This window comes from Genypterus blacodes, unplaced genomic scaffold (genome assembly GCF_046128005.1).
Source record: "Genypterus blacodes isolate CSIRO-AG114 ecotype Tasmania unplaced genomic scaffold, CSIRO-AGI_Gbla_v1 ptg000156l_1, whole genome shotgun sequence".
Taxonomy (NCBI): Eukaryota; Metazoa; Chordata; class Actinopteri; order Ophidiiformes; family Ophidiidae; genus Genypterus; species Genypterus blacodes.
Window position 1 is genome coordinate 3,505,292 of NW_027466957.1, and position 236,113 is coordinate 3,741,404.

At 39.9% G+C, this 236,113-nt stretch overlaps 6 protein-coding genes across 6 annotated transcripts; 3 read left to right on the forward strand and 3 right to left on the reverse strand.

Annotated features, from left to right (window-relative positions):
• Positions 1-42,974: 42,974 nt before the first annotated feature.
• Positions 42,975-184,962, reverse strand: nphp4 (nephronophthisis 4). The gene is made up of 29 exons (XM_076166125.1): positions 184,677-184,962; positions 183,907-184,044; positions 168,480-168,649; positions 167,047-167,111; positions 156,765-156,914; positions 149,555-149,691; positions 135,666-135,850; positions 131,996-132,125; positions 115,630-115,839; positions 114,915-115,053; positions 112,567-112,616; positions 103,337-103,474; positions 95,647-95,801; positions 93,466-93,657; positions 90,530-90,717; positions 80,421-80,581; positions 79,938-80,121; positions 71,673-71,807; positions 69,603-69,805; positions 67,541-67,749; positions 62,154-62,343; positions 61,584-61,667; positions 55,798-55,954; positions 55,567-55,643; positions 55,250-55,335; positions 54,726-54,897; positions 53,355-53,534; positions 50,940-51,083; positions 42,975-43,410 (listed from the first exon to the last, which is right to left on the reverse strand). The coding sequence occupies exons 1-29, from the start codon at positions 184,851-184,853 to the stop codon at positions 43,270-43,272; spliced, it is 4,347 nt and encodes a 1,448-aa protein (XP_076022240.1). The 5' UTR covers positions 184,854-184,962; the 3' UTR covers positions 42,975-43,269.
• Positions 184,963-186,835: 1,873 nt separating this feature from the next.
• On the forward strand, positions 186,836-189,982 carry dffb (DNA fragmentation factor, beta polypeptide (caspase-activated DNase)). The gene is made up of 7 exons (XM_076166637.1): positions 186,836-187,002; positions 187,283-187,409; positions 187,534-187,719; positions 187,921-188,000; positions 188,080-188,253; positions 188,852-188,952; positions 189,119-189,982. The coding sequence occupies exons 1-7, from the start codon at positions 186,880-186,882 to the stop codon at positions 189,366-189,368; spliced, it is 1,041 nt and encodes a 346-aa protein (XP_076022752.1). The 5' UTR covers positions 186,836-186,879; the 3' UTR covers positions 189,369-189,982.
• Positions 189,980-195,323, reverse strand: cunh1orf174 (chromosome unknown C1orf174 homolog). The gene is made up of 4 exons (XM_076166638.1): positions 195,052-195,323; positions 192,831-192,902; positions 192,222-192,605; positions 189,980-191,662 (listed from the first exon to the last, which is right to left on the reverse strand). The coding sequence occupies exons 1-4, from the start codon at positions 195,103-195,105 to the stop codon at positions 191,522-191,524; spliced, it is 651 nt and encodes a 216-aa protein (XP_076022753.1). The 5' UTR covers positions 195,106-195,323; the 3' UTR covers positions 189,980-191,521.
• Positions 195,324-197,538: 2,215 nt separating this feature from the next.
• On the forward strand, positions 197,539-199,968 carry b3gnt7l (UDP-GlcNAc:betaGal beta-1,3-N-acetylglucosaminyltransferase 7, like). The gene has a single exon (XM_076167086.1). It carries the CDS (start codon positions 197,791-197,793, stop codon positions 199,060-199,062), a length of 1,272 nt encoding a protein of 423 aa, XP_076023201.1. The 5' UTR covers positions 197,539-197,790; the 3' UTR covers positions 199,063-199,968.
• Positions 199,969-200,121: 153 nt separating this feature from the next.
• On the reverse strand, positions 200,122-227,010 carry cep104 (centrosomal protein 104). The gene is made up of 21 exons (XM_076167085.1): positions 226,932-227,010; positions 226,247-226,373; positions 225,486-225,659; positions 224,697-224,835; positions 223,905-223,967; positions 221,967-222,043; positions 221,139-221,307; positions 219,164-219,319; positions 218,730-218,957; positions 216,799-217,014; positions 215,443-215,610; positions 213,829-214,002; positions 210,916-211,092; positions 208,750-208,947; positions 207,497-207,578; positions 206,911-206,986; positions 206,562-206,670; positions 206,093-206,231; positions 205,174-205,241; positions 203,264-203,351; positions 200,122-202,214 (listed from the first exon to the last, which is right to left on the reverse strand). Exons 2-21 carry the CDS (start codon positions 226,357-226,359, stop codon positions 202,084-202,086), a joined length of 2,745 nt encoding a protein of 914 aa, XP_076023200.1. The 5' UTR covers positions 226,360-226,373; positions 226,932-227,010; the 3' UTR covers positions 200,122-202,083.
• A 612-nt stretch (positions 227,011-227,622) lies between these two features.
• Positions 227,623-234,348, forward strand: lrrc47 (leucine rich repeat containing 47). The gene is made up of 7 exons (XM_076167064.1): positions 227,623-228,234; positions 228,933-229,397; positions 229,532-229,648; positions 229,736-229,851; positions 231,050-231,152; positions 231,572-231,661; positions 233,667-234,348. The coding sequence occupies exons 1-7, from the start codon at positions 227,665-227,667 to the stop codon at positions 233,889-233,891; spliced, it is 1,686 nt and encodes a 561-aa protein (XP_076023179.1). The 5' UTR covers positions 227,623-227,664; the 3' UTR covers positions 233,892-234,348.
• Positions 234,349-236,113: the final 1,765 nt, after the last annotated feature.

A 236,113-nucleotide genomic window follows, 5' to 3' on the forward strand; every position in this document is an offset into this window, starting at 1 on the left:
ACAGCTCCATCCACCAAGAACAAAAGAGAAGTTATTTATAACAAACCTATTAGATTTCTAAATCACAAGATTATTATTAACACATATAAAAAATTTCCATGTCGTTGTCTCTGGCATATAAAAGACCCAGCTGTGCCTTGCCCAAGGGTATTATGTGAATCGTAGGGATTCAGATATCCAAAGAGTAATGGAGTTATAGTCTAATGCAGTGTTTTTCAACCTGTGTGCTGTGAGAGATTGTCAGATCTGCCGTGGGAAATTATCCAACTTCACTTAATTAATCCTCGAGCCGATCCGGCGATCCGGCCTGCCTGGCCTAAGATCCGACCCGGGATCCGGCCTGCCCGGCCTAAGATCCGACCCGCGATCCGGCCCGCAAACTCTTGAATCCTGAATTGAATTGCACAGAATTGCTAGAATTGGTTATTTACTGCAGCTTGATTGAGCTTCAACAGTATTGCGAAATGTGTTTAACAGGAATTAATATCTATGGAAAACCACAAAATCTCCAAAGTAATCTAAAAATTAAATTAAACTTTAATTCCTGCACCATCTGTTTAATCCAACTATACAAAATACTATTAATACTAGCGATATTGTGATTTTGTAGCTGTAGTTGTCAAAGTAATTTAACTGAAGCTAAACATAACATACATAACTTAACACACGTAAAAATTGCTATCATTCAATGTTAACTGTGGAACCCTAGCGTAAATTTAATTGGTTCTTCCTTTTTGTGATTTGAAAATGAAATGTGCATATCCTCCAAATTGTGCAGCGAAGAGCTTATGCAACATTGTAACTAAACTTCTGCCCTTTGTACAATCAGTTTTTTGTTTTGTTAATTTATTTGGTCTATATCTTGCTTTTCTAAACTGACAAGAAGGATATTCCTTAAACTTACAGCAAAAGTTCTCTACTTGATTATACATACATACAATCATGTATTTTCCCAGAGTAGAATTATTATTTTGAGGTGTAAAGTACTTGACAAAAGTCTCTAAATGGCGCTATAAAGCAGTATAATTTGTAGAGGAAACATAACCTTTCATAACAGCACTACCATAAATGGAGTAACTGAGACTTCTCCCAGCTTGAGCTGTGGCTGCAGTCTGTGAGGGCAGAGAAGCAGCCTGGGAATTGTGCAGAGGTTGAGATAAGGTAACATGCTTCAGGCTGCTGTGTGTGAACTATGATGTAAAGTCCTAAAGCAGCTGTACTCCATATGCATATCAGTGTTGCAGACAAACAAACACTCCTGCTGCCTGGTGGGCTTTTTGTTGTCTGATGTCTCCTCCATAAGATTTGCAGCTGTGCTTGCTTCCAGCTTTACAAAACAATACTCCCTCAGCTGAAATCATTGAATTTGTTACAATTTTACACACAGAACGTTATCTATGTGAACACTTGAGCAATTCCTCAGTTATTTTGTACAAGCTATCCAAGGAGATTAAGAAAATGATCATTACATTACGAGCATTTGGCAGACGCTTTTATCCAAAGCGACTTACATTACATTACCACCCTACGCAGAGGGGGGAGCAATTGAGGGTTCGGTGCCTTGCTCAGGGGCACCTCGGCAGGGGCTCGAACCGGCAGCCCTCCGGTTCCCAAGCGGAAGCACTACCCACTGAGCCACTGCCTCCCTTATCTTAGAGGAAACATGAAGAGTGTGTGAGGCTGCAGATGCTGCCGTAGTGTAGAGGTTAATTTGTGTCACTCCCAAAAGCTGGCTGTGATTTCTGCTCCTCCACCAATTTTCAACCCCTCAAATGGAGGCCAATAATCACTGCAATTACGTAACACCATGCTAATGAAGGCTTTTCTCGGGAGTGCCTTAATAGACCACACAATGATGACAAATTGTTCCATGCTCTGATAATAAATCTGATTTGACGAAGCACAAAATCATTAACCTTATGGCCCAATAGCAGTATTTAGTTAAGTTTATGAAATGCTGTGATTGGTCAGAGCTGGGGTCCAGGTTCATGCTGGAGCCTGTCTTTACTTTGACTGTGTAAAGCAAAAACAACCTATCGTGTGTTATTATAGATAGAATATTCCATATGGCGCTGCCATGGGAGGCAGTAGTCGAGTGGGTAGAGCTTCCGCTTAAGAACCGGGGGGTTGCCGGTTCGAGTCCCTGCCGAGGTGCCCCTGAGCAAGGCACCAAACCCTCAATTGCTCCCCCCTCTGCGAAGGGTGGTAATATAATGTAATGTAAGTCGATTTGGATAAAAGCGTCTGCCAAATGATCGTAATGTAATGTAATGTAATGCCATCATTGGAATATTTGTGATGTACTGCTCCAACAACCTGCTCCATTACCAAAAACCCCATGTTTCAAATATCTCCATGTTGCTGCAAAAAACAGTGATTTCATGAACGTGGTGGACATTCGTATTTTTTTATACAAGCTAACACATAGTCACTTTAGTTCTATGTGAACAAGTGTGTCTTGTCATCACTTTTCTGACAAATGTTTTCTCTCTAAATTTCTGCAAGCAGTTGCGCACACACTTTGCATAGTTAAAAAAAAGCCTAAATGAGGATTATCAGTGACAGATAAAATCATTAATTAAGGTGACCTTTAGTGGTGTTTACTGCAGCTTTTAGGGAGCCTTTGTGATCATCATGCATTGCACTTAAACACATACAGTATAAACATGCATTCTCAATAATTCAATGTGCTCCCAGGGCACGCTGGCAGTGGAATGATCTACAGTGTGGTCTGTCTGAGAGTAGCACTTAGACCTCATCCTAGATATTGTTTGTTTGGTGCATAGTCAATATCAGCTCGAGCTCTATGATTGATAAGGCCCTCTGTATGGGCCCAAGTTTCCATTAATGCAGAATGCCTCCTGAATTATGTCAACGTGACAGCAGCTCATTTCCTCATACTCCCTTGTTTTTAGCCATGTTCACAGAGGCTCAATTCAAGGTCCCTTCTCGAAGCCTCCTTAACATTCCTTCATTATATGTTTTTTGAGTGGGTAGCTGAATTGCTCTTGGGAGGAGTATTGAGTATTGAATACACTTCATTTTATCTATTTACTCATTTGTGTAGAGCACATCTCACCGTGCATGGTGGGTTTACGTGGTTATGAGCTGACATGCACATTTCAGAGGGCCCAGAGGGACACCACAGAACAGCTGTTCCTGAAGCGGCCGCCTCTCCCAGCAAGGACGCAGAGCTACTGGTGTTGCTGTGTGTCTGTGTATGTGTGTGTATTCAGTAATGTAACCACGAGGCCAAATGGACACCCTTACATTCATTTGTTTTTGTATTGAATTTCCATTGATAAATGGACTCTCTCCTAGCATTAGCAATCTGTGAATGAAACAATGTTCTCTTAACTCTATTGTATTTCATGCCAGCATCATTGGACTCTCTCAGTATTCAATTTTATACATTCGACTGGATCCAATTCCTGCACCAATCTGGTTGTTTTACTGTAAGCTTTTTTTTAATTGGTCACCTAAGTCAATGGAATTGCTCATTGACTACGAAATGTTTTACTGTCCCCTTGAGCGCCTGCCATCACCATGCTTCCTAAAACAGAACCCCCATCAGATAAACAACAAAGGCAAGTGTAAATTATATAACAGTTAATTTTGTATGGATAGTGGACAACATGTCCCTTGACTTTCTGAAGTCTTTGTGCGTATCCATGGTTGTAAATAAGAAGTATCACTGTTGCCAAAAGCAAACTCCCAATGTCCTGACTGGCAGCTTGACCATCAAAGCGATAGTAAAACTCGTTTGTTTGCACGGCACAGGTCATTTATTGGACTGAGGGCGTTTAGGTTTGTAGTTTGTGATTTCTCTGAGACCCTTCCAAACAGATGCAGTATCATTAGCTGCAAACTGCTGCTTCTCAGAGTTTTGTTTCTCAGAGTACAGTTTGTTAGCATCTCTCAACGCATTGCTAAATCTGTACTTCCTCTTTTAACTCATCTCTGTCCCTGCTTCTAAATGCCTGCCCTTTCTGCCGCCTTAGCTGCCTGAGTTTCACTGTGAACCAGGGTTTGTCGCTGTTGTCACTCACCCAGGTGCTTGTTGGTAGACAGCTGTCCTCACAGAAGCTGATGTATTACGTCACAGCCTCTGTGTACTCGTACAAACCGTCGGTGTCAGTCCTGAAAACGTCCCAGTCAGTGCAGTCCAGACACACCTCAAGGTTTTCCAGAGCCTCGCCGGTCCACTTTTTTGATGTTGTCACAACAGGTTTACACGGTTTGAGTTTCTGCCTGTATGCAGGATTCAGATGGACCGTGGCGTGGTCCGACTGTCCCAGTGCAGCACGGGGGACGGCGTGGTAAGCCCCACTGACTGTAGTGTAACAGTGATCTAAAGTGTTCTCCTCTCTGGTCAGACATTTACTAAATTGTCTGTATTTAGGGAGTTCATTTACCTTTGTTAAAGTCGCCGAGGACAATAACTAAGGAGACCGGGATACACAGTATCTGGTCGGCGAGTGCACGCTGAGCCTCCTGTGCGTTGGCATGCGGTGGTATGTAAACACCGACCAGTATGAATGAAGCGAACTCACGTGGGGAATAAAAAGGTTTGCAGTTTATGATGAAAGTTTCCAGGAGTAGGAGAGCAGTGCTGGTGGACTACTGTCACGTTGTTGCACCAGCTACTGTTGGTATAAAACCACCTTTCGTTTTGCCCGAGAGGTCTGTGTCTCAGTCCACTCTTAGCGGCTCGAACCCTGTCAGCTGTAGCTCAGAGTCCGGTATTAATCCACCAAGCCAGGTCTCTATTAATCCACCAAGCCAGGTCTCCATGAAACACAAAACTTTAAATGCAGAAAAGTCTCTGTTTCTCCCCACCAGCGATTAGAGTTCATCCAGTTTGTTGCACAGTGAACGCATATTGGAGAGAAAGATCACTGGAAGCGGGATGCGCGATCCACGCCATCAGAGACAAACAAGGGTGCCGGCTTGCGTACCTCCCCTCCGCGTTTCACTGCGTGGACAAGGGCTGGCGAACCCTTGACCAGAATGTTCAGGAAACTCCACAGATGTGACTAGAAAAGTGGGAAACAAATCCGGGCAAAATATATAACAACATTAATCTTGCTAATAAAGAGAGGAACATTTTTCAGTCTCTCAAAATCACATCTCACATTGATACCGAGATATATCCAGGATCTTTAATTTTCACAAACAAAGAAACAGTCTCAGGAGAGGTAACGCTGGAATGGAAACCAGCAGAGCCAGGAGGAAGGCAGGAGCTGGAGCTGCTGTCAGGCAAACGAAGGCTGACAGCAAACTCGAGCTGACGAGAGGGATGATTGGTCGGCGCAGCTGCAGCAGAAACTGGAGGGTTTAACCTAATGACCCAAAACGCAAGACAGGTTGAGACGAAGTCACAAACAATACGGATAGTAGAGATACTTTCTCTTGAAAGGCCAGCAAACCGAAATGCAACAAGTAGACAGAACAATCTGGCGAAGAATGGCTGGATGAACGGGTCCTGAAATACAGGCAGCTGATGATTGGTGAATGGCTGATGAGTGACAGGTGTGTAGTAGAGATGGCGGGAACAGGGACCAGGTAACCATGCCAAGCCAAGAACAGACAGAACAGCCAACAAAGGGGAAACACACACACACTCAGAAGGCAGGGAGATAAACAGAAACAAATCCTGTCAGTATAATATGTTAATATGTGTGTTTACAGTGTTACAGTGTATGTACATTATGTATCTGTATAACTTATATTTACTGTATACTGTAAAATACAAGCGGAATACTGGATTATGACACATTCCAGGAAGTGAACAGTATTACAGTACAGTGCACTTTGTTGAACAACCTGTTCTGTCTACTGTACATATGAATGAGGACACAGTTCTCCCAATATTCAGCTGCACCCTTTGACCAGTCTCAGCCATGATTGAGAACGTGGTCCACGGATGTTGTCCTTATTTCATGGAGAACCTGCCTGTCCATGGCTTCTCACATAAAGCCAGAGCAAGAGATGTTGAAAGGCAAATCAGCTTGGTGAAGTGGCAAACCTGTTGCCTTAATGTTGAGATAATAGACATGACACCATTACAAATAACACCTGTGTAAGACTTTAATAAGATGGCCAGTGGTTCAGTAGCCAAGGCAAAGAGAAATGGCGATAAAGGGCAGCCCTGATGTGTCCCATGTTCTAGTGAAAAATACAGTATTCAGAATGAATATTGTTTGTACATTGGCTTGTGGTGATGTTTTTAGTCTCAATTAAGCCAACTGAAATGTATCTGAAAAATATAATAACTAAGTACTGCAAAAAAGAATCCCCAAGTGTTTTCAGCATCCAATTAGATTCCAGGATTCTCAGAATTTAGTACACAGTACATTACATTACATTACGATCATTTGGCAGACGCTTTTATCCAAAGCGACTTACATTACAATACAACCCTTCGCAGAGGGGGGAGCAATTGAGGGTTTGGTGCCTTGCTCAGGGGCACCTCGGCATGTCTAAAAAAAGAGCAATAGTTCAGGCCAAAACGTTTATATTTTTCACTTTTGCATTTAGTAAAGACAGAGGTCTATAAAAACCAAAGGAGGTGACGTCTTACTTTTTCTTTCAAAGAAGAGCTATTGAAGTTTGAGTCAGTGTGGGAGGGAACATGCAATTTTCCAAAGATTCATTAAACAACAAAAGTAAAAGTGCCAGTAAAGTGTCAAAAACTCTATTGGAAATCCATCAGGACCTGGCGCTTAATAAGATTGCATTGCTCTATGTCACAGGTAGTGTCGAGGATCACTTGTAAAACAAAGGTTGAGGATTAAATCGCAGGGCCACACAAGGATAACTGAAATAATGGTTAAATGACAAGACCTACACGGGGAACAGAAAACACAATGGAGCTCAACAGAATACAACCAAGTTTGATTACAGTAGAGCGATTCTTTGAAGCCACACCCACTAAATTTTGGGGGCCAATCATATCAAAATGGTAAGGATAAAAAAAGGAAAGGCAAGCAGAACTTGTGCTTTGCTTGGTCCTAAATCTAGTGACAGTTGACCCAAAATTATAGCAGAAAATAAATCCATCCATGTTTGGTGGCTGTAGATCAGGGGTGGGGAACCTCCGGCCGCTTGGCCCGCAATTCGGCTCGCCCGATTCTGCCCGCCCGGCCCGCGACCGGCAGATCGCTCTGCAAATTTCGAAGGAGGAGAAGGATTTTAAATTCTATTCTGGATTTTACAGGAAGCCAGTGCAGCGAAGCTTAGATGGGAGTAATATCATCTCTTTTCCTAGTTTTTGTGAGGTTACGTGCAGCTGCATTCTGGACCAGCTGGAGAGTCTTTCGAGACTCATTAGGGCAGCCTGATAATAATGAGTTGAGACATCGTGGTGAATGTGTGGGGCCTTGTTTTTTTCATTATAACAGGTGGCATGTTGTGATTTCTGTTTTTAATTAATTTTCCTGCACACTGTTGGCTGATTACATTAAATATTAATTTCATATTTTTACATTGCTTTTTGACAAGCATTGGTGGAGGAAAACGCATGAAAGCAATTTGTAATTTGTAATTATAGATTACAGATGATGTCACTGATCATGTGATATCACAGTTGATCACTATAGGAGAGGGGTTGCATTATTAACAGGAATTCTGTATCTTCTTTTAGTTTGTTTAATCTCCGTATGACGCCTGCCTGACAGGCGGAATCAGAAATGTTCTCTTTTTTATACAGCACCCTCCCTTTCCCCTCCATTTCCATCCCTATCATACTATCTCACAGAAACTTAAAATGAAATAGAGTGAGGTCTTGAGTTTTGAAGCCATAATCATCAACAAATAAAGTCTTGAAATATTTCACTTTGTGTGTAATGAATCTATAATATATAAGAGTTTCACTTTTTGAATTGAATTACTGATATAAATTAACTTTTCCACAACATTCTAAATCATTGAGCTGCACCTGTATTTTGCTTTAATCAAGCATTTCAAAATAGCTGTGTAACATTCTAGAGTACATACACTTCCCACTCCTATTTCCAAAAATTGTATGTTAAGTATAAGTTTTTACAAACCTGTCTTTATGCAAAAGAAAAACATGAGTGGTTGTTTGTGAGCTCTCCCCTGTCGCTGTTGCCCTTAGGTGGTATGTAACCATTACATAACAGACAATAAAGCACAGTGTGGGATGAAAATGGAAAAAGACCTGAACAGGATAGAAAACTGTGTCTTTCTCCAGAAACCTGCATAGGAACACAAAGAAAGGTTCAGCATTTGCTTGAATATCACACATTTAAAAAAATGCAATGAAGAATTTGGAATAAGGAATATTTCTGAATGTCCGTCTTTATTTTCAAATTTGACTAACAGGATGTCAAAAATGCCAATGGTCGTTTTAATTATTATAAATGGGTTTCACTGGGTTTCATAATGCTTTACACAATTGAAATTTGTGTGAAGCATTTTGAAACCCAGTGGCTCATTTTCTTTGTCTCAGTTAGCCATTCAATGGAGGGCAGGCTGAGAGAAAGGAAGTGTCCATTCACACAGTGATATCAAGCCTGGCTGGAAACCTCTGTCCTTGTCCCAGGGGTGCAGCATTGTGGTGTGCTAATGGATTTTGCAACAAGGGTGGATCCTTGTCCGGTTTGAAGATGCAATTATGCTGGTAATGGTAGTGCTACAGCAAAAAAAAGCATCAGCAGGATCATATACAAGATATCAGAAGTGTGCAGCATCACAAATTTAATCGTCTTTAATCCCAACCTCAAGTTTGTGGTGTTGCTGAGAGAGCTTGTGTACACTGCTGGGAACAATTTATTGTCATGATGATAAAAAAGAAAGTTCATTATTTCATGTTCTCCCTGTGTCTGCGTGGGTTCTCTCCAGGTACGTCGGCGCTTTCTGCAGTCCAAAGGCATGAAAGTTCATTCGGTGACTCCAAATTGTCCTTAGGCGTGAATGTGTGAGAGTTGTTTGTGTCTATGTGGACTGGCGATCTGTCCAGGTGTACCCCGCCCTCGCTAGTTGACAGCTAGGATTGACTCCAGGGACCCTGCGACCCACTGGTGGATAAGCGGTGATAGATAATGAATGGGTTATTTCATTATCAAGATTTCAAAGAACAGCGCTTGAAGTTTTATGCTTATACTCCTATACTTTACATTTCAACAAGTTGTGTGTAGCAGGAAATGGTGCATGTTTTAAAACCATCTCAGTGCAATTGTGTTCTTGAGAAAAATTATTAAAAAGAATGGAAAAGAAGAGCTGTTAAATGTTGAGTTTCTCGATGTTCAACCCAATGTACTCTTAAAAGATTAGTGGTTGAAAACACTGACAACACAAAAAAAAAACTTAAATATTTTACAATATTTAATCTTACTTGAGCCCATAAGTGGAACAGAACATATTATAGGAGAGAGAGCTGAATAATTCACTGTTAACAAGAATTAAGCGATCACAGATAATTAGAAAAATATGACAATCTCTCCTCAAATCATTCCGGTAAAATTATGAAGTGAAAATTCACAATTGAAAAGCTAATAACTTGACAAAATAAGCAAAAAGGCCCTTAGATTATTGAAGTTTCTAGTAATGAATTAACTGAGACAGAGCAAAGAGGCTTCTCTTATTTAATCATAGAGGATATGTCCACATATGTCCACAGAGGCCAGCTCTTTCCACTCTAATAATTTAGTGTAATAATTTTTAAAGGACAGTTAATATATGTGATGAGTTTGATCATATTCATTTCCATTCAACTGTGCTTGTCGTTAAGAACTGTGTAAGGGTAATCTATGATACAGAGAAGCATGCTGACACAGATAGAGAGAGATTCTGACAGCAGGAAGCTCCAACTAAGGTGATATACAACTGACAAGATCAGATTCTTCTTCTGTCCACAGCGGGGAGGTTCGAAGTTCACATGTTGAGTCAGTTAGTATGAGTGGACAATGCAAGACAATATAGAGCACTGTGTTGTTGAGTGGAAGCCTATCAAAGAACAGCTATATCAAGTCCAGAGGTTTTCAGGATCAATGAGTGAATCAGGGACTGAATGCATCACATGTGGCACATCGGGGATATTGCATGATGTGATCATTGGACGCGGATCACTGGATGAAGTGGTGATTGAATAATCAATATGGGGAAGACGCCATGATATGATAGATATCATCTACAATGCAGAGGATGCATGAAGGGGGATGTGCCAAGAGGAGGGGACTCGCCAGGGACCACCAACCAGAAACCAACACAAAGGAGGAGACACACCCACATTTGAACGGTTTAAATTGTATGAATATCCTGAGTTATGGGCTCTTTGAGTGGAGGTGTAAACAGGACTGGGTTGCAGTCTGTGGACCACTGAAACTCATTGAGACCTCAGCTGAGACCATGACACCTCAGCTGAGTTTTGGTCTGTATCACAACTTTATCCTCTTTTGCTTATTAAACAGCTTAAGTGAGATCTCTCTTAACTCCTTCTTGCCAGCCTGATGAAGTATTTTGAACACGACATATGCCATAGATATGATGTTTGAAGAGATAATGTCAACAAAATAACTTGGAAGGAAGGACATATGTTAAATGTTGGCATGTGATTGTGTAGTTATAAGAAATAACTGCATGTTTGAAGTTGTTAAGCAAAGTTAATTGCAAAGTTTATGTTTGCGACATACTCAAAACACCACCGCGGCCAGAATAATGTCGACAGTAGGCTTTAAAAGGGCTTGTTATGTTACATGATGAAGATAGAGTTGTTGGCAACTTGGCTAAGTTCACACTGTTACAGCAGAGTAATGTTTTAGTGCTTTAGCTATATGAAATAATTCCTATGAATTTATCCTTGAACCAAACCACCAGACGTTGTTTACCACGCTCAAACTGCAACAAAAAACAATAGTCCTTAATCTCTAAAAATAAAATGAATTAAGACCTTTGAAGATGTATTTCAGTCCATTTATGCATTTTGTGTATGATGGTTTCAGGTCTTACATACATTTCTTTCCTTGCATCCAGAATGAATTAACAACTGATCATGCTTCTTTTATTACAAAAGGACGGACGGTTTGGTTTGGTTTGAAGTATCACCGAACATTAGCTGTCGCTAGCAACAGAAACATTATATGATATAATTTTAGACTGGGATAACAGAGGTCAAGTTTATCAAAAGTCCTCCACCAAGATAGTGCCGCAGATCTTACTGTTTTCCGTGGCAATCTGTCCTAAATTGTACGATTGAGTGAAAGCCTGAACTAAGTAGACGGTATCATGAAAAGCACAAAATAATGCTTAATCCAGAGTTATGCTTTGTTTTCTGCAGTATGTCAAGAATGATTGAATGCCCTCAAAGAAGCGATTACTGTGAAAGGAAAGCAGCCAGGGAGCCACTGGCATTACAGAAAATTCATTTAACCAGGAAAACTGCCAGATAAGTGTACACTCTTCAGTAAAATACAATACTTTGCTGTATGTCCTTCTGGCTGGTGAGGTTTCTTATAATGCTACTGAAAACATCAAGAACCATGTAAGGAAATTCAATGTATGGATAAATACCCTCCTTTTATTTCTTTCAATAATCATGAATAGATAACAGAGGACATGTCGGGGTTGATCAGCTGAGTGTGGGAGTGTGTGAGTGAATGCCTGTGTGAATGCGTGTATGTGTATTAACCAGTAAACGGGAAGAAAACCAAAAGCAGGATCAGGTGTCGAGGAAACATTCTCAGTCCAAAGTTTAATGAAGCAGGCAGTGGTCATACACAGGTTATCAGTCAGTCAGACAGCCAAAAAAGACATGGAGCAGCCAAAGAGCAAAACAGTAAACACTCCAAAATATCAAACACTGACAAGTTATCCAGGCAGGCAAATGAAAAGGGTAATCCAATTAGCAGTCTGAGGTAATACACGAGAAATCATACACCAAGAGAATCGCGGGAGAGCTTGACATAAGGAACAAGACAATCGGACTAAGTGAGTGAAACTGCTGGGAACGTATATACTGAGGGAGTAATGAGCAAACAGGAAAGTAGAATTGAAAAACTAAAAACGGAAAAAAAAAGTAAATTAACAAAAATGAAAAGAACACAAGATACTGCAAAATTAAACAGGAAATATCAATCAGAGTCGACATGAGTTGTGAAAGTATACAGTATATGTGTGTGCGTCTGCTTGTGTGCGTAATATACGCTGTATATTGACCTATTGAAGAACAGCTGACCCCCATTGTCTGGTGCTGCATGAGAGTTTATCTGCCCCCTCTCCCAGTTCCAGGACCTACCCACCTTCTCATCCTGCACCCACTTTGTGGCGTATCAAGTTCCAGACCCGGGTGTTCAGGCATTGATGATGGCTGTCACGGGACTTCAGCTGGAGGAGGTTGCAGTGTTCCTGCTGAAAAGGTCACGGCCACTGCTGCTCTAGTGTAACGGAGACGGGCCGGTCGGTTTATCCGGGCCCCGCCATGTTGACTTACCTTTAGTTTAGGAGAATTCTTGGGGGTGGCGCATGTAGCGGATACTACATGGACACACGGACATAATTCACAAAAGCTTGTTAGTAGGGTGTCTAGACATAAGTTGTGATGATGGGAATCCTGGTGTTACAATAACTTTACGCTGCTCTCAGAGCAGGATGACTTGGTCCCTTTAGAAGGGCTAAGTGTAGCCATGGTAACAGCAGCGCCATCTGGTACAAAAGTGGATGTCCTGAGTGGGTTTTGCCATTTTTAGTGTCTGAAAGTGTCCAAATGGGGATGTTTAATTTAACAGAGATGTTTACTGGTCTTGATCATTTTAACTCCTATGAATGTTTTGGTTCATGCATTATGCATTTAGAGCTTTCACATGTAGGACTGAAAAATATGGAACTGAATGGAGATTCATTCAAATACACAGTAGAGCTAATTCATCATTGCTGCAGGAGAAAGAAACTGCACCTGTGCATTAGCACCTGGGAGATGCAGGTGTTGGCATAAAGTGTGTGTAACCCAATAAACAACAGATTGTACCACATTTTGAGAACCAAGGATGTAGGTTCACTCAGGAAAATATTATACGTTTGCCTTAATACATTTAACTTCAAAGGCAGATACGATCACAAATGCCTTCCTTGCCTTCTTTTGTTTCCCCCAATTTTCGTTGTTTATCTCCTTTTGTCCCAACTTTTTTCTTTCATTCCTTTTATCTTCCTTTTATCACTGTATCCTCCCTTGGTTTGAATTATTTCTCTCCTTGCTTTCTGCATGTATTCACTCAAGTTCTGTCCCGTCCTTTCTGTTCTTCATTCATTCTATCTTTCCTTTTTTTATAACTAGATACTAATTACAGATATTTTTATTGAAGAAAGCATTTGACATGACAATGATAGTACAGTTATTGGACTTTTTTTTGGCTTTTTTATACATAGAGAAGGGAAGAAACAAGTAATACACATGTGGACAAAATGCATGAGGAGACGAGGAGACGGTGACTCGACCTAATGACCTATACAGTTGGGTTGTGTATAGTAGTTCTTGGTTCTTGGTGATGAATAATTGTATAATAATTGAGTCATACTAGTGAAGCCACATTGTCACGGTTCTGTTATTTGGGTCCACACGTTTCTTTTATCTTCTTCTTGGCAGTTAAGTTGAATTGACATTGTACATTGTATTTTAATTAGGTACCTAATAACTGGTACAGAATATATTGTGTATAAAATGGAGAAGAATGTGTAGTAAATGGAATAAAATTTGAAGGACATTGTATGTGCAGTGATACTGTAAATCCTGCAGCAGTTTAATTGCATCATAACGTATCATAAGTCATCAGAGAGAAACGCCGGATACCTGTTTGGCAGCACAGAAGCAGTACCTGAGGCTGCCTGCAGGCCAGGTCCGCTCCACTGGAGTTTCCCCAGGGCTTCCTGCCACCACCTGCTCTCCCAGCTGTGATGGAGCAGTTCCAAAACCCCTCTTTAGTATTCTGTCATCCAAAAAGGGAAGTAAAGCAACTTTTGTCTAGCTTCATTTGTTTCTCTACCTCAATAAGGAGGATGATTGAAAGGCACAGAGAATAAAAGAGGATTGTCTGGGGAGTCTGTAGCACATTACAAGAGCTCCTGTATGTTGACAGACAGAGAAGAGATCTGATTTCCTCAACATCCTGATTTTATGTATGCAATGATTCTTTACCTTTTTTAAGGTCTCAGCTGGTTCCCTGCTGACTGGTTATAGTGTGTTTCCACAGCCACAGGCTCTTTTCCCATGGGGTCCAGCAAAAGCTGCCTACAGTAATCATACATAACAAACTTTTGATGTTTTATCTTTTCATGTTTATTTGTGTTCTCCCATTTGGATGTTTAGGGCAGTGTTTTTCAACCTGTGTGCAGCGTCACGCCAGTGTGGCGTGAGAGAGTGAGACAGGTGGGCGGTGGAAAATGATCCAACTTCACTTAATTAGTCTGCAAGCCGATCCGGCCTGCCCGGCCTGCGATCCGACTCACGATATGGCCCGTGAGACAGACCGCAGATCGCGGCGCAAATTTCAAAAACGCGCACTACCCCAAATTCTGTCAGAAAAAGAAGAAGAAAGAGAGAAAGACCAAGATCAAAAATGTATCTCTCTGCATGTTTACTCCACCTGGAGAGCTTACTGCTCTGCCAGAAGCAGAATGAGCTGCTGTAATACAGGAATTTGTTCTTTTTTTTGTGGAAATAAGTGTCAGCTACGCTATCAATATGCAGTGTGTTTGACTGGGTGACAGGTGACGACCTGAATAAATTGACTTCAATATAAACTGACCACATAAAATGTTTAATTAATTTTGTTATAGAGACCAGCTAAATCATTGATGTTTTGTAAAGTACCCGAAGATATTATAATTTAGTAGAAAATGGTTTATTTGTTTTCTTTATTGTAAGAGTAAACAGATGAGAGAGTTCTGCCCTCCTGTGTGTCTCAGTGCTCATTTTGGACAGTGCAGTGCATGGTGCACAGTGGAGGGCACTATAAAATGTGAACATTAATGTGTTTCAAACCCTTTTTCCTCAAGTTATTTGATATTCTTCAAGCTCGACAATGAGGTCTTGGACAAAGCCTACATGACTGCAGAAGTCATGCAGAAGGGGGGGCAGTAGCTCAGTCGGTAGTGATTCAGCTTGGGAACCGGAGGGTCGCTGGTTCGAGTAAAAAAATTACACTGTACATTTAAAATCAGATGAGATTCATTAACAAGTCCAAACATTGTGGGATCAGACCCCTTTTCAAAGTTGTATTCAAGTAACCAGTAAGTGCTTCCCACATTTTGATATACAATGAAATTACAATATTCAGCATTTTTCAACCAGAGATATAGTAGTTTACAGTTGCTGTCTTTACTTATTTGAAATGACTTCATAATTTCGTAATCTGGGGCATGGTTAAGGATTGTCTGAAGGTGTGTGGTGTGTTTTGATTTGAGTGTAACGACTCACTTGATATAACTGATCATGTTCCGAAAAACATTCACAGGGCAAAAGTCGGTAGCAGCAGATTGGCGGGGATTTTGTTAAAAGGGAAAAGGGTTGTGGTCACAACTAGTTGGTGATTCATTGTTCATTGTTGGTCCCATGCCCCATATTGGTTGCTCCATATGGGGCATGGGAGGTGGTGGAAGCTCCAGTTGCACCCTCAGACCATACGTACATCACGTAACGATCGTTACAAGCAGATGCTTTTATCCAAAGCGACTTACATTACCACCCATTACAGAGGGGGAAGCAATTGAGGGTTCGGTGCTTGCATCACAGATGGACTTGCGGAATAATAAATGAATGTGTCTGCTTAAGTGCTTTTACAAATACACTTCAAATTAAGGGACAGCTGCAGGGTCGGGGGTGGGTGTTACTAGGTGCCTTAATCAGGGGTCTCCAACCTTCTTTCCTCTGAGAGCTAATTTGACAAAAGTGTCTGAGAGCTACTCGTTTTACATTATTAGTAACATTCATCCACATGGCTGATTCGCCACCCAAACCAACTGAATAAGCGTAATTGTGTGAACATTTACAAAATGGTGAAATATCCAACATACACATAGACACACACACACACTTGTCATTCAAATTCTTAGCAATGTTTAATTCCTCATGAAAATAGTACATTTTTACTTTATTTTACTTTTTTTGGGGCTATTTTCAGCGGTCATTGTCAAATCCAGCACATGCTTGCTAGCCTGCTAACATCGCCTAACGTTACGGTGTCCATGACGTAACCAAACTTTGACAGCAGCGTAGTTTTTTTAACTGACAGCTGTTTGGCTTATTATCATTTTGTGACAAGGGGGGGGCGGGATGTCTGTGAATTTGATTGGATGGAAATCTAAGCAGTTTTACCAAGTGACGTTGTGTCAAATTTATGTATTCTTTGAACCTTTAGTGAGCTACTCAGAAACGGGTGGCGAGCTACTGGTAGCTTGCAAGTGACCTGTTGGAGATCTCTGACCAAAATGATTGGTACCCCACACCCACATGAATGTCACTCAAACCGAAAACACAGGCACACATACAATCATCTACAGAAATGTCTGTGGATAAACAACAGCTGGACCAATCATGCAGTGGATACGCATGTAGTTTATAGTGGAATTTAAGATGTACTATGGAAACATACCCAACAAACAAATTATTAGCTATTGATTTCTAGAGTCTGTTTCTCATGTTGTGGGATTATGACCTTATGTTAAGGTGTTACCTTTTTTCTGGAGTCCGACCAGACATTCTACATGAAAATCTTGTGATTAAAATTTGAAATAAAGTGTTTCAGACAAAATTCAAAAACCTGCTCTGTGCAAGTGGGTGCGGTCTACATGGATAGGTGCAGCTGATCCCAAGGAGTAGAAGGGGGAAATTATTTCGATTCTACAATGTCTGATTCAGAAGCTATTGACAGAATTTCACTCTTGGTGGGATAGCGCCACCATCGGGTTGACTGATAGTTCTTTTTTTATGCACAAGAAGAGACTGCACATGTGAAAAATATGGTTACAATTGCCTCATTCAATTATTTTATATGTATATATATTATAATCCAACTTGGCACAGACAGGTGTGATAAATGAACTGAAATCATTGAAGGATACTGAAAAAAAACTGTATTGGGAAGAATTAGGAAAAGTGGTGGAACGTCTAGTTCAAAAAATACATAAATTTGACATCACAACGTTACTTGGTAAACCTGTTTAAATTTCTTTCCTATCAAATTCAGAGACATCCCGCCCCCTTTGGTCACTTAATGATTATATGCCAATCAGCTATCAGTCAAACAAATTAAGCTGCTGTCAAGTTGGGTTTACGTCACTGACACTGTAACATTAGGCGAGGTTAGCAGGCTAGCAAGCACGCGCCGGGTTTGACGCGGGAGGTAGCCCGAATAAAAGGGAAAAATATACAATTTTCAAGAGGAATTACACAAGTGTGTGTCTCATTTGCAGTGCAAGCGGGTCTGTCGAGCGCCATTTCACTTAAGTCCACAGCAACTTTTCATGGAACTTTCCGGCTGCTAGCAGGCTACAATCAGAGAAGGTAAAGCAGCTCCATAAGAGTGAACTTAAGAGGATACACTCCAGCAGACGCCAGACACTCTCTGTCCTCTCACTAACATTAAAACAGACCGAATGCATGTGAAGTACAGATGATATGGGAACTACAGGGAATTCCCAGAATTAGGGGGAATGTGAAGGGAAATTATGACAGTGATATGTGGACAGACAGAAGATGAGATTAATTTGATGTGAATTTACGAGTGTGAGCTTGACACTGAAAATATATACAGAAAACACATGCTCATGTTGCTGAATTGAAGTGCATTCTGACACAAAATGTGAGTGTCGGATATAGCGCCATTTTGTAAATGTTCACACAAAAGACGCTTATTCAGCTGGTTTGGATGGACAATCTGCCATGTGGATGAATGTTACTAATAATGTAAAACATGAGTAGCTCTCGGACACTTTTATTTTGTCAAATTAGCTCTCAGAGGAAAGAAGGTTGGAGACCCCTGATTTATGCACTTAGTAACACCTACCCCTGCAGCTGTCCCTTCATTTTAAGTGTATTTGTAAAAGCACTTGAGCAGACACATTCATTTATTATTCCACAAGTCCATCTGTGATGTGGGGCATGGTTACGTATGGTCTGAGGATGGGTGCAGCTATTCAAGGAAAATGGAATTTTATTCTGCGACTTATATTTCAAGCATTATAACATAACAACCTCCAAAATGTTATGCAAATTGGATTAAAACTGTCCAAGTAATTGCTATGACAGAAAAAAATATGCCTACTTGGCTACACACGGGTATAATAGGCCTGCTGAGATCATAGTATGCTTTGTTTTGTTTGCAATGCAGCACACAGCAATAAATAGATATTATACCTAAAACAGAAATACGAGGAAGGTTATGACACCATCATCATCATCATTATTGGCTTCATATGTGCTTTTATACGTGCTTTATAAGTATAAGTACACACTCAACACCTTCAATTCCATCATGGTGTTTTAATCATTGTTTTCATTACTTCATCATATACAGTAGCTCTATAGCTCACAGTTCAATAGCAAATCCAGCTTTAAGCAACATTCCTGCTGCCTTAAAGCACTGCAACCTGATCAACTGCAGACCTCAGAAAACCATAAGCAGAGGCACCCATTTGCCCACTTTCCACCTTGTAAATTATAATTGAACGCTGAAGAGCACTTATCTGAGCTTTGGATCTATAGGAGGAATGCATTGGTAGCTAAAGCCCAGAGGTTGCGGAGATTTGAACCCATTGAAAGGCAATAATAGAGCCTTCATTTGCAGCTTTTCTCTCTGCTTCCTTGAGCAATTACTAGTAAGACATTGGAAGACGGACTGGCTCAAACAAGTACAAAAGCCAAAGCTGTGGTTCTTATTGGGGATATTACTCTTTCACAGTACAACCGATGGTGTGGACTTGGATGAAATATTTTGTGTGTCTGCCTCAGATGTGTGCTTACCTGGGGAGCGATTCAGCTTTCTTAGCCTCTGGGCCAAAGCCATCAGGTGTGTGTGTGTGTGTGGCTGTCACACGTCAAAGTCAGAGGCTTAATCACAGGCTGAAAAAAAAAATGATACCATGAATCAGTGCTGCTGTTGCAGATGAATTAAAGGAGGCATGATGAACACTGTGCCTCCTGTTTGGTAGTTCCAGATTTCAGCAGGAAGTTTGACAGCTTTACTATGCAGGCAGCCAATCACATGCCCCGAAGCCTGGGGTGAGCCCCTGGTTGACCTCATGAAATTGGATTAATAACTAACTAATAACAGGCTGAGATGAGGCTCAGATTCTACTGTAATTGACTTTGTGTTTTTCTGCAAAGGTTCCAACAGGAAACTGGAGCACAGTGGATGGCTGAATCATATTCTTTCTACGACATAAGTATGGTAAACACAAAAACATGCTAAAGTCAATATACATTTTCTAACCTTATTTGATATGGTAGCTTCTTTGTCTGAATTGTTTTGTTTTTCAAAGTAACAACCACATAAAACTGCTGTTCCCTGTTACACAAAGTAATATCTCTTGGGTTTAAAATGCATCAGCAGGTGCTGTTGTGCGACGAGCAGTTAGGGTGGGGTACCAACATGGTCGTAATAGGGTTTAAGTTGAAAAAAATAACTTATCCTTTAACCATATGCTTCCTGTCCTCTCTGGTTCTAGACAAATCATTAAAACACTAGTTCCCGTAAAGTTGGGTCAGTCAGGCAATGTGAGATTGGTGAGCTAGCTGTGTTCAAACCTACCCAAACCAACTGTCCCAAGGGCTGAGTGAGCCCTAGTCCAACTGAAACAGACTCAACCATGTAGGTGTGAAAATCCCCTTAATGGACAAGGATCCATGGAGTGGAGTTACATTTTGCATAATATTCAAGCCAATATGCCAGAAGCTCTTCACTATTCTGGGAACAGAAGGCTGTAAATGCTGTATTGGACCCATATCACAGCCACTGTGTGTTCTGATGTGTGATTTTTTATCCCTAAACTAAATTCAAACAGTATTTTTGAAGTTTTCTTCTTCCTATGAGCTGGTGTCATCCATTTTTCAGAGATTCAGTTTGATTAACATCAAGCAGAAAACAACAACTTTTCACTTTGACTCAAACTTTCATTTCGTTAGGTGTGGGAAAACTGCATTAACTTGTTGTCATTACCTTCCTCTATTACAGACAATTGAAACCGTTCTACATGCGAAGGGAATACAATGTGGGATTTGTGCTTCTTGAAAAACATTGGAATCGAAAGATGGAATATACAGTCTTTATTTGAGAGTTCCAGCTCTTTAATATATATATATACACAATACAATGGCACCACCTTTAACACCCAGCAAATTAACCACCAGCAAATTACACTGGATTCAAGAAACGCCTCTTTAATACATTCCTACACCCAAGGACAGAAAAATCAATATCTGTAAAGATGAACATCTCTCTCCTAAAGCCAAAATACACAGAACTAAGACTCAGCACAGACAGACAGTTATTAGCTGTAAAACAGGCAGATGATTCTGTACACCTACTGAATATTTGTGCTTAAAAGAACAAACTACATCATGCAAAATCCCCTTTTCATCTAAATTACCAGGGGGTGGGAAATTGGAGCAAATCGGCCTCACAAACATTTCAACACTCTATTTTTGTAGATCTGTGCCTTGCCCCAAAAGTGCAGCAAGTATGTCAGTGCGTTCCCTGCTGGGGCTGTTGCAATGCACTTTATTTTCAAGGCAGGACACACAGAAACTGGATGAGTTTAGGATGAATACATTGTCATACAATGTCAGTGGGTGTGTTAGGGGCATGAGTTGAAACTTCAGATCAATTATTCCTTGCAAGCCTCCTTTAAAGTGCAGCCCAGCAATAGTGGAGAGTAGTACAAAGTGTTTTTTCACAGAGGAAGTATTTCTCCCCCCAAAATTGGCATCCTTGTGTGCGAGGTACAAAACTGTGAAGAGGGAATCGCCAATTGGCACATGGTCATCAGTGAAACTATAGACTGCTGGTGGATCACATATCCATCCAATGCTGATGACTATATTGATAGTTCATCATCAGAGAACAAAAGTTTGTTTGATTATTTTTTGAGCAAACCGACTCTTATTGTCTGTGAAATTTTTTAGTGGATTTATAATTTTGCAGACTGGCAGCACACATTCTAAGAGCTTACTGAGACATGGCTTAATTTTCTACTCCAAAACTAACTTTAGGGAGAAGGAGCTTAGCATCACCAGAATGTGATAATGGACATTTTATCTTACCATAATAAAAATGTCAACTCATCTCTGGACAGAATCTATCTGAGTCATGGGAGACTTGGATTCATGATACCCTTGCAAACATTTCCCCAATCAAGAATATTCAGGATTCCAAAATAGTTTTTTTGGAGGGAAATTCTGATATTGAATAAAGCCATGTCACCATTTTAATAAGATTAAGAACAGTTGTGTTTTATGGGGTGTGGAAGCGCAACTCTCGGATGTATATCTGCTGGACTTAAAAGGCATAGTTTGTAAGTCCCATTAAAGTCTGAACGCCTATCACACTTAAGCCATACTCCACCTCCATCATTAGGACAGGTGCACCCTGGGTAGATCAGCCTTGCACCTGGAATGTAAGAACATTTTTTTAGGAGAGTGATACATTAATAGAGCCACAACAAATTGCAGATCATACCCAAGTGTAAGCGGACCTTTTGAGTCAGAACACCATGTGGTTGTCATGGATGGCATGTTCCCATCCAGTAGGAGACGTAGGGAAATGTTTAGGAAGAACAGACATGCAAAAGTACATCACATTCCGAAACTACCAGAAGCTTATATAGCAAACGGCTTGATGAGCTACTTGAAGACCTTGAACAGCCACCAGCGTCGGGCCTGGTTGATGACATTAATCAACACATTATTGACACTTTAGTCACAGCGTCATCAGAAACCATCCCTGAGAGAAAAAAAGAGTGCAATAGTAAGCCGTGGGCAAATGAGGCGTTTCATCTGACCTTGCCGAGAAAAATGAGTTGTCTAAACATATTTAAAAACTACGCTTGGCTCTCAAGGGCAAATATTTCAAGGAGAATGCAGAGATGATTAATATGGCTAGTGAACAGAGAGACACAGAGGAGGAATTCCGTCTTGCAAAGAACCATACATCCATGCCGAGATCGAATATGCTGCTGATACAGCCTGAGAAATTAGAGGAGCACTTCTCTCAGCACCTTGGACCGCGAGAAAGCCAACCGCAACCGGAGATGTTGCACCCTGATGAGTATCCTCACATACTACCACCAGAGCATCTAGAATCGGTCAATGAGAGCCCTCCGGAAGCTCCCGAGCTAGAGCAGATTTTAAGAAGTTCGATAATAGGAAATGCCGGGGTACGGATGGCAACTGCGGCGAGCAGCTGAAATACTCCAAATCCACACAACTCCTCCAGTATCTTGTCTTCCTACTCGGACTGGTATGTCTCAAGGTTCCAAGTGCCTGGCTACTATCAGCAATAACGACAATGTCCAAAATTGTCTCTGTAATTGTTGTTGAGAGGATACAGTCGATCTACGAATTGATTCTAATGGGAACACAATTTGGTTTTAGAAAAAAACGTTCAAACTGCGACGCCATCTACATCACGAGACACATACTGGAGAAAGAGAAAGGACCGTTGTACATATGCTTCATCGACCTGAAAGCAGCATATGATTGGGTGCAGCGCAATGCTATGGTCTGTGTGCTAGAGATTCCGATGACCCAAACTTGTCTCAATATTAAAGGCACAGTGTACACAGGCACAAAAGCATGCATAAAGGGTGCTCGTCAATATTTTGAGACATAGTAAGGATGTCAATAAGGGGGTTTCGAGAGTCCAGCTATTTTCAATATCTATATGGATTTTGTTATGCGGTGCGCAAGACATGAACTGCTGAAAAAGTTTCCCGACAGCGGTGTCTTGGTCGAGTTCCAAATACCAAATGAGGTATCACCTTGTGATTTCTGTAGAAGAGCCCCTGCAGCAGGTCAAAGAAGAGTAACTGAGTTACTATCTGCTGACGACATGATTACATTCTCGAATAGTAAGGAAGGGCTAAGTCAGATTGTAGCTATATATGGTAACACCTACTAGATTTGGGCTACATATGTCTTATAGTAAGAACGTCAGGGAATTCCAGTACCTTGGCCACCTAATAACAAATACCGCAAAGTCATCAGCAGCGCTGCATTTGAGAATTTCATCAGCTTTCAAGAAGTGGGACAAGTAGAAATGTTGCTTGACTGACAGGGAAATACTGTATATCTGAGCACCCGTGTGAAGATCCTCACATCATGCATCCGGTCTCGTTTGCTGCATGGAATTCAAGCTTGTGATTTGTTGGCTTCAGATCTCCAAAAGATTGAAAGTGTCTGGAATGGATTCTTAAGGAAGATGGTGGCAGGAGAATACGCTGGGAAGAATGCTCCATACCGTAGCCAGCGCAAGAAGGGTATAGACCCAGCAACCCAAGTCGAAGGACAGATCAACTGGTCTTTCAAGATACCTAATGAGCGACTGCGGGAAATTACAAGCTCTCACTCCATTCGAGACTTTTGCCAAGTTCAATGTTTAAAGTACATGGGCCATGTATGCCGCTTGGAAAATGATGCTATGCAAAAAGCAAAATGCTCTTTGACAAGATAATGTCAACTATGACATGGACGAAACTCGAGGACCTCTTGGGTGTCAATTGCCAACAGGCTAGAAAGATGATGATGAACAGGACAGAATTTACTCGTCTGCTCCAACAATGTTTCCCTGAGCAGACGAAACATTGATGATGATGATGTCATCATGCTCTCTATTTGTTGGCCTGTTCCTCTTACAGACACACACATCTCTCTCTCTTCTCCCAAGGGCTATCTACATACGTAGGATATCGTCATAGACTGTTAAGTGAGTATGTAACCATCTTATAAAGCACATATTACTATTCAGTACATCCAAAGTTTACAGCAAAAATTTGCGCAAAGTTTGTGACATTGTTTGTAAAAAGTGAGTGAATGTGTAGTGGCAGAAAATCTGTCAATTTCATGAAGAGTTTAGGATAATTTACTGTTTGAACGCTCAGAAACAATGTGCCTTTTTGATTCTCACATCACAGTGGGAAAACTCCCACCTGCCTTCTCAGCAAGACAGAAATAGTACATCGTAGTATAGATTCATTAATCGAGATAACTTTGAAACACCTTTAACAAAGAATTTGTCATCTGACAACCAATAGTAAAATGGTGTGCTCTCAGACTGTACTGAATGCCGTGGAAAAGCTGCCCAGCACACATGCTAACACACATAAACATAAACTCAAATGTTTTGCACGTCATTCTGCCTGATTAATCATCTGATTAATCATCTTTGTTTTATAAGTTTTTGGGGTTTTTGACTAGTCTTGAAAAAGAGTTCCTGACTTGGTCTTGCCCAGTTTAGAAATTTTCCTTCTACAAATGACGTGCAAAAGTCAATTATTAGAATTCCATTAATATTGAGACTAGTGCAGTAATCAAACAGCATAGATCCTATCTTTAATTCAGACATCTAAATTATCCTTTATAGGAATGCAGCCCTTTTTTGCAATGCATGTATTCATGTTTGTTAATTTCCTTTATTTGATTGTAAAATCATCATTTCAATGGGTCATGGTGAATTTTGGATATGCAAGATTTGATCATGTAGGGTTTCGTAACCATCGGAAATCAAGGGTTGACGAGACAAAGGACTGCAGGCAGAGCTATGGTTTTGTTACGAAAAGCACCCTTGAGTCCACCCTCTGATCTGGTGAGAGCAGATAAAACAGCTGAGACTGTCTTCTGGGCTCAAGTTTTTGCTTTGAGTTAGATTTTCTTTTTCTTCTTTTTCCAAGTATTCCTTTAAGTATTCTTGCACTTTTAATATTTAACAATTCTCATTTAGTTATTTTTCTTTTTGCCAAGCTACGCACCATCATTTTAACTCAGGAGTAAACTTTATTTGTTATTTAGTTTGCACTTAATAACTTATATTTCAATTAATTTCCTCCCTAATTATGCCACTGATTTATCGATTGGGAGGTGGTTCGCCAACAACGAGTGCAAAAGTAAAGCTATTTTCCTTTCTCCTACAACTGTATTCTGATGACTGCAATCCCTTTTAGCAGCAAGGTTAAATCTCATCTGTATTTTTGGCCTGTTATTTATGCTTATAACTCTATAGAAACACATCACAAAAACACAACAAAGCCATGAAATCCGATGGGTTGAAAGAAAAAAAAATTATCAATGAAAATACAAATAAAAATCCACCTGGACATGAAAGTACTTTTTTATCGATATCTTTCCACAGGATTCATAGAACTTTCTAGAAACAATGTGTTTGTGTTCTCAATGTTGCAATGTTAGCCATACAGACTCTGTGAAACACATTTTACTATTTTTATATCATTTTTCAGAATGGCTAAAACGAATTTTATAAGTTGTATATTTACCGAAACAAAGCTCTAAACCTTATATACGTTTTTTTTTTATGCCAGACCGTCTCTGCTCCGTTAACCTTATTTAGAAGCCTTCCCTTTAAATTTCCCATGGGTCAAATCTCGGTCAAGGATTGGCCACATCCAATCGAAAAGCTTGCAAGCTAGCATTTGCGTTTTACCAACATTAAGCAGCAGAAGGCTCTTTGTCATCCAGCCTGTAATATATTGAAGGCAGGACTCCAGGTTGCAGAGCCCCAAGTTATAATTTGGGTCTGTCAGGGTCTGTCTTGTGCACTTCCTGTTTTATTGGGAAACTCTGTCTTGTCCATGTCCCTGGTGTCTTTACTTCCTGCCCATGTGTTTCCCATCTTTGTGATTACCTGTCTTTCCTAATGTGTTTCACCTGTGTCTCTTTGTCTCATCCCCTGTCTGGTGTGTATATAAACCCCTGTGTTACATGTGTCCTTCGTCGGATCGTTGCTGATGTTACGTTGTGTGCGCGTCTTACCTGCGTGCGTCTGTTCCCCCGTCTTATGTCTACCGTTCGTGGCTTCCCAGTGTTCCTTATTTCCTGTGAAAGTACTCTCATCGTGATCCCGAGCCGTCCGTGTACCGACCCCTGCCCGAACTAACTACGTCTGTTTCTCTAGCCCTTGTTAACCGACCCACGCCTGAACCTGACTTCGCCTTCCGTCTCCAGCCCTCGGACCTACGCCTGAACCTGACTTCTTCTCTCGCCGCTAGCGCTCTGACTTACGCCTGCCCCCGACCTCGTCTCTCGCCCCAGCCCACGGATTAACCCGCCTGTCCCTGACATCGCCTTTTGCCTGCCCCCTTGGTTACTTTTGCCTTTGTATAATAAACTCCCGTACCTCTGAATCTGCACTTGGGTCCTCTGTCCTGCAGAAAGTGACAGGGTCAATGAAGACATACATTGTCATCTGCAAAAGAATGTAAATCCATGCCTTATATTTGCGTTTTTCAGTACACCTGCATTCAGAATATGTTCCCATGGCTATGCCAGACACAGAAACAGCTGCAAAAAACATCATTCCCTGGGGGAGGTAATAAAGTGATTTGGACAGCTGTCAGGTACTTGGTATTCTCTCTCTGATTAAGAGGTCGCAGACATCATACATCTTTACTGTATGGTCCTCCATCAATCACATGCAACCATGATCATACACCATTAGGTACAGTAGGTGGTCTATTTAAAGCTAGCGGGCTTGTCCTTGTCCTGCATGCACTGCCGCCCGCTAACACCACTGCTGTGCTAGAACTCCCTGCACCTCACATCCTCATCCTGCATTTGCACCCAGTAATTCATTCTATATCTGATAACAAGTTGGATCTGCTATATGATATATTATCATTAGAACTGATACTATGCACATTCCGGGATCAAAGCCATGCTGTCAAATTTAACTGCATTTCCATTTGTTGTAATAAATGGTTTGTCATGATGAGATTGCCTTGACTGGAAGGATCGAAGTTGGCACAGCACCCATTTAGTACTTTGTGTTTATTTTGGCATCAAGTGAACCGTCTTTACTTTTTTAATCAATGCAGACTTGTTTCTTCAGTATAATTCACTGCCTTGGCTCTTTAAAATTGGAGACTCAGATGAGGAAGTGCCCATCTTTATTCTATGCCTTTATAATTTCTTTTATTATCTGTTACATAACAGAAGCTGTTGTTTCTATTCTTTATTTCTTAAATGATTTCAAATGCAATGTATAATTTCATAAATGTCACACTTGTGTTGCGATGGCAAATTTCGTTCACGCCGTTAACCAAAGTAGTTATAATCATGTTTAAACTAAATACTAGGTACACTAACTAAAGATCCTGTTCAATCATAGAACTTCCCTTATGTCAATTAAAGCACAATAGCCTGTTACCATCAAATTATTGTAAGTGATGGTTTCAGTAAAAGCCAATCCAAATGTTGCGTGAATGAGCTGCTTCATATTTAGAGCCAATCTTTATCCTGCGCCTGTGGTGAAAATGCTGAATGCACAAATAAGCAAAGTAAAACTTAAATGTCTGATTTAGAGCAGGATTGTGAGACACGTGGCATAAGTAAATGTGAGGAATATACAGTTTAAAACACACATATTGAAACAGGGCTTAATACTTGTGTTACGGTGTGTTTTGTGATGAAGAGTGTGGAAATCCTGTAGTCATGCTTCTTTTTAATGCAAAACAAAAAGATAAAAGAGCTTTTTTTATTGGCGTTTAAAAATGTGATATAATGGCTGCATGATGCTATTTCTCCTCATGGAAGCATTCAGTCTGGCGCCGTGTGATATGAATTGTCTCATTTCACCATGGCATCACTGCTGTAAGGACTTAATGGTCAAATGTCATTTAGTTAACTGAGCTGCAATATGTTATAGATGAACACAGCTGACTGTAGTTGAACCACAAACACCTGCTCAGTGCTGATCTTTGGTATGCAGACTGCTATCACAAAGATATGTATAGACGTTAAAGACGTCTATACATGCATCTTATAGATGTCAACCCTATGAAGCAGGTGTCTTACCATATGCTCGTAATTGTACAACTATCTTTAATGACTTATAACACCACTTATAATGATGCTGTATGGCAGGATGTCCTCTATCCCCTTTCTCTCAGCCTGGCATAAATCATAGCACACATTACTGCCTAAATAGCTGGGGAGAGACATAGGTGCTTGGCATAAAGCAGAAAAGTGGAATTTGTGTATGAGATATAGCAAACCAAACGTTTTCTAATTATTCCCATGTAGAACAGCTTCAGAGGCATGCAATGAAGAGAAAAAAACGAGCAGTCAAATAGTGGTTATTTTCTCCATCCTTATGTAGCATCCACCTGGGAGGACATTAAAAATAACTTTCCTTCAAAGGTATGAGAACAGTCCCCCAGAAAGCGAACATGAATATGTGAGTGTGTTACTACATCTGTCTGCTTTGTATTCAGTGTGTGTATGTGCAGGTATACAGTGTTGTAGGAGAATCAGTTGGAATGGAATTTCCTGTGGAGTGTTGCAAATCACTTTACGGCCTTGGACAGAGATCGTCCCTCAGTTCTTTCTTTGTACAGTTACAAATCACAATGATAGGATTGACAGCCAGAAAACAAATGGTTAACTCAAGAACTTTCTCTTCAGAGGAAATCATGTGGAAAATCTCAGATTTTCAGGTGAAAATTTTCGCCTTCAACAGCAGTTAAAATGTAATTTCAACTATTTAGTAGGAGACCCAATGAGACATTATGGATTATAAGAACTAACTTATTCATTTATTCATTTTCTATACAGAGACTGACTGTAACACAGGGTCTGTTCAACATCATTCTCTAAGGTAAGCAATTGGTGACTGAGTACTGAGCACCAGAATGCGACAATGGACAGATATCTCCTTCCTTGTGCCAAGAACCTGGAACCTGGACACCTTTGCAGACATTTTAACAATAAAAATAACCAGGACTCCAAAATGATTTCCCTTTTTGGAAAGAGACGATGATATGGGACAAAGTAATGTCATCAGGTCAAGTTATTTCAATAAGACTAAGAACAGTCGTGTCATCATATTCCTCCAATGTCTTGTCATGTTGTTGCCCACACACACGCATCTCTCTGCTTGCCTTATCTCTCTATCTGTCTTCAGAGAGCACCAGCTGGTACATCATACATTTTCCCAAATTCCTGAACGTCTGTTAATCTGCTTCTTCTTCAAGTTTGTAATAGTGGTTAATAAGGATGTAACCTTCTTGTAAATCACAAATTATTATTCAGGAAGTCGTGCACATAAAATGAATCCAACTCAACAACAAAAGTTGGCCAAAATACGATTTTTACAAACTTAAGTGAAACCTACAAAAGATCAACACTGACGTTTTATGTCATACCATGTGTTTCTTCAATGGCACCTTCACTGATTAACTGTTGTATATTCCTATCAAATACATTAGTTTGTGTTAAAATGAATATTTATGGTAAGTGGATCCAATAGTCAATTATTAGAATTTCAACCTTTTAACATAGAAGAATTGTCCAGTTGGTAAATGCATGTTACCATTCTATCATTAATTCAGCTATATAAAGTAATTGTTTCGAGGAATGTTATCTTTTATCTCTCATGTCTGTATTCATGTCCATTCATTTCTTTTATTTGATTGTGTTGTAACATTTTTTTCTAGTTACCATAGTAAGCACTGTACTCCTAATTTTGTAATAACTTGAAGTTTAGTTTAGTTTAGATGGCGAGGAGTATTTTTCTTAGATATCAAGTACTGATGCCTAGAAATCCTGCCACAGGGATTAACAACTGAGCCCTCTCAACCAACTCCAGATCTCAGAGCAGTCGGGTGGTGAAGAATCCACTCAAACTGGATTTCCTTATCGCTCAGCAAGCCTGCCATCATTGTCCTCACTGCTCGCTACCAGGAATCGCCCTCACTGGGTCAACTTATATATATAGAGAGAGAAAGACACAGGTCACACGGTGGTCAGACGACAACCTTCCAAGAACATAGGTTTTGAGATCTCTGCATTAAATTCCACCAAGAGTTGGTGTCACTTAGGTCTGATTTATAAGACATTCAGACTGCTTGATGATTTCATAACCATGTTCAAGTCATGTTTTGGATTAATAAATAAATAAATTCATTTCCATCATCCACCATTGCTCATTCATAATTTCAAGCTGCCTTAAATTCCATTACATTAAACTGCTCCACCTTCATTTCATTATTGCACTCATTCAGTTGCTAATCTATTTACTTAGTAATAAACATTCATTAATTTGTAATGGTTTGTCTGTGTACATTTCTTTCAAGCAAAGTCCAAAGGGTCAATGTGACAGAGAGTTCACTACTTCTGATAAGAGATTGATTGATTTGAATTATCTTAATTGAATAGAATTGAGTTTGATTAATTTCCTCCCAAATTAATCAACTAATTTATCCATTGTGAGGTTGTGCCCCAACAATGAGTGCAAATAAATAAATATAGGTTTTCTTTATTTCCTACAGTGCTGTCTCGAAGCAGGACTTTCAGCACCATGGACAGGGACAGGGAGCCGTCTGAGATACATACCTACAGTACATACTGTACATTCTCTATACCCGCTTGTCCTGTGTGCAGACGTATAGCGGCCTGGAGCCTGCAACCCAGACTTGGGGACAACATGCAAGTCCACACAGAAAGACAGCAGTTGCATTCAAATCCAGGATGTTCTTGATGTGGATCTGTCAAAACAAGACCTCCAAAGAACTCTGGGGCCTGTTTATTGTGTGTTCACATGGCAGTTTTATAGCAGACTGAAGTGCCACAAGTCAGTGTGAAACGATTTAAACGACAACAAACATGACCACTATAATTTACACTGATTTCACACAAAAAAAATTTCTTCTTAAACGTTTGGATTCCTGAGTGGTCTGCTGATGGCTCAATGGTCAAAGGTCATGAGAGAGCAGGTTGACAGAGATAAAATACCATATGGCCCTCTGGGCAGAACATCAATCCAGTTCAACAGGCAGTAAAGGAATGTCATCTGTGTGAGCTTCAACGATGACAATAAAACAATAAACACACTCGTAACAAAAGAAGTCACAAACAAACCATACATAGATTCTCATTTTTATTTGACTAATGGGTAGAATGGGTTTTGAACTTAAAGTTCTTTGATAAAACTATGGTGGTGGTATGTCGGGTAGAGTTGGGTCGAACCACGCTCTTAACAGGTTTGTGTTTGGTTCAATAATTCTAGGTCAGAGAACCAATAACTGAGGCATTGTGCTGCACCTACACCGAAAACATTCCTTGTTAACAAAGATAGAGAACAAAGTGTTTTCAATTTCTCCACAATGCTCCTACATACCTCAATAGAAGGGGTACTATTGAGGCCAGAATTCTTGTTCGAAACATGAATTATTTTGTATTCTCAGGAAAGTTGGAGGCCAGCATCTCAAGGCATTTCCACTTTGGAAACAGCTTTTGGTGGCATGACGGCAACTGCTTGGACTGCCCAGTGTATGTCATTTGTGAGAAAGTAAACTGGAAAGACCACATACTGGTTGAGGGGCATGTCAGCTGTCTAACAAATGTCCTGCTTCATTCTCTTATGGCTTTTCCTTGTGTATCTCCCCTGAGTCACAGTTAATGTGTAAAGGTGTAAGTTTTTAATTTGAATATGGGAAGCCTGCTGTATTATGCACTGGAAGCTTGTCCACACACTTTCTATCTGAAGGGAAGATGGACCTCTGCTGGCTCTGAGCTCCAGACGGCCACCATGAGTTGTAGATGGTGATGTTTGGCCCTCTGCCCAGAGTCCAGGCATCCATCCTCTGTCGTCTGAGAGCAGAGAGCCTGGGGTGACCTGAAGGAATACAGAGTGCTATCAAAGCCTACAGAGACACAAGATCAAACATTAAACTTTGTCTTTATTTAGGAAAGTGAAAAATGGCAGTGTAGTTGAGGAGGTTCTATCATAAGGCACTGAGGGGTCAAGAGCTCAAAGCAAATGGCTTGTTGCCGACAGGAGGAGAAGAGCAAAATTTGAACACAAATGGAAAATTACAGCTGATGGTACGTGGTCAGCACTGCTAAAACAATTGACAGTAGACTGACAATTGCTGGAATATCCAGGAGGCATATTACAGTGTCCTGCACTGGAAGATTCCACTACTCTTTCTGACCTCTCCTGTTCTTAGAAACACTCCACAGGTCTTCTTTCTAGTATTTACCTTTGCTGCTCCTCAGCTTTTTCTTGTGTTAGAGTTTTCGCTGCAAATTCACATTCAAATTCTCTACAGACACAGCGTGAGTGTAACCTCTCTACCTCTCTGCACAGCATTACCATGAAAATAGATAATTAATCTGAAGCCCATTCCTCTTAAAATAAGCAGAAAAACAAATCTGCGTGACATGTAGAATTATTTTACTTGTAATTAATGTAAATCACACTATAGTTCCAAGAGTTTATTTATTTATTCAATATTTATTTTACCCCACTCCCAAACGGGCAGTGTTTTGGCCACACAAAGTCAAAGACTAACTCTTAACCTGGTCCTAATAATAACCACTCCAGCACAAGATAAATGTACAATATGGGGTCAAAATTGTATTTGAATTTGAATGTGCATTGGTATATCAGTCACCATAAAGAAACACAAACACTGCAATTATTTATTTAAAATGGCTTTCACAATCAACCAATCATGCAAAAACGGTTCAAAATGGGTTACTAAACTTGTTATCCAGACTTCGCAACAAACAGTGGAAGATTAAATCAACTCCTTTGGAAAATGATGTCATCGTTCCTGCAGGATCCTGTTAAGCTGAGTTTCATTAGACGGTCTCTCTGTAAGGCAAGGACATTTAGATACAGACAAAATCCGCTTGGCTCCTGCCAAGATTCTGTAGCATTGGCAAATAATATCCTCAGGGAAATCAGACAGTATTTATTCTTGGGGAGCCCTCCGTGTCAAATGCCGTGTGCTCGCTGTACCACTAACAGTTTGCATTGCATTGAGCTTCTTTTCAACTGATACATGTTTGCAGTCCGTTGGGGATGCAGAAGACGAGTGCAAGAACACAGGTGATATTCAATAAAGAAGATACAGTAATGACACTGATTTTGTGAATGAAGTCAAATCAAATCCATCTTTATTCAAAGTGAATTTGACTTGAATCTCTCAGTACACACTTTTCATTTTGAATTCATTTTAAAATGGAAATTCACAGTTGACACTGTTGCTGATTCCCGCATAATTCAAATCCACTTGTGTTATTGGACAGTGATGAGTGTAATTCTGTCGAGTTAAGTCTGAATAAACCTATAATAATTTTAAATGCATTAAGGAGGAGTGGATCAGTCGACATTTCAGAGTGCATTGAATAATACGGTAAATGTATTAACATACGCATTGACATGATTAGTGATATTCTGCCAGCATTCCTCTCTGGCTTTATGTGCAGTAGTGGTGTTACTCTTTATGTTCATTATAGCTTTATGTTCTTCGTACACCTGTAATATGATTCTCTGCTCTTCCGCAGTTCTGCTACAGTACAGTACATTGTGTGAACTGAACTAATTGGGTTGAAATCATTGCAGACCACATACACGAAAAGATGATGTGGCAATTGTTACATTTACACACACAGCTACAAGTGAACCAAATTCGCAATCTACAAAACCTCATATCAATGATTATTACATATCAGTAAATGCAGAAAAAATCTTGGTGGAGGTAATTAATCACTAAATTATGCAGGTTTGAAGAGAATCCTGTGCAGTACATCACTGTACATTATCCTTGGGTCAGGTGTCTGACAAAAGCAGTTAGTAATCCAGGCATACTTGACAGGTGACGTCAGAACAGGCTTTACAGCATTAAAGCAGAAAAATCACCAGGGGCCCTTTTTGGCTTTAATGACTTGTTGCTGACAGCAGGAAATGGGGAAGTGATGTAAGGTATGAGGATTCCATTTAAAACTGGGTGTTATGGAGGTTTTGAACTCCCCTTACACTGCAGTCACACATTTCCTGAGCTCTTGACCTCTTGCCCTGATAAATCACAGGCAAGGACCCAGAGACCCACCGCTCACTCTGAATATTTATTTGGTGCACTCGGGTGAATAGGGCTGCACATTGACACTCTAGGTTAATAACTGCGATCTAGTGTGAGTATCAATGCCAAATCTGGAAGGTTAACAAGAATTTTCTGGATGTCGTCAATCACAGGGAATCTGAATAGAGCTGTGCTTACATGAGGGTATTGACCTCAGTCACATGACCTAGACTCAATGTGGTGCTTGGATTATGCATAATAAAGTGTGTGTATGGTAGAGATCGCCACAAAGTAAAGTGAGGACCATCATTCATTCATTGTTAATCTATATTATTATTCAGTGAAGTACATTATCTTGCTTACACCACAGCCCACAAACAAGAGGCAATATGACAAGCTGAGCTTTTAACTTGTTTGTAGTGGCGGGGCAGTGGTGGGGTTTTGGGTCACATGACTCAGTGCTTAAACCATAAATGTGATAATTTCAGGTTGACACACAGAAGCTTGCAACTCAACTTTGACACCACTGAATTGTTTAATTGGCCCCTTCCTTCTGTATTATTGTAGTAATGGAATAATGTTCTTGTGATCTTGAGAAATCCAAAACATTTTTTCTCAACATCTAAGGTAACCAAAACATATATAGAATATATACAGCACATTAGTTTGTGTCATCTAAGACGTTTTTCTCAACATCCTTTTGCTCCGATATAACAACAAATACGATTACACACTTACACTTACATTTTTACAGTCATTTCTATTACGTATGCATGAAATGATATGGTGTATTTTAAACAGACACAGTATACATCTTAAAAAAGTATCTACAAATTGTGTAAATCGACTGCACAAATGATAACTCTGGCATGGTTTACGATTGCCTGCTTTACTTGGGACTTGATTTGGGATTTGAGTGAAAAGACTTGGCTCTTATTTGAGACTTATAAAGCAAGTAATCCCAGGTTTGTGTCATCTGCTGACATGTTCGTCTGACTCTGAATGTTTTGTGTAAATGGAACAAGACACTAGCACAGATGGTTGGAAGCGAATGGTGCAACAACAGCCTTCATTCATTGGCTAACAAACAGGACCTACAGACTGCAGTGTGTCTGAGTGTGAAACAAAAAGAGCAGAGCTGTGGGGCCTTGAACACAGCAAGCACTTCTTACTCCCATTGTGCTGCTTTCCCTAATTATAACAGGCCTTTCTGCTGACAGGCTCAAAGTGCACACTGACACGATCACGACTCCATATTTAATTTCCCCCTGCTCTCCTTTCTAAACATTAGTATATTAAACCAGAAATCTAGTGGCTGATTTTCAAAGAGACCTGATTAAATTCAGGAAATCGGACATGATTTCCCATTTAAAATTCACAACAGGCTAACACTTAAGTAATTTAAATCTCCTCTAATGCTGGTATCTACATCAGAGTTAATAATTCCACTTTAACAGCATCAATCCATTTAATTTAAATCTGATGGGAAAGAAACACTCACCAGGGTTGTCGGTCAGAGAACTTTAAAAGGTATGCCACAGGCCTTCACAATGTAATACTGGTTATAATTCAATTTCCCTGACCTTCTACTTTGCTCTAATTGAAAAGGGGTGTATAAGAGAATAGGGGCTGCTTTTATACATATTAATTCTCCATTAGTGTTAAAAATCCATTTTCATCGTCCCCTTTGAAATACTGTATGTCTCCGGTCTCCTACTCACTGTGCAGAATACCGCTGTGATGCAGCTTTGTTGTGATTTATGCTGTTGTGTAAGCTGCAGATTTATATTATTATATTGTTCGAGCTCTGCCTCAATGTTTCCATGACGATTTCTCTTTTCTTAACGTGGGACATGAAACACACTTCTCCCTCCTTCGCCTTTTACTTAGATAGTGATGTTACTTGGGGTTATTACATACTGTATGTGCTGTTGAATGATTTGTCATCGTCCATTGAAAAACGCTTTGTTCATACCTGTAAACAATATGTCATCAGAGAAAAAAAAAACAATGGTGCAAATATGAACGGTGGCTTAAGCATCAATGGTGAACCTGTCATCTATATCTTAATATTGGAGGCTGTGCAGTTAGCAAAAAGGAATATGATGAAATCTCAGTGTATTCACTTTGATCCAGACCTCTGCTTTAACAAGCACAGAGAGGAATATCCCTACAAGCATATCTACACATCAGATATATCTCCTCAATCAATATTTCATTCTTTTTTTAAGTATGATGATGAAGTATATTAAACTGACCTATGCTTCTGCAATGCAATACACTTTGTCCCTTCAAATATACATATTTACTCTGCAGTCAGAATATGCATGAAAATGATGAAATATGATCGCAGAGTCCTTGTTATGGAATCTTCATTCATCTTCTGTGTCAGCATTGAGCGTCATAAAATCCCTTTGCACAATCCCATCTCACAATATGGCTCAGATTTATTATCCAATAAATTCACACAAATTCTCCATTCCGAGGATATAGGAATGATTGTTGGGGATGAAGCCTTCTTTTTTTGGACAGATAATAAAAATGTATTTGGCACAGCTTTTTATCTGCCTTACAGCACACGCCAGCCTTCATTCTTTGTCTGGAGTTGATTTACAGTTTCAATTCTATCATTTAGCTGATGCTCCTATTCAAAGTAATTAACAGTGAGGGAGAACACGGGGTTGGGCGTCTTGTTCAAGGACGCTTAGGACAGGTCACTAGTCACAGACATAATTTGCAGCTGTTATAGTTAATGAAGCAGTTACATCCATTTATGGGATGATGTGTCTCCATCTAGTCCACACCAACATTATTTTAGCTATAAACTATAAATAAGCAGGAATGACCACAGATGATTCGCCTACTGGTATGTCACAATGCATATATAGCACGCACGTGTGTGGTGACTCCTGAAGGTTCTGTGTCATCCATTAGATATCCAGCGAGTGGAGGTTCTGCAGAAACCACATAGCTGGGCAGGCAGACACCATGAAAACCTTCCACTGATCATCTCCTACATTTCTTCCAGTTCAAGGTCAAACATGAGCAAGAAATCTTGTTCCAAATAATGTACAAGCAGCTCAGTCTGAAGTCATATTATAACAGTTATGTTGTGTTCTACAGCTTGGTTTTGCTCTAAGGGAAAAGCTGCCATCCACTGAGAGTACCAACACACTGGCCGTGTGTTTGCAGTGAGGAGCAAACACAAACTTTAGTGCAGAGGTCAGCTGATGGGATGATAAACTACCTGAAGTTTGTTTGTCACAGGCTGATGTGACCCAGTTTCACCTACACAGAACACAGTGCTTTAACATAATGGAAAAATATCTCTTCTACCATACAGAAAAATACACACACTCATCCACCTAAACTGATGGGAAAACTCAAAGCACAACATGCAATCATGGCAGTTGTCTAACCATTTATCAAGGAATCAAGGAACGCCAATTTCTGTTTACGATAAAGTATATCCACAAAATATAGTCAACAAAATATTCTTGTTTATACAAGACGTGTAAATGTTGCTCTGAATAAAGGCTGTTTAGATTTTTCCTCTAATGATCGAATAAATAACAGATTAGAGAAGTAGAATATTAAGCAAAAAAATACCAAAATTTGTTTATGTAAGAGGAATGAGAATTCCTCCTTCTTTCCTTCATACCTCAGTTTGAGTAAAGGTCTTTACATATTAATGACTTGAAATTTTAATCTGGGGGCTGCTGATCCAACTATGTCAGGAGCTGATCGCGATCGCTATGTTTTATGTGTTTCTCCTCTCCCCTGTTTTCCTGTCTGTCTCTTTCTCCCTACCTGTGTTGTTGTCACTCCTGTCTGGGCCTGGTTACCTGACTCCTGTTTCCATCATCTCACTCCGCACACCTGAGGCTCATCAGCCATCCAGGATTCATCAGCTGCAAGTATTTAAACCCTGTATCATCCCACCAGTGTTCGCGATACTCCTGGAGGTTATGTATATGTGCACCTTCTTTGGATCATCAGATTTTGTCATTGTGCTTGTGTCTCTTGCTGGACTTTTGTAGACTCAATCTCCGCGTTTCCACCCACCACGCCACCACGTCATTTGTTTGACTGACAGCTGATTGACGAATTACAGTTTTGGGACAAAAGGGGGCGGGATGTCTGTGAATTTGATTGGATAGATTTATTATTATTTACATATTATATATATATTATTTATATTACAATTTAAACAGCTTTACCAAGTGACGTTGTGTTGTCAAATTTATGTATACTTTGAACCTTAGCGAGCTACTCAGAAACAGCTGGCGAGCTACGTGTTGGAGACCCCTGGAAAATAGAATACTTATAGAATAACTTTAGTTTACAACATTTACTAGTTTTACTTTTTTAACATGTATTGTACTTTTCCTCCTTTTTAGTTTCACCAGGCTGTCTCATTGGTCTCTGCTCCCCTTCCTTCTCCCCCTTTGCAATTAACATCTATTTCTGCAAGTTAACATACAGCCTGAGGATAAAAGAAGGAACTGTCTTGTTAACCAAGCAATAAATTCAACAACCTGGTTGTTAAATTTAAACCAACAACCTGGTTGTTAAATTCATTAGGGGTTACATAAATATCAATATTGGTGGGTTGATTTGTTCAGCCGGTTTAATCAAAACTTGTGACAGGCACTAAACCAATAATCACATGATCAATCACCCTTCAATCACAGCAGTAGTCAAGCACTACAGCCAAACACTGTGGTATCTGTGTCTGGTTAATGACATTCATTAAAGGGATTTGCCTTCTCGTTATCTGTATTCTGTCTGAGCTGCGATTTTGTTTCAGTATACACATTTGGCATCTACAGAGTACCAAGGTGTTATTATGCCTGATTATACTGATCTCTGTAATGCTCATTTTGATTGGCCACTTGAAGAAGTTTCTAATAATGATCTGGGTACTTAAACTGTTTAAAGCTGCTGTTTTACAAACTATGTATCCTTTTAATTGCATCAGACAGAGGGCTTCTCTCTGTACTTGTCGTGTTAGATCGATAGATTCGATACAATTGACCACCCCATTATATTACAGAGACTAGAACATCTAATTGGCATAAGAGGAACTGTATCAAACTGGTTAAAATCTTTTTTGTCAGATCGATTTCAGTTTGTACATTATAATACTGAATCCGCCATGCACACGAAAGTTAGCCACAGCGTTCCTCAGGGTTCAGTGCTTGGGCCAATACTATTCACTCTATATCTACTTCCTTTAGGTAAAACTATCATATTATCATATATTACATATTATCCATATTATCCATAAAAAAATATTTACAGACACTTTTCAACCCTCCATGTCAGACTTCCAATTCCACATTAGAAACTGACTGAAAGAACATTATCCCTTATATATTCAGCTTGTAGCAAGGAAGAACACGGGAAAACAAAGTTTCATTGACAAATTTTTGTATTCTGTGGCTCTAAAATGGGCATTGTGGAAGTTTCGACCAGTTGACATTGGGACGGCAACCAAAAGCAAGAAGTGCTGCGGATTCTGCAGTAATAGGAGGTCTGACAGGATTTACCCCTTCAAAGCTTGTTTCCTCTGAGCTTTGTGATTGAGCCGCATTTAAACTTACGTGATTTTTGGTGAGTTGTCAATTGCTGCCTTCCAGATGCCATTCCAGGTTGCAGCTCCTGATTTAAAAAACGTTATCAACGTTATAACTTCATGTTATTAAGTAGCAACAGAGACTTTCATCTGTATTGTCTTCACTTAACAAGTTAATGTTTGATGATTGCAAAAATTCCATCAAAATCTGATGATTGCATTTTAATTTAAGAGTAAAAAATGAATGGTGAAAATGGGGCCACCATGTTCTGAGTGATGTTCTAGAACACACACACACATCATCATCCACTGTATGAGTGTAGCCTCAGGCCTGCGCTGTACCTGAGGAGGAGGACTGGTTGCTAGGTTGCATATTCCTCTGATTAGCTCTTTGATACCTGTGTCCCTGTAAGCTCTCACACACATACGCCCACACAAAAGGCTCAGGCTCGGCACCTTTCTACCTGCAGAATATCAAGGCTGCTGTGCACCGGGCAGCTGGACAGCAGCCGTCTACCCACACTAACAAGGTGAGCAGACACTGTGAGCTGTTGTGTCTGGTGTCGGTGCTCCTTCAGGAGAAACCGACAATAACCAGACTGGCACTGCTAATAAGGTGTCAGTGCTGCTCCGCTTCTCACTGAGAAAATAGCCATGCAGCTTGTACTGAAGGCTGCTCATTTGCTCACAATCCATGTATTAAAACAGAACAGCACATGCTTTAGATGTAAAACACGCCCCATTTATCATCCTACAGTGAATCACGAAGGAGAACTGAAGAAATAATTTTAATGCAGCAGTTGTGATAGGTGTACACACACAATGATGGCCCATCACCATCTCCAGCACCTCATCTCCCCCACATCCACTCTGACTCACGTCATTACATTTAGGCATTTTTTGAGTGGATGAAATACCATAGTCTGGGATTCTGATAAATAAATGCTGGGATTTGGAGTAACCATAACAACATTTTAGATTATAACAAACAAAACACTTTGGCCACACAATATAACATTTGTTGGTTATTTAAGATAAAATATAGGTATGGAAGTTCTAATATAATAAAGCACAATAATCCTCTGTATTTTGGGGCATTACTTGCAATTGTTCTTGATATTGTACCCACATATTTAGTATTTAATAGATATTGTACAATACAATTCTCATTATCTTTGCTAAAGTAATGTTTGCAGCTCCCTTCATTGATTTGCTGCAGAGGGGGACAATCCAAGGATTTTAAAATGAGTTCTTCATGTTTTGATAATATGGATATATTGTCAATGTTTTTGTCAAAAACCTCAAAGATCGTATTTGGCGAAAATTGGAGTAATTGTGTACTTTAGCAGGTTATCACACCAGGCCCAACAAATATAGGTCCAGGACTGTTTCAGATTTCTCCAGAACATCTTTCAACATATTGAGGAGACTGTCATAGACAAAACAGACCAGATTAATAATTTCCATTTACAGTTTACAGATTAATCAATAGAGAAGAGAGAAAGCAAAGCCAAAACCAAACGATGTTAGAGAAGAAGGCATCCGGCTGAGCTGCTACCTTCTATTTATCAGCCTTTGGTGTTGTGCTCAAGCTTTTTGCAGCCTGCATTCTAATGAGAGAGAGAGAGCAAGGAGGGAGAGTGGGGGGATTGTGTAACAATATATTACATAACACGTTGCGCAAAGGTGTTTCTGTATCTCAGACAGAGGCACATTGCAGAGGGAGGGAGAGCGAATACAAACACGAGGGGAGAAGGTTTAAAGGATGCTGGTGTTAACAATGGCCATCTGAAGAGATGTGTGCCTCATACCTCATTACTGCAGCGTGTCTAATAACACTGGTGATGAGGAAGGGTTGTTTGGGAGGTGAGGGGATGTAGAGAGCAGACCCCTGGCTTGCCTGAGATTAAAACTCAACCATCAAGTAGCATTGTAGAGGGCTTGCTGGGTAATTAAAGTCCATAAAATATTATTGCTTTCACCCTCGGCCCACCTTTGGTTGGCTGGGGAGAAACGGTCAGACATTTGCTGGATGTCTCAGAAGAAGACAGAAGCCAGGTTTCGACAAAAGTATTTAAAAGATAATATGATAATAAATCTATTTCATGAAGCTCACAACTGAATGAGTGTTTCTGAAAAGCATTGTAACCACTGATCATGGCTTAACGATCGTTCTAGCAGAAAAATTAAGAAATTCCAAGAGAGATTCCATCTCCATGAACGGCCGGGTGTGCAATTGGAACATCCAGTGGGAAAATACAAAAGTACAATAAAGCATGCAAAGCAGTAAACACAGACAGTCATGCAGTAGGACAAACATGTGAGACAGAGACAAGAGGTTATAGGGAAGAGGGGGTAAACAGATGGCAGAGGGATCCACAGAGCCCTGCAAGGTTAACACAACCAGCATCCCTCTGGGCGAGAAGCTTTTAGGAGACACGGAGCTCTGGGGTTGACTGGGAAATACACAAGTGAAAGTTTGTGTTGTTTTTGTGGCCCCATCTATTAGTGTCTAGCATGGCTACTAAAGAAATATTTTGTGTTGATCTGTGCTGGTCATGTGTTTGCAGCTCTCTTAAGGATTTACCTGTCAGTCTGCCACCATCGTCTCTCTCCTCTCAGTCATGCTGCACTATTCTATGTAGATATGTCTTACAGCAAAGCTAGCAAAATGAAATCATACTCCTCTTCCACATCATTAACAGCAGACAGTCAGATTTGAATGCAGTGTGCATGCAGTTTTTGCAAATGCATGTAAAAATGATTAGTGTTCCTACAGTTCATACTCAGGATTATACATATTAAATAAGCATATGCTAGTATGCACACAGTTTGGAAGCAGCGTTTACATTCACATACTAACATACTGTATTTAAATCTGTGGGATTAAATCTGATTTCCTGCAGGGACAATGCAAGGGCTGAACATCATCCCTGGCTGTCTGATTTTGCTCAACAGTTGAAAGGCAAGAACAGGCAATGATTTCAGGGCGCAGTTGCGAGACATCATATAAATGTGCAACGTTTCAGATCTGCTTAATGAAATGGATGGAAGTATAACGCTGTAAGAATTATCATTATCCTACCATATATATATATATATAAATACACACAGACACACACTGCATAAACTATATGTCGGAGCATTTTGCTGGCATTGTTCTGAACCCCTAACCTTGTAAAATATTCATGTGGGGACCTTTAATAAAAGGTTTGTGTACTTCTGGTTTCACCAACAACGCTGAAACGTCTTTGTGCTGCTTTTTTGATTTCATTTCCTTGTGCATAATAATTTCATCTGTTACACATCCGTTTCCTTAGAAGATGAGTTGTTATCTTTATTTTGCTGTACATTTAATCATACTGACTCTTATTCACATCATTTTGAGACAGCAGTTCTGCCTGTTTATTTGTGCTATTTGAAAATAATCCAACATTATGCTGAAACCCACACGCCACCACTTATGATACAAACAAAAAGTTACATATTAATTTCTCAATTCTGATATAAAGTAACTTACACACACACCGAGATAAATATCCATTTGTGCTCATTACAATTAATTTCACACGCAGGACTTCTATTAGGTAGATCATTTAACATTTCCAGAGTCTTCATCTAATGTCCGTACCAAACTTGATCTGAATTCATGAGTAGTTGACTTTGACACAGAAAGTCTCTTCAGTCTTCTCCTCCAGGTTGTTGACGTAGACCAGCATCTCCACTGAGCCGGCGCACTGACTGGGGACAAAACATAGTCCGATGGTGTAACTCTCTCCTCCACCAATCTGAAGAGAAAATGAAAGCCACAAACATCTTGTTTCAGCTCAAAACATTAAACACATACAACCATATCCAATCAGTACATTGCAACCCATTTTGTGTTTATCCTATATTGAGTATTCTAGAACTAGAGACGTGGCAAAAATGTTATTGGTGGTTAATGGTATTATTCCAACAACAGTTTTTTGAAAACACCCAATTTTCTCTGAAATAAATCAAAAAAATCATAAAATGAAAAGTAATTGGTATTTCCCATACTTTATTTCATATTTGATATAACTGACAATTTCCAATGTAACATGTCATTTCAAATAACAAAACAAATGAAAATGGCCTGGATGAAATTATGGACACATAATAAATAACTAGATTGTAGTGGTGTTTCTTTCATTGGTATCACAGGTGTCTTCAATCTCATAATCATTCATGATAGTCATTCAGCCTATATTGCAGTTCGGTATTATTGTGTGCACCACACTCAACATGGACAAGAGAAAGGAAAGAAGAGCTGTCTGAGAACATAAGGAGGAAAATAAGAAAATAAATAGAGGCCACAAGACCATCAAGTAGTTTGATGTCCCTGTGACCACTGTTCCCAATATTATCAGGAAGTTTAAGCTTCAAAACCTCCCTTCACGTGGGTGCAAGATGACAATTGACCCCAGATTGAAAAGAGGGAAGGTCGAAGGTCGCAGAAAAAGAAGCAAGGAAAACTTCAAAACAGATATAAGTTGACCTCCAAGATCAAAGAACAGAGTCTGGTCACACCATCAGCCAGTTTCTGAGTGAAAGTGGGCCCCATGAAAGGTCTTCTCCCAGGATGAAGAAGAAACATATAGAAGCCTGTCTGGAGTTTGCTCAAATATATGTTGACAAATCCTAAAATTAGATTTTTTTGGGAAGTTATGATGGTTATGAGGTTGTTTTGTTTTCAGTCTCAGTCGGAATTAAGACACACAATGAACAATCCTCACTGTGTATGTTCAAGACTCACTGTATAACTACGGGTCTCCTGACAGAAAGGATTTACTATAAGCAAAACTGACATTCAGAATGCACTCATATACAGCCAGAAGAAAATACAATTCTCTCTCTGGAGAAGAAGAACTCAAACTGATTCAGACCCGGTTTCATGCCTGCCGATTCAGATTCGGGAGCGGGATTGGGATTAAAACTTTTAATTTGCAGCCAATTTCAATTTGTTTAAATAATACCTCAAATATTTGTGCTCAAGGATCTTGTTTATCTTCCAATGTTCCTCACAAATTTGTTTCTTATACTGTTCTCCTTTATCATGATAATCCATCTCCTTCACAAGTGTGGCATATCAAGATGGTGAGAAAAAGCCCTGATCACTACACAGGTGTTCCTTGGGATGAGTTCCATAACAGGCAAACCTACAATGTTGAGTTTTTGGTTGTTCAACATCATGTGACAGATGAGTTAAGAGCTCATGCAACTGGCATGCAGACGGCAGGGATGTCCTGCAGAGTTGTTGTCTGAGTAATGGCTGTTCGTTTCTCCACATAAACATTGTTTCAGAGATTTGTGAATTCCATCCAGGCCTCACAACCGCAGACCATGTGTGACCACACCAGCCCAGGACCTGAGCCCCATTGCTGTGCCACGGCCATCACCATATCTATCAACATGACAATGCACACATGTTGCAAGGATCTGTACACAATTCATACAATAACGTGTTCTAGCTCGCACCAGTATCCAACAACTTCATACAGCTGTTAAAGAGTGGGAGAATATTTCACAAGATACAGTAACCAGTACCAACTTGATCAATTCAATGCAGAGGAAATGGGTTGCATTACATGAGGCAAATGGTGGTCACACAAGATACTGGTCAGTACTCATGGTATGTCGTTTTTTTGCAGAACCTGTGACTTACAAGGCATTTCTATATGTCCAGTCATATGAAATCAATAGATAAGTGCTTCATGCATTTATTTCAGTTGTCTATTACCTATGAACCAAATAATATCTTTTTTAATGAAGTGTGGCATTTATATTTTTGTTTAGTATAAAACACAATGTCTCTCCTGTGCAGGGTCAGTCCTGGATAGGTTGCAGGTGTCTCTCCGGGCTGACACAAAAAGGCTCATTCCGACACACACCCATGATGGATTGGGAAATGTCCAGTTCACCCAATCTGTGTGTCTTTGGACAAAGGGATGAAACCCACACAGACACAGGGAGAATGTGTGAACTCGATACATGAAGGACACCGCTGGATTTGAACTCAGGACCCTCGTGCTGTGAGACACCCGGCCAAATTTCAGAACCCACATGAATCAATCTGGACATGTAATGTCAAACATTCAAGGGAAGTCACCAGAACAAAAATACAGTAGTTGTAGTAGTTTGCAGTAGGTGTTCCCTGTGTCTGTGAGGGTGAATCAGTTTGTCTATCTGTGTGTGTGAACTATCCTGTCTGGAGAGCACCCTGCCTATCACCCTGTGAATGCTGAGATAGGCTTCACCCTGTGCAGGAACCCTAGTGTACTTCAAATAAATCATAACTTTCAAGGAAAACGAAACCTCTTACAAAGTTTAAGACACAGTGATGTGTTTGGTGTCCTGCAAGGCCCCCAAAGTGAAATGTTGCTTGTTGTCTTTTCTAACTCTGATACCTTCGACTGCTCTCAATATTCCTTCTCTCATTTAGAGAACAGATGTACTCCATCTTCTTTTTATCACTTAATAAACCATAGCCACTACCAACTCCTCACCACCATTTTTAAGGCTCTTTCAGCCTCTTTCTTTGTCACCTCAGGGAACAGGTGACGTGACCGATTCTCACCACCTGTCGACATTAAAAGAACTCCAGTTCATAAGAGCTTTACTGCATTTTAGGTTGTGTTCATTAATTTGTTGTTTCGTCGGGTTAGGGTTAGGGTCGTTTCGTCGTTGTTTTGTTTTTGTCGCTTGATATCTTTTGAGGTATAATGTAAATTTAGGTTTGTATAGAGGATGAATGGATATCAAAGATTAAAACTACCCAAATAACTGAGCTGCTGTTCAGATTAATGTATTATGTACAGATAGAGTTAAAGAACAGATGTGATTAATGGAAATGCCAGTTTACAATATTACAAAGCTGCAATGGTAGTCTCATTGTGTTTTCCTATACTTGAATGTAATAGATCTGGTGTGTATGGACAATGTGGTAAAGTGACAGTGACTGTGGCTCACCTATGCCAAATGTAATGAGGGCTGGCCAAAACAAGAAGATAATTACTGATGTCTTCAACTCTCATTAATTGTGCTTAACCTCTTGACATCACACACTTGTTTTTGCATCTAAATTATCTGGAGCCATAGTGCAACTTTGATTATACTTGTCTCTAATCTAATCAAGAGCAAAACCAAATCCTTCATGGAACTACCTATGTGTTTCCTTTCAGGGCTCATGGTGTGCAAAAGGTCTTTCTTTATTTGGCCATTTTTAGTTTACCAGGATTTCAATCAGGAATAAACGCTCCTCCTGTATTTACTTTAATGGCAAGCAAAGAATAAATATGCCAATTTGGGCGATTTATGCTGCAATCTTTCCAAAAAGCATAGCTGTATCGATCTCTGCCTTGCTTTCCCTCCAGACAATAGGTTTTCATGATAGAACGGTGTTTATATCAAAACAGGAGAAGGTGTCTCCAGACTTGCTTCATGCTGCAGACCCTGTGAATGCTTTATAGAGCACTTGGAGCCATGCTGACAAGATGGAAAACATACTGGGTTGTTTTTCTCTTTGCCCACCCCCTCCTGTCTAATTATTCAGTGTCTCCTGGACAGGAGCAAGAAGAGGCTTTAATAGTTTATGAGGAAACAGATTCCCACTGAATTATATTCATTAATTTGTTCATTTAAATGCAGGTTTTTCCATTCGCTTCCTGATTAAATCACCTCAGAAAATGAAATGCAGGGCTTCATAGCATTAAAAGATTATTAGACCTACTCGGGTTGATGACAGAACATATAAATAAAACACCACCTGTGTTGACTCATTAAATTCCTCGAATCTGTTTGGTAAACAAAAAGGAGTGATATCTGATGGACATGATTATGAAGAAAATGATGCCCCGTGTTTCTGATGAGGTCACGTCAGGCAAAAAAAACAGGCACGCTAAAGATTTCTCAGTGAAGTTGGGGAATCAATTTGATTTTGTACATTCCATTAGTATCTATTATGTCAGTCAGCGAAAGCATGCACAGTACTGTGTGTTTGAGGTGCATAATCAATGATGGAGCAAGCCTGTGATTCAAAACGCAAACTGGGGTGCACTGACACATAACACGTAACTGCGCCTTTCACACAGCATGAATGTTTTAAGGAAGTCAGGTACTTCATTTGTCTCACAGTAAGGAACTACAGTCTAGAATGAGGGTGAAGATTCTAAGACCAAACATTGCTGATTGGTAATATGGTCATCTTCACAGTTTCTTCAAAAAGCAAAACAGTAAAAAGAGACTTTAGAAAATGATGAAAAATACTGTTAATGAAGATATATAGGGAACGTTTGCAAGTTTGCCTTCTAGACCTTTCTCTTTGTTGCAAACAAACCTCAAAAAAGAACTGACAATTTCTCGATTCCATCCATTGCTTGTGGTGTGTAGCAGTGTTTTGGTGCATCTGGACATGTTACAGCTGTTACATTACAGATGCCAATTTGTCTCATTCCCTTAATCCTCACTGTACTTGAAGTGCAGGGGAATGCAAGCAAATCACTGGGTAATAGACCACAGTCCAAGTCCACAGTCACATGTAACGTGGTCCCTAATCTAGTTGGGATCTTCAGGCCAAAAAGAGACAGTTGAGATGGATGGCAGGCTAAAATGTAACGTTTGACTTTGAAACAATCCACTGATAAAATTGTAAGTTGTGCATGCCTTTGTGCCTTGTGCGTCTACTTTTATGACAGACCAGCAATAGGTGCATTTAAGTGTGAAACAGATGACAGACTTGCAGACTGCAAAGTCTGTAGCGAGGAGAGAACAATCTAAAACTGTCTGACAGCAGCAATGTAATCACAAACCTTAACGTGAGCAGTGGAACCACACTGGAAAGAAGTTTTAAGTTAGAGAAGAAAATCTGCACTGTAGCCAATTGTACAGACGATATATAGATACAGTACATATATGGATATATAGATACAGAAGTGGTTGTGTAAGTGAAATATATCATAAATATGATATGATATATTTTGAGTATTGGGAGTAAGTAAATAAAATGTCAAGGAGATTATTTGTTCTTGTATCGACATTTACCTGGATTGCAAAGTACAGTTGATTACTGATTTACAGGAATTGTCTGATGCTAAAGTTTCTGAAAATAAAATGTTAAATGTAAGTTGTTCCATTGTAATGTCTTTTGGTAACTTGTCTCAGGCTCACAACAGCCGGCTTGCCAGCCTAGCCTAGGTGCGAGTAAGATCAAGGGGGTGAATCAGACCCAGTTTAGGCACCGTGTGTTGAAGATGGCATACAGTACTTTAGATAGTGTTAGTACAGAGTCTTTCCCTACAGACACAATGATTGGGGGCTTTTGTTCATTTGCACTGTAATAGGAATTTAAAGTTCAAATTTCTAATCTATAAAAATCAATTTCTAATGTTGATAACATTGCTGGTGCACTTTTCACTTAATCTAAACATTATTGACCTTGTATTAATCTTAGTCTTATGCAGTGATATAAGTGTGCTCTGTCACTTGACGCATCGTCTCATCCTTTCGACTGTAACTGGTGGAAGTGTTGTTTCTTATGTTTTGAGTTTTGTAGTTATGATGAGACTTTGAGGGACAATAAACACATTACCCTTTGCAATGTTTTCAACTAATTGCTTGAAATTAAGAAGAACATGGTAAAATTGGGCTGAACTTTACAGCAGTTTAAGAGGGAATAATGATTGAATTTAAAAAGGAAAAGGAAAAGAAAAGGTTTTACTTCAAAAATATTTTTGTTTTATCTATCATCATTACATTTTCATTGTGTTACTTAATACCAAATGTGGTTGTTTAATCCATGCTGGTTAAAAAGAGGCAGTGAAATAATTCATAGTCCTGTAGGAGTATTAATTGGAACATAATTTCCTGTGCAATGTAGCAAATTACTTTATGGCCTTGGACAGATATCGACCCTTTCTTCTTCCTTTGAACTGTTTCAAATCACATTGACAGGATTGGCAGCCAGGAAACAAATGGTGAACTTTCTCTTAGATAGAAGTCACATCCCCACAGGTTGGAAACTTACTGTCTCGCCTTCCACAGCAGTTACAGTGTCAATTCGACACTTTACAGGCCCTCATCCTCTTTCTAACCTTTGAGATGCACGCACTAACGTGGAAAACAAACCAAACCAACAGGCATTTACAATTCTGCATCTAAGACTCTTAGACTGCGACATGTAACCTCCTGTTTTCAGTGCACCAAGGCCAACAACAACATAATTCTACACCAACTATCTTCATCCTTATCTTCCGGAATAATAATCCCCTGTCACAGTCACCCACACATACTGTACCTGACATTTGGCCGCTGTCATCTTACACTCTCTCCTATCTATTTTATGAAAGTTCTCTAAAAGTTATAATAAGAACCAAAATATTTTACAAGTTACAGATTCTTAATCGGACCATTCTAGGCATATAAGTGTATTTCTGTCATTCCACCTACACTTGACTCAAAGCAGACAATGGCTAGATGAGCAACAGAGCTTACACAGAAACTTTTGGCACTGTGCATCACCAGAGGACTCCAAACAAATAAATATACGTCAAGTCATCACTGTTTGCATGTCTCATTGTTGGCTGTTGGAGTTGGTGTTCAATATGCAAATTTAAGTTCAAATTTATAAAAAACAGTTTAAAAAAAGAAGATGTTACATGGCACTTTTTCTTAGTTCGGTAGTCATAATCCGATTTCATTATAATTAAGGGTTCAAAATTCACTGCATGTGAAATTGTTCAAGTGTCCTATTTGGGCTCTGACTGAGATCATCATTCCATTCATTTGATTAATAATTAATAATTGTCTGTGCACATGTCCTAAAGTAGAGAACTAAAGGCCAACGAGACAGAGAATTCACGGCTACAGGGGAGATTAATTTGATTGAATTGATTTAAGAATTGGGTTTGATGGACTGGTAGCTGGAGGGATGCCAGCTGATTAATAAAGTGTGTTTCTTCTTTCTTTTCTTTCTGATTAATTCCACCTGAAATTAATTAATGAATTTATCCATTGGGAGCCTTTAGTAGCGAGTGTAGTTGCCTAAGATTAACTTTCCTTGGATACCCTGACCTAGATGGCTGAGAACATTAACAGATATAAGAGTATAAAGGTGTTTGTTGTGCTCATTATCCCATAAAACTACAAGGAATAATCTGGGACTTTTATGTTGTTTGACAAGGAAGATAAACTTTTGTCAAAGCGGAGAGAGATTCCATGAGAGCAATTTTTCTGATTGCAAGTCAAAGGATAGTTGCGCTCTTAAAGAAAGTGTGCACTGTCCTGTCTCGTCTTTGCTCACCTGGAATTTGTTTTCCTTGAACTGCAGCAGGTCTGGATGATCGGAGCGCATCAGGAATGTGCGGCTGCTGGTGTAAGGGTTGGTGTAGGTGATTTTCCTAGAGCTGCCATGGCCACCGCCAACTGGCACACTCACTTCAAATGCCTGTGGGTGCACATACACACGTATACACACTCTTTGGTCATATTTAAACATCAAGCCCAAGTACAAATTGTCAATTTCATTGTTCAGATAAAATGTCCATGTTGACTGCATGTTAATGACAATTGTAACATGTCGTGGTTATGTGATCTGGATTAAATTAATAAGAGTTGTTGTATTGAGATGCCAAATGACAAAGTCATTGAGATCGTCCAGGCCACACTCCAGTGGGCCCAGGACAGAGCCAACATGGGAAATACCTGGGGAAAGTTGCTGAACCACCAGGATGGCCCAGTCAGCTGTGAGTTAAACACAGCTTTAAGGGAGCTATTCATCATATGACTGTCACTTCAGAGAAGCAAGGGAAAGACATTATAAGAACTCAATCTAAAAGCATGCTGGCAATTACCACAGAAGGGTTTAAGTCCACTGGAGGTCCCAAACTAATGATGAAGGAACATAAAACTCTATGAGCCAGAATATTGCATAACACAAGAGGGAAGCATACTTAAATAAAAAGGACTAGTCCAGTGACAATGTAAGGGCGCCCTTATAAAGAAAGAAAAAGCAATGACTACTTTGTATAGTCAAATACATCATTTAGAGCAGAAGGGTGAGACTGCATTTTGTCATCTAGAGACTGCAATGTTCTGTTGTGTGTTCTTTAAGCAAAGCATGGTTACCGCATTGCTGAGTCAAGGTAAGACAGCACAGCATCAAATCATTGGTAAAAGCAGACGTTGCCCTGAAAACAGACTTCAGAGATCACGTCTATTTTCACTGCAACATCAATACCTCATTGATTTGACAAACTACACTTCTACAGACGTGCACAAAATATAAAGAATTTGAATCTTACAAAAAATAGCTCATTTTAATTAGACACCGTAACAAGTATACACACTTTAATCATTATTCATAATCCAAGTTTAAAGCACTTACGGAGGGGACTCTGTATTGAGCTTTAGGTTAAAAGTGAGATTCGCCACTAAGAATGTTTCATTTAAGCTTATAAAATCCCTGCACTTCTCTAAAGGCAGAAGTGACACGTGTGAGCTCCATTTTCAGTTCCTTATGTGAAAACCGCTACGTCAAAGTACCATTAGAGATTCTCCATTCAGGTGATTAGTCACACAGCTGAATAATAACAGATTTCTGCCCTGCTGCGCTCATCAGACTGGTCAGTTATAACTCAGTACACAGAGCAAAACATTAAGATAATGAAAGGTTTACTATCCTTTATTCTCAACCAGTTGTCTTTTTCTCATGATCTTTTCAGGAAAACATCCACAACAATGTTGGTCATGTAAACCAAAATAATGTTACGTCATTGGTACATATTAACCATTATTATTACGTAATGTTTGAGGTGGTGCTCCCTCTTTTGCAAAGTGAAATTGCGCCAGAAAATGCACCCAAACACTGTTTACCTAATCTCTCAAACAAGACTGATTGTTAACTTTATTTCTTGATTACAACTGCACCTTCCTCCTCTACCTCGTCACATAGCACCCGGTTTGTGGTGATTTTACTTGATAAATATTCATTCATTCATTCGTGATGAATCAATTTTCAAAAGTACCAATGATTCATTTTCTTTTAATTGACAGGTAATTGTGAGTTTTGGCAAATACACCTATACAATGAGTGATGTTCAAGAAAAAATGAATTGAATTTGTCCTTCAAGCAATCACTGCCTGTTGTGCTATTCCCTGGGGCTGATTAAGAGAATCACTTTTTCATTTGTTGGTGTGATTGTGTTTCCAATGAAAAATACTGTGGCACAAAGAAACTGAGGTAATCTTTGTTTGCCTGATGAACAAACAATGCAATGAGCGCCACCTGCAGATACCCAAAGCAGGAGATGCAGAATTCCAATCCAAGAGTTTTTATCTCTTGTGTGAGATATCGTAAGTATTGATTTCAGATAGGTAAATGTCTGCACATCGCAAAGTTGTCAAGGCCCAAGATTAAAGGATAGATTGTGCAAAGCAATTTGGGAATTTTCAAGCAGTCTGATGTATCTGAACACGAGATTATGTGTACATGTTAGAATGGTATCTGTTGGAAAAGGCTGCACTTTAGCAGCTGTGAGTTAAATAAGTTGTTCTTCAGGTAGATTTAGATGTATTTTACCACCACCTTGGATGATCTGAAAAGTCAACAATTAAAGCTTACTTTGCGCATAATGATCTCTGGTGAGGTGTGGGAATCGGCGCTGAATAAAAGCACAAAGCCATGCTGCTTTTCAGAAAGCACACAAGTTAATTGTACCTTAGAAAGCACTGGCCGGTGTACGTTCAGGCAGAGCAGCCAGGCAGTGACAAGCCGCCGGTGCTCCACATCAACTGCATTCACGTAGAGGAAACGGCTGCCCGCCCGCCATGGTTGCACCTTCAGCTGGAGCTCCTGCACTGCTGCTGGAGGCAAAACAAAAACACCATCCGGCTCCACCTGCAGAGGAGGTATAAGGAGAGGAGAGTGAGCTGTTAGCATTGGTGAGAGCAGGGTGACATACGCAGTTTGGGAATTAAATGGGAAAGAGGGGCAGTCGGAAAGAGTGTGACAGTGTGGAATGAAAGGAAGACATTTCTTGAACAGAGGTAAACAGGTATAGAAGGACAGAATTAATTGGAAAATGTGGTTAAAAGAGTCAGACAGATATAAAGGAGGTGCACAGATTGCAGGAGGACAGAATGAAGGAAAGACTGGGTGAGAAAGCAAAGGTCCAGAAAATGAGTAAAAGAGAGAATCGAAGAGAGTGACAGAGACAGAAGGATGTGAGAATAGAAGATTTACTGTGCAGCGTCTCTTCAATCTGTTGAGAAAAGCATAGCTATTCACTGGATGTGAGCTTTATCCTGTATTATAAGACTCTTCCAAAGCATTCCACAGTGAGCAAACTCACCGAGTGTCAGATCAAAGCAGCCCCCAATGCATATGGTGAAATATTTTAAAAATACATCCGTAGAGTTTTCAGCCGCTTTGCTTATTCTTCAAGGAAAACAGGTTGGGGTGGTCTACAGCTGTGGCGCCTGTGACTGTCTATCATTTTTGGGGGGATTTGATAGAATAATATGTAATGCCCTTTGTGCTTGGAGTGGGTAAGAAACTCCTTCCTACCTCTTCTCAGGTTATGAATAAAAACAAGGTCTATTCAGAACATCTGACTGTCCTGGAACATTATTTCATTTATTCATTTTAGGACATGACTGCTTGGCAGTAACTAATGTGGGGTCCCAATAATGGAAATGAAATGAGATGAAATGATCTATTAAACTGCCAATCCACATTTGTGCACTTTTAATAATGACTTGGATTGCAACCAGAGGTTACAACTCAATGACAGTTCCACAGTTTCATCCTACTAAGAGAGCAATTAGTACAAAATCATTACGGAATACACAATTGCTGATAATAAAAAGGTACTGCAAGACAAAAGCTCAACTTTCAAACTGTAGCTCATTGGAAACTATTAGAAACAGAGGAAGTTATGATTTGATCTGCTCTACCTTCAAGTTTTTGTTTTGTTCAAGTAAAAAATAGTGGGGAATAATTAACAAAGAAGATAATGAGTAAACAATGCAGCATGTAGATCAATTTCTCTAACGGAGCAAACATTAACAATTGCATTAAAGGGGGTACCTCAATCTCCTGAGGGTGCGATGAGAAACACTGAACCTTGCGAATGTTGTGCTTCCCCTTCAGAACCAGCGACTGGCAGGTCCGCTGGCCAGTCACACAGCTGATGTCCACCCGCTCCAGGAAATGCACGTAAACCTGCCAGATCTGAGAGGGTGCACTCATCCATTTATCACTGCAAAGATGAATTTCATCAGGTATTAGTTTGAGGCGCTCACTGGGGACGTGGTATCGCTTTATAACAAACACCTATCATCATCACTATCACAGCAGCAGAATTGCGACGAAGGTAAAAATTTGTCTTAGTGGCCCATGTTGACTTTGACAGCACTTCTCTGTGACAACAGCACTCATTTAGGAAACATTCAGTAAAATTTGGAATTGGGATATGTGTTTTGGCAAATATATCTAGTTAGTCTGAAACAGAAAGCTTCTTCAAGCTAATCTGTCTATGTGTCGATATAGGTATGTGTGTGTGAGGGTGTGTGTGAGGGTGTGTGTGTGCCTGTTAAGTAAATAATACATACGTGAAAACCATCACAAAGAACATTTTTACGTGTGGACTGGGACTCCCCGGCACTTTCAAGTAAACATCCTGAGGCTCCCCTGGGACCTAGACAAAAATGGTATAAAGATAAAGACGGAGATGTAAATAGAAGGGAATATAAACCTCCCATATAAACCTTCCATCAACACAGAACGGCATGTAGGGGCATGGTGTAAGCAGGGCAGGAAAAATTGCTGTTGAGGCAATCAGATCCATAATTAGTCCCCTGGCAGTTTCAGCTTGAATGACTTTTAGATGGAAAGCAAACATGTAAGAAAAAGAATAGAGTTCTTTTACCATCATTCTTGTCTGGCAGATGACATTTGGGTCACTGCAGCGCACGGAAATATGAGCCCTGGAATCCGGGTCGGTAACTGGTTAACCCATGGACAACAAAATGACAGACAGGGGCGGGATGGTCACCAAAGGTCAATACCAAAGCTCTAGGAACATACGAGTGTTTTACATATTAAAAGACCAAGACATCAGCTCTCTAATGATGGCTGATGTTGGTGTCTCATACGTTACCTGCAGAGTTGTCCCAGGGTGGCAGGCGGATGGCCTTCTTCAGGAAACAGAGCTCGGGATGGTAAAGTCGAAAAGCCTGGTCAACAACATGGGGTGTTGGCTCAACATTCACTTGGAGGATGGCTATCGGCTTACCATCATCAGCTTTGAATGTAACCTGTTGAAACAATGGCAGACCAACAGCATAGCATCAGCAATGTAACACTCAGCCGTGTTGTTACAAGTCCGATGCAGGTCCGACAGCATACATTCAAACATTTCCTCAGCATGTGGTTGCAAAATCTACGGAAATGGACTTGAAGCAAGTCACACGACAAGAATTTGGCAGCAAATTGCAGGAAAATTGTATGGCTTGCATAAAAAAAACAAATGTTAGAACAGGGAGCAAGTGTTACTAGTTTTTGACATACAGACAAACTGAAAACATAGGCTATTAGCTGGAGGCAATAATAAAAGATCTGTTCCGTTCTATAGTTTCTGAAAAGGCTGCTTAAAATAACATTCACCACAAGGTCATTTGTGCTGCTGTCTTTTGCTTATAATCAGAACTTTGCATCACCATTTGCTCTCTCTTTCTTTGTGTGAGTGCAAGAGATTAAAGAATAAGCACATTAAGAGAACACCAACATTTCAATTCCTTGATCCTCTTGCAAATTACATTAGCAGAATTGTCACTAAATATCAACCTTTAAGGGGCTATATTTACTTACAAGTCATTCAGCGTATGATAGAGTACATTGTATGCTGGAATTTGAAAGTTGCCGTCAGTTTGACTGCTGAAACCCCCACAGAGCTGCTGAATGTGCTTTGAAGTTGGCTGCATTAAAACATCCCTCAGGATCTGTGTAAATCAGCACAAATGTATTCATACATATGCACTGATTACACGGGTACATATCACATCATGTACATATACATACACCAGCATATGTAAACACATTGGAGTTGTCAATCCTCTCACGTCAGGTACTCTCCCAAACTGATATTTGTTGACCTGATATTTTATACAACACAAGATAAGAGAATTAGGTCAAAATGTTCCTATAAAAGTGTGGCTCACAGATTTAAGAAGACACACAGCAGCAATGAGATTATTCATTGGTTTGTTGTATTTTTAAACCACAATACAATGACACCTTCCATTGCTGATATCATTTTTGCAGTCAGTATATACCATGAATATGCATGAAAAGGAATAGGTCCCAGAGGAAAAATGATCATGAATTTGCCAACCCTGACCTGTCAGTTATTGCCACTGTCAGGAGACAATTGCCCCTTTAGAAAAGATTTGGTTAATGTCAATGTTGTGTCTTTAGGCCAGATTAGCACGCATTTTCAGGGCATCCCTACTTTGTCATTGTCTCCACAGTATGTATATTTGTAATTTGGACACTTCATTAGCTCTCTCTAGCACCGGCTAGCACCCTCAAACTAATTTGAGGGGTAATGTATAAACAATGAAAAACTACATGTTAAACATTACATTCAATATATTTGCACTGATGGGCATAATGAACGCCACACACTCAAGTGGTTAATACTTTACACTTAAAGTGAATTTAAGCTATGCATCTCCTAATTTAATGCAATATTCATTGCTGCTATTATGTTTTCACTATAGAGTATATTGCTTCCTCCCTCCCTCCCATATATCTATGGGTCTCCATAGTAATGCCATTGTCAAAGTGAAAAGCACTTTAGCACAAATTCTACTTCTACTTGTAGTGGCACTCTGTCTTGTTTTCTCTTCACTGTAATTGCACCACTTCTTCGGGTAAGTTTGCCCAACAGCGTTTGTTATGCAGATAACAAGACAGGGTAACTCTCCTTTAAATGTTGAATTAGAAAACACAAAATTGCAAAGTCAATGATACCATCAATAAACTGTGCTGCTTCCTTTCAAGAGCAGGCTCACCAAATCTAACACAGTTACACTAAGGTAACACTTATACATTACTAAATAATGCATTCTTGACCTAAATGAATCCTATGAACTCTAATGAAATCATCAGTACTAATGTTATATTGTTTTTACAAAATGATTACTAATCATCATCATCTTTGGCTCTTACAATGCTGTTGCTACTACTACTAATAATTAGCAAATGCTATTTGACTGCAAGTCTCTATGACCAATTACACTAAGGTAATCCGATGGTAAAAGAAAGTAACTAGGTTGCAATGCAGGATATTTGTATTTCAATGATTGCAAGACAGTGCAAAAATAAAATAAAATTCATGAGCTTGATGCCAGCGAGTGATGAACTGTAACCTGAAGGTACAGAAAACGTCTTCATTTTAGTCAGTGTGTCACAAACTCCCAGAGGTTGAGCACTGACACAGCTGTCCAAATACTTGACACGTCAGTTTTACAGGCCCATGCTGACCTGCACAAGTAGCCACCACCGTGCTCCAGTGAGGTGTGTTGAGAACAGTGCCAAAGCAGTGCCAAAGCTGGCATCCTGTCAGCTTCACTGTTGAGGCTTGTCAGTTTTAGGGAAACAGATTTGATCCAGACCTGACCTCTTTGACCTTTTGACAGGAATTTTTGCTCAAAGCAGACGTGCTGAGACTGACACACACATGCTCACACATAGACGACAAACTAGCTCAGCAGAGTGCCAAATAATGTGCCAGAGCGTGCACTAAGCTTCCGGTTACTTTACTCTACATGAACAACAGGATTATTAGGTACGGCAGGTCAGCAAAAACAGTGATGGACAGCTTGATTTTAGTGACACAAAGCCATCTGCCAATAATGGCTGACTAGATTCAAGCACATGTCTGCAGAGAGACCAGAGAGTCACACCTCCATTTATTCATGAGGAAGAGAAGAAAATATTGATGACATTTGTAACATGCAGGAGCTGTAGACAATATTACATCATGCTAAGATATGAGTCACTTGAGAGCAGAACCCATTTAGATTGTTTCTCCCTCCCCCCTAACAATGCGGTGACTTATTCTGTATGGATGCTCAAGTGCAGAAATAAAAAAATAACTTCAGAGTGCACGGTTCATTTAAAGTAGATTAGCTGAACGCATCATGCTGTCCTCCCGTCTGAGATAGTTAAACTCTGCAGTGTGACTTTAAGCAGTTGGCGAAGATAAACAACTTTAAGAGAGATAAAAGGGACTTCCCGCAGACAATTTTTGCTCAACAAACTTGTCTGGATAGTGTAACTTTTTACGTACGTAGTTGACAATTCAAAAATGTCTTCGTGTCTGGGCTGTGATTGTGAGAGCGACAGGGGGGGAGGAGGTAGTAGTGTGCTGCCACTCCACAGAGGACTGCCTGAGTGGTGTGTTGTATGCTGCTCCACCCAGGGATGTAGCACAAGGTTAACATACCTTAACTCTATCATCCAAATACAACTGTATATTGACTTGAGATACTCCACTGCATTCCTGATTCGAACGGTGTTCACAAATTAGATAAATAATTAAATACAGTGCATCTAGTGCTTGTGCAAAATTGTATGTTCTTTTTAAAATGCTACACCAATGTCAATATCAGAAAAATACACCTAAAACAGCACTGAGCATAGTGTAAATCCCTGTATAAATCCAAACATTATGATTTAAGTTGAACATGCACTTTATGGAGGCACTCATTCAGTACTACATTTACATACGCTTAAGACTCCTTATGGTGATTAAAGGCAAAAATGTAAAGAAGCTGCACACTAGCACGCACACACACGCGCACACACACACACGCGCGCGCGCGCGCACGCACACACACGCGCGCACACACACACACACACACACACACACACACACACACACACACACACACACACACACACACACACACACACACACACACACACACACACACACACAGAATAGGATTCTGCCGTACAGATGACATGTTACATAATCACAGTACAAAGCAAGTCAGCCCATCGAGGAAATCTATATGGAGGCGCCACACCGAGATTATTAAGTTAGACAAGCAGTCAGTGCCTCCATATCAGGAACAGGACATGCGTTGCCTTTGTGTTCACCTAAAATCAACTCTAATACCATGACACAATTTTCTCTAATAAACCATAAAAACTTGGAGGACATTATACAACGTCTGAAATCCTCCTCCTTTTCAAAAATGTCTCAATCTGCATGGCCCCAGACCTTCTTCAAATTGTAAATGCATCTCTTCTGTCAGGTGTCTTCCCACAGACCCTGAAGACTGCAATCATCAAGCCACTCTTAAAAAAGAATAATCTAGACAAGTCGTCAATGAACAATTATAGGCCAATATCAAACCTCCTGTTTTTAAGTAAAATAATGGTGAACAACTTCCTGGCACTAAATAATTGTTTCAATGACTTCTAGTCAGGTGTTGAGCACACCACAGCACTGAGACTGCTCTTGTTAAGGTATTCGACGACATCCACTTAAACGCAGACAGTGGCAGATTTCAGTATAGGAATTACTGGATCTCAGCACTGCATTTGACACGGTCGACCACAACATATTACTCCACCTAGAAAACTGGGTAGGACCTTCAGGCACAGTACTAAGCTGGTTTAAATCATATTTAAAGGACAGGGACGACTTTGTATCTATAGGTAATTATACATCTGAACAGACAAATGTAATGTGCAGAGTTCCCCATGTCACCAGGAGACTATGGTCCATTCAAGCACTAAGTAAACGCATTGAACAGATCAATGACTGGATGTGCCAGAATTTTCTTCAATTGAACAAAGACAAAACTGAGGTGGTTATTTTTGGAGCCAAGGAGAAGCGATTAAAAGTCAGCGCTCAACCTCACTCAGCAATGTTAAAAACCGCAGACCAAGCCAGAAACATTGGTCTAGTCATGGACTCAGACCTGAATTTCAACAGCCACATTAAGACAATTACAAAGTCAGCCTACTATCACCTTAAGAATATATCAAGGATTAAAGGATTTATGTCTCAACAGGATTTAGAAAAACTTGCATGCATTTATCTTCAGTAGACTCGACAACTGTAGCGGGGTCTTTACAGGTCTACCTAAAAGGTCCATCAGACAGCTGCAGCTGATCCAGAACGCTGCTGCTCGAGTCCTCACTAAGACCAAGAAAGTGGATCACATCACTCCAGTTCTGAGGTCCTCACACTGGCTCCCTATCCGCCAAAGAATTGATTTCAAAATACTACTGCTGGTTTATAAATCACTGAATGGTTTAGGGCCAAAATACATGTCTGATCTTCTGCTCGATTATGAAACATCCAGACCTCTCAGGTCGTCTGGTTCAGCTCTGCTTTCTGAGTCAAAAGCGAGCATGGAGAAGCAGCGTGCAGTTTTTAAGCTCTGCATATCTTGGACAAACTCCCAGAAAACTGTAGGTTAGTTGCCTATTCACTTCTTTTAAATCAAGGCTGAAGATTCCTCTGTTTGCCGCTGCCTTTAAATAAACTACATCATCCATCTCCTTCACGGCACTGTAACTTTATTTAACTCAAACGTAATTTTTCCCTGTTTTATCCTGTTTAAGCTTGTTCCTGTTTAAGCTTGTTTCTGTTTTTGTTGTGCTTGTTCTCTTTAAAATCCCTGTTTTTAATTGTAATTTCTCTTGATGCTTTTAATATTTTATTGTAAGCACGATAAATTGCCTTGCTGCTGAAATGTGCCATATAAATAAAATTGCCTTGCCTTGCCTGTATCTGCACTACAACTAAGAACTCAATATAATTCCAGCCTGGAGACAAACAAACAAAGGGATAAAGAACCACAAGATGAGAGGAGATGATCTAGGAAAGGAAAATATCAAACGAAAATTAGGATTGTGTACCTTGATAGTTTTGGCGACAACAACATTGGATGGATTCTTCTTGGCCACTTGAGAAATTCTGCCTGTAGGAAGAACGCTAGGTCCCTGTAAAGTTTTGATAAGAACCCAAACGGTTATCAACAGAGATTATCTACTAAAACAAACGATGCCAACACATCTGTTTATCAGTCAGGAAGCAGGAGGCCATCTGTAAATGATAACTAAAGGCAAAAGTCCAGTGATCTAGAGGAGATATGTGAAGGCCCATATAAATGACATTTATCTTGAGCTGCTCCTCAGGAAAAACTGCTCGTTAAACTAAGCATGGTTTGATATTACATGCATATAGCTTCAAACAGATCAGATATGGTTAGTATAGTGACATTAATTTTTAATGAATCTTCAACGCGTATCACTAATTTATAACATTTTCAATGATTAAAGTACAAGATTTGAACACTACAAAGAATTATGTAGTGCAATAATTATTATGGCTATATTTGTAGTGTTTGAGAACAATATAAGGCTTAACACATGGAGCTACTTGCTATGTTTCCTCCCATCTATTCCTTTCTCAGCAAGTCACTGTACCTGAAGAGCCATAGTGTGGTCGCAGAGGAAGGTCTGGTATTTCAAGGGAATGTGGATACTTTCCATGGGTCGGATGTAAACCTTGGGACCTGGTGCACCCTCTTCAAGGTGGAACATGTTCTCCTCCACTGGGGTCGGTGTTTTTGTTAGTGCTTTGAAGTAACGCCATTCCTCTGTGTTTGTGATAACGCTGAGTGGAAATATTAAAGAACACAAGTAAAGTAAGATGAAGGCAGATTCAACTGTAATATGTAATTTACATGTCTTTTTACATATCATATCTATATCCATACATCAACAACCACTTATTTGGTTCAATATAGTATGAGACCAGGGTGTCATTCTTGTTGCTGTTTCAAAACAAAGGGAAAACCCTCTTCTTTTCCATCATTCATCATTGCTCATTAATAATTTGAGGCTGCCTTAAATTCCATTACATTTCATGTGTTGATTCTGCTACACCATTATTTCATTTTGCATTCATTCAGATCCTATGCACAATAACAGACTAACTCCTACCCTCCTATCACCCTCACCAATGGATATCCATGGAGAAAGCAGAAGAAAAAGACAACGCATCCCATCAGAGATAGGCTTTTTTCATGCCTCCAGTATTTCCTCTTTCTTTGACTGTAAAATGCATAAAGCAATGTGACACTTCAAACATCAAAGGCTTCAACCCAGCGACACAGAGAAGGAGATTTTTTTCTTGGAAGATTGAGAGCTTATTAATTTTCCAGGGCGCAACCTTGCAATAGTCAATTCTATGAATTCTGTGCTGCTATGTGTCAGGGACAAATCACTTTGAATGCAACTTAATAGGGCAAGGAATGTGTGTGAGAGCAAGTCACTGAGAGAGAACGAAAACACAGGGGAGGAGGGCCAAAATGAGACAAACGAGCAAGGGAACCTGTAAAGAACACAATATGATTAAAAGAATATCAATGGAGAGAAATGTGAATGAAGGACTTGGGAATCACACAGGAGCACGGATCAGAGAGATATAGGAGAAATAAAGCCAAAACCTCTATAGTAACTGGATAACTACAAAGTTATCGTCCCCTATTCCCCTATGCTAGCCAGCAGCGTTAGTTCATAATGAGCTTTGCACGGCCAACTGTAAAAGGTTGCCATGCAAAATGGATGGCAACAGGTAGCCAGCATATTCTCCACATCAAGAGGAGCCTTTGGGCTTTAACCCACAGCAGACATCAAAGAACTAATGTAGTCTCTCTCTTAGTACTCTCCCTTTAAAGCCTCATTCTGAATATCAGGGTGAGGGTCATCCCTTCTTTCATTTTGTTTCTAGAACAAAGAGATAACTGAAGGCTTGTTTGTGTTCTCAGGAGGCTTTTGTTCCCTTATCGATATTTTTTACCAATCTTTGACGAGGAAACAAAAGCAGAGCGTCCTCAGCGCACTGACAAAACTGTGTTTCATGAAGGCAGTATAGCAGCGTTAAAGGGCATCCATCAAGTATCAATGGTGAAATTACACTGTTGGTCACATATTAAGGGCAATACTGAACAGAGGGTCACACACTCTCTCTCTCTCTCTCACACACACACACACACGCACGCACACACAATCATAAATGTAATTAATTACATAATTTTGTATTCATTCCTTGAATTCATGATTTTCAGTTACTGTTTCATTGCAGTTTAATTATTAAACCCAATGGGCTCCATTCATGAATGATGATAAAGGCTTTTTTATTTTATTGATTTTGTGTACCCAAAGGCATACATACAAAATATTAAATGTCCATGTTTGATTCATGGCATGTGCTACATCACCCTGGCACGCTTGTTGATGACTCCAATCTGATCTTTGAATGAATGCATGTTCCAGTCAAGTGATGACTGATGCATTGACTTGAAACTAAGCACTTACAGGAAATGATAGATGGATGCCACCCAAAGACTTGCAAGAATGAGAAAATACTCCACCCGCTGTATTGTGTAAACAAAGGCACAGGAGGTAATCACCTGTGTCTTATGGTAGGTCCTTCAAACTGTGCATGTGCTGCTAGATCAGTCAAACATAGTTTAAGGTTAACTGGAGCGGGACAGGACACAGATAAGGCCACTAGGTAATTGAACAGGCACATACAGGCTGGACAGTGCAGAACCACTGGAACTACAGGACCAGAATGGTATGTTGTAATCTAAACTGCCCTAGAATTGTAGGTTATGAATCCAGGATGCGTACATAATGTTAAATTCTGATGTCATGGTGCACAGTGGCCATATTCCCCCAAAAAAGGCTTCCTATACAGGTGTGAGTCAAGCAGACCTCTCTGTTCCACTTTCCCTTTCCACTTTTACATTTCCATTGCATTTTCCATTACAAACATTAATGATCAATCCTAGAGATGTCAAGTGAATTTGTTCTTCTGCTTAACATATGATGTCATTCGTTGGTAAACACAGTTGATGAATAAGGCCCATAACAACATATTCAAAAGCACTGCTGGCACAACTACTAGATCACGAGATGTAGTAATAATGCATACTGACGACAGATATCCATGTCATCTGCACATTAAGACATCCTGTGTGTTAACATGCATGTTTAAACTCATTATACTGCAATTAAGAGAATAAATTAACTTTTACAAGCTTCATGTAAACACCATCATCGTGGATTTATGTGACTTATTATATGATTGTTAGTTGATTTGCTCAAGCATGTAATGTATGCATTGTCTTCCAACTGGAGTAAGCAAGTACGGTAAGCACCTGCTGTGCTGTCCCTCATTAAGCAGGGAGTCTTATATATACTGTATATTCAGAGAATAATGGAATCCTATGAACTCCATTCCATGTATATGATATGTTACAATGTTATTTGTCTCAATCAGTGTACTGAGAAAATTTGTAGGATAGTGTGTATGTAAACAAAAGTTGACTTCAGCTCAGATCTACTGTACAACTCAACAAATATGAGCTTTGAAGGCTGCGGCTGCCCTGCATGAATTTGTTGTCCTTATGTTAAAAATTGACATAAGGACAACAAATTGGCCATCTTCATATAAGACATTTCCCAGAATATTTTTCCTTGTATGGGAAAACTATGGTTGGACCCTATCAATCTTAACAACCCTTAACAAATTCCAGCTATTTGTTAAAAGGGAAAAATGCACATTATAGATTAAAAACATGAACACAGAGACCTACTCTACCTTCTAGTAGTGCTGCTGTGAATATTGAATGAAAACGTGACATTTTAGGTACTAGTGACAACAACTACAGCAACCACAAAATAGATCTGTGCCCCTGAACCACTACGCATATGATGTGAAACCTGTTGAGTGTTATCTGTGGCTGCAAGCCAGATTCATGTAGCTGCAAATGTCCCCACTGTCTCATTAACGCACCCACCCAAAAACACCCTTCTGTTCTGGTTGGCAAGTGACGACATGGAACATACTGACTAAAGCCTTGTATTTTGTTGGTTGTTGTCGTTGGACTTAACACTTTGGAAAAGACAAACCAAAAACAAAGCTTTGCCAGCAGTTTAGGACCTATGAGTGTGACTTAATGGATGCATTTCATTTGTTCACCTTATAATGCACATAGCTATAAAATTACATAGTACAAAACTGGCAAAATAATAAAATGCACATGCACCCTAATTGTGGTGTTTGCACAGCTTTACAATTGGATAAATGTCAGAGGTGAAATGCTTTAAGATTATAAAACGTGAGTAGAGTTGAATATTACAGATTTTAAAAATAAAGATTTCACAGTAAGACAACTTTTGGCACCTCTAATTAAGCAGACGGCGGAAAAAGTTTTTTTTTTTTATAGCAGAAGCGGCTGGTAATGTGTGACCTGTCTCAATCTGAACTGAGTGCCTGAAATTGGCTCTTGAAAACACCAGTGTTGTCAAAAAGAAAGACGTGTAACAGGGAAGCTTTCCTGTTAATTTACACATGTCTTGGCTCTAGGAGGAGGCAGCAGAGGGTGTGGTGTAAAAGTGTCATGTTGCTTCAGCAGAAAAAAACACCAGGGAGCTAAGCCAGCAAGAGGACAGATGCAGGGATTGATGACTCTCAATTAGACCTGGTAGGCCGAGTGCCTTAGCTAATGCCATAATGATTCATTCGCAGTACACACCAGCCTTTGTTGATCATCTTGATATATGTTAATCCAAGGCACAGACATGGGCAGAATCCATAACAAAAGTTTATGTGAAGGAGGATTAAGAATGGTGCAAACTGAGGGAAACAAACACTGCATGGATACCTAGAACGGCTGATCGGGGAACCATTAGCCATAATGGCTGCTCTGTGTGGATTAAAAGGGGTATGAGCATCTCAGCTACATTATGCTGAAGCTGTGTCAAGGACATCTGATTGTAATGCTGAAAGAGGTTTTGCTTTCATAAGCCTATACAATGTGTGAAAAATATTGCAATAGGTCTGAAATGTAGCAAACTGAAACTGAAAAGATGGGTACAAACTGTAACTTGAAATTTCAGAATGGATCCTTTTTATAATAATCTAAAATATTATAATAGAATTATATACTTTTAACAAATGAAGCTTATTGCAGTGATAAATTCCATATTATAGATTGGCCATGTAACCTCTCTGTCATCTTGATTGTTCTGCTATCATAGTGTGATATATTTCACTCCAGTATAGGACAGCGCAGTGATTTTGTCATTTTGTCATCATTCCTGCTGTTCATCATGGTGAGTAGAAGCCGACCTTTTGACCCTGTTTAGAACTGGCAGGGGTCTTGCAGCTATTCTTAGTTTTGACCAGTCCTCTGTGCATTTTCAGTGAGGCACAGTAAGTGAGCGGGTCTCTGGACTGCTCTCTGACACATTTTGACACATTAGTGTTTGACCTCTAATCCTCCCCAAAAGGTTAAAAATGTTGCTTGTTGTAGCTCTATAGCTTGCCTCCTTCATTTGTGATAAAAACATGTTGTCGATTAAAATTTTAGATTCCCGGAGCTTGAGATCTACATGGAACGGTTATAAAATAACATATTGAGACATCAAAAGCCACATTACTGGTAGTTGCTTGACATAAGTAGGACAAAAATAGCTTCTTACAACTGTATCTTTCATCACGCCATCATCTTCGAAGACACATACAGAGTCTGTGAACACATTTCACAGCATGGGATGGGTTTTTACGTTCTGGTAATGCAGAAACAGCAGGCACACTCATAAACACCTATGCTCACAGTTGGTGTGTTAGACATGAGACATACAAACTTGCCACAATTCCAATCCTAATCCATTTTGAAAATTCCTCAAATCACAAGGCACACACATTTCTTAATAGTCAATTCTCATAGTAGACCAAAAAAGAGGCAAAAAGCTAATACCTCACTACAACAGTGAGCGAGTGTGATTAGCCTTACCAGAGCTCGGCGTCGTCACTTTGGATGGTGACAGTCTGTGGTACGTTAAAGGGGTTTCTCAGGACTAACTCCATGTACTCAGGAGAGCCCAGGCTGGCATATAGCAGGTGCTGGGTGGTGATGGCCTGGCTTAGCATGTTGCTAATGCCTTCTGCCTTGCTGTGCTCCTCTTTGCGCTTCATCTGATGAGGACCCCGGTTTCCTTGATACTAATTGCCACAAACAGAAACAAAGGGTGAAAAACACACTCCTGTGTAAAATCAGCCAGCAAAATATCATAAAGGCACAAAGGAAGTTTACAGTCATGAGAAGCTTGATTAAAATATTTGACCAATCCACACTGGTGCCAGCCAATTCAGACCTATTGCAAATAAACCCAAATCTATAAATTGTTGCAGATGGATGACAAGTCGTTACCTACATTGTTTTTTTCCTACTCATGGTGGCGCTACAAGTCACCAGGCATTCACTGCACAAACTGGCATTCACCAAACTTGATTTGACACAGTCTGACAGAGATTACCACTAAGATTGTACCCATTTGTGCGATTAGGCAATGAATTTAAAAGACTGCTCTTATCACACAGTTTGCAGGAGGCTTTAGACAATCACATACAGGTTTAGATAGGGTAGGGGGTTTTTGATGTAAAGATAAGGATCTTGCACTGCCTTTGTGTCTAATCTGTTTGTCACTTCAATTATGTGACTGTGAGGCTCTCCATTAAAAGTGATGTCTTATGATTTATTCTATTATAGAATGATTGATATTTTTACATGTATACATGTTCTAATGTATGCCTTGACCAGGTCTCTCATGTGAAAGCAATTGTAATATCAATGAGACATAACCGAGTTAAAGGCTGTAACATTTCTACAATGTCAGTGTCTTCAGAAACAGCAGAAAACACCACTCTGCAAGCAACCAAGATGAATGAATAGATTCAGTTTTGAAGGCTGATATTGTTATGACTATTCTGAGACAATTGACTTATTTCCTTTGACCAGTATTTTGTTTTTCAAAATGCATATTTGGTGTTGTCCAGAATAATTGACAAGTATGCTCCACAAGCAACCAGGCTGACTGTGAAACATTTTTCACATTGGTTGTTGGGATTTTTTTAACACTCTCACTGTCTGATGTGTTGAGTTTTGGTTTGATTTATTCTGCACACCAGAGCAGTAGACAAGAAATTGTAAAAACACATTTTGAAGTCAGTTTTGACACAAAAGTGGAATTATTCCTAAATCATAGAATCTTTATATGATCACAAATGTTGCAATGTATTTTCTGAATTTGACTCCACAAGCCTTCTGTCGTCTCATTTGCTGGATCCTTTTAATATTGGAAACGGCAGAATTCAAATAAAAAAGTATGAATCATGCAAAGATTGTAGAGATTGCACTTTTCTTCAGATTCAATATCAGGATAGTAAAAGAAACGAATAGGAATAAGTAATGCATACATCTCTACACATGATTACTCTGTTTAGATTGTGACTAAGCAAACAAACTTGGTCCACATTAAGTCATGGCTCACAGCCCATAAATTAAACTCCAAATTGAAGTGTGCAGAGATTGTTTATCTTTGTCCTGTTCCAGGACTCTAGTTCTATTCCATATAGAACTGCCTGCTACGATGGTGTGAAATGACTAAAACACACGCCTTGCACAGGAAATGCAATGTGTAAATAAAATCTCTCAGCAACACGTACCACAGCCAAAATGACATTTAGCATGTGCAGCCATGGGTGAAAGTATAAAATAAGCCCTTGGGTAGAGCAACAATTAACACTTTCATGTGCAGTCACAAAAACAGAACTGAAGGGCACGGTGCCATGAGAACTGTACCACTACCAGTCTGGCAATGTCACCATGAAGGGCCTCTCATGACGTGTTTCACAGCACACTGAGCCAGTGAGAAAGCTGCAGCCCTGCTTCTGTTGTTCATTTGAAAATTGACTGAAGACACAGGGACAGACCACTGGGGCTGTGCTTTGGGGATAGAGATGTGCTTTTGGTAGCTAGAGATTTGTGTTGACTCAAATGCAGAGTTTGACCTCACCGTGACTTCAGATGGCTTATCTAGGCTTTCTGCACCTTCTTTGCCTTCCCTCTGATGCACAGCAGCCATGCGCTTGAGTTTGTGGCAGCCACCATCGGACTCATTTAGGTAGTGGTCTCCAGCTCTGATCCTGTTTTTGAACGGTGCTGCTTGATCCCCATCCATCTCCGTCCGCAGTCTTTGTGCGTGTGCTGTGTTCCTTGCTACAAAGACAAAAACAGCCTGCAATCATGAATATATTTACTGAGCAGAGTGGAATCTAATCTTGTTGCCATTTCTACCATATGTTCGAAAAAAACCTCCAAATGTCCAAGAGAGAGAAGCGGTGACGGATTAAGTATTGTTGGAACACAAGAAATAACAGCTTGTAGACAGACAACAGTCCAGTCAAACAACTGGCACCAATACAGCTGGGCCTAAGCCCCACTGCAGAAAAGAGAATGGAAAATATTCTATTTTTTCCTGAATTATATTTCTCACCCATGGCCCTTGGCACAAAAATATATCTCATCAAAAAAAAAGATGAATCTATTAGCCAAACCACCCACCCTCATTTGGACTGGCAATAACCCACATTTCTAAAAGCTATGGCAGGAAAGCCAGACTAAATTTGCAATGAGACACATTTCAATCCAAAGATCAAAACACATCTGATCATATTATTGAAACCCAAAAATAAAACTAAATAAAACTAAAACTCAGTTACAGCAATGTGGAAATAAAACTACAAACATTGTAATTGAAAGTTGGCAAAATCGTTATTTTAGGCAGAATTGAGCCGTGCAACAGAGAAACAAATTGGTATGTCAGATAATGATGGGAGAGAGAGTTAGAGTAGAGGAAAAGAAGAGGAAGAGAGAGAAAGCTAAAAAATTGAGTAAATTTCCCATTTTTGTGCGTTCACACACTCATGGGTAATCCCTCGCCCCAAAAGTCCTGCTTTCTCAACCCCCCTCCTCGTCTCTTCTCCCAGCAGCACTCTTTATCCCTGGACATTTTTCCAAGCCTTCTTATCAAAGAGGGAGTGGGTCGACTGCCAGTCACCTAACCAGATAGCGTCTGGTACACTGCTTCCAACAGAGCCACAGGCAGACAAGAGCAGGACAAGAGTGTGATTGTGAGCACATACACATGCACTCAGGCACACAGGGTACAGGGCTCTGTTCGGCATAGTTTGCTATTGTGACTGGGGTCCAGTGAAAGCAATTAGGTGCATTGTATGTTTAAACGGCATGGAAAGGCAAGAGGAAGACATGAGGGAGTTCAGTGTTGACTGTAAGGCTGCAAAGAAATGATTGCACTAGTCTGGGAAATGTATTTGACATCCCCCGTAAATGCATTTTATTTGTTTGTTTGTTCTTTTTGCTTGCATATGAAACTGTATCAGCATGATTTTGTGCAGTGTGAAAAGCATTCACACACATTTGTGAGGTTTGGTCTGAGTGGGGTTTGGTTTAATTCTGCAATTAGTAAAACCAAATCAACAATATCATTATGAGCAATTATTTGCTTGTTTTCCACAATTACTTTTGTGGGGGTTTTGTGCAGGTGCTGACAGCTCTCACTCTGTGTGTGTGTGTGTGTGTGTGTGTGTGTGTGTGTGTGTGTGTGTGTGTGTGTTGCCTGAATGCGTGTTTCTGTCATAATACACATTTGGGGGCAAATTTAGGAATATACAACACTAGTGACGGGTGACTCCTTGTCTAATTGAGGACGAAATGATTTTCCCCAATGTGTTCGTGTGTCTGTGATCACGCACGCGCACGCACACACGCGTGCACGACTGTGGCAAGCCACCAGAGATGCTTCTGCAAGCTCAATTAGGCTGGAAATTGAGTGGTTCAGTGGTGGAGCCAACAGATTTTAAATTGATCTGGTTGAGTTGATTAAGGCAGTGGGGTCACCACCTAAATGAAAGACACTAATCAAACCATGGTGCAGGATACACACGCACGCAGGTACTTAAACATACACTCTGAGGAGTGAATACTAAAAAGTACAGATAAACAGATACTACACAGTCAAAGTAAACTGATACTATATGTAAAGAATCAGAATTCAGTGACTTGCCATTTAAATGGAGGATGTTTCTGGAGGACAAGCTTCCACCTCTGAAGCCACCAGTGACTTTGCGAAGTGTGATGATGTGAGGATGCGACGACATCATGTCCCCTACCCTCCTCTGGTCAGGATCTGCTGGGCATCCTGGAGGAATGAAAAGCAGTTTTAACAGCACATCCAGGGACTATGGGAGTAATTCATAAAACCCAGCTCAGATATATTTATTTATATGTCATAAAGACACATGTTGCCTCATTCATCAATGCCCATTACAAGCATCATTTAGCATATGCCTTGAATTGCTACAGAGCTTCCTCATTTGCATTTCAGGTAAAACATTTAGTCATGCAAAATGAAGTTGTGTTTCTGTCTGCCATTAATTTCAGAAATCTGGGTGATATTTTAAACTAGATTTGGCTCAAACGTATCATACCTGAGATAACCCCTGAAACATTTACAACAAGTTTTAACACTTGCTTGCTTTCTTAAGTATATTGTCTTTTAATGTCAGAATTCACATTCTACCAAAATACCAAACCTGTGTAGCTTTAGTAGAGTCTGAGTGGTGTCTGCCATATCTGAAGTAACAAGCCAAAGCAAGATCTGAAGCCACATGATGCCACAAAACTAAACAAAAACACAACCACTTCAGCCTAAAGCCTGGATGTGAAACAATACATTTTCATTGTTGACAGTCAGTAAGTCAGCACTGTCTTTATTAACCCCTGGGCTGATCCTTTAGGCAGGGTCATTGAATGGAAGTCAGACTGTTTAATTACCACCGTGACATAGGCAGGAAGGGTACATAGAAATCCGGCAACACCCAGAGTGTCATGCTGACTGATGGCTGGTATTGGCCTCTGGCCTGTTTGGCTTAGAGCTGAGTGCCAAAGAGGCAGGAAGACAATTCAATAACAAAACACTAAATATTACCAAGCTAGCTGACAAACATTATTCCTGTCTGGTTTTAGGGCTCATCACATGTGAGCCTGACAGATTGTCAAAGTAATTTATCTGGATGTAGACAGCACCTCGCTGCAGGTCCTTCTCATAAAGATTAATTTGAGTTTTGACATGTCACACACATGATTAATCCTGAAATAACAAAGGCTTTGTGTCACAGTTTGAATGGCCGGGCAGACAGGTTTATTCTGAAAAATCTGCATCATGTCAGGAACACAGCATTCAGCCATCAACATTATTTCTGGTTGTGAACAGCTAAATCATTGCTTCTTTCCGTAAGTAAATACTCCAGGGTGCACTTGTGCTAAGAGTGTGAATGACAATCAATGTTAAGTTTTCTTGTGGTGCCAAAATCCTAGGAATTCGGCCAGCACAAAGCCCTTGTCGAATAAGTCGGAGAGGCTTGTGAACAATTTGCAAGGGTGCTTTATACACAAAACACCTGGTAATGTTAAGTTAACAACTCCTCATTCAGACACAACCACTGAACCAGCCTGCAGCCATCCACCCATTGTTGCGTGTGCCTTTTCAAATGCCAGAGGTCAAAGACCATTTTATGCCATTTATGGGTATACAAAGGCCAACATTCAGCAAATCTTAGATCCAATTTCCAACAGATGACTGAAACAATAATTAAAATTAAGGTTCATTGCTCTTTAAGACACATTGCACTCTTGCTCCGACTACAGTCCATCAGTGCTCTGAAGGCTCAACGTAACAAACTGATGAGTGTAATCATTGTGTAAGAAGTTTTTCTTCGACGAGGCTGTGGAATATTTCATAAAGGATGCTTTCATGCAAAATATTGTGAGTGCAGCAATTAAGTAGCTTTACCGCCCAGAAGTGACACCTCGGAAAGCTTGTGGGAGTTGTACAAGGGGAGCCAAAAGTACCCTTCAGATCTTTTAGAGGCAAACTCCTTCATCAACAAACAGATAATGGGCGGCAGCTCTGTGAATAATGGGGGTCTGGTGTTGCCATGCAAACAGACACAGACGGTGCAGTTCTGCAGATTAATGGGTGAGGTGTCTGCCATCGTAGTGCATTTCCCTCATCATCCATCACCCGTTTCTAGCCGTACACCTCAGCCAGAGGGATTTGTTTGAGTTATATTCCCCAAAAAGTTCCATGAAGACGTTACTTGTGTCTTCGCATATGCATATCCGATCGATGATATAGCCACAGTGATGGAAATCCCAGTGCCTCATTAAGAGCCTTTCAGACCCCCCTCTTTTGAGTTGAAAAAAGCTTTGGTGATAGATAGATTCATTCAACAAGCCTGCGCGGATGTGATAAGATGAACACCCAGTGCTGCTTACCCACAAAAAAACTAATGGACTGCTGATGAACCCAATTACAACCCTCATTCAATCATCTTAATTAATCTGCTATCACTGAAACCATCATTATGCTCGTCAGAAAATACCTACCTTAGCTCTAATCCAGGATGACATGGATGTCTTGTTCTTGGTCATATTATCCCTCTCTAATGCCTGAATCACACAGGCAGATGGTTAGAACAAAGCTGGTTCTCTCCCATCACATGTAAGTAATACTCTTGGTTTGTGTTGAGAGGAAACCCAGCACAGCATTTACTGCTCCTTGCTGTCTGTACAAAAGAGAGTAATTGTGAACAAAGTGCCAGGGGGCTGAACTCTATCAAATTTATTGACTGCCTCTCGCCATTGCATGACAATAACCTCTCTCTGCAACCCACCTGCCCGCCCTCTCCGCTCTGCTGGCAATTCTTAAGGTTAAGGTCACAACAAACCACTGATTTACCGGCCTGCAGAACAAATGGGAGCAAGCAGCAAGGGGGTTTCAAAGCAGTCTGCAATATTCGATTTCTGCAGCCTGCCCGTTTCAGAGCACCGACCTTTTAGAATAAGCAGATTACTTCTTACCTCAAGGCTTTAAGTGAGGGCCTGATAAAGTCTGGCCAAATGCACCACCAGCAAAAGCTTGTAATGACTGAGACACACTGTATACACACACCTTAAGCAAGGCAACTAATTGTTAGGTAAATTTCACTGATATTTTGTTGGACTTGGAGGCTTTGGGCAGAACAGTTTTTACGTCTCTGGGGCTTATCAGGCTGCTGCAGATGAGGAGCACGATGAGTTCCGGAGAACGTTCTTATCTGTCTTCTCTACTATGGTGGACCAGATACACACAACAGATCCTGTGTGTGTGTGTGTGTGTGTGGAGTCAGCTAGAATTGGCAAACGTACATCTGCATTAACCTTATTTTTAACAACAAACTTTTCATATTCTATGTTGTCACCATAAACGAATAATCTGAAACTGCTGAGAACATGCACCGCGTAATGCGTCTGGCTGGGGTGACCTTTAGGTACAAGTCTAGAGCACAGCAAAGGTAAATATCAGTTGCGTCACGTCTATGGGAATGGTGGCGGTGGTGGAGGGCAGGTGTCTGAGAAGATTTCTCTGACTACATAGCAAGACAGAGTCTGGAGACAAATGCTTTGGTTTCCAATTGAACTGACGCTGATGCTTAAAGTTTGATGCAACGGCATGTGCTAGCAGAAACTCATTTCCCTTCATTTACCTCATGAGCTTAGACAAGGAATAAATGAGTCCACAGCATCAGGCTATCAAACATCTTGAAGCTTTATAGCATAATGACATCAACTGTAATAAAGATAATTGATTTGGTTTGTTTCCATCGATTTGACAACGTAGCTCAAATGCTGCCTTGACCCTGGAGCTTGGCCAGAGGAACCATTTAAATGGAGTGCATTTTCCATTCAGTTCATGTAGATTGAGCAGATGAAATCAATAACTGCAGTTGCACCAGTCAATTATGTTCATGGAAATTGCAGGAAACATGCATAGATTATATACTCTTCATTTACCCCTGTCTGATGTTCCTTTTATAGGACCCTTGCAGCAAAACCAAACTCCCATTGTTACAGCTGCACCATCACAACTCTCCATTATTGATGTGTATCTGCTCCCTTTTGGCCTTTATAATGGTATTAATGAAAGCTGCTTTATAAAATGATTGAACAGGCCTGACATCATATACCATTACCATTTAATTAATTACTTGCCAGTCCCACCTTCTGATAATTAAAAAGGATATAATTTGGTGCTTCTCTCCTTTTCCTTTTGAAATGACAGTCTGCCACTCACTTTTTCTAATAAAGGTTAATTCTGATAAATCCCCAATGGGGCAAAGAAAAGACATGATTAATAGCATGCATGAGTGAAACACATAAAATTAGAAAATGGAGAGAGGGCGGCAGGTAGCAGCGCCTACACTGAGCACCATGTGAGCATAGAGGGTTGTCATGGACATACAAATTACCTGAAATTACTACAATTACTTCATCATTTGAATATTATGTTGTTTGAAGTTGCTGTCTCTACCAGATGTGTGGTCTCACATCTCACAAACGTCACAGCTGTCTCAGTCTGGCATTCCAAATGCATCCAGATGCATGTCTGGCCCAATGCATTCATTCACTAATGGTAAATCATCCATTTAAGTATTTGATCCCTCAGTCAGTCAGTTTGTCTTATGTAATCCCTGTGAGGACATGATGTTTTTGTTATGCTATGTCTTGATATCCTTTTTTATTCAGTTCCTGTCTATTTTCCACCAATGTTAAGAGCATCTCAGTCATGACACTCCATATGCTTCATTTGTTTCTGAGTATATACTTGGAGCACATGCAGGTGATCTGTTAGTAATGACTTGCTTGCTATGTAGAAAAACCTGAAATAAATATGATGTGCAAGTGACGTGGGTCATATGAGTAGTAGATGGGCTACAAACGTGAATGTTCTATTATCAACGTTGGGTTTTGCAATAAATATATCATCATTAGTTATGGAATGCTTGGTGGACAAATTCAAAACGGCTCCAATAAGACCTAGCAATATTTACATAAAAATGTAAGTCTTTTATGTTCAATCTCCAATGAAACATGTGCTTGTAATGTTCCTTACTCTTTTCCTTCCTTTTACCCGCTGCTACTTTCGAAACATACCTTTCTCCAGCTCAAGAACTGAAATCTGAAAGCTGTATTTCCAACACGTCAACCCAGCCTAGCTTTTAGCTTGGGTAGCATGGATTTTTGAATCTATCCAGGGGGATTTAGAGGTAGTAGAATTTTCACAACCCATAGAGAAGCCATGTAATCCTTATATTGAAGATGAAAATCACCACAATTTAAGTTACAAGGTTGTCATACTATAATAGATATGCTCTACATGTCTACCTCTACTGCCTTCCATCCATCCAGTCTCCTCACCAGACAGCCTGTCCATGCTCTGCTACACCTGCCTGTCTATATGTCTGAATATGAATGCATTCATTCATATTTGGCATGTGTGAGTGATTTGATATGCATGCATGCTTTGGCGCATCTGTCTGTGTGTCCGCAACACCTAATCCCTGTCAAAGCCTTCATACATTCATTATACCCATCCCCCCACTTCTTTGGCAGGCCTTAATCACCATCTTTCACATCACTTACCACCCACCAAATAAGAACACTGATTAATTACAGCTTCATGACAGACTGAAGGTAAGACAGCGACACACAGAGGATGTAAGGGAGAGGATAATGAAGAGCCAGAGGCTGCATGGAAGAGAGCTTATGATGTAAGAGAAAGAAAGTAAATGGATGAACAGAACATGAAGATGATGATCCAGAGAGGAGAGTGTGAATGTGGGAAAGGCAGCGGCAGATGGAAACAGAAACATAGAAGTGTTTCCTAGCCCCCCTTCTCCAGTCAAATTGATTCTGACTGCCTGCCAAGGCGCCTGATGGATATCTGAGTCTTGATTGGAATTTACATGCCAAACACAGACACCCTCCCATCCTCTTCCACCCACTCTGCTCTCAACCTGCTTTGAGTGATAAGTGCAATGAGAAAGTGCTGGCATATTTAGTCCCAACAATAGCACTCTCTGAAGCCCGGAGAATGATGCACTGTTTATGAAAGGGAGTGTCGTTTCAACAGTTGATGAATTGTGAGCAAGCCATTGTCGGCTGCCATCACACTGTAAGGGCACGCCAGGCCAGAAATGGATGACTGCAAGACAAAAGGAAAGGTACTCAGTTGCTAGATGGAGTGGAACCAACGGATCAAGATTTTCCAGTTTGACACAGTGTTTCCTTTGCCGCCTGCACACCTAAAAAAAAGCAGCATTCCTGGGGATACACATCGTTCCCCAAATTTTGACATCTACTATGTGAAAATGAACACACAAGATTACTTCATAATCTGGGGAAACATCACACAAACTTCACACTTAAGCTTTTTACCTTGTGTTTCAGGAATGCATCCGATTGGTATATTGTGATTTACGACACCCCTCACCTCCTCCATCTAATCTGGAGGCAGAGCTAACTTTTCCCTGCAAGCCTTAAAACTGTGTGCTAATAGCCACATAGAGAAAGCAAGAAAGCTATTTGGTTTATCAAAATAATTTGTAACCTTTCCAAACAAGAGTGACAGCTTTGAAATATGGGTAAGGAAAAATAGTAGTATTACGAGCATAAAGTAGCCTAAATTAAAACCTGTATGAAATGTTTCAAAACTGTTCCTGCCTAACATGTGTTCATGATCCATAAGACTGATACCCAAACGTGCTCAAATGATTAATTGGTTTATTTACAAGGAAAGTTATGATCTGATCCCACACACATTGTAGCAGCATCATGCATCTTCCTCAAGAGTCACATTCTACATTCTGCATTTCTCTCGCTCTCTCACACACATAACCAGACCATCACTCATGATCTAATCCGGGAACTACAATTTGTTGTGTGGTAGGTATTCATGGTCCTCTTTCACCACCATCTGGCCAAAAATTCTACATGACTTCCACGTGTAGAGCAGCATTGCACACAGCACATATCAGACTGGCCTTTTCTCAAGCATGACCCTCAAGACAAACTTTAGATCTTTGGCCTCAACAATGATACAACCTCCATCTTACTCACTAAAGAACAATTTACAGGATATTTGTTTGAAGCCATGTCCTATCGTCTGTCATTTACACATCAACACCAGAACAGTGGGCACTGTTTCCTGGTATATATACGTAATACACTTTTATTTTAAAACAAATACTTGGTTCACAACCTCTCTTAATTTCCCGATTTTTCCAAACTGTAAGAAAGCAATGTGACTAAACTAAAAGGTCACTTTACTATCTAATACTAGTAGTAACAGTAGCAGTTACCCCGTTAACCAGCAATGTTAAAGCTGGCCTGTATTTTTGGCTTATTAATTATGCTTATAACTCGTACAAAAACATCACAGAAACACAGCAAAGCTCACAATTATTCTAGACATCATGACCATAGATTCCATGCAATGAAAGAAAAGAAATATCATTATAAACAAAAGTGGAGTTGAAACCCTGTGCTCCCCTCACCCTGTCACATTGAGGCACCACTTCAATAGTGATTTCAAATAAACGATTATTACTGCAAACACAATCACTGAATCACTGCTTTCCAGATGAGCAGATTAGTGCCACAATTCTGCACAAAAAGTTTCAATATCCTAATAACTAGCAACATCATTCAGCCCAGATTCAGCTGGCAAGAAGAACTGACCAATCACTTCGAGTGAATACTACTCTCTCCCACCTACTCCAATTTGGTCGACGGCGGTTTCATTCAATAGTAGAGCTTCTAAGCTTCAAAGCAACTACTTGCTTGCGCCATTGGGTCTCAAGCCTTGACAGAGAAATGAGGCCAGGAGTGCTCTTGACCAATAGTACATTTAAAGGGTGGGCAGTCAGTCCGGGTCTGTAGCCTGTGTAAAGCAGTTGAATGAGCACAGATGGTCTTCCAGTGCCAATAAACTTATAATATAAGGTTTTGAGCTTTGGTTCAGAGAATATATGACTAATAAAACTCTTTTTAACCTCGCTGAATAGTTTACACCACCAACTCACAGAAAATTACCACAATTTAGTGAAACTTCAATAAAATATGATCCACTGGGTCTAGATGGCTGAAATTTGGTACAGGCGGTTTTATCTGATTCTTTAGGCTGCACTTTTCTTACTTTGCAATGCAACCTGCAAAATAATTCCACCCCAGGATATCTTATCTCATCTCATCTTATAAAAGACGCATCAAGAAATTATTGACAAATTTGTCAACATTTGGTAAGACAACTATTCATTTAACCCAATGAGTCACAATCCTGTTTCTCATTTAGCTCATCAGGTATGGAGTATAAAGAGAGATAAAATATGGAGTATCACGATAGTCTTGGGAAAGGCCTGAGAACCCATGAGGGATAAAAATGTTTTACCTATGTTGCCTGAGCGAATGTGCAGCCGGCCCTTGAGAATGGTGTGGACCGCCATGGGGCTCGCAGCGTAGCGTTGGCCTGCATCAGCACGTGTCAGCAGGGTGTCTTCCCCCACATAGTCAGTGGTCAGCACTTCCACCTCATGAAGGGCCTGTACTGCAGTTTTACCCTGACGCAACATGTACTGAGGACACAAAACAGGACGCAAGGGAGGGTAACTAATGAGCATATACAGTACATGCAGTATAACATGTTAACCACAACTATACAGATTAATGTCCCAGAATGAGAAATGTGCAAGAAAAAAAAAGTAGGAGAAGAAGCAGATGTCAGTGGCTCAGGGACAGACATTTGGTTTGTAAGCAGTAAATGGACATCAACAACACCAAGGACAAAATCTTAGTTTAAAGCAGCTGTGCCAAGTTTGAAATTTTTCCCACAACACCTCCTCATGAAATACTGTGCTTTGTTTTGTTTTTTTACCTTGAGCTCAATGGCAGTGGAACCTATGAGGAGTAGTGAGTTGCTGTTCCAAATGTCAATCCGCATGCTATGGAGAGCCAAGTAGCGCAGGAACCAGCGCTTCTCACCTGGCTTCAGAAAAGCATCATCTACTCTGAATTGGACCTGAAGCCCTGGACAACCTGTATAGGGAGAGAGCAGAATTTAGTGCAAAATATCAAATACAATAAGTGTCTTGGATTATATGAGCAGTTTGGGTTAGTTGTATGATCCCACTTAAAAACCAATTTACTAGGTAGTTCCTCTACACACACAACACATTTGAGCTTAATGTCTTCACAGGTCCAAGAGGTTCAAAAAGATTAATTCATCAAAATATTACAAAATGAATTAACATGTGAAGAAAAGTCAAGAAAATAACTCTTCATGGCAAATATGAGAAACTGAAGGTCGACACATGAAACACGCACCTCATTGCAGGCTCTTAAAGTGTCATTGTGCGTTCGCAATTTGTGTTGAATATATTTTGCGTGACCCTCCCTTAGATACACATGCATAAAGGAGAGAAGTGCATCTCACGATGACTTACAAAGCAGACATGCAAACCGTGCTTCCAGGCCTGTGCACCTTTTTGATTCATAACACATTTTTTAGAGCAGATTGGGTCAAATCTGCTTCCCAAACCAGCGCAAAAAGTTTAGTACATCTGGCCCTAAATGTTTTGGGTACATTTGCCTTTAACATGACCCTTCATAAATATTCACAACCAAGTCTTCCAACAACTCGAGATTGTTCTCCAGATGGTTTTATATCCATCAACAAACTATTCATCATAATGTCTGATGATCGCTCAGCGTGGTAGTACACATCAAGGAATATGTACTCGTTGCACAGAGGAACACCCTAGGGGGCAAATAAAAGCATGCTTATGATGCATTCATATTTCAATGTCTTGCATTATAACAGTGAGCATTAGTTCAGGAATAGCAGACTTAAGTCTATGCATGTCTTCTACCAGTATGTCCATTTAACAAGTAAAGATTTCTTCCCTCATTAATGAAAAGAAAAAAGCCCCTTTTTGAAGAAGCTCCAGATTAGGACACAGGAGGATAGCAGGACAAGGAGTAGTAAAGCTATGGCCATAACTCTAATTGGATATTTAGTATATACAGCCACTTGTGTTTCTGTTAGCCATTTGCAATTGTGCCTGCCCCTTTAAAGCATGCAGATACCGATGCTAGGTCACTTACTCATTATTAGATTATTATTAAATTAAATGTCTTGAGTACGAGCACAAGTTCAATTTAGGAACGTAAAATGAATACCTGCTGATTCTGTGGTGATGGTTTCTCAATGCACCGACTCCAAATTGCACTTATCCCCTGGCTTCAAGCAGTTCAAATAAAATTGACCCCATCAGTGATACAATTTGGGTGCTACAACTAGGTGTGTGTGTGTGTGTGTGTGTGTGTGTGTGTGTGTGTGTGTGTGTGTGTGTGTGTGTGTGTGTGTGTGTGTGTGTCTCCAGGAGAGTCACAACTCCAATCTTAATGAGTTATGGCATTGGCATGTGTGCACTCAAAGTGTGTGGGTCTGTAAGGCAACTCAACTCCCAGACTTCTCTCCTGATCAGCACCCTGGCTGCATATCAAAGCCCCCACACCGCCTTTATTCCTTTATTCCTATAACTTGAATGTGAAGAGAAGTAGCTGGATAGAAGTGGAGTAATGACGACCTTTGGTGACAGCCCTGCTGTGTTAAAGAGACCAGCAAGACTCTCCCTTGCTCTCTCTCACATACACTCACAGGAAAATTGTGGTTTCTTTTCGCAGTATTCCCATGATGAATGTCCTCTGAGAGAATGTGTTGCCCATTTCAAGACCACTACTGCTACCAGTTTGTTTCTTAGCTTTCAAATGGAAACAATTATCGTACCATGAACTGTGTAATGCTGTTAGATGAAAGAAGTCTAAATTAATTCATTTTGAATGGATTTGCAGCTTATTAAGGCGTGGATGAGGTAAGCTACATTGCAGGTTTCATGAAGCAAACATAATCCACCGACGATATATTGCAATATATTTCTGTGATCAGATATCTGAAATAAGATAAAAGAGAAACAGAAACTCTAGACGACTCTATAGGTGGATGATTAGGCAAAGTTAGATAGATATTGTGAGACAATAAAAGAGAAAGAGAGTGAAAGACCAAAGCATTCAGATCCCAACTCCTTTTCCTTCAGCCAACACCACACAGATTACTTCAGCTCCCCCTCTCCCTGCCATCTTCCTAACCACCCGCCAACTCGCTCTGCTCGGACCATTAATTCTCCCAGCATGCATTAGGCTTGTGTGCAGTGGATGGGTGGCAATGATTGCACAGAGGGAGAACAAGAGAGGGAAAGTGAGAGAATGCACAGTGTTTGTGCTCACAAGTGGGGAGCTGCTCGCAGATTTGGCCCCAGGGTTGTTTAAGGTTATACTGTGTCTGTCTGTCTGTGCGTGTCTGTGCGTGTGTGTGTGTGTGTGTGTGTGTGTGTGTGTGAGTATATCAAGGTAGGAAATAAAAGCTATTTTTTCTGGGCAAATTTTTGCCCACACTGACCAAAATTTGGGGGTTCTTTGTCGAACACAAAACATTATGATACCTAAACCAGTAGAGAAGCAGCATTTCTTTGGCGTGTGGTTTGAGTTGTGATCAACTGAACTGCCTGAGGATTCCGCAGTTACGACTGTGTCTTCTGCCAGGGATATCATTCAACCCCAACCCTAACCCTATCATTCTTTAATCAGTGGTGACACTCACTTGTTTAAAATCTACAGTAGACTCATCATTATTTAACTAGTAAGGAGTGAAATGCTTGTTTGTTCTGCATAATGGCTCATCTACATTTGTTTCACGACCTCCTAGTTCATTATTATCAGGAATGAGGAAGTTTATTTTATCAGAAGATGATCAGAGACACAAAATGCATATTGTAATTGTATGTACAAGCAATGTTTTTAATTAATTAATATGGATTCATCAAAATTCTAAGTTCATTCAGAACTTCTTTTCTAGCACAGCAGCCTTTTTTTGCCCTTTTTTCAGTGTTTTAGGCACGATTTTGCCCTTTGCCCCTGACTTTTCTCCTCCAACTTCCAACTCACTGAAGGCTGCAGACAGAGGCTGGACAGAGAGTTCACACAGACACACAGACTGAACTGAAGAATTATATTAGACTAGTCAGGAATGTGCCAATATATCAAGTAGAAACTATTCTTTTATTAAAAGTCAGATGTTGGCAGTTCAGTGTTGTCCAATTGCAATATGAGGAAAATTGGCTTTGAACAGATATTTATTATGAAATGATCTTTACCAAGAGACCTGAAAGCAACTATCTGAAATGCCCTTTGCTTTTCAAATGAAGATGAAAGGCATAATGTGTGTCTGCAGGAAGACAGAAGAGGAAATATCTGAATGTTCAAATGATTAATGGAGTTAAGAAACAAAGTTGCTGCTACACATTTCTCTTCTTCAGTCATTGAAATCAGTGAGGTAAACCACAAATAAACAAGTTAACTTTTGTGCCACAATATCTGTGGCTTGCAGATTTGAGTTTTTTTCTCTCCAAACAATGCAGAGGCAGGTTTCTCTTTGCTCTGCCTGGGAGATCACACACACCTGCTGATCCTATTTAAATACAGAAATGACCTCCATCTATACATTACTCTTTGAGCTAAACCAACAAAATATACAACTTTAGTCAATAAACCACACAATTTATTAGTTTTCTTAACACCAAGATTACTACTTAGCCTGAAACTGATTTCTTTAAATCATTAGCAGTCTTTTAACATATTGACCTGTGATTAATATTAGCTATTGATTTAGATTATATTCAATGTCATGTTATTACCACACATTAATAACTTCACTTACATTATGTGGTTGTGAAAAAAACACAAGTTAAAACCCTCACAGACATGAAGACAATGGATCGTTTATAGTATTTCACGATCCAATGTATAATGGTTATTTGCCCTTGTCCGCAGTGGTGAGAAAAATTGTTTGCATGTTTGCATGTAAACATACTGAGTCTCCACTTTCTCAGGACACTGATTTCAAAATTCTGATATACATATAGGTTTACAAAAGCAGTGAAAGATTCTGAATAATTCATGCTCTGATGAATAACTGTTATAGTTATGAATAGTTGCTTGTGTGCACCTCTGTAAAATATCTCACTCACACTTGCTGTAACATTATATTCAGTTATATATTAAAAATATTTGAATCCCTGTGTGGACTTGCATAGGTAAACAAAGGTAAACAGAGGGATTCAAACAGGTACTGGCTCCTCTCTCACTCTTTGTGAGTTTAGTTCCACAGTGGGGAAAAAGATCACAGTCTTCTGGTCTGTGCATCACAAAATGACAGCAGCACAATGTGTAATGCAATGTGCAAAATGTAGGCTTTGGTGGGAACAAATAGATAGAGAAGTGAACTGTAGAAGGTTCATTCTATTATTGTGGGTTTGCATTGCTGTGCTCGGTGTCCATGGTTACTGTATGTTTCAGGTTACTTGGTTCTAGAGACTGGATAAATGGATGATGGAAATGTACTTTTCCCCCCCCATCATCTCAAACAGCTGTGATTGGCAACTGTGCATCAGGCCAAAACTGGGGCAAGAGATAACACATCTTGTGATTCAAAGTATAGAAGAATCTGGACCTGCAGCCGATACTTGTGCTATTTTGCTGTGAAGTTTGGATGTTCCCATCTATTACAGCCACAGTATGTTTTTTCGGCTCATAAACCGGTGTGTTTTTACATCAAAAGCTGGCCCACTATAGCTTTAAAATTGAATTACCAGCTGGATAGAAACCCATCTTGTGAGAACTAATGAGTGTGTGAAGAGGCATAAAGAAGTCGTCCACCCACCGCCTTAACATCCTTGAGGAATTCAATGGGCTTCTGGGGAGCAGTGAGTTCATCATTACGCCACAGTACTCACTAGTCCTTCTTTTAGAATTCCCCTACATCACAATGTCATGTGGCAATTTGTTTAGGCTGCCATACTGATAGCTCCGTTCAAAACAAACAACAGTAGCAGCTTTATTCTTTTATTAACTACTGAATATTTATGTGTGAAAGATGTATGAGCATGTTTGAGAAAGTTCAGCGCACAGTGAACGCATACACTTTATGTTTAATCCTACGCAATAGCTGCTATCCACATACATACATTAGAATTTGCACCACGCATTTCACTGATGGGTGCGCTGGGTGTGCTGACTGTGCTGTGCCTGTCGGGATGCAGTGTACTTAGCTGGGTCTAGTCTTTGTGCTACTATGAGTTTGGTCTTAATGCTTGCATTGAGAACATGAATCCCCACAAGTATTCAAACAGTACGGCTATTATTACTGCTAAAGGAATTGAACTCATTTCACAAAGCAGACAGGATACCTTGGCTCTGTCTCAGTATCGTTCACCCTGAAGGGGTTTAATAACAACCGCTGACAACGCATTATTAGTGTATCTGTCTACTGTCTATTCACTCCCTCCACCCATCGAAAGAATTGTGTTTATTTGCATGACATTGTCAACAACAGGCTCTCAATAAAATGCAGTTTATAGGTCATGGAGCAAGTGATTTGATTTTGCTTCTGATCCGCTGTTTTTCTTTTCCATAAAATGGCTGATCATTGTGTTAACCAGCACATCATATCATCTTTTTAAATGCACATGATAAACACAGGTGAATAAAGGATGACAATACAGCATTCTTACAAAGCTCACCAGGCTGGACAGCGTACAAAAGCACTTTCAGACCTCAGTTAGTGAACAGCTAGGAGACAAAATGGAGTACGGTAAAATTCAGCACTGTTGCAAAACTAGTGACAGGGAAGTTAGTGAGTGGTTGCCACCTTCATTCATCAGCTACTCCTAAAACTGCCAAGGAATCACTGTAGATGGTAGATGGTATAAATGAATAGTTCGATATTTTATAGAAGAACGTCAGATTACCTGTTTCTGCAAAATAACAGCATGCATCACACAGCTTCAGTGACCCAAAGCAAAGCAGTAAGTCTGTCTAGCCCTCCATAAATAATGACCGTTGCAGTTTGGAAGAGTCACTGAAACATTTACCTGAAGACTTGTAAGCAGGACATGAACAATGTCCCAAATATAAGAATGTATTACCATTGTTCTGTACAGGGGATTTATCTAAAACACAATTTGATGTTTTTTCCACCTGTCTGAGCAACATCCATGATGCTGAAATCTGACAGGCAAAACCACTTCAAGCAGTGAGCAAGTAACAAACCTGGGTGATAAGCTGCCAATGTTTGTTGAGTTGGGGGTTAGGGTTCGAGGTTCTCTCTCTGTCTGTGTTTTATTTTATTATTATTTATTATTTGTTCCATCACTTTGTCTGTCTACACCAATTCCCTCTCTGTGATCGCAGGCTTTTTGTCCCAAATTCAGGTGTGCTCTCTGACATGCTCTCCAGCCAAGTAGAACATGCTAGTTCCGATACTCAGGTCTGGATGATCCTGGAAACAGGTTCAGTGCCATACATTTGCAATAGCACAGTTAAGGCTCAGTCTACACATTGCACCGTGTTGTGTATGGCTTGAAAGCGAAAATATATCTAAAAGTTTGAACTAGAGCTGTCTTGTCTGTGAACACTGCAAGAAAACAAATGTGCTATAGCAGCAACATCATTACAGAAACGGCAGCTCCTACATCTTAATCTGTTAAGGTTAACAAGTTGGTGAAGATGTGATTGTGAGGCCCCGGGGCTATCACCAACATAACTGTTTGTTACCCAACACATGAAGTATGTATTTGCTAGAAGTAGAATGTTATAGAGCAAGAGAGAAGCAGACGTAGGGAAATATTGATCGACTTACTGGGGTGTGTGTCAGGGGAATGGAGAATACGGGTAGGCGTAGGAGTGGAGGGGGTCGTTTGTGTGTTCAATATCACGCTCCAAAAGTAATCTGTAATATCTCTTCCATTTCATTAGCTGCTACACAAATACTGTAAACTTGACATCAATCAGTGCCTGCTTGGCTGATTGAAAGAGAAGTGCAACAGCCTCACAGAACATCACAGAGCACTAAGAGGAGCATAATGTAGTTTGAGGACACTGATGTACAATGATAACCTGGAGAGGAGTCCAATACATCACAGGCTCTCTAATGTGCACAAGCTATAGTAGATATACAACAATTCCTTTATCATGCATAAGGGTGGGGGTAAATCATCCTTCATCCATAAATGCTGGTTACCGTCTAGCTTTCTCTGAAAGAGGCAGTGCTATAGTGTTCCCTCAGATACATGTCAGGAAGCTTCCTATGAATCAAAGAAACATTCAGACCCGTTTCAGTGTAATGGAAAATTCCTGTGGTGTGAAATCTGGGGGTGATGCTTTAAACTGACATCAAAGCCCTTCAGTTGATTAGTCACTTTATCTAAATATAAATTTACCACAGCTCTAGGGGAGCTGCATGTCTCTTTGCCACATGTCAAATACAGCACACACTGCACCCCTACCCCTCCTGTGTTGAAGAAACGAGACAGAGACACCGACATCATCCCTTCAAGTGCTGAGCTCAAAAGCAGAGAACTGAGGCTTTCCTTGCTGATATGACATGTTCATTTTGCTTGTACAGTGTATAAAGCAGTGCAACAGGGATGGAGCAGCTCATTACCATGGCCAGCTTTCACCTCATTTATGTTGTACTAGGTAAAAATGAAGTTTTAATGAATGAGCTGACATTTTTCCATTTAGTATGCCTTGTTGTTACCCTGATTTTGACCTATCTTGGGGGGGGGGGGATATGACCCACAAGATCCAGATGGAGAATCATAGTGTTAAGAGAAGTCAATGGCTGAGTAGAGGGCATGTACACTATAATTAGGATAGGTGCTTTGTAGCCAAATGTCAGCTGTCAACAGCAATGTGTATTATTAAACTCAACCTAAAACTAGTTCCCTTACTCGTTATTGTCAGTACACATGAATTGATGATGAATTGATACCTGACCAATTCAAACATAGCTTGGTAACAAGAAACAATACTGTAAATTGGCAACCTCATATCTCTCAGCAAGAACACAATATACACTTCTGCATTACAGCATGATGCAAAGCTGATTGAAATGGTTTAAAGATTTGGTGGTAGAGGAATGGGATGTGGTGGGAGATTGACTCGTTGGCTAGTACAAACAGATAGACAGGTGAGATTGTTTTTTAGAAAGAAGATAAGTACAAGAGGCAAAGTGGGTTTTAGCTATCTCTGTGCTTCTTCAAGGTTTTGGCTTTTTTTTCATCTTGGTGTTGCTTTTGAAGACTTTCATCCACTGAGTGAAAGTCAATAAAAACTACACTACATCCCTCATCACAGTCTAGCTGTAAATTTGTAAAAATGTGAAATTGCAAATAAATGTATTCCTCCAAACTAATGATGGTAAACGAGACAATGTTCCAAACTGTCACATACAGGACTAGTCACTCAGTCAATGGAAATAAACTTCCCAAATGAAGGCCTTAACACTTGACAGTGTCCTCACCAATAAAAGATATAACAGTAGCTATAAAAAAATAAATTAGAAAAATTACATATGGAGATCTGCAAACAACCTAAGTAGGAATATGGACAGAGGGTGTTTGTGTAATTTATCTCTGTAGATACACCTGGTACTCTGAGTTATACCTTTAGCCTGAAAGGCAGTTACAAAAACGTTTTTTCGTAGAAATTGTTAAGATTGTGGCAAGACAGCAACAACATGTAGTGTATATAAGGGGTTGGAGGGTGACGAAGGAAGACTGCCCAAAATAATAGGGACACATAGTGTAGATGATGTGGAGTTCATCTCCCCCAAACAAGCACAAAATGGTAGGTTTAGAGGATTCAGTTTTTCCTTTTTCAAATTGGACTTGGTGTGAAATGTTTGCGTTAAAAAAATCACATCACTTTCTTCCCACCTCTCAGATTCAGCATTTTTAATTCATGTTTTGGTCCAAACCAGTAGTTTGCTCTTGTCTGAAATGAATGAGTTATGCAAATATTGCAAAAAGGAAACTGTGAATAAAACTGTCTACTTATTAGTCCATAAGTGTACAAGCCAATAAAACTGTGTTAACCTGTTAAGCTACAGCCTCCAAACTGTGCTCGGGAAGCATATAGGAGCTCTCTTTACTGCTCCAGGGCAGAAGGTTTTTAGTGACATCTGGGTCAATCCCTGTTATTACGTTCAGCCACTGGCACATAAAAAGCCCCTCTGCTTAACCATAGAAGTGTCTCTCTCTCTCGCTTGCATGCGCAAACACACAAACACACTGCACAGGCCGCACTACACTACCAACATCTGGCAACATCACAGAACACACTGAACAACATAAAGGCAAATGTTACAAAAAGGGGCTTTTCTACTATGTAACACTGCTTCAGAGTCCATTCATTCCTTAAAATAGTCCAGAGCTTGTTGTATTATTTCTCATAGCGTCCCTTAAATCGCAGTTAATGCAGGCAGTCCACTGGTGTTTTCTGTGCAATTTTAGGATTTGGGTGTTTCTAATATATGAAAATCAGAACAGGTTTTATTCTGTCCTCAGTCCACAGTTTCCTAAGTTGCATCAATGTCCAACAAAGAAACAGCTGAAATGTCAAATGACATCATGATAATTGCATGACCTGTATCAGTTCATCAATCAGTTTTACTGCATATCATTTTATTGAACAAAATCTACCTTTTGCAAGTGCACAAGCGTTTTGTGTACATTTTGAAAAATGTGTTGGACACCATTATTAATAGTAACTTCCATAAGATATGGCAGAATTTGCATAAAAATTGTTGGATGGAGTTCACCAAGTTCACATTAGTGTCATAACTGGTTTCTTTGTTTCCTTTTTCACCCATTTCTCGAGTTTATGACATAGTCTTATTATCATTATAGTTTTTCCCTCTCTATAAAAACAATCTACAAAATGTCTCATCACTGCATGCTCACTGTTATGACTTCAGATGCTGCAGATTCGAACCCAATACTTTGCAATGCACAGCTGTCAATAGAAGGCTCAATTCTCCATATCAGTAAGGAATGAACAGAATGCTTTGCAGCAGCAGATCCTCACCAGAGTCGACGGTGCCGTCCCTGTTGATGGAGGCCAGTACACAGGGAAGTGGATCGCTGGCTTTCTGTTGAACCTTGTCATTGGTCACAATTTTGAGTTTCTGTGACGTGACTGCAGGAAAGCGATAGAACTGGAAGGTGAAGTAGATGTTGTCAGGCCAATCAGGACTAACACCCGCTGTATGAATCCTGACAAAAGACAAAGATCAATGATTATTCACAAAGTAATGACTACACTACACTTTTAAAAATAAAAGCTTTCATGTAAATCTTTTGTGGCACAAATAAATGCAGAAGTGAGTGAATTTATTATGCTGAATTAACGAGTTATAAACTGTGATGTTTCTATTACACGACCCATGTGAGGAGAAAATGGAAGTTTGGAAATGTCACTAAAGACATAGGACAGTAAATCAAATTTCATCAAATGATTTACCTCTGCAAAAGACAGGAAATCAGGAAAATATGTATTTCTTACCCATGCCAATTAAGTCAAATACATTTTACTGCTGCTTAAAAGTGGAAAAACAATAATCTAAATGAATATTTGAATTTTAGGTACGTCACATCTTCAAAGCTGATTAAGCAGTTGATTAAGGAGGTACTAACTCACCATTGATTCAGAAGTAGCTTGGCTTCTTATTAAAAGATACAACTTGTTATTAGAGAGCATAAATCAAGATTATTGTAAAGTATCTTTTCACACCCTAGGAATCCCTAGGTTTGCATGTAGCCATTATTTACTAGGACTCCTATAGAGAGGAAAAAAATGTGCCTGTAATTTATGAACCTCCTGGTGTTGTGTATTTCTTTTCACAAAACCACCCTCTGATTGTGATATCACACACATGCATAGGTCTAAACACACTCTTCATATTGTGGGTGGCTCCAAAACTCCCGGTGAGGCAGGGAGAACTCATTCAGCAGAAAACAGATTAAACACTATGCAAGTTTCAAGACATGGATGATTTTTTTTATCAATCATCAATGACATGAAAAAAAGAAAAGAAAAGGCAATTATAAATCAAATGAATTATATCTGCTTCCTTGTAAGGGCTATGAGTGAACTCAACAAAATCAAACATTAGACAAGTTACTACCCCAAAAGTCAACTGCAATATTGTGACATCTTGAGCAATGGGACTACTTATGTTTTAATGTATGAATGGAACTGTGCGTTGTTTATTTATTGTTGTTCTAAGATTCAGGCAGAGCACAAATGCATTTTTGTGTATTCTCATGTACAATGACAATAAAAAGCTATTCTATTCTAATTACTATAGATTCACAACACCTAACAACAGACCTTCCTACTTTGATATTGATTTTTGCAACATATGTATTATTTTATTATTAGCACAACGTGGAAGCATGGAAAGCTCACGGTAATGGTTCTTTTGGCTGCTCTACATTTGATTGAAATGGTTTAACCAACTAACATTGCCTTGGGTATCCTGATGATATGGTGACGATGAACAAAACGCTATTAAAAAGTGATTAAGCTCTGTACATCGACAGAATCGATAGGATTCTCCAATTCATTCTCCAAGCATACTGTACATAACAGATCGTTACTCAGAGTAATGCACTTTTATGTAACTTCATACTAGGTGATCAGGTTTATCTCTTCCTGAGTGAAAGAAAAACAAATCATCACTCGCACCCAGACACGAACCTGAACCCATGGAACACAGCTCCAGGGCCACCAGGTAGGAAAGGACGTTGCTGAGTTAGTTAATTATTTTTGTTTTGTTTTTGGTGGGCCGCAGAAGATTTTCCGATTTCAAATTGGGCTGCGGCAGTCTTGGGTTTGAGAATGGCTGCTCTAAAGAACACGTTTGTTGGTACACACAAGAGTCCTGGCAGGATTGTGTTGAGTCTCTGATGAACATGACAGATATGAGTTGGGTTTATCAAACTGCTGACATTGCTGATGGCTAGACAGAAGGACACAAAGAGGCTGTGTGTGCGTTTTTGAACCCATTCTTCAGCAGCCCATACCACTGTCAGGCTTTGACAGAAGGGGTGGTGGCTACGGGGTTTTTGTGATGTGTCGTTGACAGAAACGCTTTCAGTGTGTTTCCGGAGGAAAATTGGTTTATAAGTTACTCTGCAATTATGTGTGTGCAGCATATGGGTATGTACTTGACATGTAAGTGAACAATGACTGGCAGGACTTGGCTGCATGTTAAGTCAAGAACTCACATAGTAGTGCATTGTCAAAATGCAGTGACAAAATATCTATTCCTGTAGGCAGATAATGGCCAATGGCCAGTCACTGTAAAATAACGTGGGCAAACTGCAGGCATCTCAGGGACGGCACTCTTTCACTTATAGCAGAATGCTTCTGATGTCTCTAAACACAAAAACTGATAGCTTTATAGTCATACACTTGACACACTTCACCACATATGCCTGGAAAGAAAAATACAACTTTGACACTGTCTGCATATTTCTCACTCAATAGAGCTCATTCTGGCGGTCAGCATCACATTTGATACATTGTTATTTTGAGTCCATCGTTAAAAAATGTATTCACAATGAAGATCATTATGTATATTTGGATTTGGCAGGCAAAAACGAAAGATAAAGACAAAACTGAGATAAAAAACTATTTGTACCATGACTTCACATAAACGCACTGCAAACTCATCTCCACAAAGAGTTATTTTTAGGTGTAGTGCCTTCATGTTAATTTCTGAGCAAATACAACCTTTACTGGTGAAGTTATAATCAAGAGTAGAGCAGAATTCCATCTCTGTTTACTGTGAAGCTCCATTTGTGGGTATGGGGCATTTACTACTCTCCAAACAACATTATGGATCTATCATTACATGAGGATCAAACCTATACTGAAAAGCTAAACACAATGTCTAGTGCAATGCATTGAATTCACCCGAACAAGGAGAAGGCAATAAAAAACTGAGCGAGTCTCACCTGGAAAAGGCTAAAAATTGGAACAATAGCAGATTGCCAAGAAGCGGGTCAGCCTCCTCACGCTGGGGGTCAAAGAGTACAGGCTCTGTTGGGTCCAAGACTTCCGCCACTTGCCCACTCCAGTCCACAATATCTGGGAATCCAGCAGAATAGAGGTGGGCCAAGGAGCTCCTGGAGGTGACTGAGCAGGAACTAGAGGAGAATCAAAAGGCTTAAGTCAGAGGACCGTTCGAGATTCATTAGTACACATCATTCCTTTTCTTCCTAATGTTATATGAGCAGCAGCAGGAATGTGTTTAGTCCCTGCTACACTGGCCTCACTTTGGGGGATTTGTGTAAGTGAGGCATTAGAAACATTGTGATGAGAGAGGAATTCCATCCTGTTACAATTTCATTTCAGCTCAAAGTAGGTTGGCTCCGTTATTTGGTTGCCCAAGATGTTTATCTTTTCACAGATCATTTTAATTTACTCACTTAAAATGAACCTGAATTTCAACGTCTGGGTGGATGTTCCCAAAGGTGGTGAAGCCATGATTAGACAGCATGAGGTTGTCAGCAGTATTCGTCAAGCAGTCTCACAGAAAGAATGCTTACTGTGGAGAGGATGGGTGCACAATTTTCCCACAGGATTTTGTAGCTTAATTGGCAGTTATCTCTAATCATAGTGGCCACCTGTTTTTCAAAAAGCTACTTTCAAAAGCTACTTCCGCCAAATACTCTGAGAACAGATGGTTCACTCAAGTGCAAGCACATGAAAATCGAGTTTTGCTTTGCATGACAGTAGCACTAAGGATGACAATGACCAGTTGGCAAACAAATTAGTCCTCAATAACACATTTCTAAAGCTGCACCCCCTCCCCCCCCATCTCACTTGCTGACAGTTGTATCTTAATTTTGCCTCTTGGATTAATATCCAGGCAATTATTTCTATTTCGAAAAGTGCTCAATCAGATCTGTGCTGTCACTTAAATTAAGCTTCTGTAGCCCTCATTGTTCTTTTTAATTTCAATTCCACAGCAAACAACTATTAAAAATATGAGCGTTTAGCACTAGGTGAAGAGGCAGAAATGTTTCAGACTAATGAACTGAGCAGAATCATGTTTGGATCCAGTCTCTAGAATTGAGACCCAGTTTCTATGCCAGCCACTTATTTACAGACTCTGTGCTAATGCAATGCCTCATTTATGAGACTCTGTGCCCATTATTCACAGGGTGTGCTGTCTCATTTGGTGTCCAAGCCTGGCTCTGTTACTGCTACTGCTATGATACCCCTTTGAAACCCTATAATGGGATGTTAACTGCAAGCCAATTCATTCCATTGCAAGACCATCAACCAAAGTGGTATGTAAAGGCTGACAGAATGATGTCTTTAAATTGGTTGCTCATTGCATTGTCCAACCTACTGACAATAATAGTATACAACCCAGTGCACATGCCGCCAATTAGTGAACCAATCGATATCCTTTTTCAGATAGTAAGCCAGTGAACAATTGTAGTAATGGCAGACTGCACAAGGGTTTGTATTGAAAAACACAGCCAGATAACACAGTAGCATGTTAAAAAGATGTTTCAACTGAATGCACTCAAAAGCGTTTTTCATCTAGTAACACTCATGGCACCCAGATTTTGAGAAATGAGAGGATGCCAAAACACTGTATTTTTCATTGTCTATGTATGTGGGAGTGTGTGTGGACTGCATCTAGCCTCAAGTGCAACACAACCTTTCCACTCAAATCAGCACAGAGTTAATGTTTTTGAAGACTAAATTACACTGGTCAGTATTGGCAGATTTACAATTATGACAAAATAGGCCACAAAGCAAATACCAGCAACAAAAGCCTATTTTACTTGCCAAAAGATAAGGAATATCTTCAAACAGCAAAATGTTGGACTTTGACGGTCTCATGAAAGGGTTTAAGAACAATTTAACAACTAAAAGAAAGGATCCAGAAGTTGGCACAAATAGATTCATGATAGTTTTATAGTTGCAATAAAATAAATTCAATAAATAATTCAATAAATTGGTATTAGCCGTACTTTGTTATGCCATCGCATACAATCATAACTGGTTATAAAGCAGTGCAATTCTTCTTCTTCTGCAATTAAAGATGTCATCTAACTCACCTGATTATTATTGAAACAAAAATCTGCTGACTATGGCCAATGACTGCCGAGGCTTACCTGGGCACATTCATTCCCAGTGTAATGACAGGGGCATGGACAGGAGTGAAAGGCAACTCCTGGAGTTGGTCCCCATCATCCTGAAAAGATGCCATGTCACCCTCCGGCTGAAGGTCCATTTCTAGATGGGCAATGTTGCTGGCTGCTGGGAAGGCCTGTAACAAAAGATGATGATAGAGATGAAGAAAATGTGCAGTCATTAGAGGAGGTAAGGAACATATCTAAAACTAAAGACAAAGAATTATAATAATAATCATAAAAATATAACAATGGTTGGCTATACCACAAGTGTAAAACTAACAACAGCTACTGTCAGTGATTCTGAAAACAAAAACAGGATCAAGGTTCAGAGCCTACTTCAGAGCTGTTTTCACTGGAAATTAGGTACTGCATGTTCCGCAACCATCAGCGCCAGCCTCTCAAAATGCGCTGGTGGAATTGTGTTTCCAGAGCGGTCGACTCTTCTTGTACTCATATTGTATTTTGAAAGGCGGCCACTCCCCACTAAAGCTAAAGGTGTTTTGTGTAAGCATTAATCCAACTGACCCATGGAAACCTAGCTGAACCCAACATTCATAGACACATTTTCAAAACAGACCTGACCTTAATGAGAGACACTAAGACCATCAACTTTTTTTTCAACTTGTTCCTCATTCAAGTCATTTAATTCAAGAAATGTGGCTGCTGCAACTTCAGAACTTCTGGAAAACACAGAGAGGTCCTAAAAAAGCCATGACAAAACATTACAGATTACAATGTTGGCGTTTCACTTGGCCCTTGGGAAAGTCTTTATTGATTCGTTAAGTCCATCTATCACTTACAAGGCATTGAATAGCTTTGTCTCTCAATATATCACTGGTTTTTCCAACCCACACTCTCTCTTCTGGATTACATACCATTCAACAGATTTGTAGGTAAGTAAATAGATAAACAAGTAAGTGCAAAATATTGGCAATATTTTGTGGAAAACGTTTAAAGCATATGCAAGACAATAAGACAGCCTCTCAGTATGTGGAGGTTTAGCAGGTATATTTTCTTGATTACATTTTATTTAGACTAAGTAACAATTTATCAAAATAATCTGCGGCCAAATTTCAGAAAGAGCAGCAGTCCTACTCTTCTGATACTCTCATTTCAAGTCTCTCACATGGAATACCATTAGATCAATAAGAAAACATCTGTGTGTAGAAGGTCGATCCATCAATTTATAGATTTCACTGCGCTGTACATTTCTGTACACATGGGCAGCAGTAGCTCAGTCCATGGGGACTCAGCTTGGGAACCGGCGACCCCCATACAGTGTATGGACCAAGAAAGTGGACTGGCAGCTGGAGAGTTGCCAGTTTGCCTCCAAGGCACTGCCGAGGGGCCCTTGAGCAAGGCACCGAACCCCCAAAAAACCGCTCCATGGGCACCGTATCATGGCTGCCCTGCACTGACCCCTCTGTAAAGCATGTGTGTGTGGGTGTAAGAGGGCACGCAAGACACATTTCAGATTGCTGTGTTTGCATGGTGACGTGTTCGCAAGTGTGATTTGACCCAATAAAGTTTCTATCTATGCACAGCAAAATTAAACTCAATGACCTTAAAAACCTTCCCACAGTAATTTAAATGATATCTCTTTATCTTGAATGATATCTTTACTTAGGGGATGTCACCTGATTCAGATTGTTATGCAGATCCAAACCAGATGTCACAAATTCATAGTCTATAATCGGACTAACAAGCACACAACATTGTTTTTTGCAATTCAGGTGGATATATTAGTTTGGAGCAAATAATTTGATATGATAACTAAAGTGGAATAATACTTTTACTTCTCATCAAATGCATTCTCTTCCTCAGAACAACATATTTTTCTCTAACTTTAATATCCAGTTCCTTGAGGTTGTTTTTAATCCTTTTTCTTTGTAGCTCACCAGCTACACACCAGATAAACATGTGTTTTTTCATCAGTAAACAATTGCTGGGCTTCATCCTAATCCTTTACCCAGTTATCTAATAGTGATAGAACTAGAATAGCACAAGACAAGCTGAATGGTTGTCTACGGTCTAAAATAATGTTTTGACTGATCATGATGATCCAGATCCATCTCAAAATCTACTTCAATGGCATACACCCCATAAAAAAATTGATAAATCCTGTTGAGTTATCTTGCTAATAAATACCTAAACATACATGTAAACTCATGTGCATGTATGCACGTACAAACTGAGGCAAAACATTGGCAGTGGTAATAAAGTTTGATGTAAGTACCACTAAACATTTCAGGCAAGCACACATCAGCTGTATCACTATGGCAACAGACAGTATCAGCCTCTGAAGATGGAGCTAATTAAAAATAATGAGCTGCGTGGGTTGTCTATGTACATCTACAGCCATTAGGTCTGAGTCTGTGACAAATGCTGTGTGGGTGCTCAACATGGTGCTCATCTCCAATAATTTCACCCTCATCCATAACTTACAAATAATAAAATATCAATATATTGACCTGAAGGTGTTGAGGGTCTGATTAGGGGTGGTTTTACAAAAAGCTTTGGCTTTACAAAATAGGGACCTGTAGAGAGGAGGGAGAGGAATGAGAAAGGATGCATCATGGTCATAGTGAGATTATATGTCATTTTAATGACCAATATGTATGTTCAGGTCCCCCATGGAATAGCCGACAGCCAAAGCCAAATTGTTAAATTCCAGTCCATCAATTAGTAAACCAGTTGGTAACTTGTGATACTGGAAATGTATTCAGTAGACTAGTTCATGCAATTTTTAGCATCACTATAATACACTATAACATTCCTATACTGTACTAACAAGATGTTTCTCTCCCACACATATCATCTTTATGTTGTTGGTCTATTTGCCACATAGCAATTTTGTTGTAGCTATTAAAGAACATTTAAGTGTGTTAAAGAGATCAGATGGTAGGACAAAGAGCCAGACACTGTCTGTAGGACACTCTTTCTCTCCAGGTCAGCCTGCCAATAAATGCTGATGTTGAGAGCCCAGATGGGCAGGTCACATCATTAGGAAGGCACATGCTGCCATCGTGGACAAAAGGAGAGGGTCAAGGACAAGGAGAAATCCTTGCTACAGCCCCTTGAAGTTGACACCAACACCTGGGAAATTGTAACACTGGTTCACAAAAGCTGCTAAAACCTCTGGGGCATTGCAGACTGATAAGGCCCCAAAAAATGCAAGATACAGAAATCCACAAATTGGACTGATCAGTCATGGTCATATACAGAAATTCCTGACAGCCAAACCGAAGAGATGCTGAGGTCCTTGAGAGTTTACGGTTTCTTCTTGCCATTTTTAGCAGTTAGTTTTGCAAATTTAAGCTGTTTTTCTAGATGCCTTGAATCTTAACATTGTCAAATAAAAGGGAATAGTTATCTTTGAATGTCACACACCTACTTCAGGAGTGACTCATCCACAGGGGTGGTGTGTATTCAGGGTGATAGAATCATGCAGAAAAAACACACACCACATCTCATGATTTTGGTCATTGTGCTGATTTACCACGATTAAACAAGCATCCACTAAAATATTAGCAGATACTTTGTCATATTCTTTCCCTTCCACATGCCAAGTTTGTCTTTGAAATGCACAAAGACTTAGTGCTGAAGCCTTAGGAGTCAAATATAAAAGTAAAATTGCAATTCGAAATTGTGAATTGAAAAACTGAAATGCTCAAATAAAAAACAGGGACTTAGTGGTTAGTAGGACATGATGTCCAATGTTTCATTTACAGGTTGGGTGTGACAGAATCATTAAGCAATTTGTGTTGACTGAAGTGAGATTTGTTAATTACATCAGAGATCAGAGAAATCAGAGAAAAAGAAAATTGATATATAGATGTGGCTAAAGGTTTTGACATCATTCCAATACAGGAATACAAGACATTTTTGTTGGAAATAAGTTGACAATGACAAATGTAATTGGCATCAAATATTCTTCCTTCCATATTTAATACAACTGACACTTTGCTTTGGATTAGTGATGTAACATATTATGTTAACTAATAAAACAAATGAACACGACGTGGACAAAATAACTAGGAGTTCATTATTATCACTTCTAAAGGGTGGCAAAAGTTTTGACCATTAAAGAAATATGCACAGTATTGAAGACAGGAGTTTCTATGATGGTAGTTAACAACAGGACAGCCAAGAAAGGCAAAGGTCTTAGTTGATCATTGCTATATATAGTAAGCCATGTTCATAAAAGTCAACATAAATGTGGAATGTACCTCGGAATGTACCTGTTCATTCAAACCTATGACAATTTCTTGCACATATTTCTAATTTGAAGTCTATTACTTACAATATATAAGTATCTTTTACCAGCTATTTAGGAAAAGTGAGAGAACATTCTCTGTTATCTCTGAAGAAACAGAACTGCCTATGGATCAATTCAACAGTTTTACATTTCTGTTGCCAAAAACTATTTACCAGTCCCTATTCACTGTTATTGATGTACATGCAGCTTGGGGGCTATTATTGCAAACAATTAGTTGAGGAGAGCTAACAGTGTCATTTTCCTGGGGAATAGCTTTCCTGGTCTTTATTACATCCACAATTTCCTTTTGGCAGAGGCCCAACAGTGGAAATATATTGGCTGGGCATTATGGGGCTTTCCGTGAAACATAAGGATAATAAACTCATCCAAATTCAAGTTGCACACACATCCATGTTTCTCAAATTACCTAATAGGTCAGTATGCAGAGATATCACGTAGATGCTTTGGTGAGTGTATGAAATAAATGGGTTTATACTGCATTTGAAGCTGCTGTCTATGAGCCTACAGAGGTGTGATAACTGACTGAATAATGTTTTGGTTATGAACAAGAACAAATGGAGGTTTAAAAAAAAAAATTCCGCAACTAAATTTCATTGTTTAATTTTTGCAAGCAGAATGTTACAGAAGGTCACTAACAGTAAAGCATGGAAACTTCTTTCTTAAGAAACACAATCCATCATGCATATAATGTACAGTGCTTTTGTGCGGAAGACAAGGGGGGACAACCTGTTAATCTTATCATTTCCTTTGCTCTCCTTTCTTATCGTATCCTACCCGCCTATACTATATACACACCATACTACTAACTATACTTTGCTATTTTGTATACTACTAAAAAGAGAGTGTGTGTGTGTTTATGTACATTAATACAGAAAACATAATTCTTCCAAATCGCCTCTAAACCTGCCTGAAACATTGTTCAGAGGTCTGGCATTGGGGGCTTTCTTTTCATCTGCATTTGTATTCGATGTTTTATTTGCATTACCAAATTATAGTAATGGAAGATGGGAGACATGAATGGAATGGTGAATGATGTCACAGTTTTTAATGACATCATAAATTATATCACAGTTGACACACACACTACTTGAGAACATAAATTGGCTTGAACGAACACATTTCCAAAAAAGACTGGGGTAATGGGTGTCGCTGAGGTGAAGGGGGTGAAATATCAGAGGGAGGAGGTTATGGGAGGGTCAACAAGAAAAACTGGAGAGCATGTGTCTGAATGTGTGGAGTTGCATCGAGCACCAGTCCTACAATCGCCTCCAATGACAATCACTGTTGGCAAGATGCTGCAGCATGACAGAAATGTTAAGCTTCCCTTCACCTTTGTCAGGCTGCAATTCCCTGTCAGGCTGACATGAACAAAGGTCAGGGTCAAGAGAATGAGCGAGATGACATCTACCTTCCTCAGCCTGTGTTCTCTCAAGCCCAGAGCTACCCAACCTTCTCGATGGGAAAGAGAGCCAGCATTGTTGTCAAGCAAGTTTTCATTGAAGGTGATGAGGAAGAAGTTTTTCCAACTACTTATTAAAGAGTGGTAAAACATGGGCACCGCCAGAAATAGGGTCAAGGCTGCACCCAATCCTGATGCTGGTGTTCAGGCACTCTTTCTGCAAATGTGTCACTTTCATAAAAAAAAAAAAAACTTCCATTTCTTATTGCTGAAGACACTATCATAGTTTTCATTAACTCCTGAAACTGTTGGTTCATGTCTATATTTTTCTCTTTGCTTTTCTCTGAGCCATGAATACTATTTGAGTTTTTCCATTTAAAGTGCTGTTATAAATTGCTCTTTATCAGTGGCAAAAAGATCCATCATCACTCTCTGACAACATTAAGAACATTAAGATTAAAAAAGGTATATATTGTATATATTACTGGTGGATAAAATTAATGACATTAGACATGGATTAACAGGTTAGCAACTATGAAAGGCTGTACTACTAATTCATTATTGTTGTAAGGTTGTAAGGGGGGGGTATTGCTCCATACTGATGTTAGGAGTTCAGGCTTAAAACATCTGATCGAATATCCAGATGTCAGTTAATATAATATACTAAACTTATTTCAACATGTTAGGGTTAGGGTTAGGGCAATTTTTCTGTGCTGTCTTCCTTTGTGCAGAATGCTGTGTGAATCTTTGTGAAATACAGTCTAAACTAGTCAAAAAAAAAAAGGGGGGGCTCTCAAAGGAAAATGTGCTTCACCTACTGGTTCTCAGCAGCAGACACCTACAACAGTGGGGAACGGGTTACCCTCACGTCATTCCAGGAAATTACTCAGCAGAGTTGTTAAAACCACCTTACGGCAGCTGCCTTCCTCGTTTTTAGTGGAGGAAGACTATGAAAATACCTCTAATTATCATCTACAGAATATGCCATTTGTAGTCAACTACTATGCACTTGGTTTCAATTAGGATCCAAAAAGGGCTCTATACAATGTACTTCATATTAAAAAGACAACCACACTCATGTGGTCTTGAAAAAGAAAAACTAACTTATATTGTTTCTGGAGCTGTGAGCTCACAATCATCTGGCGTTTTTCCAATGCTGGTGAATCCTACCTAAGCCATAGGTTCAAGACAGGGACATATAAAGGGAGGTGACTACACTGATGCAGATAAAGCTTTATCACGCATTATATAACAGCACCAATAGCTTTATTTAACTGGATGTTTCACTCATGCAGCATACACACCTCCACAATCCACCACACTGTATTGTAACAAGCTCAATACTTATCAATCAGTATGCAGCGCTCCCTCTGATCTGTCAAATGAAAGACTTTTCTGTTAAAACCTGGTGTCTCTGTCTTTGTCATTGGTTATGATGCAATGTTTGAGTCAATCAATGCCTTGTTATGTGACCACAGCCCTGTTGAGGGGAAAAACCACCGCACCTTGGTTCTGCTGTGTGACACGTCTCTGTGCAATTCAGACTGATAATGAAAGAAGCTTTATGAAAGAAGAGTCAAACAATTATTTAAAAAAGCAAATATGCTGGTCAAAAAGGATTAAACTAAACTTTACCCAGAAGACAAGACATGAGGTCATGCAGGATATTGGATACCTGAGGAAAACTGAAGCAGCCTTTGTAGAAAGACTTGAAAAGCCAAGTCAAAGAAAATTGTTTCTTTTGATTAGAAAGATAAAATAGGAGCAACTACAACACCTCCAGCAGCACCAAAGACCAAATGTCTTAGGGGGTAGTTCAAGTGTATGTGTGTGGGGGGGGGGTTTCAATGTGCAAGTCTCATGGCAATCCCCTCATAGTGAGTATCATCTATGTCTCCCTGAGCTTGGAGGTTGTATATTTTTCTCATCATGTGTGTTCAATTGTAAGGCGTGTGTGTGTGTAGGTGAGTGTATGGGGGTGGAAGTCTTACGACATGTGACAGCTGGTGGGCCGATGCCAATGGGGAAGGATGGAGCAGAGAAGGAAACGACTGTTGCCATGGCAACACAGAACTGGAGTGGCTGATGGTTGGGTAGCGTGAAGTAGCTGCCAGCTGAGATAGCGAGAGCTGCAGAGAAAAAATGCAAATGATTCACTGTTAGTATTAGGATTATGAACAACAGGGCTCAAGACTATACTTTACGCCACAGAAACACATGTGCTGTCTCCGATGGCAGGCCTAAGTTTTGACAATGAACCATTATGCTGCTTATACAGCACCCAGTGCTGTAAAATCCACACGCTTACACAACTACCGCACTTCAATTTTAACAAACCGACAGTTTGTCTACGTGCCCTGGGGTGACTTGATGAGCTTTAGGAGCAGAAATGAACATACCAGTCTGATCCCTCTCCATGACTAATGACTAATGCTTTTCTCCACATCTTCATCTACGACTTTAATAATCTTTGCAAATTATGCTGTAAATATGCGATAATAATTATATATATACATGTATATATACATACACATATATATACGTAAATATTCACACATATGACCTGTCGTTTTCCCATATGTGTGTAAGAAACATGCAGGAAAGAGGCAAGGTTAGGTTTGCTCCAGATTAAAGTGCAACAAAGTCACAGAAAATCATTATCAATCATTGAACCTGTTCCTAAATTAAATAGTGAAGATAATTTTCACAATCAATGAATATATCGTTTGTTTGAGTTCAGGCTGTTGAATGGTAAAAATAATCTAAAGTATAATGCCTGTCACAAGTCAATGCAGCCCAAAGACAACCTGCTTCTTCTTTTTTTTAATCAAAAACCCAGAGGATTTTTAAATATCCAGCAAGCTGGGAATAGGAGACAGCTGAAGGATGCTTGGGGTGTCATACCGAGATTTTCCATGTCACAACTAATGAAAATGTGTCTACATATTTCATAGGCACAAACTAAGCATATCCATAGTGTTAATTTCCCAGTGGGCCAGAGCTAGGTTCAATGAACACAGTTTTAGAAGAAGTAAAACAAATTGTTAAATTCCCTATCCTCTCCCAAAATGTGACTTCACTGCGGTGTCGTATTAGGCAATTGGGGAACTGGCTGGAAACAACCTAAAAAAAAAACCAGAAGAAATGTAGTTTGCAATCCAGTCCAACACAGTGCTAACACCTATAGACAGACATTCCAGATGCTAGTTAATTTGTTCTTCTACTAAGGATGGTAATTTAGCATGTTAATGATATAAGGAGAGTATGGAAAGAGAGGGGAAAAGAAGGGAAGTGTGAAAGAACAAAGGGAGGAAACAGGAGAGAACCAGAGACCACAAAATCGAATGGGCAACCTAGCAGACACCCTTTTGTATCATATTTCAGTGTAATGCTATGGCTCTGGATTGATGTGTAAAAGGACCACAGGTTAATCAGTTACTCTCACATCATGCAAAAAAGATATTGCCCAGCTCCTCTGGCGAATCCTGAGGCATTTCCCAGAACAGATATATGGTAGCTTGTTCTGGGTCTGCTCCAGAGGCTGTTCTCCTTTGATGTGCCCTGACACCTGCATGCCAAAACCACACCGTACACTCTTTTCAATGTGAAAGACCAGTAGTTGTACTCTGAGCTCCCTCTGTGTATCTGCTTTCCTCAACCTGTTGGTGTGGGTGAGCCCAGAGGCCCCACCATGGAAGCCAATTTTGGCCTTTTAGTACACAGTATGTGATGTTTTATGTGAATAGCTGCACAAAAACCTCAGAAATGATCCCGGGCTTAAGCTTCCTACTGTGCCCCCAAACAAAGAATGAGATATTTTCCTATTCTATGTACTCAAAGATCCAAATATCATGTCATCTGGAACATTCTTCAAAGGTATAAAAAATTGGTATAAAAAGGGGATACTATCAAATCCTACTGACTTCACCTCTGTCGTTGGAAACAATTTAATTGACATCCCACTAGTTACACAATATGGGCAAAAGTATTGGGACACACCTCTTAATCATAGAATTAAGGTGTTTCCTTCAGTCCCATTACCACCGTATAAAATCAAGCACCTAGCCATGAAGTCTGCCTTAACAAACAGTTGTGAAAGAATGGGTCATTCTGAAGAGCCCACTAAAGTCGAGCATGGTACTGTAATTTTATGCAAATATTGCAACACGTCAGTTCTATATTTTGATATTTTTTTCTCCATTGGACTTACTGAACAATCGTCAATGATTTTGTCATCTAAATCATCAACCTTTTAGACCCAATCCCTACTAGGCTGCTCAAGAAAGTCTTTTCTGTAATTAGCACGTCTTTGCTAGATATGATAAGGCCTATATCCAACCTTCCCTTTCTCTTAAGTCAAGTCAACTTTATTTGTTTAGCCCAGGGGTGGGGAACCTCTGGCCCGCAGGACAATTTTGGCTCTCTCGATGACGGCATATTCGAAGCACGCGTTGATTCAACCTAAAACATGAAAACCTTTTTGGAATCTACCTTTGTTGCAACATGCCCATTGCCTCATACAGTACTGTAATATCATACTGTGCTATGTGCATTTCACAGTAAATATGTCTGTAATCAATGAAACACATCCAGTATTCTGTAATGTTTATGTGGGGGGCACAATTTCTTTTGTCTGTTCAGCCAAGAAAATCTCATTATAAACTGGCTGCAGGGTAGATCAATCAGCAATAGAAAGTTTTATTACTTGAAATGAAGTTAAAATGAAATGTACTTTGATAGAAAACAAAATCACAAAGCTACAATGAGTCACTTGAGTCGGGTCCATTGCTTGTCCTCAATGACCCAATGTGCTTTTCACCTGGCCCTAACAGTCTGTGAGCGAATTTGCTATGGTCAAAACAAATGGCCCTCAGGGAAACAATAAAGATACAGCATTAAACCACATTGGGCAGCGAAGGGGGAGATGTTCACTCACCCATTGATCTGTGCGGACACGGCCATTCATATTCAAGGATCTTCTATGCGTGTGAGGACATTATATTGACTTACAGTTATTCCTTTGGGGCATTGGGCAATACAATCGATCAAATGGACTTTCCCATTCACAGTAACCTTTTCTTCAATATCAATGAATGTATGGTGCACATGTAGATACCGACATTTTTAATAGTGCTGCAGTGACAAGTGTGAGAATGTAGGGACCTACTCTGAAGTAAGGTAACAAGAAGGCTTACATTAAAGTACACCGCCATGAGCATGAAGATAAGTCATAAATATAGATATTTACCTTAAAGGTTTCCTTGATAATTAAGTGTGCTCTGTCGCCATGACTACTGGTTTTGAATCCATCTTAGCTACGTGTGGGCGAAACATACAAAATGATTGATATTACAGATTGGGTGTTTAGGTCAAATACAAAGTGGATCCATTCTTAAAAGATAAATCTCTACACATAGAGGGATTGTTCTGTGGTGTTATACGGTGCCCATGCTAAAAGGCCCAGTCATGAAAAGTTAATGATTTTTTTTCATATCCAGTATGCATAAAACTGTAAGTTCTAACTCAGTTTCCGCAAAATGTAACCAAAACAGAGGCAAAAAGTCACTATTGTTTCCGTTGTGCATTTCATATGTCAACATTTCCTAGATGTCCTCATGATACAAGCATTTGTCAGGCCTCCCAAATACATCTTACCCTGAGCATATGTTTTTCACACACCAACACACACATGTGTGTGATCTCCTACTGAGTCACAATATCCTGTAGACAGAAAGTGTGAAAGACACCAGACTGACTCATGCATGTAAATAGCAGAAAGTCACACACACTAAGGGAATGTGCAGAGGAAGGCAATTACTGGTGGCAGTGTGGTGGTTACCAGTGTTCTGAACTCAGCCTCTCTGCTCTGACAACCAAGCAGTTCATCTGTTGTCTTCGTGTGACTTGTATGTGTGTACATGTATTCGTTTGTACTGGGGTGCTGCCTTTGAGGCGATAAGGGTGAATGGGTAAAATGGATAAATCACTTCTTTCCTAGCTGCTGCTGTGTGCATGTGAGAGAGACAGAGAAGAGACAGAGGGAGAGAGAGAAAGAGAGAGTGAGAGAGACTCAACTCCTTTAACGCCTACAATAACACCTTATCAACCTAGACTGCCTGGGAAAAGCAACACAACAGCAGCTAAGAATTGTTCATCTGTGTCTACTAAGCTGCGAGACACATCGACAGATCACTGCCCCATACACAACCATGGGCAGTGTCACGTGAGAAAATACTCCAGGTTGCAGCCCAACAGGTAAAACATGAGTGAATGCATGTTATGGGGTCTCTTCTGACCCCCTACCCCAGACTGATATTGATGTAGGAGAAAGAAAGCTATACTTCTGTATTCGTACACGTTGGGGCACTCCATCCCGATGGGTATTATTGATTAATTTGGGTGGAAATTTATCACACCCAATTCCATTCAATTAAAACAATTCAATTAAATCAATCTCATGTCAGAAGTAATGGGCTCTCTGTCACATTGACCCTTTGCACTCTGCTTTAAATAAATCTACACAGACAAACCATACCTGATAAATTAATGTTTATTATTAAGTAACCACACGTGATATGTAACGAAATTACATGTCTCCAGAGAGCACCATCTCGGATGTCGTAAATTGTCATCATGCACATACAAATTAATATGTTTCTACGACAAAAACTGACTAAAATGGGATTTTAACTGATTTAGAGCAAAAGAGCAACACTGACCCCTGTTGGAGATGATGTCATACCATGTGCTCCTCATTGCAACCTCTACTGATCGACTCTTGTATATTTGTATGTAGATACATTAGTTTTGGTTACAATGAATCATATAGAGAAAGTGATCCATTTGATTTGTTTAAACATTTCAATGGGTAAATGGTGAATTGAAACATGAAGACATGAAAGATCTGAACATACAGCAACCGTCATAAATTGAATACTGACAGGACAGAGGACTGCATGTTTTTTTAGCCAAAATCTTCCTCTGTCCAGCCTATCACACACCCTGGTGTGAAAGCAGATAAAGACTGGGGAAACTCTCCTCTGAGATCAGTTGTCTTCTGTTTAGCTGTTTGTAGTTCATCAGGCCAGATCAAGACAATCCACTGACCTGGCATCATTGACCTCATCGCTTACTAGCAGGAATCATCCTGAGAGCTACTATATATTCTTTTCCAAATCCCCACAAAGTGTGAGTAGGTAGTATCATTGTGTCCCTTGTGAACGTTGCCTTGTTAACAAAATGATGATTTGGCAAGTGCGAAATGCAACACTACAGTTTTAACAGTTTCGATTTCCCCCCAAAACGACTGTGGTGCTTCACAATAAACACCACTACAGTCTACTGTCCATATTGTGTTCCTGTGTGCAGCACCTCAGTGGGATTTACAAATCTGTACAGTAACGTGTGATACCTTTTTCTTTTTTAGCTGTAGCTAATATGTAGCTTTATTTCCTATCAAAAATGTAGCCTCTTCAACTGCTTGTTGTCCATTTTTGCCTAAATCTACAATCCTTCTCAATATTAAGAAAGAGTCCAATAATGTACACTGTACTCTTGAAATAAGTTCTGCTCAAACATCCTCACAGATCTTGTTCTTTGAACAAACAACACAGCAATAAGACACCGATAGCTCTGTGTGTGTAGGAGGGCTGCAAAAATGAACACTGACTGACCCAGTAGCAGCTGCCAAAGAGCCATTTGCCAACAACAAACTGGAACATGGCCTCTGCTCTGACACACAGACCAAGAGACCACCTGTGTCAATAGAGCATGAACATGACCATGAAACACTGCCAAACCCACAGCCAAAAAAACTCAGCTGATCTCCAACATACCCACCATAAATAACATAGGATCCTTCGCATTCTCCAACACAGAACACCAAGGATCAATAAGTGATTCATACAAGAGAAAGTTTGTCAGATTCAAAAATGCAGATAGAGCCAGAGCGTACAGTTTCTTTACACAGTCATTGCAGGAGATGCCATTGATTAAACAGCACTAGACAGCCATTGCTGAAGAGAAAAGAGACCTTTTGTTTGGACAAGGACAATCAATCTGGGATTGAAATAAGTATATATTTACAGTTTTGGTAGCAAAAGTTTTGCAGAAAATCTAGAGCTGTGGTGAATTATAGGGTGACTGAGGCAGTGAGACACTGTTCATTTGTTTCCTATTTGTTTACGATAGCAAGTCTTCTCCAACGGAGCGATCCTAAGGCTGTGCGTCTTCTAATTAGATGCATTAGATGCAGAACACATCGACTGATCAGCTTAAAATTTAGTTATTGTTGATATCCATTACATTGATAAATTAATTAGACGATTACAAGGACAGCAATTAGGCACACACACTGCTGATGCTCCGTTTTCTGTTTTGTCCGGGCAAATCACAAAACAGTTTGCAAGCACGTTGCGTTTGTTTACAAGTCTCAGAGAACTTGTAAATGTTACTGTGTGAACACGAATCCCATCAATGACTGTTTGTTAACACTATTCCCCAAATCCAAACAAAGCAAACAAACCACAGGTTTGAATGCAGCCTCATATTTTATTTTTTTATTAAGCCTGTCAGCATAGTTCCACATTCTGGCTATTTCAAATTTCATAAAACCACCCAGAAGGTATGCAGGTATTAACTGGTATAGTTATACACTACAGTTATATACTTCTGATGTCCTCCCTGGGGAGCTGCTCAGTATGACCACAATCTTTTACTGTTAGCCATTAGGAGGTGCCTACTTCTGGGCATACACAGCCTCACTTGTTAATCAACATGAGGGTTGAGTCTCCAGTCCTCTGGTGGTTTCATGAAAAAGAGTTGGCAATGAAGACTGTGGCTCATTTTAGCTTAACTGTGAACGAGAACTGATCTCTCTCCTCTGCCTCCTCCTCCTTTTGCACAGTGGCTCTACAGGGTGTGTGTGCGTGCACGCGTGCACGCGTGCGCGTGTGTGTCTGTGTGTGTCAGAGAGAAAGCATCCATCATTGGTCCCAGTCTCCAGTAACAGCTCCACTCAGGCTAAAAGATGATGTTAACACCCCATAGCTTAGCTCAGTCACATCAAATACACACATACACAACACACAACAAATACACACACATTACCTCATGTACATTTTGTAATGTTACATCTGGTGGATGCAGATGTTTTACTAAGAGCAGCCTATGAATCAGTCAGTGTCACCCACATCTGATTTGATGAATAATAATTACCATGTGGTTTCATAGAAGAACTGACAAATACCAAACTGGTTTCTATGGGAGGTTTCTCATACAAAAGGTGACACTTTAATCCAACATGATGTAATTTAGAAATTATTATCAATTTTATTTATATTATTACTGTACCTGGTTTCAGCTGTGAAGCTTTAGTGGACGGACAGACAGACAGACACACATACGCACACACATATATTTCTTTCTGTCTTTCACGGAGCGTAACATTATTTTCACAGAAATACACCCACACACTTCCATTTTAGCCTTAGCCTCTCAGACCAGCTGGGTACATAATATTCAGCAAAACCATGGCTGCAGGATACTTTGATAGATCCAATCTTTTTCAAATCTTACAAACATAATGTGTTCATAAGATATACACTATATGTAATCTTGCCTCTGAAGGCTTCTTTGCAATGAGGCCAATTATGTTTCCTTATTACACTGTTCGTCAAGAGGTAAAAGAGGCTATATGTGGCACAAATCTTTGTACTGAGCATCACTGACAAAGATCAATCCAGGTCATACGATACAAGTCTAGTTACTGGTGGAGAACTGGTTGGTCTACAATGGCGGTGGATTTATGTAGAAGTAATTAATATTCAGCAACATAGCCTTGGTTACTGCATAAGTTATTGCCACAAATCCATGTGTTGTTCAATTACTGCACAGCACAGAAGACATGTCAAAGAAATCAGAGGTGTGGCAGCTGCAGGGCTCGCATTTTTCTAAAGGTGTACCTGTACCTGTACCTATTGTCATAACTGATATGCTGTTATGTTGGAGGACTGCTCTAGACAAGTGAGAAGAACATTTATAAGGAAGCACTACCAATAACCAATAATTTGCTCTAATTCCATTTTGTACTGATAGTATTATTCAATGTGTTAAGGTGTGGCTGTTGTAATTCCAACTAATTGCTAAATAACAGACATGATTGACACTGTAAGTTGATTACTAATTAAAATCTGAACAATGCACTTGCTTTTAAGTTAGCTGTCAATATACAAATTAAGGACTTTTTGAATATTAAGGATGATCGAATCAAGTAAGGCGAGGGCAGTGAGGAGGAGAAATATACAGCACTGTGGGGAGCCCAAGGGCAGGATGGCCTTATGTACAGGCAATGGTCTATTGATACAGGGTAGCAATCCACATATGTGTGTGTCTGTGTGTGTTCTTTTGTGTAAATCTAAAAGCTTTATAAATCCAGAGTGAAGTCTGAATGTTTACAAGAGATTATGAGCTGCTGCTTCCTGCCACACACATTCATCAGACCATGGAGAAACTGGAAATGCAATACATGTGTGACTTCATGTTATTGTCTGAAGGTTATGATAAATAACCACAGCAATTGTAGAGTTGTCTCCTTTTTTGGCAGATTTACTATGTGTGTGAGAGAGACATTAAAGTATTTTATTATTCCATCCTTCATGCTGCTCTGTGATCGTTCAGAGAGACCAGTCCAGAAATATAGCAGTTAAGGAGGACACAGTTAATGGAGCACAAAGAGATGCAATGAATCACTGAAAATTATTTAAGCTTCACATGCATGATGGGTAACTAGCATGGCGCAAAGTGCAGGGTTTCTTACATGGCAGCTCATGTTATCCAATCGGAATGACAGACAATCCATGCTGAATACACACTGTAATTCTGTTGAATACATCTATTGTGACTGCTTTCAAACAAGGATCTAAGTGCTGTAACTTAGACTGCATATAATCATTATATTTTTTGAAGTAAGAATTACAGCTAAAAATCTACGTGATTTATTTAAAAGGACACTGACACCTGTCATCTATCACTTTTCTTTCAATAAACAAATCAGCTTGTGTCTGCACTAGATGACAGTGGTAAGTGCTAAAATTATAGTGGGAAGATGAGCAAAATCAAAAGCTTGTGCAGACATAGTGTGACAGCTACACAGATTAAAATAAGGGTATGTGTGTTCACAGGGACAGTTCCCCATGCAGCTACACTGTGTCATGTGTCTTACCGCAGGTCCGAGCGGTGAATCTGGAGAAGTTGATGGGATGTACTTTTGACCTAAAAAACAAAACAGTGAAAGGTAAAACATTGTGATGAAGTGTGTAGTGCTATAGTCTCACAGCAAAACAGGCATGGATTCCAAGCCCAATGCTGGCCCTGGTCCATTATATGCAGAAGACCTTACTTAGACCGTACACATTTTTTAAGACGGGGTTTGGCTCTGTTATTTAAAGTATGATTAGGTATACTGTACAATGGAGTTTTAAGTAGTGAACTGGTTTACTGTTGCCTTTGTAGTCATTTGACATCCTGCGAAACAGACAGTATGACTTCAGCAATGTGAAATCTATCCAATTTCCTAGATTGTGAGAGATTGTTGGATTTGTCTGTCACAGTGAGGTTTTTGGTTAGGTAGCCATGGTAATAGTGAATAAATGAAAGGGTTTCCAGCATCTCTTTGTCCTTCTCCCACTCATTCTCACTCTCTGTGCTTCAGTTGCCTGTGGTGTCTTACTGTAGCACCCATCTGCTCAAACGACATGCACATAAAGGGACTGAGAGCCTTGCTGTCACAAATACTGTATACCCGACATCCTCCTGGCAGCCATTTTGTTTTAAGACATTCTGTTTTCTCAGTATTTTCCCCTCAGCTTGTCAGAAAGAGGGTTTCACCCAATTAAGTGGACTGGTATGCAACTGGCTGTATACCTGTGATCAATGAGACATATTTTGACAACTCACTAGGCATATGACAATGTGTTTTGGTTGAATATAATAAAATAAAATCTGTCATAAATAGGCATCGGTGTCGAAACAGTAACATTTATGCCATGGAAAATCTATCTCATCTTATAATTAGTAGCAGACACAATGATAGTCACGTAAACAGCAAGCTTTTTTGTGGCTGCGGGAAATCACAGAGTACTGAAAATGATGAGTGTTTTACCGCCACAATTGAGAGTCACATGGCTGTTCATCTTAAATAACATTTGGGTATAGTCTGTGAACGCACGACTTGTTAACGGTTTCGTTTCCACTAACAAATTACTGGCTCAAAGGTTACTGAACAGAGTACGTTCATGCCACATCTGATCCTTGATTGAACAAACGGACTGTATACATCAGATTGACTATGAAGAAAATATTGTTGTAAATGAACTGATGTGCATCTACCATGGAAGGAAGCACACTCACAAGCATGTCTATGTACCCACAAACACAGAGGATTTTAGAAAAACAAAGTCATGGGCGTTTAAACCAATAAAATGACAGAATTGCAGAAATTCATGGCGTCTATTGCAAATAACCCAGGCTTCTTGAGCAATCCTCTGAGGACACTTAAGCACTGATTAAAATGTCATTAATAGACTTTGCCAACAGCCCTCTCTGCCCACCCATGAATTAGGCACTGATCAACACTATTCTTTTCTCCCAAGATAAGTTAACAGCATCATTAAGGGGAAATCATCAAGTATATGGCTGGGGTCCACTCAAGTTATTTCTCCTGTCAAGGGGATTGAGTGGGTACGTGTAGTGTTTACTACACTTTCAATTAATTCACAGGGACATAGCAAATCAGCAGTTTGGGATTAAATAAGAGAGAGTCAGAGTCACATCATTTATCTTCTGCTGCTTGCAGGATATGGCTTATTTGAAGAAAACTTTGTTGCAGGAGAGGACCTCTTCAAAACTCGGGTTGAAGGGAATTTTGGAAAAATAACAGGGAATATTTATGCTTAATTGGTAGCAATAATAGTCAAAGCGTCAAGAGAGAGAAATCCAGCAATAAGTAATTTGTTTAAACCCTCCAAATCGTTAAGAGAAACAGCTCGTTTTTGGCATATTAAAAATGTGTTCAGGCCAGAAAACTGCAGCATGAGCATAACAAAGTAAAGCAGGGCTTGTTCAAGAGGCCGTAACATAATGGATGGACAAAGTCTTCATCCGGCATACTTTATCCCTTTATCACCTCAGAACCCAATCATGAAGCATAATAATCTCTGGCAGGTGGTGCCATTGAGATAATACAGTAAAGGCATGGGCCTGCATTATGCCCTGAGGTTTGTTGGTTATTGTTTAGAACTTTGGCTGATTACACAAAGGTGTTGCTGTGCATTGGAGATGCGCTCACCCTAGCCCTTTCTGAAAACAACCCGCACTTTCTTTGATGCAATAAAATAACCCTTCTGTAAACAAAGGAAAGAAACACTTGGGTTCATTTAAAGTAGCTTGAATGTGAAGTAGGAACCTTCAAGAAGATCTCTTGTTGGGGTAAAGTTCTCTGTCTTATTTAGTTATTAGTTTAAACATCTTTCGGGGAAAAAAGAAATGCAGCATAACATATATGATATTTACTCTGTGAAGGCGATGAAGGTGATCTCCTCTGCTGTGACACATTTTCCTGCTTTGTCTTTAGCGATACCTTTGGGCTGGAAGCCTTCTTCTCCATACAAGACGACAGACGAAACGTTACCACATCCTTCCCCTCTGAGAACTCCATGAGAGGAAAAGGTTTGAGATAATTCAGTAACACAAAATCATAAACAACTCTATTGAGGAAGAACACAACTGGAATAAAAAAGAGAAAGCTAAAAGCAAGATCTGTGGTGGTGACATGCAGTTCTTTCCAAATAGTTGTGTGAAAATTCACAGCTAATGTGTGAAGGAAAATCAGCACAAACTGGCACTTTTACACCCTTCAAGAAATTTGATACTGTCACTTCAAAAGACATGACTTGTTGACAGCTATTTTCTACACTCTGTAATAGTACACTGCTGTAGTTTGATGGTGAACACATAGTATGGTGATATATATTTATATTGTGCAGGTAAAGAAGTATGTTTTTGGCAGTTAACTCTTCCTTGCCATAAAAAATAGACCCTAGTAATATCTTATGTAACATTTATACGTCAATATACAGGTGACCCTATTCCAATTTTCATCCATCCATCCTTGCTCTATACCTGCTTATCCTATTCCCCCTGTAGCCCCTATCTCCCACACCACAGTGGGACATAGTCACAGTGTATAAACAACTTTCCAGACATTCTCACAGTTCTCTTTAGCTACCTGGTCTGTGTCTGAGCGTGCAGGGCTTTTAGTTTTCCCAGATGTTTCTGTGCTGTAGACCATGAGTCCATGAGGGTTTGGCTCTGCACCTCCTCGCAAAGCAAGTTGTATCTCTTCTCCCTTCCAATCAGCTGACTCCTGGAAGGGGCACCAAACCCCCCAACGAAGGCTTTGCATGAAGGCTGCTCTGGATGTTAGGGTGGCAGAGAGCTGTGTGACAGAAAAAGATAGTCATTCAGAAGAAAACAAAACCACTATGCTTGTGCGAATAAAATTACTGCAATGTTATGTAAAGACTTACTGCAATTTCTGTAATAGCAGATGGTCAATTATTATAATAATTGAACTGTAAAACTGTATGGAGTAATTAAAGATGATATTGGTTAATGTTTTTGTAAGGGAAGAAAACAACTGAGATGAACACAGCTGTATTGGCAGTAATAACTGCCTCTCCCCAATAGCCATTATAAATACTATACCACAACAGTAATGGGGTTGTTTTAGCTGGCTATAGAAATGGAACCTTGCAGGTCAGAAAGATTGAGAATTACTGACTGGGTGTTACCTGGATGTAACTGAAAAGAGAACTCAAAACTGCTAAATAAACCCTCCACAAGAACAAGTTCAGTTAATTCCAATACAACCTAAGAACTGGTTAACGCACGATGTATAACTACAACAGAAGGAAAATTCATAATCATCTAGCAAATACAGTAAGATAGAAGTAATCTTTACTTTGGATTACATTGTAATTAAAAAGAGCTGGAACTTAAAGCACTGGCATATTCATAAAAGAACAACCGCTTGAGCAGTTGATTTGAAGTCCTCAACCTTTTTGGTCTCATTTACTGTGTCTGCATCAACAGGTATGTAAATTCAAGCAGATATACACATTGGAGTATCTGTAAATTGCATAAATTAGGGATGTTAATGATTAATTGATAGTAAGAATATAAGAACATATCATTGCGATGATGTATGTTGGGACAGATTGGTGACTTAAGTGGGCCTCTTAAGTATGACCACTTCAGTTAAAAGATATGCGGTAAAAGTGTGTGTGTTTAGAGTTGAGATGTTCAGGTACTTTTAGATTATTAAAATCAACCACATCCATTCCACGACTCTGAGACTATAGGGATAAACTGGTGCTTAGCTTTCTGAGGTTTCCCAATGTTCAGAGATCACCTATGTTGGGCTTCACATAGTATAATATGTGATTATGTGACTTGCAGTATTCAGTGGGGTATTTTTTCTTTGCTCATATCAGAGATGTTGATCACAACTACTAAAAACATACAGATTAGAAGAAATTCATATTTATTCACAAATCTATATATAGCCCATATACATGTTTAAACTATTTAAATGTCAAATCAAATATAAATGAGTCAGAACAGTTCACCATATCTGCTAAAATAACATTCCTGATTTTGTGCAGTGAATTTGCTGCAGGGTCTCTACAGCAGCTGAATGCTGGGTCAGTCAGACAAACCGGTAAGCTTTGTTGTGTTGACATGATTTGCTTTCAGTCCCACCTCTCCTCTAGTTCAGCTTTCAAAGGGAAAGGGAAAAGCAGCTATTGCTTTAAATCATCGACGGGAGACCCACAGGTTTTGGTGAATCGATTAATGAGCTGGTCAGTCTCAGATGATTGTCATCAATCTTGAGTAGAACATAGGAGAATACACAAAAAGCCTGTTGGTCCACATTTCAAGAGAAAATAGAGCATTACCCTCACCAGTTGAATGCCAACTAGGCCCATGAGAAAGGCCCACGAGGAAAACAGATACAATTTGTCTCTATACATACTGAGTAGCTAGTCGCACACAATCCTACTGTTGTCTATTATATACATGTACATCTCAGAGCACCTCTCCAAAGCTTCACACATTTCAAAGCTCAGGCAGACCTCACAAGGCGGCCCCAGATGCAGATCAATATTCCATTCCTCTCAAGAGGGAGTTTGTTGTGGACAATATTTTTACCCCCAAGTAGCACAGACATTAACAGCTATTTCTTTGAATTGCAACTCTCGAAATATATTGCGGCCATAAAACAGATAGCAGTAAATTCCCCTTGAGGCACTGCATGTTTTTCTATCTTGTGTGGTCGAATTAATAAGATGCTTTATATTAAACATTAAATCAGGCAAGTCTTTTTTCAAAGTGATGATTTTGTGAAAATGATTCAACTCGAAAAAGATCATTTTATGGGACAGAGGGTGAGGGTACCCAGTGAAAGCGGTTAGACAACTTATCTCCTGTTTTTTTCTGGCATTCTTCGATTTTTACATGTCTGTGCTCCCATGTGTCTACCATGTGACAGAACACATCTTGCATGGTTTTATATAATAAAACATAAAATACATAATGCTTATTTGGCTGTAGAAAAGATTAGGATATAGAAATGCCAGCTGATCTCTCGGAGAATGAAACAAAGGACCAATCAGGAGCCTTTTTTCCAGAACGCCTGAAGCATCAAAATACTTTACTTGTCTGACACCTAATGCTTATCTTGCACATTCAAAGTTTTCCAGTAGTAAAAGCTATGAGCAACAACATGTTAACACATCACAGAAAGTGGTTTCATTTGATGGGCATGCGGCTGCGATCTGATTTATATGCCGTCATCGAAAGAGCCAAAATTGTCTTGCGGGCCGGATCAAACGGTGGGAGGCAGTTAACTGATATATGCATGTGTGATGGCTTCCAATGAGAAGAAAGTTGGCAGCGCCTTGAGGGTCAAATCCATCGACTCACTCCAAGCACCACAGTAACTCAGTGAGTCATAATCAATTTTAAAGCCTGGTGTTGACAGCATAGAGACATTAAATCAATGCCGTTGCATTTAAGAGGAAATACAGTTGACTTTATCACATTTTGCACAAACATAGGGATTAATCAGTGAACTCATCACTTGCATTAGAAGTTGTTTCGAAACTTTTAACTGACACCCTAGTGCTAGTCATTATGTCTGACAAGGCGTGGTGATCAATAACCAGTTTCCTAAAAGTGTGATTATGCCGTCGCTTTGAGTGTTAAAGGCGGTATTTGAAGTAGGAGTCATAAACATTCACTTGGAGAACAACCAACAACAAGTGCAGTTGTGTGAAAAAATACATTATGTAGCCTCAAGCAAGGAAGCAGCAAACTTTATAATAAACCTGTACTGAAAACAATAACAGGATGTCATTGTACACATAATTGCTGGCAAAGCATTTTCTATATGAGGAATACATCAACCTTGTTTGGTAGCGTAATGCTGCAGCATCTGAAGACAAAACAAGGTGTCTGTCTCAAAAACATACCATGGAGTGGAAATAAGGATGTGTCTGTCACCAAAAGCAAGTGATCATCAAACTTTTGGAGGACACAGGGGAAAGTTTGGGAAAAGGTTTTGCTTATCAAAAGACTGCTGAAACCTAATTTCCACCCAGAACAGGGACACAAGACAAGAAACTTAAGGAAAGTTCACATTAGAAGTGTTACCCTGCCATCCATTGTGCTCGCAAATCAACAAGTTCCATGTCAATGGTACCAATTCAGATTCAGAACAAGGTTCCAGGGAACAACTCTTTACCCATCTATCTCACAATATGTTAGTAAACAGGCACCTCCTCCCAATGGGTAAATTAGTTGATTAATCCATCCATCATCTGTAAATCGCGGGGTTGCTGGAGCCAATCCCAGCTGTCAACGGGCGAGGGGGGCTACACCCTGGACTTCGCAGGGCACACATACTCACACACAACCACTCACTCTCACATTCACACCTATGAACAACAGACATTCACACCTCAGCACCTCTCCCTCTCTCCGTTGATCCAGCTCTGAGGACAATGATGGCAAGGTTGCTGAGTGATTAGGGTTAGGGTTCACCACTGTACTGGTCTGACATCTGGAGTTGGTTGAGAGGGCTCAGTTGGAAATCCCTGTGGCAGGATTTGTAGGCATCAGGCATTTTTAAGATCAGAAGGTCTGTGAGGTCAGTAATTCAAGGCTGAGTTTGAGGTCATAACTATGAAAAATACTCTCGCCGGCCAAACTAAACTACGCTTCAAGTTACGAAGTAAGAACAAAATTTAAAAAGTATGGTGCTTACCTTGGCATAGAAAAATAAGTTACTAAAAAAAACTTAACATGTGAGCCAAATGGCACAATAGAAAAAGCCGGAGACTGAAAAAGAAGTTGAACACAAAGAAACAAAACTAGACAGACAAAGGAGACAACAAAACATGATGACTACAGAAGACAACGAAGATCAAACCTGAGGAAGACCAGAAGAAAGAGAACTACTGAAATGTTTTATCTGCTTTCACACCAGAGTTTGTGGTTGACTAGCTAAGGGCTTTTGGGCGATTAACTATGCAGTTAATTCAGTGAAGATTGCAATGGAGAGCGCATGAAACGTCTCCAACAAGGGTCAGTGTTGCTCTTTTGTACTACAAAAACTACACTATATCAGTAAAATCAAGTTTGATCAACTACAGAGTGATGCAAAGGGATATCTATAACCATTCACTGTGTTGTCAGCATCATCCATTCATAAAATAACAAAAAATAACTTCATGAATTAGAGTGATTGGAGCCAGGAAGATGAGGTGGCACATTGTTCCCAACTCAAGGCTGGATTTTATGAACTAATATGAGTCCACTGTATGTATTACATTCACACCTGGCTACTTGTGACGGAAATCCAACCACAATTGGAGCCTGAAAACATAACATGTGTATGTAGTCAGGTACAGATGTGACAGTGATATAACAGTGATATGTGCCTGCAGAGACAAGTGAGACCTTAAAATAAATAAACAAATCATAAAATGTAGGTCTGGCTGTTCTAAGAGTGGTCGCAGAGCCCAAGATTTCAAACAAATCAGGTCAATGACAACATAGAAATGTGGCTTTAACCAATCACAGAAGAAAATGAATGAAAGACAGCAATGGCTAACTCAGCGCAGCATTCATGCCCATTTTACCGTCCCCATTTCCCAAGACATAAATAAACACAAATTTGAGCTGTTTTGCAAGAACATAGTTTTGGGAGAAGCTCAAAGAAGAAAGCATTCTGCAACAAAGGGCTTTCTAGAGTGCAGCAGGAATTAATCCTAAATGAGGAGGATGTGCGTATTGATGACATTCTGACATTTACTACCATTACTGTTAAAGTCATTATTTCAGCTGCGACCCTATGACAGGAAGCAGCACACAGTTCTTGCTACTTATTCTCCACAATGAGAAAACCTATGGAAGTGAGACAATTTGCACCGAGCTCATTAACTTAAGAGCACCGAAACCACTCGAATTGTCATCCATCTGCACAAGTAGTCCAAATTAACCTTGAAGGCTACTGTGTCCTATTCTTACTATGGCCAAATAGATCTGGAGGATTGTGTTCAGTGTCAGATCAGCCTTCTTTGATTGCAAATCTTCAAGGAAGGTTTTTGCACTGCTAAAGCCAATTTAGTGTGAATAATATCTCCTGATAAATTTTGTATAAGGAGATGAGTGCTTCCTCTGCCGAGGTAAGGGACTCAAAAGATCACTTAAGGTCAATTACAAACAGCAGATGTACATAGGCATGATGGTTATCTGGGTGAAGGCAAAAAAAGTAGACAGCTGATTCTAGAAAATTTGTGACGCACACCGATTGATGTAAAATAACCACCAAATGGCCTTGGAGGTGATTTTGATAAAGAAAGTAAAGGTGGAGGTGTGATACCACACACAATATCCTCCTTTGTACACACACCTTATTAAATCTGACCAATTAAATGCCAATGAGATAAACAGAACCAGCCGCTCTCTCATCCCAAAACACTCAAAGAAAGGGGAAAGAAAGCTATCTTTCTGTATTCACACTTGTTTTTGGGTAAATTAATTGATAAATTCGGGAGGAAATTAATTAAACCCAATACTATTCAATTAAGACACTTCAAGCAAATCAATCTCATATCAGAAGCAGTGAACTCTCTGTCACATTTACCCTTTGCACTCTGCTTTAACAAAATGTATACAGACAAACAATTACTAATATATTAGATTAGATGAAGATGTATTACTAAATTATTATACTAGCCACTGAATGAATGCAATAACGGAATGAATGTGTAGCAGAATCAACAAATGTAATAGAATTTAGGGCAGATTTAAATTATGAATGAACAAATTAGCTAAAGAAAATTAGATAATTAATTCATTGGAATAGTTAGATGCAGTTATGAAACCATCAAAACCTATGCAGAACCTGTATGGCTGGAATGTTTCGCTTCTGATCACAGCACAACTGGTAAGGGGGTCAGCAGGTCTCTCTCTCTCTCTCTCTCTCTCTCTCTCTGTTTCTATGATCTCTGAATACACAAATACACCCAGTGAGAATGATTTCTGCTCGAGAGCGCTGAGGGTAATGATGGGGCAGGGGTGAGTTGGTTGAGAGAGCTTGGTTGGGAATCACTGTGGCAGGATTCCTTAGCAGCAGGCATTTTTAGATCTCAGAAGGCCATATATGGTTGGTAATTCAGGCTCTGAGTTACAGGAAATTAAATTATTTCACGTTTCCTAACTATGAAGGGTACTCTCGTCAGCCGAACGAAACTAAACTACAAATTACTAAGTGCAAACTAAATTAATAGTATGTTAAGGTTATAAGACAAAACTATTCTTAGTCTTATTGAAATAATTTGATGATAGTGATTAGATATAGTTAGGTGTTATATGTAGTTAGTTATATTTCGTTGTATATCATGTACAATGGCAATAAACACTATTCTATTCTATTCTATAGATAGATAGAACTCTCAAATAGCAACTCAAAATATTTGGAATCCTGATTATTCTTGACTGATAAAATGTTGTAAATCCATGTCTTGGAAAGATGGAAAGAAAGTGAATGAAAGTTCATATAGATTCTGTCCAGAGATTAGTTGATGTGTGATAAGAAATGTTCTAAAAGACTTTCCACGGTTAAACAGGTGTAAGACTGGAAATGTTCGGTCGTTTTTGAGTTGGGAAAGTTCCAGTTCATCAATTATCGTATGGGCAAATTGCTAACATTTTAAGAACAATGTCTTTCAACACATGTTTGCAAGAGATTAAGTGATTTCCCCATCTACAGTCTAATATTATTCAAAGATTCAGAGAATCAGAAATCTCGTAAACGTCAAGGCTGAGAACAACTACTGAATGCTCATGATCTACAAGTCCTCAGACAGCACTGCAATAAAAAACTGCCATTATTCTATGATGGATGTCACCACATGGGATCGACATGGGCTTGGAAAACCATCGTCAGTAAATAAGGTTCATCGCTGCATCTACAAATGGGACGTCCCTGTTTACTTAAGCAAGGCAATGCCAAGGCCCATTCTGCACAACAGTGTGGCTTTGTAGCAAAAGACAGTGGGTGCTAGACTGGTCTGCCTGCAGTCCAGACCTGTCTCCCATTGAATACATGCAAGTGCAAAATACAATATCGGAGACCTAGGACTGAAAATGGTAAACATTGCTGTTGCAATAACTATCTAGTAGTACCGGTTACAACATACTCTAAGAACAAGAGAATTTTAAAATTACTGCTTTCGGTTTTTACTTGCAACTTTCACTTCTCTGAACTTTTCAAGAATTGGGGTTTGTATTGTCTGTCATATACTATTTATGCCATTGGTGTCCGGTACATCAGTTAAACCTTTGTGTCACTGTCTTAAATTCTTCCACATGGAGGGGGTGCTGTTATGAATCTTTGAGCTCTTGAATCCAGTGTTGATACACAATTATATTAACTGTTGGTTTTTATGTGAAATGTTCCCCAACAACTGACGCGTCTGCTTGCTCTGATATTCATCCTTGTACCCTTACCTGCTGCCATATTGCAGAGTCTTTGTCTTTATTGGTTAATGGTGGGTAAGCCGATTTATGGTGCATTACCGTCCCCTTCTTCCTCCATTTTAAGACTTAAAAGACTTGAAATATTACTATGATGTAGATATACATAGCTAGCAGCACACAGAGCAGGTAGGACAATGCCAGCCCTCCAGGGTAGCATATGAACAAACCATCATGTGATCATTGATGATAAATCCAAGACTTCCACTCATGCATACATTTGAACGATGAAATATCACACCGAAATGTATGCATTTGCCAATGCAGCTAATGACCCCAAAAAGCCACTGGCTACTTGATATAACTGCTGTTTAACAACAAAGCATATATATCAGGGCTTAACATCTTCTTTACTGGAAGCAGGGCCTCTATCCATCTAAGATGCCCATCCACATGGCAACCATTAGATATGCAAATATCATCTCCACTCCCTTCCTCCCTTCCAAAGTGATGCATCTGTCTGGACAAGGATGGCACTGCTGGCAGGCACTGACGGGAGCAAGACTCACTCTGCTCCTATCGCAGGGGGAGATTGATGCACTTCTCAGTTGGGGGAGAGCTGACATTCATTTTAATTAGAACAAAATATTGTCTCTGCAGAATACTGCCTTATCCTCAAGTTCTCTTTTGTTTGTGGGAAAGGAAATGGGCCTCTGGGGAGGAATGACCTCCACAAATCAGCTAAATATATCTCTTCCAGATCTTGATGACGCTTAAGATGTTTGATTAACATTTAATTAACATTTATGTGACATTTCAGATTCTTTCAGCACAAATCCCGCACATGTGGGTATTTGGTTTTCACATGCCAAGTACTGTAATGTAACGAGCCAAGGAAGATGCAGAGAACAGTATACAAAGTTTAGGGTAAAGTGGCAACAGTAATGAGCAGGTGATTAGGTAGGGCTTCACAAAGTGTTTTTCATTCAGCAAATATCATTAAAGCCTGCTGGACCCTACAGTAACCTCTGTACAGGCACATACACACAAACATAATCACATGCAAACAGCCACTGAAGGGAAGTCGCAAGAAAACACACAAAAATCCATACACCATGAACCTGTCTGTGAGCCAATTAAATTCCAAACAACAGTCTCCCCTTTGCACAGAGGAGAAGCTGTGAACCATCTTTAATAAACCCAGTTGTGAGACAGCATTGCTATATGGCAATTCAGAGGAAGGGTTAAATTGACAATTGAGAAGGGGATATTTGCAAAATACTTCAACTAGGTTTTCTCATTCTAAACACAGAGAATGTTTGCATGGGAATCAGAATGCTCTTAACACAAGCGTACATGCAGTATATAAAGAGATCTGAACTAGGTGGCTGACAGCAAGAAAGCTAAAAGCAAGAAAGCTTAAAGCAAGAAATCTTAAAGCAAGAAAGCTAAAAGCAAGAAAGCTAAAAGCAAGAAATCTTAAAGCAAGAAAGCTAAAAGCAAGAAAGCTAAAAGCAAGAAAGCTAAAAGCAATGCTAAATTAAGTTATACGTTTGGTAACATACAATTATGTTTAGCATTGGGTAAGCCACAACATACATCAAGCTTTTATTGTGGTGTACAGAGGAATCACTTGTATAATTTCATTGGTAAGCAGCAATTATGTCAGTGACATAGATTGCATACGTTGTTATATTCTCTGAGTCATCTCTCTTTATATTCAGCGCTGCAACCAGCTGCAATTCAATTCAATTCAATTCATATTATTTTCTATAATATCCCTTGTGAGCAAGCACTTGGCGACAGCGACAAGGGAAAAACTCCCCTCAAACAGGAAGAAACCTCAGGCAGAAACGGGCCCTAGGTGGGCAGCCAGCTGCCATGACCAGTTGGGTTGGGAGAGAAGAGAGAGGAGAGAAAGATAGAGAGAGAGGGTAGGTAGAGACAGCTGCATCACCCCCTCCCGTTTTTTTGTTGTACGGATTCACACAATAGTGCTAATTTAGAAGCATAATGTGATTGGCTACAGCCCACATCTTTCTCATGTCTCTAAGTCTTTATTCTATTCTATTTAATATGATTGTTTTTATTTATTTACTACTACTGTGTGTGTTGTGTTTTCATTTATTCCAGCGTGTTTTACTGTTATGCTGACCCGTATTGTTTATTTGTTTTATTTTGATACAGACATACTACTTAATCAAGTCCTCCTCAGTTATCAGTAATCAAGTCCTCGTCATCAAGACATCAGTAAAGAACAAAATAGTGAGAATGTTTAAATTAAAGGTTGGACGTTACCAGCAGCACTTCCTTAGATGCCTAGCAATTAAGGCTTAATTCAGACCTGGCTCGTTGGGAGCAATTACTCCAAAACCGGGAGCGTTTACCCCCCCATTCTGCACATTCTGTTTACCGCATATAAGATAACAAGTCTTCTCCGGCTGAGCCATCTTAAAGCAGTATGTCTTCTAATTAGATGCATCAACACATTGTATTCCAATCATAGCCCTGATGCGTTTAAAATGTTTGTATTGTGGTTTTGCATTACACTGATAAATGAATGAGACGATAGCATGTACAGCAATTAGGCACATATGCTGCTGTTGTTCCATTTTTGAATATTTGGGGGATTTGTCCGAAGGAAACTCATCTTCCCCTTTTAATTCTGCAGGTGGCGTTGGGATTGTTTGTAAACATTATTTCCTGAATCAGAACAAAGCAAACTGAATACAGCGTGTTCCGGTCACCAAGCCCATTCAGGGTCAAAGGTGACACAGCATTAAAATATAATGTGGGCAACACATTCATTATTGGTTGCACTTTGGCCCTGTTACTCAAACAGAGATGCCAATTCAGCACATGATGTGAATTAAAACTGTCAACATCCTTTTTGTCCAGCACACGTTGTGTGTTGTATTACTGCTCAGGCAAGTTGCCAATTACTGTTGCGAGGATGTGATTTGCCTCTGAGAGATAAAATAATAGCTTGTGAAAGGATGAAGCACAGTATCCCTGCTCTACGTATTCCTCCCTTCCCCTCCCTCTATTCATCTATATCCCTTGCCTCCACCCTCCGAAGCTGTTACCTATGAGTAGTCACTCATTCCGTGCGTCTTTGTTTTGGATGACTGCAGCTGTTACGCCTCCTGACAAATAGTTTCCTGGCAAAAGGACAAAGACACTGAGGCCAGTAGTGTCTCCTGCCTTATTTCCCTTGGACCAGCCCCTCCATTAGCGATGAGCTACTGCTTGTCAGCAGAAGAAGGCAGACAACAATAAGCCCCATCGTCTTCCATTAAGCGGTATGTGATTTTATTACATGCCTCAATTGATGAACAGTGCCAAGCTAACAGTAGTTGAAAAGAGGCAGTGAACGGAACGCAGGAGAGGGGCAGAGATGTCTCAGATGATGTTACAGCAGGGCCAAATTGGTGTTGACAGATCACAATTAGAGGAGCCATCGTTGTCTTGTATCAGTTGTCAGTGACCCAAGAATTCTAACCAAAAGTAAATCATGTACTATGGATAGCTTCAAATTTAAATTTTGCTTTCTGAAAGCATGATGAGCTCTGATGGACACACACACACACACACACACACACACACACACACACACACACACACACACACACACACACACACACACACATATATATATGCGGTACATATTTAGAGGACTCCTGGCAAAGGAGGTTTATAGATCAGGATCATGGTGGAATGTATCTACAAGTCTACACAGGAAATATCAAAGCTAAGGGCGATGCTAAATTTAGCTTTATGTAAATCATTTAAATTACTAGGAGGCTGAGCTATGTTCATGCATCAAACTACAATATTACACAGTCATGCCCAATGAATATAGTATTTCATACCATTACACATTAGAGTACTTAAACATCAATTCCACTAATAATATGGTAGGAGAAGCAGGGAATTAAGGCTACCGTCAATTTAATATTTTGGGGCGTTATAATTACAGAGCACAGCAGTTAGCAGAGCAACTAATTGCAACTCTAAAAACACATTCTCCCTGACTTTATTTTCGTTTCAGGCTTTTCATGCTGTCTTCTTCAATAGGCAGCAGGGTGTTATGGTTCAAACTGACTCGGGGAAATGGAAGGACACAGCTCCCCTGTGTGCAGCCTATCAAGGCCCAAGCACTGAGAGGGATGCTGATTAATACAATGGAAGCCCTTGATGGGAATCGGGACAGGGACAGAGAAAGAGAAAGAGAAAGAGAGCATAAGAAAGAAAGAAAGAATAAACGAAAAGAATTTGAATGAGAAGGAGACAGAGAAAGAAACATGCAGACAACATTGATATATCTGAATGGTAAAAGTTAATTGCTTAAAGTTCATCAACCTTACACACCCTCTGAGATCAGCCAATCTCACAAACCTTACAGTTCCTCTCCTCTCCCCAGCCTCCTTGATTATCTCCATCCCCTGACGGCTGAAAGCAGCATAAAAAGGATGCTCAAAGACAAAGAGATAATACACAACCTGGAGAAGAAAACCCTACCCTAATAAAAAACACAAAAACCAAAGGGGGACAACAATGACTTGCACAATTAGCTGTCTTCATAACTACAGGCAGTGAGTGTAATGTAATTGTGTAAAATGAGGACATCCTCAAATTCTCTCTTACAGAGCAGGCAGGCTTTTCTACATAACAAAGATTAAAGATGTGGGCAGTCTTGGAGCGCTGAGCTATTGCTTCAGGATTGCAGCATTAATGTTTTGAGAGAGAGGGGGGATTTCAGCAAAATTGTTTTAGTCTTTCACCCACCTTAGCCCCAACAGAATACATCAAAAGACATAATTCTATTTAATCAGAGGAAAGAACATCACCAAGACATACAGACAGATTGCATGCACTTGCCTTCCACACATTCTTTTTAGGAGCATGTTGCCTCAATTGTCACTACACAGCGCCATCTAGTGGCAACAAATACAGTCAGTGCCAGAGACATGCATGGAAACCAGTTTTTCATTTCATATGAGCATTGTACTTCAGAGGACTGTCAAAAGGTGAAAAGACAAATCTCTTAGAGCAGAATTCCATTAAAAAAGAACAGAATCTGAGATCAAAGTATTTGATTGTGTCGTATTCACGTCTCAAGTACGACGCTTTGGATAAAAGAATCTGCCAAATGACAAAATGCAAATAGCAAAGCCACATTCAATGCACTGACAATCTATTTTGACTAAATTGCTTCAGAATAAATTGCACACTGTCTTACACACATCCATGTACAGAACTGCAATTGTAATGCACAGGCAGCGGGCCAAATTCGAGTCAGTAATACCTTTACAGGCTGAGGCACCGAGGCACACTGTCTTGAAAGATCTGAAAAGTCATGGGGGAGGTTGAATCGATCATGGCCCGCACAAACAAAAGCATCACATCACAGACAGCTCCGACAGTGAACTGAAGGTGCACATGGCCATCACACTCTTCTTGGTAGCCAGAAACACAGACACTAAATTGAGTGTCACTTCAACACCTGAAACGTCAGAAGGAGTTGTGAAAGCAGGGCTGGGGTGCAGCAGGTAGGAATGGAGAGGAAGGAGTTGTTGAGAATTTCACTGCGATTCCCACCACCACACAATATTGCTGCTTTAAGTCATGGCAGAGCTTTGGAAGCTGTAGATGTTTCTGAGATTTAAGATGTAAGGACCTCTGCCCTCCCCAGGAGCTAGGGCCATTATCAAACCCTCATCACTCAACACCAAACACGGTCCATCAAACATTCCTTCACCATGCTGTAACTACACATACACACACACTGGCAGCCAGAAACAACCTCTGCACTCCCACACAGACAGAATTTACTCTGCACCTGCTAAATATCACTCACATCATCAAACATCTATGCCAGAGAATGTGGAGGTGGTAAAGGGTGGCAGAATATCTTTTTTTGTCACCCACACAGCAGTTTTTTCTGGATCATTCTAGGGGAACGTAGGCAGACATCAAATTGAAGACTGTCAAAATATAAGGGCTTCTTAACCAGGCTGAATCTTAAGAGTATGATGCACTTTCTCATTTAATGCTAAAGAGTAATGCATGCCACGATACAAAAATGATGAGAAGGTTTGTAGAGCTCTTAAGTCATACATGAATCCTTAAACGCAAGCATATATCTGTTCATTGTCAGCCATCTGCCCAATGGATTTTGCCTTCAGACCGAGCACATTTGAGCACATTTCGTCATCAACCAAGGTTATCCTCAATATGTTCATCAGTAGATGTGCTCATTGAGTTCAATACATTACATTTTTTCATTTTTTATGACTATTCTAAGTATAGTTTGCCATTAACCAGACCAACCTCTCCAGTTCTAGATCAGTCAATGGATAATTGCATTGCTCCTTAATTGGTTCTGACATTGCACAGATCATGTTCACAGCTCAGGAAAAGAGTTTGTTTAAAACCATAGAGTGACCACCTCTTCCATTCCACCATAGTGCAGTTGTTTTGGTTGACGGTGCTATTTCTGCTTTCCAGACCTGCCCAAACTCACCGCACCAATTTAAGAAACAAAGCCGAGACCAACTAAAGCCGACCAAACCATGTAGGTATGAAAATGCTTATGACCTCTTGAAAACTCAACATAGAATATTACACATCATTTGAGTAAAAATATAAATCAACAACCGCTACAATTAAGTTTTGATGAGATTCCAAATGCCGCTTGCAGGTAAAGCCTTCCAATCAAACTGGTGTAAACTCACTCAAACTTCATAAAGCAGTTGTAAAAGTCATCGCTCTTTGGTGGGTATTTAGATAATGGGTAATAATGAAGCTGCATGTGGTAAGGAAACAAAACGACCCCACAGTGGTCACATTTATTCTCTTTCACTGTTCCAATTTTTAATGAAGGAATAACACGGATTAAACAACGCGCAGTGAAGATGGTGAAGAAGGTGAGCTCACCGATATGTGAAACATGATGTGCCAAGTGCTTTGGTTATTGAGGAACAAGCTATTCTGCTGAAAGACTAGTTTTACTCACACAATATCCAGTATGTGCTGACAAGTCTGTGAAATGATCCTCTCACCTCTGTGAAAAGGAATAAAATAATAACCATGTCCATTTAAAATGACCTGATTGGCTGTCAAGTGTTTGGAGAGGTAAGAATGGGTGATTTAATAGGTAAAATGCAAATGTACCGTGGTGGTTTGATGGCTGATTTAATGCTTGTTTTTCCACTACTATTAATTGGTGATCCAGCGACCCCGGCATGTATAAGGGACAACATACTGCAACACAATGTGAATCCAGCCTAGGCATGCATTAAGTGCACAAGGCTCACCCACGCACATAATTACCACAGTCTTTCTGTGGTTTTCCATGCCATCAGCACTTGTTAAGTGGTGCACATTGAATTTGAAAATTACTTCCCTGGGGATGTGTTGATTATGTTGGTCTGTAACAGGTGCCAGCTACTGATGTAATTGATATGTACAGAAGTGGGTGGGTGGGGCGAATGTTTTTAGACTGAAGGTTCAGGTATGTTCAGGTATTTCTTGATCATTAGTAATTGTGTTTGTTTGTTTATCTGATTGTATGACCCATTGCCAGGCATTGCACCAACACATTTCATTCCACCTGTGTCGCTGTGTCTCAATCAAATTCAAGATTATATTGTGGTCATTTGCTTGATCTTTTTTAAATTGTATCATGAAAAAAGTTTCTTAAATATATTGCACACCTGATTTGTGTGAGATGTTTTATTACTCAGCTGTTGGAATTGTCAAAGGGAATCAAAGGTTTGCTTGTTTTTGTGGGCACATGGCAATTCCCTAAAAGCTAAACCCAAGACCATCATCTAAATCTCAGAGGCATGGCATGGACCTAGCCATTTTTCATAATTTAAAAGTGCCGCAGACAAACTGAGTCAAGTATCTACGCAGTCTAACTTATTATGTCAACAACTAGTCCAACGTAAGTCACCAAATCTGAATACAGCTACGGAATACATAAATACAACAAAGGTGGCTCTGCATCTCAAAACAACCACTAGGCATCATCTCAGCCAAAAGCCAAAAGTCAGTCATGGATTAAGTTCCACTTGACCAAATATGTGGGTAAACAGTAAAGCAATGCCAAGCAAATCAGTTTTGCTCAATAGATCCCAAATGGATCTGTTGTACTTCGAATCCTGACTTCACACTTTCATCTATACTTCTCTCAGTCTTGCTTGGATATAGAAAATGTGTGACCATGGATGCCTTCTGTAATTTCCTCTGTAAGACAATGCCAAGAGATGGATGGTGTGATACTCCAAGAACAAGCCATGGGTGATGAGTGGACAAAAGCAGGATAAAGGCATGACATAAACAGGAGTTAGGATATATGTGAATCTATTACTGTGATAAATGATTGTGTGTTTTTCAAGAGGGCAGTCAACAGCTCTCCAAGGGGATGGTTTAGGTTTAGGATTTGTGTTTAAGATTAACATCAAATTTAGCTTAATGTCATGTTTAAGGTTCCTTTAGGGTTACAACTTGGTCTATGTGTGTATGTGAATCCCTCTTACCATAGTCTCTCGGCCAATTGGAGCAGAAAAGACGTACTCCAACTGGAAGATGATTGCCAAAGCTTTATGATCGATCAGCTTGAGCTCAAGATTGCTGCGGAGTCCAAGAAACTGGGATGTTGATGCCAAGCTGAGGAAAGACCACAAACATATGCACACTATGAGGGAATGAAGGATGTGGAAGGACACAGACATAGACTGAGTAAAAACGAAAGGGGAAAAGACAGCAACATAGAGGGAATGTGAGAGAAAGATATTTTTTCTGTCAATATTGAATGAATTAACTGTAAGCTTTTGGAATATTGGAGTTTGCATACACCATATGTGGTAGCATACTGTGGAGGGCTGGCATGTTACAAAGGCAGGTCGAGTGCAGTTTTTTCATTTCATATACTCTCTTCAGAATGGAACAGGCGAGCACTATATTTTTCTTTCATTTTGTTCCCTCTTCTGCTGTCAGGAACCAGCAGGCAGAACACAAGCAAGACAGACTGGTAGCTTTCACTGGTCATGACCAAAGAAAAAGGCAAACATCGTCATTATTGTTTACACATATGTTTTCCTCAATTACTTCCTCTTTTTTAAAGGACATAATGCTAGAAACATAATGTAAGGCATTATTTGAGTGATAAAGACTATGGTTTTTCATATAATACAGTAACAAGGTAGAGGTCTTATTATTGTTAGTTAGTGTGTGTGATTGTTATGATGTATGATGACGATGCATTTGCGTGTAGTTGCTTGTTGGGTTGTGTACACATATACATCCACATTATTACCAGAGTTCTGAAATAGTAGTACTACACATTGAGACATACTGACAAACTGGATCAATGCTATTTGCTTGTTTGTCAAATTCTGAGTTTTTTAATATTATTTTAGGGCATATCTGGATACCTTATCCATATGACTCTCTAACTGAGATTCAATCCCAATCACCTCAATCATTATATGATCCAGATAATGTGTCTAAATTATAATTCAGTGTGTATAGGAGGCCGATAACAAACTGGTTCTGGACATCCACATTTTATTTCTGTAATCATTATTTCATCCCAATTCACTCAAACTAAATTCTCCTGCTAATCACTACGAAGCTTAAAAAAAGTAATGAATTAGTGAGATATCAACTGGCATCTGCTGTCCATGACCACTGACAGTCAGTGTGTGAAGATCATTATACTTCCAACCAATTAGCTATTTTGCAGACAGTACTGTCAGCAGAACCATATTTCCTCAAGCCCCTAGGGATGGATGTCAGGAAAAGAGTACTGGGACATATCAATATTGTGAAAATAAAGCCTGAAATATAGCAACAGTTTGAAAAGCTGGTGCTTAATATTTTACCATGTCAGAGATACTTTACCACACTTGATGTAATCCCTAAATCTTCCACAAACCTTGTCTATAGTGTATAGTGTATATAAGTGCGAACTCTGCAGTGATTTAAGACATCCCAGATTTGGTCACACTATTGTAAGCGCGAAGGAAGTGTAGCTTTTATAGTCTAGAGTCTGCCAGGAAATGTCTCTAAGTATATAATGAGCTGAATCATTCCTGCAGTTGAGTGATTTTCCATGTTTGAGGAGTTTAGATTGAGAGCACTTAAAGTTGTATAATGTAATGGATGTGCAATATGAAACATAATGGATGTGCAATATGAAACATATTCATTCATTCATACATTGATTTGCAATTGTTGTACTTAGTTGTATTGTTGTTAGGCTCTTTACTTTTGTTAGGCTCTTATTTCTTAATGCCCTTTATTGCTTTGCACTATCCACTTGCTGCTGTAACAATGTGAATTCCCATGTTGTGGGACGAATAAAGGATTATCTTATCTTATCTTATCTTATACAAGCAGTTGGAGTTCCAGTAATACCCATGGATATGAGCCCATCCCTTATAAGTTGGTACTCAAGTAGAAATGTATCAATTGAAGTATTTGTGGAACTCTGGAAGGCCTTGTTCTAACCTCTGGACATATTGAAATTTGTAATTAAAAAATGAAAACTATGGCTTATTATTGATTATGAATGGAAGTGAGCCACTACCAGCAATATCCCACAGCACAGCCCCCTAAAGGATACAGTGCAATGAAAAGGACACTTGTATATGTAAATATATAAAATATTCATGATTTGTCATTTGCAATTGATTAATTTTCCCTGAATGGCTGACATATCTAAAGCTACAGCACTGATTTTGTCAATAAAACAGAGGTAAATTGTGATTGTCAATAAGGCAGCTCCCACAGTCAATGTGTAATAAAGGCCTCTTTTCTTTAGTATTCCCACCACCCCTCGGCTTTACTGAAACAGTTGCACTTAATTAACGACAAGCCCTCAGGTCTCATATTTACGAACCAAGCCCTGCTGTAATAGTTCTGACATGAAAAACCCTTCAAATCCAGTTGTTTGCCAGCTGTCGATCTATGTCAGTCTGCTGACCTTGCGACAGCAGATCCATATTGACAAGGTTAGCACTGTCACAGTGTCTTAATAAAAGCCTGGGGCCATATCACCTTGATTGGTTATGAAGAGAAACCACACATTGGAATGCGTTATAAGGGTATATGGGTCATGTACAGCAAGGGATACTGTGTAAATTATGATGTAGGTGTTAGGTATCACCATGGGGTGTTATCTGGCACATGTGTGCTTCAGGCAAGGTCAATAAGGTACTTCAAAAGACACATATAAAATAAACTGTATATCTACCACGAGTGAAAGGAGGTTGTGGTTTTGCTGTTGGCCCATTCTTCAATCATCGCTTCATTCACCATTAATTTAGATGACGACCAGTTAATTTTTTAATGATGATTTGTTGATGTTCGATTTCTGCTTTTTTTTTCACCATTATGTTATTGTATGCTGGTCAAGTGTATCAAAATGGACTTCCAAGTCAGTTGCTTGACACCACTGCATTTACACACAATTTTCAACAACATTGGTAAACAATAATATATATATGTAATATATAATTTACTATCCATTGCATAGCTGCTGCTTTTCACTTTCAGGGAATATGAAGGTTTGAAGGTTGCTCTTACATTCTGATGGAATAGACATTTACTTTTACAAATCAGGCTATTATATACATTTGTTCATTTCTGTGGTTTATTCATTTAGTGAACTAGGACACAATGGGAGCAGTAAACAACAAAAAGGCAGGCATTTTCAGACTTATAGAACAGTTTGCTTTGGCTGAATCACAGGACATGATTTTTCAAATTAGATGTGCTTTTTTCCAGTTAATTTCAATTGACAAGTAATTAATCAAACAAAGGTTGATTTTCCTTTCACTTTGTGCATAACACAACAAGTTGCATGGGAAACCGTGAGGATGAGGAGGGAGTAGAGGATAAAAGATAAAATATTGAGATAAAAAAAAGTCACCAAACATTTAAGTTGTGTAAGCCTGCATACTTTTAAATATGGAGTAACAATATGATAGCCATAAAATCTCTAACAACCTAACTTTTTCAAAAGAACAGTTTTTGCTGATATCACTGGCTTAACTTTAACTTGAAATGATGAAATACCATGAAAAGAAGATTTTCTGAGAATGCTTCTGCATGGTTGTGCGTTTTGTCAGACAAAAGCTTCACCTGCCCCTGTACAAACTAGAGCCAAACGATCAAACTCTGGGTATATTAGACATGTCTCACCTGTCTTTGGACAGGGTGTTCTGTTTTGAGGTCCTGTCTGCCCGGGCTCTGCCCCCTGAGGTCAAAGGCTCCAGCACCACAACTTGGGGCTTCTCCAGAAAACACCACCCATTGTGGACTCCAACATGGAGCCTCCTTTCCTGAATGACAAACATCCTCAATGTGCCTTCTGGTCCAGGCTGTTTCTGCGGATCAGAAGGGAGAGACAGGAGTTAGCACAAAGAGTATGTCTCAAAGCACAAATCTGCTGTCTTACAATAGCATATTGAAATATGACTGATACATTGCAGAGATACTGATATATCAATACTTTTAGCCATGATGCATTCTTTTGGAGCAGGGTGATGCACATTCTCACAACATGGATGGAATTGATGGTTCAAACATGGCAAATGAGCACTCTACATCCTGAAGGTTGGATAATTATTCTGGTGAACAGCCATACATGCCAGCAGGGTCAACCACACTAATATATACAGCGTATACAATGTCATGACATCTGATTGCCGAGTCAGTCATCTATCTACTCTCTAATTAAGGAAGAGTACAATTCACAGGCCGAGTACAAGTGCAAAAGGGCGAAAGGCAGGTTAGGTTAGGTTTAATGCTGTGTCCTTTAAAAAAATTAGGTCTAACCCCAGGTCAGTCCTGCACCCTGATGGGATGGACTCATCGTCACTGCTTATGCTCCACTCTTGCTCCACTCTTGCACTTCTTGTACCTTTGTCAATGGCATTTTAGGAAACAATGAGTAATCTTTAAGCCATTGTTACATTTGGAGAATTGTTCAATTTACAGTGGAAGAATGGAAACCTTTGATGATGATAATGTAGCAATTGTCAAAAACACAAATACAAATATTTGCTCTTGGCCATTAAAAGAATATGTTTGAATCACATAGGCTTAAGCAAGGCATAGGCTAGATTACTTCCAACTATTTACTTGTGGCCTTGTGTGTTAGCCAGAATGGACTTATTTACCGCTGTACGAGGTGAATAAGCAAACTCATCTAAAGATTTCAAAGGAAACACCCAGGAACCAATAGGTTGTCCTCAAATCTTTATTGTCATTGTCTTTAATAATATGAGTGGGTGCTGTACTTTAAATAACATATTGTTACATACATTAGCTGATACCCATTTAATTGCCAGCTACTCAGTGACTGAGAAAACATTTCTGAACCTTAAAGTAGCAAGCCATACTGTGCTCGCCTCTCATCCCACTCCTTTTCATTTGTTTCATCACAGTCTTTTCCCGCGCCAACCAGTTAATCCTATCCATCACACATCTGACTTTCTTTAGCTGTCATTCCCCTCTGTTCTCCTGTCAGTCGCTCTCTCACTCTCGGTATCGCTTACTGCTTAAAACCATCTCCGTACCAACCCACACCTTCTCAATCAGATTAGCATTTCATTTGAGCTTTGTGTTTTTTCTTTTTAAGCCACACTGACAGCCTAGCCTGCTGCGCTACTATGGCGCCCACATACATTGCTACTTGCTGCTGTTCTCTGCATTCAACATCTGTGATATATCTACTGAATATATCCCTCTCCTGTTCTCTCTGTCTCTTCTCCATCCACTATGTACCCTCCTCCTGCTATCCCTGCTCATACTCTCCTTTACCAGCAACAGCCAACAGCACACACAGTTTCTGGTACCTTCCTTCCATACAAAAAGGGAGGATTACAGCTTCCCCATCTTGGTCGCACCTCAGACCCCTGCGGGAATCCCTCTCTTCTCTTCCTCTCTAACAGTTAGCATATGCTCAGTAAAGCCTCTCCTCTCATGTCTATCCAAGACTCAACTGCGTGTACATATACACCAGGATTAATCTGAAAATGTAACGTGAGAACTCTATGGATATTACACAGATGGAATGACTGTGTGTTGACTATGTGTGAACCACATTTAAGGTGTTGCAAATGAATTGGAGAAAAGGTTTGCATATAATACCTTATTTTCCTGTTCAAATAGTTTTCTGAGTCAAATATTGTATAATCATAAAACTGGACCCTCAAAGCAGAAATGGCAGTTGCTAGCCAGCAGAGGTAGACACAAATAATTGCCTTCAGTGACATCCAGATTATAATTATGATACTTTCACTTCACAATCAATGTGGTCTCACTTTTTCCTTAACTACAGCCAGAGGCGGGAAGATGACAGGAGGACGGCAGTCTCTTTTCGCCATGAAGACAGAAAAGAAAGAGAGCCGAAGTTGTTTATGAGTGAAAATCTGTTAGAAGTGCTGCTTTCTGTTCACTGCATCCCTCCCGCTTACTCCCCTTCTCGCCATTTCTCTTTCATTCATTTCCTTTTTCCACTTCATCAGTTTCATCGCTATCCTCTTTCTTCTCCCTCGCCTGTGTCTGCTTCTATCACAGATGTCTTCCTCCCTTGCCTGAAAACTGAATATTTCAGAGTTAAGAAGCTTAAAGGAACAATGAAATGGCCCCCCGAGTTAAATTATACTCCATTCCCAGAGTCACGCAAGAGGGACTTTCTTGAGTGACAAACACGCAGGGGCCATGTGGGTTCTCCCTCTCTCTTCCTCCCTCTCTGCAAGTTTCATGTAAAACGCTCATATTCCAAATGATTCCAAGTGATTCCAATTCTGGAATATGATAATATCTGTGCTTGAATTGCTCAGCCAGGGACAAGCAGATACATTTTCTCATGGAGGAAATTTCAAATAGTGCAACACCTCTTAGCCAAGGCATCATTAACTCAGAGCATTACTCACACGCTGGGGTGAGATGAGCAAGCCAAAACTGACTTTGCACAAATATAGCCTAGTAAAAGGCCAGCAAATTTACAAAATGTGAATATTTGCAAGAAAATTACATCTGTACATGCCATGTTTCCATCGAGTTGCATTTTGTGCAATTTGAAGTTGGGATTACAAAATTGTGCAATGAAAACACTGAAATTCAAAAGAACAAAAGAGTCAAATATAGCACTTAAGTTGGATTTTGTGGCAAATCGATAAGAGAAGTAATTCATAAAAGTGTAATGGAAACAAGTGCGACCTAGATATTAGGACACGACATCTAGTGTTTGATTTACCAGTGGAGCAAAAGTGTGCCATGTTTCCTGTGGATTTGCATTTATTAAAAGCTGCAAGAGGATCTGCATAACAAACTGCGCCAAGTTTTACGTTTCTAAATGGAAACTCAAGCAAAGAGAGCAGCAGGAGCATGCAGTGCAAACAGAAGATGAAATCTCTTTCAACCTTCTTAATGTATATCGTGGATTCCCAAATAGAACTGTATTATGGTAGAATAATGACACCACCTATTAGAAATAAATTTGCATTGGATACTATTTCTCCTTACAATGCCTTGCATGTACTGTATATCTCCAATATATTCTCTCAACTACTTCACATTGTGGGGCAAGCTGCGAACTGAAGTTACACCTGGATTGGAATTATATTCTGTGGTTCTACACAGATCTATTCTATTGTCTACATACCGGTACGTACACGCCAAATATCTGAAACATGCTCCCACTTACAAAATACAAAGTCAGTAACTTAGCTTGACAGAGATTTTCCCAATAATTATTACATTTTATAAAATCATTACAATATCACTTTAGGTTAGAGCAGTGGTTCCCAAAGTGGCGGGCGCTTTGCAGAGCTACTGCAGGGATCGGAAGAGGAGCGATATGAATAAGTACCAACTCAGGTAAATGAATGAGGCGATACTGGAGGGGAATGCATCATGCCGACGTATGGGAGACGTATGGCGCGAAAAACTTCTGATCTAAAAAAAGGGGGGCGCAAAAGAAAACGTTTGGGAACTACTGGGTTAGAGGATTAAGAGCTTAATGAGTATGGTCCTTGAATGGCAAAGACAACATTTGTGAAATGTGTGCAATCTCTAGGAAAAAGAGCATATTCATTTCAAATCAGTGTCAGCGACACTTCGCCCACCAGAGAGTCAAAGATCGCTCAGGAGTAAAAACGGAAGAAAATCTATGCAGAAAAGAGTGGGCAACACATTCCTGTTCTGTATAATGTTTGCGGAAGACTTTGTATTTGATCCCACTCACCATGAATAGTTTAACTATGATGCCTATTGCAATTTCTTAGTGGGTTGCTATGTTCTTCTTCCCCTTTCTCAGACACAAGCTAAAATTAAATGAAGGCCTGAAATACAGATTATTATACATGCACACCTGAAAACAGCATTATCATTGTTACACATTGAAACAAAAGATCCTCTTAGATTCAGTTTACTGGTCCAACTTCTGGTTGAGGTAGTGAGATGAGAGATGGGTGAAGATGAAATATAAGTAAGTAAAACTGATTTAGTCGGGAACATTGTCATTTGAATAAAATAGAGCTGCTGAAAAAGAAAGTCATTTAGACCAAATTTAGAAATAATAGAAGTAGGAAGAGAACTGGAAAGCTGGCAGCTGCCTCATTGTGCGAGTTGAAAAAGAAAATGAGTGCAGATTTTCAGAGCATAAATTAGTTTGTGAAGGTTACTTCTGTGTGATCAAAGGGCAAGAGATGGAGCGAGACAAGCTCTCTTTAATGGCCCCAGCTGGGACATGTAAAGCGCAAGGCAGCAAATGTGTCTTGACCCTGTAATCACTGGGTAGGCAGTTCATTAGAGGTCATGACACGCCTTCTGTAGCTTTACAAGTGAGTGAGACATTTTAATGCCAAAAACATTCGGTTTCCACAAGAATTATATTCTCAGAAGGCTTGTGAAACAGCTTTTAGAGCCCTTCTGTACACAGATTCTCAAAGCATCTGCTACTCTGTACCGACCTAAGGAAGCCGTTACAACATTATATTTACCACATGGTTTGGTTTGGTTTGGTTTCACACAGGAAAAATTCAAAGTGCACAACTAGACTTACAAGCAAGTTTGAAAGAGGTCCAAGTCCCCTGACTGAATTGTAAACCATGGCATTTCGGCATGGGGCCAGTTGTAAGGGGAATGGCATTCAAGGTTAACAGGAGAACTTTCATTGGATGTTCTCACTGTGAATGAAATAAATCAATCTCAAATACTTGGTTATGCACTGTCTCCAAATTTCTGCTGGACCCGTTTCAATAATAATAATAATAATAATAATAATAAGAGCAAAAACAATACAATGTACTATGCAAGGTTGTAAAGACATAAGGATGATAATAACATAATTAAAGATAATAATAAAATAGGGATGATGAAAATAATACTCATAACACTAATAATAATAATAATAATACAATTATGATCACAATCAAAATAACGAAGGAATGGAATCGGGATACTTCAACATTCATCATTTGGTCTATGTAACAAATTTTGGCAGCAAAATACTGAATCTCGATTTAAGATTAGTACCGTAATTTTCGGACTATAAGACGCACCTGACTATAAGCCGCAGAAGCTAAATTGAATGATGTGTACATATATAAGCCGCACTGGACTATAAGCCGCAGTTTTTTTTTTATGTTTAATTACCATATGTAAGGGTTCGTGTACAGAGGGGATTGTCGGGAAAGAGGCGGCTGTTTGAGGAAGCTCCCATTTATTAACATTTCAACAAACAAGTTGCATATTTGCATAAAGTTTTCAAGTGTTACCATTTAGTGCAATAGTAGCTACAGAACATGTACTATGCTGTGTAAACTGTACTGTATCACATAGCGTTTCAGACACACAAACTTTTCAACTTTCAAACTTAAACGGTGCGCTCCCAGCGCACGTACCGGCCGTGATCTACAGCAGTGGTCCTTGGCATGAAAAAGATTGAAAACCACTGATCTACATTATAGCCTACAGTAGTACCATAACAAAAAACAAAGCTTACAGCGCTTGACGAGGCAATATCAATTTCCATAATGAGGGTGTCTCACAAACTGTCTCGCTCTCGTAATGTCCGTCTGTCTCGCTGTCGTTCTATCTCTCGTACCATTCGCGGTTCCACTTTTACTTTTGCGCGCTCTTTTCCGGACTGTACCTGTAAAATCCATAGATTTAGGAATTCCCCTAGTGGCCGTTAGCTGTAAAAATCCATAGATTAGCCGCACCGTTATATAAGCCGCAGGGTCGAAAAATGGGGAAAAAGCCGCGGCTTATAGTCCGAAAATTACGGTACTTCATTTTACTTCACATGACATGAGGAAGATGTGCTGTCTTATCTGAACAAGATAATTTAGCACATGTGCTGACTTTCTACATGTAAACCTTAAAGCGTGTTAGGTAAGTTTGATGTTAAAAGCATGGTTATTTGGTTCAGCGGTAGTGTAGATTGTGTACAGACAATAAATATACCACTCGAAGGTTTATTTGGAACCAGACCATGTTCTCACTTGAATGATGCTACACTACAAAGCATCTAAGAATACAGTAGGTATGCGAGCTGACTGAAGTGGGTCGTATTTTAGTCGAGTAGAGGAAAGCAGAGCAACACCAATGTCACACCAAATGTTACTATATCTGTTTGTCTGGGAACTGAAATAGAAGAGGGATGGCACAAACTTGACAAAAGTAAAAAATAAGGGTCCGTTTTGTGCCTCTTATCCTTATCCTTATTAACTGAATATTACAGTACAGTATAAGATTCCATTTCACAAAGGCAACAAACAATACACAAATAATATGAACTCAAACGCATGCCTAGCGAAATTACTGGGCTACACTTGAACCAGTGTTATGAATGTAATTTCATTGAGTGTCTCTCCATGTTCATGTGAAAAAGGGGTGTACAAAGCACTTCAATGACCAAAATTATTTAATTGATGCTACAATTCACAGGCTAATTACACCATGGCAACATTATGTTACGGTATGTGTTAGTACAAACACTAATATGCATCTACAGTATATCTGTGAATCTACACAAAACTGTATAATATGATTTTGGTGTTGAGAAAATAAAATTGAGCTACAGATGGCAGATTTTATGCAACCAAAAGCATTTTTGCAAATAGAGTTGCAGATGTATTTAAGTGTCTCAAATGCTGCGTTGGTGACACATACCAGTAATTCAATCCCAAACATGACAACAATGTCAATGTCACAAAGCCCTCTATTAAACCTGTCTTATCACGTAAATCTTGTAACTTACACTATATATTTAACACTGTGTGTTCTTCAAACATATGACACATGATAATAACACACGTACTCCATCATAGCAATATTATTTTTAGGCTACACCTGAGTGTGTTCATTCATATGTTTTTTTTTTTTTTTTTTACTTTTTTAAACCAAGAAAGTTCCCAGGCCTTTTGACAGCTGGCCCTTTGAGAGCATTATGACAGGCTGCATCACTGTCTGGTTTGGGAACTGCACTTTCCTAAACCGAAAAGCCCTGCAAAGAGTAGTGTGGACAGCTCGAAGAGTCATAGAAGGTGAGCTTCCCTCCCCCCAGGACATCTATGTCAAGTAGTGTCTGACAAAGACCCAGTCACCCGGGTCAAAGACTATTTACACTGTAGCCAGCGGCGGTATCGTAGCCTCAAGTTTTGAACCAGCAGTGCGACGAGACAGTTTTTCCCACCAGGCCATCAGGCAGCTAACAGCTGCCCACTGTCACAACTCAGTCTGCTGCTCTGATAAAATTCATGTTTTCATACCTGCAATATAGCTCATATCACCCCCTGTATGAGCCTGTAAAAAAACAAAAGCACTTGTTACCGTATTGTGTTTGGAGGTATTATTACACTGCACTGTTTGGAACTTGATCTCAAGAAACCTCACTTAAATAATATGTGTATGATTATAATGTGACAATAATCTGAATTGAATTGAAATGTATAGGGCTTCCATAACAAAAACAGTCAAAGACTGCATGAAATTAGGACATTTCTGCAAAGGTCTGTCTCCCAATTCATCACATTGTTATTAACCTGGATCCTTTGTAAAAGACATGTGAACCTCAATAAAAGGTGAATACTGTCAGCAGCAGTCCTCTTTGTGTTGTTTGTGTTCGTGTGTGCATGCATGGGTGTGAAAAGAAAGTGTAGGTAAAATTACATCAATTGAATTGGGCAACTTAGTGAGATATTCTTATCAATATAGATGAGAAAAAAAGCCCTTCCAACAAGTTTTGAGAAGGGCTATAAACTCCTCTTTTTCCATGTTACAACTGCTCCTGATTCAATAACGCTGTGGGCAGGACACTACAAAGCTGCACCTCTCAAAGATATCAAGACATGTTTTTACATTAACAACAAACATGTCACTGGTGTTCATGATATGGGATCCAGTATTTTGAATTTTTCACTGCTCAAAGCTCTGATAATCAAAGGGAGATGTGTGAACTCCTATACAAAGACATGAATTGATCTTATTGGGCCAGATATTTTTGTGGATGAATCCACTTATTCACATTCACAGAGCTTAACGTATGTAAACGTATGTAGTAGCTCCATGAATTTGGCTAATCTGGATCCATGTTAAGAGGTAGGTGTGTGTGTGCACGTGCGTGCGTGCGTGTGTGTGCTGCCCACACAGTGGATGTTAGCTCCCCCATATTGAGGTTGAGTCATCCATGGCAAGAAACAGTGGCAGCATCATTAGCATGATGCTCTCATCTTCCCACTGCTTCCACTCCTTAACACATTTTAACTGGCATGCGTCTTCTGCTGATAAATCACTGTTACCCTACTCCTGATACAGTCTCATAACATCAAACTATTAAGTCAAACACTAACATATACATACAAAATGTCCCCAAATGTCTGTTGGTGACGGCAAAATTTGCTCCATTAAAAGTACATTATTTCCTACTGTGATTTTGACAATGACTTTTATCTGTACTGTATTAAGTATAGGGTTATGTTACATTACAGTTACAGTTTGATAAGACTACAATCACCGATGATCTCAGCAAATATAAGGTCAAAGGATGTCCCTGGGTTTTTTTCACTGATCAAATTATTGAATTGCAAAACAGTCCATGGGATCAGATCTGGATGTTGTATCAGACTAAAACTTCAAAACCATGAACACAAATTCAACAGTTAAATTTGGACAGAAACAATCTTTACATTGTTCAAATAATCCATCAAAGATTTGTTCTATGCACTCAGATTTTATTTCTTTCAAATGTTTCCTATACATTTGTTTATACTGGTGTAAGCTAGCATTTCTCCTTTGTGTAGATCATTCATCCCACCTATACCTAACATAATCCCAAAATTGCTGCGTCTTTTGTTGTTCAACACCATGTCACAGATGCCTCAAGATTTAAGAGATTGTGAAATTGGCATGCAGATTGCAGGAATGTTCAGTTTCTCTACCATAAGCTGTCTCCAGAGCAATTTCAGAGATTTTGGAAGTTCATCCAAAAAGCCTCGCAACTGCAAACTCTGCATAACCACACCAACCCAGGGCCACTACAGCTGACTTCTTCACCTGTGGGATAGTCTCAGGCCAGCCACAAGGACAGCTGATGAAACAGTTGATTTGCACAAACAAAGAATTACTGCAGGTCAATGTGGACATCGAATGCGAATGGAATGCGAATGCAGTTTCGGCTGTACAGGGCAGAGGGCAGGCGTGTATGCCGTTGGGTGGATGAGAGGTTTGCTGATGTCAAGATTGTGAACAGAGTGGCCTATGGTGGCGGTGGGGTTATGGTAAAGCAGGCATACTATATGGGCAGTATACTCAAGTGAAGTTTATCATGGTAATATGAATATGCAGCGTTATTCTGATGAGATCCCGAGGACAATTGCCATTCATCTACCGACATCATCTCATGTTTCAGCAGGACAATGCACGCTCCAAATCCCACCAATATCCAACAACTTCACACAGCTGTTGGAGTGGAATGGGAATTTTTACCCACTATGCATTCTCTCTGCTTAATGTATACTTGCTGAATAAGGCAGAGTCTATTTTGTCTATCCAGTGGATCATCAGTCATAATAAAGACCTGCATATAGAGAAGATTTCATGTAAACCAAGTGTATTTAAATCCCACTACTTTAAAATGCATCGCTTGCAGTGTTTAGAGCCTTAATTAAAGAAGAAGATAGTCTGCTGGCACATATGGAGGTGCAGCCAAACTCTGTGAAAGATGCCTCCCATTTTGAAAATGTTCAACCTACTTGTCTTTCATATGGTATCAGATCCACAGGAGCAGTCCTACTTTGAATTTTCTTCTTGTAGGGCAAATGAAAACTTCCTAGAGCTTTGCTGCAAGATTTCTTATATTCAGTAATTATATCAGCCTAAAGCACACTGTTCTGCCTACAGCATGCATTGGTCTTTGCCCGATCCACTCCTCCTCTTCATCATGTTTTGATCGCACAAATCTTTTGATCATGAACCAAGATCTTACATAATTCCTGATAACAAAATCTTAGGCTGCCTCATCAGGGATAACAGATTTCATCAAGGATGTATGTAAATGGTTGCCAACGGTCATTGAAGGTGATGTGACTAGCTTCACTTAGACTGAGGTTGGCAGATAAGATCAAGCTCCTGCATGGAGGCCTGGAGATGAGTGGTGGTAAAATTGTCATGTCAGAGTTGGTTTCAAATGATCCACTGCACAAACTGGCATAGTGCTCATTAATACAGTATTAACAACAGTCAAAGATGGATTTCTAGATCTTGACAAGCTGTTTTACATATACTGCATTGTCATTTTGCTTATTGTTGAAATTGCACTTGTTTTACTAAAGAAATTTGAGGTTGTTCATAATATGTTTTGTAAAAAGATAGTTAAATAAAAGTACATAAACACAAGAACATTTGCAATATTAACTTGTACCTCTTTGCACTAAAACAAAGGGAAAACTTGGGAGTTGTCCATTTACAGTTTATTATGCTATGATTTTACTAATCCGGCCCACTTGAGTTTAAATTGGGCTGAATCTGGCCCCGAACTAAAACGAGTTTGACACCTCTGCCCTAGGTCACTGACTTTATTAAAAGTGGACAATTCTGTGGACAAGAGTTTTTGGGCTAAATATAGAAATACTTGTTGAGAGATTATGGGAAGACATTGCACTGTACATTTCTCTGCTAACATGTTCATTTTCAGCATTTAGAAATGACGGAATACACACATACACACAATGTTGAACTTGGGGTGGCGGGTGAGGTGTCAGCATCACTTCAGAAACAGCTTGACGACAAACCAGCTGGAGTCACACTTTTAAAGGTCACACACAGATCACACACACACACATACACACACACACACGTTTTCTCTGTGTGTCTGACTCTAACACACATTTAATTAAAAGCTGCAATCAAGCTGACTTCTGCATGTATTAACACTTCTCACAGATGTGAGAATGTCGTCATACCACTGAAGTTATAAAAGTCTTCAACACTTGGTAATCTACACAATTTAATTTGGCTGTGAAGATGTTCAAAGCACATCTTATAAATGAGAAAAGGTGTTAACGCCAATAATGACAACCATGATTCACTTTTCACTTACCTCATAGTGACAAAGGAAGACAAAGTTGTATCCATCTAATTAGATTTGGGTGCACTTATAATGAAATCTTCTTGAACAAGTTAATGTGCAGTCTAATAATATGAAAGTCCATATCATTTAAAGTAGTGGCACCAAAGAAATACGTGTACATTCACAAATTTTTATTTTGTTGTCAGATATACATATTTTAAAATTACATTAGCAGATTTCTATTGCTACGATTATTTAGTCTTAAACTACATTTTCGTTGAAATGTATCAGTATTTGTGTTTACACTGAAAAGCTGCGTTGTTTATTTTCATGATCATACATTCTCACTCAATTCCATTGCTCAATTAGCATGTATTTCAAATACATTTTTGTATTATTATTATTATTATTATTGTATAATAAAAACTCTGACGCTTTGCATAAAGATGCTTTCACACCTATTTTGTTTGGAGCATTTGTTTCAAACCTTTAAGCCCCCTAAATTTGGTTGATTTGGGTCAGCAATCCTAATGGGGACAGTAAAACACATGCTGACTCTTGCATTTTATGTACACATTCCATACATTTAGATGAGACACTTCCCACAATTAGCTCCACTAAATAAAACTAAAAATTCTTCTGAGTTGAACCCACCGCTATCAATAAGCAGCAGGACATAAATGAAGAATGACAGATTTATCATATTAAGATTCACCCATCCAGAGAAACATCTCACTTAGGCTGATATGAACAGATAGGTCCTGTGAAGTGCCACTGTACAAACAATTGCTAGAGCATAGTTGCACCTGTCAAGTACAGTTTCCCATCTGGGTCTCTGTAGACAAGAGAAAGAGAACAGATAAGCTCCATTTAGTTTGATAGGTGATATGGCCTAAATTGCAGTGGCAGCTGTAAAAAGGCTTGTGCTTGACTAAAGACATAAAAAGTAAGATAAAGTAAAATACTGAGCTGAAGAAAATTATCTTGACAGAGATATTTCAAGGCCATCGCGGCCATCTCTAATTTAAGGGCAATAGGGTTTGCCTCAAAAAGGATGAAAGTATATCATGATTGTGCATGAGGATCATAAAAACCTGGCAATTACTGTATTCGGCATTTGTCCATGGCAAATCCCTTATCACAAAATGACACGTTTTTTTTCCTGTTGGAAATTAATTAAATGTGACACAGTGACACTTTTAACATGACGTAGGACAATTATGAATGGCAACTTTTATAAGCTTAAGACAATGAAGTGAAAACAATTGCCATTTATGTACTAATGTACTACGTGCATCCATATTTATTTATATTCTTGACAAACTTTTTTATCTCTAATAATTTATTTGAGCCTAAAACTGACAAACAGCTTGTCTAAAGTGGCAAATGATCTACTCCTTACTGCTGACTCTGGTTCTCTCTGTTCTTATCGTCCTTATGCAGCTTTTGATACTACTGACCACAACATTTTACTTGACTCTTTAGAAACCTACATATGCGTTGGTTACCTAGCCTTTTCTTGGTTTACAAATAGATTGCATTTTGTCTCCTTAAATGATACCAACTCACCTCTTTATCAGGTAAAGTTTGGCGTTCCACAGGATTCTGTTCTGGGCCCAATACTTGGAAATCTGATTCAGAGTTTTGGCATAGATTTCCATCAGTACGTCTAGACTGCACTATTCCTTTCTCCACTTTGAGCAAGACTGCTCTTGAAAAACAGCAGCTTGTTCAAAAACACTGTGGCTGTCATTAAACTGCTTATAAATAGGATGAGAACAAAGTCTTGATTTGCAGAAGTTTGCTTCTCTACGCTTTAGCTTACCCTTGGTTGTTTCAGTGGTAGTGTGAGTATCAGAGGTGTGAGGACAGCAACTTATTCTCTTTCTCCTACTATCCTTTCCTTCTCGATTGTTCCACTGTCCACATATATTATATTTGTGTACATGCGCTCCTGTATTCCTGCTAACTATTCCTCTGGCCTGTGGGGTCAACACCCTCTTTCTCTCTCTTGCTCTCCAGACTGATGTTAATTCATCTTTTGCCGAATTTTGCTGAAATCAACCTTAAAAAGGTTTATTCCGGAGTTTCTCTCGTCTTCGGATCTGTTTGCTGTTGTGGGCCTGTAAAGCTTGTTGAGACATTGTATGCGTATTACCCTCTACAAATAAATTTGTTCTGTTAATGTATGCATAACAACAAAAACAATAAAAATTTGACAAAAATCTATAAAACGGTGCCAGGCAGTCCTGCAAATTAACTCTTCATTTATACGTCTATTTTCAGATGCATAAGCAAGACAAATGCTCTCACTGTACTGAATTTTAGGAGGAAAATGGATCTGAAAGATACTGTGTACTGTTAAAGCTTCATTGACTGATCATAGCTGTAGAAAAGAGGGAAATCATTTTGTTGTAAACCGCTTACATCCCCCTCAATTACTGTCTATCAGCTTTCTGTCTATAAGTGGAGAAGTTGCCAGTCTGTGATGGAATCCCGTACTTACTGTGTTGTGGCAGTCCGCATTGATCAGCTGCAGCAGCTGGCTCTCAAAACTCTCCAGGGATGGCTGCAGGGAGACGGTCAGTCTTGCCATGGTGTAGGGAAGCATGTTGAGCACCTGAGGCCTCAGTAGAGCATCTCCTACAGAAAAATGAACACAGTGTCAAATCATAAAATCAGTGTAGGTTTCCACAATCTTATATTTGTCAAGTGTATATTTCTTTTTGTTTTGTTTATGATCTTCTCAACTCAGGAAATTAAGCGTTATTTCCAGTACTGTTGGAAACCACCTTCAAGAGCAATGAATGTGTCAAAGAAGTTAGGAAAAACAATAAAAACAAAAAAGAAGTAAAGTGGAAAAGACATCATTTATATGGAGTTATATACATATTTTGTTTCTATGGATGTGTCATTCCAAGTCTACATTAAGTTCACTCTTATTGTATATACATAAACTAATTGTAAGTATATGTTAAAATTCCTCTGTACTCAATATCCGTATATCAATTCAACAATAGAGTCAATTCAGTGCCAATGTAGTAAAGAATTAGCCATTTTTCATTGTCACCTGCACAACGATTTCACCTTTAAATGTCATATGCTCTGTGTTCAAATTTTCATTTAACCCAGTTTTTTATTAGTCACAGGGCTAAAACTGATGCAAGCTGAAGGGCTTAAAACAAAATCAAATAAAAAGTCAATACATCACAAGGTAGTTCTGTAATCCTCCTGATAATAGTTGTTTCACAAAAGATTTATTCTTTTTTGGATAATTATATAAACTGTCTGAATGGGATCTAAAAGCACAGAAAGGAAGTAAGGAAACCCACACCTGCTTTAAAGGCAGATGTTGAATAAAAGCTCTATTTGATTGTTAATGTATTTAATTGGAGTCATTTGGACTCATTTAGATTTGAACTGAGAGGGATCAACTGTCCAACAGCAAAATATTTATATGGCTGAGAGAGATACTAGAGGTTGTGTAAAAAAAACACAGCAAAAACGTTTCCATTTGGATACTTGGCACAAACTGAATCAGAGTTAATTCAAGCAGCACATCAGCCAATGGACAAAAAAAGGAAAGCCTGTGAAGTCCACAATCAGCCCATTCAGACACAACAGAGAGAAAATGGCTAGTGTGATTCTAATCTCTTGAAGAGTAATGCAGCCATCAAGCGTTTCATTGCGGCCCTTGTCTCTAGAGCGAAAAATGTGTTCTATATGCCTTGCGAATATCATGCCGTTGGCTGTGGTCTTAAAAGGCAGCTTAGGTCTCTGCTGCTCACAGGCCCAGAACATGAAGAGGATTAACTTGCTACCATACCTCCCACTGACTCCCAATGATAATGGCTCTGCACTGTCAGACTTCATTGCATTCCCCCTGAGAAACATACTTTTTAAGTACTGCAGGCATTTTAACTCCTGACAAAAGTTTCCAAGAAGGCCAATATTAAGACTCATGACAAATGCCTTGCATATTTACAGCAAGTACAGAAAGAAAAGGTATGTGTTGTATGTAATGTAACACTTAGTTTCCTCAATATCCTGAAAGGTGTTGTTGCTGTGGCAAAACCGGGTTTGTTAATAAAGATATTACGCTGTAAACAAAATCTATTTGTTAAATCATTGCCAACCATTTTCCCAATTTCCCATGGAGGTTACACATTCAGACACATTTAAACACTCTTTAAACAACAACTTGTCTGACAGTTGGATGAGGAGTAAATGTGCACCAACTGTAGGCTATTTGTAGTGTAAAAGCCTTTACAAACAGTGAAGCTGCAGGTGGCTGCGTCTATTGATTTCATTAAGAGCCTGGATTTACTTGTGCTACCGAGAACAGTCCCCAGGGAGGGTGTGCACAAGCAATTTTCCCCTATTCTGCCGCCAACACTGAAGGTTGGCCATGTCCCATTTGTGTGCTGCTTCTGGTCATTGATCAATGAGAATGAAGAGGTGGAGATCACTGTGGAATGGCAGCTTCCATTAGTGGTTGTTAATATAAAAGCATTTATGACTGCCGCTACATTTACAGAGAATGAAAAACAGCAGCCATTAACAACTATTGGGAAAGATAGAAATTATACTTTCTGCCTTTGTTGCAACTGATTTGTAAGCCCGTTGATGAAAGTGGAACCTCAGTGGAAATTGTTTTTCTTCTGGGGAGGCTTTTATCTGCTGCAAACTTTACGAAACAGGCAAAATTACCTATTAAACAAATCACACATTACATAACATACCTGTTTCAGTGCAATCACATTATGCAATCTAACTGTTCTTTTAATAATTCTACTAATCACCAGCTCATATTCTATTGCGTTTTCGGCTGACAGGAAACCTGTGAGAGCGAATACATTCACCCAACATTTATCAAGCTCCATCTCGCAGACTGCAAAAAAAGCCACAGCCACCTTGCAATCTGTGTGATTCTGATGAAAACTATTAGGACCATTGGCAGCCGCTGCAATTGCCACTTTGCAGTATGAAGTTATTTAAGAATCCATTCAGATTCACCACTGATATATTGATAGTGGTATATCAGCTGTCCTGATAAAACTCTTTAATGAGCAGGTCTTTGGACCAATAAAATACTTTTGTGGTGGAGGAAAAAGTCCACAGAGTGCTGATGATCCCAGTGAAGCTAAGTGCCAGATGCGACAACTTAAAGAGTGTAGCTGCACTGGGAGTGGAGGGAATGAAAGTACCCAAGCATGAATAACTGCAAACCAGTCAGAGAAAGAACAATGCTGACAATGTCTTGTTGTTCTGTTCTGGGAGCTGGATGCAGTCAGGATCTTACAATTAACTTGGTTTTCATCCAAGCAATTTTATGGCGCAAAATGTTTTAATGCATCAAAATGATATAATAGTAAAGACAGACAGACAGACAGATTATATATATAGTCAAATAAAGTAGTAAAAATGCAAAATATTGAAGAGTGGATGTGACCTAAACAAAGACTATGGGGCAGTGTCCTCTATCAGACAGTGGTGAGGTGTTGTGATGGGGCATAGCAGCAGGCAGGAAGGATCTCCTGTATCTGTCCTTGTGACAGCGAAGCTGGATCAGTCTCTTAGAGAAGGAGCTCCACTGTCTGTCCAGTAGGTAATGGAGAGGATGATTAGGGTTATCCATGATGGATAACAGTTTGTTCACCGGTTTGCAGCGAATTAATGTCCCTGGCTCCGATGCTGCACCCCCAGCAGACAACAACAAAATAAAGTGGAGTGGCTACAACAGACTGATAGAATATTTCCAACACCTTGCTGCACACGTTGAAAGATCTCAGCTTCCTCAGGAAGAGGAAGAGTCTGCTCATCCCCTTCCTCAGTTCCCCTTCAGTTCAGCCTGTTGTCGATGTGGAGGTACTTATAAGCCTCCACCACCTGAGCATCCTCACCCAGAATGCACAGGGTCTGTAAAGCCGTCCTCTTCCCTGGTCTTGGCCACATTCAGAATCAGATGATTCCTACCAGACCACTCTACGAAATCATCCACCATTGTTCTGCACTCCTCCTCCTGTCCATCCCTAATACACCCAACCACTGCAGAGTCATCAGAAAACTTCTGCAAGTGGCAAGACCCAGAGTTGTAGTGTACAAGGTGAAGAGGAAGGGATACAGCACGGTCCCCTGTGGAGCTCCAGTGTTACTAACCACCATTTCGGACAGAACATTAGTCAGTGGGACAAACTGTGGCCTCTCAGTCAGATAGTCAGTAATCCAGGAGATGGTGCACGTGTCTACCTTCATCTCTTGCTGCTTCTCCCTCAATAGTGATGGTTGCATGGTGTTGAATGCACTGGAGAAGTCAAAGAATGTGACTCTCAGAGTGCAACCGGTTCCATCCAGATACGTGGGCTCGCTGCAGCAGGTAGATGATGGGGTCGTCCACTCCCCCATGAGGATGCTATGCAAAATGTAGAGGGTCCAGTGACGGTTTCACCAGCGGCCCAAGGCGGGCCAAGACCAGCCTCTCCAGCAGCTTCATCACGTGAGAGGTGAGGGCAACTGGTAGATAAACATTTAGGCCAGATGGAGTCGACTTCTTGGGAACCGGAACCCAGCAGGACATCCTCCACAGCACCGGTACTTTCTCCAGGGTCAGGCTCAGGTTGAGAGAGGATAGCAGACAGCTGGCTGGCACAGGTCCTCAGAATCCTTGGGCTGATACCATCACGGCCTGCAGCCTTGCCTTGGTGGAGTCTCTCCAGCTGTCTCCTAACCTGGCCAGTAGTAAGGTGGTGAAGGGTGCTCGTCCTCACAGTGGGGGGAAGACACTTCGAAGGTGAGTGATTTGAGTCAAAGGCGCTCACCAGGGGGATTTGAGGGGGGGGGCTGAAGCATTGGGAGCAGTGGAGGTGGGTGAAGGCCTAGGTGTGAGGTGGAGGGGGCAGCCGATGGCTGTGAAGTAAACCTGTTAAAGAAACAGTTTAGCACATTTGCCCTCTCCATGCTGACTCCCAATTGTCTTCTCAGCTTGTCCCTTAGCTGAGGGACTCATGTTGTACAAACCTCAGTTCTTCCTTGTCTCCAGACCTGAAAGTTATCTTCTTCTTGTTAAGAAGCTCCTTCAGGTCACTGGTAATCCAGGGCTTGTTGTTGGGAAACGAGTATACAGTCCGGGTCGGCAGGGTGGTGTTCACACAGAAATTGATGTATTCTGTGATACAGCTAACAGTTCAATGTCCGGGCAACAGAGACATCCCTTCACAGTTACATGTCCAGGATTACACCAGTGTTCACTTCCATAGAGTGCAAACACCCCCTCCTTTCTTCTTATCACTCAAATTAACGTCCCTGTCCCCCCGAACAGTCCTGAAGCTGTTTCACGCCACACTGTGGTCCGGAAAGCGTGCTTGCAGCCATGTCGCCATAAAACGCTGAACCCATCTTATTGCCCAGTGACCTCATGTTTCCCATGATGATGGCTGGAACTGAACTTTTATATGTCCTCCTCTTAACCCTACGCTTAACTTCAGCTCTGCAACCCCCACAGCGTCTCCATAGCAACACAGAAAAAGAGAATAAAGTGACAAAAAGAGGCTAATTCTAAAAACACAATGGGAGCTGGTGCGACAGGCTGCAACCTATCATGGCGCCATGATGCATTTTATGCATAAATAGTAAATAATCAGTCCATTTTTCAAATGTTGACAAAATGTTTAACTTAAGCGGATAAATTCTATGTCAATGCTTAAACACTATCACGACACTATTTTGATAAGAAATGTAGCATTATACAGTCAAATAAAATGTCATATGCATTTTCATAACAAACAGTATGGCTAAAAGGTACAGCACTAATTGTCTAATTTCTTACTTTTTTTGATTTACCAGTTTAAAAAGTTTAGTTTTATGTATTATTCATGGCCTTTGCAAATAATGCACTTGTGCAAATTAATCACTGATATCACTTTCCTATTTTTAATGCCCCAAATGTAACAACCCTTTCCAGTCCAAACATTTTTATGGAGCTCATTAATTTTGGAATAACAACATATTAAAACAACTCGCACATTTACGGAAAGCTTTTTAGGTAAGTATATGAGCTAGAAAGTGAAGACACCCAAGTTAAAATATAAAATATGGTGTCCATATTTATTTGCCATTTTAATTCCCTCACTTTTTCACTTCATAACTCCATCCATAACTACCTATCTACCTACAAGTATGTTTATTTCCCTGGCAACTATGGCAAGTTAAATTTGTGACAAAAGTGTGAAGGCATAATATGAAATATTATTCCGAAAGAACAAGAAAGCACATTTATGCTTTGCTGCAAGACCATTTATAAGCAATCCCACTGTAGAGGAATGTAACTGTGAGCCTGTATGTAACTGACCCCACACTTTACTGCACACATTTAAAGAATAATCTAAATAAATATGTTGAAGAGCCCACATAACTCATGTAGTAGTACTTAGAGATATCCATTTGCATTTGCCGTCGGTCTCAATATTTAAAGTAATACTGACATTAACACTAGCTGTAGATGTAAGAGAATTAGAAGTCCATACCTCCAAATGGGTTAATTTATTTATTTATTTGAGAGAAAATTAATCAAAACCAATTCTAGTCAATTAAGACAATTTAATCAAATCAATCTCATATCAGAAGTCTCACGAATCATTACCAATGAATGAATGTTTATTACTAGGTCAAAACAGGAGCAACTGAATGAATAATGAAATAATGGATGCAATAAAGGAATGAAGGTGTAGCAGAATCAACACATGAAAGATAATGGAATTAAAATTACACATAAGCATGATGGAAAGGAATTAATTAATTAATCGGAAAAAATTACTTGAACGCGGTTAGGAAATGATCAGGCAGTCTGAATTTCCAATTAATCAGAGCTACGTGACACCAACTCTTAGTGGAATTTCATGCAGGGGTTGGAAATTTGATTGATATTACACATATACCTGATTTTTTTCAAAACATTTGTGGTATTTAATCATTCTTCAATACAGTACCAAGCCTGGAAAAGTATTATTGTTAGAAGTACTATAATTATTTCCAGAATTGTCATGGCCATAAAAACACTGCTAAAAAACACAGATGATCTTCTCTGGAAAATGTTTTCACTGAATACAAAATCTAGCTACGTTTATATTATGTCTGTCACACTGCCAGCATGCTTTGTAGTTCTGTGATTTCCTATCTTATTCTGCCTCTTTACACAGCGCTGTACACAGTACAAACGGGGGGCACGGGGCTGCAGTAGCCAAGTCCATAGCGGACTCAGCTGGGAACCAGAGGGTCGCCAGTTCGAGTCCCCGTGTGGACCAAGAAAATGGCCTGGCAGCTGGAAAGTTGCCAGTTTGCCTCCGGGGCACTGCCCAGGTGCCCGTCAGCAGGGCACCGTAAAATGGCTGCCCTGCACCTCCTCTGTAATGCATTTGTTCGTGTGTGATATGTAAGAGGGTGTGCAAGACAAATTTCAAGTTACGTGTGATAAACATTGGGAATTGCATGTGACCTGACCAAAAAAATTATATATATATATCTTATCTTACAAAAGTAATTATCAGCATGGCTGCGCTGTTGCATACTGTATAGGCGAAATGTTGACAAAGCACTCAAATGACATGATCCAAGTCAAATATATTACAAGGAAATATTTACAATGGTTTCTGGATGGGAAAGTGTTGAACATTCTGAATTTTGGATTGAGCTAAGGCTTTGAGTTTATTGGTTAGTTTTACCTGTTGGAGAAGCTTTGAGTCCAGGAATATTCTCATCGCCAGACACCAGGACATTCTCCGGAAGAAGGTATATCATGGAAACCACTTCTGGATGGCTTTTTATCACACAGTCCAAATGTGCTCCTTCAATAGTCTTCAATAGATTGCCATCTGCAACGAGAGAAATGGGACACATTTTCTGAGAATTTCTCATTATTACACCTGTATTTTATGAAAAACAGGCAATCCATTCTCTGAATACAGATGAAGTAGATATTACTTTCTATTCCCTGATCATTTCCAACATTCCAAACTGATATCATCCATCTACCTAGCGGGTTGGAGTCAAATGTTTTCACGAAAGCACTGAGTCGACCGAGAGATACGCCATCCAACACAAAGACACTTCCATTTTTCAAAATTCCATTTGGATGTTGGTGACCTGGGTGCAATGTTCCATTACACTGGAAGCACCTTTTCCCAGGCCTACACTGAAATGACAACCAATCAACTTAGAAAACATCCTGCGGAAGAGTGTTGCAGAGTAGATGAGACACAAGGTATGAGCAATGAGAGTAGACATCATCATCGTTCAAACACATCATCCGGTGACAGGTGATGACGAGGACCAACAATTCCTGTCATCAACACATAGCAGAGACCATGCTGTAGGTGAGCAAAGCGTTGTTTGATGCGGTATGTATGTTAGCTTCCTCTGAGTCTGAACATCAGCAGAATCTTTCACTCTGACAGGCTTAATAATTAAACCTTCAACAGCATCAGTGGCAATCAATACAGAATGATCTATTCACTCCCACTGACTTTCAACAGATGATGTGATGAATCTGAAGGTGAGTCATTATAGAATGGTGAATTGGTAGAGATGTCTGACAGCGTCAAGTGATGGGTTTTGCTTCATATTTATGGTAACACAAAAAGCATCTGGAAATTGTAGTTACCATCCTGCATGTGGAATAATAGCCAGACAAAAGGAGAACTATTCCAACCCTATAATATCATTAGCATCTGATACAATCATGAATCAATCAATCATGAATCATGAAATGCAAAGTTTTGAAACGTGTACATTTTGTCATATGAATGTTGATACATTCCTCTATGAGGCAACAGAGTTATTGTGCTACCTTGAATTACACTGAGGTTTCATGGATAGATTACAAAATGCGTAGACTGTTAAAATGCCTTTATGAGCAGAATGCTGCATTAGAGCTGTTGGTACTGGAGAGCAAACAAACAGATAATATTCATTCATGTATTACAGTACTTATTCCCGAATCAAGTCATTACTTCTTGCTTACAGATCTACAGGAAATGATATGTTGTTCACCAAGACAATCACCCCAGAACAATCTCAGGTCATGGGAGAGAAACAAGCGTTGTGTGCAATGTCTGTCGTTCCACAAACACGATAAGAAAATGTCGTATTTTTCCTAAATGATGAATGATAAACCACCAAGAATGATGGAATAGAATGGTGGGATAACCAGAAGAGATTGTAAAATGTTACACATCAGTTCACTCATTCTTAACCATCAAATATATTTATTGTTAAGCAAAATGGAAAGCACCTGATTCATCAGAAAACACTTCATACATAAATGATTCATTTTAATGTGTAAAAAAAAATCAAAGATACCTTTTCAGTGTGGAAAAATCATTGATGCATTGATTACATTTTGGCGAGTTGTTGCTTTACTGTATTGTTCAGTTTTAAAATCACTGATGCATTTTTGACTTTCTCCGTTTATTGGGAACTGTATGAAGACTATAGTGGGTTTAAAATATGTGTAATCCTACAAAGGAAATTAGAAATTACAAAGAAATTACAGTATTAACAAAAATAACTAACATAAAGCCATTTTAGCTGGACATAGGTTATCATTAGTCCAGAGCCAGTGCCCTCTCTGTACATGCAAATAAAACCATTTGATTTAAAACAGTTAACAAAATGAATACAAAAAATAGCAGAGCATAGTTTAGTCAAATCTATGCTTCTTCCCTGTGCTGTGGATTTAGAAAAAAGGTTCAGCGAGAGAGAAGAATGCAATGAAGACCAATGAGGTTCATTTTAAAGCAGGCTCTCAGTTTCTATATATCACTCTGTATATAACTAAATACAGTGAAGGGATGTAAAAGGAAATTAAGTAGATTAATTTGTTTCCATTTGTTGGAGTGTTCCGGCGTGTCACTTCTGATAGATTATCTGTCAAATAAAAAAGTAGCATAGTGTGTGGCGCTGCAGGCAAAACAAATCCATCTGGATATTGTCTAAAACAAACACCACTGTCCTTTACAAACCAAACCATAGGGGTACTGTTTCATACAGGATTTCAAAAAGAGTATTTGTTGAATCTGATGCAGAAACTGTCCACAATAATTACCAATAGCCAATAACGTCGGCCTATTTGCCAATAGCGAAGAAGAACTACATGTCTTCTATTGTCATTGCAAAATGCTGACACACTGCTGATTTCTCTAACATGTCTTCTTTCTACTTTAAGGACAATGTGAATAAGGGACAGTAATTTATGCATCAACTAAATTATTCATTTATGTTAGACAATATATATATATACATATATACCTATATATACTTTTATATATATATATATAATATCTGACCACTAAAAATTATGAGCCAGCAAGTGTTATATTATGACTGAATGTCACACAAATACTTTGTTTGCCCACATTAGATTTAGAAATGCTGCTAAAGGCAACCTCTGCATCTTTGCCACAGAGGGATTTTTGCTCATGGCACATCCCCTCCTCACACAGAAGTACACATTATAAAGTGATGTGTGAGCATTGCTTCAAATTAAGATGCTCATGTGAACACAGCTTTCCATCTGGTTGTCCTCTCATCACAATAAGAGGGCCTCAGAGCAGCCCTTCATCGCTCTCTTTACTCTCATTCCATTTTTCTCTCCTTCTCTGCCAATAGGTTAAGAGAAACTTTGATGAATTCAATGAGCTTAAAGCCTCTAGCTTGTTTCCACTTCCTATTTTTGCCTCCTCTGTCTGTAACGCCTGTTTCACACTACATGCAGCGCTGAGGCAGAGCTGCTCTGTGACTGCTACTGCTGTCTTTCACACTAGAAGTGTTGCTGCAGGGCAGAACAGCCGCCCAGTACTGCAAGTACGGTTCAAACTTCCATGAAATATCATTTATTTGGTTGTTTTTGGCTATATTCCACTGTGCACATTATGTACCTCAGTAGAGAGCACAGGGATCCAGTGTGATCCTCCCTCATCCTATTGATACCAGGTGCTTGGACTGTGTATTGTATTGAACAGAGAGCTCCACTAATACCGTATGTCTTCAAAATGCATACTACATACACACTTAAAATGTCATAATTACATGAACAATTCCTTAATATTGGATCAAAGCCATCATTTTGCCATTTTCATCTTGCCGCAGAAAAAAGCATTTGCACCACTTGGGGACTACTCTGCCATGGTGTGCAAGTGTGCAGTGTGAATGTTGTAACCTCTTAACATAGGAACAGAACAAACAGCAAGCAGCTCTGTGCCGCTTCAGGGCGACATAAGCTGCCAGTGTGAAAAGGGCATCAGACTTTTGGAAACCCCACGGCAACCCTTTTTAATCTATATTTTCTATTTTTCTCATTTTATGACATTTAACCCCAACTCCAGCTCGGGAAAACGTTTATACTTTTCTATTTCAATCGAAACTGATCTGTCCTTATTTGATGCTTTTTTCATTTAGTTTTTCACAGATTCTTCATTTCACAGATCTGCCCTTCTTGGTCCCATTTGTATTTCAAAAGTTAAAACTTGCAGTGGTTAACCTAAGCAAACATTCAGCAAGCGCAAAAAGTACAATTTTGAGTAAAAAGCTTGTTTAATGCGAATTTTGCGAATTGCGAATTGTATATACACAATACATTATTAATTATGAGCCCAGCTTGCATTGTGTAGCATTTGGCTGTTGCCACTGGGGTTTCACTTTGTGGTTATCTGCTAAAAAATATCAATTATATTGTGAGATTTCCTCTTATCATTCTACATAACCTGTAGCCTGAAAGTTTTTTGTCACAACTAATTTTGGCAATCATGGCAGCCAAGTTGTACCTCCTCCATGGAAACACACTGGGACTTAGCATCCATCATTGCAAAAAGTTTGGAGAGAAACTCATACACCACAGGCAAAGACAGGCTGACAGACACACTTACAGGCTGAGAGAGAGACACCTTTCGTTCGCCTTCCTTGTTAATATTCTGGGGAATCAGATCATTTGAAGCAATGCTCTGTAGAATGTTAATTGCTAATCATAGGATTAGCAGAGCCGAGTTCCCCTCCAAAGAGGTAGACACCAGCAAACCATCCTGGAGTGAAGTCAAAGAGGCAGTAAAGAAAGCCCAATCAGCATCTGCCCTGGGATCAAGCGGCTTTTCCAACATGCTTTACAAGAAATGCCCAATGTTGCTGCTTAGGCTCTGGAAGCTCCTGCAGAGGAAATGGACAAACGGCACCATTCCATCCAGCTGGAAGAGGGCAGAGGGCTAATTCATGCCAAAGGAGAGGGACTCATCCAGACTACTTAGCCAGTGCAGAACCATCTCTCTCCTTAGTGTAAAGGGAAAGACTTCCTTCTCTGTCTTGGCAGAGAAGGAAGTTGGAGGTAAAGAATGGATAGGAGATGGATTGTCTCCAAGAAAATGTTGGAGACAAAGAATGGATAGTTACTGAATCTATTCAATGTCATTCCAGGTTTCTCTGGGTATTTGGAACACACTGGCGTTCTCATCCGCATCTGAGAGATCAAGACAAACAAGGGAAGGCTGACAGTTCTCTTGCTTGCCTAGCCAACGCATACAGATCAATACCCCACAACCTCATCAGTGTGGCAACGAAGCTTCAACATCCCACAGCCAACAAGGAAATGATCGCCAGCTACTTTGAAGCACTAGAGGTAGATTTACCACCCAGTGGCAGGACCTGGGAAATGGGATCATAATAGGCTGAACAGTCTCACCTGCCTTGTTTATCACAGGAATTCACTTTGTCATGACTGAAGCAGTGAAGGGAGCCAGTGATAGAGTCGAGAATCAGGCAACCTCCTAAATTAAAGCCTCAGAAGTCAAGGAGCATGGTGATCAGTGAAGGAAAACTCACCAACAAGTTTAAACTCAAGGTCCAAGGCAAGATCATTCCATCAATTATGATTTGCACCGACCCAGTGTTCATTACCCACCAACATCACTTTAAGGGCTCTGTAACCCACTTTACTGGATCACAAGAGGAAATGAATCCTGTCAAACAGCTCAATAGCTCTCTAAAGAATCATTTTAGCTCTGTAATGTCATCCAATGCAGTTCTACTGGTGGTTTTCTGCTTTGAAGTGAAGTCAAAATGCATGTCACATGCCCTCCTGATGTCATAGCGAAGTGGCTAGACTGTGAAGCTCAGAACATTTTTGTCTTCGTTTTGCATCTCATTTTGGGTCACAATGCGAGGAATATCACAGCACTGTTCCCCTGGGGGCATTTTGATTTTTCAGTTTTTATGTGTTGCGTTGTTTTTGTTTTATAATATTGTTTTCTATTTCTCCATACAAATATTTTCAACCCCCCCCCCACCAGTGTGTGTGTGTGTGTGTGTGTGTGTGTGTGTGTGTGTGTGTGTGTGTGTGTGTGTGTGTGTGTGTGTGTGTGTGTGTGTGCGTGTGTGTGTGTGCGCGCTTTGTATAGTAACCGTGGCAGAGGGCCTGGCTGGGCAGTAGAACATAGGAACATACTGTTTGGCAGACACCTCCAGTATACAGTGAATCCAGCAGCTATACACCCTGTCTGTTCCCACTCCCCCTTTGACACACAGCTACATCCAAATGACAAATGACAGATTTCAAACATGCTGCCAGAAATACTATTATCAATGCAGAGCAAGGTCACAACAGATTTTACTTCACAGATGCATGTAGGATTTATGGAATAAACAATAATTCAAATTAATTAAGATTATTATTTTCTCCTCACATCACTTCCAAACAAATGCATTTATTGCATTTCAGTTAACATTTTACAAGAATGATTTGTAGCAATGGACATGCACAAATCACACATGGTTTTTGTTTATGTTACAGTTAATCAGTTAAAAGGAAATGTGTCATTTACAAATTTGACTGTAAATGCTAACAGCAATTAGATCGTGATGAGTCATAGTGATGAATCATATGGTCTAACATCACCGTATTGAATGGAATGGACCTGCACAACCAATGGTGTGAGTGTCTTAAAACAGCCATAAAGGCAACAATTGATAATGAGTATTGATGTGAGTTTAAAAGAAGACAATGATCAACAATTTCAATTGCAATGGCACTGTAATGTGGATGGCAGTACCGAGGCAATATTCCTGCCCAACACCTAAAAGCTCAAAAATAAAGACTGGGAGGCGAGTTAAAGCCTGTAAAATACTAAATCTAGAAGAGTGAGAAAATTGGAATGCCTTTACATTGACCTAATGTCCAGCTAAATCATGGAGATATCTGCACACTGCCATAGCCTCTTAACTTCACTGCAATACACAATTCATGCATTGAGACAGCTACAGTAATGCTAAGAATGTCTTTTAAATTATTTCCTCCAAAGCTTGGCACTGCAAGTTTCAAGGTTTTGCCAGTATACAATTCACATGTAGGCTGCATCAATCAAAGGTAAATGCCCACTTAATTATCCTATTTGAATTTATTGGGCTTTATTTCTTCTATGAGGGGAGCCAAGTAATGTGATGGCAAAAGCATCATGAGACCCATGTGGTGGCATAAAGTGCTTTCTCTGTCCTATTTCCTATCTCTTGTGGTGCTGAATGTTGCTTTGCAGTAAACAAGCGGAGACAAACACACAATTTACTGTGCAAACAGAGGACAGAGTGCTGACCTACCTATGTACTCCAACAGGGTGCAAATACTTGCCTTCGAACAGAAAATAACCTTTATAGTGTAAATGATAGGACCTGGTTTTGTTTGCCCCAATCATTCTACCACACGACTAAAGCAACAGTGTAGATAGCTGAAGTTCTACCACCCTGGCTTCTGTTCGCATATGTAAATGCCTGGGGTTTAGCAGTTCATTTCAAGGATTTTGGACGTGCATTCTGAGCACAAAATCCCTACACAAAATCCCATTCATAGTAGAACGGGCTAGCAAGAGAAGGGTGCAGATCTATAGCTCCCTGTAGCCTATCTCCAATAACATCTCAAATGTAGATCTAAGGCTTTTCACATTACTTCATCAACACACCAAAACAGGACCCGTTGGGCTTTCAGCTATAAAGGCTGCTGTAGTCAAACTGTGAGACCCCCGATTTATTACACCCCCACGAGACTACACTTCACACAGCATGTTCTCAACTGTTTTTAGTGAATAAAAAGCCGAACTAGCTACCTCTCCCTGCCTGCTGCCTGCTGCCTGTTGCCTGTTGCCTGTTGCCTGTTGCCTGGCAGCTCTGTTTTGAAATAAATGATGATAACCTTCCTTCACATAGCACCACCTGTCCATACCGGCATTGTAAAAAGGATGACGGAGTGACATCAGGCCAGGTTGTGTTTGAGTGTGTAAGTAAAAAATATTGTTTTATACTGTCAAGTTGAGCTAAATCTATTCTACAAAGGAAGTTGAACAAACCTCAGCCTTGTTTATGTTAGCTGATTTCACGTAAGAGCAAACAATCATATTAGAGGCGTATGAAGAATATAAAGCTATAATGACCGCAAAGAGCAACACCACTACTGCAAATGATGCCAGAGAGGAATGCTGGCACAAAAATGCAAATCCTGTATATGAGTAAGTTAATACTTTTACCTTATTACTCAATGCAGTCGGGAATGCCTTACTGAGGCACTCGTCATTTCATGCGACTTCAGAATCGTGTATTGCAAATCCTAATGAGTATCCGATCTCATCAGGCCAGATTGAGTAGCAGTTACACTCCGACAGTTCAATGCGACCTGGTGTATCAGATCTCATATCCGATTGTATTATCCAGCGCATTCAAAACAACCAGGAGATACAGTGGAGGTCGAGCCCGCATGAGACGCTCACTGATGAGGAGGCAGCCACAAAGACCTGCTATTAAAGCAAGTTTGTGTGTGTGCAGCTGTTTCTGTGGAGACCACAGTCAGCACAGGTGGACCAAAACTTCCCTGATTCCGACTGGACTCCCAGTGTCCATGTGGGATACACACCTTAAGCTGCAGCCTCCTTTACTAGCAGCACACTTGTGTCTGTGTGTAAACCAGAGGCTGCTGCGCTCTGGCGGTGAGCCACAGGGTCATGCTGCTGGGCCACTGCATATTTGTTCAGGGTGAGAAAAACATTTACATACAAACATTTATATTATCCATGAGGAGTCTGAGCCCTCTGCTCTTTGCGTAAAGCATATATAAGCATAACCACCTTAATTTTGCCGAGAGGAAATGTAGTGGAAAGGCATGTTTTCATGACGTGGGTCCGGTGAAAGCGTGTCATGTAGCCTGGCGTGATCAGATACGAGAAAAATGATATACTATGCCACATGAGTATCCGTAGCCAGAGTTCCTTCTCCTCAATGTAATCTAAATCTTCATACCATCACACCAAGGATCGTGTGTGTCTACTTTCCTATTTTTTGTAATTCTATGTAAAGGGTTTCATGTTCGTTTCATGCCGAATGCACTTTAAATAAAGCTGAATTTGATTTGACTACATTCACAAAATACAAGCCATAATTATTTCTTTAGGTTTAATTCTGGCAGTCTGATACAAATATTGTCTGCTCTCTGGTGAGAAAATGTAGAGTTGGTAAAGAATATCCTCAAGGAAATCAACCAGATTTTGCCTGTATCACAGTCACAGGATCCTGCAGGAATGCTGGCACTATCTTAGTTGAGTGATCATCAGGTCTGCTCCGTACCAGGCTAGTGTTGGAGCATAAGTTACTGTGGTGACTGAGTGCAATCAGAAGTGAGACAGCTTTGTCACATTGAAAAATCAGTCAATCTCCCTTCATTGTTTATGCCTCAGGACTCGATGTTTACAGTACTACTATACACCACCATTTAATCTACATATATCTACTATGATTTATGTTCACTGTTTTGTCTACATGTCAGTGTATCAAATCTCAGGTTAGTGTCTGAGCTTGCACCCTGAGCAACAGCACAGAAAGAGCAACAGCACACAGCATAGCAACATTCCAATGAACTAGAAGCAAATGGTTAATAATTCAGAAAGTATAAGTGTCAATTTGAGAGGTTTTCTAATATTCATGTGACATGATAGCCAGGACAGGCATTCTGCCTCTCACTGGGTGCGGCATTATTCATACCGTGGGCAACTGCTGCATTTTGAAATTCATAGTTTCGGTTAGGCCAAGTGAAGAATGATTTTATTGCTACAGTCACGGATAGTTCTTTTAATATGCGTGAACCCAACCCAAACAGCCTTCATCCAAAGCCCAGAAAAAGAGCCGAGCAGTTTTATAATTTATACACTAGCTAAGATTACTTGGTGGCTCAATACCAAATTAATATTGAATTAAAGTTATAACAGTCCATCATAAATTCAGAATCAGAATCTGAAGAGCTTTATTGCCGAGTAAGTTTTCACTCACAAGGAATTTGTGCTAGTCGTTGATGCGATCAACATATAAGAGCAACAGTAAATCTACAGTAAAAAAACATACATTGTTATATACAGAAAGTGGAATAATGCAAGTACTAACAATGTAGTATTTTGACTAATGCAGCAAAAGTTTGTTGTTCTGTAATATGTATTTTTCTATGTAGTGAAAGGCTTTTGGAATAGACTTGGAATTTGAACATTTGTTAAAACTGAAGCAGTTCAGTTTAAGAGACTGGAACAAGCTGACTGTGTACATTAAGTACTGAACTATACCTCTAGAGAGGTAACCTATTGCGTTACTACAACAGTTAAGGCTGGCTGAGGTAAACATTACGTGATAGTACAAACTAGTTTGCATTGCTATGTATCTACTACATATTGTGCAATCCACCAACCAGAATATAACAGTTCTGTCTATCAATTATGCAAATAGTCATTTGGGGAAACTTGTACTCAAAGCCTTACAAAGGTTTGATGCGAAGATCTGATAAGATGCTCACATATGGAACCTGGTAGATTTACTGGCTTTGAATAAAATTATGCTCAAATGCTCCAACTACTGTGGTCCCCATTCTACACTCACATTACTCAAGGATAATACTTAAAGGGACCAAATAAATTCCTCCTAAAACCAGTGTACATCATTCCTTACTGTGAACAGCATCCTTCAGCAAGGGATGGAGCAGGCCTCTCGGTGATCCATGGTGCAGATTCAGTCTAGGAAACAAATAACCAGCATGAATTACTGACTGAATAAATGGAACTGCAAGGTCTTTTCATCAAGAGCTAGGTGTCTATAGACTGAACATTTAATCTCTTGAGACGAATGTCTATCAATTAACTTTCTGCCAGAAATTCTGAGTAGATTTTGCAGAAGCCTTACTTTTTTCTGTTGTAATCTCCGTAGTTTTCTTAGCTGGGTTTTAAATAGAAGGCACACTATTTTAATTAGTTTTGACAGAATTAATTGATATATGATATATATGACATACAACTTTATAACCTGTTTTTACTTTCTAGTATAACCATTCAATTTGGTCATACTGAGTGTGAGTCATTTATGTGTCACTCCTGTGAATCTGTGAGTCTGGAACGGTTTGATCTGACTGAAACTGGCCTGCTTGCACTGTGTCTCACTGTGTCTCACAGTGTCTACATTGCTCAGTCCACTCTCGTCCCAAGTGTTTATAGATATAATATCTCTGGCAGAGCAGTGGCTTGAAAATAAGAAAACATGATTCTGTTGAAAAATGAGAAAGAGATGCCTCTTCCTGAATCGGAGAAATAAAGGAGGAAGATAGAAATTTCAGAGTAAGGACAATCAGATGAAGTACTGGCAGTGATAGGATGATGTCAAATGAGACTCTATTGTATGTAGGGATGTAGGGGTGGGGTGACGCGTCGACGTAAATCGACTAGCCGATTACGTAAATACGTCGATTTGCATAACCGTGCGCCGACGCGTCATCATGACGTAAAATGGCCGCACCAGGTGAAAGCATGCAAGCAACAGGAGAACAAGCTGCGGCAAAAAAAAGTCCCACGGTCTAAAGTGAAAGCATCGCGGAGCATGTTGTCAAGGCGGCAGCACTTTGTGTCCCTGCCCTGTCAGACCAACTGATCGCGGAGCAAACTGACCTGCCTCTCTTGTATTTTTATTGTTGAATGCAGATTGCGCTCAATCACTTTTACTTGAATTGAATAAGCAATATGTTGGATTGTAGAACAGAGATTATCAGTTAAAAGGTGGCTATCTGTGGAATAATGCACTGCAAATCTTTGTTACATTTGTTTGTTTTCAAGAGAAGATGATTGGAGAAAATATTGAAATATAAATGATTTTGGGGGAAATCATTGTTATATTGTGTAAAAAATATAATCTATAGATTAATCGACTAATCGAAAAATATAATCTGTAGATTAATCGTTAGGTGCAGCCCTACTTGTATCACCTTTGTAGGTTAAGCCTGACATTTTGACATTCCCATCCTAACTAGCTAACAAGCTGTGGATTTCTTTCAGACAGAAATCTCTTCAAAAAGCTTAATTAATCCCGTGCTGAAGTAATTAGGAAATGCTAATCACCTCCTGAGTCCGTCAGCAGCCTGCTCCACTGGCCTGTTGGTAAAAAGCTCCAGGACAGTGAAGCCTCGGCCCAGGGCCTGTTGAGAGCCGTCTGGCCTGACTGACAATGCTGCTAGCTCCACAATTACTACAGTGCTGGGCAACAGTAGAGATGTGTGGAAGTAGAGGACCTGGAGATGAAACACAAGTTAAGAAGAATGTCAATGTCAATCCAATTTGTTGAGAATGCAGGCAGAATACACAATTATGCCATAAACATCATTGACCTTTCTTTAGGTGGATGTTTATCCTTAATGTTTCCCCACACCACAAATATGAGAACAGCACCAAAGCACAAGACAATAAAAAGAAATCAGGTTTTATGCTTAAAGAAAGACATCAGGATGAAAATTAGTTGCAGATTGCTCTCTTAGTGTGACATTATAACAGGGTGAATGAATACAGAAATACAGTACAATATGCCCGCTTGTGTGCATTTTAGTGCCTATCAATCTGTCATAGCCATAAGAGGGACCGTTTTAAACTGACACTAAACTGTTAACAGTATTTTAGTGATCAACAATTTCAGCTTCAACTTCCAAGACTTCTCTTATGATTGTTTAGAGATGCTACAAGGGGAATCGAATGTTGGCAATATGTCAGTCACAATAAACAATCACTTTACCTGCAAGTTGAACAGATGTGATAACTATGATAATTTGATTATTGGTATACGGAAAACATATTGAAATACAAATGATTCAGGTCAATGCAACACAGACATCGTCAAAATAATGGAACATTTCATATTGCTGATCTGTATAGATACAAGGATACTGATTGGAACATTAAGGTCCCCATACATCACATACTGTACATGTAGGCACTATATCACATTGTGGGCATTCTTGCCTTTATTGCGGGAAGGATATTGGTGAAAGAGAAAGAAAATGAGTTGAGATAGGACAGCCACATGTACACTAAAGCATCGTTCTAGTGGGGAAGTAGGGCCATTACTCACTTTGGAAGTGAGGAGAAGGATTTTAAATTCTATTGTGGATTTCAAGTGGGAGTAATATGATCTCTTTTCCTAGTTTGTGTCAATACACAACCAGCTGAATTCTGGACCAGCTGGAGAGTCTTTAGAGACTTATTAGGGCAGACTGATAATAAGGAATTACAGCAGTCCTGATCAAAGATGAAGAAATGAGAAATCATTGAAGATAGTTTACTATGGTCAATTGAAGAAAACTGTCTTATTTGACTTGACTGACTTAATCAACGTTTCTTGGGTTCTTGTGTTTGAGGATAAATCAGTGCCTATTGGGGGCAGGAGGTGATGAATTTTAGTTCTAATTGTTAATTTTATCATTAAAGAAGCTCATGAGGTCGTTACCACTGACTGGTATTACAGCTAAAAGAGGTTCTTCTGAATTGTGAATGATGAAACAATATGTTAAAGAAAGACTTGAAAAGCACAAGTATAATGGCCAAGGGGTTATTTACTGCATTTCTGGACGTTTAAAAGGCGATGTAAAGGCAAAGGAAGTATTAAGCCGCCAAAATCGAGCAGAAATTATAACAAAATTACACATGCAAACAAAACCATGTAATAACTCCCCATGAAGGGCTAACTGGATCCTTCTGTGGCCAGACATATCCCATCGCCTGAGAACTCTGACCTCTTTCAGGTTGATTTCCCAATGTCAGCTGGATCATCCAAACAGGTAACTTATTATGTAACCGATTCCCATATTATTTTGGTAATTGAGGTTTTCATTATCTGTGGTGGTTTACGCTAAGCTGATGAACTTGCTGTGTTTCAGGCGGGTGACATTCCCAGGTTAGACAGACCATGGAGATATGTTGCAATTCTTACTTTAGTACGACGTCAGTACCCGTGGAATTTTCTCTTATGAATATAATTACTATTTTGATAAAGCTGTGATTTTAATGAAGCTTGTTTGCTCCACACAGCCTGTCAGCTTGCTGCATTGCTTTGGTACATTTTGCTGGGCCAAGCTGCATGTGCAGCTTGTCATGTGTTTGCTGGGGTTATCCTCACTTTGCCATTCAGGTGCTGAAGGCGATATTATATTATATCAACTGTGTGCCACATGCTTGCACACACATCTGTCCGACAGACAGACACTTGGAGGAGATGTTTTCCACTGCTGACTTTTTATACAGTTACAGTACATAGCTGATATTTTTTCACCACAACATAATTATCAAGGTCTGGACCTTTGTGACTTTATAGCTGGCTACAGCCATGTCAAGAGGTGAGCATTGTCACCCACTTCAGGGAATGCTTTAGGATTATGTGGGGCTGGTTAACTTCACTCAGTTCAGAAAAAAGACTGTAGAGCCTCTGGAAGCTTTGCTATGGTCAATTGTTTACAATTTCTGCTCTCAATTTGTTGAATGATGCCTTACCAACAAGGATGGCTGATTCACAAATGTTCCTAACAAGCTCCTGGTGATTCAGCATTAGTACTTGGCGTGGGTGATATAGTCATTAAATCTCAAGGCGTACTTTTGCAACACTATGATACATGTAACACTGAACGTTTTTGACTGAAATAATAATAGCTACAGCACATAATATATAAAAGCAGGCACAGTGGCATTTTTTCCACCAGTACATTTTTTTTTTCTTATATCTCTTTCACTCACTATTTTTACATGTTTTTATTTTCCTTCCTACCTTAACTTCCAAATCAAAGCCTTATATTTGAGTGAACTTCTCTTGAACCTATCCCAAGCCTGAATATCAAGGGATCAACGTAGGAGGGCGGTCCTCATTTTCTATCATCTTTACCCAAGCTGCAGCTCCCTCCTGCGATAACGTGGAATTTGCATTGTGGCCAAAGACATAGTCCCCAGTCGATGAACGTGGTCATTGTTCAGGATGGATTTCCAATTCAAAGGCAGAAATCCTTTTTCATCTACCCCACAGCTTTGATACACCTCCAAATTGATTGTGTTCCAATCTCCGGATAAGCACTCTCTGTTCCCATGGAGAAAATATCTCACTCAATACATTTGTAATGATTTAGATTTACAGGATGTAGTCACTGCTCGAGAATATACAGTATCTCAAGAGGACACGTTTGGTTTCTGTACTGCACTGTATTGTGTAATGTTTACACATGAAAGATTATTCAAGGATTGAAAAGGCATCTTTGGCTACTTCACACCAATAGTCATGAAATAGTGACAGGGGTGGACTGGGAAGGAAATGCAGCTGCAGACTTTGAAATTGCACCTTCATCCCTGAGAAACACGTTCCACATCATACTACTGAAAATGGTGAAACAATATGATAGACCTGCCAACAGTCATCTCTCAAATCTAGTCAATGACACGCATGCATGCAACTGGATGGTAGATAAATGTAGCTGAATCCAACTGAATCATGGCACTTTGGTTGCACTCTCGATTTGGTTGCTCTCTATTTGGTTTCTCTCTATTTTTAGTTTTCTGAGCTTCACCACACAGCTATTTCTTCACTTTTTCCAGGGGTAAGCTGCTTGTTTATTTCCTTCACACTCGGACAGTCGGACTTGAGTGTTTACAGTGAATTCAAAGATTCTGTGACTTAAGAATACACATCAACATCCCTCTGTATTTTTGCAGAGGGATTTAGATCGAATTTAGAGTATTCATATTCTCTGCATTAGAGTTAACATGGAATATGTTTGCCAGACAAACGCATTCTTGGCAGTGACCAGACACACAGAGAGGCCTTAATTCAGAGGAGGACAAATTTCACACAGGATACCATGATTCAGTTAATTATAAGTATGCCAAAGCATAATCAGCGCACTGTCCAGGAACCGGTAAGCTCCAAATATTTCAAACTTATGCAGAAAGGAAAATGTTTATTGATTGATTGATGCCACCATGGCAATAGTGTTAACATAAATTGTTCGGACTTAATTGTCACTGACTGACTTGTATTATAGAGGAATTCAGATATAAAATACAGTTGATAGCCTGATCTCATCATCTCTGTTCCTTCAATGATAAAAGGAAAAACATCTCATGCACACCATGGAATCACTAGCACTGGCTGTTTGTGCTTTACAAACAATAATCACTCTCTAATACTGTTATCGGCATTAAAAAGCTAAAGCCAATTCTTCTTTTCCCTCGAGGCGTCCATTCAAAATGTTCAACTTGTGGGCAACTGGGCATTTATTGAATGAAGGGGGAAACCACAGATATTGAGAGATGAAATGGGCTCCAAAAGAGCAGTGGTTTTGCACAGTGAACTCGGAAGGCACAGGAGTGTAATTGAAAGGGCCCGTTGTCCGGCCCCTGGAGATTCCCAAAAGAAAGGTGAACATGGCATTTTTATTCAATTCACACTGGCAGCAAACCTGGGAGCACAGATCTGCTACCTCCGATTTCAATATCAGTAAAACTCCATTTCTCCGCATGCATATATGAACTAGTATCAACTATTCAGGATTGTGCGTGTCTATTATGAACAAAATATAGATCAGGTATTATCTGTTCACATGAAGCATGATGGTTCTGAACATGAACCACCATTCATTGTGACCTGAATAAGCCGGGAGATTCTACAGGAATATGATTCTACAATACACACGCGAAACACCCAAATACACCATCAAGCTTCCATTTCAATAAGCAACATACTTGGTTATACATGGGTCTGCATTATGAAAGTGTACGTCGGTGCTACCCCCGTCTGTATAACTGCCATGTAAGGCATGCCATGCTTAAGGTAATAACTAGACACTCAAACAAATACTTTCCGGTAGTGCTTTCATACTAGTTTTCAGAGGGCAGGTAAAAGAATAGCCATACCTTGGACATCTTGGAAAGGGTGTAGAGAGGGAGGGGTTAACTCAGACATTTCACAAACAGATAACTAGTAAGCATTAGCATCAAAAAAAGGTCTTGGAGTACAACTGTCACTATTGTAGGAGATGTGGCAGTGTGGACAGAGGGAGAGAAAATTACATGGAGTGATGGAGGTTGCAGTGGTTTCAGTCAACCCTATGGCCAATAATGCCACTGCACTGAAACAGGGATAGACATGCCTGTGTATCAATGTACAGTAGGTACATTTCAGCTCATTCGAACAGACTTTCAGCTAGACGTACAGACAAGCCAATTCTGCACAGGGGATCAATATATTATGTGTGAATACTGGCAACTTAATGTCAGAGCTATGATTTCTGCATCACAAGCTATGAATACAGTACAGTGGTGGCATTTAAATGATTCACTCCATGACAGCATATCCACAACAGTTACAATATAGTGCAATTCAACATCTGGTCATTCATTCCAAGGTAATGCACTATGTGTCTATCAAAGCCTTCCTGAATGCTTATAAGGCCAGGATATATCTATACAATCTTTACTGGATTGCAGTAGTGTAATCTAGCCAAGTTGCCCTATCCTAGTCAAGTAAGGTGGAAGGTGTCCTTTTACGGTCTGCCAGTGACATTAGTATGGTTGTGGTGTTTTGAAAACGTAAATATAAGTGAGTTAGCTGAGTTTATCTCTTCCAATCTAATATTAGCGTCTTTAGAATATAACATTACAACTGAGAATCAACTGCCATAACTTGCCTTCGTGTCCGTGGACGCCTTGTTAAGTTATACTTGTCATCTTGAATCAGCCTCCTCTATCTGCACATTTGGTAAATGGGCCGTACTTATATAATGCTTTTATTCAAAGCGCTTTACAATGAACTCACATTGACCCATTTGTACATTGATGGAAGGAGCATACCATCACACACAGGCGCAGTTTGGGTTTCAGTGTCCTGCTCAATAACACTTCGACAGGCTCTCAGGAGCCCGCAATCAATCCAGGAACCTTCTGATCCCTGGAAAACCACTCACCATCAACACCGCCCCATTTGGCTATTTCTAACTGTTTGACTCTACATAAAGCTCAACCGTTTCCTCTTACTTTGTGAAACCTACCAGACTCTGAAATGTGAAATTTGTTCTTCTTGCCGAAAGTTGACAAATTCAAATAAAAATAGCCTTCTTAAAATAACTGGCACACACACATTTAACTTACCATTTGCAGAATAAACCTCCTAAACTCTATATTCTAAGTTAACATCTATGCATGGTCAGAGATATACAAACAGAGGGGGATAAATGAAAAATGGAACCACAATATACAGTATATGACAAATAGGCAATTAAAAGGAAGCGGTTGTTTTAGAGGGTGAGACAGAAAAGTTTTTCTATGGCCTCTGGTGCAAAAGGAAAAAGAAAAGCAAGCACTGGATTAAGTGAGAGTGTGATTGTTGTGTCCCCTGAGGTTTCCACGCAGCTGCAGTTTAAAAAAAATGTAACTGAATATAAATATTTATCTGATAAGAAAAAACGGTAGACAGGGAGCAGCTGATCTATCAGCCACGGATGACAGCATTGCAGCAGTTATTAGAGAAGCAGCTCAATTAACTAGAATCCCTTCAAGGGATGGAGGTGACAATGATGTGCTTTCCACCCAGCCAAACCTTCCACGCATCAGTGATCACATTTCGCTAAAATCTTTTTTGTGCCCCATCAGATAAATTTGTTATTCTTGAGTGGCCATCCCAAATTGATGACCCTTTTATTTTCATTGTACTGTAGATTAATAAGCCATCAGATACCTGCAAGTGTTTAGGTAACTAATTCAAAACATTTGCACAATGTGGCAAACTGATGGTCACATGCAAAAAATGTTCCTAAATAACCTCGGTGCAAGGTTAGAAATTTTGTCTTCACATATTAAGCACCATCAAGCTGTAGGCAAAGTATGGGTATCAATAAAAGTGCCTACATGCCCTGCGTGTGCACCCCTGTGGCTTGACTGTAGTAATTTACTAGCGAGTAGAAATTGTAAGAGCAGGTTTTTCTCCTCTCGTTAAAAAAATGGAATTAAAAACTGGAGTCCTTAAGCAGTTATTAAAAATGTAATCAACGTATAAAGAACTTAACTGATTTACATACAGAAAGTGACCCCTCTGACAAGCTCACTATTATAAGGCCCTACCACTACTGAAGCAAGGCTAAACTTCCAATGTACATTTTAAAGACTATTTCCAGTAAGGAGCAAGTTACCTATAAATGTACATAAACTGCAAAGAACATAGGCATTTACAAATACCCATAATGGCTCCAAACTGGCTGGGGAAATACAGATAAGGGTCACAGGATTTTACGAAACACAGCTAAGACCTGTCAGAAGCCTATCAAACCACACAGTACATACATTTTGTGTTTTCAAGCGTTGTCGTGTGATGTCCGGCTTCTCTAATTAACATCGTCAAGACATCTTTAGATTTTCAAAACAATTCTGACTAGTTTGGCTGTAGCTGTGGCTGAGTATTATAGGGGTGGCACTTCAGTGTGAGCTGTAAGGCATTACACACTATCCAAAGCTGATATTTGGTCCCTTTGGAGCTGAAATATTGATCAGTTCCAAAGGAAAGCGGTGCGATCTACACCCCCACAGTCCCCATGTATAATTAAAGTGTATATCTCTGGGAGTGGCATGCCAGTTGGGAGAAGGAATTAAGAACTGAGATAAGCTGAGGAGCTGCCATGGCCGCTCCATTGTCCATCAATCATACAATTTTTCACTCAGAGAGGTTTTGCAGGCAAACATTATTTACAGTAGATGCATTGTAAAAAGAATATGGAGATTGGAGTGGATTGGAGTGCGGCAGTTATTTCAACTGGTACACCTTGGAATAACGACCGTCTCAAAAATACAAGCTATATATTATTTCCACTTCAGTGCTTGACTGGTCACTGGTTTCAAAATGGGTATCAGTGATGTAAACACTGCTGCTAAATGACACAATACATATTGATTACTTGAAAGTGTAACTTGCACCTCAGGTACCAAATTAACAGACAAGTATTTAAATACTACTCTAGTACAGTAGGAGCCACCCCTAGAACAATTTACTTGACTTTGTTGTCATGTGTGAGTCAAAAAAATGTAGAGCAGCTTTTGGAAACAGCGGAAGGGGAATTGGAAACTCTAAAGAAGTGGTTCAATGTGAATAAATACATAGAAATATAATGTAAACGAAGGGAAATTCATGGCGTTGGTGTTGCAATTCTGAAAGTAACTCTCAAGATAAATGACATAGAAATTGAAAAAGTGAATGAAAACAAATTATCGGGTGTATAAACCCTGCTGGAAACCTTACATAAATCATATCAAATCAGAACTGTCCAAATCCATTGCAATACTGCACAAAACAGAGAATATCTTGTATCCCAGCTCACTATTTATTCTTTACTGCTAACTCGTAGTTCCATACATTACATACTGTGTGGAAATAGGGAAACACTTACAAAACATCAATCTTCGTACTGCAAAACAAACCACAATTGCCAATAAGGCTGATTATTACGCTCCAACCAACTCATTATTTATCAAATCATTGCCTAAAATTGATGGACCTTGTTAGGATTAAAACTCAACAAATAATGTTCAGAGAACAAAATTAAAAAATAGAATTTCCCCTCACTGAATACAAAAAGTATTCAGTGAGGGGAAATGATATGTTTGAAAATGTGTGACGATCAAAGGGGTCAAATTATGGAATGGTAATAAGGAACTCAATGAGTGTAGGAATGTGTGTAAATTGAGGAAAATGTTTAGGAATATTGCAGCTGAGGGGATACAGGGGATGTGACAAATACTGAGGAGAATGAGGTCACAGATCTGTTGCTGGGTTTCTTGTTTATATTGTATTTATTTTGGTTTGTTTTGTTTCACTGCTGCTCTAGAGCAGGTTGGGTAAGCTAAAATAAGTATGTAACCAGGGTAGGCACATTAGGGTTAGGCTTCAACCTACACCTTTTTTTCAGTTAAAGAATATCTTTTTTTTTTAGTTTTTTTTTTATATTATTTATTATTTTATCTATTTTATTTTGGAAAAAAAATTCAATAACAACGTCTCATAGCAAAAATATGAGAGCAGAGAATATGAGAGAATATGAGAGCAGATTTCGAGGACATGAGCACCTCTTGTTTTCCAGGGAACATAGTCAGTACCTCCAATTATTTCTCTTTGTAGAGAAAAGCACATTTTCAGACCGCATCACATGAGTACTATATTCTATGAGCCATAATCAGTGCTCCATGGCGCTGAAGCAGTGTTAGTGTTCTTCAAGAAATACACAACTATCCTAAAGGCAATGAAAAACAGGTGTGTTCAAAAATTGCAGTGCAATCACATTACTGACTGCTGCAAGACTTTTTGAAAAACCCAACACATGCTTAAACCAAAGGACATGTCTCTTCGGTGCAGTTATAAAATGCACACGTAAGGCTGTTAACATTAACAGCAACAGTCTGAAGAGCCAAGAGGCTATATAAAGTGCATGTCACACACACACACACAGAATATCAGGGGATAATTGCGCCTTTGTCAAATCATTAGAGCAAACACCACCCACACAGATAAAACATGTCATGTAATACAGTCTCATTCCTATGTAGAGACTTGGCTGTCTCTTCTATTGGAGGTTTGTCTGCTCTCCTAGAACACAAAAACCCATAAGACGGTTCAGGCATGCTACAGCTTCAACCAAATGGTCAACAACCATGCATTTTGACTTCATCACAGAGATAATAATTACATTTAATGGTGAATAGTGTTACGCTTTACAGACCGTCGCAGCTACATACTCGCCAGTGTGGTGACAATACTAAATATAACACTGCATACCAAGCAGACACAGAGAAAGATGAGCATAGTTGTCATAGTTATGCCTGCTTGTTGAATGTAAGAAAGTGCTTCTTCATTTAGCTCTGTGTGGCCGACCACCGAACCTTGGATTCATGGTGAAAATGTTTCATATCGGCTCAGCTGATCCAGCAAAGGTGACATACAGTCTATCTAAGTTTGTTTTCTGGAGACAACTGCATACTATTTTATCTGAGGGTGGATGAGACTGAAGCACAGTGAATGAAAAAGGATGATTAATGTAGATTTATCTAGTTTGTTTATATCATTTGGGAGTCAGAAAATCTCGCCTTTTGTTCGGATCAGTGGAAATTACAGTTAGAGTTCTTTCTATATGACAGCCGCATGGATATGCCTGAAAAGAAGTAAACAATTTGTGCAATCGTACATGGCAAGACGCAGAACACTGCACAACACACAATAAGAAATATCTTAGAAGCCAACAATGGAAAACAGAACAGAAACCAACGTAAGTGTCTAGCATTAGAAAGCCTCATGGGCCACGTCACCCAAATAACGGTCCTTCAATAAAATCGTCCCTCCCTCCTTGTAGAGTATGCTATCCTAGTACAAGGCTTGAGTTTAGTTTTGTAATGTCACTGTCAGATTTTGCAACCTGCTGTACTCATCAACAAGAAACCTCTGCTTTAAGGGATGAATTCAACGTGTGCACATATTCTCTTCTCTCTGCATGAGTTTAAAACCATATGGGATTCTTTATTTTCAAATTAGTTTCCTCTTCAGAGAGCAACAATTCCACAGACAAAAACAAAGAGGAATTACATGACTGATGTTCAGTTGTTTTCCCGTCGGCAAACTACAGTAGCCTCCTGATTTTCTATGCTTTGAAGTAATGTAATAAGGTTGTGTGGGTATTGGGGGGGGGGCTTTTTTCAAATCACATTCAGAGATAAAGATGGAAATGGGATATGGTTAAGGCAGGAGTTGGCACAGAGCTTGAACACAAGAGTTAAGGGTGAGATAGAAGCAGATTAGATGGACCGGTGTGTATTACCCCAGACCAGTTTATTCTGAGAAATGCTACCTACATCACACCAAACAGTGGTCGGACAGCTGAAACAACCGAGGATGCACCAACACAAACAAAACTTGGCCTTTTCTCCAAAGCCCAGCTGTCAGTCTGATAACATTGCACATATGAGAGGACACCGCTGGCTCCCTGAGCAGGCAGGGAGTTCAAATGGAGTGATCACAGTGAGAGACAATGTAGAAAATGCACATTTCTCCCTTCTTCCTCCAGTCTCCCCAGCCATCTGTGCTGCCCATAGCACAACATTGCCATCTGCTGGCTCCCGCCTGAACTGTATTCAAATGAATTTGGAAAGGGAGCTTTCCGGCTAAACAAGATCTATCCAGTGAACAATAACAGACACACCAAGAAGCCAGTAAGAAAAGGAGAGTGTAGTGATTTAGGACATACTTGGCACCTGCATGAAATAGGATATCAAAAGCAATAATTGGAAACGTGAGAGTCCCGAGCTGCTTCTCGAGAGTTTTACTTGACTTGTGGAGGACTAAAGGGCTGAGACAGATGCTACGAATACCTTAGCACAGTATTAGAAACCCAAAAATACACTAATAAAACTAAATTAATAAAAAATGCATACTAAAACATCATCATCCCAAAAAGTCAATTACGGCTTTAAGTATGTTTGACATTACTGGGATTGGTACATGTCGTAACTAAAAACATTGCAATGGCAAACAATAAACCATTGACAAAACCATCAAAATGTCCTCTATAACTCCACTGAAACATTCTTTTAAAAAACAGCTTTGCGCTTCATGAGTTCCACTTGACAACTCGAGAACAACTCCCAAAGCAGCCAACACAAAAGGCAGCAGACGGCCTCATTGTCAAGACGCCATCTTTGCCTGTGCCAGGGAAAACAGAAATGCACAGACATAGCAAGGAAATTGGTTTAGTGAGAGCTCTATCTCTTTTTAATCACTGCACATCATTGATTTTCACACGATATTAAAACCAATCCATCATGGCTGTTGGGGGTGCTTGCAATTTTCACTATGATCTCCTGCTCTTCTGTAACGCAGGAGAGAATCCCCCCTCTGACATTATTTGGATATCAAACAGCAATTTGCCACTCATAAACAACAGCATGAGTGCAAGTGCATTGGACCAAATCCAATAAAAAAGCTAGTGCAGCTCTTGTGGCACAACACAGAGAGGGCCAGGCCCACTTTATCATCCTGATAGGATATGATGTGGTTTATATTATTACCCTGGAAGGATAATAGGATTTGGATGCTTATTGGGATACCAACAGTTTTTTATAGAAGCTATGACTATTACACTGGATCAAAGTAACACCATACAATGTGAGAGATTCTCGATCAAAAGAACATCAAACAGAGGAGAGGGGTGACAACAGATGGCAATGAAACTGGAAGAATGTGCCATAGCTGTGACTCATTTGGTGTCTCTGCAAAAAGAGGAGTTGTAATGCCCCCCCCCCCCTGCATTTAATAACCAGCCTGTGCTTAGTGTATGCTTCCATTTCTCATCTTCTCCAACATCTCACACCGTAAGGCATCTGCAGGCAGCATTGACACTGGAAGCGCAGCAGTGCTCTCACACAATAATAAAACAGTGGGTGACTGGCCTCCAACCAGGAGGTACAGAGGCCCTCATACATTTCATAGAAGGAGACAACAGACATCCAGCTGCTCCACAGATATGCTCAGAAATAACTATTAAATGGAATTGGAAAAGTTCTAAAAATGAGGCTGGGTCACAAACTGTGTTTAGGGGGTGTGAGAGTTAAGAGTACATGTTTCGTGGATACACTCCAGCAGACACCAGACACTCTCATCTCACTAACATCAGGAAAGACTGAATGCATGTGAATTACAGATGACATGGGAACTACAGGGAATTCCCAGAGTTACAGGGAATGTGAAAATATGTATGTGCAATATGAAAGGTATAGTATTAGTAAAATAGTGAAATCAGTAATCACATTGTTTTGTTTTCTATGAGATTAATATGACGTAAATTCATTAGTGTGAGCTTGACACTGACAATGTATACAGAGAAAAATTCATGTTGCTGAGTGTAAGTGCTTATTGATACAAATTGTGAGGGTTGGATAATAGGATTTGGATGCTTATTGGGATACCAACAGTTTCTTATAGAAGCTATGACTATTACACTGGATGAATAGTCATATTACATATCAATATTTTGTAAATGTTCACACAAAAGACGCTTATTCAGCTGCTTTGGGTGGAGAATCAGCCATGTGTATAAATGTTATTAATAATGTCAAACATGAGTAGCTCTCAGACACTTTTATTTTGTCAAATTAGCTCTCAGAGGAAAAAAGGTTGGAGACGCCTGGTCTAGAGCAACAATCCCTCAATAGGGGTGCTGTACTGTAATTGCTTACCCTACAGCAAGCAATATCTTTGGCACAATTTTAAGGAATTTGTAATTTATACTTTAAGACACACTGAATGGCAAATAGATTAAAGATATGAATGAAATTAAGAATGAAAGATAGAATGCCTTATATGTATATAAGAAGACATTGACATTGATCTTATTTCTACTGTAGTTCAACATGATCACAACTACAGTGTTTGAATTGAGCAACTTTCATGATGTTTTGGGACCACCAGGGATGACTTACTGTAAAGTCCTAATGTGATGATGCACAACTCATTCCACCAAAGGATAATCATGAACCGGGCCTTTTTGGGCTGAACAGACAATAAACTGTACTAGGAAGTGAATTCTTATTTGGCCTCAAACCCAACATAGACATACCAAAGCATAAAGCTCCTTTCTGAGTTGATGAAATATGTTAGTGTTCATAGACACCATTAAGACAATCTGAATTGTTGTTTAATTGTATATTAAGTCCTGTATATGTACGACATGCTATTTCAGTGTCAATAGGTAATCGTAAAAGCACACACAGCATCACATAGTTAGACATCAAATGTTGTTTTGATGTTTCCTCTGTCTTATTATTACATAGAAAAAATGAATGTAAAATAAAAAGAGGAAAAGTGGAATGGAAAGGTCCACCACAATTTAGTACAACCATCCCCTCAAACTATAATATATTACAGTCAGTAAATATATAATTATGCCATATTAACCTCTAAATCATAATCAGTTGTAAAACTAATGGTTGGTACAACCCTGTCTTATCATAAAAGAACACTGCTTTCGGCACTACAGTCTGCGCATAAAATCTAATCGGAAGTAAAAGTGAGCAGATGAGGACACAAAACTAAATTTACCACCACTTCAGTGGAGAAACTCTGCTTCTGGCAAAAACCGAGCAGTTTATTCTGCAACAGTGAACTCATCAGAGAGTATAACTTCTCAGTTCTTCTCAGCATATTTTGCCCTAAATGTTGTACAAAGGCAGAAAGAGGTAGAGACTAAGTGAGCATTCATGCTAAAAAAGGGAACAAGCTTTAAAAAGGATTCATGTTCTCTGTTTAACAAAGACAAATGTTCAAATACAACGGAACGCATTGCTAAGTAATTATACACAGTATACTATAACGACTATAAGTTAACATTTTTTCCATATGATTTGCTATAAAGGTTGCTTTTTTGTATCTCATAAAAGCTAACAAATGGCACCACTTAACTGGAGAGCCTGCCTGAATGTTGTACTGAGTAATTTAGTCTAAAGTAGAAAGCGGCTGGGGCCAAAGGCTCAGCCACACATAGCTGTGATGTAATGGGTGCAGTTAAGCCAAACAATCCATTTTGGATTCAGTGGGTTTCTCAGAGGGGTTGCGCATCTACTGCTAACAACCTGATAACGATTGTTAGCAGAGCTGCTGAACCTGTTGCATGGAGAACTTAACCCTTTAATGACAGCCACAGAAATTCAGCAGAGGTGTTCATTATCACTTAGTTCTGTAGGCGAAGAGCGATGTGAGTTGCAACTGTGTACACATTATAGGGGCTCAAATACTGCTGAGAAAACCATTAGATGGTACGTCTGTGTGCCCAAAGCATACTGAATGAAAGTGAGTGTGATGTCTGAGCAGACCAAGTTGATTGAATCACGGACAGACCAAAGCACAGACATTACAAAACCACCAGAATTTCAATGACAGCATTAGTGAGTACACCGAAAGTGAAGGACTATGAACAGTTAAACTCATAAACACAACCCTAAGTAGATTGGAGTTTTCAGTACCACCCTGAAAAAGCAATTTACAATTTCTTTGTCATGGTCACTGTGTATATTGTGAGGATATTAAATATTGTGCAGTGTTAAATTGTCTAAATGAACAAGCATTGCGACAAATGCTCTATGAAAAATTGATCAACTGTTTACCTTGGCTGTAGTATTTGACATCAAGCGCATAAGACACATATTTGCATTGTTCCAATTTTTTTCCTCTGCTAAAGATTAAACATCTGTAGACTCGTTCTGTATCAACACCCCAAAAAATAGGGATCCATACAGCATCAGTTTTGGCAACCTAGACCTGTGCCTAATGTCCTGTGTTGAGGCTGTAATCACCTTAAACAGCATAACACAACACAGTCACTTATGATTTGTTGTTAATTTGGGGTTTGTCATTCAAATGAATGCAACGGTTCAATTGGTTTAACTTATACTTGACTGGATACTGATTATTATATATCAAACACCAATCAGACATTCCTCTTACCTCATTGAATGATATCTTGTTGTTTTTCATCCTCTGGGTTGAACTCTTCCATGTTTTTCCAAAGAAGTGTTGGTGACTGGTATCAAACAGAGTCACACGTAGCTGGTAGGTCACAGCTTGTTCACCCTCTGAAACCTCCTGCAGGCAAAAGGTAGATTACAAAAGTCACGATACAGCCAGCCCTTAAATATTTACAATCACGTGACAAATATGTAAAATAAATCTGAAAAAAAATGTGCAGCACAACCCAACAAACACCTGCAACACTAAAGTTAATATACTAAATCAAATCCTCATTTACAGCTAGAATACAGTGTTTGCATATTGCCAATGTGAAAATATGGATGTGACCAATGTTATTAGGTGTTGTTGGGTTGTCTTTGACCAGAGCACGCACGTCATTCTTATAAAACTATAATCAATACGTCATAGTGATTGTATATTTGGTAAAGAGCAACTCTAAGTTCAATTATTAAGATTGTTTGTATGAGTTCGAATTCGAATTTCTCTCCGCGGGGCGTGTTGTGATGAGTCGTGTTCTACGTGGGGAAAAGATACACGTTAATGTTCTTAAATATATTTAGCAGTACGCTAACTGACAGGCTAGCTAACGTGTATGTGTTCTATCATATTGCGTTTAAACTCTCCTGTCTTCACTGCACGTAGGTGGGCACTGTGAGTGTACGTGCATGAAACCACAACCCTGCTAATGCTATCTACGCCGACTGCGGCTCTAGCTTATCAAACAGAGGCCGTGGACAGACTTTGACCTGCGGTAGGTGAGCTGCGGTGAGCCGGCTGAGGCTCAGCTGAAAGCCGTGAGACTGGTTGAAGTGCTTCTCCACAGCGCGGCGGACTGTCTGGTTGTGCGGGGGAACAAACCGGCTTCTCTCAAACAGTTCTCTCCAGCCGCCCACAGAGGATGAAATGTCTTCTGTTTTCACCATATTAATAACTTATTAAAGAAATAAGCGGAAAATTTTAGAAGAAAGGTCCCCACATATAGCGCAAAACAGAGACATTACAGTGAAATGAATCTTATCGTTCAGATTTTCAAACCCGTGGCCGCCATATTGAGATTAGCTCCTACTATTTAGTGCCTGGGGTTTTACACAAAGGATCACGTATTCCATCAGGATTATTGAAACATACAATGTAGTGCAAATAGCAAACACGTAATAAACCACACATATTGACCGTATTTTAGTTAGTAACCCCGAGTACAGACCGTGTAAACTACACGTTACGGTCACTAATTCAGGACTCTGACCCCTTTTTATTTGGTTTCTCCCACCACGGCACCAGTTGCAGCGTCAGTTGCCATGGTAATGCGCATGTTGCCACGCTGGTCAAAGTGCATAGCTGTGTCTCTTCAAAATAAACACAAACATAAACAAAGCAGATTTGGGGCAGATAAATATTTATCATGGCGACGAATTCCCTCCTGTTTATCTTTTCATGCTTGTTTATGTGTTTGTTTATGTGGTTATTTGGTTGTATTGATATTGCCTGTTTATTGGTGTAAAATACTCCACAATACAATCTAAATAAAATAAAGCTAGATAAAAAAAAAAGCACAACAAATGAGATAAATTGTTACTGCAACAGTAAAAGCAGACAAACAGGAGTGGACTCAAGACATAAAAACATTTGCTGTCAGAATGTGCAATTACCTCAAATACACTTCATTATTGTTTTAAATAAAAAATACAATACAATTCAATATAAAAAATTTATACAAAAATGTTTTCCCTAATGGCAAAAGTGAAGACATAGTAGGGCTGTCTTTTTACACTGATCAGTATAAATTCTAGTTGTGGCACTGCACTGTCTATGATACTGGATGAAGTTTTCCAAATCCTTTTGAGTTTGCTCTTGTCCTGCTCTATTATGTTGCCAAACCATACTGTGTCAATTGCGTTATGCCACTGAAGAAGCAAAACCTCTGTTCACTATGCCAGAGGTATTTAGAGTCCAGGAAAGAAAGTCTGTAATATTAATGCCACAAAACGTTTGCACAGTTACAACATGTGTAACACTGATTTTTAAAAAAAAAGGTTTGTGGGCAGGTTTGGGTTCTTAAAATCAACAATGACCTTTGTTTTGTTTGCATTCAAATGCAGATTGTTATCTTGACACCATAGATGCATCACGTTTGCCTTCATTTATCATTCTGATCACTGTTGTAACATCAGCACTTTTTCTTATGTGATCATTGTGTAGTTTGGCTCCTTACTTGATGATCCAGTTAAGTACCTGACAAAATGAGCGGCCATGTGTTGCTCCTGTTTTAGGGAAATAAATGTGGATGACCAGTTAAAAATCATGCAGCCAGTCACAGATCTGATTACTGAGGCCCAAATGTTTTTTTCAGAATCAGTTTGGAAGATACAATACTACTAAAAAGTGAGCTATGACCTACCAGTAGCATACAGACATAAGCATTCCTCCCGTCTATATGTTTTAGTACAGTGTGCATATCAGTGTGAGACAGCATCATCAACATATCACCCTCCACAATTTCCCTCAGGATAAATAAAGTTTTATCTTTTCTTATCTCTGTTAGTCCTATAAACAAGCTCTAAGGGTTGCAAGGAGGCTGTCTGTTTGTTTATGTACAGTATTATTTAACCAGCTCCTCTAAGTATTCCATTACAACTGCGGTTGGTGCCACAGGCCTAGGATAATTGATGGAATCCTTTGTACAGGCACAATGGTTGTCTTCTTTAAACAGGCGGGTACATCATATGTACATCATATGACATAATGACTGAATAAAAAATAAGAAAAAATACCTTATACTTCTGAATAGCAGGTCTTGAGAACATGAAATGTAACAATCTGGGCCTCTGCGTTTGTGTGAACTGAATAATTCAAAGCGCTAGAGGGCAGCAGTGCGTCACTTCTATGTCTAATCTACTGATAGAGGAAGAAGAAGCGCCGGAAACTCCTGGTGTAAATAGAAACTGTGCAATGTTTGGGCTTTTTCAGAAATATAAACCTATGAAAATTCGAAATTTTCATGACAACAAAAAGTATGGGGTTGCAGCAAGAAATCTAAAAGAACTCCTCAAAAAGGCTTGTAAACAACTACAGGTAAGAGCGTTTTGCATTCGCTTCTGAGCTCTGTGAGTACTCTGAAATGTCATTTATGAGATAGAACTTCCTATGCTTGGATTAAAATGTATCTATCATGCCTGTCTATGCGCCGTACATAGAACCTAATCATGTTTAGGTTGTGCGCGCGTGTGTGTTTGTGTGTGTGTGGTTTTTTTTTTGATCTTCAACTGATAGTGGGAGATTGGAACAGAATGTTAGTCTTCTTGTTGTCGTTCCTGTTTTTCTTCTTCTTATTGTTATTCTGTCTGTGTCCCAGGTGCCTGTTGCTGGTGCACATGTGTGTTTGTATGAGGATGGGACTGAGGTGACGGAGGAATACTTTCCAACTGTGGCTGACAACACTGAACTTGTGGTTCTCTCCAGAGAGCAAACGTGGAGTGGAGGTAAAGTCAGAGAAACAGACAAGAGCACAATCATGACAGCACATCAGGAAAAAAAAAACTTCCTGGAAGTCCTGAAAGCTGAAAATATGTTTGGATCTAACCTTTCTGTGCTTGTGTTTTCCAGTTATGTGTGATGTCGGTTGGTTACTAAGCGCAGACCTGCATGCCGACCGCCTCATTGAAGCGGTGAAGGACCTCTTCTCAGATGAGCTCTCTCCTAAAAGACGGAAAATCCTGACTGACCTGCTGCTGAGTCTGGAGGACACGTCTGAGCGAGAGAGCAGAGAAGAGGACGAAGACTGGTTCAAAGGTACACAGTCCCACAAATCAACAAACTGTACAAACTGCAAATCATTCCACATATATGGAATCTATGTTAAACTCTTATTAACTCAATTTCCGGGAACAGAGATGAGAAACTACAAACTGGTCACAGTCATTAATATGTGCATGTGCCTTCATCGTTTAAGTTAATATGTTGCAGACTTCATTAAGTGAGTTTTCCTTTTAGGTGTTGATGTTCGGTTCAAGACAAAGTCTGCCTACATGAAGTACAACTGTGCAAGCCGAATACGAGGCTACGTTAAGGAGGTAAAACATCAACCACCTACCTCATGCTCACCAATCAGACATCTACGTTCATATTCAGTCGTTATCTTTGTCGCCTCAGGTCGATGATGCCACCAAAACGATCCAGAAGCCCAAAGTCAGAGCAGAGTTTATGAAAATGGCAAACTGTCTGACGGACATGTTAAAGTCAGCCAAGTACAACGGCTGCTACTTTGACAGGACGGAAAAGGAGACGGATCGCTTTTGTACTCAGGAAGGATGGTTCACCTGCCAGGTAACCAGGGCGTTGATAGATTATGATCATATCTGCTGCTTTATATCTTTGCGTTGTTGTAGAAATAGCACATGGATTAGTGAGCTTCATGTCAGTGAACTAGTTTGGACCTGGGGAATCACTTTGAGGCTCTTTCCCAAAGCCTGCTATGCTCTCATTGACCAGATGTGACATGGCAGACTGGCTAATCACTCGCTTCCAAACCACGTACTAGATGGATGTGTATCTACTGTAGGTGTGTCACATGTTGATGTCAACCTGTTACAGAAGGACAGTTGTTACAGTGACAGTTGTTGTTACAGCAAAGGACCAATCAAAGCGCTGACGTTTGTCTTTCGACTGCTGGCAACCTCAAGTGTTAATGTTCAACACAAACTTTGGAGGGACACGAAGTAAAAGCATTTATGGTGTAATATCATACAAGACAGAACCACCACAAACTGCAGCCTCTCTGACTGTGAACATAAACTTCATAAAAGGCTGAATGGTCTGTATTGTCTCACCTGATCATGATTTGATAGTTGATTGCCTATGAGAACCTTTAGAAAGTTGTTGTTATTGTTGTCTGTAAGCATTTTTGTTTGCGTTTCCTCCTCAGGGGTCATTTGACCAGGACGTGTGTCAGTCTCTGCACTCCATCAATCCTTACAGCAACCTGGAAAGCCGCATCATCTTCAGTTCGTGGAACCTGGACCACAGGTCAGAGACGCTTGGGAGAACTGTCCTGCACACTTCATCAGATTAAGTCTAATCAGCACGTGTTAGACCTATTACATGTTGTAATATGAGGAAATAGTACAAAATTCAGTCTCTGGCCTTATGTAAACGAAATGAAAGTCATATTTCTTGTGAAACTTGTGTGCAGGATTGAAAAGAAGAGGACGATCCTTCCTGCTCTGCTGGACGCTGCACAGAGTCACACGTGCACAGAAATCAACCTTGGCTACTTCTACCGTCTGCTCTTCACCAGGGACAACCTGAAGCTGGTCCACATTGCGTGTCACAAGAAGGGAGCCCACAACCTGCTGTGTGACCAGAAGAAGATGTTCAAACGAGCCAAATGCACCAGCGAGCCAAAACGCAAGGCCAAAGGCAAACGCATCAGAGTCGTGTGAATGATCTCTGGTTTATGATACGAGGGGTGCTATACTGTGTGGACTTTGATTAGTATATAACTGACTGAAGATGCTAAGATATTATGAGTGCTCAGTCTTTTACACTCAGTTTTGTATTTTTAAATATTTTCTACAGCACTGTGAATGGGTTCAGTCCGCAGGGATTTGCTCCGGGTTTCCAGGCTCAGGAAAATCTCAGGAAAAATCACGCATTTAAAAAAAATGTTTTTCCTGACCTGGAAATGTTTTGGAAAATTGTGAAATAGCCAGAATTTTTAGTTAATTATGTAATTGTTTTTGTATCAATGAGCATAATCTGGAAGTTGAGCTACAACCTGAGAAGTGTAAACAATCCAAATATTTTGATTTCCTGGAAATCCTCCCAGGACATCTGACAGTTAGTCTTTGTTCTTCCTTAGGTGTTTTCTGAGTTTGCTGTAGTGTTCTGCAAGTGTTTGTGACAAGTGAGTCCCTCGAGTCATCATCGCTGTGCGCTTGTTTGTCAGTTGAAAAATATTTATCATGACTAAGAGGTGAAAACAGGATGTACGTGGTGTCATTCGAGTCTTCTATTTGCAGTTGAAACCTTTTCTGAAGGAAGACATGTATAATAATGCTGTAAAAGTTGCTTTTCTCATTACGTCATGGTTAAGTTAACGGTGACTGTTTACCGACAGTAACTTCAAACAAGCAAAACTTTGAAATCAACAGAACATTTATTGACGTTAGCAGTCGTGTAAAATGCTTGACTGCTGGATTTCAGGCGTTGGGTCAAAATGTTGCATAGAAAAATATGAAAATGATATAAGTGCTTAAATTAGGCAAATGTTTAAAGGCAGGAAACAATAACTCATTAAATGTGACTAACAGCAACAGATGAAACACAAGCACTAGTGCAATTATGTTGAACCTCAAAGATGAGTTTTTAAAGCTAATGTTCACAGACACACTGGAGACTTTATAAGTATTTAAATAAATTTGATATTTCTGTGTAGTGGTCAAAAGCCTGCAATAAGCTCAGATGACCAAACATTTTCCAGTATATTTTTTCTTCAGAATTATACTAACCTGATCATTTACTTACAATCTTGTAGTTATGATATAGTAAGTCAATTATTTTGCAGTTTGTCACGGAGAGGAGAAAAAAAAAATCACGTGGTTAAACATGTAAGTGTACCAAATTTTCATTTTCCAAGACTTAGAAGAAAAAACAAATAAGGTGAAGGAGCGTCATGCAGGAACTGTTAACATGGAATCATTTACATTTTTAGCGGTGATAGCTCGTTTTATATTGTGTCTTTGGCGTGTGAACCATCGTCCAAGTCACTATGTGACATGATGTATTTAATATCATCATTTAAGGAAAAGGTGCTTTTTTGTTAAACCTGCACTCCTTTTGGCATTTGATTTCATCTTAAAGTGCAATGATCTTAATGATTCATGTGTGTGTCTGCATCAAACAAACACAAGCAGAACATCACACTAAATTAACTTTAAGGTCAGGAAACAGTTTGGCGTGTGGCGATTGTTGTGCATTAGTGCTTCTCAACTTAAAGTTACACATTCTCAAACTTTTCCAACAGAAGATTTGACAAAGCGATAGCATGAAACATTCCACAATACCGGTTTAAGATGTGTGCCACATTTACACTCCAGGTCCAGATACACACTTCTGATTTTCTATCTTTTCCTATGTGGTTTAAATCCATTCCAATCCGTGTGTTTTATCTGTCCCTCAAATCAGAGAATGTCAGATTCCAAGTGTGTATCATGAACAAAAGTCAGAATTTGGTGACTCGTACCTGGTGATGTAAATACAGCACAATGGCGAACTATTGATAACTGCTCTGTAGGTGGAGTTTACCAAACCGCACATTCAGAGTACAATACAAACAGCGATAGGTATAGGTTTGTCTTCCATATTTACATATGGCAGTGAGTGATGTCATTGGTCTACCTCCTAAACATCCCCGCACACAGAAGCATGAGCGCCCGCAAACTAGTCACATACGATTCCAGTTCTCCAGCTGATTGGCGGCGACTGAACGCAGCATCTGAGTTTCATTTGGTGGCTTGTTTCCAAAGCAGAGTTAGATTTTCTCCTTCGCCACTGGCAGCACTGATTTCACCACAGCCCTCAGTCTGATTTACTCTTAAGTGTCCCCTGTGTCGTCCTGCTGTGTGCTGCTCTCACCCACGTCCTCGTCATCATTGTCCTCTTTTGCATAGTAATGCCGCCTCCGGATCTTCCTCGGGTCATGGACGGATTCTACTGATGATCTTTGAGGAAAGTCCTGTGGAGGACAGACAATTTAAACTTTGGACTCGTGTGATTCATACCGATTGCTGATTGAATGCTGTATTGTATTTTAATTCATCAAATAAATTCAATTCAACATTTACATGCAAGTTGCCACTCCTCACCTGCGAGTTATATTTATCAAAAAGGAAAAAGCCAATATGGTAAATGTCGGGCTCAGTTACTGCATGTTAAAGAGGAACTGATTAAACTCTGCACAGTTATATGGCATTCATACAAATGTGCAGAGGTTGATGCTTATTGGAGAACAGAGCAAACAGAAGGTGAGCCATTACAGATGAGATGAAACTGGACAGACCAGTTGAAAGATAAACACAAATGAGATTAAGAAAAAGGGCCACATTGTGAAGCACTCATATTGAGAATCATCACTATTCCTCTCTTAAGTGCCTATACAAAGTCTATTTAATTGTCCAAATATAGCCTCAAATCATTCTCATCCTCCCTTACTGTGTCTGCAGCATGAATGAAGATGAAAGTGTGATTTTCCTACATTCAACAATAATTCCTGACACACCCACTCCACTCCTCACCTGTACAATGTCCAGGTTTCCAAAGAACTGCTCCACAGGAAGAATCTGGTTACTGTCGTCATCCAGGAAGACGCTCTTGTCGCCGCCTTGGTAATCCATCTGCTCCGTCTCCTGTCTGTCCTGCGCAAAGTGCACTCGGCATCTGTCCTGCGCCATCGCCGCCGCCGTCGCCTCGTTCTCTTTGCCCTCTTGGCCTTCCAGCTGCGGTGAGGCCGAGCATCTCCTGCTACCCGGAAGCAGGTGGCATTCGCAGGTGATGCGTGAAAGTCTCTCCAGAGGTGTGAGGGAGTTGCTGTACGCACTTGCAATTGAGTTGCTCTGTTGATGGATTGTTGCCGAGTGCGTTTTCGTTCGTTTATCAGCTCTTCTTCTTGTAGCAGTAGCCTGCGACAGACAGACGAGACCAATATTAGACTGATGGATCCGACAATTACAATCATGCAGTTCAGACGAAAACAGACTTTTTTGAAGTTAAGAAACAAGCTAAAAAACAGTGACCTCAACATCTGCTGCCAGGAGGCCAGCCACCTCAAAGTAACACACAAATGTTTTGTAGAAACGACCACAGCGCCTCACACCTGAAAACATTGTATTCAGAGCAATACCAACCTTTCTGGAACTTCTTGACTCTGAACATTTCTTCCGCTTTGCGTTCATGAAGTTGGCGTTTTGACCAGGCATCTGCAAAACAAAGACCAGGGGCCTTAATAAACAACCGTGCAAGAACTACTGACATTTTACGCTAACAATTTTCATTTGGGCATTCTAGAATTCTCTCTCAACTTCTCTTTTGGATTTGTGTGCGAGCCCACCGCCCTGCAGTCTCATGCCTCGTCATGGGTTGGCCGGGAGATTTACTGTGTTTTCTTCGGGCCTTTCTCAAGAACTAATTTGAGGAAAACTTGCAGATATTGGTGAGCGAAGGATTCATGTCATCAATATATATTATCAATATACAGGTAAAGTAGAAAATAAAAAGAGTCATGGGTGGTGTTTCATCATCTGATCATATAGTTTCAATGGCAAAATGGCCTGATCACTGATATCTGATCACAGTTCAATCAATCAGCCAAATAAAGACGCTCACACTGTTACTCAGTGTGTTTACAAGCACACACACAGCTCACGGAGCGTAACCTTGTTAAGGCACAGCTACTGACAGGTTGGTGCTACTGACAGTCCCCCATGATGTCGGCCAGTAACCTGATTTCTTCTTGGCAGAGGGATATGATGTCATCATACAGCGCAGGTCATCATAAAGATGGCCACACACACTGGTCAAAATTAGAATAGAAATCCAGTTGAGGGTTTACATGGCTAGTTAATTACAAACTTTCCTTCTGTACTGCAGTCCTCCTGGCCTTTGTACTAAATTCCTTGATGAATTCTCTGTTTTTATCACAGACATGATGACTCCTGGACAACAACAAAATACAGGGAGACTTTAATATTAATTTTCAGAATCAGAAGGATCCACTCTCCACCCTCACTGATTCAGTGGGTTGCTCCAAATATGTCCAAGACTCAACCCACAGAGGTGGACACACACTTGACTTGGTACTGGCACGTGGTCTAAATTCATTGAACCCTAATGAGGCCTCATTGGACACCTGAACAGAAAACATGAATTCCTTATTATCTGACACTTTGAAGTCTACTGCTCCTCTAAAGACAAATCCCTGGTTTTCGTGTGATATCTGTTGGCTTAAACAGTTTGCCAGTTTGTATATTGCTCTTTGTGCTTTTTTGTACCTTTGTCTAATCCCACTGAAAGTTCCTATTGCACACCAAGCCATTCATGGAGAGAGAATCTCTCATGGAATTGCCTCTTTTGAGGATTCTTTCCTTGTTCCTTTTACATTAAAGTTTTCTCAGGAGTTTTTCCTCCTCTTCCCAGAGAGCTTTGGGCGGAGTCTGGAATTTTCCTGATGTTGTGGGTCTGTAAAGCCCTTTAAGACATTGTATGTGATATTGGCCTCTACAAATAAAGTTAACTTAACTTGATACACAAGTTACTCCTGCAGAAATCTATGTGTGATCAACCAGCTTTCTTGTAGGTCTTGAAACTGGATTTCCAGTTTACAGGAAGTTTGAGAAACCAGTACGTTAGACATTTTATTGGTCAAGATTAAGGACTTCCCTCACCCAAACATAATAAAGTCTCTTGCTCTGAAACACCCCTGAGCACATGCTCGCTGGAAGTTTGAGGCTTTGGCTCTACAATTCCAGTTCAGACTGTACTTTTTCATCTATTCTAATAAACTGCAAGATAGTAAACTTATTGGACAGTTTGGTCAGACAGCAACACTCCTCTCTGAGTGCTGGCAGGTTAGAGAGACATTACTACCCATCTGTGGAATTACTCAGTTTGACTCAAGGCCTTCCAATAAATTGAGGTCCATCCAACACTTTCCACTATATTTAGCTCTATTTTCACATGTATGCACGGCTCTGAAGCCTCCACGTGTTGTTTTACTGTATTCTTCAGCTAGCATCGTAACAGACTTGAGACATTTGATGTTCCGAGGCGAATCTCAAAGTAACACCAGCGGGGCCAAAGGTTATTTAGGAAGCTTCCAACGTAACGTAATCAAGTCAGTCACATGGTGCGCTACAGTAACTACTCCACTATCTTTAATCACCTTGTTTCTCTGTGGCGACACAAAACTACGTCTGAAAATGGACGCGTTAGCTACAGCTAAGCTAACTAATCAGCGTTAACGCTGGTTAGCTCACGAAGGCGACTGGTGAGAGTGTCCGACTTCGATAGTTAGAGATCAATATTTAATATAACCTGCCCCTGACTGTCAGCACCGTCACTAACACTCACTTCGGGTCTCCTCGCAGGTGTAGCGTCGCCTCTGTCCTTCAGTGACCCCGACATGAAGCTTCACCGTCGTCCGGAAGCATTTACGAGTAGTTAACTACGCCGTGAGCGCCCATACACCTTAATCAAGCCTGGAACAAGTGGCGTTAATGTGAAGATAATGTGGCAACCCCGCCTCCATTTCCTGTAACTCTGTCATAGACGATCAATGCGGGTCACAGTCTGCTGTCGAGGAAGTATCCTATACCACAATAAAGCCCGACTAGTCTGTCAGGATCTGTGTCAGTGTGACGGCGTGGGGCAGCTTGTTTACTTCTGTGTTCAATAGACTGGTGTTCTCATTCTCCCTCGGTTTTGGATTGCAACACATCCATCATTATCAAGTGTCAGTGAAGTATCATAGATTGTTGTTACAATTTAGATACATTCATATTAATGGCGTAGGTGTTTGTGAAAGGATTGGTTTGGTTATTGTAGTATTTTATCTTGACAGAAAATGACTAGGCTTTTATGCTTTTATTTTGAAGACGCCTTTTCCGCTTTAATTCTTGCGTCATCTTTATTCTAGTTTAGTTTAGTTATTTGCTTGTCACGCGTGGACTTAACGCTAACTTAAAACGCGGTTTTATCCATACAATGCGTGAATTATCCTGTGGATTCCCTTCGGCTTGATTTTGATGATTGTGACGCTGTTGATGTACACAATAGTCGCAAGGGGGCGCGAAAAACTTTCAAATTCACCCTTTCTCCAGGGAACCTGAAGAATTTACACTATTTGCCATAATAATGATGGAAATACAGTAGAATGACTTTATTATTGTTAACCCTTAGATGCACGAGTGACTGGACCCTACACTCTTCCAGAAGTGGGTCAAAAATGACCCATATTAGAATCAATGTGTTTTTATGCCATTTTTGTCAATTTGGTTAAGAATAATCACTTGTATAATATTTAGTATTGTATTTAGGACCACACAAGAATGATTTCATGTTTCTTTTTCACTTTTTAACATTTTTGAAAAAGAAACTTACCCAGAACAGCAATAGAAAAATCGGAACATCCATTGTGTGTGTGTGTGTGTGTGTGTCTGTGTGTGTGTCTGTGTGTGTGTGTGTGTGTGTGTTTGTGTGTATGTATGTGTGTAACTGTCCAGTCATTGACAGTTCCTCTCTCTTTTCCCTGTTTTGCCTTCTTGTCTAATCACTGTATGCAGTTCAGACAAACTACCTGTTTCTGGCTGTGATCATTGCACACAGGTACATTGCATTTCCCACACCTATTGTTGACTTTGCGATCTTTGTTACTTGGGCAGATCTGACACCTCTTTCTCTTTGGTTGGCCCTGTCTGCTTCTTTCCTGTGGCTGGGTTGTGGCTATTTTCATCCACTACTTTGTCGTGGTGCATCGTGCTCAGGAGCACAACAGCTTTTCCTTTCTTTCTGACATAGCTGACCATGGTAAGGCTGTCGTTGAATCCAAACTCTGTGCTATGAACCTCCCTGGACTTGGAAGGCTTCATCAGAGGAGGGATGTCTGGCTTGTTCTGACGTAGAGTCCCCACAATAGTGAGATCCTTCTCCAAGAGATGCTGCGCAAGAGGCACACTGGTGAAAAAGTTATCCATGGTGATGTTGCGACCTGTGTTTCTAAATCTACTACACAACTGCTGGACAATGTTTTCCCCCAGATTCTTCTGAACTTCTTCCCCTGGTTGTCTCCCCGTGTAAACTATACCATCTATTGCATAGGGAATGCGTGCATCACAAACCCAGAAGATCTTTAGGCCGTACTTGGCGGGCTTGCTTGGCATGTACTGTAGAAATATATTATATTATATATATTATATGAAGATAATACTTACACGTATCAGCTCTTGCTGTGTAAAATAATCTTCCTGAGGGGTGACACTTCTGATATAGTCTGTGTGGTCCACAGTTAATGTATTCCTGACAGCCACAGGTGATAAGAATCAAAGGTTCCCATTGGATTCCATAGAAAATGCATGCGGGTCATTTTTGACCCACTTATGGAAGCTTGGGGTACTAATACAAAAACTACAATTTCTTAAAATGTATAAAAGGTAAGTTAAAAATGTAAATGGCATTATATCAAAAACATGTTTTTTGAGGAATACCTGGAATATGAAATGATAACAATTTTTCATTACGAAGATATTTCAAGAAAACAACCTCACCGGGTCATTTTTGACCCACTTATGCATCTAAGGGTTAAGTGGGTAGAAAAAGAACCTCGTGTTATATTTACACATACATTCTGGGGGATCTCTATGTTTCTTTCCAATGTATCAATTCATTAATCAATTTTGTCACAAATGTCTAACTGCAGCTAGTTAGTGAGAGAGAGGAAGACTTACAGGTCTGAGATCAGCACTACATAATGAAGGGGAGGAGAGAGAGAGAGAGAGAGGGAGAGGAGGAGGAGGAGGAGGAGGGGGGGGGGGGATTCAGTTAGTTTAAAGGCAGGGGCAGGAAGGCAGGTTGGGGCTATGCTGTCTGTCTGCCAGTCTGTCACACACCAGTGCTCTGGACAGACAGGAGGTTTGTGACTCCGCCGTCATGGCACAAATGGGCCCCGGGGCCACTCCAGTGTCAGCGCTCTCTTATAGCCGAGGATGCACCCTTGGGTGTCAAAATGAGGAGGGACTGCAGTCGTGGACTCGACTCGGACGCTCAGTTGAGACCCATTATGCCGGCAGGAGGAGCAGCATCTGAGGGGTATCAATGAGAGCCATGGATCATTTCTACCGGAGGAAGCGGGTGGGTCTGCTGAAGCCTCTGCTGAGTTTGTCTCTCGTCTGTGCGTCTTTTGTAATGATCCATAAATTAAAACTAGCGGAGAAGGATGGAGTTGGAGTGAAACATGTGCGGGATGCAGAGTGGTGCGGCTCGGGATGTGTTCCATTCAAGAAGGGGGTCGTGAAGAGCAGCCCGGCGAGCTCGTCCACGCCAGCGCCCGGGGACGGTTTGGATGCGCAACGAGTCTCCAACGGGACTCCAAGTTCCTGGGACGCACAGGTTCTCAACTGCAGCGAGGACGCGTCGGTGAGGACCAAGGACTGGTTCCGGCGCTTGGACCCCAGGTTTCACCAGTTTGTGCTTCACAGACACTGTAGATACTTCCCGATGCTCATCAACCACCCGGAGATATGCGCGGACAGAGAAGTGCACCTCCTCATGGTGGTCAAGTCCGTTATAGAGCAGCACGACCGGCGGGAGGCGGTGCGCAAAACGTGGGGCAAGGAGCACACGGTGGACGGGAAGAAGATCAAAACTTTATTCCTGCTTGGAAGCCCGACAACTGGCAAAGACACAAAGAACCTCCAGAAGCTGATTGACTTTGAGGACAAGATCTTCGGGGACATCCTGCAGTGGGACTTCATGGACACCTTCTTCAATCTGACCCTGAAAGAGGTCAACTTTCTTAAATGGTTTGACATCTACTGCCCTCATGTTCAGTTCATATTTAAGGGGGATGATGATGTGTTTGTGAATACACACAACCTGTTGGATCTCATTGGCTTCAGGGTGGAGGAGCACAAAGTAGACAACTTGTTTGTGGGCGACACCATCTCCAAAGCAATCCCTATCAGAAACCGTCAGAGCAAATACTACATTCCCAAGGAGCTGTACGATAAGCCTTATCCTCCATATGTAGGGGGTGGGGGCTTTCTAATGTCCTCCAAGCTAGCCAGGAGGCTCTTTGTGGTCTCGGAAGACCTGGAGTTGTACCCCATAGACGACGTGTTTTTGGGGATGTGCCTGCAGAGGCTCCACTTGGCCCCAGAGATGCACCCGGGCTTCAGGACCTTTGGCATCACCAGGCGCAGGACCAGCACCATGAACAGCGAGCCCTGCTTTTATAAACACCTCATTGTTATACACAAACTGAGTGCACAGGAGCTGCTCAGAATGTGGAGTGTGGTGCACAGCGAGGACCTGATTTGTGCACAGAGGACCTCTATGTGGCCCCCAAATGCAAAAAAAATTAAATAAATCACACCTAGCATCTGTAGGTCAAACTACACAAATTGTCAGAACTTGTACTTTTACTCCAACTTGAGTTTCACACATTTTCATGAATCTGCTTGGCTATGTAGTGAAGGGAAATCACTCATATTTCCAGAAAATCATCGTTTTTGTTGACTGGAAAGACCTTTCAGGATTTACACTTCATACATTAACAGTGATTGAAATGACTAGGTTGGATTTTCTCTACAGGCAAATCGGCCATGTCTCCATTTTGCGAAACCACTACCACACAGCTCCAGAGGTAACTGCAATCCCATTAGACTGTGCGATCACCTGCGGTAGCTTTGTGCTGTTCTGGTTCAGAGACACTGGGGATAAGTAAGAACTGTTTGGGTCTAAAACGTCCTTTCATTGAGTGCAACCCCCAACCCCTCACTAAATACTGTACATGTTGGTGCCATCGCAGTCTGGAATTTCATCACTGTGGTGTCCGTACGCAGCGGTTCATTGTGTCAGTGAGAGTCCACAGTGCTCAAACGTCCAGAGAAAACTGGATCTCTCACTGATGACCTGTTCAATACTACCTGGTGATTGTCTAAAGGAACTACAGGACTTGTTGCAGATCCTTTATGACAGCAAACAAATAATTAACTTCATGTTTGGGCAATTATTTTGTAGGGTACAGAAACTGTAAAAATCAAGAACTTTGTGTTTTGTAAGTTAATATATTGTTTTATTTTCACTTTTTGTAGGGTACTGTAATTGTAAAACTCCAGTGATTTATGTTTTTATGTTAATATTTGTGGACTTTTCATTTGTGTATGAATTGGCTTACGATTTTCAGTTAGGCCCAAAACCAAAGAGGCTAATGTGCTGTGATACTGTAGATTTCTGTATGATAGTGTAAATAAAACCAGACTTCTCTGTAAACTGCATACTGAATGAATATTGAAGCGTACAGTGAGTCTACGGTCATAATGTGCTGATGTGTGTCATTGGTGACAAACGTCTGCACAGCACACATTCACTGGTAAACTGTTGCTATTAGATGACTCAAAATTAAGTTCTACAACTACAAGAGGCTACTATATTCAGCAGAATTCCAGTAAATGTGTATTTGTATAGTGCTTGACTTCCCCCCCCAGTTGCTAAATAGAGGGCAGCTACAGATGGTTACTACAGGTCAATTCAACACTATCAGCTTCATTTAGCTTTATTGGAAGAAATACATACACATGTACAGACAAAAATATACATTTGAGCCTTAACTATTGAAAAATACTTGCTGCTGTTGAATCAGTGCAGAAGCAAACTGATGCCTTTTAAAGTCATTGTGGACGAATACGAGGTGTGGGACAGAGGTGTAGAATGCAGCATCCCTTCCTTTCTGTATTGTTCACTGTATAATGATGTTGATTATTTTTCCACTAATACTACAGTTAGCTCTATGACATAAAGATGAAGGGCCATGTTCTAAAACTGCAAATATTAAATCACGTTTGAAAGTAAGGACTGGACAGACTCAGGGTGTTTCTGTTCAGACGTGTGGATCGTGTGTTGGCTGTGAAGGAGCCACAGATGTGTTGAAGTCCTGTTCACTGTAACACTGTGTGGTACGTTAGAAGTAGAGACGTTCTTGTTATACACAAACATACTGAGAGTTACTGTCACTGTTTAACTCAACGCAATGGTTAGTTTGTTTTGATGTGATTAAAGTGCCTGAAATGTAATATGCTGGATTTGGCCAGGGTGATACTCTGATGACATCACATTGACTTGATGCTCAACATATTATATTATATAAAATGTATTCATCACCATTTTCAAAGCCTGGATTAAACTCTCACTGGGGCTTAAAACAGTGAAGATTGTAGATTGTCAGTAGGCATTAAAGAGTCCATACTGCGTTGTGTTTAAAAAGAATATCAATATCTTAATATAATCCCAAAATACTACTGTAATGCTTGGTGAGACTGCAGCATTCACGCCTGTGGAAACTGAAAGGAGAAAATGAACAGAGGTGACAAAGCATGAAGCTGTTAAGCTGCACTTAAGGTGCTGGGGGGGATTTTTCTTCAGCAGCTGTTTTTGTACATCCACAAAATCATTTGCTGTTGGAATGTTGCCATGGTGAGCAGTGTCTTCATCTGACACTCAATTACACTCTTCTCCCTTTCATTACTGCTATAAATTCAGATGTTTTCTTCCTATATATTATTCAGGGTCACTCACCTCTGATATGATGGATATACGCAGTCTGATTAGAGTTTTACTGCAGAATGAATCGATAGTCACTGAGAGTCCAGATGAAGCTCTTAACTTGAATTAATTCTCAAAAGACATTTTGGCTCAGACTCCATGCAAGCAAGCATGAATATAATTTAGTGTTTCTTATATGAAGACGTTTACTGGAACCCTTCCCATTGCCTAAGTGCTGTTTCACCCACTCTGTCCAAAGAAACTATTTCATGGATTTATCATTTTATATTTCTGGCATATAAAAGTCGAATGCAGAGCTTTGTAGTATATTGATTGCTTAGTAGTATATGGTGATTACTGCCACTGACAGTGGGAGGAAACGGTTTGATAATTTAGAACTCAAAAACTAAGAAATGCTGTAAGATCATGTCATGTTTAGCAGTCCAGTCAGCTGCAATGCCAAAGGCTAAGAAATGGACAAGGTGGGCAAAATCTCTAAGGTTCCCGCATTCCAGCTTTGGAAAGAGAATCAGTAACTGCTGTTTGTACAAACCTCGTCTGCAGCTGTGTATCATTTGCTATTTGAAGAGGACTTCCTGTTACTGAAGATGCAATTCAATTAAAATAATAGAATGGATCTACATACTCCGTCTTACTGGCAATAGTGATGCTGTCTTTGTTCCAACTGGTGATTTCAGATGATAGGTCAGGTGTATTCACAGAATCACAGAATATTGGTGGTGTTAATACAAAAAAACTAATAGTCTTAAGCATAAAACTCTAAAACCTATTGGATATCTGTGTATTCTACGTGTGGTAGTGAAGTGAAGGTGCACTGAGGCAGCATCATTGCTTCCCTGGTGTCTGTCTGCTGATCATGGGTGCCAAGGATGGGATACGGGAGCCTCTGACCCCGGGCCTGACTCTGGCCCCTGTTGACCAGGTCTGCTTTGGCTTCGCTTCACCGGCAGCACTGCCTGCAGACACACAGACAAAGACACACAAAAAGGAATGCTTCACCTTATAGCAACTGACTATAAACAGGTATGCACAGGGGAGGGCCATGGATCCATTGTATGTAATATTTCTGACTAAAGAAAGCACAACGCAGCCTGCAGGGAAAGTGTTGTGGAAATAAACAGACACCACATGTAGGCTCTAAGTAGAGATGTCATTCTTTAAAGTTCCACAGTTGAAATGGCTCATGCTTATCAAATGGACACCTAAAAAGCAAAGGGAAATTCAGAATTTCTACAAACAAGTCTCAGAATGTTCTCAGGTATGTTCTGAGAAATCAAATCAGAGTCTTACATCAGAGTATATTTTTGCTATCAAGTTCTCAAAGGCTCACTCAAAACAAAAGGCACCGCAACAAAATGTATCATCTCGTTGACTGCTAAGCCTCAAGGGTTGAGACAAACTGCTTCAAACTCATTTATCTCTAAGGAATATAATCTACCTTTTTGAGCAAAAAAGACAAATCTACAGTGAGTGGCAGGTTCTCTCCTCGGAGTGATCACATATAGTGCCTGCTGTCTTGTTGCAATCCTCTTTTCATGTCCATGGAAGCCGTGGAAGAAATCTTATATTCCTACTCCAATAAGTAGGAGAAGTCATAGATGAGTAGCCTTCAAAAAAGTATTAATTTCACAATGTAATGTCATATGAAGTCATAATATCAACAAGACTGCAATAATGAGACGACTATCAAAGACAACTGAAGTGTGGATGTTTCCAAGTTCAAACAAACAGCTGTACAGATGTTATTCAAGTTTCCTACTCTGTTATGACAGCTAGCACCGTCATTTCAAACACACCTAAAATGGAACCATAAACACACACAACATAAAAACTTGGGCTCCAAATAAAACCTGTCACTATATTTATGTCTACCATTTTGTGCTATGAGGCAGGAAGCCATAGTGGAAAAACGGCAACTTTTACCAACTTGCATGGGTGCTTTCTATAGCTCTCCAATTTAGTGTTAGGGAAGTAGGAGTAAGTAGAGTGTGTATGAATGCTTTACCTTGTGCTGGCTGGGTTCTCTGGGACACCGCAATCCTCCGCGAGTTTTGTTTACAGCCCTGCCTGCCCATGAGGTGAGCCTTCCAGGCCTGGAACGGGGACAAAGTAGCACAGTGAGCCCGTTCCTCTCCAAGTTCCTTTCTCGTTCAGTAGAATCTTGGGTGACTGTAGGCCCAGTCAGTACCCAAATGGCTGCCCTCCCTCCCAATAACACTGCAGTCTTTCATTGCATCTATGCTCAGAGCTCTGGTTTGGAGAGTGTGACGTTCTATCTGAGTTTTCCTTCACTGAAGTTACGAGGTGTGTGTGAGGTGACAGAGACAAGGCTGAGGATCTCTGTGAGAAGTTCCTGACAGTGTTTTTCAAATTAGTATATTATGTAATTACACCTAAGGCTGCACCAGTAAGTGTCACTGTACATTTGGATCCCTGGCTGATTTAGCTGATCACTCATTTCTTCCAACAAACCAGATTTGGTGATTTAAGTGGGACGCTTAACCACATTTCTTGGGGCACATGCAGATTATTAGAAAGAGCTGTGTCCACTTCAGGCCTCGGATGTTGCCCGGATCAGTTTTCACTATCTCCTGTCCCTCCCTTTAAAACATACACCTGCCTCTAGTCTTGCCAAAATCTCTCTGATAGGAAAAATTCACTGATTTGAACAGTAAGCATCTACGTTTCGCCCCAGTTGGGAAAAATAGACGGCCCTTATAAAAGTGCTGATGGACCAGGACACTGATGGCAGGAGACAAGGTACGGACGCAGAGGTGATGGAGAACAGAGAGTAAATAGAGATTAGGATTATGTCAACTCAATATTCTGTTAAAATGATAACTTTTGTGTTTGCTGAAGTTGATGCTTGAGTTCTTCTCGTGATGTCTTACATCTACACCTACATGCCGATCTCTCACAGTTTAAAGTTTATCACTTATCACTCCTGCTTGTTGTTTTCTTTTCTTTCATAAGTTTCATTTCCAAAGTGCTGTTCCTAACCGGGCCAGACAGGACCAAGCACTTCACACAATGATTCTTGTGGTGGGAGTTTGTTGAAAGACGAGCTGCTTGACTTGATTAGACCTCACAATGACAGAAACCAAGACAGGGGGAAAAAGTGAAAGGTGACACTCTTGATACACTCCTCAGTAAGGCAAAGGGTCGTGTACATCACAAATCCATTTTGACCTTCTCTATGAAGAGGGATTAGTAGATGCTACGGATTTGTAAGAAATGAGAAGCAATAAGATCCATATTTCTGAAGTGTACTGACTCGGCTCATTCACTTTGTAATTTCAACTGAAATATGAGCATTGTTTATGTAAAGTGGGATTAAACTAGTTTCCTTTGAGTTTATATTATGTAATAGAAAATATACACGTTATACTAATATCAAATTGCTGATATGTGATAGTGATCATTTTGGTGAAAGTTCAGCAACTAAATCAAACCTGGAATATAGGCAAAGCATTGTTGAGTCCACAGCCAATCTTTTCTTCCCTTTAAACTTAAAAGGAACCGGGAGAACATTCTTATCTTCGTTTAGACAAATGAAACAGGCCATTAGACCAAAAAAAAAAGCTTCTCTACTTTTGAAGACGTTAAATGTCAACAATAGCAGTTACCTTCACACCTGTTTGCTCCCCAGGCCTGATATTACACACTCTGTTAGCTCTCTGATCATGGGGCAACATGTTTTGACCCAAAGTCTGTGAACGGCCATATGTAAATCTAGGAAGCAGCTCCATGTATAAAGGGCATTTTGTGTGTAACTAGGCAACAAACTCAAAAGGAAATCTGCAGTAAAACATAATATTAGTATTATCAGAGTAATATCACTTTAGCCATAGGGAAGGAGATTATAAATGCAATGTTGCTGCATCTCTATGATTTAATGTGGGTAGAGATTCTCACCTCCTCCCCAGGCAGGAAGTTGCAGTGACACAGAGGACAGTGGTTGGATCCTTTACCTAAGACGGGGGCTGAAACAGGCAGCAGCAACATGACACCTTTAAGCTCCTTGTTCAACAATATCAGCAAAGTTCCAACAAACACAGACAATGATAAACAAAACTGAAAGAGAATAGATTTAAAGCTAATATGAAATAGAAACGCTTAGTTAAATCCAATGTTTAATTATCATCTAGTGGTCTGTTTACTACTTACAAATGAAAAACAAACTAAGAGAAACTTGTTTCTGGTATTGCAAGACGGACTCCTTGAATTATTCATACAAACATATGGTTGGGGATTGAGACCTAAGCTTTCCATTAGCTAGTTGTTTAGTGCATCCAGTTGGTCAGCCCAACAACATTAGTACAATTAAAACTGAGCAAATCAACCATTTTCTTTAAGTTGTTATTCAAGTGAGTGTGTACATTTGGTAAAACAAGCTTCCCACAGGAAAATGCACTTGACCCCTCAGATAATTGCTGCTATAGAACTGGTAAGAGGTCTGTTTTACTTCACAAAAGCTTGAGATAGTTAAAGTGGCGGACAGAGCAGACATCCGTCATCATTGAATATGAATTTTTTTAATGTTTGCTTATAAACAAAGTCAATGTCTGATTCCCGGCGTGAGCTTTGGATAAAAGCGTCTGCTAAATGACCGTAATGTAATGTAATGTAATGAGCATATAACACCCAATTTGATTGTGCTCTTGTGGAATCTTAAACTGGTTGTGCATCATTTGGTGATTAGCAATCGATAAGGCTTTCACAGTGTAATGTCACACATGGTGAATCATTCAATCTGAGGCTCAATGAGTTCTCATTCCTCACACCACCATCACAGCTTTTGAAATGGCACAAAGACTGAAGACTAAAGACTTACCATTGCAGGCAGGTCCCTGGATGTGCCGAGGCATTTCTTCAGTGACGACGGCCTCTGAGCAGCGTGAGCAATGACTGAATTTGGATTTGCTTTCACATTCACCCAGTAAATGTTCTGTGAGACTTGCTATCTCCACTACCTGTTAACACAAAGCAGAGCATTAAATACTGTTGGTTGTTCACGGCTCATTACTGAGGCAGGAATTAGACAAGGGGACAGCTTATGACCAGAAGATCAATGTATTCATGTCAATAGATGTTTCATCCCTCAACAACTACAAGCCCAACTCCGACTTCTCCATAGCAAAGCTGTTCTTATTTCTTTGGATAAATAAAGACAAACAAATGTTTCAATGATATTTTACATCCAAATGAGCAAGCTAACATATTCCTATGTTCAATTTGATCCTCCTCTTAGTCACACCGCAGAGCACTCTATGGAAGTCAAGAGTACTAAAGAGGCAATGTACCTGTTTACATTCGCCACAACGTCGTAGCATAGGACATTGCTTCCAGTAGTGAAGGTCCAGTCCATCTTCTGTGAATGACTCGTCCTTTTTCCCACAGAATATACACAGACTAAAACATATACAAGACGAATAGTGTAAATCCAATCAGGTCGGACCATAATTAACCATCATTTCTTGACTAATGGATGAAGCTACATCAAAATATCACATTAAATAATAAAGAAATGAATATCTCATCTGAATAGAGTAGGAACGCATTTTGTATGTATGTCCTGCAAACATTTTCAAAAGATACCTTCTTCAACTTTTGTTATTTGACTAATGGTCCATATTTGGATCTGTTGCTTACTTGTCGAGACAGTTCACAACTGATGCTTCGATGTCTGCTTGATCTGTTATCTTGTTCTGAGCAACATTATTGACTGCTGTAAAATAAAAGGAGAACATATTGTTACTTGTCACAAAAACCAAACTTTGCCAGCCAAACTTTGCCAGCCAATACTTTTCATGTGTTATCAAAGCATGTACAAAGTGGAACAAACAACCCACACTTCAAGACAACACATTTATGCCAGATTTGGTTGCAAACACTTTTTAACAATGGTCTGTACATTCTAAGCCAATAATAACAATGGGTGATGCCTGGTAGTACATAGGTTAGAATGAAACTTGCTTCATCAACTGAATTAAAATATTTCAGGCAGATGTTAATTTTGTTCAAACATCTCCACCACCATTGGTAGAACTTCTCATTATAAAGATCACTGTTGGCTTCACCATCACTGTTGACACACTTTCCTTAAGTCATAAGCCATCTGTTAGTGCTGTTAAGAAATATAGCAGTGTTGGTGGCACACAGTATCCACCTCTCTAGCAAAGGTGTTCTTTCCTTGAGAGGTTATTTTATCTTCATATATGAACACAAAAAAACATACCTGCTTTGCTGTCCATCTCTTTCTCAACCTTTGGAGCTTCTTTCTTGTGTGTTTGTCCTTTGGTGCCGTCATCGCCATCCTCCTTTACAAGAAAAAGGAAACATAGATGATGCATAGTTCAGATGTAACCACACAAGATGAGCTTGAAATAACTTGCACAGTAACATATTGACTTCAATTTCTGGGGCTCCTCTGCGAATCACTGCGTACATATGAAGTATTGGAACTAATAATGTATATGAAAGAATCTAGTTTGTGCAGCGTCCCAGGAGGTCTATGTGGGCATAATGATATCGTTATGAGTAGTGATGTAATTTAGCTGTTGATCACAACTCCACCTAATGTGATCTCAGGGCAGACCACTTTCTCCTAACACTCCTTAATTTTTGTTATTACCTCTCACCCTCACAGCACATCACCCAATTGTTGCTCACCATGCCAAGTTTGGTTTCTTGCTTGTATCTAAGAAGCATTTCTTAAACTTAAACAAGCACTGGAGTTGTGGTGACGTGTGTGGTTTTCTTTTCAACAGCCCAACCAGATGACCGCATGACCAGACATTTGGCAGTTGTTGTGGCTGCACATAGCCATTACATAATGGGAAAGCCTGGTCTCTGAAAGTGCTAGCGAGGGATTCGGCTTCAACACAGGTGACTCAGTAACACGCCGTGCCAACTTTGGAACAAGGTCCGACTTCTGCTGGCTGCATTTGGTTCGTGTTCAAATTCGTTGTGGAAAAAACTAAAATAAAAGATCTGACTGCATTAATCTCATTATTTCCCAGAGTTTTTACATAAATGATTTCCTCTTATTTATGACAGAGCAACAATAGCTAAACATATTGATAGGCTTTTTGTGTATTCTCTTTGACCAGGTGAGTAGACAGTGACAATGCGGGCTTTGACAATTGAAGCAACAAAGCCAATCAGCTGCCTATGTCACCTGATAACCTGCCTCCTCTTTTTTGTTATCGGTCAAAACTAGTCAATTAGGAGAAAGCTGAACTTATTGATGTGAGAACAATACGAGACATGACTCCCATCTGCCAATGTGCAACCGTCAACCAAAGCAGCTGCTCCTTACTGATGAATCTAAAACCTTTAAAAGAAAATCTACAAAACTCATCCATCATCCTTAAATTGCATTACAATGAGAATAGGAGATTTGAATCGTAGACATAGCTTCTGGGGAGAGGCAGAAAATAGCAGACATTATTAGGATATTCGTGTGCAGCGAAGAAAACTACTTCTTACCTGATTCTCCTCCTGCTTTCCATCGATTTCAGCAAAGAGATCAAAGAGGGTTTTGTAGAGGAAACTGCATTCATTACTGTCACTGGGTGGGAGGTAGCGGAGGACAGCACTTCTGTACTGCTGGTACATGGATAAAATGATGCGCACTGTCGGTTCTTTAACAGCAGGTGAGTTGTGCTCCAATGCTGCTGTACAGAACTGATAGAGGAAAGGTTTTCCATTAATTTAAACACATACCACTGGGCAATAATGAACTGAATACATATCTTTATTGGGGAGAAAATACATCTCCTCAAAGGCATTCTGCGTATTGTTGTAAACATATTGCACAGTTCAGCTTATACCATTTTAGATCTGTCAGAATATACAGATTACTTACGGATATAGCGCACTTAAACAGACGGAAGTCGCTCAAAACATTCAGAGTTTAATCTGTAAACACTCTTGTAATGGAGATGGCATTGTTGAAGAGCTGTACACAGTATGATGTGAGACAATAATCCTACATAATCTCTGTGAAAAGATTTGAGGAAACAATGGCTGTCCAAAGAGAGCCGTGACATCCTGAGGTAAACTGTGTACAAATGGCTCCCATCCCTTGTTCAACAGACTGAGGCTCAGGCTGTCATTATTCTCTGTTGTCTCTGCTGGCCACTTCTCTTTTTAATTACAAGAAATTCAATCACCCCCTTTTTCACTCTGGCTCCCGCCGCTCAGCAAATCACCCAGGTAACTGAGGGGGGAAAGGAAAAATGTTCATACCCATCGCTAAGGGAACACTTTGGAGTTGTCAAAAGAACTGGCCACATGAACCAACAAGATTATGAAGATAGATACCAATGGGAGATTTGCACATGAATTTAGGAAGTTACGCCTATATTTAACTGAAATACTTTTACTTGTTTCAATTAAAGGGGGAATGTACTGTTTTGCTTGCATTCCATGTAATCGCACAACAGATAAGACTACTCCACCTCTGTTATCAAGTTATCAAACATCCACAAAAGGAAAGGTACAGTTGTGGGTGTACTGGGAGGTGATGGAGGTGTCAGCCAGTTAACTAGGTATTGATTACAGTTAACCAAGCCAAAACCATTCTTTAATTAAAGTCAAATTTAGTTTCAGCATGATTTTCACAAAGTTTAAACTGACACCAAGTATTAGAGACAAGAGAGGGTCTCCTGACACAACTCAATTCAGACTGGAAATGTTTCCCAAGCAAACACGAGAAGCTGCCAACACAAAGGGGAACCGGCACTGAGCAAGCATGCACAAACATGCAAACACAGGCCACCCATGGCCACCTGTGTGACTTTGGCTTTAGAAGGCGGGGAAACTCAGAGGACAAACCTAACAATTTGCCCTCACCCATAAAGGCCATGCAGAGTCAAGAGTGGGGTTGAATAGAGGGATGGGTGGAGGGTTCGCTCGTAAAGTAGAGAGGGAGGAACGGGCGGCTCATTGGCTTGCCTGTGCCGTGTCAACAGTGGGATAGCTTGCACATAGATACTACGTCACTGTTGGAAGCCAGAACCGGTGGGGAAGGAGAGCCAATGGTGACAGCATTGACTCCTTTGGGTGAATAGTGAGAGCCTGTTTTGGTGAACTCAGACTTTATAACAAATTCAAATGTGATGGAAATCAGCTAGATTGATGCCTACCTAAAAAATGAAATAATACAGTGTTATCATTAATGTTAGAGTGTGATGTGATAAGATCTTGGGAAGTAAACAGAGGGACAAAACAGAGAGAATTGCCATTTTGCCAAAAACTGATAGAAGTTGATTAAAGTTTCATTTTTAATGGAAAGACCTGGGGCTACATTTTGTAACTTGGTGTTGAAGGAAATTTGAAGAGCTGATGCAGCCAATATTCATCTTCCGAATTTGTGAAAACCCCATAGAATTGAATGTTTTCAATGATTCCTGAGGATATTGTTGTGAAAATGGAAAAGCTTCTAAAATTGTTTTTAGTTAGTGACTCAAAGATATGGACCAAGTTAACTTATATAACTAAAAAATAAAATAAATGTTGTTCTGGAGATTCCTATTGACAAACTATGTGGTGTTGATCAATTCAAATTCACATCAGCCCTTTGGTATCAGTCCATCCTCCAACAGTCACTATCACTAAAACATCAACACAAAGAGAAATATCATGTTTTACCATCATGACATTGTCCAGAGTGAAGCCACAGTCCTCTGTACCCAGTTCAGCAAGCAACTTCTCCAACAGTTCAACATGACTCTGAGCCAGTCGACGGGGAACGGTGGGTTTGAAGGGCTTGACCAGCTCAGTAGGGATTACCTGCAGGACCCGCACCTCCTTCAATACAGCTATTTCCTAAACAGGAGAGATATAATGAGATAACGTTTGTTGTGCTTTGGCATGATTTAAACAAATTTGAATTGATTTGAATTGAATAAACACAACAGTAATATACCTGCAGCAGCACATAGACAAACTAAATCTGTGTGATGTCCATACATGCTAACTTGTAAATTCAACACAGACATCTGGTACAGAGACAAGTCATGACAGTGAACAAGTGTAGTGTTAAAGGAAGAGGAAAGATGGTTCATCAGGTGAATGGAATGCATGTTGGAAACAAGCAACGACAATTTTTTGAAACCACTTAAAATAACTGAAATTACTTGACTTTATTTCTCCTTTGAGAAAGCCTGTGAATGATGATAGAGGAAGAAAGTTCAAATACAAGCAAAAGTAAAATGTAATGTAATGGCTTTGACACACAAAGACTCAACAGCCGTCATTGCTCCAACAGAGCCGTAATAGGTCCTAAAGGGTTGGGCACTGATCTAAGAGGGCAGTCTAATGGCAACAGTTAGCACAACTATAACCCAACATGAACTCAGTGGAGCAGCTGCTACTGTAGCCCTTGAAGAAATCCTCCTTTTCTGACTCCTTTCAACACCGCCAGAACCATGCATGAGGACAGACAGCTAGCAACACATTACACATGTTCTGCATGTTCTGTTGACAGTCATACATACACCACTCAATCCACCAGCCAGAAACATTTTCCACTCTCAGCCAGCAAAACACACAGTTGCAGAAATGCACCTCCCACTGCTGTAACGACCATACACCAGGAGCTGTGTTGCAGTTGCAGGGTCCAAGGAACTAAGCAGCACACAGTCATTAGGTCCTGATTTAATGTATCCAATAAATAAATAAAACTAATAAAGCAGCAAAATCAGAGAAAGTGACCAACGTGTAAAGGATGCTAATAAAACGTTGGAAAAAAGGTTTCCAGAGTGTAATTGAGTGTGACTCTAAAATACATACTCTAACCCTTCAACTTTTGATTAATTTATGACTTAAATAATAATTTTTATAACCCTTGACATTTAGATGTTTTACGAATTGTGCTGTACTTCCCCAGACCTGTAAATATAATTTCCCCTCATTTGTCACATTGCACATTGGTTTACGCCCTGTAATGTTCCACAATTTCATCTGATCTACAAGTAAAAAAAAAACTGTTTGCGATGGAAGTGTGGTCTGGTAAAGCCATTTCCATCCATCCATCCACAGGATCATAAAACAGGGCTAACACATAGAGACAGACAAACTCATGCAATCCATTTCACCAAACGTTTTTTGACTATGGTATGAAACCAGCAGAAACCCATGCAGACTGTGAGAACATGCAGACTCCACAGACACACACTCGCCTCCCGTGCCCTTCCTGTGTTCCCTGCCATTTGACTCCTTCATCTATTTTCCATCCCCTCATTTATCACCACATGTATATACCTGCTCAATCCGCTTTAGCCTCTGTCAGATTGTTATGTTGCTTTGTCCTCATACCTTCCAGCCATGCTTGACTCAGCCAGCCTGGCTTGTTTTTGTGTTTTCTGTTTTGTTTTGAACTTAGCCTGTCCTTTTGGTACTTTTGTTATTCTCAGCCTGCTGCTGCCATTTTAATCTGGACTGTGACTCATCTATTTTACTCCCTGTCTGTACCTTTATTTGTTAAATTGAAATATTCAGACATGCTGCCTTTTAATCTAACTCTGCCCGTGACTTGTTGCGTTTGGATCCTCTCGTTTGCCCTATCACACTATTACGATATATAAAGATAAAACTTACAACTCACTCTGACCTTTGAATGAAGTGGATAGCATTGGACAATGAATACATTACATTACATTACACTACGATCATTTGGCAGACGCTTTTATCCAAAGCGACTTACATTACATTACCACCCTTCGCAGAGGGGGGAGCAATTGAGGGTTCGGTGCCTTGCTCAGGGGCGCCTCGGCAGGGGCTCAAACCGGCAACCCTCCGGTTCCCAAGTGGAAGCTCTACCCACTGAGCCACTGCCTCCCCTATACATATACACACACAATACAATGAATGTATCTTCCTTTGCTTCTTTGCGTTATGTAAGACGATTTAGACTTATTTTGAAACCCACTGCCTCGATGCAAAAACAAGATCTGCAACCTCAAATACAAAAGATCTCTATTTGACGAGTTGGAGGAATAAGGAATTGTAGTTCTTTGGATAACACAGATACTAAAATACCAAAAATTAGTAGAGTTTATCCTTAGGATGTTATACCATGAAGACAAACTCATCATTTCCTGTGAAACATAGTGTAAAATAGTTTGAAACAACCTGCATTTCAATCAGATTGATTTATTAAAATTGTGTGTTCATAAACATTTATTATATTAAAGGGAACGCAGACTAATGGGTTGATTTGGCACTTTCCCCCTGGTTGTTTGCTACGCTGAACGAATTATTAGTTTTGAAACGGGTCAGCTTTCAATTTTGTATATTCATGTTAAGCACAACCGAGATTGTTCTGGAGAAAAATGTGCTGGCTTATTTGTTGAACAAATGGGATATATTATGGAACAAATGAAGACGTTGCTGTTAAACACAACCAATAAGACCATTCCTGTATAGACATACCAATACCTGTATACCAATGGTGTATGATGGAAGGTGTAAACAGTTGGTGGAAATATGTATTTCAAATGCCTCTTGTCATGTAAGACGCAACAGGATCTATCAACAAATCTAGGGATATAAGAACAATACCTGTATGAAGACAGTAGCTTTATCTCTGAGGCGGCTGGGTGAGTCTCCGGTCCTTGCCAACAGCTCACGGAAAGTCTGTTCCAAGCAGTAGGCGACCTGAACCCGGCCTAGCCTCAGACCTGGGATCACCTTCGTTAGCAGCAGCCGCAGCAGATTCAAAGATGCCTGGAACACCTGAGGAGAGAGCAGGGAGAGGTTTAGTTGAAGAATGGACATTCCCTCCAAAAAAAGACCGCATCAGGGTGATGCCAATTAGCAGAGAGGTTAGATCTGGCAATGTTTGCTTTGAGTTGGCAAGTGTGTGCAGATGGAGAGTGGCAATCGGTAGCTGAGAGTCAGGCTTGCTACATAAAGAAAGATTAAAGAAAACGGAAATCTGAAAATCAATGTATGACTTTAGACAGTGTTGACGAAGATACTATTAACTTGTTTTGAATGGGTCAACCTAATTACCTGTTTATTGCTGATGTCAGTGGATGTTTCTTGTTAATAAAATCATAGATAGACTGGGTTAGGGAACATGCAGCAAATGTAATGTAATGTAATGTAATGCACACTAGACCACTAGTCAACAACAATCTAATCTAATAAAACATTGTGTAAATCAATATGGTAGAAAAAATAAATCAGTGGAATTAGTGCAGGACTACTTTTTTCATTAGCATACAAGCTTCCAGAGACGTTACAAGGCCATCCTTGTCATAATTGTTTGTTTAAGGAAGCAAGATCTGGGGAGAGAGCTGGGGTTGCATATGGGACAGGGAAAACACTGTAAAGAGTGTGTGTGAGTGTGTGTGTGTGTGTGTGTGTGTGTGTGTGTGTGTGTGTGTGTGTGTGTGTGTGTGTGTGTGTGCATGAGCATGAGCATGCATATTATATGAAGCAACTTTTGGGACAAAATCCATGTTACATTCACTGGCGAAACCACATAGACACACCTATAAACGCCCCTCTCACACACCAAAATGAGAAACCTTGTGAATTTGCACACACAAACTGGTAAAAGTGCAACACATACTACGTAAACACACGAGTGAAAGCGCACACGTAGTACAGGCCCAAAGTCTCCATGCTTTATAAAGTAAATATATGAGGTATTAAATTATAAAAATATTTTAAATGGGATTAGGAAGGAACAGGAGTAGAGACATGAGCTTCTGACATCCACAGCCCTGCCCGCTAATTTCTGTTGTATGGAGCTTCAGCATCGGTATTTCCCAAGCCCCGCTTCTTCGTGACAAAATGACCCCTCACGCACACTAGTACTAGTACATACAGACAGATATTACCACGCACACACACTGCAATCACAGCGCATTCAAACAAGTTGGATAGCACACATATGTATATGCGGGAGGTTTCTCATTTGTGTGTGAGAGAGGTGCGCGTTACTAGTGCATTAGTGTGTGCATGTGTGTGTGTTTTACCGGACTGTTGGTAACTTGAATCCAGAAAGCACAATAAAGCAAAGATTGTGGCTTAATTGTCATTAAACAGTTGCCATATGGAGGGCACCTTCAAGGGTTTTAGTTACTGGTCTCTTTAAGGCATTACAATATAGTTATTCTCATGTCATATTGTCAAAGCAAACGTTTTTTTGAGAAAATGACTCACAGAAAATACTTGATCTGAAAGAGCCTTCTTAACCAGAAAGACTGCAGCTCTTATCATATTCCTCAGCTCTTCCTTTGGGGTGGTAGGTGACACATCCAGCAGCTTGTTGTAAAGCACCAGGAGAGCTTCCTCTCTGAAGGACCAGGATTTGGAATACACCCGAGCCACCTGGAAAAGGAACAGAGCAAGAGAAGCCGGGGGTTTGACTCATCATACTGTAATATGCAAACATCTGCACAGCTGATGACTCTGAGAACTCAAACGTAACTGTTTAAGACAGACTTGATGTCCTTAATCTGTATTGGTGTGGAAAGATTTTGGTAACAGGTATCTTCAGATGAAGCAGCTAGCTCTAGAGATGATGGATGAAAAACTGAGGGGGCCTTTGAATTCTGACCTAGGCTCAGCGAAGCGTGGCACAGCCCAGGCAGACACAATGGGCCAATGTTTTCTTACATCTCTGCATACTTGAGGAATATATGAACAGTACAAGAAAAGTCCATCTGATTCATGACAACTTGATTTTACCCTGCCAAAGTGGTCGTTCCAGTTAATTGTCGATAAGCATAATGAAACACAGATTAAAACAGGGGGGGATGTTTTTATATGTGTTGAATGCCGTCCCGTCCTGTTTTTTAACCCATGCTCTACACGACTCTGGTCATTCTTGTCAGCTTGGTTCTCGTCCCTTTGTTTCATGTTTCTCTGGTTTTCTCGTAAGTTGTTTTTTCCTAGTTCCTGCTCTTTTCTTGTTACTATTATTCTGGTTGGTCATCCGTGTTTTATGTTTTTATGATTTTGTTCCACTTGCGTTATTATTTGTTCCCTTGCTTGTTCCTCATTTGTCTTAAGTGATCTTAACCATCGAGAAATGTAGTTTAGAACTCCAGGACGAAGTAGTGTTAACTTCTGTGGTCTTTTATGATTTCTTAAGTCATGAGGGATTTCTCTGAGGCCTCTTTGTCTAGCTTGAAGAATACTGAATAACCTTGCTTAAAGAAAAACAATTAGTAACGGTTAATAATGTGTGCATCCAATTCAACAATGGCCTCCATTTTCTTTGTAACCAAAATGTTGTCTACTATCTCTTATAACATTGCTTGTTATTTCACAATATATATATCTTGAATCATTCCCAACACAGATTTGTTTGTGTTATTTACGTGAGCACTTAACCACTTGTGAACCAAAGATCACATTTGTTCGTAAGCACAGTTGATGAATGAGGCCCAAGGTAATTTAACTGTTCTAAACTTAAGAATAACCCACAGGCAATGGACAGGTTGAATTATGTATTAAGTGATTCTGCAAATACAAAAGTCATTAATGTGAAGTTATCCTTTTGTCATATCTTACCAGGCCTTCTCCATAGACCTCTATGGGAAGACTAGCCTCTCTCTGGGCCGTGTCCGTCAGTGGCTCTGGCTCTTCAGTCTGCCTGGGGCTCTCTGAAGTCCTTTGAATGTCTGGTTGGGGGGAGGAGTCCTCAGCTGGGCTTGGGGTGGCCTTCACCGGCGGGTCTTTCCTGTGAAGAGCTGGCAGTGGCCTCTCATCATACAGCACACAGGTAACCTTACAGAACAAAACAACAACATTGGTACAATAAGACGTGCAAGATCTGCTGCATAACCCCAACCGCAATCAACCTAACTCCTAATAGGTTTGATCCCAATCTGCTAAAAAAGTTACCTCTGAGTATTTGTCCTTTAAAAAAGGCAAAATACATGAAGTCATTTTCAGGCATGGAATCAACAGAAGTTTGCCATTCTCCAGCTATATAGGTGCGACATGTTGCAAAGTCGCAGTATTAGGCAAGTCCGCGTATTGAGGAAATGTGATGTGAAGATGTTTAGATGTCTGAATAAACATTTTCGAGGTATCTCACTTCCAAAATCCTCTATTTCAATTGCATTAAGGTGTATACGTGACATTTGAAAAAGCCAATTTATTGCCTTGATTGAAGTGTAATCATAGTTTTCAATGCACGTAAACATACTGACAAAGATAGTGATGTATTGGCTGTTACAGACAGAAAAACAAACAAATGCCATTGATTGGAATACACTCGTCCATTATTGTGTAGGGCAGGTGTAATAAAACTAGAGAAAAATCTTAATTTATGTCAAATAAAAGTATTTATCAGTTCCGCTCTTGTTCTTTTTGCTTTCTTTCACTGAATTGGGTCATCACTTGACAAGGAACATTTAACCCTTTCCATAAAACCCCACAATCTATGTAACCAGCACCGTCTCTTGTGCTCTTGCATCAAGTAGCACCCAGCTGCCTTGTAGGAGGCTCAAAGCCCAACCTTCAGGCCAGGTTGGCAGCTGCTTGAGTCAGCCAACTGTTGCACGCTTTTAATTAAATAGTGAAACCCTAAACTGTAGAAGGGCCGGTCTCACAAGGTGGTGAGTAAAGCATACAACCCCCTGCTGGTCACAATCACCCTATGCACTCCATATTTCAACACAACAAAGGCATTAAAGACTTGAATTCCCAAGGTACTACAATGGTATGGATTATATTAATAACAACAAAGGAATTTGCACAAACAGGTGAGATGAGCTACAGGTAACAGCTTACACAGCACTGTACTAAAACTCTCTTTCGGGTTTATAAACAAGAGAACATAATCATACCCTTTGCAATATAAGTGTCAAGTGAACTGTATTGTGGAAAATAATTTGTCAAAATTAGGTATTTGTCGTGTTCCATAGCGCCAGACAGTTTGACATATTATTGTTGAGCGGAGATCGAAGCAAACAAAATGTATTTGGTCATATTAAAATGTTCCACTAGGTGGCCTCAAAAGGCACCATAAACATTGAACGTACACTGTTATGACATTATGTAAAGATAGTTTAGCAATTACAATTACAGAAGTATGCCAACATCTGTTATTCAACATTTTCCACAGCAGTGGGTGTGGCCAGAGCGTGTGAGCACAACAGAGTGAGGAGCCGAGAGTGCGTAATTGTACTGGACTGAAGTTTTCCCAACAACTGGACTATCATTTCTGCTTCTGATCTACTCTGGCTTCAGAATAAGGTGCTATATAACATACTTCCTCATTGACCCTGATAAAAGACCTTGATTTAGATTCAACTCTTCCCACATATTCTGAGTGAAAGCCCTTCTACTGTAGAAACTTTAATTCAAAAGTTTGTTCCTTTAAGGGTCTCAACATTGGGGCCCTCCTCATAAACTATGAGAAATGAGCATATTTATATTGGGCAAACACTTGCATTCATTGCTTCGGTGATTTGTATGATAAAAGTGTTACTCACGTCTATCTTAGGTACAGCCGGAGGGGTGAGGGCGGTAACTGGTTGGTTGCTGGTTTTTGGGGCAACACTGACTGGCTCGGACAGTTGGTTCTGCGGAATTTTGGCTTTCTTCTTTTTTATCAAGGTCTCTGAAGAATTGTGGGGCTTCATATTGTCTGTGTGATGCGTGGGAGAAGGCAAGAGGGAAGTAGGCTCCTGCGCCACGGATGATTCTGTTGCCTTTGTGATCTGTCAAAGCAAGAGAACAGGCAGAACAAGGATTCATAAATATACAATACAATTAGATCTGCACTAATTTACCAGCCCCCTCCTATATATTAATTAATGTCTGATGTTTAACACTATCTGGACAATAATGTAATATCTTTCTTGGATAACAAAACAGCCATGACACCGTGACCCTCCACAAGCTTCACTAGTAGTAGCTAACTCACCGTTTTCATGTCCAGCAGGTTGTGGGCCTCCAGCTGCTGGTAGACACTCATCCTGTACTCCTGAATCTGATCCTTCTTCTTCTGAGCCAGGTCATAGTCTTCCTTCTCTATGGCGCAACACTTCTCCACTTCATATCGAGCTAATCGCTCACCCACCTGAGAGAGAGCCGAGGAATATGAGCGATGAACACAACGTTGCAATAACATGCTGAATCCCTTGAGTCCCTTGTGTCGGTTATTCCAGGTAGTTTCAGGCGTTCCTATAGGTGTATAGGCTGAAATGGGCCTTTTCTTCTACACACCAAAATGCTAGTCATTGATTAAATTTGTGTTTGGGGAGATAGTTCAGCTTCTGCCTTCACATGTTAACATTTTATAAGTAGAGTTTTGATGTTGATCTTCAGTACAGTTTGAGTTGCTCTAGTCTTGTAAATCAGGTTCTTGTATTTTGGGATGGAAAATGTAGCCATGATGCAACAAATCAGAATATTTACAAACTGAAAACAAACCTTACATCTTCTGGTAATGTGTTATTTGTTGTGTGGAAATTCCAATTAGCTTGTAGAATTGTTAAATTGGTGCTAAGCAACAGTCTCAACTGCAGTGCCTCGTGATTCAAAACAACACGGGGCAACACACATGGTAGCCGATGTGAAAGCTTCAACTAAAGCTCTCCAGCATGTTGCACATTCTGTTTCCCACAGCTTCCTCCATTGCTGAGTAAAGTGTCAGAAATTCACTATTCCTGTGTGTTCAAGATGCTAATTTCCTTTAATAACAAAGTGCTACTTTGTGAATGTTATCTGGTTACAGGTAGACTTGTGGTTGGGCGAAATGGGAGAGGGTCGACAGAGGGCCATTACTGCAGCTGTTGAGCTTATTAAGAATTCAGGGTTGACATGGTAACGCTGCCTACAAATGAGGTGGGTAACAGGAATCTGAACAATGTCAACTATAATTACAAGCCCTCGTGAAGTTAAACACAATAAAATGCAAACCTTCGAAAAATTTAGGTTTGCAAGAAACATTATCAGTAGGTCCGCTTCTTCAAAGGCTCTGAAGAAGGCAGAGAAGTGCCCAAACATCAGCATATAGTCCACACTGTATAGCACCATTATAAAGGGCTCCTGCTTCTTACATCGAGTTAATGATCGACATTAGTTATAATATGAGTTCCCTAAGCAAAGAGAAGATAACGCACACTGTGGGTTTCCAGTGAGATGCTGGTAGCATCAATATCAAGTAAAAAAGAGAATCTGCACACTCTGCCACACCAATTGGTCAATTAAACTATGCAGAGTTTCTTTTTTATTACTTTAAATTATTTCCCTACCACAAAGTCTTCCAAGATCGGCCTTCACCCATGACTGCTGTAACCCAGGCTCATTGGATTTAAGTGCACAGGATCAGCGTGTGTACGTTGCAACCAACACAATGATCATGGGCCTTCATTAAGGTTGATAATAAATGTGAATAGAAAAATATTGGGAGAATGGAAGCTTCAGGTATGTAATTGCAAATGGACAGATTGAGAGTTAGTTAATAATGAAACTACAGAATAATCATGTACAAGAAATGAATTCATAATCAGCATAATTTGAATATTAGCACTGTATTAGCACACAGTCTTGTTTCACATTTGAATATTACACCTGTTTTGCTTAACAAACCTCTTGCACCACACAAAACTCAAACCTGAGGACTTATATGTAGATAATTCAAAATGTTTGCAGTCTTGAAATAAAATTCTGTTAGAATATCAAAGGAAAAGTCAATCTTAGGCTTCTTCGGATGAGAGGTGAAATGTCTTCAAGCCTCTACCAGCAAGTCCAGTTGGATGACGGAGAACCTTCACGGATAACTTACCAAGCTGTTCACAAGATTTGATCACTGATATATGAATCAATTGACTTAACAGCAAATATGATGTACAGCACATGTACCATGTCATATAGTCACTAAGCAGCTACAGTACCTTCTGCAGGTCAGCAATGGCCTGCTTCAGGTTCCTGGCCTGCTTGTACTTCTCCTGGTTGACCAGATCCTGTTTCTTATGGTCCAGCAGACGGATGATGAAGGCGACCTCAGGGTCCTGGTACATGTCAAAAGCCAGGTCATCCAAGGGGGAGAAGAACTCGCATTTGCTGGTGGGTGATGGCAGTGGAGATGTAGGAGTGAGAAACAGCAAAATTAATGTGATTTACAATGGGAACAAGTACATTACATTACATTACATTACATTACGAGCATTTGGCAGACGCTTTTATCCAAAGCGACTTACATTACATTACATTACCACCCTTCGCAGAGGGGGGAGCAATTGAGGGTTCCGTAAAGTAAAACATCAAAACATTTCATCTATTGTATCAAGTTATATTACACTATATCCGGATGAGTCTGAGTTTGAGTGAATGTTTTTACTTCAAATGTAGAAAGACAAAAAATCCAATGTAGTCTTCAAATTGATTTAGACTGATGCTGTTAGATACATTTTAGAAAATGTCAGTGAACACTTATCACTTAAACCAGGTTAGTTATTGTGCAATTCCAGATCTGAGGAGAAAAACAATGACCAGCCCTGGGAGTGAAACCCTGAGGTGAAATGTCCCTTGTGGATTAATAAAAAAGCAACTATTTCGAAATGTGTTTTCCACTTTGCACGGGGTCCTTCGGCTGCCACCTGCATTGTCTTCAATTGCAAGTGACCTTGAGTTGCTTATTGGTTAGCTTCCAGACTAAATGGCTTTGTGTCCATGTTTTTGTCACAAGACAAAGCAACCAGGGTTCAATGGCCTTGCCTCACCCCATGTAGGTCGTGTCCAAGGCGACTTCCAGCTGGGTACTGTTGAGGTAATGTTCGATCAGCTGCTCTCTGCTTGGCTGGGGGTAAACAGATGGACAAATCACAAACACATGCATATATATACTTGTATTACTGGGCTAATGAGGACCTTCTACTTTACTTCTAATCCTTCAAACCTAGACTCGATCCCTCCACATCTACAGCCCTACCGTATCTTTAATCTACTGCTAACCATGATACAGACCCATAATAAGTACATACTGATATTTGTGCTTTTGTTTTATCTCTCTGTGTCTCTCTACACACACACACACACAAATATTTTGATCTAGCTCTTCATCGGCACCACCTGGCTGAAGTCATATGGGGACATCTTGCATCCACAATATAAACCTCTCAAAAAACGTGTTGTTATTACCGCTATTATCTCAGTTTGACAAACATATTGGTCGATTACATGTGGATGTAAGAATAACTATAACACTATAACAATGTTGGTTTGTTTGATAGGAGGAATATATTGCCTACACTGATTTAGGCAAAAACAGATGGAAATGGGGAATGAGCAGGTGAATTTGGTGCAGATCCAGATGCAAGAGCGGATCAATGACCCGTTAACACTACAGGGATGAGAGGCAGGTGAGAGTTCCCTTCCCTACCTGACTACATTTTATGTTTTTTTGCAGAAATAAGTGATTGAACTTAACCAACTAGGTCGCAGCATGTATGTGTGCACCTTTGTGTGTTGTGTGTAATGTGGTCATATAACCGTTTCACCAATGAAATGTCACAAATTGCACAGGATTTCCCCCTGCATCCATAGCTTTACCTTATCAGACCCCTTGCCTTTCCAAGCTGAACAGTATCCCTTCACAGCACTCAGAACCTACACCCATACAACAGATATAGGAGAACTAGATCTTGCCAACCCTCCAGGCGGGATCACTGCTCTGCTAGGAGGTACTTTGAGTTGGATTAGCGGAGCAACAATGCACAGCCTGTTCACTGGAATCTGTGAGTGTGTGTCCGTGTCTTTGCATGTCACTGTGTCTCTGTGTGTGTTTTAAGGTGGTCTCTCTCTTCCAGGGGCTGTCCGTCTGCAGGCTATCTGATTACGCTGGCTAACTAAAGGCCTCCTGTGTGATTACATACTGCCCTCCCTTTGTGTCTCATTACGGCATTCCTCACACATATACACACACACACACAAACACCGCTGAGGTAGACACGTGCATATACTAAACACCTTGAAGACAACAACAGGAACAACAACAGTACACTAGATAATTACATTCAATACAACAGCATTGCAGTATATAACCTTAATGAAGCCAAAGCTGTAGTAACACCACCTTTACTTATTATCTACATTACTATTATTTCTATGAATTTCAACACCTCTCTGAAAAAACTGAACATCATAAATTTCAAATTGTCCCATGGCAGTTACATTAAATTAAATCATCCTGTGCTTGTGCAGGTTCCTGTGGTAATAGTATTGTTATACAACCTACACATGATAACATTAAAAAGTAAGAAGCACCCCACATTTAACTGGAATCCTTAGAATGGCATCAAATACTGATTCATTTCCATTCAGAATCTTAGCATGTGAATTCAGTTGACCTAACACATATCTCTTAAATGTAAGTAACCTGATTTCATGTGACTCTCCTACTGTCTGCTGAATGCTCTTTGGACCTTTTGTGTTTCTAGACCTGCTTCCTATTAGACCCTATTCAAAGATCAAAACAGTCATTGAGGGTTGGATGCCAGTCGATGGATAGTTAAACATCAGTAAACTCAGTTTTACTGTCCGATGACAGGGAAACGGTGTCACCTACTGGTGTGCAGTGTGCAGTTAATTCAACACAAGGTGAAACACAACTGAAGATTTAGAGTCTAGAGACAGTCAAACATTCAAGAATTCTCACTTACAATTGTGTTCAGAGCAGTGCCATCCACAGAATCTCCCAGAACATTAATGGCAACCAAAGCAACCTGAAACAATAAACACAATGCGAGTGAGGTGAATGAAAAACAGAAGAGGGAAAGATGAATGTGGAATTTTCTCTCTGCACAAATTACAGACCGAGCCTAAATCGACTCATGTGATGCTCTACTACTGCATTATAAGTTTGTTTTTAAATCCCACTCCACCATTGACCATTGTCAGATCAATCAATCAAAACATTAAGAAGCAAAACTTATATAAGCAGCTTGTTTGTTTGAAAATAAGAGCTGCTTAGGTTGACGCCAGTAAAAACAATCACACACATATCAGTCATTGGTTGTCAACAGCCAATTTCTGCACTTCCTGGTTTCCCCTGCTTATGTAACAATTTTCATTTAGACCAATTATAATAAAAATAATAATTAAGCATTGAAAGTAGAAAATTGCGTTTACAGATTTGATCAATTGATAATCAACTCAGTATTCTGTAACTTCTGTTTGAAATGCTGTTGTTAAAATGTCCAAGGCAAATATTTTGAGACACAACCATATCCACAGTTGTTGTCGGGGGTAAATTCTGTTTAAGTGAACACTATTTATTTTTCATCAATGCACCCTAGGAAATCAATGCTAAAGCAGAAAAAACTAACTACTTCACAAATGCAATCAAATTTTTAAATGGAACCCACAAACATAAGAACATGTACAGTAGCTGCTCACAGTGTGAACTCAGTAGAAGACAAGGCAAAGCATGTGGCTGCCATCTAACAGACTACCTGATTGTGGTGGTTGTATTGGTTGACGTGGTTTTTGTGGAAGGTTAATCTCAGGTATGTTCCAATAGCATCTACATGGATGGACTTCAGCTCCCGAGCTTTGAGGCCCATTTTCTCGTTGTCAGACAAAGGGACATACCTGCAGTGCAAGTGAAGAGTAAAATCCATAAATCTGTGAAAGCATATTAAGGCAATGACATGAAAATGTGTTTGCTTAAGACATTGTCTCTTCACTCAGTTTAGCTACTTAATTATTCAGGCAATTATGGTGTCTTTGCTTTGGACTTTGTCGTGGCAGAGCTCTTTGGAACAGCACATAACTAACAGATGAAGGTGGCACCTGGGTCCTGAATCCAGGCGGTCGTACTGGAGTTAACATTTCTAAGACTCGGTGGAGGAGTTGTATAAATAGAAGTGGTGTACACAGTTTGTGCCCATGAAGGTGGGCTTCACAGGCTTCAAAGCTCCGTCATTGAGCAAAGACTGCAGCCTCTTGGGTATCACTGGTGCACACAGGAAGAGGGCCATCAGGGAGACATCAGAGACTGTGCAAAGGCCTCACAATGGCTGTGGATGAAGCGGGGTGATTTGTGGGTAAAGGCTATTTGAACACTGGCCAGGAACTGATAACTCTTGGTTGGGTGGCCTGGAAGACGGTGTCTGGAGTCGAAAGACCTGAAACACCTAATGACTCTGGGAACTTCTCAGATTATTTATTTTCCAAACCACGTACGTTTAGAAGTGGCTCAAAAAAATCTAAACTGAGCCCAGCCGAATTTGCAGTCTCACCCCAGTCTGTGGAGTTGCCCAGAGAACCCTTGGGTGCCGGTATCAGGGAGGGTGTCTCCTATATGGAATTCCACCTTGGATGGGATCAGATACTGGTGGGCCAGCAGCTGCAGCTTCCTTACCCGACTTCTCTCCACCAGCTGTAGGGTGATATGCTGAGGGTAGAGGCAATGCCTGAGTGGGAAGCAAAGATACATTTGATTGGGGAAACAAAACCAAATAGAATAAATATCTCTCTCTCTCCCGCTCTCCATTCAAATGTTGCTGTATTCCTGTATTGCACATCTTGCCATTTAAGGAAAGTAATTCTCTCTTTGAATTGCCTCTTTCCAGGTTTCTTCCTTTTCCTCACTCATTAAGGTTTTTGGGGAGTTTTTCTCATCTTCCTAGAGACAACTGGACTGCTCAGGTTCTATCTGCTGCTGTGGGCCTTTGAGACCTTGTATGTGATATTGAGATATGAAAATAAATGATTGAAATGATGATTTGATTTGATTTGTGGTTAAGCAGTTGCTCAGTTTGCTTGTACTTTGGGCAGTACTGTCTGTAAGTACACACTCTGGATGTCAGTCATGGATGAGATTTAGAGATGAAGTGAATGGGAGGCGCATACTTTGTTTCAGTGTTATGTGTAGCTCTAATCACAGAGCTCATGGCTCTAAAATGGAGAAAAAAAATGTGTGTATGTATTTATTGATGTGATATATTGTCAACATTGAACTGAGCCCTATGTCCTCAGAGAAGGAGCTGTGTCTTTGTACCTGGGGGATCTCCAGCCATTGACAGTCGGTGCATGGACCAAGAGCTCCTTGGCACTGAAGTTGTCCTCATGACCAGAAGAGCTGACCACAACAAAACCTATCTTCCTGGGCATCTCTCTGATGGACACTGAATACAAACAAAAAACAAAACATTTGAGTATGGTCAATGCTGTGTCGAACACAGACAGGTATTTTTTGGCATTTTAATTTGTTTATCTGATAACATTTGTCACCAATAGTACAACAATATGTTTGGTTTGCTCTGCCATGACCCCTGCAAGGGCTATTAACTACACATAGTCGTTAATGTCTTTCTTAAATTCATCTAAGTTGTTATTTTACTGTTGTTATGACTTGTTTTGGATACTGAATTCAAGAATGAAGTTGGGAATTTATTTTGGGTTTTTATCTTGATGTTTCTAGATCTCTGTAAAACAAGTAACATAAATGGCCACATTAATGACTGACGTTTATACATTAAATAAACTGAACATCACCTTACGTTATGATTGGCTGTTTATGAGCTAACTGTCTGCTCGGTCAACCAACTAGCTAGTCCTATACAGGCAGTATAAGGTACCTACTAACTGTCCTTATAAGTGACTTTTAGTGTTTCACTAATGTCATTAATGCAAATATCAAAGCAGATTTGTGCTTTATTGTGTTTATTTCGAAGATATCTTACCACGAACATCACTGTTATGTTATCAGTCAGTCGTCCCATTTTATCTCCATAACCACCGCTGACAACAACCAGCACAGGCATGCGCACTGGTAGGATAGCTGTCCTTCGCAATGCATTGTTGTTAATGAAGTTGTATCACATATAAACGTAAAGGCACAAACGGTTACAAACAGCTTGCTTGTAACATAACCCTCTCGTGTTGTATTGTGTTTGTGCATATGTCCACAGGTAGTTTCCAAAAAATGCATTGTCTTTACAGCTTCCTCATGGATTAAGGTGGAACAAACTCACGTCAATTCCCCGTAGAGAACGAGAGCGAGAAGGGAAGATATTGTCTCCAAAATAAAGGTATCATTCGTCGCAACATTCATTAAAACAGTCATTAAATATTAAGTTGTATGCTATTGTATTCGTCGTTGCAATCCTTATATAGAAAAATCAATATCTCTAAATGTTGAAACTTGGTAAGGATTTTTTAGTAAAGCAATAATAAAAAAATATTAAAAGATAGTCATATGACTTGAAACACTGCGAAGACAATACTTGAATTAAACTGGACACCTTTTGAATGTGTATCATAAATTCTTTTTCATGTAAGTGTTTTGGAGGTTACGTTAAACAAACCGGAAGCAAATGATCTAATGCGGAAGTCACTTCTTTTATGCTGAAAAATTTCATCGGAAGTTTTGTTTTTATTGTGACAGTCAACTTGAATCTGGTGTTGTTGAGCAGCATGGGTGACATGGAGAATTGGCCAGAAATAGAGAAAGCGGCGACTGAGAAGCGACGCGAACTCGTATTACAGGGTCCGACAGTCGACACGAGAATTTCTTCTGAAGGAGCACTCACTTCCACCATCTATTCCCTCAAATTGCTTAATTATCTCGAAATCAGCCAATGTCCAAGTCTGACAGAGATCCACGAGGGCATCAAACACCTGACGAACCTCCAAAGCCTCATTCTGTGTAGAAACAAGCTCTCCGCCATCCCGACTGTCATTGGCAGCCTCAAGCTCCTGAAGGTCCTGGACGTTTCAGTGAACAACCTCAAGGTTTTGCCGCAAGAGATCGCAGAGTTAAGGGATCTTAACACACTCAATGTGAGCTGTAACAGCCTGGAGGTCCTGCCAGAGGGACTGAGCCAGTGCACCAAGCTCTCCACCATCAACATCTCCAAGAATCACCTCATCGGATTCCCCGCTGATTTCTACTCGGAGAGCCTGGACCTCCTCAGCAATTTGGTGGCCTCTGATAACCGCATTGAGGAGCTGGCTGCAGACGTTAACAACCTTTCTGCTCTAAAGGTGAGCCAAACATCGTTCCAAAAATTCGCCTTTTGAATGTTACTTGGATTAGCAGTGCCTATTTGTTAATGTGATAACTCGACCTGTACCTTTGCTGAATGGTCAGATCATAGCCTTCTATTCGGCATACATCAATACACAAAAAGCTAATTTCCACATAAGATTTCATCTTTTTAAAACAACGTCCAGCTAAACCGTTTGATGTTTCTGCCACCGTGTGGATCAATAGTGTTGTGCAGAATGATAAAACATTTCATCAGATCATATCGCCTCTGTGGCCGTGCACAAATGAGCAATGCAGTAATGGTGATGTTAAATAAAGGTCCTGTAGTAATTATCGAAAGTAATAAAACGCATGGCAGCATTAGACTCTGCTTTTTATGAATGGAGAGGTATAAACTTCAAGACAAGTCTATAGTTCTTTTCTTTTCACGTCATTCAAAGTTTGAGTTGTAGTTTGTGTTATATAGAAATAACAACAGGGAGAAAACCTATGGACTGTGGTGACAGGGCAAGTTTTAATTCAAGGATATATAAACTGAAACCTTGAAAAACATGATGGTGGTAATGATGAAGATGAAGATGCTGCATAGTGTTTACAAAATAGTTTCTGCAGGAATGTTAGGTACAACAAAATGGCAATGCTGTATGTAATGACCAACCCAACTGATGCACACTCTTCATGTCCGTCCTCCTAGGTGCTGGACCTATCCAACAACAAGCTGACTGAGATCCCCTCCAACCTTGGCGATTGCCCCAAGCTGAAAGAGATCAACTTCAAAGGCAACAAGTTGAATGATAAGCGCCTGGAAAAGATGGTCAACGGCTGCCAAACCAAGTCTATCCTGGATTACCTCCGAGCCGGGGGCCGAGGGAAAGGAAAGGGGAAACAGGGAGAGGATGGAAATGATGCGGACGGAGGACGAAACGCAGACAAGAGAAAAAGGCAGAAGAGGAAGGAGAAGGTAGTAGATGAAGAGGACGAGGTGGAGGATTTGAACAAGATGGTGGTGAAGATTCTCCATGTTACCGATGCCTCCACTGCGCTCACCGTCAGTGTGAGCGCGGAGGTTAAGGATGTTCGGCCATACTTGGTGTGCTGCGTGGTCACAGGCATGAACCTAAAGCCTGGGAATGCACTTAAGAGGTTTCTAATGGCTCAGGTAAGGCCAACAATTTTTTAGGGGTATCTTAGGTGATAGTATATACGTAATATATAGTTATTTATGATCATGGTGCGTCACAATATATAATAGCTGGTTTTTGTATTGTGATTACAAAATACCTCTTTTTCAAGACCAAGCTCCATGATGACATATGTGGGAAAAGAACCATTGCAACCATCGCAACTCATGACATGCAGCTTCTCAAGGCTCCACTGGTGTATGGTGTCAAACCACCCACCCAGTTAAAGGTATGATGAAGCATTTTAAATTTGATTTCAAATCTGTCCTAATATATTTACATTATCATCGACATTGACATTGAACCTGTCTGTTAGGTCGTGCCATTAGGTCGCAAGGAAATGACGGCTGTGGATCTGATGAGACATCTTCAGCTGGAGGCCGATGACCTGAGGAAGCAGAGGAAGAGACAGAATGTCTCTGGCCTCCACAAGTCAGTACAACTCACCATCCTCTTCCCCTGCACAAGCTTTGTTTCAGAGCGTTGAGGGGTGGAAGTGAAGTTTTTGAAGCATTTTTGGTTTTGATTCATGATATTGATGTGACAAAATTTTGCTGAATACAATTTTAAAAAGTTATGAAGATAATGGCAGGATATAAAAATGTTATACTCCTGATGGACCCATTATCTGTTTACTGTAAATAATTTCACATAAGATGGTAGTAAAAACATTAGAATAGTAGTAGTTCATCTGTCATCTCCATAGTGTTGAGGCTTTGGGATTTCTCATCCAGTCAACCAGACTTTGACTGTCAAATCAGATGTGTAAATACAGATGAATACATGCACGCTGCTGTGCTGCCAATAGGAATGTTTGAAGGTTAATCATTTCTGGAGTGAAAGTCTAATAGTTACATATGGAGGGACGGATAAAAAAGTACAATCTCACAGATAACCAGGGTAGTGTAATCTTAATAATTGTAATTGCATTACGAATTGTATCTTTTGGTCTCTGGAATAGAAGAATTCTCTCAGAGGCGATGCTGGGATCATTTCTGAATGAACAAAAGCCTCTCCTCTCTCGAATGAGCTTCGATGGCACAGTTTCCATGAACAGCAGAGGTTGTTGTTTGGGGCAGTGATGGGAGGCTTTGGTGTGGGTTGTCATCACATAGAAACCATTGTTACTAAAGTCATTTAGTTTCTTTGCTCAGTTTGGCTCACATGTGATATTTACTTTCAACACTAGAGGACACCATGAGACAAAAACCAATCACAAGTTCATCAGGAACTCAATGAGTAAAAGCTCAATACTAAATTGCACAAGTGTATATTCAGTGACATTATATTCAACACATTTATTTGTTTTGTGTTATTATTGTTAATGCACTGTAATTTGTAACATTTACAAGTGTTTGTGCAAAATTCAAATTGGAAAATAAAACAACAAAATATTAGTCAAGTATTTTTACATTTCCTAAAATTTAATTGCCCAACCTTATAGAATTTTAACATCCCTGTCATCCGTCAGACCAAACATGATTATTTCTTTCCATTTGGACGTCTAACTTGTAGAAATACCTGCTTGAGAAACTTGAATGATTGATTGATTGATAATGAATTATTGAATTATTATTATTGTGTAAAATTTGCAATTTTTTTATTGTTGTTATTATTTGCTTTTATGCAGATATTTGCAACTTCTGAAAGGAAAAGAATTCTACCCCTGCCTAGTGGATGCAGATGGACATGTGATCTCATTCCCACCAATCACTAACAGTGACAAAACCAAGGTGTGTGGACACTTAAGTAATTTTTAACAGCCAAACCTGAATACTGTACTGTGTAATGGATCTGTTAGTGCCATACAAGTTGTTCCTACCATAATGCAAATAATCCATGTTACTGTAAGAATGTGTTGGATGAAAAGTGAGAATAGCTGACAGTTTTATGATACTTGGCTGAACCGACCAGTAGGTTGTTGTTTTATTGCCACCGGAATTTATCTTTGCTTCCTAGTTCCTTGTGTTCTCAGATAAGATTTCCAAATAAATGCTGACATTTATATCAAATGCCCATGATCTGATGTTGACATAGCAGTCGACCATTCACCAAACATGCATCAGCATTACTGTGGACTGTGATACAATATGTTCTGTGACTGGGTTTTTTTTCATGGTACTGTATTTACATCTAAATATGTACTTTACAGATCAAGAAGACAACCAAAGAGCTGTTCTTGGAGGTGACAAGTGCAGCCAGTCTGCAGACCTGTAAAGATGTCATGGATGCTCTCATTGTTGTAAGTTTCTGCCTGGTTTTTCTTTCTTTCAGTTTCTTCTCTTTTCTCACTTCTGTGCAATATAAAACACAAAGACAGATGCAACTTTTGTCAGGTCTCTGTTAGTCTAAAATCATCTGGATTATTTAAGCCTGAGATGTGAATTTAATTATTTGAGTTTGAACAAAACCAAAATAGACAATCGGTCAAAATACTTGATTGAACTAAAAGTGCCAGAAGTACCAGAATGGAAAAAACATCAACCTTCCAAATTCCTACCATGGATGATTGGCGTCATTAATCTGAGGGCCAGCACTTGAGCACCAACACTAAGATCCAACAAATCTGGATAAAGTTTGCTTTATTTGATGCTTGAGTGGACAAAAATCTAATGGAATGATGATAATACTGTAGTCCCTTTGTTATTAATAATGGAACTTGGTTGCTTCATTTGAAACAGCAGCATTTTACCTAATTGCATTTGCTGATAGTCTATCAGTTTCTTGACCTCATTGATACTTTTACTCAATTATCCAAATAAAGGAACTCTTATGACAGTGACTTTAGTGTTGCTGTTTTTGTTAAAGCATTCCAGATAAATGTAGTCCAGTAAAACATACATTTCCCTGTATAAATTTAAGTAGCAGTAGTGAGTCCTAAGTTCAAATAAGTCTGTGAGACCCGTGAGCAGTAATTGCAGGATCCTTTCAAAATAATGAGGAGTTGTAGGGAGAGGAGTAGCGTGGCTCTTTGATGTTTGACTCCCCCCCCCCCCCCCCCCTTCCTACCTGTCAGTGGAACAAGTGAGGTCACCGTGACAGGCTGGCACATGCCGGCGGTGTACAATGTCACTGAGTGAAACACACGGCTCACAATGCCGCTGCTGCAACTGTAGCTGCCTCAGATTCATTGTTGTGCACTCAGTCGACAGTGACGTACACGTCTAAACAAACTGAAGGTGAAAGATGTTATCTGTCCTCAATCACAATCATTTTCTGGAGCATTTGTGGAACGTTTGAGATTTGTAAAGAAATACCAGCATTGACAGTAATGAGGATTTTGTATAAATTTAGGAAGTTCTGATTTATTATTTATACTCATTCCAGTCAGCGTCTGCATTATCCCACCATGAATGAAAGACTGAGTGATTTATGCTAACGTGCTAAACAATCCTCCACTTCCCTCCCCTGAATAGAGCTTTAATTCAAAGTGTAAGTGGAAAGTGGCTTTAGATGGAGTGACCTAGGAGCTCTTAGAGGACAACGTGACTTGAAACTGAAACCTCACGTTTAGCTTTGCAGTCATTTCCTGCCCTGGCGATCTTGCCCTATATATTCACAATCTCCCTGACAGATCAGATGCTTGAGTCTTTCATTGATGGAATAAACTAAAGTACTTTGGAAACAGATTAGTTAAACAATTAAATGAACATGGGAGAATCTTTAAACTGTCTTATTTTAAATCTGGTGTTTTAATATTTGATCTAATTCAGACATCAATACATTCTTTTATGAAGCTCTTCAACCTCAGTTCCTCCACAACTTTCATTTGTTACCTTTAATTTATGTATGTAGGACTTAATTTGTGATGGATTATTTAGTGCTTTAACTTAAGGATTTATGAACGTCCTCCACCAATGAAGAGATTTCAAATCAAACCCAGTTCATTCAGTGTCACTGATACGATGGTAATCTTGCTTTTAAATATGTATTGAATTATTAATAAATGCTATGCAGGCTGGCCATAGGAAGCCCATAAGACACTGTAAGTAGAATGTAGTATATAGGGCAAACAAATGTCTTGTGGGGCTAAATATGCAGTTATTTAGGTTTTTAGTGCTTAATTCTTCCCCCTATTGGTCAGAATATCACAAGGCTGTTTGCATCACCAGTGGGTCCTATTTGCAGTGCTCAACTTGTGTTTTGACATTCACTGCTTCCTCTACGGTTGGAGCAACATGTCTTGTATTCTCTACCTTCCCTCCTCTGTGTGTGTGTGTGTGGCGTAAACTTTTTTTCTTTCACAGAAAATGGCCGAGCTTAACAAATTCACATTGGAGCATCAGGAGGAGGCCGGATCTGGTGATGAGGGAGACGGACCTTCTGAACCAGCCACTGAGACCTCCGAGACCTCCAGCCAACTGGTCATTCAGCAGGTTCGAACCGTCGACCAAGATGGGAACCTCAAGGTGGTCTACCCCTCAAAGACCGACCTCTGTAACGACATTGGAAACCTGACCATCATGTGGTAGTTGAGCTGTTAAGAAACTGATGTTTACACTTATTCAGATGAAGTAATCTTACAAGCATGTAACCTTTTATTCAGTTTTTCAGCAAGAAATACAACTTCTGTTTACTTCACAGAGAACCTGATCCAAGGTTTTTTGTGTGATTCAAACAAGATGTACGTTTAATTTTGTGATTCTGGCAAATTGTTAATAAACGATGAATCTTAATACTTTTGATGTATTTACTAGCTTAAATATGATATCGATAATTCTCTCTGACATGTCTTCAGAGGCTGCAGGTGGAAAATGGTTCTCATGTTTTTCCCGCTCATTTTTGTACTGTACTGAAGACTGTAGACAAATTTTGCGAAGAAGTTTTGTTTGACAGGTGCTTTAACTTCAGATCTGGAAAATGTGTATGATGAATTTTTTGTCAACTTGAACAATGAGCAGCCACTTAATATACAATACTTCCACATTTGCACGTCAGGGGAGCTATCCATAAAACACACTTACACCAAAATGAAGACATCTTTTAGTTTTCTATTTATTATAGTAGTATGAAATCTGGCTGATTGTTACTGATCCATATATTTGATAGATAAACCCACACCGTTGATTATGCAGTTTATTCAAATGCAAAGTTTGATCCATTCAAGCTCACATTCTAGTCACACTGTGTTTCTGTCTTGAGACATTTCACAATGTCTCTTGCACTCTTTCTCTCTCACACACATGTACAGTATAGTGCCACACTGCACCCCCATGATTCCAGGTACATGTCTGGTTGCAGCTGCAGTTGTATCACCTCTCTTAAATTGCAGAGCTCTAATGTAGAGAATTTAAGCTTCATTTGCTAATTTCACACTTGTGCGTTTCGTTTTGACACCAGAGAAAGCGGAATATAGCCTGTGTCTTACGTTTCACCTTAATTTGCCCTAATGAATGTGCTTCAGTTGACACACAGCTTATTAATATGAGTCTTGTGTAATTTGTGATTTCTCATTTGTTTATGACCCCCAATATCTTAATAACTCTAAGCAATAGATTTTATTCATTAACATGTATTTCATATGGCACACACTTCACCTTTGTTTAATACATGAATATCTTAAAATAGCAGTACTTGTTTATTGGCTCCATTTTTAGTGCTAAGCTCTCATTGCTATTTTATATATAAGTGTTTTTGCTATCAGCAGAAATTAGGCGAACTGACTTATCTACATGAGGAATTTTATACATTAGTACCAAATTTTTTACATTAACATGAGCTCGACAAAGGTTCCACTTGCAGGTTGTGCATCTGAGATACATGGCTCTTTGTGAACTGTGAAGTTTGGGTGCTCGTGTCTAAACTATAAAGGGTACTGTTACAGATCAAGTGACTGCTCAGGCTTGTGTTTGTGCATGTGTGGAGTGGGAGGTGTCTTGAGGAGGCAGGCAGTATAAAAGTAAGATGATGATCAAGCAGCTCCATGTGCATCAAAGATGTGTTCGTTTGCTTGACTGGAGATGCAATCGTCCCGCTGCAGCAATGAAAAGCACACACACATCTCTACAGAACAGGCAGATCTGGTCAGATTCAAGTAGGACGAGGAGGTCTGGACGGCTGACTGTTACTGAGAGGAAAACTCGATGCTTGGAGATTGATGTCCAAAGGATTGACAGACCAGCTAATGAGGACATCAGAAAAACGCAGACCTCCATCGACTTCCAGTCAATTGCAAAGTCGACCAATCCTGTGCCTTCTGCAACCCTCACAAGACATCTGAAGGTTCTGTCTAAACCAAGACAAGCTTCTGCTGCAGCAACTCACTGCAACATCCCTTTGCCTCCCATCAGTGGATCAAGAAACATCTGTTGCAAAGTGGAACGCACTGCTGCTGTTCCATTTTACAGAAAGGGATTAGCCTTAGCAATTGGACATAATACCGAGTTACCAATTTCAAGGATGATGACAGAAAATCCGGTGCTTCAAATGTTGATTAAACAATGTGGGAAAGCAAATCAGGTGTGTTATAAATCTAATGAAATCAGTGGTGCACTGACAGGAGGTCACAAAACCATCCAGGATACGGCGACTCGCTCCAGACTGATAAAAAGAACTTTACATGTCCAGCCAGCTGCAGCATTGGACCTCACAATAGGACAAAAGAAGTATGATGCTGCTGAACCCAGTGCCAGTGACAGCAGTATGATGATACCTGCCAGGGTTAAACATGATGCCAGTCTCTATGACGCCAGAC

Excerpts from the sequence above, each read along its gene's own strand:
- nphp4 (XM_076166125.1), bottom strand. The coding sequence starts at position 184,853 with ATGGTGAAAACAGAAGACATTTCATCCTCTGTGGGCGGCTGGAGAGAA. Across the intron at positions 112,617-114,914 it reads ACCTTCATCGCCTTCACAGA|GTCAAAAGTACATCCCATCA; the intron begins GTAAATATCATA and ends TTTGTTTTTTAG. Across the intron at positions 55,955-61,583 it reads TTGTCGCCAAAACTATCAAG|GTTACATTCAAAGCTGATGA; the intron begins GTACACAATCCT and ends TTGTTTCAACAG.
- dffb (XM_076166637.1), top strand. The coding sequence starts at position 186,880 with ATGTTTGGGCTTTTTCAGAAATATAAACCTATGAAAATTCGAAATTTT. Across the intron at positions 187,003-187,282 it reads AGGCTTGTAAACAACTACAG|GTGCCTGTTGCTGGTGCACA; the intron begins GTAAGAGCGTTT and ends TCTGTGTCCCAG. Across the intron at positions 188,254-188,851 it reads AAGGATGGTTCACCTGCCAG|GGGTCATTTGACCAGGACGT; the intron begins GTAACCAGGGCG and ends TTTCCTCCTCAG.
- cunh1orf174 (XM_076166638.1), bottom strand. The coding sequence starts at position 195,105 with ATGTCGGGGTCACTGAAGGACAGAGGCGACGCTACACCTGCGAGGAGA. Across the intron at positions 192,903-195,051 it reads CACCTGCGAGGAGACCCGAA|ATGCCTGGTCAAAACGCCAA; the intron begins GTGAGTGTTAGT and ends TTTGTTTTGCAG. Across the intron at positions 192,606-192,830 it reads AGTCAAGAAGTTCCAGAAAG|GCTACTGCTACAAGAAGAAG; the intron begins GTTGGTATTGCT and ends TGTCTGTCGCAG.
- b3gnt7l (XM_076167086.1), top strand. The coding sequence starts at position 197,791 with ATGAGAGCCATGGATCATTTCTACCGGAGGAAGCGGGTGGGTCTGCTG.
- cep104 (XM_076167085.1), bottom strand. The coding sequence starts at position 226,359 with ATGCCCAGGAAGATAGGTTTTGTTGTGGTCAGCTCTTCTGGTCATGAG. Across the intron at positions 217,015-218,729 it reads CGGCTGTACCTAAGATAGAC|GTTACCTGTGTGCTGTATGA; the intron begins GTGAGTAACACT and ends TTGTTCTGTAAG. Across the intron at positions 211,093-213,828 it reads AAGCTACTGTCTTCATACAG|GAAATAGCTGTATTGAAGGA; the intron begins GTATTGTTCTTA and ends TCTCCTGTTTAG.
- lrrc47 (XM_076167064.1), top strand. The coding sequence starts at position 227,665 with ATGGGTGACATGGAGAATTGGCCAGAAATAGAGAAAGCGGCGACTGAG. Across the intron at positions 228,235-228,932 it reads ACAACCTTTCTGCTCTAAAG|GTGCTGGACCTATCCAACAA; the intron begins GTGAGCCAAACA and ends CCGTCCTCCTAG. Across the intron at positions 229,649-229,735 it reads AACCACCCACCCAGTTAAAG|GTCGTGCCATTAGGTCGCAA; the intron begins GTATGATGAAGC and ends CCTGTCTGTTAG.